Source organism: Silene latifolia, chromosome 10 (assembly GCF_048544455.1).
Source record: "Silene latifolia isolate original U9 population chromosome 10, ASM4854445v1, whole genome shotgun sequence".
NCBI classification, from domain to species: domain Eukaryota; kingdom Viridiplantae; phylum Streptophyta; class Magnoliopsida; order Caryophyllales; family Caryophyllaceae; genus Silene; species Silene latifolia.
This window is the reverse complement of record NC_133535.1, coordinates 145,878,116-146,161,405: the sequence shown is the minus strand read 5'-3', so window position 1 is coordinate 146,161,405 and position 283,290 is coordinate 145,878,116. Positions and strand designations below refer to the sequence as shown.

The 283,290-nt window shown below is 39.6% G+C and overlaps 26 protein-coding genes and 3 long non-coding RNA genes across 43 annotated transcripts; 5 read left to right on the top strand and 24 right to left on the bottom strand.

Annotated features, from left to right (window-relative positions):
* Positions 1-5,148: 5,148 nt before the first annotated feature.
* On the bottom strand, positions 5,149-13,686 carry LOC141609302 (FBD-associated F-box protein At4g13985-like). Its single transcript, XM_074428406.1, has 4 exons — positions 13,249-13,686; positions 6,233-7,544; positions 5,911-6,123; positions 5,149-5,553 (listed from the first exon to the last, which is right to left on the bottom strand). Exon 2 carries the CDS (start codon positions 7,472-7,474, stop codon positions 6,623-6,625), a length of 852 nt encoding a protein of 283 aa, XP_074284507.1. The 5' UTR covers positions 7,475-7,544; positions 13,249-13,686; the 3' UTR covers positions 5,149-5,553; positions 5,911-6,123; positions 6,233-6,622.
* Positions 13,687-15,135: 1,449 nt separating this feature from the next.
* Positions 15,136-20,422, bottom strand: LOC141606217 (FBD-associated F-box protein At5g44490-like). Of its 2 annotated transcripts, none has more exons than XM_074425267.1 (4): positions 18,773-20,422; positions 17,711-17,905; positions 15,651-15,864; positions 15,136-15,565 (listed from the first exon to the last, which is right to left on the bottom strand). In XM_074425267.1, exons 1-3 carry the CDS (start codon positions 19,988-19,990, stop codon positions 15,727-15,729), a joined length of 1,551 nt encoding a protein of 516 aa, XP_074281368.1. In that variant the 5' UTR covers positions 19,991-20,422; the 3' UTR covers positions 15,136-15,565; positions 15,651-15,726. The 2 variants fall into 2 exon arrangements, with proteins under 2 accessions (XP_074281368.1, XP_074281367.1); XM_074425266.1 differs by having other exon boundaries at positions 18,731-20,421.
* Positions 20,423-21,510: 1,088 nt separating this feature from the next.
* Positions 21,511-23,366, bottom strand: LOC141606222 (mitogen-activated protein kinase 4-like). The gene is made up of 2 exons (XM_074425274.1): positions 22,913-23,366; positions 21,511-22,324 (listed from the first exon to the last, which is right to left on the bottom strand). The coding sequence occupies exons 1-2, from the start codon at positions 23,357-23,359 to the stop codon at positions 21,638-21,640; spliced, it is 1,134 nt and encodes a 377-aa protein (XP_074281375.1). The 5' UTR covers positions 23,360-23,366; the 3' UTR covers positions 21,511-21,637.
* A 1,707-nt stretch (positions 23,367-25,073) lies between these two features.
* Positions 25,074-27,681, bottom strand: LOC141606218 (uncharacterized). Of its 2 annotated transcripts, XM_074425269.1 has the most exons (4): positions 26,062-27,681; positions 25,715-25,957; positions 25,386-25,455; positions 25,074-25,154 (listed from the first exon to the last, which is right to left on the bottom strand). In XM_074425269.1, the coding sequence occupies exons 1-4, from the start codon at positions 27,256-27,258 to the stop codon at positions 25,117-25,119; spliced, it is 1,548 nt and encodes a 515-aa protein (XP_074281370.1). In that variant the 5' UTR covers positions 27,259-27,681; the 3' UTR covers positions 25,074-25,116. The 2 variants fall into 2 exon arrangements, with proteins under 2 accessions (XP_074281370.1, XP_074281369.1); XM_074425268.1 differs by lacking the exon at positions 25,074-25,154 and having other exon boundaries at positions 25,227-25,455.
* Positions 26,808-32,724, bottom strand: LOC141606221 (F-box protein At5g03100-like). Of its 3 annotated transcripts, none has more exons than XM_074425273.1 (5): positions 30,967-32,724; positions 29,746-29,940; positions 28,842-28,966; positions 28,480-28,687; positions 26,808-26,897 (listed from the first exon to the last, which is right to left on the bottom strand). In XM_074425273.1, the coding sequence occupies exons 1-3, from the start codon at positions 32,212-32,214 to the stop codon at positions 28,877-28,879; spliced, it is 1,533 nt and encodes a 510-aa protein (XP_074281374.1). In that variant the 5' UTR covers positions 32,215-32,724; the 3' UTR covers positions 26,808-26,897; positions 28,480-28,687; positions 28,842-28,876. The 3 variants fall into 3 exon arrangements, with proteins under 3 accessions (XP_074281374.1, XP_074281372.1, XP_074281373.1); XM_074425271.1 differs by having other exon boundaries at positions 28,771-28,966; positions 30,967-32,723; XM_074425272.1 differs by lacking the exons at positions 26,808-26,897; positions 28,480-28,687 and adding an exon at positions 28,262-28,407 and having other exon boundaries at positions 28,740-28,966; positions 30,967-32,723.
* A 761-nt stretch (positions 32,725-33,485) lies between these two features.
* On the bottom strand, positions 33,486-36,313 carry LOC141606210 (putative F-box/LRR-repeat protein At4g15060). Its single transcript, XM_074425254.1, has 3 exons — positions 34,573-36,313; positions 34,238-34,483; positions 33,486-33,953 (listed from the first exon to the last, which is right to left on the bottom strand). Exons 1-3 carry the CDS (start codon positions 35,812-35,814, stop codon positions 33,813-33,815), a joined length of 1,629 nt encoding a protein of 542 aa, XP_074281355.1. The 5' UTR covers positions 35,815-36,313; the 3' UTR covers positions 33,486-33,812.
* A 1,957-nt stretch (positions 36,314-38,270) lies between these two features.
* Positions 38,271-41,044, bottom strand: LOC141608435 (uncharacterized). The gene is made up of 5 exons (XM_074427789.1): positions 40,907-41,044; positions 40,680-40,809; positions 40,425-40,585; positions 40,207-40,323; positions 38,271-38,279 (listed from the first exon to the last, which is right to left on the bottom strand). The coding sequence occupies exons 1-5, from the start codon at positions 41,042-41,044 to the stop codon at positions 38,271-38,273; spliced, it is 555 nt and encodes a 184-aa protein (XP_074283890.1).
* Positions 41,045-45,823: 4,779 nt separating this feature from the next.
* On the bottom strand, positions 45,824-46,870 carry LOC141609301 (uncharacterized). The gene is made up of 2 exons (XR_012527346.1): positions 46,775-46,870; positions 45,824-46,033 (listed from the first exon to the last, which is right to left on the bottom strand). It is a non-coding gene; the product is annotated as an uncharacterized LOC141609301 (long non-coding RNA).
* Positions 46,871-50,859: 3,989 nt separating this feature from the next.
* Positions 50,860-55,927, bottom strand: LOC141606209 (putative F-box/LRR-repeat protein At4g15060). Of its 2 annotated transcripts, none has more exons than XM_074425253.1 (5): positions 54,173-55,927; positions 52,970-53,164; positions 52,073-52,197; positions 51,847-51,918; positions 50,860-51,264 (listed from the first exon to the last, which is right to left on the bottom strand). In XM_074425253.1, exons 1-5 carry the CDS (start codon positions 55,439-55,441, stop codon positions 51,180-51,182), a joined length of 1,746 nt encoding a protein of 581 aa, XP_074281354.1. In that variant the 5' UTR covers positions 55,442-55,927; the 3' UTR covers positions 50,860-51,179. The 2 variants fall into 2 exon arrangements, 1 of the variants encoding a protein (XP_074281354.1); XR_012526606.1 differs by having other exon boundaries at positions 51,230-51,264; positions 52,002-52,197.
* A 21,050-nt stretch (positions 55,928-76,977) lies between these two features.
* LOC141609300 (uncharacterized) lies at positions 76,978-78,230 on the bottom strand. The gene is made up of 2 exons (XM_074428405.1): positions 77,358-78,230; positions 76,978-77,121 (listed from the first exon to the last, which is right to left on the bottom strand). Exons 1-2 carry the CDS (start codon positions 78,160-78,162, stop codon positions 77,087-77,089), a joined length of 840 nt encoding a protein of 279 aa, XP_074284506.1. The 5' UTR covers positions 78,163-78,230; the 3' UTR covers positions 76,978-77,086.
* A 6,333-nt stretch (positions 78,231-84,563) lies between these two features.
* Positions 84,564-87,165, bottom strand: LOC141609299 (uncharacterized). The gene is made up of 3 exons (XM_074428404.1): positions 85,619-87,165; positions 85,284-85,529; positions 84,564-84,999 (listed from the first exon to the last, which is right to left on the bottom strand). Exons 1-3 carry the CDS (start codon positions 86,846-86,848, stop codon positions 84,859-84,861), a joined length of 1,617 nt encoding a protein of 538 aa, XP_074284505.1. The 5' UTR covers positions 86,849-87,165; the 3' UTR covers positions 84,564-84,858.
* A 1,431-nt stretch (positions 87,166-88,596) lies between these two features.
* Positions 88,597-91,575, bottom strand: LOC141606208 (uncharacterized). Its single transcript, XM_074425252.1, has 3 exons — positions 89,924-91,575; positions 89,578-89,820; positions 88,597-89,078 (listed from the first exon to the last, which is right to left on the bottom strand). Exons 1-3 carry the CDS (start codon positions 91,184-91,186, stop codon positions 88,938-88,940), a joined length of 1,647 nt encoding a protein of 548 aa, XP_074281353.1. The 5' UTR covers positions 91,187-91,575; the 3' UTR covers positions 88,597-88,937.
* Positions 91,576-92,856: 1,281 nt separating this feature from the next.
* Positions 92,857-95,631, bottom strand: LOC141609298 (putative F-box/LRR-repeat protein At4g15060). Its single transcript, XM_074428403.1, has 3 exons — positions 94,054-95,631; positions 93,720-93,911; positions 92,857-93,145 (listed from the first exon to the last, which is right to left on the bottom strand). The coding sequence occupies exons 1-3, from the start codon at positions 95,230-95,232 to the stop codon at positions 93,005-93,007; spliced, it is 1,512 nt and encodes a 503-aa protein (XP_074284504.1). The 5' UTR covers positions 95,233-95,631; the 3' UTR covers positions 92,857-93,004.
* A 19,015-nt stretch (positions 95,632-114,646) lies between these two features.
* Positions 114,647-119,496, top strand: LOC141606207 (putative F-box/LRR-repeat protein At4g15060). 2 transcript variants are annotated; one of them, XM_074425250.1, is made up of 3 exons: positions 114,647-115,706; positions 115,817-116,046; positions 117,230-119,496. In XM_074425250.1, the coding sequence occupies exon 3, from the start codon at positions 118,192-118,194 to the stop codon at positions 119,386-119,388; it is 1,197 nt and encodes a 398-aa protein (XP_074281351.1). In that variant the 5' UTR covers positions 114,647-115,706; positions 115,817-116,046; positions 117,230-118,191; the 3' UTR covers positions 119,389-119,496. The 2 variants fall into 2 exon arrangements, with proteins under 2 accessions (XP_074281351.1, XP_074281352.1); XM_074425251.1 differs by lacking the exons at positions 114,647-115,706; positions 115,817-116,046 and adding an exon at positions 116,588-117,122.
* A 6,104-nt stretch (positions 119,497-125,600) lies between these two features.
* LOC141609297 (uncharacterized) lies at positions 125,601-126,468 on the top strand. The gene is made up of 2 exons (XR_012527345.1): positions 125,601-125,860; positions 126,070-126,468. It is a non-coding gene; the product is annotated as an uncharacterized LOC141609297 (long non-coding RNA).
* Positions 126,469-127,598: 1,130 nt separating this feature from the next.
* LOC141609296 (uncharacterized) lies at positions 127,599-130,410 on the top strand. Its single transcript, XR_012527344.1, has 3 exons — positions 127,599-128,237; positions 128,456-128,521; positions 128,611-130,410. It is a non-coding gene; the product is annotated as an uncharacterized LOC141609296 (long non-coding RNA).
* A 784-nt stretch (positions 130,411-131,194) lies between these two features.
* On the top strand, positions 131,195-132,489 carry LOC141609295 (uncharacterized). Its single transcript, XM_074428401.1, has 2 exons — positions 131,195-132,010; positions 132,108-132,489. Exons 1-2 carry the CDS (start codon positions 131,492-131,494, stop codon positions 132,228-132,230), a joined length of 642 nt encoding a protein of 213 aa, XP_074284502.1. The 5' UTR covers positions 131,195-131,491; the 3' UTR covers positions 132,231-132,489.
* Positions 132,490-135,075: 2,586 nt separating this feature from the next.
* On the top strand, positions 135,076-138,362 carry LOC141609294 (uncharacterized). Of its 2 annotated transcripts, none has more exons than XR_012527343.1 (3): positions 135,076-135,483; positions 137,319-137,537; positions 137,957-138,362. XR_012527343.1 is itself a non-coding variant. In XM_074428400.1 (3 exons), the coding sequence occupies exons 1-3, from the start codon at positions 136,059-136,061 to the stop codon at positions 138,077-138,079; spliced, it is 1,506 nt and encodes a 501-aa protein (XP_074284501.1). In that variant the 5' UTR covers positions 135,935-136,058; the 3' UTR covers positions 138,080-138,362. The 2 variants fall into 2 exon arrangements, 1 of the variants encoding a protein (XP_074284501.1); XM_074428400.1 differs by lacking the exon at positions 135,076-135,483 and adding an exon at positions 135,935-137,222.
* Positions 138,363-139,389: 1,027 nt separating this feature from the next.
* On the bottom strand, positions 139,390-142,327 carry LOC141606205 (uncharacterized). The gene is made up of 3 exons (XM_074425245.1): positions 141,092-142,327; positions 140,714-140,908; positions 139,390-139,909 (listed from the first exon to the last, which is right to left on the bottom strand). Exons 1-2 carry the CDS (start codon positions 142,229-142,231, stop codon positions 140,789-140,791), a joined length of 1,260 nt encoding a protein of 419 aa, XP_074281346.1. The 5' UTR covers positions 142,232-142,327; the 3' UTR covers positions 139,390-139,909; positions 140,714-140,788.
* Positions 139,590-184,369, bottom strand: LOC141606206 (uncharacterized). 4 transcript variants are annotated; one of them, XR_012526605.1, is made up of 5 exons: positions 182,651-184,350; positions 182,325-182,498; positions 181,412-181,598; positions 161,333-161,399; positions 160,580-160,790 (listed from the first exon to the last, which is right to left on the bottom strand). XR_012526605.1 is itself a non-coding variant. In XM_074425247.1 (4 exons), exons 1-3 carry the CDS (start codon positions 183,539-183,541, stop codon positions 181,461-181,463), a joined length of 1,203 nt encoding a protein of 400 aa, XP_074281348.1. In that variant the 5' UTR covers positions 183,542-184,369; the 3' UTR covers positions 139,590-139,646; positions 181,412-181,460. The 4 variants fall into 4 exon arrangements, 3 of the variants coding, with proteins under 3 accessions (XP_074281348.1, XP_074281350.1, XP_074281347.1); XM_074425247.1 differs by lacking the exons at positions 160,580-160,790; positions 161,333-161,399 and adding an exon at positions 139,590-139,646 and having other exon boundaries at positions 182,651-184,369; XM_074425246.1 differs by lacking the exon at positions 161,333-161,399 and having other exon boundaries at positions 160,688-160,790.
* On the bottom strand, positions 144,230-145,553 carry LOC141606202 (uncharacterized). Its single transcript, XM_074425242.1, has 3 exons — positions 145,434-145,553; positions 145,080-145,274; positions 144,230-144,621 (listed from the first exon to the last, which is right to left on the bottom strand). Exons 1-3 carry the CDS (start codon positions 145,485-145,487, stop codon positions 144,484-144,486), a joined length of 387 nt encoding a protein of 128 aa, XP_074281343.1. The 5' UTR covers positions 145,488-145,553; the 3' UTR covers positions 144,230-144,483.
* Positions 145,798-148,252, bottom strand: LOC141606201 (putative F-box/LRR-repeat protein At5g41840). Its single transcript, XM_074425241.1, has 3 exons — positions 146,839-148,252; positions 146,445-146,648; positions 145,798-146,223 (listed from the first exon to the last, which is right to left on the bottom strand). Exons 1-3 carry the CDS (start codon positions 148,060-148,062, stop codon positions 146,077-146,079), a joined length of 1,575 nt encoding a protein of 524 aa, XP_074281342.1. The 5' UTR covers positions 148,063-148,252; the 3' UTR covers positions 145,798-146,076.
* Positions 149,361-155,587, bottom strand: LOC141606200 (F-box/FBD/LRR-repeat protein At5g56420-like). 2 transcript variants are annotated; one of them, XM_074425239.1, is made up of 5 exons: positions 153,670-155,587; positions 153,298-153,492; positions 150,678-153,077; positions 150,366-150,563; positions 149,361-149,630 (listed from the first exon to the last, which is right to left on the bottom strand). In XM_074425239.1, the coding sequence occupies exons 3-5, from the start codon at positions 150,699-150,701 to the stop codon at positions 149,493-149,495; spliced, it is 360 nt and encodes a 119-aa protein (XP_074281340.1). In that variant the 5' UTR covers positions 150,702-153,077; positions 153,298-153,492; positions 153,670-155,587; the 3' UTR covers positions 149,361-149,492. The 2 variants fall into 2 exon arrangements, with proteins under 2 accessions (XP_074281340.1, XP_074281339.1); XM_074425238.1 differs by lacking the exons at positions 149,361-149,630; positions 150,366-150,563 and having other exon boundaries at positions 152,560-153,077; positions 153,670-155,344.
* On the bottom strand, positions 150,824-151,920 carry LOC141608433 (F-box/FBD/LRR-repeat protein At1g16930-like). The gene is made up of 2 exons (XM_074427788.1): positions 151,701-151,920; positions 150,824-151,659 (listed from the first exon to the last, which is right to left on the bottom strand). Exons 1-2 carry the CDS (start codon positions 151,918-151,920, stop codon positions 150,824-150,826), a joined length of 1,056 nt encoding a protein of 351 aa, XP_074283889.1.
* A 3,464-nt stretch (positions 184,370-187,833) lies between the features above and the next one.
* On the bottom strand, positions 187,834-193,337 carry LOC141606204 (transcription initiation factor TFIID subunit 10-like). The gene is made up of 7 exons (XM_074425244.1): positions 193,138-193,337; positions 191,897-192,085; positions 191,717-191,781; positions 190,846-190,908; positions 189,843-189,900; positions 189,118-189,168; positions 187,834-188,175 (listed from the first exon to the last, which is right to left on the bottom strand). Exons 2-7 carry the CDS (start codon positions 191,996-191,998, stop codon positions 188,095-188,097), a joined length of 420 nt encoding a protein of 139 aa, XP_074281345.1. The 5' UTR covers positions 191,999-192,085; positions 193,138-193,337; the 3' UTR covers positions 187,834-188,094.
* Positions 193,338-194,093: 756 nt separating this feature from the next.
* On the bottom strand, positions 194,094-197,185 carry LOC141606203 (putative FBD-associated F-box protein At1g05080). Its single transcript, XM_074425243.1, has 3 exons — positions 195,885-197,185; positions 195,537-195,731; positions 194,094-194,670 (listed from the first exon to the last, which is right to left on the bottom strand). The coding sequence occupies exons 1-3, from the start codon at positions 197,094-197,096 to the stop codon at positions 194,533-194,535; spliced, it is 1,545 nt and encodes a 514-aa protein (XP_074281344.1). The 5' UTR covers positions 197,097-197,185; the 3' UTR covers positions 194,094-194,532.
* A 7,180-nt stretch (positions 197,186-204,365) lies between these two features.
* Positions 204,366-207,671, bottom strand: LOC141606199 (uncharacterized). The gene is made up of 3 exons (XM_074425237.1): positions 206,093-207,671; positions 205,808-205,999; positions 204,366-204,933 (listed from the first exon to the last, which is right to left on the bottom strand). The coding sequence occupies exons 1-3, from the start codon at positions 207,287-207,289 to the stop codon at positions 204,796-204,798; spliced, it is 1,527 nt and encodes a 508-aa protein (XP_074281338.1). The 5' UTR covers positions 207,290-207,671; the 3' UTR covers positions 204,366-204,795.
* A 12,747-nt stretch (positions 207,672-220,418) lies between these two features.
* Positions 220,419-245,089, bottom strand: LOC141606198 (uncharacterized). 3 transcript variants are annotated; one of them, XR_012526603.1, is made up of 5 exons: positions 243,421-245,089; positions 243,111-243,305; positions 242,356-242,518; positions 241,863-242,126; positions 220,419-220,602 (listed from the first exon to the last, which is right to left on the bottom strand). XR_012526603.1 is itself a non-coding variant. In XM_074425236.1 (4 exons), the coding sequence occupies exons 1-3, from the start codon at positions 244,612-244,614 to the stop codon at positions 242,381-242,383; spliced, it is 1,527 nt and encodes a 508-aa protein (XP_074281337.1). In that variant the 5' UTR covers positions 244,615-245,089; the 3' UTR covers positions 240,827-241,157; positions 242,356-242,380. The 3 variants fall into 3 exon arrangements, 1 of the variants encoding a protein (XP_074281337.1); XR_012526604.1 differs by lacking the exons at positions 220,419-220,602; positions 241,863-242,126 and adding exons at positions 240,827-241,005; positions 241,091-241,157; XM_074425236.1 differs by lacking the exons at positions 220,419-220,602; positions 241,863-242,126 and adding an exon at positions 240,827-241,157.
* Positions 245,090-245,436: 347 nt separating this feature from the next.
* LOC141606197 (uncharacterized) lies at positions 245,437-249,591 on the bottom strand. 2 transcript variants are annotated; one of them, XR_012526602.1, is made up of 5 exons: positions 249,424-249,591; positions 247,253-248,502; positions 246,973-247,167; positions 245,602-245,981; positions 245,437-245,555 (listed from the first exon to the last, which is right to left on the bottom strand). XR_012526602.1 is itself a non-coding variant. In XM_074425235.1 (4 exons), the coding sequence occupies exons 2-4, from the start codon at positions 248,477-248,479 to the stop codon at positions 245,844-245,846; spliced, it is 1,560 nt and encodes a 519-aa protein (XP_074281336.1). In that variant the 5' UTR covers positions 248,480-248,502; positions 249,424-249,591; the 3' UTR covers positions 245,600-245,843. The 2 variants fall into 2 exon arrangements, 1 of the variants encoding a protein (XP_074281336.1); XM_074425235.1 differs by lacking the exon at positions 245,437-245,555 and having other exon boundaries at positions 245,600-245,981.
* Positions 249,592-283,290: the final 33,699 nt, after the last annotated feature.

The following is a 283,290-nucleotide window of genomic DNA, read 5'->3' as shown; positions in this document are numbered from 1 at the left end:
ACCTAAGCCCCATTCCCCTCGACGTATTAACGACTAATCTCTTAGTCAAACCCTTAGTAAAGGGATCAGCAAGATTACTTTAGGACTTCACATAGTCCACAATAATCACTCCATTCTCAAGGAGTTGTTTAACTGCAGCGTGCCTTATTCGCATGTGTCTCTTTTTCGAATTGTAGACACTATTCTTTGCAACGCCAATACCAGCTTTCGAGTCACACAACATGGAGACCGGTGTCAGCCGTCCTCCCCATACTGGTACATCAGCCAATAGGTTTTTCAGCCAATCAGCTTCTTGTCCTGCCAACTCAAGAGCTATGAACTCCGACTCCATGGTAGAGCGTGCAATACAAGTCTGTTTAGAAGACTTCCACGATATCGCACCTCCACCCATGGTGAAGACATAACCACTAGTAGAACAAATCTCATCGTTACCTGCAACCCAATTTGCATCACAATATCCTTCTAACACAGCAGGAAATTTACCATAATGCAAACACAGATCAACTGTTCCTCTTAGGTATTTTAGCAAGCGACGAAGAGCATTCCAATGTTCATTACCAGGGTTATGTGTATAACGACTCAGTCTACTAACCGCATATGCAATATCCGGTCGAGTACGAGTTCATAAGAAACATCACACTCCCTAGAATTTTAGCATACTCTTCCGGGAAACACTTTGTTACCCAAGTTTTTACTCAAATGTACACTAGAATCATAGGGTGTTCTAGCAGGCACAACATCAAAGCAGTTAAACTTTTTCAACACCTTTTCAACATAATGAGATTGACTCAAAGAAATTCCATTGGAGTTTCGGATAACCTTAACCCCTAGGATAACATCAGCTTCTCCTAAGTCCTTCATCTCAAAGTGTGATGACAGAAATTCTTTGGTTTTAATTATCACATCTAAATTATTACCAAAAATAAGCATGTCATCCACATATAGGCATATCATAACACAATCAGATTCTATCACTTTGGAATAAACACATGAATCAGAATTGTTAATCATAAAGCCATTACTCATCAAAGTAGTGTTGAATTTCTCATACCACTGTTTAGGTGCTTGTTTCAGACCATAAAGTGACTTGTTCAGTTTACACACTTTATTCTCTTGACCCTTAATCACAAACCCTTCAGGTTGCGACATATAGATCTCTTCCTTTAGCTCACCATTCAAAAAAGCTGTTTTAACATCCATCTGATGTATAATAAGGTTATGCATAGCAGCTAAAGCGACAAGAGTTCTTATAGTCGAAATTTTGGTCACAGGAGAATAGGTATCAAAGTAATCAATGCCCTTCTTTTGTGTAAAGCCTCTAACTACAAGTCTAGCTTTGAACCTTTCTATTGTACCGTCAGGTCTCATTTTCTTTTTAAAGATCCATTTACTCGTAATGGGTTTACTACCTTTAGGTAAATCAGTCAACTCCCAAGTCTGATTAGAAACAATAGAATCAAGTTCACTTTTAATAACATCTTTCCAAAAATTAGCATCAATGGATTTCATTGCCTCACTATAGGTTTTTGGGTCATCCTCTATTAAAAAAGCTGAAACAAACTCATCACTTGCACAAACAAAGAGTATCCATATTGGATAAATGTGTTGTAACATAATCACTATAATCCATTGGACATCTAGGTCTTTTACTCCTCCTAGGTTCAACAGCATGATCAATAGGAGTGCTACTACAACTAGCATGTGAAGACATATCAATAGATGCAATAGGTAATGAAGTAGATGAAACAACATTTTTCTGAAAAGGAAAAACATGCTCAAAAAATTCGGCATCTCTAGCCTCAGATATAGAACGGTCACTCAAAGACATAAATCTATAAGCAGAGCTATTTTGAGCATAACCTATAAAAACACAGTCATAGGTCTTAGGTCCAACGGTATGTCTCCTAAAGTCAGGTAAACCCACTTTAGCCAAACACCCCCACACTCTAAGATAACTCAGGTTAGGAGGATAGCCCTTCCAAATCTCGTAGGGTGTCTTGTCAATTTTCTTATGAGGTACACGGTTAAGAATGTGACAAGCAGAAAGTATTGCTTCCCTCCACATATCGTCAGACAGGCCAGAACTTAAAAGCATAGCATTCATCATCTCTTTTAAAGTTCTATTTTTACGTTCAGCTACACCATTGGATTGGGGTAAGTAAGGTGGACTGGTCTCATGTATTAAACCGTTTGCAGCACAAAAGTCCGCTAAATAACTGGATTTATACTCACCACCTCTATCAGACCTTACCCTTTTAATCTTCCTGTCGAGTTGATTTTCGACCTCATTTTTAAAGTTTATAAACGATTGTTCTGCTTCATCTTTAGTCTTAAGCAAATAAACTCGGGTGTACCTCGAACAGTCGTCTATAAAAGTCACATAATAATTCTTGCCACCTCTGCTTGTAACATTTTTGAAGTCAGCTAGGTCGGTGTGAATTAACTCAAGAAGACTCGTAGTCCTAGTTGTCACAGGTTTACTAGGTTTCTTTGTGAATTTAGCCTCAACACAGCTACCACATTTAGAAAATTCTTGACTCGACAAACTTGGAATTAAACTCATGGTTCTAAGTTTTTTAATGTAGTCGATATTCACATGACCTAATCTACCATGCCAAACATCAATAGACTCAGCGATATAAGCAGAAGTAGATGCAATATTATTAAAAACAGAATCAGTGTTCAGTACAAAAAGACCCCCAGACAGATAACCCTTGCCCACAAATTCCCCATTGCGCGACATTACAACCTTGTCAGCCTCAAAAACATGTTTCATGCCAGCTTTGTTTAACAAGGCACCAGACACGAGGTTTCGACGCAATGTAGGTACAAATAAAACATTATTAAGGGCAAGTGTTTTCCCCGAGGTGAGTTTGAGAAAGATCTTGCCTTTGCTCGTGATCTTTGCGGTGAAGAATTACCCATGTAGACGCATTCCCCATCGCCTATCTCCTCGAACTCAAGCAAATAACCCCTTATCAAGCACAGAGGTGTCCTGGAAGCGCCAAAGATATCAAGACCCATTCAAAAAGATTACCCACCAGATTAGCTTCAACAATCACAGCAGCAATGACATCATCAGTCACAGCGTTGGCTTCAGCTTCAACAGTCTTCTTATCAGTGCACTGGTAGGCTTTGTGACCCGGTTTCCCACAAACATAGCAAGCCAAAGGACCCTTGGGCTTCTGAATCTTTGCAACCGGCTTGGTGCACTTCCCTAGATCAGTCTTCTTTCCTTTACCCTTACCCTGACCAACCTTGGCCTTACCCTTACCCTTGAACTTTTCAGCAGCATTTGACGGACCACCAGACTCAATCAAATTAGCTTTGACAGCAGCAACAGATGCATTCACAGACTGGTAGACAGCAGGGTTGTCTTTGAGGCGATTTGCCTCTTCGGTCCTCATATGACTGATAAGTTCCATAAGGGACATGTCTTTCTTTTTGTGTTTTAGCTGATTTCTATACTCAGACCAGGAGGGAGGGAATTTTTCCAACAGCACATTAGCAACAAAAAGGTCGTCTAATTTCATGCCCTCACTAACAATATCAGCACACAAATTTTCATAGACATGAACCTGTTCCATAATAGACTTCCCATCCACTATCTTAAATTGCAGCCACTTACCCACAACATATTTCTTTTTTCCAGCGTCATCAGCCCCATATTTTTTCAGTAAGGACTCCCAAATGACTTTAGCCGATTTATTATCAGCAAATAAATCGAACAGCGGGTTAACCATGTTATTAAGTATGTGACACCTAGCAGTTTTGTTGTCCTTAACAAATTTAGCAATGTCATCTTCATTTGACTTAACTGCCTTAGCCGCAGGAGGGGTAGTCTCAGCATCAGACGGAACAACAGGTTTTGGCGGGTCATTAAATAAAACATAATCAATTTCCAACTGCTCAAAAAACATCAACAGTTTCTGGGACCAACGCTTATAATTCTGACCATCTAATTGCTCAATTTTCGAAATATCAGGTACAATTTTCGAAATCACAGACATGGCTACTGCACTTAATTATATAGTTCGTAAATTCTGAAGCAGAGAAGAATTACGAAAGGAACAAGAATGCAGTAACGAAATAAATGCTAGAGATCAGATATACCGACAGAAGAAAGGTAGTGACACGGTACGAAACCGCTGCCTTAAAAACTATTTCTCCGGTGCGACCGTGGTGGCGATCAGCGCTGACCGGTAGTCCCCAAGGTTTACACTACTGCCGCCTTACAAACTCGCCCACTCAAGAATGTAAGGCCTGGAACGATATCAATTAGCAATACCCAGAAATTTATGAGAGAGTAGAGAAGACGAGAGAAGAGAGTTTATGATTTTCTGTGTATTATGATAGAGAAGTCGGGCTCTTATTTATAGCCAAACCGAAGCAACAGAAGCAGCAAAACCGACTCCTAAGATGCTGCAGTCAAGGGCTACAAACGTGGAGCATGACCCTCATGTTGACAGTCAGTTGGACTGATTGATTCAACTCAACAACACAACCCAAAACAAAACTCAGATGCGGCCCAAAAAGATAGGCACAGCCCGCCGCAGGCGATTGCCAAATCCCAAATCCCAAATCCGGATCCGGGCCGGGCACGCGCGCGTGTGCGAGCTGAATTAAGCACCTCGCAAAGTCTCTACAAAAGACTCCCCATGACCACTAGTGATAAGGTAAGGGAAGGGGTGTTATATAAACCCATAAAACACCCACTTTCTCACCAATGTGGGACAAATGGAAACTAAGAAAAAGGCTCTCAAAGCCTCTATTTCCAACACGCTCCAAGATCGGACCGGACCAAATATTTCGGGTTTGGTCCGGTCGAAGACCGAAAATTTTAGGTCCGGTCATCACTCCACTAAATTTTTATATTCGGTCTTCGGTCCGATCCGGTTTGATCCGATTCGGTCCGGTCTTGGACCGATTCTCAGCCCTTATTTTTTCTTTACACTTTTTTTACCGTGTATAATTAAATTTGTTGGGATACCAAACATAAATCAAAGGCTAAAGAGAACTTTAAAGACACATGATCACACGATATCTGGCCGGTAGTCCGGTACATCACATGACCAATACTAATAATCGATGATTTTTCTCGAGTCAAATCTATATAATTGTACTAGACCAATACAACTGACATAAGTCACATAACTAATATTCCGATTAAAAAAAAGTCGGACACACAACACAATGAATCAAACATAATCCCTCCGATGATCACAAGTATCAACAATTCAATGCCATGGTAGAAAGACATAATTAAAGCAAACAATTAATAAGAAAAATATGCAAGATAAGTTGACAGAGTTCTCGACGCCTCAATAGAAGTCCGAACTGAAAAGAAGAAGGGACTCGGGACACATCAATGTCGTACTGGATACATATACTTGAGATTTCTATATGCTAAACTTCAAACCAAGACAGTCTAAACCTGATCTCAAATTCTGATGGTTCCGAGAGAAATCTAGTGGAATCGACACTTTCAACTTCGATGCTTCTTAGGGGATGCTTATAGCAGTGTACTTTGCGCTTCAGGATATTCAAGATTGACTGTAGAAAACAAACATAAAAGAGATTAGTTCTAAGGAGATATGTGTCGAAAAATCTCCTAGACAGGTTTGTTTTAGGGAGATGTATGGGGATAAAATGGAAACGTAAGACTTCAGAGCCATCAGTTCCGGAAAATGATGCATTATATGATGGAAATATTTGTCAGGTACTTGGATTTGGTTAATACTTTCAGGATTCGGGTTCGATGAATGAACCAGAAATTAAAATGCACCAAAGTGATCTTCTGGATTCTATTCCTCGAAAAATATGTACAGCAACAAGTGCACCAAGTTCAGCTTGAGTCACATTTTACCTAAAACTATAATCCATATAAACAAGAAGGCCAACATAGCATACCTTAGCAGTCAAATTATGTAAATTTGTTGTTATTGACAGCACATCAGGGTGGCAACACCGGAATAGTCCATCAAAGAAGGCTAGAAGCAAAGATTCCATAAATTCAAATGAAGATTCTATAGAGTACTGACTGACTTCACGCAGTTTTAACTCCCTGAGTTTGTATGATGGGCCAGTAACTAGATTTGTCAGTTGCTCCTCCTCTACGTCGATCTATACATGCCAAAATAATTAAGATGACACCCCTATGATTTGTCATTTCGACTCAAGACAATTAAACATAATAAATGATTCATCAAAATGGGTATGTATAAATTCATACCTCAAGAGAGCTAAAAAACTCAATAACTAGAGATTTGAAGAAGTTTGTTTCGAAAAGCTTCTTCTTCAGCTTAACAAGCCAATCAGTATTGATAGTATCATGACCATCTACCACGAATGGAACGAATTGAGCATTACAATGATCTAACGCTCTGGTCAACGAGAGAGCGGTCCTTACTTCACAGTTTTACCAAAACTTAAGCAAGTTAGGGGCATCAACTGTAACCTTCATCACGTCTAAACCCTCAATGATTTGAAGTTCTTTTAGCGAAATGCTTGAGACATCAATGCAATTCAGCAATGGGCAAGCGGATAATACTAAGCTTTCTAACGCGACAAGCTCATGAGCCAACTGAGAAAGAATATCATCTGTTATCATAGTACAAACAAACTACAACTTTCTCAAGTTCTTCAACGCAATCACATTCATGTTCCATGGCCACGGAATAGTTCCACTGAAACCATTATATGCAAGCTTTCTAAGCGGGGATGCTTTGAAGTTTGATCGCATTATTCCGTTACCAACATATTCTGCTGTCTCGTTCCCTTTTCTCGCCCAAGGAAGACAGAGTTTTTCGAGGTAACATTTTGTAATATCCAGTTCAACCAAGGGGCAGAAAGAGATAATTCTCTGTAACATATCCATATCAACATCCATATCAATAATTTTTAGGGTTAAAGTAAGATATTCGAGAGAGTTAAGTTCCATAATTTCATAATATGGCATCACAACATTCTCACAATTCAAAACTTTTAACGATTTTGCACGAAATAGAATCTCAGGCAATCTGTATTTCGCTGGACTTTCATAAAGAATCTTGAATTGCAACTCCTCGATATGACTTTGCACTGCAATTTCAAACCATTGATCAACCAAAAGTCCAATCTTTCCATCCACTATAGGAAACTCAAGGTTAAGCTTCATAATTCTAAACCTCGCAGTGAAATACCTTTGCATCGTCCTATCAACTAACCCGAGAAAACTTTGAATTGTATCAGGATCACAATAAACATTAAAATCATACTTCGAACTATCCCAATCTCCCTTAAAGTACTGAAACCGAAAATCCAAGACCGGAATAGACGACCAAACATCATACCACCTCTTAGACAACACACTAGCGCGACACGCCTCTTTAGTATCAAGCATTGAAAGAATAGTATGCAGGATAAATTCCGGAAGCTCCGAAATCCTATCAACTGTACCCTTTTTCACCTTTGCTACATTTTCCCCAAACATCATGATTTTCTCACAGGAATTTCATCAAACAGTTGGTATGCACTATCTAAATTCTTAATTTTTAGCTAATTGGCTAAAAATTAAGAAATCCGTCTTTGAACGAATAGGAGTGATCCATGTTGTCATCGAGGGCAACGAGAACGGTGGGTCCGCTCATGGGCACAAACGGCACCTGAACGAGCTGTATCAGGCCATCAACTTTATGCCCAAAACAGCGATCCCCGCTTCCAACATCCCCGATATGACCATTGGAAGGAGAGACTACGAGGGAATCATCGCCCCTCACAGCGACCCACTCGTAGTCCACTTGGACATATCCAACCATCTGGTCAAGAGGTGCCTGATTGACACAGGCGCCTACACGAACATCATGTTCAGGGAGTGCTTCCTCAACCTCGGTCTGAAAGTTGAAGACTTGAGCCCCTGCACCAATCCGTTGTACAGTTTTTCCGTGGCCGGCCTGGTACCCCTAGGGTCAATCAGGCTGCCAGTGATGTTCGGCGAGGGGAATGCGGCTAAAAACGTCCTGTCTGAGCTCGTGGTCATTGACGGCTCGTCCGCCTACAACGTTCTCATAGGCCGAGTCACTCTGAGCGAGGCCGATGCAGTGATGTCCATCCGGGCCCTGACACTGATGTATGTCTCGGACCGGGGGGAAGCGCATAAGCTCGTTTTCAAGGACGAGAAGGACGAGGTGGTCAACACCCAGATATCCGCCAGAGGGTGCAACATGCAATCCCTCAAAGTGGCAAAGAAGTCAGAGAAGGGAAAAAGCCCATCCTTACAACAGAAGGGCGACCTCATGGATGCAACTGACGGTTAACTGGGAAGGTCCCTACAAAGTGGTTGAAGAAATGAGGCTGGGTACACACCGGCTGACAGACATGGAGGGTGTGCCTTTAATGGGCCATTGGAATACTGACAATCTCAGGAAATACTTTGTATAACGGCGGAGGTGCCCAAGACAACTGTGGGCACCCCGACACATGTTTACATCTAATGAAGAATCATCCAAGTTTTCCATCAAAGTGTTTATCCCCTCCTTAGTAATATCGAGGTAGACGCTACGGCCCAAGCCGGGCAGTCACCCCAAGAAGTAGACGCTACGGCAGTCACTACCAGCACAGTTGGCAGATACGAACGCTGTCGCGCCGTAACCCCTAGTCGCCTCGGCCCACCGAAGGCCTGGCAGGGGACACAACGGTCGATACGCTAACGAACGTTGTCGCGCCGTAACCCCTAGTCGCCTCGGCCAACCGAAGGCCTGGCAGGGGACACAACGGTCGATACGCTAACATACGCTGTCGCGCCGTAACCCCTAGTCGCCTCGGTCAACCGAAGGCCTGGCAGGGGACACAACGGTCGATACGCTAACGTACGCTGTCGCGCCGTAACCTCTAGTCGCCTCGGCCAACCGAAGGCCTGGCAGGGGACACAACGGTCGATACGCTAACATACGCTGTCGCGCCGTAACCTCTAGTCGCCTCGGCCAACCGAAGGCCTGGCAGAGGACACAACGGTCGATACGTTAACATGTTCACAGCGGCGGTTGGGAAGCGCAACTCCGACGCCTCGGCTAGACCGAGAGTGAAAGAGGAAGCGACCAACATGCTAACATGTTCCAGGAAAAGATGTTAAATACAGTTGAGATACGCATTCTAACTGCCTCGGCCAGGCCGAAGGTAAAAACGAAAAGCGCTCAATTAAATAACGCAAGAAGACAAGTGAAGTATGGTGATCAAAAAGCCCCGGCCAAGCCGAGGGCCAATAAGACAAACTTTATTGAAAATGATTACAAGGAAAATACAGACGACGGCCGTCCCCATTGGGATAGCCTAAACACAACCTACCAAAGTTGTACAAAAAACAAGGAAAGGAAAAGCAAAAGGTTACAGACATGTCAATGAAGCGCCAAAAGATGGCAGGGAGGCAAGGCTTAATAGTTGGCCCCCGAACAGCTAAAGCTATCCGAGACGCCGGGTGAGTCTGGTGACGACCGCCCGTCTCCCTATGCTTGTTGCTGCCCTCCATCGGCAGCAGTAGCATCATCTTCGGTGGCCGGCCCAGGGGAAAGCTCGTCATTTTCACGTGCCTTTAGCCTCTCAGCCTCCTATGTGGCCTCCTTCACCTTTGCATCGTAGGCCGCCTTGGCTTCAGCTGTCTGAGCAGCCTTCGCTGCCTCCGCCTTCTCCGCAGCCGCTTTTTCCGCAGCATCGGCCATCTCATCCAGAAGCTGGTCAAATTGTTCCCACGGGAAGGAGCCTTCCGGAACGAGCTTCTTGATCGCCTCCCTGGTCGCTTCCTCGGCCTGGTCCCGGAATTGGGCGCACATGTTAGGGATGAGCTCAGTTTGAAGCATCTCAATATCCTTCTCCTTTTGGGCAAGGATCGCCCTTGTGCCCCTATGCGCCTCCGACTGGGCATGATACAGATCCTTCCATTCGTCCCTCTTGGCAACCACAGCGTTATAACTGCCCTTATACCTGTCCCGCTCCTCCAGAAACTTGGCAACGACGGCATCAGCAGCCTCAACTTTGGCCCTCTCGGCCGAGAGCAGCCTCTCAGCTTCCTCCTCACGCTTTCGGGCAGCAAGGAGGTCCAGCTTAGCGTTCCCGGCTTCCCCCTTCGCAGCGGTAAGATCAAGCTTAAGCCGTTCGATCAGTGGCCCAGCTTGGGCCATAGCCTTTTCTTGCTCCATAATGTGGGAGCCGGCTAGTTGAGTCCACTTCGCCTTGACCTCTTGTATATTCTCGTACCCTCGCCACAAGCTCGGCGGGGGAACCTTCGGAGTAAGGAGTCAACGGTGACATTTCTATCACCCGCATTCTCGTGTCGCTTCTCTAATTGCCGTTCGGTAAGAAGAACGACTACGCCGACGGCGGATCTACAAAAAATTCACACAGCGCATCCATGTCAACATTCATCGACACATCAGAGAGTCTGTCATCGGGAATGCATAATAAACCAGCTAAATCTGAACCACAGGTTAGATCCGTACCAGTCTGGACCTTCTTAAATGGAGGACCGGATGGATCATTCTTTTTCCCGGCAACGGTAGAAGACGGCAGTGGCTCTTTTCTCTTCTCTGGAGGAGGAGAGCCCTTCGCAACGGTCACCACCTCCTCGGTGATATCGACGACCTCCACATGCTCCTTCTGGACCGCTGGGGTTGAAGAGGGAGTTGGGACTGACGCCGTCGTCGAACGGGACGCCGCCTTCTTTTTTCTCTTCGGCACGCCACCGAGAACCCGTGCTTGAGCCGCCGCCGGATCCAGTGCCTTCAGTTGCTTGTCCATAAGTTCGTTGGGAGCCAGTCTACGATCACGCGCGTTAGCCTGAGGACGCTGCTGAACGACCTTCCCGTCCTTATCAAGCCCTAACCTCTTCAAGGTCCTCTCAGACAGATCCTGGCCAAATCGGTCTGCAAGAAACCAAACAAGAGTTACATGAAAGAAGTAATAAAACAAAGCTCTAAAAACAAGAGCATAACAGGAGCATAACAGGCAAAGACGGGCCTCACACCGACCCTACTCACCCTGGTTGAGGGCCGGTATGAGGCCGACGCGGCAAAGCAGCTCATCCTGAAGAATAATCTGAGTCGGGGGCACCCATCCCTTCTCAGCATCAAACAGCTGCATCGCCCGTTTCTCATCTGCATTGAGATAAACCTTGGCGGCATCCATTTTAAGGTGTTTCCGGGAGACCCATTTGTCATGCTCCGCCTTACTCTCGCACCGCAAATTAACTTGGTGCTGGAAGGACCGGGGCAGCGGATAGTCATCCGGCACCTTAACGTACACCCACCGCTCTTTCCAGTCCTGGCAGGAGGAAAGCTTATTAACGGAAACGTAGCCCGACTCCACCTGCACGCTGTACCACCCCACTTTACCGGGGGTCGATGGTCGAAGATGATGAAGCCGGCGGAATAAGTTAACCGTAGGGACCTCCCCCTTAAAGAGACAGAGCCATACGAAGCCAACTATCGTCCTAATGGCCAGCGGATGCAGTTGAGCCACAGCGACGTTCATAGCTTTGATGATGGCCATGACGTATTCGTTCAAAGGAAACCGGAGCCCATACTCCAGGTGCCTGATATATACGTCGATATGACCCGGGGGAGGGCAACAGACCGCCTGACCCTTCTCAGGGATAACAATTTTGTACCCATCTCCGAAGGAGAAATGACCCTCGAAAAGAGTTCCACCGGAACAACTGGCGAACTTATTGGTCCAGGCACGGTCAGGACCAGTCATGCAGGCCTCGCCGTGATCCAGGAGATGCGGCCTCTCATCACCAGTAGGAATCCTTTCCTCACCGTCATCATCAAAGTCTTCATCAGCTACATCCTCATCCTCCCATTCCTCCAAAACTTGTGGATCAACTTCGGGAGAAGGAGACCTAGGACCTCCAACGTTCAACGGAGTGACAACCAATACTTCCTCCTCATCAGGACGCGACGAGGAACCCCCCGGCGCAGGCTTACTAGTCCCGGCATCAGCAAAAGACATGGTAGCAACAATTACTTAACAAAGTAAAAGATTGAGAAGATTTGTTTGTTTACCTTGAAGAAAAGCACTAGCCGAAGCAACGACTCTGAAGATTAGAAGAGAAAGAAACCCTTGAAAGTTTAGAGAGAAGAAAATTTTAGAGAAAATGAAATTGGTGGCCAATTTCAGGGACTAACTGCCCTATTTATAGGGGAAAGCCCATGAAGAAGGACCAATCAGGGCACAGCCCATGAAACGTCAGTCAATCAGCGAACAATCACGTGTTAGACATGCAACCACAGAATGTCAATCGTTTCAACAGTTGAACGTCAATCAACGCAACAGTGACCAAGCGTCTTCAACACGCCACTTCATATCTCCTTGCCTATTCATCTTCTCCAACATATTCATAAGTAACTGTTGTCCGCCGGCCACATGATCAACCAAGCTAGACAGCACCGGCCGGGGGCAATCAGAAACCACCGGCACTCTCCACCCTGGTCTCAGCCGACGACATTTTCTTTTCCACATCGGATGTCCATTACACATCCATGTGGAGGGGGGATATGGTACGGCCTAAGCATGACCAAGCCGAGGTAGAAGAAGCCGGGGCAGAAAATTTTTTACTTGCGCAGAATATACGCTCAACACACATCGGAGCCCATACCACGGCATAAACTACGCTGGGGGCAAATTGATGGGGCATATTCTGCACCCGCTGACCGAGTCAACATATTGAGCAAGGTCAAAGATATCCACAAGCAAGTCAACGACTTAGACAGCCTAACCGACGCAGCCCCGTCTTACTGTCTCTTGGGTCTCACTGGGACGGACTAGTCACCGGGGCACATATCCGCGAACTCATATCCAAGACCCCTCGGCGGCGAGTCAACAGGGCCCGCCGGCCTGCCATGGGTCCCTCGGCCGAGGGTAGATCAGTCTTTCCACCTGCTAGCCACTTGGCCACTTGGCCACTACGTGACAAAAGGTGAAAGTCTATAAATACTCCTCAACCCTCATTGAGGAAATGATCCACAATTTAACCTAATAATCACTATTCATCTGGTAATATCTTCCTTATCTCTCTACAAAATATACTTCGCCAAGTAACAACAACTTATCTCTTTAAGTTTACTGACTTGAGCGTCGGAGTGAGTTCGCTCGGCCCAAAGCCGAGCCCTCAGTTTGTTCATCGTTTCAGGAGACCGAAAGGAGGATTCAACCAAAGACGTCATTCTACAAGCACGGGTGGTAACAAATAACTGCTCTGGAATTACACCCGGAACATACGAAAATACCCAAATCACATTTCTTGATCATATATCTACTAAAAATTAAAATACAGAAATACCCATCTTAAACAATTAATAGTAAAATACATTAATGCACAAGAGTATACCAGAAGAAGTTGAATCAATCAGACCCTCAATTCACTTGTACGAGTATACGATAATAAACATTTGGGTCGGAAGTCGGAACGGATGGAAACAATAAATGGGAGAGCATGTGAGAATGTGAAGAAGAGCCAAATCTGTTTATCTTCCATTCATATAGAGAAGCTTTCATTGTTTAGAAATTTGTTCAGAAATTAATTTTGGCGCCAAATCTGTTTATCTTCCATTCCACCAACCAACTACCCAAGGCCCCAAATAAGACTAGCTAAACGGGTTAATCGGGCGCCGGTTGGGCCGGGTCAAGTGTGGGTCATTTTGGGTTTGCAAGTTTTTTCGAGGTATGAATGTATGATTGGGTTAGTTTTTTATCTGACTTAGTATTGGGTACGTTATTATAAAGTTACCCGGCAGTGAGTAATTACCACTTTAATGGTTTATTTTCGGGGAAAGTAGCAAATTATCCCCAAATATTTAGAATTACTAGTTTTAGTCCGTGCAAAAAATGCACGGTTATACTATCAAAATTTTAGACAGACGATATAATTATAGAGAGTTGAATAGAGAGTCGTATTTTTAATGACTCGATAAATGAATTAATTTCTATGTTATTATGATAATCTAAACCCATGTAAATTTGCACAGTATGATGTTTAAAACATTAGCTGTAACTAAAAGTATACAAAAAATGAATACATTCTCTGCCAAGTCATATATAACATTTTAAATTTAGATATTAATTAAGATATTGTATATGCTGAACCCGTGACATTTCACATAACCTACATTTTAATATAATGAAGTGTAGATTAGCATTTCATTTTTTAAGCCTCTCTATGTACGTTTTTTAGTCTTTAAGCTTCTTTTACGTTTTATATTTTTCCTTAAAACATATTTTAATCTGTCAACAAAGAAAAAATTGTATTGAGAGAAAATTAAATAAATCCAATGCAACTTTGTGGTAGGGCCCACCTATAGAAAATGCAATTATTTACCCTGATTGTAAGGAACCAATGAGAAGGCTAGAAATAACCCGGCTTTTATATTAGGTAGATGTGCAATTTGCCCCTAAACGTTTTAAAATGTGCAATTTAGCCTCAAATTTATGAGACTATGTGCAAATCAACTCAATTTTAACATTCCAGCAATTTTATAGGTACTACCACCCAATTCCATCAATTTTACATCTACTCCCACCCACCCCACCACCATCAAACACAATCCTTCATTCCTTCCCATGTCCAATATCCTAACTCTCCTCTTCGAGTCTAACAACGACCATATCGTTCCCCTTTGTCACTAAAAAGGCTATCAAAGTCCAATGAGGTGGTTTTCTCCTCGGATAAATCCTAATTTAGACAAGTCAGGGACTGAAAAACGAGAGGATCCAATCCCAAACATAACATTTTCTGGTCGGATAAATCCTAATTTAGACAAGTCAGGGACTGAAAAACGAGAGGATCCAATCCCAAACATAACATTTTCTGGGTGCCATTTTATAAAGTGGAGGTTCTTTTTAAGTAGTTATCGAGCCTGCACATGTAATCAATGACATCCTAATAAACACATAATCTTAAATGTTATCGAGTTGCTAAATTGCACATTTGATAACATTTGGGGCCAAAATGCACATAACCCCAAACATTTGGGGGCAATTTGCTACTTTCTCCGTTTATTTTCGGCATTAAATTAGAAACTTGTAAGCATTATTATGAATAGATTACCGGGAAAGGTAGAATAAAAAATAAATTTGCTTCGTAATAATCCTTCCTCCAACAAAAAGGTGTAACTGTAAATGTACAACAAACTACTCCTTGCTCTTTTTTCTTTTTCCAATTTTTTTTGTTCGCAACAGCAAAAAGATGCGATTGTGTAAAAGTTGGGGCCTACTAAGCCCACAATACACTCGTAATTCAACATCACTACGAAACTAGTATCAAACACTAGCGAAAGACAATGTTGGATAGTACAATCAAGTTGGTGGAGTAGGAAATAGAGGACGCGATCATCCTTATCCACATCTTGCAGGCAGCGAGCAGGTAATAAAAAGTTGGATCATGAAATTTTTTTATCTTCCAACATGAATTTCCTCAAATGTGTAAACATTTTCATGAAGATAAACGAGTCCTACTCGGATTGCATCTCTGTTTTTGTGGGCTAGATTCCCAAAACATGCATTGTTGGACGAACAAGTGACTGTATTTGCAGAAGATATCCTGAAATTGGAACTCTTAAGCTCAATAAGTCAAAATATATAAAGATGTAAATACAAGGCGAGGGTTTTATCAAATACAAAGATACCTGTGCACAGGCTACAGATGCTCCCGGAGGTGCTGAGGTAGTTTTCAATACGGAGTATAAGAGTACTAGTTAGTCACTACCAAGACAACTTAAGCCTAATCTCGAGCTGAGGAGAATATGAAAATAATTTAGTGGATTCAATGCATTCAACTTCAATGCTTTTCAAGGGATCTTTCCAGCATTGCACTTTTTCCTTGAGGATGCTCAAGATCAACTGCCAAAGAAAAAGAAGCCATTGGCAAATTAAGCTTTTAAGGCACTTAAGTTTTCATATTTTCCGGATTCAAGTTTCACACGGTGACACAGTTGGCAGGCATAAGAGGGATTTATGCCAGGGAAAAGAAAGATCCAGTTCGGAAAACAATGCAGTATTTAGCGGGGAAGTGATTTGGCTAATACTTTCAGGATTCAGGTTTGAAGAATGGTAAAAAAAAATGCACGATAATATTCTCCTTGTTTTTACTACTCTGTAAAAAGGCAAGGTACGAAATATACCCATTTCCGTGGTCACCTACACATACATGTACATTCATACAGACCAAAAATATCAACAAAGAATTCTAGAAGTTCTGAACTTATGATATGGAGGAGGGATATTGAATAAAATTGGCGGATAATGGTTGAAGATATAGGAATTTATTTAATGGCTTTTATAATTTAGAGTAAATTATCAATTACACCCACGCTTAATTCACTTTTTAAAACTTACTCCTATGCCAATTTTTTTTTTAAATTACACCCAAATTAATAGATCAGGTTATAATTTTGCACCCAGCGCCAAGTGCCATTTTCAGAGGAAAAACTTTATGAAATGACGAAATTGCCCCCGGGTGTATAACTCTCTGTATTCATGACTCTTCATTTACATTCCCTTTTACCTCTCTTTTCACCTTATTTCTCCCACATACTTCCCCAAATATTTCCGCATAAAAATTCCCTAAAATTTCAGACATAACCCAAATTAAACCTTAACTATTGAGAGATTGTTCATCCATCACCATCTATCACTTGAGTAATTTATGTAAGGTGTCCTTAACAAACCAGATTGGGGAAGGGTGAGATGTAATTACAGAAGGGCTTCTGTTGCATGACGAAATTGCTCCACTTTCTTTATCATAAAGGGCTTCCAATGCATAAATGAACCCAACCCAATCATCATATGCATTATCTCTTGCCAATGCCGGCTTCACCCAATTAACAATTTCTTTAACAAACCCGATATCCGAGTACAAAATTTCAAAACAATGGGGAATGAGTTACCTTGAGGATGAGGAACACAATGAAGGAAATCAAATTGGGGAAGAGAGAATGATGAAAAAGGGAATGAATGAGGAGAAAAACATCTAACTTACATATATAAGCTTAATAAAGAAATGAAGAAGGGCAAAATCGTAATAAGATAAATGTTTTAACCCAAAAAATTTCAAATTTGACGGAAAAGTGGCATGAAACCGATTTTGGGTGCAAATTATAACCTGAGCTATTAATTTGGGTGTAATATAAAAAAAAAAAAGATTTGACGTGGGAGTAAGTTTAAAAAAAGTGGATTAAGCGTGGGTGTAATTGATAATTTACTCTATAATTTACTAACATAGCTATCAATCCATCTCATATAATTCAAGATTAGTGGATATAACTTGGAATGAGAATAATTGTTACTAGTAATAAAATTCCAAACAAACGAATTGTGAAGGTGGCGGTCGCGGAGTAGTTAAGGGAGTAGAAAATGAAAAATAGACCAAGAAAATAGGTAATTTGAGTCGGGTAAGGGTTGGGCCAATTTGAATCCTAGTAATTTTGTATATGTTCTCATTCAAGGTTGGGTCATTCAGATTCGAGTGTGTTATTCTTTCACTTAAAGGGTACAGATCAGTTCAATACAAGTAAAAATCAAGGCTAAATTGGGTCGGGTAGAGTGAGGGGACCTATTCGTGTTTGTCTAATTATGAATGGGTTGGGTCGGGTCAGGTCAGTTTTGACGAGGTTATAGAGTGGGGTAGGGGTAATAGTCAACACCACCCTAGTAAGTAGTAACATATCACCATGAAACAATAGCATACCTTAGAAGCCGAATTCTGTACATTTGTTCTTATTCTCAGCACATCAGGATGGCAACACCAAAACAGCGCATCCAGAAAGGCCACAAGTGAAGATTCTGTAAGAGTCCTATCACTTATTCCACAAAGCGTTAACAGTCTGAGTTTGCAAGGTAGCCCGGTACCAGCGTTCATCAGTTGGTCGTGTTCGACCTCAATCTATGTAAATGCAAACATAATTTCATTAATTTCATCCATCGTTATACAAGGTAAGAGTGTATACAAGGGGGTTTTGAGGGGTGCACTTCTGCATCCCTAATCCAGTTAAGAAATAAAATTGAAGTATAACTAATAAGCATTGAGAATCAATAGTATGAGAACTACTGATGGTGCAGCTGTAGGTCAGAGGCTCATCATCCAAGAGATTTGTGGTTCGAAACATAATCCAGTTAAGCTGAAGTTATCTAAACCTTCTAAAACAACACCAATTCTCATTGAAAACGGACACTTTTCGCCACTAGCTGAAGACGGACCAAATGTCGCCATGTGAACGACAAAATGTGACCATCTTAATGACAAACTGTTATAGCTTGGAAAATTAATCTGGTAACTTTTTATCTAAAAATGGTTACATATTCGTCATAAATGGGTCACATTTTACCCAACTTCAGCTTGTGACGAAATGTTGCCCCTCTTCAGCAAGACTTATTGCTAAAACAAATTGAATTAGTTGGCACAATAGTTAATAACGTGCGGTGAATTAAAATACAAGATGAAGACCGTAGAAAACACAACTGTTTATATGACACGATTTCACAAGTTTCATAGATAGATCAGTAGACCCACATACCCCTAAAAAAAAGTTTTATTCATGACAAAGAAATACACAACCGCAAATATAGGGTAGACCCACTTATTATACAATACCCACTCAAAAATACACAACCGCAATACAAAGGTATTCAAGTCTTTTGGAGTTTTGGACACAACACAATTACACATTAAACATAACAAATAAATCATGAAATAGGCATAAATTCATACCTCATGAGAGTTACACAAGTCTATCTTTAGAGATTTGAATACCTTTGTTTCCATGAGAAACATTTTTAGCTCAACAAACCACTCGGTGGTCAATGAATCCGTCACCATTGGATAGAATTTAGCATTACACTGATCTGCCACTCTGATCAGCGATAGAGAGGTCTCCAAGTTACAGTTGTATGAAAAGTTGACCAATTTAGGAGAGTCAACGGTGACGGTCATCAATTCTAGGCTATCAGAATCTGGAGATTCTACATTCAAGAAGTCCGGGTAATCTGAAATATGAAGTTCCTTCAACGAAATGCTTGAGATCTTAACGTATTTCAGCCTTGAGCATGAATGCAATGTTAAACTTTCTAATGCTATAAGCCCATATGTCATCTCAGAAACAGCATCATCTGTGATATTAGCACAACTAAACTCGAGTTTTCTCAAGTTTCTCAACGCAGCCACATTCATGTTCCATGGCCATGACAATTCCACACCAAGACTACTATAAACAAATTTTTGAAGTGGATGTGTTTGGAATTTGGATTGCACTATTCCACTACCACAACCTTCGACTCCTCCATCAACTTTTCTCGACCAAGGAAGTGAAACTTTACCAAGGTATTCGTCTGTAATATCCAATTCAACCAAAGGGCAACAAGAAATAATTCTTTCAAGCATATCCTCATTTACAGACACCTGCTCTAATGTTAAATGTGTGAGAGACACAAGCTCCATTATCTCATAATACGGTAGCACAATGTATCGACATTTCAAAACCTTCAGTGATTTTGCACAAAATAGTAACCCAGGCGGCACGTACTCAATTTCGCCATGAACCTCTATATCCAATTCCTCAATTTGGCTGAACACGGCAATTTTTATCCATCTGTCAACCAAATATTCGAGCTTTTCATCATCTACAGTAATCTCAAGTAACATTTTTCTTATTCTATAATCATGCAGTAAGTATCTTCGCAAGGTATTATTTATGAACTCCACATAACGTTCAAATGTATAACGTTCAAGTGTACCATCCTCACTCTCATCATTGTCATCAATACCTTCATCTACATTAAAGTAGTGAGAATGAAAAACCAAATCCGGAATGGAAGACCAAGCAACATACCACCTCTTAGACAAAACACTAGCACGACCCGCCTCTTTAGTATCAAGCATTAATAGAATAGTATGCAGAATGAAATCCGGGAGTTCCGAAATTCTATCAACCGTACCCCTTTTCACCTTCGTTACATTTTCCCCAAACATCATGATTTTCTCACAGGAATTTCGTCGAACACTTGGTATGCACTATCTAAATTCCTAATCTTTTGCAAATCTAACAAATCCCCAATTCATAGTTCTTCTTCATATCAGAAATACCCATTTCATACAACTACAATAATCAATGTTGTCGACAGTGGACACCCCGGTTTACACCCGAAAAAAACAACTAAAATATTATGCAACATACTCCATTAAAAAAAATGGAAGATAAGATAACATAAAGAGAATACCAGAAGAATTTGGGCAATCGGGCACATAGGAGATATTAAACTGAAAATACGCTCAATTCAACTGATTCTCTTCATAATTTCCGCGGCAAATTTCCACGAACAAATAATGCATTAGATGGGTTTTCTTTTTGCCCCATTTTATTTCTGGGTATACGGTAAAATACCATTTGGTTTAGTCCGAACCCGAACCGATAGTACCACTAGTCCACTAGGGCGGTAAGGTGACTAATAAGGTCAATCCATTACGTAGTTTCTCCTAGACCGGGTAAACTTGACCCGGCTCATATTTGACCTAACACCCGAATTTAAGCCGCAAGTTTGAATTGACCGGAACTAATATAATTCGACTCGAATTTTTATTATTGTTAGACACGGATTATAAATTATAAATAACTTGATAATTGTTGACCCGCAAAATAACCCAAACCCAAAATGATCCGTGTTGACCCGAATCTGAAAACCTAAATTGACATCCCTAGCAAATAACTGGCCAAACCTGAACTTTTTTAATTTGTAGCATAATTCGTTTCTTGTGCTGATGGTAGACCTGTCGAACGGGTCGGGTCAAGATATGGGTCATGTCAAATACGGGTCATGGGTCGGGTTAAGGTCAGAATACGGGTCAAGAAATAATTTTTAACGTCTTTTTTAAAAGATTTTTTTAATTTTTTTTTTTTTGAAAAGTAAAACATATTTAAAACTATTATTTTAATCATATTCAACATTTACATGAATTATATTGACATAATTATTAAAATAAAGTTTTTTTAATAATTATTTTATTATTAAATATTATAAAAGTTATATAAAATTGACTTTTTAGTTGAATTTGCAATTTAAGTAATAAAAAAAATAATTTTTTAACTATATTTTCAAATATAATATATATATAAATATTAATATTTTTAATAAAATTCATGATTTCCCTTTGACCCAACGGGTCAACCCGTTCGGATCAGGTCTCGACCCTAAAATAACGGTCATTTCAGGTTCGGGTCAAGCGGGTAGCGGGTCGAAAAAAACGGGTTTGTAACCCTAAGAAAAACGGATCGGGCAGGTCGGGTTTTGAGAGGTCTGGCTGATGGCCATGACTTCAGAAAGGCAATGCTAGAGTTAAAGCCTGCATTTAATTTGCAGGAGAGTTGAGATGGATATACATATACTCCTCTACACTTGGCATTTGCGATTGCGAATGGGCCAGTTGAAATAGTGAAACTGATTCTTTGAGTATGTCAAATTGTAGTAATAAAATGAATTGACTGAAGTCTCCAAATGATAATTCTCAAAAAAATTGAATAACCATTACATTAATAGAGTTTAACTGCCGATTGTACTGAAACCCAAACAGAATAATTACAATTACAGTTTACAGACAAATACTATCTTGTTTGGTTTTGATCAACTATCGAAAAGCAGCCTCAATATGGTATAATAACATCTCATCCCATATCATTTTCCTGATCTTATCGACTCCAACGTTGGCGTCCACGTCAACTGCACATGGATATGGAGTCGGTTGGCTTGTAAGGGAATAATAATACATACTTCGCATGTAAGGGTGCTTCAAAGCCTCTGCAGCCGTTATCCTTTTTCTTGGATCAAACTGCAACATTTTGTTTAGCAAGTCCAACCCCTCTCGATCAGCATACGGGAATAATGACTCGAAGGTGATCCCTGGTGTATAAGGCCATGATTTGAGTAGATTTAGTGCCTCCCAACTAGTTAAGAACCCCAGATTTGAGTTATTTTGTGTTCCCAATATACGGATGATTTTCATCAGCTGGTCCACTTGGTTTTTCCCCGGGAAGAGGAGATTTCCGCCAAGCAGTTCAGCGAATATGCAGCCTACGGACCAGACATCTATGGAGGGTCCATAGGTGTGACATTGGAGGAGGAGTTCTGGTGCCCTGTACCATCGTGTTACGACGTATTCCATTGCTGGCTGGGTTTGGGGTGAGCCTTTGGTGGTTGTTGCTAGTCCAAAATCACATATCTTCAGGTCATAATTAGCGTTCACTAGCAGATTTCCCGGCTTCAAATCCCGGTGAATGATGTTGGAAGAGTGTAGATAGTCTAGGCCATTAAGCAACTGCATGAATTTCATACAAGCTAAATTAGAAACTTGTGCAAAAACCCATAGGCACAATTGTACATACCCTAATTTGGAATGCTATTAAATTAGTTGCTATCAAAACTGCATGAATTTCATACAAGGTGAATTAGAAACCCCTTAAAAATGTTACATACCCTAATTTGGAAGGCTATTAACCCATTCTATATCTAAAAACTACGCATTGTTATTCAAGTTAATTTAGTACTAGTAGTTTTTTAGATATGAATATTAAAGAAAATAACAATTATACAACTGATATTTAACTCAATTTGAAAATTAATTTATTATTATAAATGTTTTGTATTAATCAGTGGAAAAGGTAAAGTTTAGTATAATCCAGCTCTAAAATTAATATAATGAAAGCGCAATTACAGATATAATAATAACTCAATTACAGATATAATATAATGAATCTCAATTATAACCAAATTCATTTAGGCGATAAAATTTGGAAGATCACTTATTCTTTTAGTATAAGGGGAATTAGTACTGTATGTATTACAGAATGTCAAAGAGTTACAAATTAAAGAACAGAACATGATGATAAAAGAAAGGTTGACGTACCTGAAACATCAAATACTTGATGATGTTATTTGGCAACGGTAGAGAAGGGCGAATACGGCTGCCAAGATCGGCATCCATAAGCTCAAAAACCAAGTAGACATCCTCGCATTTAGCTGAAGGAACCATAACATCTTTCAATGCAATAACGTTCTGATGACGAACATGACGCAAGATTCTCAGCTCCCTCAAGGCCTTCAAAGCTTCCTCGGAATTCTCAAGGATATTAATCTTCTTAATAGCAACTTCTTCCTTAGTGACGGTATTAATAGAAGAACATACGACACCATAGGCACCCCTGCCTATCGGGGCTTTAGGCTCGTACTTAGCTTCGACTTGAAACACGCTATCCCAAACTTTAAAAAATTTATGCCTCCCGTTGTTTGGGTGAGTGTTGCGAAAATTGTTGTTGATGACACCAACGTTATTACGGTGCATCATCATCATCATTGTTATCTTGAATTAATAAGGTAGGGTTATTGAATTTGTAGTAATGTTTTTAGAGAACAAATACTAATTATTTATGTTGTATTTATACAAGTCTAATACTCCGTACGTTTAAAGCTAATATTACTTGGTGGTCAAGTTCACAGTACAACTATAATCCTAATCCTAATCCTAATCCTAATCATAATCATAATAATCATAAATTCATAATAATAATAATAATAATAATTAATAATAATAATAATGTATTTTGCCATCTCTCCATGTCCAAAAAATTATACTCCCTCTATCCCGGTTATTTGTTGTCGTTTCCATTTTAGGGTGTCTCAGTTAATTGTTTGTTTGTGACGGTCTCTTCAAAGAGACCTCGTCCCTCCTCACGTGTCCCTTTGTTTCACATCTCTTTAATAGGCAAAATCTCGTTTGTGACGTCTCATAACCAGTTAATAACGTAAAAAAAATGACGGATGTGAAGAGCTCGTAAGAACCTTTCCATCACACGAGAAAATGTCAACTTTTATAATAAAAAGCGACTATTTAATGATAAAATATTACAACTAAAATTGTCACTTCTTAACAAAAAACAGGTGTAACATTTTATCAGGGAATGTGTACATTTTTATCGTAAAATGATCACATATTTATCCGTTTTATTTCAAACGGAAAATGTTCGTCTAAAACAAGAATTTGCCGGTTTCTTAAGCTTAATGTAGATGATACAAGTAGACCTTTTTTCATTGAATTGTTCATGGACTCACTTGACAAGGCAAAAAAAGACATCATTACAATAAGAGATGACAGATACCGGTTTCTAGTCTCTAGTCTCTACCACATATCAAGGCAAAACCTCGTTTATTCTCATAACCATTTAAAATAATGCACAAATTCTCATTTGTGACGGCACATATCCGTCACTCTTAAGTGACGGATACCATTTTACCTCACAAAGTACCCACTTTCTCTCTCTCTGCAACACTATTCATGTGGTCCCCTTTTTCCACTAACCCATTTTGTTACCATTTTAACTCACAAAATATCCGCCACAAATGGTGACCCGTCACAAGGGAGACCAATTGAAAATAATGTACAAAATAAAATATGGTTTCAAGTACCTTTTCGTGACAAGCAAGAATAGCCGACATATCAAAGGTTAAAGGAACATTAAGGACACATGATCAAGAAGGAGACTAAGACTGCCACCAAAGCCCTCCATAAGTCCATACCGTTATCTGACCGGTACATCAGACGACCAATACTAATAGTCGATTAAACAACAACAACAACAACATCAGAGCCTTAATCCCAAAATGATTTGGGGTCGGCTGGCATGAATCATCCTTTAGAACCGTCCATAGGTGAACGCATACCTCAAAAAGCGAATAGAAAAGGGAAAATGAAAAACAAAAGGGGGAGCGAAAATGTAATGTAAAGTCAAGGTAAACTTACAGGTTTTAAAATCGAATTTTAGATTTCTTTTATAAAAACTTAAAATTTAAATCGAGAGAAAAGATTAAAACGATTTTGAAAACCGAAATAGAATTAAGGATCCGGAATGCCTTAAAAGTAAACCAGTAAAATATATAAGAAAGTGGTCGGTAAAAAAAATATCAAAAAAAAATATCAAATACTAGAAATCAACATGTATCATTTCCCTCCATTGTGCCCTCTCCGTCACCATACTCTCCAGTCTCCTCAAGCCCCAGAAATCTAATAGTCGATTAAAAAAAAAAAAAAAAGGTCGGACAAACAAACATAATTGTTCATTCCACCCCCTCACAGTACGATATCAATGTTCTTCCTGCGATCACAACAAGTAAAACGGTTCACTGCCATGGTAGAAAGACATAATAAGTACAGAGTGCTCAACGCCTCAAAAAAATTCCGAACTAAACAGAAGAAGGGACACATGAATCTCGTATTGGCCGGACACATATATTTGAGATTTCTGTAAGCTAACCTTAAAACCAGGACAATCTAAATCTAATCTCAAATTCTGATGGTTCCGAGAGAAAGCTTGAGGAATTGATACCTTCAACTTCGATGCTTCTCAGGGGATGCTTATAGCAGTGCATTTTGCGCTTCAGGATATTCAAGATCGGCTATAGAAAACAGAAACATAAAAGAGATTAGTTCTAGGGAGATATGTGTCAAAAAATCACTTACAGGTTTGTTATAGGTAAAAAAAAATGGATCAGTTCCGGAAAATGAGAAATTATATGATGGAAGTATGTGTCAACTGTCAAGAGCTTGGATTTGGCTATTACTTTCAGGAATCGGGTTTTGATGAATGAACCGGAAAATAAAATGCACCAAAGCGATCTCGTGGATTCAATTACTCAATTAATATGTAGAGCATACCTTAGCAGTCAGATAATGTGAATTTGTTGTTATTGACAGTACATCAGGGTGGCAACACCAAAATAGTCCATCAAAAAACGCCGGAAGTGAAGATTCTATACAGTCCCAGTAACGCGTTTGTCGCAGAAAGGAAACATGTGGAGAATATGTAGCGTCCGGCCTTGCTTCACGCAGCTTTAACTCCCTCAGTTTGTATGATGGTCCAGTAACTAGATTCCTCAATTCCTCCTCCTCGACCTCAATCTATACATGCCAAAATAATTAAAACGACACCACTATGATTCGTCATTTTGACACAAGATGATTAAACATAATGAATGAAACATCAAATGGGGATAAATTCATACCTCGAGAGAGCTAGACAACTCGATAACTAGAGATTTGAAGAAGTTTGTTTCAAAAAGAATCTTCTTTAGCTTAACAAGCCAATCAGTGATGATAGTATCTTCACCATCTACCACGAATGGTACGAATTGAGCATTACAATGATCTAACACTCTGGTCAACGAGAGAGCGGTCTTTACTTCACAGTTGTACCAAAACTCAAGCAAGTTAGGGGCGTCAACTGTAACCTTCGTCATGTTTAAACCCTCAATGATTCGAAGTTCCTTTAGCGAAATGCTTGAGACTTCAATGCAATTCAGCATTGTGCAGGCAGATAATACTAAGCTTTCTAATGCAACGAGTTCACGAGCCAACTCGGAAACAATATCATCTGTTATCATAGCATAAACAATCTCCAACTTTCTCAAGTTTTTCAACGCAACCACATTCATGTTCCATGGCCACGGAATAACTTCAGAAAGACCATTATATGCAAGCTTTCTAAGCAGGGATGCTTTGAAGTTTGATTGCATTATTCTGCTGCCAACAAATTCAGTTGCCTCGTTCACTTTTCTCGCCCAAGGAAGATAAAGTTTTCCGAGGTAACTTTTTGTAATATCCAATTCAACCAAGGGGCAGAAAGAGATAATTCTCTGTAGCAAATCCATATCAACAATTTCCAGGGTTAACGTAAGATATTCGAGAGAGATAAGTTCCATAGCCTCATAATATGGCATCACAGCATTCTCACAATTCAAAACTTTCAACGATTTTGCACGAAATAGAATCTCAGGCAATCTGTATTTCGCTGGACCTTCATAAAGAATCTTGAATTCCAACTCCTCGATTTGGCTTTGCACTGCAATTTCAAACCAATAATCAACCAAAAGTTCGATCTTTTCATCCACCATAGGAAGCTCAAGTTTAAGCTTCATAATTCTATACCTCTTAGTGAAATACCTTTGCATCGTCTTATCTATGAACCCGAGAAAACTTTGAATTGTATCAGTATCATAGTAAACATTAAAATCATAAAGCCGAAAATCCAAAACCGGAATAGAAGACCAAACATCATACCACCTCTTAGACAACACACTAGCGCGACACGCCTCATTAGTATCAAGCATTGAGAGAATAGTATGCAGGATAAATTTCGGAAGCTCCGAAATTCTATCAACTGTACCCTTTTTCACCTTTGCTACATTTTCCCCAAAACCCATGATTTTCTAACAGGAATTTCGTCAAACAGTTGGTATGCACTATCTAAATTCCTAATCTTTAGCTAATCTAACAAATACCCAAATCACATTTCTTGATCATATCTTTACTATAAATTAAAATTCAGAAATACCCATCTTAAACAATTAATAAAATACATTAATGCACAAGAGTATACCACTATACCAGATTAAGTTGAATCAATCAGACCCTCAATTCACTTGTACAGTTGTACGAGAATACGATAATAAACATTTGGGTCGGAAAGGATGTAAACGATAAATGGGAGAGCATGCGAGAATGTGAAGAAGAGCCAAATCAGTCTATCTTCCATTCATACTTCATTGTTTTGAAAATTGTTCAGAAATTAATTTTGGCGCCAAATCCGTTTATCTTCCATGAATCCATTCCACCAACTACGCAAGGCCCCACCCAAATAAGACTAGATAAACGGGTTAATCGGGTGCGAGTTGGACCGGGTCGAGTGTGGGTCGAGTGTGATTGCAAGTTTTTTTTGAGGTATGATTGGGTTAGTTTTTTATCTCTTACTCATATTGGGTGCGTTATTATAAAGTTATCCGAAAATAATGATCTATCTATGAAATAAGAATTTGGGTTGGCCGGTCGGATTACTTTGCGGTGAGTAATTACCGTTTCCAACCCTAGTTCTTTCTGACTTAATTTCAGCTCGTTTTATTTGTGCTTGGCGCTATTCAATTCAGTTCAATTTCATTTCATTTAGTTTAATTAAACTAATCTCTTCACAAATTAACTCTTAATCTAACTCTATCCAATTTAGCTAAGTTCCATTCAATAAAGTTCACTTCAACTCAACTCCATTAAGTTCAATTCAACTTCTTTCAGCCGAAAAGAATATAGCTTAATGGTTTATTTTCGCCATTAAATTAGAAACTTGTAAGCATTATTATGATTAGATTAATGGGAAAGGTTGAACAAAAAATTGATTCGTATTAATCCTTTCTCCAACAAAAAGGTGAAAATGTACAACAAACTACTCATTGTTATTTTTTCTTTTTACAAATTTTTTTGTTTGTTGGCAACTGTAAAAAGATGCAATTGCTTAATGTTAGGGCATACTAAGCCCTTAATACACTCCCAATTCAAAATCACTACGGAACTAATATCAAACACTAGCGAAAGACAATGTCGGATAGTATAATCAAGTTGGTGGAGTACGAAATAGAGGCTGCGAGCATCCTTACCAACATCTTGCAGGCAGTGAGCAAGTAAAAAAAAGCTGGATCATGAAATTTTTATCTTCCAACATGATTTTCCTCAAATGTAGCTTCGGGATAAACATTTTCATGAAGATAAACAAGTCCTACTCGGATTGCATCTCTGGTTTTGTCGACTAGATTCCCAAAACATGCATTGTTGGACGAACAGGTGACTTTATTTGCAGAAGATATCCTGAAATTGTAACTCTTAAGCTCAATAAGTCAATATATAAAGATGTAAATACAAGGCGAGGGTTTTATCAAATACAAAGATACCAGCTATACGCTCCCGAGGTGCTGAGGTAGTTTTCAATATAAGAGTACTACTCAGTCACTACCAAGACAACCTGAGGCTAATCTCGAGGTGAGGAAAATCTGAAAATCATTTAGTGGATTCAATGCATTCAACTTCAATGCTTTTCAAGGGATCCTTCCAGCATTGCACTTTTTCCTTGAGGATGCTCAAGATCAACTGCCAAAGAAAAACAAACGATTGGCAAATTAAGCTTTTAAGGCACTTGAGTTTTCATATTTTCCGGATTCAAGTTTCATACAATTGGCAGGCATAAGAGGGATTAATGCCAGGGAAAAGATCCAGTCTGGAAAACAATGCAGTATTCAGCGGGGAACTGATTTGGCTAATACTTTCAGGATTCAGGTTTGAAGAATGGTAAAATAAAATAAAAATGCACGATAATATTCTCCTTGTTTTTACTACTCTGTAAAAAGGCAAGGTACGAAATATACCCATTTCCTTGGTCACATTTTACCTACACATACATGTATATTCATAAAAACCAAAATATCAACAAAGAATTCTAGAAGTTATGAACTTATGATATGGAGGAGGGTTATTGAATAAAATTACCGAATAATGGTTGAAGATATAGGAATTTATTTAATGGCTTTTATAATTTACTAACATAGCTATCAATCCATCCCATATAATTCAAGATACATGGATGTAACTTGGAATGAGAATAATTGTTACTAGCTAGGGTAATAAAAATCAAAACAATCGAATTGTGAAGGTGGCGGTCGCGGAGTAGTTACGGGAGTAGAAAACGAAAAATAGACCTAGGAACTAAGTACTTCGAGACGGGTAAGGGTTTAGCCAATTTGAATCCTAGTAATTTTGTATATGTTCTCATTCAAGGTTTGGTAATTCAGATTCGAGTGTGTTATTCTTTCACTTAAAGGGTATGGATCAGTTCAATACAAGTAACATATCACCATGCAATAATAGCATACCTTAGAAGCCGAATTCTGTACATTTGTTCTTATTCTCAGCACATCAGGATGGCAGCACCAAAACAGCGCATTCAGAAAGGCCACAAGTGAAGATTCTGTAAGAGTCCGATCACCTATTCCACAAAGCGTTAACAGTCTGAGTTTGCAAGGTGGCCCGGTACCAGCGTTCATCAGTTGGTCGTGTTCGACCTCAATCTATATAAATGCCAACATAATTTAATTAATTTCATCCATCGTTATACAAGGTAAGAGTGTATACAAGGGGGTTTTGAGGGGTGCACCTGCAACCCTAATCCAGTTAAGAAATAAAATTTAAGTATAACTAATAAGCACTGAGAATCAATAGTATGAGAACTACTGATGGTGCAGCGAATAGCCAGCGATGGTGCAGCTGTAGGTCAGAGGCTCATCCATCATCCAAGAGATTTGTGGTTCGATTCATTGCGTTACAATATTGCTCAAATTATTCATCTTTTCTCTTTCCATGCATCTAAACCTACTAATTTAGTAAATTTAAGTGTGAGAACAACTGCCTTGAAATTGTGCCTCCCTTTTCCAGAATCTTTTTCAAAAAAAGTTATCTAAACCTTCTAAAACAACACCAATTCTCATTGAAGACGGACACTTTTCGTCACTAGCTGAAGACGGACCAAATGTCGCCACGTGAACGACAAAATGTGACCATATTAATGACAAACTGTTATAGCTTAGAAAATTAATCTGGTAACTTTTTATCTAAAAATGGTTACATTTCCATCTTAAATGGGTCACATTTTACCCAACTGCAGCTCGTGACGAAATGTTGCCCCTCTTCAGCAAGACTTATTGCTAAAACAAATTGAATTAGTTGGCACAATAGTTAATAACGTGCGGTGAATTAAAACATAAGATGAAGACCGTAGAAAACACAAATGTTTATATAACACGATTTCACAAGTTTCATAGATAGATCAGTAGACCCACATACCTCTAAAAAAAGTTTTATTCATACTACTAGAATTATGTTTTAACATCAATATTTTGTAGCATAAATTCCATTGTCGTGATCTTAGTTCAGTAACTGTACCCATGTGAACAAATCCTAAAATCGCCACTTATTATATAATACCCACTCAAAAAAATACACAACCGCAATACAACTATGTTTTAAGTCATTTGGAGTTTTGGACACAACACAATTAAACATAACAAATAAATTATGAAATAGGCATAAATTCATACCTGATGAGAGTTACACAAGTCCATCTTTAGAGATTTGAATACCTTTGATTCCATGAGAAACATTTTTAGCTCAACAAACCACTCGGTGGTTAAAGATTCCGTCACCATTGGATAGAACTTAGCATTACACAGATCTGGCACTCTGATCAGCGATAGAGAGGTCTCCAACTTACAGTGGTATGAAAAACTGACCAAGTTAGGAGCGTCAATTGTAACGTTTATCAATTCTAGGCTATCAGAATCTAGAGATTCAACCTTCAAGAAGTCTGGGCAATCTGAAATTTGAAGTTCCTTCAATGAAATGCTGGAGATGTTAACGTACTTCAGCCTTAAGCATGAATCCAATTTTAAACTTTCTAACGCTATAAGCCCATTTGCCAGCTTAGAAACAGCATCATCGGTAATAGAAGCACAACTAAACTCAAGCTTTGTCAAGTTTTTCAACGCAGCCATATTCATGTTCCATGGCCATGGCAAATCCACACCAAGACTACTATAAACAAACTTTTGAAGTGGATGTGTTTGGAGGTTGGATTGCACTATTCCACTACCACAACCTTCGACTCCTCCATCAACATTTCTCGTCCAAGGAAATGAAACTTCATCAAGGTATTCGTGTGTAATATTCAATTCAACCAAAGGGCACGAAGAAATAATTCTTTCAAGCATATCCTCATCTACAGACCTCGGCTCTAAAGACAAATGTGTGAGAGAGACAAGCTCCATTATCTCATAATACGGTAGCACAATGTGTCGACATTTCAAAACCTTCAGTGACTTTGCACAAAACAGAAACTCAGGCGGCATGTAGTCAACTTCACCATGAACCTCAATTTCCAATTCCTCGATTTTGCTTAGCACGGCAACTTTTATCCATCTGTCAACCAAACTTTCTACCTTTGCATCATCTATAGTAATCTCAAGGTACATTTTTGTTATTCTATAATCATGCATTAAGTATCTTCGCATGGTATTATGTACGAACTCCACATAACGTTCAAGTGTACCATCCTCACTCCCATCATCATCATCACCAATACCCTCATCTACCTCAAAGTAACGAGAATGAAAAAACAAAACCGGAATGGAAGACCAAGCAACATACCACCTCTTAGACAATACACAAGCACGACCCCTCTCTTTAGTACCAAGCATTAATAGAATACTATGCAGAATGAAATCCGGGAGTTCCGAAATTCTATCAACTGTACCCTTTTTCACCTTTGCTACATTTTCCCCAAACATCATGATTTTCTCACAGGAATTTCGTCAAACAGTTGGCATGCAATATCTAAATTCCTAATCTTTTGCAAATCTAACAAATACCCAATTCATAATTCTTGTTCATATCTTTGCTACAATTAAAATTCTGAAATACCCATTCCAAACAGCTAAAATACACAATGTTGTCGACGGTAGACACCCAATTTACACCAAAAAAACAACAACTAAATACTGCAGTTATGTAACATACTCCATTAAAAAAAAAAAGGAAGATAAGATAAGATAAAGGGTATACCAGAAGGATTGAGCAATCGGGCATACGAGAGATATTAAACTGAAAATACAATCAATTCAATTGATTCTCTTCATAATTTCTGCGGAAATTTTCCAAGAACAAATAAAACGTATTGGATGGGTTTTTATTTTGCTCGAAAACCTTCCCCCGTTTTTGTATACCCGTTCGGTTTAATTTGAGTTTGACTCGGATAGGACCATTAGAGCGGTAAAGCCGACTATAAAGTGTGGATTTTATTTGTACCTCATAGAAGGTGTGGGTTCGATTTTTACACCCCTATTCGATAATATTTTTTAAAGTCGGCTTGAGATTAAAAACTTTTCTTTATGCTTTTTTCACATGTATAACTAAATTTGGCGGGTTTTATGAAATGTGCGGTGTCCTTTTATACTTTTTTTGAAGTTAAATGCGACTAAAGTCGCTAAACCATCAAATATCGATATTAATGGGTGATTTGGCATATGATTTGCTAAGGACACAGTTGATTACGATATTTTTTTTCTTTTTTCTTTTTTGACAGCAATACTAGCTTACAATAGAGCTTTCTGGGCAAGATTATGAGAACAACAGTGGAAACAAGACGTAGTAGACTTAAGATCCTGGATAATGCAACTAATAGACGCAATCGCCTTCTCCGCTTCGACAACCTGCATAACTAAAATAAACATATAATTATACAAATATCAACTAACTTAATCGATAAAGTCATGAGTGTTGATTCAGGACATATGTCTGAATTATGTTAGCATTATGTTTGTCGGGTACTTTGCAAGTTTGCATGATTATTTCTTGTCTAGTTAAACCGTTTTTCTCTTGGGACCGTAACTACATGAGGTGAACTTAACTTAGCTAAACATACAGAAATTACTTAGAGCTGGGAATTAAGTCCAAAAGAACGAACGATAATATGCTAAAGTTGAATCTATTACGGAGTATTACCTAAGAATTGGATCAAAATACACAAAAAATTGGACACCTGTCCAGGATGCTGGAAAAAAAATGGCTCATGCCTCCGCGACTGATTCTTTTTGATCAAATCGATATAATTATACTAGACCAATACAACTGAGATATTAACTAATATTCCGACTTTTAAAAAAAAAAAAAAAAGTAGGACAAAAAACACAACTGTTCATTCCAACCCTCACAGAACAATGTTGATGTCCCTCCTATGATCACAACAAGTACCAACAATTCAATGCCATGGTAGAAAGACATACTTAAACCAAACATTTAATCACAAAAGATGCAAGAGAACTTGTCTGAATGCTCGACGCCTCAACAGAATTCCGAACTAAACAGAAGAAGGGACACATGAATCTCGTACTTAAAACCAGGATAGTCTAAATCTGATCTCAAATTCTGATGGTTCCGAGAAAAAGCTTGAGGAATCGACACTTTCAACTTCGATGCTTCTTAGAGGATGCTTATAACAGTGCATTTTACGCTTCAGGATATTCAAGATCGGCTATAGAAAACAGAAACATAAAAAAGATTAGTTCTAGGGAGATCTGTATTGAAAAAACTCATAGAGAGGTTAGTTCTAGGGAGATGTGTGGGAAAAAAATGGTAACCTAAGAGCGATCAGTTCCGTAAAATGATGAATTATATGGTGAAAATATGTGGAAAATCCTTTGATTTGGCGAATACTTTTAGGATTCGGGTTTAATGAATGAACCGGGAAATAAAATGCACCAAAGCGGTCTCCTGGATTCTATTACTCTATAAATATGTACAGCAGCAATAGCATACCTTAGCAGTAAAATTATGTAAATTTGTTGTTATGGACAGTACATCAGGGTGACAGCACCAAAATAGTCCATCCAGAAATGCCGGAAGTGAAGACTCTCTCGCGTTCCAATATCTTGTTTCACGCAGAAGAGCCTCAAGTGGGAATACTATAGTAGAGTCCGGACTTGCTTCGCGCAGCTTTAACTCCTTGAGTTTGTATGATGGTCCAGTAACTAGATTCCTCAGTTCCTCCTCCTCGACCTCAATCTATACATGCCACACCACTATGATTTGTCATTTCGACAGGAGATAATTAAACATAATAAATGAATCGTCAAATGGATATAAATCCATACCTCAACAGAGCTAGACAACTCGATAAGTAGAGAATTGAAGACGTTTGTTTCGAAAAGCTTCTTCTTTAGCTTAACAAGCCAATCAGTGGTGACAGTATCTTGACCATCTAATACAAATGGAACGAATTGAGCATTACAATGATCTAACGCTCTGGTCAACGAGAGAGCGGTCCTTACTTCACAGTTGTACCAAAACTCAAGCAAGTTAGGGGCATCAACTGTAACCTTCATCACGTCTAAACCCTCAATGATTTGAAGTTCCTTTAGCGAAATGCTTGAGACATCAATGCAATTCAGCAATGGGCAGGCGGATAATACTAATCTTTCTAACGCGACAAGCTCATGAGCCAACTGAGAAACAACATCATCTGTTATCATAGCACAAACAAACTCCAACTTTCTCAAGTTCTTCAACGCAATCGCATTCATGTTCCATGGCCACCGAATAGTTCCCAACAGACCATTATATGCAAACTTTCTAAGCGAGGATGCTTTGAAGTTTGATTGCATTATTCCGTTACCAACAAATTCTGCTATCTCGTTCACTTTTCTCGCCCAAGGAAGACAAAGTTTTCCGAGGTAACGTTTTGTAATATCCAATTCAACCAAGGGGCAGAAAGAGATAATTCTCTGTAGCAAATCCATATCAACATACATATCAAAAATTTTGAGGGTTAAAGTAAGATATTCGAGAGAGATAAGTTCCATAATCTCATAATATGGCATCACAACATTCTCACAATTCAAAACTTTTAACGATTTTGCACGAAATAGAATCTCAGGCAATCTGTATTTCGCTGGACTTTCATAAAGAATCTTGAATTCCAACTCCTCGATATGACTTTGCACTGCAATTTCAAACCATTGATCAACCAAAAGTCGAATCTTTCCATCCACCATAGGAAACTCAAGGTTAAGCTTCATAATTCTATACCTCGCAGTGAAATACCTTTGCATTGTCCTATCAACTAACCCGAGAAAACTTTGAATTGTATCAGGATCACAATAAACATTAAAATCATACTTCGAACTATCCCAATTTCCCTTAAAGTACTGAAACCGAAAATCCAAGACCGGAATAGAAGACCAAACATCATACCACCTCTTAGACAACACACTAGCGCGACACGCCTCTTTAGTATCAAGCATTGAGAGAATAGTATGTAGGATAAATTCCGGAAGCTCCGAAATTCTATCAACTGTACCCTTTTTCATCTTTGCTACATTTTCCCCAAACCCCATGATTTTCTCACAGGAATTTCGTCAAACAGTTGGTATGCACTATCTAAATTTGCAATCTTTAGCTAATCTAACAAATACCCAATACACATTTCTTGATCATATCTTTACTATAAATTAAAATTCAGAAATACACATCTTAAACAATTAATAAAATACATTAATGCACAAGAGTATACCAGAAGAAGTTGAATCAATCAGACCCTCAATTCACTTGTACAAGTATACGATAATAAACATTTGAGTCGGAAAGGATGTAAACGATAAATGGGAGAGCATGCGAGAATGTGAAGAAGAGCCAAATCAGTTTATCTTCCATACATACTTCATTGTTTCGAAAATTGTTCAGAAATTAATTTTGGCGCCAAACCCGTTGATCTTCTTCCATGAATCCATTCCACCCACCAAGCAAGGCCCCAAATAAAACTAGGTAAACGGGTTAATCGGGTGCCAGTTAGGCCGGGTCGAGTGTGGGTCATTTCGTGTTTGCAACTTTATTGGGTGCGTTATTATAAAGTTATCCGGGAATAATGATCTATCTATGAAATAAGAATTTGGGTTGGTCGGTCCGATTACTCTGTGGTGAGTAATTACACTTTCCAACCCTAGTTCTTTCTGACTTAATTTCAGCCCGTTTTATTTGTGCTTAACGCTATTCAATCCAGTTCAATTTAATTTCATTTATGTTGTGAAATAACGAGAAGGGAGAATAGTAGAGAGAAGGTAGGGAGAAGAAAGTAGAGACATAACTGTATATTATTCCATTATGAGGGGGTATATATACACATACAATGAGGTAGAGTTTCCATAATATAATATACCCTAGAATATTCTAAGATATGGACATCCATATAATATTATAATGTAATATTTCATAACACTCCCCCTTGGATGTCCATCACTGAAGAAGATGCCTCGTTAAAAACCTTATTAGAAAAACCCTATGGGAAAAAACGCTAGAAAGGAAAAGAGTACAATAATCTTCAAACACGCATAATAATAACTGCCTCGTTAAAACCTTTCCATGGAAAACCCACTGGGACAAAACCATGGCTAAGGAAAAAGAGTACAGCGCGTGTTACTCCCCCTGATGATTACATAACTTGATAAATCTTGAAATGATCCATGCTTTGACATTACTTCCTGATGATCGTTGAAGTAGTACCCATTGGTTGATAAACTTGAATCTCTTGGTCAATAGAAATTCATGACAGTTTCGATATCATATTTCTTTAACAACTCACCGTCTGGATATAATTATTTCATAACTTTTGTTTCTTCACTTGAATTAATACCTCCATAATTTTGATAGAGTTTCCGTAATAGATGACATAGTTTCTCCTCAATAAACGACATAACATTATATGTCGAAAATAATTGTCATCTCAAAAATATTGATGATCATGACTATAGCGTAATAATGCGCTTATACTGCTACCTTGTTAAAAACCTTGTTAGGAAAAACCCGTTGGGACAAAAAACCTAGTCGAAGGGAAAAAGAGTGTAGCCATCATTCCTTAATTCCTTGTATTAAGGAAAATCAATCTGATAATTATTGAATAAATCATCAAATTCCTTTGAGCGGTTTTCTTTGCTAAACCACATATATGTATGTATTGACGTTCTCATTGTAGACTTTAAATACGTTATTTTTCCAATCGTTATGGTACTTCTGGACCATAAGCTAATTTCACATGGTTAGCAAGAAGCTCATTTAAATCTGAATTCTCATATGCTCAAACTTCAGGTTGAGACAATAACTTTTTAAATAAACTCTATAGGAGTTTTGATTTTCCATTTTGGAACTAATCACGATATCTTTCAATCGTATTGTAGAGGTTTATATATTTCATCAAGAGTTTTCAATAACTCAATTGATCAACCATTAACAATTGATGATCATTTATAAGAGGCTCCTACAGGGAGTTATCCTCAAAGGAGTAGAGATCATAATATATTTCTCCTTTCCAACATTATCCATTCAAAATTGTATTATGAAACATGTGCATGCATATGATATGAAACTAAGTTCTAAATAACAGATTCTAACAAATATGCAATAATAATAATAATGTATAAATTAAAACTAAGATGCAATGAAGAACTTATTCTCTATATGCACATGATGATGACTCAAAATGCAAACTGTACAGTTTTCTTTTCCAATATTCATAATTTGGATTGACTTCAAGTCAATAAGTGGACTTCTAGTCCATGAGCTCATTTATAATCATTGATTATATGTCGACAATCAAAATTGACTTAAATTTATGATCCCTATTTATAAAGTCCATAAAATATCGCGCGCAAATGTATGTAGGTTCCATAAATATATCGATATAATTTCATCATCTCTTGATGATATCAGTACTGTTTAATGATATCTGAATCTGAATATGTATGTGGTACCATTATATATTCATTTAAGCCATCTATTATCCTTCAGATATCGTGTCACTTCAGGGACACTACAAATATAGCAATTATATGTCATACCAACTGCTTGAACTTGCTATTTCACATTTATTCATTGGAACCGTCAATTCATCTTGACTTTTATTATAATACACTTCAAGTGTATATACTTGTATTAATCTGGTAAAACATATGGTTATATCAAATTCAAAAACCTCTACTCAATGAATTTAACATATAACTTTCTCTGAACTTTTAGTTCAGTATGGGATCAATTTTATTTTTACCAGCTTTTAACTCACATTTCTCCCCCTAAGGTGGTAAAAATTATAATCAATTTATAGTCCAAGAATTATCATAACCACCTTAGACATCAATTTCTCATATCATCGATGAAAATTTATATGGGCATCTTTGTACAATAACAAAATATTTATGGAAGAAATGTGTGATGCAGTTGTTTTTTTTTTTTTTTTTAATGTGCTGATTCACAATGCCCAGTTTAAGAGATCAACGATTTTATATAAAAATCTGAATGTGATTTTTAATCACGAGAACCACTCAGAAAAATCATTATTGTAGATATAGTGTCAATTCATACACGAACATTTAAGTTCTTTATTCAATATCGAGTAGTTTAGATCTCCAACATTATATATATACTCAATCGCAGTGTAGTGTCTTGCCTTTAATAAAATTTCTACACGAGAAAATTTCAGCACTTACCTTTTCTTGAAGATAAACTCAAGGTTTATCAAAACGGGTATAGTAAGAACCCGGATGGCTTTAATTTGTCACATCTGAAACATTTCATGCACTACAACAAATAAGGTAATTGGCGACCATATAAGGCGACTGAGAACAGTCGCCATTAAGAATAAAGCGACTAAGACCCGTCGCCCGCAATTCGTAGCTGGGTTTGGTCGCTTTTGGCGACAGGCGTTCGTCGCCAATTATGGCGACTGATTTTTTTTAAATCGGGCGACCAAAATTCGTCGCCAAATTGGCGACTGTCATGAGTCGCTAAAAAGGCGACTGCTATTAGTCGCTTTCCTAAAATCCACGTCATCTCCATATTTTTTAAAAAGGCGACGGATTTTGGTCGCCATTTTGGCGACAGATGTTGGTCGCCATTTTGGCGATGACTTTTGGTCGCCAAAACCACTTTGTTCCCGTCGCCAATGCCCATAAAATTAATTCATGATTAGAGACTTAGCGACGGTTTCCCGTCGCCAAATGCCCAGTATCCGTCGCCAAATTTACATGTTTTTTAGCGTAAAAATCGTTTTTGACCTAGCCAAATACGTAAAAACCTGCAAATAAACCAACATTTCCAGCAGAGAACACATGGGAAGCCAACACAACCAAACTTGATAAAGAAAATCATGTTCCATACACACAACTACGAGTTCTACGAGTTTTGGTCATCTAACATTATCCGGGAATAACATGTTTTCTAAAAAACTACTTAACAGGGAAACTTGCTCCCGCTCCACTACCACCTCCATGATTAGGATCTCTAGGATCCTTTGGTTGCGGGCGCCACCCAGTGTTGCAATTGGCGAAGAAGGAGTTCATCCGGTCCATTTCCTCCTTCATCCTCCGAATTTCAAAGATCTCTCTCGGCATCCCGCCTCTCCCTCTCGGCATCCCGCCTCTCCCGGCGGCTAATTGAGCTTGGAGCACACTCACGACACTTGGGGTATAAGGTTGTTGTTGGGAGGAAATTGACCCTCTTCTTCTTGTAGGAGGGTAGAAAATCTCCTTTGCCGACCCGGCTCCATACACATCTCCTCTTTGGAACCCCTCAACAAGATCAAACCATAGCTCATTGTCATCAATTTCCGGGTTGTTCTTCCTACGGACAAGGAATTGTTCCTAAAAAATTGATAAAACATTAATGGTTAGAGGTTACTTATCTAAAAATTGATAAAACATATACTTTAAAAAGCTAAGAAATTTTTATTTTTTGACACTTACATATAATTGTTGATCTTTTTCCTTCGCGAAGATCAACTTGCCCTTGCTTGTCTTCTTTGCGTGAGTGTCAACAAAGAGATCAACAATCGTGGGTACCTTACCCTTATTCTTCTTGGTCTTCCGGAAAAAAACAAGGAAATTGTTACTCAAACATGATAATTAATGAGACTAATTAAATTAGAAGACTATTAAATTAAAAGCTAAGACAAATAACTTACATCTAACACCACACGATCATGAAAAGATTGAGACCCTCCATAATGAGTAGGCTCAACTTCCGCATCCTTATCTCCTCCTTTCCTGTTGATCTTGTTCCGGGCCGATGCTTCCTTGAACTCAGGACTGTTCCGGTACTTGGTATATTCCTCATATGACGAACCTGTAATCAATAAAATAACAATTATTAATTAATATATTTTCAAAATATGTAATGAATTTTAACTAATTTACGGGTATTAAAAGAAACTAAATACCTTTCATGAAAGATGGCGCCTTCTTCCTCTTAGACACCTTATACATGTTGTCCCTTAGCCTCTTCTTGCCAATGTCATTATACCTTTGCCAAACTAGGCGCTCAAGGTTGGTTGGCCAATAGAACACACGCTACAAAAAGTAAACACATAGATGAGAAACAAATTAATAATAAGGTAAAAAGAATAAATAAATTATATTTAATAATATATATTTTATAAATAGATACCCGGAAGTTGTTGAACCACATCTCCTTATCTTCATCACTAGCGTTACTCCAACAAGTAACGCCGTGTGTCATGTTCTCTTGGGTGCTATTAGTCACACCACGAACAACTGTTTGACTTCTAAACTTGAAATCAAACATGTTAAAAACATAATTATATAGGAAAAAAATAATGTATAATTAACATATGTCTAAAAAAAGTCATTTATTACTAAATAAAAAAATTACAAAATAGAATGAATAAAAAATTACCAAAGACCATTCGGATCAAGGATCATCCTGTTGTCAGTATGTCGGGGTATAACAACCTCCTCCTCCTCCTCCTCACTCACCTCCGTAGTAGAACGGTCAACGTCCTCCTCCTGCTCTCGGGAGCTACTACCTCCCTCACTATAGCCTCCGCGCTGCCTACTTCCTCCAGGAGCCATGTGTACTACAATTGAATAAAAAGTGTTAGCAAATATTACAAGATAATTATTATAAGATACAAAAAAATAAAACCTAATAAACAAGTATAAAAGACAAAATAAAACGCTAATAATTGTTTCCAAATTTTGATATGTATACTTTTAATACCTTCTCTTACTCATCATCATCATCATCATCATCATCATCCTCATCTTCTTCTTCTTCTTCTTCTTCTTCTTCTTCTTCTTCTTCTTCTTCTTCTTCTTCCTCTTCCTCCTCCTCTTCTTCTTCTTCTTCCCCCTCTTCTATCCCATCCCTCTCCTTATCATTCTCTTCTTCTTCCTCTTCTAACTCCTCCTCCGCTTCTATCTCATTTGCATAAATAATTTCATCATGATCAACTGGGGACAAAACTGTTTCTGATACAACCTCTTCTTGGAAAAAAGATGTATCAACTTCTGATCGTGCCTTTGTTTTAAAAACGGCCCACCATTGCTTTTGTTGTCTATCATTGCTTGTGCTCGGAAGAGATGCAAAATAAACTTGATGAGCTTGTTGTGCAAGTATAAATGGGTCATATTGAGAGTAGGTTCGAGTATGATTCACTTCCACGAGTTTGTAACGATCATGGACTCGTTCCCTACGGAATTATCCCTCCATTGAATCTTGAATAAGACGGTTTTATAACTCCTATCCCGGCCATTGTAGCACAACTCAAAGATATCCTCTAATATGCCATAATAATCATTGCCATCAAGAGAAGAAATAGTAACGCCGTAGTTGCATTTAGCCTTACTTTTGCCATAGTCAAATGTTTGAAACTTAAACCCATTAATTGAATATCGATTCCACGTCACAACCTTTCGAGAAGGACCCAAAGTCAAGCTTCTTATCACATCATCTTGAATATTTAGCTTACATACATGCTTCCGAAACCAGGCTGGAAATTGATCCTCATGCTTATGCCAAACATCCTCTCTGTTCACATTAGGGTGATCTTTAATGAAATCTGTCACAAATTGAGCTTCATATGGCTCCAAAACCTCACAATTAGATAGCACATAAAGGTGGGCACGGTTATACTCCTTGTCATCCATAAATCTTGTTCCCCCAACCGATGAACACCCTATTTCATCCTCGCATTTGGAAACACTTGGGTATACTTGTGTCTAGTTCATCCGCTTCATCAATATTCAAGTATTTTGCTTTGGCCTCAATATGTTTTTCAAAATAAAGAGAGCAAAAATTGGCAATCTCTTCCGTTAGGTAGGCATTGCATATAGAACCTTCCACACGAGCTTTATTACCAATTTTTTTCTTCACATGATTAAGAAACCTTTCGAAAGGATACATCCACCTATATTGGACGGGTCCACCAACTTTAGCTTCATATGGCAAATGGATAGGTAGATGCTCCATCGAATTGAAAAAAGAAGGCGGAAATATCATCTCAAGTTTACACAAAATTTCTGGTATTTGGTCTTCTAAACGACTCATGTCCTCAACTGATATCGTGGAGGAACATAAATCTCTAAAAAATTGACTTATTTTCAGAATCGCATTCCAAATCGTAGTCGGGAGTAAATTTTTAAAAGCCACGGGTAATAAGCGTTCCATGAAAACATGACAATCATGACTTTTCAACCCTTTCAACTTCAGTTCCTTCAAATCAACACAACGGCTCAAATCGGATGCATATCCATCGGGAAACTTCAAGTTTCCTATCCAATCGCACAATACCTTTCTTTGAGCTTTGTCAAGAGTAAATATGGCTTTTGGTTTAGCCCCATCCTTACGAATATGAAGTTTAGGACGATCACAAAATTTCTTCAATTCTATTCTTGAATTAATATCATCACGTGTCTTTCCTTTTACATCCATAATCGTATGAATAAGTAACTCAAAGAAGTTCTTCTCTATGTGCATCACATCCAAATTGTGTCCGATCAACATTGTTTTCCAAAGAGGGAAGCTCCCAAAAAATACTTCTTTTAAACCAACCATTTTTTTCTTTTTCAACTCTTTAAACTCTTCTTCGGTCCCATCGACGAGTTGTTGGCAAATCACGTCATGACCTCCCATATCTCATCCCCTTGAGTCGAACCAGGAGCATTGTCACGCACCTCCTTACCTTTTAAGAAAGATTTCTTGTTCTCTCTATGAATATGTCCATCCGGTAAGAAACATCTATGACAATCAAACCAACTAATTTTTTGGAATTAGGAAGATAAAATGCTTTACTCCTATCCATGCAATAAGGACATGCCTTTCGCCCAGCGGTTGCCCATCCTGATAGCATACCATATGCGGGAAAATCATTTATAGTCCATAACAATGAAGCTCTTAGTTGGAAATTTTGCTTCTTCGACACATCAAATGTTTCTACACCAACTTCCCACAAATACTTCAGTTCCTCCACCAACGGTTGTAAATAAACATCCAAATGGTTTTTTGGGTTATCAGGACCGGGAATAAGTAAAGAGAGGAAAATAAATTGTCTTTTCAGACAAAGCCAAGGAGGTAAGTTGTACGGCGTGGTCATTACGGGCCAACACGAGTAGTTTCTACCAAACTGACCAAAAGGGTCAAACCCATCCGTACACAAGCCAAGTCTCACATTGCGAGGTTCCTCGGCAAAATCGGGATATAACCTATCAAAACGTTTCCACTCCTCCCCGTCACTCGGATGACACATCTTTCCTGGTGTACGAGGATTTTCTTTGTGCCATCTCATTTGGTTGGCAAGATTTTTCGTGGCATACATTCTTTGAAGTCTAGGAGCTAATGGAAAATAAATTAATGTGTTTTCTGATATTGGTTTCTTTCTCTTTCCACTCCTTTTATTACCCTTCTTCCCCTTCAAAACAATATTTCCTTCACTTGTCTCATATCTATCCCTTTGACATTTCTTACATTTGTCAAGCAAAGCATCATCTTTCCAAAAAAGCATACATCCTTTAGGACATGCATCAATCTTTTCATGTGGAAGTTGAAGACCTTTGACCACTTTCTTGGTATTATAGAAATTTCGGGTCATAACATTATTATCGGGTATAACATCCTCAACCAACGTAGCAATACTATCAACGGCTTTAAATGGCATATTATACTCACATTTTAAAGAAACTATCCTGGATGCAACTTGTAACAATGTCATTCTACTCCCCTCATATAAGGTTTTTTCGGAAGCACTTAGCATGTCAAAAAAAGCTTTTGCTCTTGGGTTTGGTTGTTCTTCATCAATCATTGGTACACGGTCGTCATTAATGAAATCATTAGACTGAAAGGCATCAAGTACCATTTCTCTATATGGGTTCTCATTTTGTTGGATTTGAGGCTCTTCGGGATAATATTTTTCTCCATGGGAGATCCAATTGTAGTAGTTTGGAAAAAAACCATTTGTAACAAGATGCTCTTCTACTTCAATGTCAAATAAATATTTTAAGTTTTTACATTTAGTACAAGGACACCTAAGTTTATGTTGTTCCAAATCATATGAATCTGACATCTAGCAAATTCAATAAATCCACGAACTCCCTTTACAAATCTAGCGATAGGACGTTTCTTCTTATCTACTCTTTCTTCGTACATCCAGCTACGTTCAGATCTCTTCATTTTAATCTATAAGCAATATATAGCAAACTAACCATTTTAAATAATAATATTTAATTTCAACAAAAAAAGCAATGGTTATCTCATCCTCCATTTTATGCTAATTTCAAGATTTCAATTGGGTCCTTATCACTCCAACCTAAACCCATCAATGTACGTTTCAAGTCACTAGCAAACACACATTTGTGAATTATTAATGAGAAAAAAATTCGGCAATTCCCCTTAGTTCTCCAAATACACAATGTGGAAAAGATACATATTCCACATATGTATTCAGAGAACATTGGAGAAATTTGCAACCAAATTCTTTTCTCATTAATAAAATCACAACTATGTGTTTACTACCTAAGTGACTTGAAACGCACAAAGACGATCCCAAAATGGGGACTATTCAAGAATTGCTCCTAATGAGTAATTCTTGAACGGTTACTAGGTCATTATATATTAAACAAGTTGTCAAAATTATAAGGCAAATTTATACAATCCCCTAATCAAATGACATTACTAATTTAACAAATTTATACATCATGCTCATTCCATTCAAGAAAAATGCTAATTAATTAACAAAAATGCTAATTAAATCATTCTAACTTAATTAATTTGGTCAATTATACAAGTTGTCAAAAATGCTAATTTCTAACCCTAACTCAAATTAATTAACAAAAATGCTAATTAAATCATTCTAACTTAATTTGGTTAATTATAAGGCAAATTTATACAATCCTAACATTATACTACCTTCATAAAACTATACTACCTTCAACAATACTACTTCAATATTACTAAAACTAAGCTACTACCTTCAATAATACTAATATTATCAAGATTACCTTCAATTACATCCCCTAATCAAATCACATTACTAATTTAACAAAATGTAACGCCCCCGGAAAGCAGACAGGCAGCTCAAAATAGCTCTTTTTATTAATAATAGACAGCAGCGGAATTACAAGGGCGTCACCGCCGTATTCTCCCTTCGGAGAATACAAGGCTATTACAAAAATAAAGATAAATACACTTGTTAAAGCTAAAAACTAATAACTCGATTACATATTCATACTATTAGGTCATCTGAAAATCCTCACACTTGACCTCCCCCCTTACTTGTACCTGAAAAAGAATGAAAGTAACGGAATCAGCCAACCACGGGCCGAGTATGACTCCAGTTCCCTCCACCGGCCTTATGTCATATTCTTTATTCAATAGAATTCTCCTTATTACCATATATTATCCAATAAAATAACTTACCAAAAATACGGCATTCCATGCCAGGAACCAACCCGGTATCCCAAAAACATTATATGACTACCATACCAACAGGATATATATTCATGTGACACTACTACCGGTATACCATTACTGAAGAGATATAGACATTACTTTTTTTCTCATGGGCCAACGCTCTGGAGCTAACGCTCCCTTTTTACTATGGGCCAACGCCCTGGAGCGAACGTCTATAGTACCAACGTTGCTCCCTTTTTACTATGGGCCAACGCCCTGGAGCGAACGTCTATAGTACCAACGTTGCTCCCTTTTTACTATGGGCCAACGCCCTGGAGCCAACGTCTACCAACGTTGCTCCCTTGTATGAAGCCAACGCTCCTACTGTGTACACAGTTTTTTATTCCCCTGTAATGTCATCTCAAACCAATAATCGTATCCCGAATGCTATAATTGGCCAATAGTACATTATAACAGAAGTATTAACAAGACAGTCATACGTTCAGACAAAGACGGTTAATATAGCATGTGAGCACTATAATGATAATATAACATGATACGGTCTATAACAGTATAGAATAATCATTATATTATTACTTATTTCTACGACGAAGGGTTCCGAAATCATACCTTATAGTTATTATATACGGAGTAAAAGATAGATGAAATAAGGGAAATATGGATTATTGTAACTTTTGGTCGTTCCTCTCATATTTTTATGCTTCTAAAAAAAATGGTGGATGGTTGGCTATTTATAGCCATCGTCATGAAGGCTTTTAGTGAACAAATGCTATACGGCTTCCTCTACCTTAATGAGCAAGAAACAAATTAAGCTTATCCTATTTACTACGTACAAGATAAACACATACATGTATATCCAAAGTCATAACTATCCATTCAAATATTATTACTTAACCACTAAGTAACATCATATATAGATAAACATGTATTGGTTACATTACACCTTTAAAGGGTGACTCAAACGAGATTGTTTTCAACTCGGGTTAAAAACTACATATCCGACTATACTGAAGATAACTCTAATTTAATCAAATACTAGTCTCTATACGGATAATAACAGTCTTATTTTTCTCGGGATATTACACAAAAACCCCAATTTCTAACCCTAACTCAAATTAATTAACAAAAATGCTAATTAAATTACAACTACATACAATAATAAGCATCACTAATGTATAAATTACAACTAGATACTAAATAAGCATCACAACTTAAACAAAATAAGAAGGATTGAAGTAATTAAATCGATTTGAGTCGAAAACAAACCTTTATTATAAACAAAGGGTCGGTAGGGATGTAGTGTGCGGATGGCGGAGAGTGGTGGCGTCCGGTGGTCGTTGTAGTTGGTGGTGGCGTCGGGTCGTCGGATTTCTGGGCGCTTTTTTTTTTTTTATGTTGATGATAGAGTGAATGAAGGAGACGGGGTGAAGAAATTGGCGAAAAAAAAAATAAACAGAGGGTTGGCGACCGTTTTTGGTCGCCAAATTGGCGACGGGTTTTGGTCGCCAAATTTGGCGACTGATTTCGGTCGCCAATTTGGATAATATTGCGTCGCCCGTGGATTTCATACGGATTTTTGGATAAAAAGGTATAGTCGCCAAATTGGCGACGGCTAGTGGTCGCCCGTTTTTTTTTTTCTGTCGCCAAATTGGCGACTGTAGCATGTCTGTCGCCTTTGTCGTGTTTTCTTGTAGTGATTTCAACTTTTTTTAGTTTGCCCACAATTTATGACAATATTTTATAAGCACTTGGCTGTGTATAGATAATTTAATTTATCACATGCCACTTTCTAGTTGACAATTCATCATGCTAAACTTATGGTTAGCAATGTCATATCACGTGCAAATTTGTAGTGGACTATAATAATAGTGCTAAACTTCCAGTTAGCAACATTTCATCATATGAACTCAAATTAATTCTTTTGCAGTCAGCCAGATAAACAATAGATGTGACATAAGACGCTGACTGGTGTCTCATTTATATTGGCAAGACTATCGCAATATTCCTTCAGAGATTATAATACATTGCTCTTTCTTGTAGTATGAACACAAATCATACATCAAAATTCCTTCGAGGAATACAAATAATCATAACTAAACTGATTATTTGAATAATCTCTGTTCAACCCAATTAATGATTCATCCGTCCCTTCAGGGGAGGTGGTGAATTTCATCGAATTCCAGTGATCATTCTCTTCATAGTATTAAATAATTTGATCACATATCACTTGGATTATTTTCATATTTATCATCGTATTAGCCACACCGCTAACCGTGGATATAAGAATCCTCAAAATATACACATTGATCTTGTCAATGTTTAAGTCCACGCACTTAATAACTTCAAGTGGTATAATATTCATCCAACTAAATGTAAGTATCATCGTATTCAATTCGGAGAATATTGACTATTTACCAATCAGATGGAATCCACATTTTTCAAATAACTCATTACTTTGTCAATCAACTGAGTGATTAATATCAATTTAAATAATTGTGAATTCCTTTATCACGCTATATTATCTACCTGACAATAATATTTGCGTTTAAGGGAGACCTTTTTCTTCCCTTGCATCTTTATGTGAGTTATAATTACCCACATAATTCATTTGTAAACACTATGGACTTCAAGCCATAGTGTGAATGTCAATATCTCCACCCGAGAATGTTTTTCCTTTCTCATATTGAACTCTTGCATATACGAGTCTTACGAGGATTTCTATGAGATATTCAGTTTCATGAGATATTTTCATTTCTTTCAATGAATGAATTTGGCTCAATAAGGCCACATCATTAAGCTCAATTAAGCCTCTTTTATTTGGCTCATTAAATGCCACATTATTAGGCTCAATTAATGCCGCGATATTAGGCTTATCATAACGCCATATTCTCGATCTCTGCTACAGACAGAGTCTTTATGAGATGTCACATTCAGAGGAATGGACCAAATTTCATATCTCATTATACTGTTCAACTTTAGGTGAACAAGAATCAATTAGCAAATAAATTTGCCTTTCATAAAGACCGCTTTAAACTCAACAGCGGTTCATATTCTCATAGACGTGGACTTCTGACCACTTACACTTATACAATATGAGTATATTGTACTGATGAGACGGTGTTAAACTATTACACACCTTTAAAACTTTGAACTTCAGGCCAAAATTATAATATGGACATATTTGCTCATCTTTATAATATAAAACCTTTTGAAATTTCAAGTCCAAAATTATATGATACGTCCTTTATTCAAAATTTGTTGAACATACGCATAAATGTTTTAATGTCAAAAATAAAATAAAATCGTAGCCCATCATCAGAATTTTACGGTCACGGTTCTGATTAAATTAGAGTTTGCAAATAATTAAGACTACATACAATGCTCACGCAAACAACTTAAAAACTTTGTCACAATATATAATTCACAAGCCAATAAATTATCATCACAAATTCACAATACCCTTAAAGTTTGTCATCCAGAAATTAAGTTCAATCATTGATACTACAGAACATGTTTATAGTCAAAGATTAAAGGCAACAAATATTTTATAACGATATTCAACCTTAGAAATTAAGAATTAACACATCAGTTATATTGGCTAATGACACATGCTACACAAATTCGAGTCTTTTGTGATTTTGGCTTTCTCGCATGTTTTTTTTTTTTTTTTTTTTTTTTTTTTTAAGGGAGATTCACAATAAGCTAATAAGGTCACACATAAAACAAACCCAACAAAGCAAACGCTATGGTTAACAAAGAGGGTATTCATTAGACCAATTACTCCGTAATAAACAATGGTTATAGCATTATCCTTATTATTAGCCGTAATAAATATAGATATAGATATTACTAACAAGTCAAGACTTTATCTCAATTTATAAAACACAACTCAATTGACTAGGACTCAGTAAATTCAATGCAAACGAAAGTGGCCGGACTACAAGTTACTTCATGAATATAATAAGTACGAGATAATTATTTCATAAAGAGATAGATTTCCTATACCAATCAAAAAGAGATAAGTCATACTCCATACGATCGTAAAGAAAAATAATGTTATTGCATGTTATTATTGACGTACCTTCTGTTTAGCTACACAAACAATTCAGTAGATAAATCACAGCAAGTCAAACGTAAATGATAAAGATGGATACGAGACTTACAAATTAATGCGGGGTAGAATTTATCAATTACGGAGTAAAGAAAATAAGTAAGACCCAATAATCCTTTTGCAATTAAATCCAAAGAGTTGCTCAGTCGGTTAAGGTTCGTGCTGATAACGTGTTGTGAAATAACGAGAAGGGAGAATAGTAGAGAGAAGGTAGGGAGAAGAAAGTAGAGACATAACTGTATATTATTCCATTATGAGGGGGTATATATACACATACAATGAGGTAGAGTTTCCATAATATAATATACCCTAGAATATTCTAAGATATGGACATCCATATAATATTATAATGTAATATTTCATAACAATTTAGTTTAATTAAACTAATCTCTTCACAAATTAACTCTTAATCTAACTCTATCCAATTTAGCTAAGTTCCCTTCAATAAAGTTCACTTCAGCTCAACTCCATTAAGTTCAATTCAACTTCTTTCAACCGAAAAGAATATAGCTTAATGGTTTATTTTCGGCATTAAATTAGAAACTTGTAAGCATTATTATGATTAGATTAATGGGAAAAGGTAGAATAAAAAATTGCTTCGTATTAATCCTTTCTCCAACGAAAAGGTGAAAGTAGAACAAACTACTCATTGTTCTTTTTTCTTTTTCCAAATTTTTTTGTTTGTTGGCAACTGTAAAAAGATGCAATTGCTTAATGTTAGGGCATACTAAGCCCTTAATACACTCCCAATTCAAAATCACTATGGAACTAATATCAAGCACTAGCGAAAGACAATGTCGGATAGTAGAATCAAGTTGGTGGAGCACGAAATAGAGGCCGCGAGCATCCTTACCAACATCTTGTAGGCAGCGACCAGGTAAAAAAAGTTGGATCATGAAATTTTTATCTTCCAACATGAATTTCCTCAAATGTAATTTCGGGATAAACATTTTCATGAAGATAAACAAGTCCTACTCGGATTGCATCTCTGGTTTGTAGGCGGTATGACTAGTACGAAAATAATGAATAGTAAATCTTACAGAATATAGGAGAGTGTCGTGGGGTGATGAGCATCACTGCCCTAAAGTTGAATTTGCCCCGCTCGATACACACGGCCTCTTGGCAACCAACCCCCAGGGTTACACGACGTCCGAGTCTAAGGTGTACGACAAAGACTCAGATTGAGAATTACTAACAGAACGTTGCCAAATCAGCTATGAATATCAGAAAATATTTAGAGAGAATATAAGATAGAATGGATATTGTTTTGTATAGAAAAAGGTATAAACATGGAGTATTTATAGGAATAGAAGGAAGGGTCTAGAGACGTAATAAATATCGTCTTGTAAATTGTATCTTGGAAGACCGCACAATTAGCATGGAGAAGGCAACACTCAGTTTAGAAGACTGAGTAATCCGTATGGAAAAACCGCAATAGTCAGCATAGAAGACTGAACTATCAAACTTGGAAATTGTGCAAAAACCACATAAAATTCCAACACTTCCAACAATCCCAACGATTATACTAATGTGGGATAATAAGAGCTTCTTTTGAAGCAATAATTCCAACATGGTTTTGTCGGCTAGATTCCCAAAACATGCATTGTTGGACGAACAGGTGACTGTATTTGCAGAAGATATCCTGAAATTGTAACTCTTAAGCTCAATAAGTCAATATATAAAGATGTAAATACAAGGCGAGGGTTTTATCAAATACAAAGATACCAGCTGTACGCTCCCGAGGTGCTGAGGTAGTTTTCAATATAAGAGTACTACTCAGTCACTACCAAGACAACCTGAGGCTAATCTCGAGCTGAGGAAAATATGAAAATAATTTAGTGGATTCAATGCATTCAAGTTCAATGCTTTTCAAGGGATCCTTCCAGCATTTCACTTTTTCCTTGAGGATGCTCAAGATCAACTGCCAAAGAAAAACAAACGATTGGTAAATTAAGCTTTTAAGGCACTAAAGTTTTCATATTTTCCGGATTCAAGTATCACACAACTGGCAGGCATAAGAGGGGATTAATGCCAGGGAAAAGATCCAGTCCGGAAAACAATGCAGTATTTAGCAGGGATGTAATTTGGCTAATACTTTCAGGATTGAGGTTTGAAGAATGGTAAAAAAAATGCAGGATAATATTCTCCTTGTTTTTACTACTCTGTAAAAAGGCAAGGTACGAAATATACCCATTTCCGTTTGGGCCACATTTTACCTACACATACATGTACATTCATATAAACCAAAATATCAACAAAGAATTCTAGGAGTTCTGAACTTATGATATGGAGGAGGGTTATTGAATAAAATTAGCGGATAATGGTCGAAGATACAGGAATTTATTTAATGGCTTTTATAATTTACTAACATAGAAATCAATCCATCCCATATAATTCCAGATAAATGGATATATTTTGGAATGAGAATAATTGTTACTAGGGTAATAAAATTCAAAACAAACGAATTGTGAAGGTGGCGGTCGCGGAGTAGTTAAGGGAGTAGAAAACGAAAAATAGACCTAGGAATTAGGTAGTTCGAGACGGGTAAGGGTTTAGCCAATTTGAATCCTAGTAATTTTGTATATGTTTTCATTCAAGGTTTGGTAATTCAGATTCGAGTGTGTTATTCTTTCACTTAAAGGGTACGGATCAGTTCAATACAAGTAACATATCACCATGCAATAATAGCATACCTTAGAAGCCGAATTCTGTACATTTGTTCTTATTCTTAGCACATCAGGATGGCAGCACCAAAAAAGCGCATTCAGAAAGGCCACAAGTGAAGATTCTGTAAGAGTCCGATCACCTATTCCACAAAGCGTTAACAGTCTGAGTGTGCAAGGTAGCCCGGTACCAGCGTTCATCAGTTGGTTGTGTTCGACCTCAATCTATATAAATGCCAACATAATTTAATTAATTTCATCCATCGTTATACAAGGTAAGAGTGTATACAAGGGGGTTTTGAGGGGTGCACCTGCAACCCTAATCCAGTTAAGAAATAAAATTTAAGTATAACTAATAAGCACTGAGAATCAATAGTATGAGAACTACTGATGGTGCAGCAAATAGCCAGCGATGGTGCAGCTGTAGGTCAGAGGCTCATCCATCATCCAAGAGATTTGTGGTTCGATTCATTGCGTTACAATTTTGCTCAAATTATTAATCTTTTTTCTTTCCATGCATCTAAACCTACTAATTTAGTAAATTTAAGTGTGAGAACAACTGCCTTGAAATTGTGCCTCCCTTTTCCAAAATCTTTTTCAAAAAAAGTTATCTAAACCTTCTAAAACAACATCAATTCTCATTGAAGACGGACACTTTTCGTCACTAGCTGAAGACGGACCAAATGTCGCCACGTGAACAACAAAATGTGACCATCTTAATGACAAACTGTTGTAGCTTAGAAAATTAATCTGGTAACTTTTTATCTAAAAATGGTTACATTTCCGTCTTAAATGGGTCACATTTTACCCAACTTCAGCTCGTGACCAAATGTTGCCCCTCTTCAGCAAGACTTGTTGCTAAAACAAATTGAATTAGTTGGCACAATAGTTAATAACGTGCAGTGAATTAAAACATAAGATGAAGACCGTAGAAAACACAAATGTTTATATAACACGATTTCACAAGTTTCATAGATAGATCAGTAGACCCACATACCCCTAAAAAAAAGTTTTATTCATACTACTAGAATTATGTTTTAACATCAATATTTTGTAGCGTAAACTCCATTGTCGTGATCTTAGTTCAGTAACTGTACCCATGTGAACAAATCCTAAAATCGCCACTTATTATATAATACCCACTCAAAAATACACAACCGCAATACAACTATGTTTTTAAGTCATTTGGAGTTTTGGACACAACACAATTTAGAGATAGGCATAAATTCATACCTGATGAGAGTTACACAAGTCCATCTTTAGAGATTTGAATACCTTTGTTTCCATGAGAAACATTTTTAGCTCAACGAACCACTCGGTGGTTAAAGATTCCGTCACCATTGGATAGAACTTAGCATTACACAGATTTGGCCCTCTGATCAGCGATAGAGAGGTCTCCAACTTACAGTGGTATGAAAAACTGACCAAGTTAGGAGCGTCAATTGTAACGTTTATTAATTCTAGGCTATCAGAATCTAGAGATTCAACCTTCAAGAAGTCTGGGCAATCTGAAATTTGAAGTTCCTTCAATGAAATGCTGGAGATGTTAACGTATTTCAGCCTTAAGCATGAATCCAATTTTAAACTTTCTAACGCTATAAGCCCATTTGCCAGCTTAGAAACAGCATTATCGGTAATAGAAGCACAATTAAACTCAAGCTTTGTCAAGTTTTTCAATGCCACCACATTGATGTTCCAAGGCCATGGCTCATCCTCACAAAGACTACAAAAAACAAACTTTTGAAGTGGATGTGTTTGGAGGTTGGATCCCACTATTCCACTACCATAACCTTCGACTCCTCCATCAACGTCTCTCGTCCAAGGAAGTGAAACTTCATCAAGGTATCCGTGTGTAATATTTAATTCAACCAAAGGGCAGGAAGAAATAATTCTTTCAAGCATATCCTCATTTACAGACACCTGCTCTAATGTTAAATGTGTGAGAGAGACAAGCTCCATTATCTCATAATACGGTAGCACAATATTTCGACATTTCAAAACCTTCAGTGACTTTGCACAAAACAGAAACTCAGGCGGCATGTAGTCAACTTCACCATGAACCTCAATTTCCAATTCCTCGATTTTGCTTAGCACGGCAACTTTTATCCATCTGTCAACCAAACTTTCTACCTTTTCATCATCTATAGTAATCTCAAGGTACATTTTTCTTATTCTATAATCATGCATTAAGTATCTTCGCATGGTATTATGTACGAACTCCACATAACGTTCAAGTGTACCATCCTCACTCTCATCATCATCATCATCATCATCATCATCATCACCACCAATACCCTCATCTACCTCAAAGTAACGAGAATGAAAAAACAAAACCGGAATGGAAGACCAAGCAACATACCACCTCTTAGACAATACACAAGCACGACCCCTCTCTTTAGTACCAAGCATTAATAGAATAGTATGTAGAATGAAATCCGGGAGTTCCGAAATTCTATCAACTGTACCCTTTTTCACCTTAGCTACATTTTCCCCAAACATCATGATTTTCTCACAGGAATTTCGTCAAACAGTTGGTATGCACTATCTAAATTCCTAATCTTTTGCACATCTAACAAATACCCAATTCATAATTCTTGTTCATATCTTTGCTACAATTAAAATTCTGAAATACCCATTTCAAACAACTAAAATAATCGCTATTGTCGACCATGAACACCCCGGTTTACAACAAAAAAAACAACTAAAATACTACAGTTATGCAACATATTCCATTAAAAACAGTGGAAGATGAGATAAGATCAAGAGTATACCAGAAGGATTGAGCAATCGGGCATATGAGAGATATTAAACTGAAAATACAATCAATTCAATTGATTCTCTTTCTAATTTCTGGGGAAAATTTCCAAGAACAAATATGAGTAATGTATTAGATGGGTTTTTTTTGCTCAAAAATGTTTACTTTCTCCCGGTTTTTTCAAAGTATTCGACAATATTTTTCAAAGTCGGCTCGAGATTAAAGACTTTTCTTTGTACTTTTTTTTTTTTTTTTTTTTTTTGTCAGAAAGAAAAAAAGATTCTTACTGCCTTATATAAATATATAAAGCGTAAAGAATCCGATTAAGGTTTCGTGGACAGTGACTAAGAGAAAAACAATGGCAGGTATAAGCCAATAAAGAAATAGAGCGTAGAATAGGTAACACGTCTTGAGTGGCAGCTCCATAGCCATTGAGTTGAAGAACCAAATTTAAACAGTCTGATGTAGCATCAAGATGTCGGAAACCCAGCGAAATAGCTTCTGAGCAAGCGAACTTCAAAGCCATTGCTTCAGCCTGAAGAGCGTTCTTAGCCCAAAAAGTCTTACATCCTGTGCGAAAGATTACTCCATGTTTGTCTTGGAATAACCACCCCGCAGTAGCCTTGAAATTTGTCTTCCATGAAGCATCACACTTTAATCGAACATGGTCAGAACAAATAGATGGACCAACCAAGGGGTGCGGAAAATGATGCCGTATGAGGAGAGCACCATCCATATCCTCCTGATGCAAAGTCGAAAACCCGTCCTTACCATTCCCTTTCTTACTCTCAACTTGCTCATTATTAGTAGCATCCACCATTATCACCTGAAAAAGCCCATGATAATCAATGGACTCATTTTGGAAGAGCACCCTATTCCGCAAACACCATATGTGCCATAAGGTACTAAGGAAAAGCGAAAGAGAAGACAGTGAATCGGTGGTTTTCAGCAGTAATTGAATCCAATTGATTATCCATTGCTGTATGGAGACGTTATTTCCCACATAACTGCGGATACCCAGAGGACAGCAAGCCCAGATTCGAGTAGCCAAAGAGCAATCACGGAGTAAATGGCTTAGAGTCTCTAAGATTGGTGTTTGCGCCTGACAAGAGAGACAACAATGATCCCCAGGAAAGTCCCGTCGTCTGAACTCCTCACCACATGGCAGGGTGTGCGAAAAAATCTTCCATAAAAAAACTTTCCACTTATTCTGAATAGGTAGATGCCAAAGTTTTTGACAAAACCTGACAGAAGAAGGTGCCATTCGTGTTTGATCCTTAATAGTGGCCTTCGAATTCCACAATTTATCAAAAGCTAGAGCATAGCCGCTTTTAATAGAGTACTCACCATTAGTTGTGAGAGTCCAAAATAAAGTATCAGATTCATCCATAGGAGGAATAGCAGTTGAAAGAACAAGAGGCAAAACATCAGGGCCACACAATTGAAGGACCATATCGTAATTCCACTCCCCCTCACCAGTTTGAAGTATGGAGACGTCCAAAGTCGGTTTCTGCAATAGTGCAGCAGCATCAAGGGAAGATAAAGTGCCCAAAGACGCTCCATGAATCCACTTATCCGTCCAAACATTAAGAGCAGAAGGAAATCCAACTTGCCATGAAAGATTGTCAGCTAATAAATTCAGACCCCATTTAATTCCACGACCACCCCACGACATAGAAGCAGTGGGCAGAGGACCTGGGGCCATAACATAAGTTGGCGTGATCTGATATTTAGTACCCAATACACGACTAATCAACGTTTCAGGTTTAGATAAAATTCGCCATCCAACCTTTGCAAGCAAACTCAAATTTAGACAACCCAGATTACGGATTCCAAGTCCCCCCATTGTCTTAACCGACTGAATGAATATCTTACTACTCCAATGGATCCCCTTGCCTGCCTTGCAACCACTCCACCAGAATTGTGAAATTAAAGAGTCAATCTTCGATGTCACACTTACCAGCATTTTAAATGCAGATAGAGAGTAAATGGAAAGTGAAGATAGCACAGAGCAAATAAGAGTTAATCTACCGGCAGCAGATAAGAAATTATTGTTCCAGCTCAAAATCCTTTTGCGGACTTTTTCAAAAACTAGAGCAAAAATCTCCTTCTTACTATTGCCAAAGTCAGTAGGCAATCCCAAATAGGAACCCATACGATTCCCCCCGGAGACCCGTAAGATTTTAAGACATTCCCGACTATTTCGCAAAGTGCAATTAGGACTAAACGTAATGGCCGACTTTGCCTCATTAATCCGTTGCCCAGAACACTTGCAATATAAGTCCAAAATACGTCGAAGTACGGAAGCATTCCCTGAGTTAGCTGTCGTAAAAAATATGGAATCATCAGCAAAAAGAAGATGAGAGACCGCCAGTGCGCTCCTACACACTCTTATCCCCTGCAGTTGATGTAAATCCTGAGCATGAAGAAGAAGCTGGGAGAGAACCTCCGTAGCCAACGCAAACAGATAAGGTGATAAAGGGTCTCCTTGACGAATACTAGTTTTTGGCCGAAAAGCACCCCCTGGTGTACCATTAATTATAACTTCATAGGATACCGTTTGTATAGTCTTCATAATTAGTGAGATAATATGACTTGGAAAGCCCATATGCAGAAGAGTAGCGTGAATAAAATTCCATCGTAACCTATCATAGGCTTTACTCATATCCACTTTCAGAGCCATAACACCATGCTTTCCCGTTTTCTTTGTGGAAATATAATGGAATAATTCATGGGAAATAAGGATGTTATCAGTAATGGATCGACCAGGTACAAAGCCATTCTGGTATTGACCCACAAGATCAGGCATGATACGCTTAAGTCGATTTGCGATACATTTAGAGACAATTCTCATAATCACATTGCAGAGACTGATTGGTCGAAATTGCTCTACTTTCTCCGGACAATTCGTCTTTGGAATCAGCGTAATAGATGTACGATTGAATTCTTTAAGAATATTTCCAGTATTCAACATTAAGAGAACTGCATTCGTAATTTCAGTTTTAATATGAAACCAATACCGTTGGAAAAACAAAGCTGGTATGCCATCTGGCCCAGGCGACTTGGTAGGTCCCATTTGAAAAACCGCAGTATGTACTTCCTTTCTAGTAAACGGTTTTGCCAAGTTATCATGTTGGTCACTAGCTAATTTGAAACAGAGCTTCTTAAAGACAGGTTCATACTGCTGGAGATAATCTTCAAAACAATCATGAGTGACCGAGGATTCATAAATATCTTCAAAATAATTTTGAAATAAAGAAGCAATGCCAGCTTGTGTAAAACACCAATCACCATTATCTTGTCGTAGTCCAAAGATGTAATTTCGTTTATATCTCTCACGCACAGAATTGAAGAAAAACTTAGTACATGCATCCCCTTCCTTAAGCCAATTTAGTTTTGCCCTTTGTTTCCAGAAAAGGGAAGCTGCTCTATTAAATTCCAAATACTGCATATGATACACCTCATAATCATGCTCACTTTTTCCTGCAAAAATTTCCTGGAGTTCTGCCCCTAATTTTTCATCAAAATCAGTCCATTTATGATTCCATTCCTTTCTTTTTTGAAAAGTCCATTGCTTGAAGACTCCTCGAACACGTTTCAGTTTGCGTAGTAGAGAATATGAAGCAGAACCCCTATCATATTTAAACCATTCTGTTTTTAGGAGCGTAAGACAATCGTCATAATCAAAGCACCAAGCTTCCATTTTAAAAGAACAGTGACGATGAGAAGATAATAATTCCGTATCCAATAAAATAGGCGCACGATCCGAGCATTGAATTGGAAAATGTAAAAGACCGGTATTCGGGAAAAAGGAATACCAAGTTGGTGAAATGAGGCCTTTATCAAGCCTCTCGTAAATCCGCGCACTCCCATGTCGATTGTTACACCACGTAAATTTTGGACCCTTGTAAGCAAGATCCGATAATAAATTACGTGTTTTCCATTCCGAAAAGAATTTGGCACCAAAAATGGTTCCCTTATCACCACCTAACTTGTCAGCGTGGTCCTCCACTTGATTAAAATCGCCCAGCAAAATGAAATGGGCATCAAACGTAGCAATCCACTTTTCCAGTTCCAGCCACACGTGTGCTCGTTTTTCCTTTTTGGGCTCACCATAAAGACAACAAAGATACCAAAAGCGTCCAGGGCATTCATTGATTCTAAGGATTACATAATTTTGACACTTGACAATACAGTCAATGTTCCAAAAAGACTTCCACCCAACCCATAATCCCCCCTGGGTACCCAAAGCATCAACCCCTACATACTTAGCAAAGCCATACCGCGAAAATAAAGACGATACATATTGTACAGGACACTTAGTTTCCGAAATAAAAAGCATATCATACATATTATGATTACTAATCATCGCTCTAAGTTTATTAATTACAGGGGCGAGCGGATCATTTAATCCCCTGCAATTCCAAGAGAGGCACTTCATTTGGGAGGAGAGGATTGAGATGGGTCAATCCCCGCAACACCAAATGATTCATCACCACTGTCATTTGCACTTGTACTGGTACTTGAAATGTAAACCTCATCATCCCCAATAGAGATATGAAAACCCCTAGAAACCCCAGCAGGAGGTAATGCTTGGAAACCCAACATGCCAGCATCCTTACTTCGTTTTGCAGTTGAAGAGACACTTGAAAATTCACTCCAATTATACAACTCCTGAAATGAATTAGTAGACACTACAAGAAACAGGCCATTTACCAACCGAATATTACCGACCAACTCCATAAACGGTCACTTACGTTAATTACCGACTGACTTCAGTCGGCAAAAATATAGCGGTTGGAAAATTACCGACCGAATTGCTTGCGGTAGGAAAAATAAACATAGCGGTCTCTATTGATATCATTACCGACTGATTTGTACTAAATTACCCACCGATATGTCAATCGGTTGGTAAATTCTTAGATCTAGAAAAAAAACCGACCAAGTCTTATTATTGTTAGACAAACAATACTCCACAACCATTATCTCTCATCACCCACAACAGTAAAACCCGACTCTCACCTACCCACCACACACTACACCACCGGTGCACCAGACACCACCATCGGACCACCTCACGACGCTGCTGCATCCCATGCTGCCACCGCCGCCGACTCCTTCCTCTTCTTTGTTTTTTTATTCGTAATTTCTTTTAGGTATGTGTTTTCCTTAATTTTTCTTGTTGTTAGTTGTTTTAATAATGTATATAATTGTTGTATACATATAATTTTGTATAAGAATTCGTTATTTGTGTTAGTTTGAATGTAATTTTAGAGTTAGTTAAGTTAGGGTTAGGGTTTGATGAAATTGGTGATTTTTTGTTTTGATTCAATTGTGGTGATGGATATTTGATGTTGGTAATGTTTATTAAAAGTGATAGAACTTTCTTATACCTATGGCTTGAAAATGAATACTAATGTTAATTTGTAGTATACCAATTGAATTAATATGTACAAATTGGTTAGTTAGTGTTGATGGAATTAGATGTTGGTGATGTATATGGTTATGTTGGTTAGTTGTTGGTGATTGAAAATGATTATGAAAATTAATTTTAATGTTAATTTGTTATTGCTAATGAGTTCATTCATGTCTTTGTTATTTCTAATGAGTTCATTCATGTCTTTTTCCTTACCCTTAGTTTAATTATTGATGTTTGTTTTGCTTAAATAAAGAATGTTTGTTCATTCATGTCGTTTTCCTTAGCCTTGGTACTTAGGAACCAACAAGAGGACGAGAACGAGGAGGAGAGATCTAGACATCTCCGTAATGGTCATGGATTAGAATCCAGATAATTTGAAGCCCACTGCATTTACGACATCAAAGTGTGATGTTATTGAAATAGAGCCGGGAAAGTTATGGTACAATTTGTTATCTATATTATATTTTTTCAAGTAAATGCAATTTAAACACGAGTTTAAACAATTTGCATTAATATTGATATAAGTTTGACGACACCCAGGTGACTCGGAGAGTTACCTGCTTATGGCATCATGTAGTATCTCATTCTATCTTGGACTCTGCTTGATTTGTACAATTCTTGTTAATTACAAGGATATTCTAAATATACAAATATTCTAAATATACAAATATTAACTGATTGGATTATGATTTGTACAATTCTTGTTGATATTTTCCTTTTGAAATTGCTTGTGCTTGATTTGAATAGGCGTGAGATATTTCAAAAGGCGAAGGATAAGGAAGAAAGATCCCTAATGCAGTGGAGCGTTTTCTTGATACTCATAAGAAGATGATCGATGGCAAAGAAGTATGGAGCCATGCGAAAGCCAAAAAGAAATATGTAAGCATCACTATTTTAAGATACTTGAATTTTATTCAAATATTAGCTATGTTATTATTTTAACTTGTTCTTTTTTTTGATAATGTAGGAAGATTATTTAATAAGGGTACGTGACCATGAAAGTAGAAGAGAACCGGTAGATCCTAATGCCATTTGGTTTGATTTGAATAAGGGATTTGTAAAGGGTGAAATTTTTGGTTTGGGAACGGCTGCCCCATTGTATTACACTCAAACCCCGTCAACTTCTAGAAGAGGTAAGTCTTCCGCCTCCCAAACCTATGTTCCCGGTATTCTAACTCAAGCAATGGAGGCACATGAAAGAGAGGCTGAGGAGTTTAGGAAGTTTAGGGAGGAAGCAATTCAAAGAGAAGAGCTAATCTTGAAAAATCAAGAAGAATTGAAGCAACACTTGAGAAGACTTGGAGGAGCCGGAATTGGAGGAGGCGGTGTAGGATTTCAAGTTAGTTAATAAGTCTAGACTTGTTTCATTTGAATGTGGTTTGTATAACTTGGTATGTATAAGACAATGTAGTGGTGTATAGAAGACTTGGTTTGAATTTGAGACAATTTGGCAATGAATGTTGTGTAGAAGACTTTGTTAATTTGAAGGGCATTTGTTTATTGGCAAAAAATGTGTGCTATGGGTTGTAGAAAATTGCAGAAACAAATCATGGCAAGAAGGGATGTGTAAATGAGCAAATATGTGTACAAATCTACTATAAATTACCGACCGAGTATATTAAATTACCGACCGACTAACAATTACCCACCGACTCAAAAAGATTTACCAACCGCAGATATTCTGCCCAAATCCACATATAATTAATTACCCACCGATTATATTAAACTACCAACCGATTTTCGGTGGGTAAACTAGTTATTTTCCAACCATTTTACATTTTACCGACCGATATTGAATTTACCGACCGATAATACCAATCTCATTGACTGGTCAACTGATTTATATTCCGACCGATATGCTTTTTACCTACCGCCTAATCGGTGGGTAATTATATTAATTTTGTAATACCCGCCCTTTTAGGGACCCTTTGACCATCGTTGACCGACCTTGGGAGCGGAAGTAGTCTTAGGAAAGTATACCAAAACTTGTTTGAGCTGCGTGTAAGAGTGGTACTCGATAGAGTAGAGGCTACTCGATCGAGTAGCTAGGGTACTCGATCGAGTAGGGGGTTACTCGATCGAGTATGTTGGGTACTCGATCGAGTGCCCAGTTTCCAGCGAGGGTTATATATCGCGTTTTGTTAAATCCGCAAATCACTTTCGCCACTCTCCTCCTATCCTTCAGCCGCCTCTTTCCCTTCCCTTCACCTCAAAACCTCCATGGATGCCTTTTGAAGATTCTTGAGCCTTAGGAGAGCGTCTCTTGAGTCGGGTAGCGGTCTCTTGCTGAGTTTCCCCTATTAGGTATGTCATATTCATCATCCGTGCCTTTGCTTCTATAGTTAGGGTTTTGCTTGTAGTAATAGATATTTGCATGATGGTATTAGGCTTTGCTTGGTTACTGGATGTGTTAATCGGTCGGCATGGATTGGTTGCGGTCGCTTAAAGGTAGGTTCGCCTGCTCAGTTTCTGTAGATGGTCTAGTGTGTCGGTCGTGATGTTAGTATTGTGATTGTTTGACATGGTAATTGATTGTGTTGTGTTGGTGGTCGTGATTACTGGTGATGGTTCTCGAGATGCGTTCTCGGCTGAGTGGGGTCGCTTGCGGGAGTGACTTCACGCCCTAGTTTCGCCCTCCGTGGAACCCGCCACGGGAGGGATGTGCACATTAATGGGACAGGGTTATCGCTCGGTATGATGAGCGGGGCTTAGGTGGGAACGATGCGGTCCCCAGCGCGGGACTGGTCGGTGGACGATCGTGTGAGGTTTGGTTGGATTGTTGTGATCGGAGTTGGGACTAGTGTCATTGTTTGTAGTGTTGTTTGTAGCTGTCTTGTCTTGTCTCGATCATCGACCTTGTGTGGTTGTTTGTTTGTTATGTGTGCCGTGATCCCTTATGGTGAGCAAATCGGTCTTAACGGTGTTGATGATGTTGATAGGCGATGTCCGGGCAGGGATGAGTCTTCACGAGTTATGATGGTTATAGCGAGTAGTCCTTGAGTTGTAACATTGTATTGTATTTTGGTTTAAATCACTTGTAACACAACTTAATAGTTCTTTTATTGACGTTTGATAATTACTTACCTCGGGCAACCGAGATGGTAACGCCCTTATATGCTAAGGTAGGCCTAGTTAAGGCTCCTCTGAATATCGGGGTGTTACAAAGTGGTATCAGAGCGACGATTTTGGAACCTGTAAACAAATGAACACAATGAATGTAGAGAGTCTACTAAAATGAACCTGGTGTATGTATAATGGGAGCCCCGGCTGATGCTAGATTTTGGGTGAGTAGGCGCCCTCATTTCAAAATCTTGGCCCCATGATACTTAAGCCAGTCACATGGGATGGGAATGTGGAGTCCGTGTGTCTATGCGTGCTATGTATGTTAATTGTACCGGAGCTACCTCCGGTTAAGTTTTGTTAGAGTTAATAGAGGTGTGATAGTAATGTTTGGGCCGAGTATGGTAATTATTGACGAGATTATTGAAGCTCGTTGGATGATTAGTGAGCTTATTGGATAGCTAGGAGTTATGTGACGAGATTATACGTCATGGAGATGCGTGAAAGAGTGAATTTGAATGTATATATGCTTTATTAGCTAGTTGAAATTTTCATTGCGAAATATTTGAATTATGCAAAATAGATTGCTTAGAATAACATATAAGATATAATTGATTAAGTGATTTGCAAAGTATATAATTGTGTGATAAGTAAATATGGGGAATTAATGTTAATTATACGTTTCAAATTGATGTAAACATGAGTTTAGTAATAGCATGTAAAGCAAGTAAATGTAATAAAATGGCACGGCTAGGTTTATACAAAACTCGGTGTGTAGACCGAGTTGAGTAATTTGTGTAACGTAACGTGATATGTCTCTTAGTTGTTGAAGAGTTGTATTTTGTGTGACAATGGTTATAAAACATGATTGAATGCGATAATTAGTGTCGAATTCCGAACTTAGTTGGACTCGATACGTGGTGTTGTTTTGCAGGTATTCTCGACTTACTTCGTACTTATGATCGAGCACTTAGCTATACTTGACCGAGTGCGAGTGCTTACTTGACCGAGTAGACCTCACTCAATCCATTAGGAAGCCATGATATCGGAATGTGGGAGAATTCCCGCAGTTACTCGATGATTCAGCGCTTACTCGATCGAGTAGGGTGGTACTCGATCGAGTACCCAAGGCACTCGATCGAGTATGTTACTGTGCAGTAAATCCTACGGGTTTTCTTAAAACCTTTCATCTTTCTAATTCTTCTTCTTATTCTTCTATATTTCGACACACCCATCCTAAATCACTCTCAATCTCCTTTTTCCTCTCAAATACTCTCTTTCACTTGGGTTAGTAGTGATTTTTAGGGTTGATTTTCCTTGTTTAATTCGTTTCTTTACTTTACTAATCAATCAAGGTATGTTATTCTTCTTAATTTATGTGCCTTATTACTTTGAATATGTTAAAATAGTGAAATAATCTGAAAATTTCGATCCACATGAGTAAGTTGTTGTTTTGATGGTTGAAACATGATTCACATGCCCCCTATTCATGCTTGTTGGTGACTAATTGCTGTAGAATAGATTAGAAACATACATAGTTGGAATCGAAATTTCTAGGGTTACCAAAATTGAAGTTGATTTGTGATTGTTTTGCAATGGTTAGATGGTAGAATTGAGCTTTAAGCATTGTTTATATTATGTTGGAGGATAGATTTTGATGATTTTACCCTTAAAAATTCGCCTTAAAACTCCGTCTTAAAAGTGCCCCAAATGGAAATTCGTGATTTATAATTGAAAATTTATGTTGCCATTCACATTATAAGTATAAGTTGAACCTCAGTATGATAGTAGGAACGATTGATGATGAAAATTATGCCAAAATTGTCTCAGCTGTAAAGACCGTCTGAAAAATTTATTTGGGTTATTAAACATGATATGGAAGTGATGATGATATGCTATGAAATTTCTTACTATTTCTCTTAATTTAGTAATATGTGATTGGAAATGTGTTTGGAATAACTTTAGAATCATGCTAGGATACTCAAATTTGTCGAACATACGTAACCGCCATGATAATTTCCTTCACCACCGTGACTTGTGAAGTAGTAGTAATTTGACCTGGTATGTTAAAATTTTAGAAACTGTTGATAAACATGAGTACTTACCTTAATATTCAAGGTTAATAGCATGAGTTATGTGCTTCACATGTCAAAATTTGTTGGAAAATTGTGTGCTTAGCTGGGTATGTGAATTTAAATTACATGAAACAAGTGCTTGAATGTTTATACAAGTTGTTTGAACATATGTCTAAAGCAGATGCCGAGACTAAACCTTGGAACCCGTCAGAGTAAACGGGGAAGGGTTGATCCACTTGAGAGGGGGGAGGCTAGTGGACCGGTAGTACCCGCAGATTTCGAGTACCCCTTCGTTGTTTTTGTCGACTTTAAGCAAAGGGAGCGTTTTGTAGCTTTACAAAAACGCAAGATGAGACCCACAAAGTGTATTGACATTTGTGTTAGAGGAGTTGGAAATAGAGACGGATGTCCGTCACATATTCGAGACCTTGGGGTTCACGGGTTTGTACCGGCTGAGGAAGCACACTTACCCCTTCCTTACCCTAGAATTCATGAGTTCCTTTAATTATGACCCAGCGGGTCAGACTGTTGAGTTCAGATTGATGAATACCAGTTTCTTGTTAACCATGGATTTGTTTGCCTCTCACCTTGGGTTGGCCAAGCCTCCCAAGGACTCCATCATCGACATTCCAGCTGAGTGCGGCGTTTGCCGCCTAATGCTGCGTGAATCGGGAAGCAAGCTCCCACCGCGAGTAATATGTCGATTAATGACGTTCAAAGACATCACCTTGAGAATCTTTCTCCGTTCTCTTTCAAACCTCCTCTATGACCGGAAAGATATCAGTAAGTTGAATAACCATGAGGTTTTACTTTTGATGTCGTACCTCAATCCGGAGCGGGCCAAGAAAGTGGTCTTCAATGCTCCTTCCATAGTTTGTGCTGCTCTCGCCTTGATGGCTTCTTCTAATTCTCGATACTTGAGCTGTGGTGCTATTGCCACTCGGTTAGCTGAAAAGCTAACCTCCTTTGAGGCTTCTTCAGCGTATGTGCCTCTAGTTACCCCTGTGCCTACCATGGATCGTGAGTACTATCTCGACCTGAAATGGTTGAGAACCTTGACAGATGGTAGCCTAGCATGGAGGGTGCATGGGATGAGTTGGATGAAGATCCCAGCTCCTGAGCACCTCCCACCCACGGAGCCCTTGGAGCCGATTGTAGTGACAGTGGACTCCGACGATGAGGAGGAGGAGGATGAGGACACACCCCGCCGCCCTCTGAGACCTATCTCATCGACGGCACCATCCTCACGGAAATGCCGGAGCCGACGAAGGGTGAGAACGCGGGAGTTCGGGTGGCGAGAGAGGCCTAGGGTGGTGAGGGGACCCCGACGAGTGAGGGAGAGGGCCACGGAGCCTAGACCACAGCCGGAGGCACAAAGAAGCCAGCAGCCCCTTCCCGTACTACCCCTATCTTGATACAGGAGACGCGGTCCAGCTACTTGTCGGAGAGAGTGTCATCTACTTTGACACTCCGGAACATGCATGAGATGGCGTACACTCAGGGGATAGGGACCGAGGGACCGCATCCAGTTTGGTGGAGTGGAGTAGGGAGCTACTCGGGGGTCTTCCATGCCTACGGGGTGGATCAGTCGACGTGGGGGGCACCCCAGTCCTTTCCCTATGGAGGCTTGACTCCATGGTACGTGGCCCCGGGAGCAGGAGCAGGAGGTGATGCGGGAGTAGGTTCATCTGGAGGTGGTGGTGGTGATGATGAGGTGATGTTTGAGCAAAGACGGCAGCAGGAGTGATCCTCCTTGTTTTCTTATCCTTGTTGATAGTAGTTGATGTTGGATGATGATATTGGTGTTAGACTTTAGTAGTTGTTTCCTTTTATTGTTGAGATTTAGTTGGATTTGTATGATTGGCCATAAGGCCGGAATCGCTACACTAACCTTCTGCAGGATTATTGAGAGTCGGGGCATCACCCCGACTCAATTTATGTGACAGTCTTGTGCTATATGTCGGTTTACGACGGTTATGAAAAGTACTTGACCTGCAGGTACTCGACAGAGTACCCCACACTCTATCGAGTAGCTACAGGAAGGGAAGTAAAGATACATTCTGATCTCGGGCTACTCGATCGAGTAGCCAAGACACTCGATCGAGTAGCATGGCACTCGATCGAGTACCGCTAGTTACTCGATCGAGTAGCACTGTTACAAAGGGTTTTTGGAAATTAAAAATGTTCAATTGTTTTATCTTTGCGAGTTTAATGTTTAAAGTAGTTGTGAGTGCGTAGTAACACCTTTGAACCGTTAATTTCATATGTTACAAGTCATGAGTGAAGTTTTATGAGCGTATTTGTCACAATTAGTAAGGCAGTAATAATTTCTTGTTGCTTTAATATGGCATACGCCTCATTATGATCTACTTAGCGGAGTTGTAACTCCGCCTATAATTGTGCATATCATTTTAACGTGTGTTGTCAACGGTAACTAGTTATCCCGGTGACTCGTGCATGATTTCTAACTTAACGAGTGTATAATTAGCGAGTAATGTCCACAACAAATAATATGGTTTCTTTAATGATTAAGACGTAAATAATAAATAATATGTGGTAATATTTGGGTGGTGAACTTCGGGGACGAAGTTCCTTTTAGAGGGGAAGAGTAACGTCGCGAAATAAAAAGGTTGTTTTGAATAATGCCTTGCTTGTTCATAATGTTGTTAGTAGTTGGTTGTAATGTTGTTGGTATCATGTATGAATAATGTTTTACTTGTTTATAACGTTGTTGGTAGTTGTTTAGAATGTTGTTGATGTTGTGATCTGCGTTAGTATAACGAATTACCTTAGTCCTTTAAAGTGTGTGTGGTTGTATGTTTCAAAAGATGGTTATGATGGAATCACGTTGCCAAATAACATGGTGGTAGTAGTCACACCACATGAAAGCTGATGGGAGACATGTTCTCGATTGACAGTTTGATAATTGTTAAGGTATGTTGGGAGATCGTGAGTGACGATTCGCATTGCGCGTCGGATGTTGTACGTATATATATATATAAAATAACGGTTAACTGTGATTAAGCTTGCACGATAGTAGTAAAAGTCGTTAGATATAAGTTTAGACGGTGATGATGATGACATGGGGGGATGGTGTTTTACAAGGTGTAGTGGTTTAGCCGGGAAGATTTGTGAGATTATGTTGGTTCCGAGTCGTGAGCGGGAAAGGTGAGTTGAACTTCGGGGACGAAGTTCTTTTTAAGGGGGGAAGACTGTAATACCCGCCCTTTTAGGGACCCTTTGACCATCGTTGACCGACCTTGGGAGCGGAAGTAGTCTTAGGAAAGTATACCAAAACCTGTTTGAGCTGCGTGTAAGAGTGGTACTCGATAGAGTAGAGGCTACTCGATCGAGTAGCTAGGGTACTCGATCGAGTAGGGGGTTACTCGATCGAGTATGTTGGGTACTCGATCGAGTGCCCAGTTTCCAGCGAGGGTTATATATCGCGTTTTGTTAAATCCGCAAATCACTTTCGCCACTCTCCTCCTATCCTTCAGCCGCCTCTTTCCCTTCCCTTCACCTCAAAACCTCCATGGATGCCTTTTGAAGATTCTTGAGCCTTAGGAGAGCGTCTCTTGAGTCGGGTAGCGGTCTCTTGCTGAGTTTCCCCTATTAGGTATGTCATATTCATCATCCGTGCCTTTGCTTCTATAGTTAGGGTTTTGCTTGTAGTAATAGATATTTGCATGATGGTATTAGGCTTTGCTTGGTTGCTGGATGTGTTAATCGGTCGGCATGGATTGGTTGCGGTCGCTTAAAGGTAGGTTCGCCTACTCAGTTTCTGTAGATGGTCTAGTGTGTCGGTCGTGATGTTAGTATTGTGATTGTTTGACATGGTAATTGATTGTGCTGTGTTGGTGGTCGTGATTACTGGTGATGGTTCTCGAGATGCGTTCTCGGCTGAGTGGGGTCGCTTGCGGGAGTGACTTCACGCCCTAGTTTCGCCCTCCGTGGAACCCGCCACGGGAGGGGATGTGCACATTAATGGACAGGGTTATCGCTCGTACGATGAGCGGGGCTTAGGTGGGAACGGCTGCGGTCCCCCACTGGCAGGACTGGTCCAGTGGACAGTCAGTGACAGGTTTGGTTGGATTGTTGTGATCGGAGTTGGGACTAGTGTCATTGTTTGTAGTGTTGTTTGTAGCTGTCTTGTCTTGTCTCAGTACTGACCTTGTGTGGTTGTTTGTTTGTTATGTGTCTGCCGTGATCCCTTATGGTGAGCAGTCGGTCTTAACAGGTGTTGATGATGTTGATAGCTGATGTCCGGGCAGGGATGAGTCTTCACGAGTTATGATGGTTATAGCGAGTAGTCCTTGAGTTGTAACATTGTATTGTATTTTGGTTTAAATCACTTGTAACACAACTTAATAGTTCTTTTATTGACGTTTGATAATTACTTACCTCGGGCAACCGAGATGGTAACGCCCTTATATGCTAAGGTAGGCCTAGTTAAGGCTCCTCTGAATATCGGGGTGTTACAAATTTACCGACCGATATGAGTCGGTCGGTAAATTACATTTACCGTCCATATTTACCGACCGATATTTGTCGGTCGTAAATATCATTAGGCGGTGGGTAATGCTATTTACCGACCGATTAAAAGCTTTTCCGACCGCTTGGAACAGACGGTAAAAGACCTGTTTCTTGTAGTGAGATACCCCTGGATCAGAAAAGGACTTCCTTTTGGGACTAATCCTATGCTTGGGCACCACATCCTGAAGACTTGCTGCTAAAACCGCCAGGTCTTTGCCTTTACCATGATGGGAGGAGGACGCCACACAGGTATCATTATGGAGCACATTTACTGGATTATTCGAAACCTGACCCAGAACATTGTTACTCACTCTTGGTGGATGATCCGGAATCTCAGTAGAACCATCCCTAGCAGAACCATGATCATCATTGATATTGATAAGAGCCTGAAGATCCTCCATTGCATCATGAAAAGAGTCTTCGTCAGAGGAGGAATCTGAAGAAAGAGCAGCCATAGAGCTGGAAGAAAAAGAAAATAAAGGCCATTCAGGAGTAGGAGCAGCAGGTATATTTGCATTGTCAACCCCAGTAGGTGGTTGAAAATCATCATGCACTCCAGCATTATGAGGGAAAACATTGGATCATGATACATAATAGGCATAAAATCAGGCACTTCAAAATATTGTTCATAACCCCTCGCATCATTTTCCTGGAAAGCAAGATGAGTCTGTCCCTGAACACGAATTCTGATAGAATTGAGAATGAAGGCAGCCTCATTAAAAGGATATTCAAACTCATTTTGACCATAGTAAGCAGCATATGGATCACCAGGATACACATTCCCATTAAGCAGCGGAATATAATTTCCATTAGAAGAACCACCAACATGAAAGAATGGATGTGTATTACCATTATGAGTTACATCTTGCTCATGAGGCGGATCCCCGAGAGGCACTTGATCAGGATTACCAGTGGGTAAATGAGTAACAGGTTGTTGAGGAGATGGTGGAAGAACATTATCCACCGGAGCAGGGACCATATTGCCATGAGCAGTAAAAGGAATAGCAGTTGAAACCGGAACATTGATCTGCATGGCACCATTTGTGTGCAAATATCCACCATGCAAGGTAAGATTATCATCCGGCATAGGACCTCCATTAGGAAAACCCAGATCATCATGAAGATCGCCCATTTGCTGGACATTTAAAGCTTGAACATTCGCTTCCAACCCCATATCAGCCAATCGAGGCTCAGGTTGATCAGTCTGGTTTACTGGTATAAAAGTAGTGACATCATTAATATGAACATCAACTAATGCATCCGGAAAATGACCATTCTCGTGAAAAAGAGGATGATCAGTTGGATGCAACGCACCATTAAGAGGGCCAATATGATCATTTTCAGCATGCATGTCCATATTACCATTTTGAGGAAAATGACCATTCCCTTGAAAGTGATGATTATCAGTGTGATTCGGAACTGTCGGAGGTGGGACCATATGACCATTTCTATCATGCATTTCCATATCACCATTTGGATGCATCTGACCATTATCATAAATCACATTTACACTAATATCAGTACCCCCATCAACATCCCCAGGCTCCCCAAAATGAGGAGCTACTGGTGTTGCATGACCATCCCCCACTCCATCCATCCCATGCATACCCTGCACAGGACCATTACCATTTTGCATGTTATTATGGAACACATGCATGTTCTCATAGATGACAGGACTCGCAAAAGGAAGTGCGGTTACAGCAAACTCCATCCCTGGATACATCCGGCCACCATCAATAAGCCCCAGATCAAAATCAATCACGTATTCTTCCATATAATCTGCAGGAACATACTCCCCCCTTCGACCCCCAGCCTAACTTTAGAAGTAATGTATTTTGATGTTGAGGGTAAAGCACACAAGTTCAAATTGAACATTGTATACTGGTATCGAGTTTGGAAAACTGCAAAGCCACGATCAATAGCTCGTTCCAAAGAAGTGTTCAAAGTAGAGACAATATCGGAAATGAGTTCCCCACAAATCCCCACCTTATGACCAATACGACCACACCTTGTACAATATTTGAATATTTCTTCGTACTTAAATTGCACCCAGAGAAGCTTGTTGTTATTGCATGCCAAGAAAAACCCTCGATTGAGAGGATCCCCCAATCGCACAGTCACGCGCATACGCAGATAATCATGATCGGGTATAACATGAAACTCCTCAATAGTAGTATCATCACCAAATAAATGAGCAACTATTCCAGCCATATTCATATTAAGATACTCAAATGGGAGACCACAAACACGAACCCACACTCTTGCTGTTGGAAAAGTAACACATCGTGGCACCATACCTGGTCTCCACTTCCGTAACACCATAAGAGCACCATCAATAACCAAAATACTCCGTTCCAACACATCATGCAAGTCCTGCATGTCCTCAAAATGAATCACATAGATATCTCCCATTCGCTTGACATGCAACGGGGCACGAGTAGCCCAGTTATCTTCCACTACCCTATTAACACTATAAGCTCGAAAAAGCCTATAGTCCACCAAAAAACCCAATAAACATTGACTCCAATATTCCACTGATTCATCAAGATTATCTGGGTGTGGAGAGACAACACCCCCACTACGTGGAAAGCGCCATTCATTCAAAAGACCCGGATTCTCAGAAACTTTGGTTCGAAAGTTAATATTATGAAAGACATTCTCTAAAGTAGGAATCTCATCCTCCACATAAAAGAAAGGATTATTCTCCATAATTAGGAAGTTATGAAACTGAATAATGTGTGTAGTACGAAAAAAATATGAAAAAAGGAACTTAAAAGCTAGTACAGAGAAGAACAGGAGTTTTTTAATTATAGAAAGCTGAGCAATAGAAAGAAAAGGTAGCAATGATTAGATTATGGAAGATTCGAAACGTTAAAGAAAGAATTGATAATTCCCAAAAGCGCATGCAAGGCATTAAAGAAGGGAATAATGATTGAAAAGGAAAGGAAACGTTTTGGTGTTTATGTTTTGTTTTTGTTTTTTAAAGTTATTATTGTGGTTTTGATTATGATTTTTGTGTTTTTGAACGGACTCTCAAAGAGAGAAAAGTCTCTCTCTAGAAGTAGAGAGAAAAGTGCAAACGACTTCTTTGTACTTTTGTTTATATGTATAACTAAATTTGTCGGGTTTTTTTTATAATACATGTTTTTTTTTTATGAAATGTGCGGTGTGCTTTTATACTCTTTTTTTAAAGTTAAACCGACTAAAGTCACTAAATCGTCAAATATCGATATTAATGGGTGATTTGGCATATGATTTGCTAAGGACGCGGTTGAATGTGAAAGATGTTATTATTATTGTGCTTGCCTTTGAACGTGAAGGCATTGGAATATATACAAACTAGGATACTGAACTTTCCTAATTACAAGGATGTGTATCTAAACATACCTAAACTAGTGACTATAAACAAGGAATGCAAATATACATTTTGATTAAATATTAACAATAATATTTACGTATTCTAACACTCCCCCTTAGTCTTAGCGGGACGAAGGCGGATACTAAGACTATTGCGAAAATCTTCAAACAATACCGAGGGCAGTCCTTTCGTGAAAATGTCAGCCATTTGTGACCTTGTAGGAACATGATGCACTCGGACGTCTCCTCGAGAGACTTTTTCCCGAACAAAATGGATATCAATTTCGATATGCTTAGTACGTTGATGTTGGACGGGATTGCTAGCAAGATAAATAGCACTCACATTGTCGCAATAAACAATAGTCGCCTTGCGTAGGGGATGATGAAGTTCAAGTAAAAATTTACGTAGCCAACACGATTCGGAGACCACATTAGCTACGCCGCGATATTCAGCTTCAGCACTAGAACGGGAAATTGTTGGTTGCCGTTTTGAAGCCCAAGATACCAAATTATCGCCTAAAAAGACACAGTACCCGCTTGTTGAGCGGCGAGTATCTGGACAGCCGGCCCAATCTGAGTCCGTGTAAGTAGTGAGAGTCGTAGGTTTAGACGGAGTTAACCATAAACCATGACTTAAAGTTCCTTGAACATATCGAATAATGCGCTTCAATGCATTCATGTGGACATCCATAGGATTATGCATAAATAAACATATTTGTTGAACCGCATAAGAGATATCGGGACGAGTGAAGGTGAGGTATTGTAACGCACCTGCCAAGCTCCTATAGAGGGTCGGATCACAAAATGGTGAGCTGGAAGTAGAACTAAGCTTCCCTTTCGTGTCAACTGGAGTAGGAGATGGTTTGCAATTTGTCATACCTGCACGTTCTACGATTTCAGCCGCATATTTATGTTGAGACAAATGAATCCCGTGATCATTCCGAGTGACTGCAACCCCTAGAAAATAACTCAAGGGACCAAGGTCTTTCATAGCAAATTCCTTACCAAGAAAGTCGATAATAGAAATGCGAAGTTGTTCGGATGAAGCTGTGAGAAGTATATCGTCAACATAAAGTAATATGTAGGCTAAACCACCTGCTTTGTCACGATAAATAAACAAGGAATGGTCGCACTTACTGTGCACAAAACCAATAGTGCGTACATAAGATGCAAAACGGGTGTACCAGACCCGTGGTGCCTGTTTGAGTCCGTAAAGAGATTTGCGTAGAAGACATACATGATCCGGAAATCGCTTGTCACGGTACCCAAAAGGTTGGTGCATATACACGGTTTCGTTGAGGTCACCGTGAAGGAATGCGTTTTTAACATCCAATTGACGGATAGGCCACCCATTCGATAAAGCAATAGAAATGACCGAACGGATAGTTGCCGGTTTGACAACCGGACTGAAAGTTTCACCGCAATCAATCCCCGCTTGTTGCGTCTTACCATCACCTACAAGACGAGCTTTGTGTCTCTCAAAAGAACCGTCAGATTTAACCTTATGCCGAAAAATCCACATAGAACGAATAATGTTCACATTAGACGGACGAGGAACAAGGTCTCAAGTCTTATTACTAATTAAAGCATTAAACTCGTCGTCCATGGCCAATTTCCAATTATGGTCTTGGAGGGCTGTTGTGGCATTGCGTGGTAAAGGAGATATGGCAACTGTTGTGTTTAAATCAAAAATGGTTTTGGGTTTAAAGATGCCATGGTCAGCACGAGTAACAGGCTTGGAGACCGCAGGAATAGAAGTAGTGGGTACGGGGTCACTGTGGGGAACAAGGGACACGGTTACACTACTTGGGGCAGGAGACTCGGGTTCGTTTGGTGTGGATGTAGGCGGTGTATGGGTGACATCAGGTGAAAGACGTGAAGGGGAGCAGACTGGAGTGGTTGGGGTCGGGTGTATTGGGGTAGAGACCTGACGAAAAATGGTATAAGGTGAGACATCATCATTTAAGAAGTCATATGTGGAAGAGGCAGGGACGTTTTTGTTGGCAAAAGGAAAACTCGTTTCGTCAAAACGAACAAGGCGACTCAATATGATCTTTTTGGTTTTGAGGTCTAGACACTTATAGCCACGGTGGTTGTCGGGATACCCAAGAAAAACACAAGGTAAGGAACGAGCTTGTAACTTGTGTATTATATTGTGGTGGATGGAATGAGGGGATAACAGAGACATCCAAAAACTCGAAGGTGTGAGTACGAGGGATGTCGCTGATATAGGTAGTATAATGGTGTCAAAAAATTGAGTTGTTTATTTGGTAATATATTGAGCAAATATGTAGACATAGACAAAGCATGATGCCAATAATTTTCGGGTAGTGAAGCATGGAGAAGCAAGGTACGAACAATGTTGTTAATAGAACGGATTTTACGTTCGGCTTTGCCATTTTGGGGAGAGGTATATGGACACGAAAATTGAAACTGAAAACCGTGTGAAGCACGTAACTCCATAAATGAGCCATTATCAAATTCCCGTCCATTATCACATTGTATGTTCTTAATGTTCCGTTCAAATTGGGTTTTAATGAATGTATGAAAATTAGAGATGATTTGATAAACTTGGGATTTCTTTGCCAGAGGAAAAGTCCACACAAAATTAGTAAAATCATCAAGAATGACTAAATAATAGCGATGACCCAATGAACTAGCTAGATACGGGAGAGGTCCATAAATCACAGTGAAGTAAATCAAAAGGCATAAGGGTGCTTGAAAACGATGTCATAAAAGGTTGCTTAATGCGTTTAGCAATAGAAAAAGAATGACAAATTGATTTTCTAGGAGAATTACAATTTATCAAATTTTGAGACCTAATAGAATTGAAAATAACATCACCCGGGTGTCCAAGACGGTCGTGCCACACCGTGGATTCGACAGCAGCTAAGGCTTGGGCTTGAACTTTATTTGTGGGTGTAATAGGATATAGGGCCCCGTGACTCTCACATCTCATTAGCGGTGTCCCCGTCTTGTAATCCTTCACACAAAAACCGAATGGGTCAAATTCGACGGTCACAGAGTTATCAGTAGTAAATTTTCTAACTGACACAAGGTTTTTGACAAGTTTGGGTGCATGAAGAACATTACGGAGGGAGAGGGGTGGATGTGGTTTTGGTAATATGGCAGTACCGGTTCCATTTATTGGTATAGATTGACCATTTCCGACAATAATAGAGTTTGAAATGCTCGAATTAGAATAAGTCGAGAGATTACCTGCACTCGATGTCATGTGGGAAGTAGCACCGGTGTCCATGTACCACGGATCAGGGGGTGTAAGACCAAGGGTGTACATAGCCTGTTCAATGTCAGTTTGAGACGGTGGTGACTCGGCTGTGTACGCTTGAGGTCTAGTACCAGAGGGACGAGGACCCCTCATCATAGGAGCACGTATCCACGGGTTTGTCGGGTATGGACAGGGAGGGCAGGCCCAAGCAGCAGGTCCCCACGGCCACGCACCATAACCACCTGCCTGCCACGGTTGAAAAGGAGCAGTAGCAGCAGGGGTGGAGTTTGGTGCAGCAGCGGCAGCAGGGACGGAATCAGAAGACCCTTGCTTGCCTTTTCCACCCTTATTTCCAGAACCTTTCTTCTTGTTTTTGGATTTTCCTTGCGATGGTGGACGACCCAGAATAGAAGACGAGTCCTTACCCTCGCCAGAATTGGCGTAATTGGCAGACTGGCCCATGGTGGCTGCTTGCTTGGCAAACCCCGCCTCCTCCAAGGTCAGCATAGACCGGGCTTGATGAAACGGAGGGAGAGGTTTGGCTTGCCGAATTATCGTTCCCACACCATGATAGGCCGTTGTTAGTCCCGATACCATTTGAAGCACGAGACGAGTATCGGAGACAGGTGAGCCAACGTTTTTGAGTTGATCAGCAAGACTCTTTAAACGCTGACAGTAGGCCGAGACAGACGCGAAGTCTTCCATCATAGTATGCGAAAATTCTTGCTCGAGAGTGATAGCCCTCGAATGCTGATTATCTTGAAAAATATCGCGGATGCGATTCCAACACTCCATAGCCGTGGAGTTTTCTTCAACCACCGTTTGCAACAAGTCGTCGGAGAGCGTTGCATAGATCCATTGGAGAACCGTTGCATCTATCGTTTCCCATAATTCCTTGTCTTCCTCAGACACCGGCTTCTTAGCCTTCCCTTTCGGGTCAACTATGTGGTCCAAAACCCGATTAGCTTTTGCATAATTGGTAAAGAGAGCCACCCAAAGACGGTATTTGTCATTATCGACATCAAGAATGACAGAGACATGGTTTTTGATATTGCTTACGGCAAAAACCGAGGGGGTAGGAGGAGAGTTGATTTTTGTGTTTTCTGCAATAGTCATGGTGAAGAGATGGATTCAAGATTAAGAAGAAGAGATGCGGAAGCAGTAGATCGGTTTAAAGACCTAGGCTAATGATACCATGAAAGATGTTATTATTATTGTGCTTGCCTTTGAACATGAAGGCATTGGAATATATACAAACTAGGATACTGAACTTTCCTAATTACAAGGATGTGTATCTAAACATACCTAAACTAGTGACTATAAACAAGGAATGCAAATATACACTTTGACTAAATATTACCAATAATATTTACGTATTCTAACAGAATGGTTGATTACGATAAGGGTTACGATAATTAAAACCCTTAATCCTTTCTTTCCCACAATTTAACTAACTTTCTTTTTCTCCGTTCCACTTCAAATCTCATAATGTTAAATTTGCAACTTTCTTTTTTACTTTCACTCTCAAGAAAGGAAAACATCTTCTCACAAACATATAATTATAAAAAGGATTATTTCATGGGAATAATCCCACCTATGACCCCCCTGCAAATAACACTCCAACCTATGAGTAATTCGAATTAAATCCATCCTATTCACTAGTCTTCCCATAACACACTAAGAAGACCGGAAACTTGAACAACCGGTAAGCCTTGTTAATTTTAGGTTAAAATAATAAGAAGTGTGTTCAACACACTTTAAACACACAAAACTGACTCTCTCTCCTACGTCTTCATCTCTTTGGTTGTTCATCTTCCAAAAACCCGCCATTCTTAATCTTCATCATCAACTTGTAATTTCTCCATTAATCTTCATCCATCTCATCAATTTACATCTGGGTGTTCGTCATCTTCATCCATCTCACCATTTGGATCTTTCAAATGCAATGGGAAAAGTAAGTATCTCGTTTACTTTAAAATTTCAATTTGATTTTAATTTTAACTGTTTAATCTTGTTATACTATGTTTATGTATGTGTTAGTGTAGTATAATTTCGCTTATATATTCTTTTATAATAAAAGATTGGTATTTTTCATCATTCAATTTCAAATGCAATTAATCTTCATAAATCCACATTGTTTATTTCTCCATTAGTAAAATCTGGTATTTCTTCAGTCCTTTGATTTTTATGTTTATATTGTTAATTTAGGCAAGTCCTTGGGACATTGTTACACTGAAACCGTGGCATGGAGGTTCCATGAGGAAAGGTCAATTACATTTGGTTTATGGCAGTAGGTGTTTTAGGACTGTGGGTGTGGACCCTGATGAGGTTTGTTGGTTTACATTACTTGAAGAGGCTGAAAAGTGTGACGGGTTTAGGAGAAATATAGATGGTATTTTCTATATGCACCCTGAGCTAGGCTTGCAGAAGGTTCAAGATGATAAAGATGTTGGGGTTATGACTACAGTTGGGAAAAGAGTTGTTGAGTGTTATCTTGTTTGTGAGAGGGATATTCCTGAGGTTATGGAGTTGATAAATGATGGGGAGTTCAAAACTATTATTCAATTACCCCTAAATTCACACCAAGGAGGAAAGAAGAATCTAAGGGCATAAGGGTAAATCTTTGTTGAAGAAAAGGGACCACAAATGAAAAGCCCTTCTTTTAAAGGAGGTGTAAATGCTCCTGAAACCCTAAAGTCATGTACCACATCTAAACAAAGTACCTCCTTTAAACAAGCAGCCATATCCAAACAAACTCCCTCATCCAAAGCATCAAAACAAAGCGCCCATCAAAACAAATGCTCCATCAAAACAAATAGTTCTGAAAAACCATTTGAAGCATCATCCACACTTCCTGAACCTTCTAAACAACCCTGTGAATCATTTTATGATTGCAATGACACAAGAATTGCAGATCTGTTTGACAACTATGAAGTTGAAGCTGACAATGCTGGGTTAAGTATATTTGATGAGGTTGAGTGGGATGATTTGAGTGAGAGTGAAGATCCGGGTATGATCGATGAGGATGATGTTAGTGATGGTGATGATAGTTCCAGTGAGGTCAACTTAACTGATGATGAGTTAATTGAAATTGATGTCTTAAATGAGGAGGTAGAGAATTTTATTGAGAAAGAAATAGAGTCAGATGGTGACTCTAATGAAGAGTTGCAGTTAGCAAGGGAGAAGGTTAAGTGTTGGAATGTTAATGCCTTGAAGATTGCAAGGCAACTACAGATAGAAGCTGCCTCTATATTGTTACCTGGACAAGAGAAAGAACTTGAAGGTGAGAAAAAAGTTGCTGGTGGACTAATTAAGGCTGATGAAGGTAGGGTAAGTGACTACGACAATAGTGGTGATGAGATTCACACCCCTGCTGAAAGTGATGAAGATCCCATACCTGGTAAAAGAAAGAAGAAAAGGATCCCAGAAGTTGATGAGAAGACTGATTTCAGCAAGCTAAGGTGGTTAGTAGGCATCAGATTTCTAAATAGGGAGTTTTTTAGAGATTGTGTGACAAGGTATGCTATAGCACAAGGTAGAAATCTTACTTTTGATAAGAGTGACAAAGCAAGAGGGCAAAGGCTTGGGGTGAGATGTGTTGCTGGTTGTCCCTTTAAGTTGTATGCAGTTGGGACAACACAAGTGCATGTATGTTGGTGAAATCTGTTGACCCAAATCATACCGCCACGAAACATGGAAAGAAATAGGCAGATGAAGTCAACTTGGTTAGCCAAACAATTCTTGGAGGTGTTCAAAGCAAGGCCTCATTGGCTGCTGCGATATTATGAGACGAGTAAGGAGGGCATACAAGGTCCCGATCAAGAAAAATTTTGCCTACGAGGGTGAAATATTTTGCTCATAGAATGCTTCATGGTTCTATGAAGGAGCACTATAGTAAGATTGGGAGTTACATCCAAGCTTTGACTGATGAAGAGCCAAACAGTGTATTCACCTTAACTACCATTCCTGGTAAAGTACCGTATTTCAAATTTGTTTGTTTGTTTTGATGCTCGAAAAAAGGGTGGGTTGAAGGATGTAGGAGAGTCTTATGTGTTGACTCATGTTTTTTCGAAAACATTTTTGGGAGGTCAACGATTCTGCGAATGGTAGAGATGCTAATGAGCAGATGTATCGGTAGCAGAGTACGGGTCTGTGGTGGAAGGGGAAAACAATGACAGCTATGAGTGGTTTTTTAAGGAACTTAAGAAGGTCTTAGCTGAAGAAGATGGTGATGGGTGGACTATCATATCAGATCAACATCAGGTATTAGCCATCCTGTTAGTTGTACATGTTTTTTAGTAGTTAATTAGTTTAATATCAGTTATAAAAACTTCTTTATTAACTTGTGTATGCAGAGTATCCTCACAATGGTTGCACAGGAACTCCCAAAGGCAGAGCATAGACATTGTGCCAGGCATATCTTTGCAAACTGGCACAAGTCTTATAAAGGTGATGAAATGAAGATGTTGTTCTGGAATTGTGCTAAATCATACAATCAAGCTGATTTTGATCAGGCTCTAAGTGACATGAGAGAAGTTGATCACAAGGCAGCTGAAGCCTTCTTAGCTTGTAATCCTTCAGTCTTCTGCAGAGCTTTTATCAATACCACCACCAAAACTGATGTAATTGTGAACAATATGGCAGAAACATTCAATGCGTATATCATAGATGCTAGAGCAAAGCATGTGATATACATGCTTGAAGACATCGAAACGACTATGATGCAAAGATTGGCTTTGAAAAAGGTGAAATGGAGAAGAAGGATTTGATTTGAGTGTGTCCTAGAGTTCAAGCCGATTAGAAATTGAGAAGGATAAAGTCGCCTATGACGTCTTCCCTTCATCCACCACAAGGTTTCAAGTGAAACAAGGCATAGATGAGGTATCAGTTGACTTGGTTATGAGGACATGTTCTTGCAGGAAATGGGACTTGGATCGGGATCCCATGCGATCACGCAGTGTCTGCTATCTTCAATGCTCATGGCCAACCTGAAGACTATGTGGATGACATGTACAAGAAAGATGCCTATCTTAGAGCATATGGTGGTTCAATTGCCCCATGCCCTGGCCAAAGGCATTGGCCAAAGGTTGCCCTTACTCTAAATCCACCACCAATAAAAGTTGGTCCTGGTAGGCCAAGGAAGAAGAGGAGAAGGGATCCACATGAGGATCCAAAAAGAAGTGAAAAACTGACTAAACATGGGTTACAAATGACTTGCTCAGTTTGCAAGTCAAAGACTCATAACAAAAGAACTAAAGACAAGGCTATTGAACCACCAAAGAAAAAGGGGTAGGGAAGGCCAAGGGTGAATAATGTTGTGGATGAAGGTGTTGCTTCAACATCTACCCCTCACCATACTGCTACTGCACATCCCACCAGAACTGGGAGAGGTGGAAAGACTGTAAGGACAGGGAGAGGTGGAGGAAGAGGAAGAGGGACAAGTAGAGGAAGAGGTGGCAGAGAAAGGGTAAGCATAACACATCTCTTTCGTTGTGATTTTTTAATCGTAGTGTTGCATACGATTTTATTTGAACTCATTCAATGTGATGGATAATGGTTTGGTTTTTATGTCATTGAAACAGGCACCACAAGGACTTGGAGTTTTATTTGATGACAATGGGAATGCATACACCAATGTACCAGGCAATACTAGAGGACCCGTGAGCATCAGTGGAGACCAAGGGCCAAGTACTCGGCCTACCCAAGCATCAATAAATCACCCATAAGAAGCAAGAAAGGCACACAAGCTGATTTGGTGCAGTTTATGTTAGTTTATGTTAGCTTGTCAGGATCAGTTTATGTTAGTTAATGTTAGCTTGTTATTTTGGACAAAGTGGTTGAACCACAACAAGCTCTAGTTGTTTATGTTTATTTTGGATTTCATTGCCTATTTAGGATGGTGTAATAAAAAACAAAAGCTGCTGCTTACATTTTGGAATCTGTATGAATGGAATGACTATTAATGGATGGATTAACAAACATTTCAACACTGTCATTCAGAACTTGTTTTACATTGCTCAACCTTCATTGTTTCATACATCAAATAACACTCTTAAACATACAACAAAATGCAACAATAACCCAGGAAACCAACAATGCATACAACATTAATTTTTCGCTTTTCCTACACTTCCTAATTTTAATTTAATTCTACCACAACCCCTTCAACTTTTTATTCTTCATCTTCAACTTCGTATTTTGTCAAGCAATATCTTCTTATCCGAGTCTTCGATTTCCGAGTTCACTTCCGCCAATTGAAATAAGTCACAGTGATTCCGCTACAATTCAATTTAACATACCAATTTCAATTAATTAAGATTTTCTAAAATTTAACCCATTAACATAAGAAATAATTAAGAAATCAGTTAACATACCGGCCAAAAAGGACATCCATAAAACCATTTACCAGCGTGTTCTCCCTTCTTCGCAAACCTCAACACTGCTCCAACATTGTGTTTGCATAAAACCGTGTTTTGGACGATGTTTGAACTCCATGAATTAGATGAGCTTGCATAAGAACTTTTCCCCATTAATTTGGAAAGAAAAAGGGAGTTGAGAAAAATAAAGCTGAAGAAGAATTAGGGAGAAGGAGAATCAAACAAGCAAAAAGAAGAAGAAAGAGGTTGAAGAAAGGAGGAGGAGATGTGCAAAAATGGAGGAAATCAGTCGAAAGATGTAATATAAGGAGGAGAGAGAAGATAACCTACTCCAACCGGTGATGATATTAAGTGAGTGTGTTATGGGAAGACTAGTGAATAGGATGGATTTAATTCGAATTACTCATAGGTTGGAGTGTTATTTGCAGGGGGGTCATAGGTGGGATTATTCCCATGAAATACTCCTTATAAAAATATCAACTAGCTTAATTGATAAAGTCGGTATTGACTGTTAATTCATGACATATATCTAAATTACGTTAGCATTATGTTTGTCGGGTACTTTGCATGATCATTTCTTGTCCAGTTAAACCCTTTTTCTTTTGGAATGTAACTACATGAGGTGAACTTAACTAAACATAAAAAAATTACTTAAATTGGAATGAAGTCCAAAAGAATGAACGGTAATATGCTAAAGTTAAATCTATTAGCATTACCTAAGAATTGGGTCAAAATACACCCACAAAAAAAATTTGTACACCTGTCCTGGATGCCGGTAAATGGCTTGTGCCTCCGGCACTGAATGCTAATAATCGATGATTTTTTTTAATCAAATCGATATAATTATACTAGACCAATACATCTGATATTAACTAATATTCCGATTTAAAAAAAAAAGTCGGACAAAAAACACAACTGTTCATTCCACCCCTCACAGAACAATGTTAATGTCCCTGCCATGATCACAACAAGTACCAACAATTCAATGCCATGGTAGAAAGACATACTAAAACCAAACTTTTAATCACAAAAGATGCAGGATAACTTTTCCGAGTGCTCGACGCCTCAACAGAATTCCGAACTAAACAGAAGAAGGGACACATGAATCTCGTACTTAAAACCAGGATAGTCTAAACCTGATCTCAAATTCTGATGGTTCCGAGAAAAAGCTTGAGGAATCGACACTTTCAACTTCGATGCTTCTTAGAGGATGCGTATAACAGTGCACTTTATGCTTCAGGATATCCAAGATCGGCTATAGAAAACAGAAACATAAAAAAGATTAGTTCTAGGACGACCTGCATTGAAAAACCTCATAGAGAGGTTAGTTCTAGGGAGATGTGTGGGAAAAAAACGGTAACCTAAGAGCGATCAGTTCCGTAAAATGATGAATTATATGGTGAAAATATGTGGAAAATCCTTTGATTTGGCGAATACTTTTAGGATTCGGGTTTAATGAATGAACCGGGAAATAAAATGCACCAAAGCGGTCTCCTGGATTCTATTACTCTATAAATATGTACAGCAGCAATAGCATACCTTAGCAGTAAAATTATGTAAATTTGTTGTTATGGACAGTACATCAGGGTGACAGCACCAAAATAGTCCATCCAGAAATGCCGGAAGTGAAGACTCTCTCGCGTTCCAATATCTTGTTTCACGCAGAAGAGCCTCAAGTGGGAATACTATAGTAGAGTCCGGACTTGCTTCGCGCAGCTTTAACTCCTTGAGTTTGTATGATGGTCCAGTAACTAGATTCCTCAGTTCCTCCTCCTCGACCTCAATCTATACATGCCACACCACTATGATTTGTCATTTCGACAGGAGATAATTAAACATAATAAATGAATCGTCAAATGGATATAAATCCATACCTCAACAGAGCTAGACAACTCGATAAGTAGAGAATTGAAGACGTTTGTTTCGAAAAGCTTCATCTTTAGCTTAACAAGCCAATCAGTGGTGACAGTATCTCGACCATCTAATACAAATGGAACGAATTGAGCATTACAATGATCTAACGCTCTGGTCAACGAGAGAGCGGTCCTTACTTCACAGTTGTACCAAAACTCAAGCAAGTTAGGGGCATCAACTGTAACCTTCATCACGTCTAAACCCTCAATGATTTGAAGTTCCTTTAGCGAAATGCTTGAGACATCAATACAATTCAGCATTGGGCAACCGGATAATACTAACCTTTCTAACGCGACAAGCTCACGAGCCAACTGAGAAACAACATCATCTGTTATCATAGCACAAACAAACTCCAACTTTCTCAAGTTCTTCAATGCAACAACATTCATGTTCCATGGCCACGGAATAGAACCACTCATACCATGATATGCAAGCTGTCTAAGCGGAGATTCTTTGAATTTAGATTGCATTATTCCGTTACCAACAAATTCACCAGCCTCGTTCACTTTTCTCGTCCAAGGAAGTGAAAGTTTTCCAAGGTAACTTATCGTAATATCTAATTCAACCAAGGGGCAGAAAGATATAATTCTCTGAAGCAAATCCAAATTAACAATTTCCAGGGTTAAAGTAAGATATTCGAGAGAGATAAGTTCCATGGTTTCATAATATGGCAGAACAACCTTCTCACAATTCAAAACTTTCAACGATTTTGCACGAAATAGAATCTCAGGCAACCTGTATGCCGGTGGACGTTCATAAAGAATCTTGAATTCCAACTCCTCAATTTGGCTTTGCACCGCAATTTCAAACCATTGATCAACCAAAGGTTCAATCTTTTCATCTACAATAGGAAGCTCAAGGTTAAGCTTCGTAATTCTATACCTCTCACTGAAATACCTTTGCATTGTCCTATCTATGAACCCGAGAAAATTCTGAACCGTATCAGTATCATAATAACCATCAAAACGATACTTCGACCATTCCCAATCCCGATCAAAATACTGAAATCGGAAATCCAAGATCGGAATGGAAGACCAAACATCATACCACCTCTTAGACAATACACTAGCGCGACAAATCTCTTTAGTATCAAGCATTGAGAGAATAGTATGCAGGATAAATTCCGGAAGCTCCGATATTCTATCAACTGTACCCCTTTGCTTCTTCACTACATTTTTCCCAAACCCCATGTTTTTTTCACAGGAATTTCGTCAAACAGTTGGTATGCACTATCTAAATTCTTAATCTTTAGCTAATCTAACAAATACCCAAATCACAATTCTTGATCATATCTTAACTACAAATTAAAATTCTGAAATACCCATCTCAAATAATTAATCAATAAAAAAAAAAGGAAGATAAGAGAACATAAGAGTATAGCAGAAGAATTTGAATCAATCGGACATATGGAAAATAGTAAACTGAAAGTACCCTGAAGTTTACTTGTACAAATATGCGATAATAAACATTTGGGTCGTGTCGGAAGTAAAAATAGTTCGGAGAGAATGGGAAAATGTGAAGAAGAGCAAGGGTTTTTAAAGGAATACATAGAATACAGAAGGGCTTCCATTGTTTAGGAAATTGTTCAGAAATTAATTTTGGCGCCAAATCTGTTTATCTTCCATTTTAGGAAATTGTTCACATTTCTACCAACTAAATAAGGCCCAAATAAGACCATGTAAACGGGTTAATTGGGTGGCTGTCGGGACGGGTCCAGTGTGAGTCATTTCGGGATTGCAACCGTTTTTAGGTACGATTGGGTTAGTTTTTTATCTGGCTTAGTATTGGATGTGTTGCTATAAAGTTATCTGGGGTCACTGGGGATAATGATTTGTCTATGAAATATGAATTTGAGTCGGATTGTATTGGGTCGGGTCATTTTGAGGTACGGGTCAGTTCAGGACCTTTGTTTGGGTGGAGATTGGGTATAGCCGTGTCGTTCGGGTTGGACAGTTCTTATCAAGTCTAGCTCTAATCCACACCTTTTCGACAGAAGGGTAATGTTGAAGTTAGTGCTCCAAAATTTGTGATATTAGTTTCTACCTAGGTAGCACGAACACACCTCCTAATTAGTCGTTCCGTGTCTGACATTGACTCTTCGAACACACGCGGACACGTCTAAATGTATCGGATACCTATAAATGAAGAATGAGATGTCAAACACGGAAAGATATTGACTAGAAGACAGGTTTAGTTAAAGTCAAATTTTACCTTTAATTTTCTAAATTTAATATCAAATATATTTATAAAAATAAAATGATACGTTCCTTTAACCATAAAACCAGATATGTTCTTTTTAAGCGATCCTTAATAAGTACTGAAAAATGTACTCTCAAAAGGTGTAGAATTTGTCGGTTTATTTATAATACACGACGTTTTTTTCTGAAATGCGCGGTGTGGTTTTTTTTTCTAAGTTATAAACATGATTAAAGTCGTTAAACCGTCAAATATCGATATTAACTAGCTTAACTGATGAAGTTATAAGTTTCAATTCATGACATGACTTCCAATTATAACGTACGGAGTATGTTGACCTATTTACTAGCTTAACTGATGAAGCTACAAGTGTTAATTCATGACATGAGTTCGAATTATGTTAGCATCATGTTTGTTGGGTAGTTTGCATGAATAATTTGTTTTCATTAGACTATTTTCTTTTGGACTATAATTACATGATCTAAACTTAACTAAACATTAAAAAAGCACCGAGAGTACAACTATATGATCTGAACGTAACTTAAAAAAGCATCATGTTTGCTGGGTAGCTTGCATGAATCATTGGTGATGAGATTAGCTGATGTCTTACAACCAGTTAAAATAACATAAAAAAAGAGAATATGATTGTGACTTGTGAGAGTCGAGAGGTCACAAGTACCTTTTCGTCCCATACAAGAAAAACCGTCGTATAAAAGATTCAACGGTTAAAAGAGAATGATAAGGACACATGATATCAAAATGCAGACCAGGACAGGCACCAAAGCCCTCCATAAGTCCATACACAATTATACTATACAATCAATACAAGTATACAACTGATATAGCTAATATTCCGATTAAAAAAAAGTCGGACAAACACCACAATTTTTCATTCCACCCCTCAAAGTACAATATCAATGTTCTTCTCAAGATCCCCACAAGTAAGAGGATTCAATGCCATGGTAGAAAGACGTAACAAGTACAGAGTACGCAACACCTCAACAGAATACCGAACTAAAAAAAAAGAAGGGACACATGAATCTCGTACTAAATACATATATTTGAGATTTCTGTTAGCTAAACTTAAAACCAGGACAGTCTAAACCTGATTTCAAATTCTGATGGTTCCGAGAGAAAGCTTGAGGAATCGACACCTTCAACTTTGATGCTTCTCAGGGGATGCTTATAGCAGTGCACTTTGCGCTTCAGGATATTCAAGATCGACTGTAGAAAACAGAAACATAAAAGAGATTAGTTCTAGGGAGATATCAGATATGTGATGAAAAATCTCGTAGACAGATTTGTTTTAGGGAGATGTATGGGGAAAAAAAATGGGAACATAAACAGGATCAGTTCCAGAAATTGATGCATTAAATGGTGGAATTACGGGTTAAGTGCTTGGATTTGGCTAATACTTTCAGGACTCGGTTTGATGAATGAATCAGAAAATAAAATGTGCCAAAGTGATCTCCTGGATTCTATTACTCGATAAATATGTACAGCAGCAAGTACACCCATATAAACAAGACCAACAAAGAATTCCACAAGTTCTGATACGGTGGATGGTCGTTGAATAAACGTAAGTTTATTTATGAGAAGCGAAACAGTCACTCAACACCTCCGTAGGGTGATTCATCATGCCAAAGGGTAAAGTTTTCCACCACCCAAACGGAACATACTAATACATGTCTACACGGTCCTACAACAATGTAACACAGCATACCTTAGCAGTCAAATTATATAAATTTGTTGTTATCGATAGCACATCAGGGTGGCAACACCAAAACAGTCCATCCAGAAAGGCCGGAAGTGAAGATTCTGTAGCTTTCCAATATCTTGTTTCACGCAGAAAGGCCTCAAGTGAAGAATCTGTAGGGTCCGGACTTGCTTCACGCAGCTTTAACTCCCTGAGTTTGTATGATGGACCAGTAGCTAGATTCCTCAGCACCTCCTCCTCTACGTCAATCTACAGATTCCAAAATAATTAAAACGACACCATGATGATTTGTCATTTCAGCACAAAACAATTAATCATATAAATGAATCATCAAATGAGTATAAATTCATACCTTGAGAGAGGTAGATAAATCGATAACTAAAGATTTGAAGATGTTTGTTTCGAAAAGAATCTTCTTTAGCTTAACAAGCCAATCAGTGGTGATAGTATCTTCACCATCTACCACCAATGGGGCGAATTGGGCATTACAATGATCTAACGCACTGGTCAATGAGAGAGTGGTCTTCACTTCACAGTTGTAACAAAAGTCAAGCAAGTTAGGGGTGTCCACTGTAACTTTCATCACGTCTAAACCCTCAATGATTTGAAGTATCTTTAGCGAAATGCTTGAGATGTCAATGCAATTCAGATCTGGGCATTCAGATAATACTAACCTTTCTAACACGACAAGCCCACGAGCCAACTGAGAAACAATATCATCTGTTATCATAGCACGAACAAATTCTAAATTTCTCAAGTTCTTCAACGCAAACACATTCATTTTCCATGGCCACGGAATAGATCCACCCATACCATTATATGCAAGCTTTCTAAGTGGGGATGCTTTGAAGTTTGATTGGACTATTCTGATACCAACAAACTCAGCTGTCTCGTTCACTTTTCTCGTCAGAGGAAGTGAAAGCCGTCCAAGGTAGGCTACTGTAATATCTAATTCAACCAAAGGGGAGAAAGAGATAATCCTCTGAAGCAAATCAATATCGACAACTTCTAGGTTTAACCTAAGATATTCAAGAGAGATAAGTTCCATAGTCTCGTAATATGGCAAAACAGCATTCTCACAGTTCAAAACTTTCAACGATTTTGCACGAAATAGAATCTCAGGCAGCCTATAGTGCGTACATTCATGAAGAATCGTGAATTCCAACTCCTCGATTTGGCTTTGCACCGCAATTTTAAACCATTGATCAACCAAAAGTTCAATCTTTTCATCTACCATAGGAAGCTCAAGGCTAAGCTTCATGATTCTGTACCTCTCAGTGAAATACCTTCGCATCGTCCTATCTATGAACCCAAGAAAACTTTGAACCGTATGAGTATCATAATAAACATTAAAATCATATTTCGACCTATCCCAATCTCCCTTAAAGTACTGAAACCGAAAATCCAAAACCGGAATAGACGACCAAACATCATACCATCTCTTAGATAATACACTAGCGCGACCCGCCTCTTTAGTATCAAGCATTGAGAGAATCAAATGCAGGATAAAATCCGGAAGTTCCGAAATTCTATCAACTGTGCCCTTTTCCATCTTTGCTACATTTTCCCCAAAACCCATGATTTTCTCACAGGAATTTCGTCGAACAGTTGGCATGCACTATCTAAATTCTTAATCTTTGGCTAATCTAACAAATACCCAATTCAAATTTCTTGATCATATCGTTACTAAAAAATTAAAATTCAGAAATACCCAACTCAAACAATTAATAAAATACAGTAATGCACAAGAATATACCAGAAGAAGTAGAATCAATCGGACACATTGAAGATATTAAGCTGAAACTGCCCTCTCAATTCAATAGTACAAATATACGATAATAAACATTTGGGTCGGAACGGACGGAAACAATAAATGGGAAAGCATGTAAGAATGTGAAGAAGAGCAAGAGTTTTTAAAGGAATTTTTAGAATACAGAGAGGCTTCCATTGTTTAGGAAATTGTTCAGAAATTAATTTTGGCGCCAAATCTGTTTATCTTCCATTCCACCAACTACCCAAGGGCCAAGGCCCCAATAAGACCGGTTAAGCGGGTTAATCGAGTGCCGGTTGGGCCGGGTCTGGGTAGACTTGGCAAATGGATCATCCGGGTCGGGTCATTTTCGGGCCAATTAATTGGGTCACTTTCGGAACAGGTTATTTTTGGGCCGAGTCACTTCGGATCGGGTCATTCTGTCGGGTCAATTTGGGTCGTTTGGGTCATTTCAGGCCATGATTTTGCCTTAATTAGGTCATTTTGGGTCAATCGGATCATTTTGGGTCACTTAAGTCGGGTCAGTTTCAGTTCGGGTTGGACAATTTTATAAGTCTAGCGCTAATTCACACTATTTTTTTTTGAAGGAAAAGATCAATTCATTAATAAAACGCCAAACGACACTTACAAAAAATAGGTATAATCGAAAACAATTCTAATAAAAACCAAAGGACAAATTTCTCCTGTAAAACTACGGATCTCAAAACATGATATGACAATTCGGCTCGTCCTTGTATCGCTTTCTTCGTGTAGCTTTTAAGGGGATCCTTCGTTTGATTCATTGATGGAGAAAATTTACCTGCTACTGGCACCACAGATCGCTGACGAATAACGCATATCCATTGTAGAGTCGTATGATGAATAATCAACAAACCGTTCTTATCTATAATTCCAATAATAATACTAAACCCTAGAAAAACAAGGACTGAAAAAACTCTGAAAATAGAGACGGAAAAACAGATCTCACCAAAATGGAGATTTTTATTGATTAATTTATAATATTTCATATTAGTAATTGATAAATGAAATTATTTAAGGGGCTTACCATCAATCAATGATCGATGGAAACCCCAGATTTGATTGATGGAGACTAGAGTTTTTTTAGAAAGGAGGAGGAGAGTTTTTTTGTAACTAGAAAGGAGGAGGAGAGTTTTTTTGTAACTCCTATGAGTCCTATCTAATTCACACCTTTGACAAAGGGGTATTGTTGGAATTAGTGCTTCAATTTGGAATAATGATGTAGTGGATTAATTTAGCATGTGTATATTAAGTTAAAAAAAGTACTTATAATTCTTATAACCATGATCTGCAATTCTGCAGACAAACTAAATGGCTAAACCTCATTTAAGTAATACTCTGTAGGAAACGAAAGTATACTCGAGAGTGACCTGGTCGAAGATAAAAGTTCGCGTAGGCTGAAGAATGAACCATACTATCGTGTTCGAGGTCCGGCGACCACAATTGTTCAGTCCATCCCATGATCACAACAAGTGCAACGATTCAATGCCATGGTCGAAAGACATAAACTAAACATTTAATAGAAAAAATGTTAAAGATAACTTGACAGTGTTCAATGCCTCAACAGAATTCCGAACCAAACAGAAGAAGGGATGTATTAAACTTGTACTAAATACATATATTTGAGATCTCTACAAGCTAAACTTAAAACCAGGACAGTCTAAACCTGAACTCAAGTTCTGATGGTTCCTCAAGAAAGTTTGAGGTATCAACACCTTCAATTTCGATGCTTCTCAGGGGATGCTTATAGCATTGCACTTTCTTCTTCAGGATATTAAAGATCGACTAAAAAATGGATAAATACAAGGAATTAGTTCCAGCGAGATGTTTGTGGTAAAAATTATCGCAACATAAAGAGGAATTATTACTTTCGGGAAATGATGCATTATGTGGTGGACATATATGTAAATTGTAAAGCAAGAAGACAGACAAAGAATTCCAGCTAGGGTCACATTTTTCCAAAAAATATGATCAATATAAAGAAGATCAACAAGAATCCACGAGTTATGATACCGGTGGGTCATGTCAAGTCAGTCTAGACGAGGTTATATGAGAAGCAGAACAGTCGCCCAACACCTCCGCAGGGTGATGCATTACATCAAGGGGTAAAGTTCCCTACCACTACCTTGCATCAAATCTAAGCGTCCCAATTCCGCCATTTTTGTAAGAGAGAGATTGAATTATAGCGCCCTCCACCACCTATATCCCATGTACACGATAACAAGACCCGCCAAGTTAATTTAATAAGACAGCAAACCATATAACAAACAGAACATACCATGCGTTAAGTCAAATTATGTAAACTTGTTATTATAGACATAATATCAGGGTGGCAGCACCTCAGCACTGAAAAGCATACCTTAGCAGTCAAATTATGCGAACTTGTTATTGACAGAATATCAGGGTGGCAACACCAAAACAGTCCATCCAGAAAGGCCGTTAGTGAAGATTCCGTAGAGTCCCACGCACTTGTTTCACGCAGCTTTAGCTCTCTGAGTTTGTATGACGGGCCAGTAACCACATTCTTTAGTTGCTCCTCCTCTATCTCAATCTATAGAAGTCAACATAATCTTAGGCAAGATAGTACGAGCCTTACTCATAAATACACCATCACGACACGACTCTGATTACTATGATGGGTGCAAGACAATTAAACATAATAAATAAGTCATCAAATGGGTAGAAAGTCATACCTGAAGAGAATTAGACAACTCAATCAATAAAGATTTGAAGGCGCTTGTTTCTACGAGAAACTTCTTTAGCTTAACAAGCCAAACCGTAGTGATAGAATCCAGCACGAACAACGGAAAGAATTGAGCATTACAATGATCTTGCACTCTGCTCAACGAGAGAGGGGTTTCTAATTCACAGTTGTACAAAAACTCGAGCAAGTTAGGGGCGTCAACAGTAACCTCTGTCAAGTCTTCACACTCAACGATTGCAAGGTCCTTTAGCGAAATGCTTGAGACTTCAATGCATTTCAGCCCTGTGCATGTAGCTAATACTAAGCGTTCTAAAGCTACAAGCCCGTGAACCAACTCAAAAACTATATCATCTGTTATAGTAGCACAAACAATCTCCAACTTTCTCAAGTTCTTCAACGCAACCACATTCATGTTGCAAGGCCACGTAATACATCTAAAGAGGCCATGATATGCAAACTTTCTAAGCGGGGAAGCTTTGAAGTTTGATTGCATTATTCCACTATCAACAAATTCGGTTCCCTCACTCATTTTTCTTGTCCAAGGAAGTGAAATTTTTCCAAGCTCTTCTATTGTAATATCTAATTCAACCAAGGGGCAAAAAGTGATAATCCTTTGGAACATATCCATATCTACATTTTTCACAATTAAATGAAGATATTCGAGAGAGATAAGTTCCATGGTCTCATAATATGGCATCACAACATTCCCACAAGTCAAAACTTTCAATGATTTTGCTCGAAATAGAATCTCAGGCAGCCTGTAAACCGGTGAATGCTGATCATGTACCTGGAATTCCAACTTCTCGACTTGGTTTTGCACCGCAATCTTCAACCATTTATCAACCAAAAGTTCAATCTTTTCATTCACCATACGAAGCTCAAGGTTAAGTTTCATTATTCTATACTTCTGAGTAAAATACCTTTGCATAGTCCTATCTATGAACCCCAGAAAACTCTGTTTCTTATCTGTATCAAAGTACTGAAAATGAAAATCCAAAACCGGAATAGAAGACCAAACATCATACCACCTCTTAGACAACACACTAGCACGACCCGCCTCTTTAGTATCAAGCATTGAGAGAATATTATGCAGGATAAATTCCGGAAGCTCCGAAATTCTATCAACTGTACCCCTTTTCACCTTTGCTACATTTTCCCCAAACCCCATGATTTTCTCACAGGAATTTCGTCAAACAGTTGGCATGCACTATCTAAATTCCTAGTCTTTAGCTAAACTAACAAATACCCAATTCATAATTCTTGATCATATCTTCACTACTAATTAAAATTCAAAAACACCCATCTCAAACAACTAAATACCACAGTAATGCAACATATTCAATCAAAATAAAATAAAATTGGAAGATGAAGAAAACACAAGAGTATATACCATTAGGGTTTGAATCAATCGAACACATGGGAAGGAAAATTAATCCGGAGATTGCGGGAAAATGTGAAGAAGAGCTAGGGTTTGAAGAATACAGAAAGAGCCAAAGAGGGTTTCAATTGTTCCAAGTATTATCACAGTAACTACGAGGAGTATTAAGTATCTTTTGGCGCCAAATATGTTTGATCTTTCTCCGTCGTAACTTATAGCGTCACAAGGAAACCAACTGCGCTTGCAAATGGGTCAATCAGGCGTGGTGTTATAGAGCTGGCAAAAGTTGACCCGACCCGCTCGAAATCCGACCCGACACAACTTGAAAATTGGGCGAACCGAAACCAAATTGACCCGACCCGATAACCGATAGCAACTTTATTTTTTCCAACCTGAACCCGAACTGAACCGACTCGACCCGTAACCCGATATTTTCTCAACCTGATAGATGAACTAGCTTAATAATGGAGTAAATGACGTCAAATTGACATTCTATCTTAATTATTTTTACTTAAAACTACAATTAATACACCTACCCATTATTTAAACATAAAATTACCATCTAAAACTAAATATATAAGATAAAATATATGCTGATAGCCTGACCCGACACTGACCCGCTAATGACCCGACCCGACTTGCCACCCATTAATGACCCGACCGAAGATGACCCGACATGACCCGACCCGAACAAGTCACTGACCCGACATAACCCAAACCCGGTATGACCCGACCCGCCTTAACCCGACCCGTAACGACCTGAGTGACCCGATTGCCACCTGGTGTGTGCGGTGTGGGTTGGGTTTTGGTTAGTTCGAGGGTGAATTAGTTTTGAGTACGTCGTAACTTGTAAATGTGTTGTCATTAAGTTATTTAGAGTTAATAGCGAGTATTTTGTCGAGGTTTTTAATTGGCTTATTGACCCAATTTCGGGGTCAATGGGGCTTATTGGAGAAAATAGAGGGAACAAACAGCAATAAACATTTGGTCATGTTAGATGATGTCTAATTAATTCAGGCCAAACTCAATTCGGACTGTGGATCAAAATTGCGTTCTTTGTCGAGTGCATATTAGGCGTGGAAGTCAATATAGGTCAAATTGTTCAGTTAACTCAGTTTTGTCAAATCTAGACTCGATCAATCCCCATTCATCATATTGTTCGACCAGCTCAGTTTTGTCAAATCGAAACTCAATCAATTACATTCATCATAGCAATATCACTTTGGTTTAAATTTGGCGCGAAAGTTTTGAAATTACTCGTGTTCGGTTTAAACTAGCAAGCTTTACAATGATTTCACTTTTTTAAAACTCGAGTGAGATCGACATAAGCTAGTTTCCAATTTCCATCTCTTGTGTGGAGATGATGAGAATCTTACCCAGGTTCAATATCTTGTTTTTAGATATATTATTACCAATTCAATTTCCTATTGTAATTTGTACACTTTCCTTTTTCTATAGTTCTTCTATGCTTAGGTTATTGAATTGGCTGAACTATATAACAAAATCGTATCGTATTTTTTCACTCAGCCCTAATTTTTATTCTACTATCCCAATTGTTGTTTGTCTGTAATACCTCGTATTTATCCTATTATAACTAGACCGAATAGAGAACCCACTCGGCCGAGTGCAACTCCACTCGGCCGAGTGGGAGGCCGAGTGAGCCAATACAGTAGGCTGGAAAGCCTGGAAAGTCGCTCACTCGACCGAGTGACCATCCACTCGACCGAGGGGAGCCTTCACTCGTTCGAGTGGGCTTCCACTCGACCGAGTGAGTTTTACTCGGGAAATGTTTGGTGAAGTGTCGCTTTCATAACCCTATCTTTTCAGATTTCCTACACCAAAACCCCTCTCATACACTATTCACCACTCTCTAAATTTCACCAATTTCCCTCTAAAACTCTCCACCTTCAAATCCTCTCAAAACCCTAAGTTTCCATAGAAGAGTTCTTGCCTCCTTAGCCTTTCTCCTTTATTGTAAGTGGATCTACACTTCTTCTTCTCTTCTTTCTTGTCTTAACAACTTTGTTTAGTTAGTAAGTTAATCTTTACTTAGTTATGTTGTAAGAATTCAAGGGGTTAAGTTAGTATGTTGCTATAATAGATTGTAGTGTTAATTATAATAAATAATATGTGTAGGAAACTTCATTGATGAGCATTTCTAGGGATTAACTTGTGGGATTGTGAAGATAAGCTCAAGGTAGGGTTTCCCTACTTAGTTATGATGTTATGAGTGTTTAATTGTGCATTTAATATCATTAATTACATTTATCTCATAGTAATTGCATTATAACATGTGTTGGATAATTCGGGTTTGGTACATATTGTGGTCTCATAATGATTTTGGGAAGAATGAGTATGCTAAATGACTCTAGCATTAATTATCTTGCACTATAACATGTTAAAGCAATTAAAAGAAGAGAATATGAATTGATAAAGTTTTGAGTATGAATTGATTGTTGTATAAATTTAATGGCATGCTTGTTTGGTTAATTGTTCTTGTTGTTGGTGAATTGTTGACATTGGATATTGTTGGAGGATGTTGGTGATGGTTTTGGAGACGGAAGGCGGTTGGAAAACCGTCTTCCGCTCAAGTCTCCCTTGGAGCTTCCCACTCCAAGGGAATGTGCACATTAGTACTTGGGTCATGGAGGGACTCATGCAATGAGGCATGTTGTCTGGCAGAGGACACGAGTCGCACTCGGGTCCGGTACCACAGACGTGTTCCGAGTACCTTAGTGGTTTTGGTGACGTCGTGGGCGTGTCCTGGTCACGGTTGGCGGAGATGAGTTTGGTGGATGTTTGTCATGTTACATACCTCATTAAATTAGTAAGTTTGTTGCATCTCTTGCCTATTATTGACATTCATATCATTGGTTAACACTTGGGTTTGAATGTCTGTGATGAACTATATGGTGATTTCAGCCCATATGAGGAGCAGTGTCGACAGGTGCATGTGTTGAGTAGCGGGCTTGGGAGCGGTCTACCTCGTTGTCGTCACTTGCTCTTATTTAGCTTTTGACATTTAGACTCCATTCGATTTGGTTGTATTAATGGGATGATTTTTATATCCCTTAACTTGTGATCACTTAACTCTACAACTTAACTAATTATGTTATCTAAATTACTTCTTTACTTGTTGTTCTCACTACACTCTTGGGAAACCAAGGCTTGTGATACCTCCATATCATGGGAATGGCCTAGAGGAAGGGTTCCGACCTATGAGGGTGTTAGATTGTCTTATTATGAAAGTGGAGACATTAAAAATAACAATTACAATTACAAATCGATTTTAAAAAAATAATGACTAGCGTAGCTTTTCATGAAAAAATTATTAATAATAATAATAGTAACAATAATAATAAAATAATAAAATGATAGATCTATTGTACCTTTATATGTAAAATTAATAATAATAATAATAATAATAATAATAATAATAACCATTATATTTTACAAAAAATGACAAATCTACTTTGTGGGAAGCTTAAATTTTTATTAAAAATTAAAAATCAATGATTGAGACAAATATCAAAATATTCATAAAAGACATAAATGATGTAAAACAATATTGGACTCACAATAATCAATATCATGTTGATCGAAAGACAAAATCAAAGAGGACATCATGCGTTATAATTATTGATGATATACGGACTACGGTGATAAGTGATATGATGAAGACGATTGATGAGGGTAGTGAGTTTTATCGGATAAAGGATGAGTTAGGGTGATAAGGTGAGTAAAGATCATGCAGATTTGAGAGAGGGAGATGAGTGAGGTTGATGAAGATTAATAGGGTATAATTTGGGGGTTTTTTTACAAAGGGGAAGAGTAAAAGTGAGAGATGACGAAAGTCATAAAAAAAAAACTAAAGAGTTAGGGTTGCTTTGGGTTGGCCGTGGGGTGAGTTTTATTTGGGTTGGGTGGGTGGGATAATATATTAGGGGATTTTGACAATATTTAATTGTTTGGGTTAGTCACATTTTATCTACTTTGGTCATAATATTAATTAAGTCGTAAATACGCAATACAGTACTTCGTAATTTTTACTTTATAGAACGTTTTAGATTAGTTATTCACACGGGCAATTTACAATACAGTTTTACTATAGTAGATGCGATGGGGGTGTTTGGTAAACAGTAGATTGGTGAATTTTCAGCATATTCAAGCCTTTTAGCATGTTTGACTCACAAATCTACTAATTTACGTATTTGGTAAATTGCATATTGAAACAGTAGATTGAAGCTCAATCTACTGTTTTCCAATATGCTGCTCCATCCAGCATATTCACATTAGTTGATTGGGAAAATTGAATCTGTCAACCATTTATATATAGATACTATTGTCAAACCTGTCAATCCAATTTGTCATTTATAATCTGCTTGACCAATCTGCTTCTGCCATTATTAATCTGCTGAGTAACAAACATGGCCGATAACTATTGACTAATAAGACTAAAAATGGAAAAGGATAATTATTGAAAAGGACCGAAAAAATATATTATATGTACATTGAATCTAAAATTCTAGACTATTTATATTGTCACGGTAAACAATTAATTACGTTGCTCTTATATATCCAATGATAGCGCCTTATAAATTCATTGCATTTAGTACATATCATGTTTATGTACCAGACCCGTGCATTATTTTGCACGGGTTTAAAACTAGTGTAGCCAGTAATTACCACTTTCTTAGTGGTTTTATTCAGCAGTTAAATTAGAGACTTATAAGCATTCTTATAATTAGATTAATAGGAAAGTATGTAAACCATGATCTGCAATTCTGCAGACAAACTAAACGGCTAAACCTCATTTAAGTAATACTCTGTAGGAAACGAAAGTAAACTCGAGAGTGACCTGGTCGAAGATAACATCACAATTACCAAGTTCGCGTAGGCTGAAGAATGAACCATACTATTGTGTTCGATTTGTGGTTCCACCAGTAGAGCTGATATAACTATGTTAGAACACACTTGGTTGATGATGCCAAGTTTCATTATGATTTAATTGTTTACCTCTTAGTAAATGTTTAGCAAATTGAAGCATCCCATGATTGTTCAAAGAAGTTCAAGATGATCAAGATGAAGGACAAGTCAAGCATGCCCATAGTCTAGAACAAATGTTGTAAACGAGGTAGTTCAACATATTTCTTTTACGCATTAGTTATGGCAAAACCGTGCAACAGTTCCTGAGACTGTTGCACCATGGTTTCTGGTACTAACGAATGGAGAATTTTCGGGAAAATTTACAAGTGTTTGAAATTCCTTAAAAATCTTTTATATGTTCAAGAGGAACATTATTTCAAAACTGAAGAACAAAAAGAACAAAAGAATATGCTTGCACAATAATTTAAAAGATGTCAATCCCATTTGTGCAAGTTGCCTTTCATGCTAAAAATGGGTCTTATGCTTTTTCCATTTGTGGCAAAATTGTGAGTTCCCATATTTTATGGGAAACACTCCTTCTCTTTGGAAAAACGCAGCCCCTTGAGCCTCTCAAACCTGATTGTTCTTTTATATTTTTTAAATGAAAATGCATGCTACTAACTTGTGGATATTAGATTAAAGTAGTGTTAAGAACCTTCTCTTACACACTACCTTTCTCTATAAATAGCCACTTCATTTTTCATTTATTGCAAGACTTTGAAAGAGCATTCATTGTAAACACTTTGCAAATCTTTTCAGCATTAAAAGCTTTGTTCTTCAATCATTTGCAAAACCGTTTTCTGTTTTTCAAAAGTCTTCAATTGTTTTTCAAAGCTGTAAAATCTCCAAGTATCAGTTCGCTTAACTGTTGCATAATCGAATATGTTCAATGATTCTCGTGTTTAGGTCTTAATTGTAATCTCCATGTTCTTAAGTGAACCACTGAGATTCTGACTCTGTAAACCGTTGAGATAGAACCTTAAGTCTTGAAGCGGAGTAGCTTTGAGCAAGAGAAAGTCTTGAAGCGGAGTAGCTTTAAGCATTGCAACCGGAGTAGGTTGGCGAGTTGTTTCATTGTAATGGTTTAGTTAAGTTTGAGTAAATTTCTAAACAAGCAATAAAATAACGGTTGGACGTAGGCTCCGGAGTAGGAGCTGAACCAATTTTTAAACATCGTCTTGTTTGTTTATTTACTTTCACGTTCTCTTATCATTCTTCTTTTACACGTTAATCTCGCTCTCAGTACTGTGCAACAGTCTCTCATACTGTTGCATAGACCTGCTGTACCTTTTGTGAACTTACAATCTATTAAGTTTCTCAAACTCGTATCAATAGATCTTACTTGTGTTAGTCATTAACCAAGTAAGAGAGAAAATTTTTAAAAGGTACACCTAATTCACCCCCTCCCCCTCTTAGGTGTTTATCGTTCTTAACTCTTCAATTGGTATCAGAGCCTCGTGCTCTTGATATTGGTTAAAACCAAGGAGTTGATCCCATAGTTATGGACGATTCAAAACACACTAAGTATCCCATCTTCAAGGGTGAAAACTATGCCTGGTGGAAACATCGCATGGAGCACTATGTTAAAAGTACGGACTATGAATGTTGGTTGATCATTCAAAATGGTCCTCTCAAGATTGAGGTGACTAATGCCGATGGCACTAAGTCTATCAAAAGTGAGGACAAGTATGTTGAGGCCGATTATAGAAAAGTCGAGAAAAACTCTAAAGCCATGTCCATCCTTCAATATGGCATCGGTGAACAAGAGATCAACCGGATATCCGGTTGTGACTCAAGCAAAGGAAATTTGGGACACCCTAAATCTTGCCTATGAGGGAACGTCACAAGTCAAAAAGTACCGTGTTGATCTTCTCATGCAACAATACGAGATGTTCAACATGGGAAAAGATGAGTCAATTAATAGTTTGTCTTCTCGTTTCTCTAGTATTGTTAATGACCTTAAGAGTCTAGGTAGAAACTTTGAATCCGAGGATGTAGTCCGTAAAATCCTTCGTAGCCTATCTGAAAAATGGCAACCGAAGGTTACGGCTATTGAGGAAGCTAAAGACCTTTCTTTGCTATCCCTTGATGAACTTATGGGCTCACTCATGGCTCATGAGTTAACTCTCATGAAGCGATCTGGTGAAAGCTCTAAAGGGAAAGGACTTGCTCTTTATGCTCTCTCAAATGATGAGGAGGATGAAGATGACGAGTTTGCAATGTTCACTAAAAACATTGTTGGCATGATAAATGGTCGAAACTCACAAAGGCCTAATAACTATACTAGCAAACGACGCTTTCCCAAGAGGAAGTCTACATCCATCCACCTGTTGGTGGTTGCTTCAAATGTGGTGACAAAGGTCACCAAATCAAAGAATGCCCAAAGTGGAATGACATTAAGTCTAAGGAGAAGCGTGAGTTTGCTAAAAGAGAATACAAAAGCAAAGTAAATTTGTCATTTGGGGAATGTCGATTCGACGAGGACGATGTCCTTGAGGAAGAATTGGACGCCAAACTTAGCATCTCTTCCCAGTCAAACAATGATGTTCCAAAGTCAACAAAGAAAGAAAATGTTAAATGTCTTATGGCTCACTCCGTGGACTCCGACTCAGATTCTGACATTGAGGTAAATAAGATCAAGAAAAAGGTTCGATCTTTCTCTAAAGACAAGATCTGTCATCTTCTAGACCAATTCATTGATAAGTGTCGTATTCAAAGCAATAAATTAGAGGCTATGCAAACTGAAATTGAGGACATAGCTGAAGAAAATGTTGGTTTAAAAGAATGTCTAAATGAGGTAGATCAACCTAGTTCATCATCGAGTCTTGAAAAGGAGATTAAAAAGCTCCGAAAACAGAATCTGTTTCTTGCCAAAAGAATTGATGAAATGCATGCAACAGATTAGTGCAATGTTGCATTTGTGTCCAACAATGGAGAAGAGTCCCCTGACAAAGTCGTGTCCTCACTAACCAAAGAACGTGACCAACTTTTGATTGATCTTGCAAAATGTCAAAATGAAAAAGAAGATCTTGTCAAAATTTCTGAAATGCTTAATGATGAGTCAAGTCATGCTAAAAGTGCTTTAGATCGAGTGCAAAATACAAATGATGATCTTCTTGTTCAAATTGAAACTCGAAAAAGGTGAACAAATCCATGCAAAGATGATGCAACTGTTGCATCTGAGTCTATAAAGGAAATTGAGACTCTCACAAAACATGTGTCTTCACTAACTAAAGAACGTGACTCTCTGTTAGCTGACCTCACCTTGTGCAAAAGAGATAACAAACAACTTGAGCAAATTGGCTTATTGCTTAGTGATGAAGTGAGACATGCTAAACATGCGTTCGACAAAGTAGGTCAACTAAATCTTAATCATCTTGCTAAAATTGACAAACTAACCAAAGAGCTAGATGAGGCTAAGATGTTCTATTTGAAATGGGAAGGAAGTCAGAATGTCTTGGAGTTTCTTTTAAAACAATCTCAAGAATATGAAAACCGTGCAAAAAATCTTTGGACTTGGTTTAAAATGCAACAGTTCTACGATCACTGTTGCACTCGAAACCAAGACCAAGCGAATCGATTTTCGAAGAAGAAAGTATCTTTGGCCTTCCCGAGTACATTATCTCGCAATTCGTGGTAAAACTGGTCATGAGTTTAATGGTTGTGAAAAGAGAGTCCTTGACCTAGAAAGAAGTACCAAAGTGGCTAAACATGATTGGATTAAGAAGAAAGAAGTCAAAAAGGTTGTTGTCAAGAAGGAGCCCAAACTTGTTTGGGTTCCTAAACTAAATGTTTGATTTCTTATAGGCATTAGCGAAAGGCAAAAGCAGCAAATTGGGTACTTAGACAAAGTGGATGCTCTCGTCACATGACGGGAGATGAAAACCAATTCCTTTCGCTAGAAGCCTGCGATGGTGGCATGGTGACTTTTGGTGACAACAAACGAGGTGAAATCGTTGGTATTGGAAAAGTTGGTAAGTCAAAGTCACTATGTGTCGACAAAGTGTTGCTTGTCAAAGGTTTGAAACACAATCTTCTAAGCATATCACAATTGTGTGATCGAGGTAACATCGTTGAATTTCTTGCTAGTGAATGTAGAATAATTGATGGAAAAACTAGAGAACTCATTCTTGAAGGTGAACGTGTCAAAGATGTCTACATGACTAACTTACACTCATTGTCTAGTCAAACACTATCATGCATGAGTGTCCAAAAGAATGACCCTTGGCTTTGGCATAAACGACTTGGTCATGTGAATGCTAAAACACTTAACACTCTTAAGAAGCTTGATCTAGTTGATGGCATTCCTAACATCAAATTTGAATTCAAATCACTTTGTGACGATTGTGTTAAAGGTAAACAAGTAAAATGCTCTTTTAAATCCAAAAAGATTGTTAGCACTTCCTTACCTCTTGAGCTAATTCACATTGACTTATGTGGACCTATGCGTATTGTCAGTAAAGGTGGAAGTCGTTATATATGTGTCATTGTTGATGATTATACAAGATTTGTTTGGCTTCTCTTCTTAAGTTCTAAAGACCAAACTTTTGATGAATTCTTAATTTGGGTTAAAAAGGTCCAAAACAAATTTGGTTATAAACTTGTCTCCTTGAGATCCGACCATGGAACCGAATTTGAGAATTTATCATTTGAGTCCTATTGCAATGAGTACGGTATTAGCCATAATTTTTCGGCCGCAAGAACCCCTCAACAAAATGGGGTTGTGGAACGAATGAACCGAACTCTGGAAAATATGGCTAGGACAATGCTCATTAGCTCTAAAGTGCGAAGAAACTTTTGGGCCGAGGCCGTTAACACATCTTGTTATATCTACAATCGAGTCATGATTAGAAAAATCATTAACAAAACTCCTTATGAAATACTACGAGGAAGAAAACCTAACATCTCCCATCTAAAGTGCTTTGGTTGTAAATGCTTTGTACATAATAATGGAAAAGACAACCTAGGCAAATTTGATGCTCGTAGTGATGAAGGTGTTTTTGTTGGTTATTCCGACCATAGTAAAGCCTACAAAGTTTATAACAAGAGAACCATGAAAATGGAAGAAAGTGTTCATGTAATATTTGACGAATCTAGTCTCTTTGTTTCAAACACTCAGGTTAATGATGAAGATGATGAGGATGACGATGATTTCGAAATTGGAATGATACGTCATGACATGGATCTAGTCGTGGAAGAGGCCGAGCAACGATTGGAGCCACTTTGTTGCTTGATGAGGTGGCCAAAATTCGGGGGGAACTAACCCTCCTCATCTCAAAATGGAGCTAGCTCATCCGGGGGGAATGAGGAGTGCAGTGAACCAACCACTAACCAAATTGAAACCAATCCACAAACACCCTCACACAATATTCCCCATGCAACAGTCATCAAATCAAATCGTTGCATCGTAACAAACCGAAACAAATGAGGCCTCTAACACCCTTGTTCCAAAGAAATGGAAGCATCAAGGTTCCCACCCTCTATCAAATTTAACCAGTGACCTTACCTCTGGAATGAAAACCAGATCTTCTCTCCAAAATCTTTGTGCTTTGAAGCATTCATATCACAAATTGAACCTACAAATATCACAATGGCCTTATCCGATGAATATTGGGTCACGGCTATGCAAGAAGAATTGGAGCAATTTGAGAGAAACAAGGTATGGCATCTGGTCCCTAGACCATCTCAACGTACTGTAATTGGTACGAGATGGGTCTATCGCAATAAGCTTGATGATGTTGGAGAAATCGTAAGGAATAAAGCTAGACTAGTGGTACAAGGGTTTAATCAACAAGAGGGGATTGATTACGATGAAACCTTTGCACCGGTAGCTAGGCTTGAGGCCATACGAATGCTATTAGCTTTTGCATCTCATGTTGGCATAAAACTTTTTCAAATGGATGTTAAAACCGCTTTCTTAAATGGCTATCTTGAAGAAGAAGTTTTTGTCGAACAACCCCCAGGCTTTTTAAACAATGAGTTCCCTAATCACGTATTTAAACTTGACAAAGCACTTTATGGGTTAAAACAGGCTCCCCGAGCCTGGTATGATAGGCTTTCAAAATTCCTATTAGAAAATGGTTTTATACGTGGTTCGGTTGATAAGACATTGTTTATTAAGTCAGAGTCAGAGGAACTGTTGCTTGTACAAGTGTATGTTGATGACATTATTTTCGGTGCAACTAACAACATTCTTTATAAGTATTTTTCGGATCTTATGACTTCTGAATTTGAAATGAGCATGATGGGAGAACTTGGATTCTTCCTTGGTCTTCAAATTAAGCAATATGAAAAAGGCACCATGATCCACCAACAAAAGTACTTAAAGGAAATGATAAGTAAGTTTGGGTTAACTAGCTCGAATCTTATGCCTACACCTATGATTGCCAAGCTTAATCTTGACAATGACGAAAATGGTAAGAGTGTTAGTGAAAGGGTATATCGAGGTATGATCGGTTCATTGCTTTATTTAACCGCTAGTCGACCCGACATACAATTTAGCGTGTGTGTATGTGCTCGTTTCCAATCAAATCCTAAAGAATCACACTTCAAAGCCGTCAAACGGATTTTTAGGTATTTGATTGGAACGCAAGGTTTATACCTTTGGTATCCAACTCATTATGACATTGATCTTGTAGGATTTTCGGATGCGGATTATGCCGGGAGTTCGTTGGATAGAAAAAGCACCTCGGGTATTGCCACCTTCTTAGGACCGTGCCTTATCTCATGGGCATCCAAGAAGCAAAATACCGTTGCTCTATCCACGACCGAAAGTGAGTATGTAAGTGCCGCTCTTTGTTGTGCTCAAATTCTTTGGGTACGACAACAATTGCGTGATTACGGTCTTATTTTCGAAACTACTCCCATATTTTGTGATAATACAAGTGTCATTAACATCTCGAAAAATCCAATACAACATTCTAGGACAAAGCACATTGACATAAGGCATCACTTTCTACGTGATCAAGTTGAAAAAGGGAATATATGTCTAACTTTTTGTAGAACGGAAAATCAAATTGCGGACATTTTTACAAAACCGTTAGAAAGGGAACAATTCGTAAAACTTCGGTTGGAAATTGGTTTGTTAGGCGACATGTGACATAAATTAAAATTATCTTTCCCATATGATTGACTAGAGATGAAATGATGCATATATGTTCTCAAGTTTAAAAATGTCTAAATTGCCATATAACAAGTGTACCGAAAAAGTTGCATTGGAACTCCACATTTTGCATTTGAATTATTTTGCATTGAGCTTTGCACTACTTTATGTCCCATCTAGCTAATCCTACACCAAGCCGCCCCCTATGTCATCATTACCCTCATTTAACACTCCACCTCAACCTTTAACCACTCCCTCCTTAATACTCCAACCGTCCATCAAACAAAACCCCCATGTAATAACCCCACTTTCCCATTTACCCACAACTCACTTCAAAATTCAAAATTATCTCAACCTCTTTCATCTTCCAAAACCGTCAAACCCATCACCCACAAAATGGCTCCCAAAAAATCAACTAGAAGAGAACTTCAAAACCTTAGAAATACATTCAACCCCAAATATATTGCCCAACAAAAAATGGCTTCACAATCCGCTGCAAGTATTGAAAAATCTGACAAACCCACCCCGTCTCCTTCCAAGCCGCCAACAGTCAAACCAAATGTTGCACGAAAGAAATCCATGGCTGTCAAAGGCAGAGGCCGTGGTAGAGGAGGCCGTGGTGGATTGAAACGAAGCCCACCAATCTCTTTGATGTTGGACTCAAATGTCGATATTGATTCTGAGGAAGACGAGCCCACGCTCAAACAAATAGCAAGCAACATCCAAAAAGACAAAGAAATTGATGATGATGTGTTTGTTGCTTCTATTGTTGAAGAAGAAAAGGATAACGAGGTTGTTGGTGATGTTGTTGTGGAAGAAAAAGAAAAAGAATCAGAAAAAGTGAATGAGAAAGATGTTGAAAAGAAAAATGAAATTGAAAAGAATGATGATAAGGAAGAAAAAATGAGTGAAAAAGATGAGGAAAAAGAGAAAGAGAGTGAACTCGAAAAGGAAAAGGGAATTGTGAGTGAGAAAGATGCTGAAAAAATTGATTCCCCAAATCAAAATTCAGAAAAAAAAATCCTTCATGAGGAAGAGGTCATTCCAAACATTGAAATCACCAATGAACCCACCAATGAAGACAATGTTGCTGATGAAATTGAACCTCTTTTTCCCGAACAACCCAAAACAAAATCCCAAATCAAAATCACCGAACTGTTTGGTGATGATGATGATATTGTCATCGAAACTCCCACCGAATCAAAGGGAAAATCTAAGGCCGGTCTCAAAAGGAAGAAGGAATCAAAGCCAAAACCGGCTAAAAAGCCAAGGTACTCACGGAAGAGGGAGGTGGTCCTTCCAAAGGATGATGATGATGTTATTGAGGATAAAATTCCTCTCAATTCATGCACAGCGTTGATGGTCACCACTCATGATGAGGCATTCAAGAACGAGGTTCTTGCTCATCTCAACTCTCTTGATCTTCCGGATGACACCCTCAAGCTCTGTCACGGCATACTTGCATGTTGCTTCCACAGTGGGAGACGTTATAAGAAAACATGGTATGATTCTTCTCCGGCTTTTGCATTCTTCAAAGCTGCTATTTATGGTCGGGGTTGGGTTAATCTCCTCGACAAATACTCCCCTGTTTACATGTCGGAGTTGATTGATTCTATGCAACGAGTCAAGGTTGATGTTGCATCAGGAACCCTCTCGGCCTTTATAAATCAAAAACCCTTTGTCTTGACCATTGACCAACTTGCCTCTTACCTTGAGGTTGAAGCCGTGGGTCTTACCACCTTTCCTAAATCCACTTGGGGTGATATTGATAAAGCTATGGCTAGTGAGGTTATGAGAACCTTTCGACCCGACAATGAAAGTGGCACCACCAACATATATGCTCATGAACTTCAAGCCCCCCACCGTTTTACCTTTAACCTTGTTCACCGAGCCATCTTACCAAGCAATAACAGTAGGGGACGATGTTCCCTCCTTGAGATGCTCCTCATTCACCACATTCACAAACGCCGTCCCATCAACCTTCCCCAACTCATCTTTCACCGTATCAATGAGATTGCCCCCGACCTCCAAAAAGGGAAATTTGACAAGAAAACTGTGATCCCATATGGTATGTGGTTGTCCATTGTCTTCATGAAACGAAAGATTGTCATGAAAGGTAGCCCCGGTATTGAAAAACTCAGTGATGACATGACCATGGGCTTGCTTTCTCAAATGACATTGGCTATCAACAATGGGAAGTTGACCCGTAAGTTCTCGGGTAGGGGTAAAACTGGCGCAACAGTTGGTTCAACTGTTGAAATGGGTGTTGTTCTTGGTAAGTTAGACAAGCTTATGAACATGGTGTCCAAATTGGTTGTGGACAATGAGACTCTTAAGGAAGATGTTGCTGAGCTCAAAACCTTGAATGAAGATCTTATTGAGCGTGTGCAAGCTCTTGGTGGTCATGTGTCCGATGATGAATGAGGCATCCGTACCTACCCTTGCCCTCCTATCCTTTTGGCTCTTTGTTTTTAATTCTTATGCAAGCAATGGGCTGTTTCTTTTCTCTTATTTTGAACATTTGTCTTTGGTTTAATTATGTACTACTTGAACATGTTTATGTCCTTCTCTTGATGATGTCAAGAGGGGGAAGTAGTTAAATTATGTGTTTATGTGTTAACTAACAACTCTTCGGCTAACGTTCACCGTGAATTTGTCTTAGCTATGATGATTAGATGTTCTACTTAGGCCAAGCATGTTGACCCCCATTCACCTTGATCATGTTTAATTGATTTTCTTATCATTTGGTTCAAAGACCGACTCACCATGGGCTTAGGGGGAACTTCACACATATTTAAAACTTGCCATCATCAAAGGGGGAATTTGTTAGAACACACTTGGTTGATGATGCCAAGTTTCATTATGATTTAATTGTTTACCTCTTAGTAAATGTTTAGCAAATTGAAGCATCCCATGATTGTTCAAAGAAGTTCAAGATGATCAAGATGAAGGACAAGTCAAGCATGCCCATAGTCTAGAACAAATGTTGTAAACGAGGTAGTTCAACATATTTCTTTTACGCATTAGTTATGGCAAAACCGTGCAACAGTTCCTGAGACTGTTGCACCATGGTTTCTGGTACTAACGAATGGAGAATTTTCGGGAAAATTTACAAGTGTTTGAAATTCCTTAAAAATCTTTTATATGTTCAAGAGGAACATTATTTCAAAACTGAAGAACAAAAAGAACAAAAGAATATGCTTGCACAATAATTTAAAAGATGTCAATCCCATTTGTGCAAGTTGCCTTTCATGCTAAAAATGGGTCTTATGCTTTTTCCATTTGTGGCAAAATTGTGAGTTCCCATATTTTATGGGAAACACTCCTTCTCTTTGGAAAAACGCAGCCCCTTGAGCCTCTCAAACCTGATTGTTCTTTTATATTTTTTAAATGAAAATGCATGCTACTAACTTGTGGATATTAGATTAAAGTAGTGTTAAGAACCTTCTCTTACACACTACCTTTCTCTATAAATAGCCACTTCATTTTTCATTTATTGCAAGACTTTGAAAGAGCATTCATTGTAAACACTTTGCAAATCTTTTCAGCATTAAAAGCTTTGTTCTTCAATCATTTGCAAAACCGTTTTTCTGTTTTTCAAAAGTCTTCAATTGTTTTTCAAAGTCAGTAAAATCTCCAAGTATCGTTCGTTAATCTTTTGTTGCATAATCGAATATGTTCAATGATTCTCGTGTTTAGGTCTTAATTGTAATCTCCATGTTCTTAAGTGAACCACCGAGATTCGACTCAGTAACCGTTGAGATAGAACCTTAAGTCTTGAAGCGGAGTAGCTTTGAGCAAGAGAAAGTCTTGAAGCGGAGTAGCTTTAAGCATTGCAACCGGAGTAGGTTGGCGAGTTGTTTCATTGTAATGGTTTAGTTAAGTTTGAGTAAATTTCTAAACAAGCAATAAAATAACGGTTGGACGTAGGCTCCGGAGTAGGAGCTGAACCAATTTTTAAACATCGTCTTGTTTGTTTATTTACTTTCACGTTCTCTTATCATTCTTCTTTTACACGTTAATCTCGCTCTCAGTACTGTGCAACAGTCTCTCATACTGTTGCATAGACCTGCTGTACCTTTTGTGAACTTACAATCTATTAAGTTTCTCAAACTCGTATCAATAGATCTTACTTGTGTTAGTCATTAACCAAGTAAGAGAGAAAATTTTTAAAAGGTACACCTAATTCACCCCCTCCCCCTCTTAGGTGTTTATCGTTCTTAACTCTTCAAACTAATATTCCGATTTTCCAAAAAAAAAAAAAAGGTGGTCAGGCGACCACAATTGTTCAGTCCATCCCATGATCACAAGAAGTGCAACAATTCAATGCCATGGTAGAAAGACATAAACTAAACATTTGCTCTTGAGGAGGCTTGAACCTGGGTCTCCTGAGAATTTCACCCAAGTTTTAACCACTAGACTCCACCCTTGCGGGCGATATTCAACATTTACATTTAATTATATTGACATAATTACTAAAATAAAGTTTTTTAATAATTATTTTATTATTAAATATTATAAAAGTTATACTGTATAAAATTGACTTTTTAGTTGAATTTGCAATTTTAAGTAATAAAAAAAATTTAACTATATTTTCAAATATAATATATAAATATTAATATTTTTAATAAAACTCATGATTTTCTCTTGACCCAACGGGTCGACCCGTTCGGGTTGGGTATCGACCCTAATATAACGGGTCATTTCGGGTTCGGGTCAAACAGGTCGCGGGCGAAAAACCCGGGTTTGTAAACCTAAGAAAAACGGGTCGGGCGGGTCAGGTTTTCGGGTCAGGTCGAGTTTTGACAGGTCTAACGAGGAGTATTAAGTATCTATTGGCGCTTTGTCTTTCTCCGTCGTAACTTAAGATCGTCACAAGGGAAAGCAACCGCGCTTGCAAATAGGTCAATCAGGCTTGGTATGGTGTGGTGTGGATTAATTTTGGGTTCGTTGTAACTTGTAAATATGTTGTCATTAAGTTATTTAGAGCTAATGACGAATATTCTGTCGAGGTTTTTCAATTGGCTCATTGACCCAATTTCAGGGTCAATGGGGCTTATTGGAGAAAACCTCTTTATACTAAAAATTAACCCATCTTCAAATTTTCGCCTCTAGACAATATTTGTTTCCTAATTAATTACGGTTGACTATCTATATTTATTTACTACTGTTAAATAATATTTATAATCTGATAAGTTAATATGTTTATATAATGACTAGTTTTAAACCCGTGAAATTCACGGTTTGTTTTAAAATTTGTTGATATTTACACCATTTTTTATCTTCTCATTTGCTTTTGAAGGCTAAAGTTTTTGAACTTTAATCGTAAATATGTTGAAAATAAAATATTTACTTATTATCAATATATCTTTTACTAAATATTTTTTCGACAAAAAAAAAACAAAAGAAATCGGAAAATATGTTCAAAGTTATGTATTTGATACCATAATAAAACAAAAGAAGATAAAAAATGGAGGAAATATTAAATAAAACGAAGAATAGTTTTGCAATTAAAGTTGTACTTTGTATAATAATTAAAAAATAGAATTAAAGTTTGATTTTCCCCATTAACAAATTAAACGTTATTGGTCTACATAGCATTATGTAGATATGTCAAATTAACCATAATTACAAATATGTCTTAAACTAAACCGTTTTTTCACGGTCATAAACCCTCAAATCTTGACCCATTACCCAAGACTAAGTTACAACAAAACAACTTACTAATTTAGGACCAACACCTAGAGGTGTTGAATATTGACCGGACCTAAAAACCTGACCCGTTTGATCTACTTTTTCCAAGGTCAAGACACATAAAATCTCAACCCGAGACCCGTTTAACCCAAACTTGAAATGACCCGTTAATTTAGGGTCGAAACCTCACCCAAAATGACTCGTTTAATGCAAACCCGAAACGACCCGTTAATTTAGGGTTGAAACCCAATCTGAACAGGTAGTCCTGTTAGATTAAAGATGATGCAAGAATTTTATTAAAATATTAATATTTATATATTATATTTGAAATAATAATAATAAAACATTAATTTTTGTATTTTTCTCAACCTGGGAGTCCGGGACCCGTTCAACCCAAATCTGAAATGACCCGTTAATTTGGGGTCGAAACCCACCATGAACGAATCGACCTGTTTGATTAAAGATGAATCAAGATTTTTATTATAAAAAAAATATTTATATATTATGTTTGAAATAACAGTAATAAAACATTAGTTTTTGTACTTTTAATTACATAAATAATTAAAAAATTAATATTATAAATTGTTGTAACCTTTAATAATAAAATAATGTTTAAAATAACTTAGTTTGTATAGTTGTCAATATAATTAATATTTTTATAACTATTAATAAGATTAAGATATTAATATTAAATATTTTTTTTAATTTTTGTTTTTAAAATATTTTATCGATTTAAAAATAGTGTACTAAAGCGTTGGCCACTATTTTTTCCCGTATTTTGACCACAATTCGACCCGTAACCGTAACCCACATAACCCGACCTTTATTTTGACCCGTCCAGTATGACCTGGCTTACGGCTCCACTCCTCCGACTGGTTTGACAGGTCTACCAACATCCGTACGACATGCGAGCTCAACCTAATATAAAAAGATTAGTGAAAAGTATTTATTTTACGCACGTAAAATTAATTTAAAGTGATCATAATACCCGTGATTTGTCTGATAAATCATAATTTCAATAAAATAAAAGGCATTTCTTCGACAATATTAATTAGGGTTGGTCTTCCCCAAATAACAAAAGTTACTTTGAAAAAAAAATTATTACATGTATTTATTTCCAGAAAAAAAAAGTTATTTTTTTTTACATCGGCTTTCTTGTATACTGATTTCAAAGAGATCTCAGTTATAAATAGAATGATTTTTGTTTTTTTTTTGTTAGAATAACGTTTTTTCCTTAAATAAAATCTAAATTTATAAAAATTTGATATCATACAACATAATTATTATACAAAATCAACATAATTATATATATATATATATATATATAGACAGATAGATAGATTACTATTTCTTCAATTTTACAATTTATAATTTTAAGAATATTTTTTTTTGAGAGAAATAATTTTAAGAATATTAAGTAAATAATATAATTTCCAATAATTTTAAGAATATCAATAAAATGTTCCCAAAAATCGTGTAAGCAAGACTAACTGTGCCATATCTTGGTTTTAGATATTATATCCAATTCAATTTCCTATTGTAATTTATACACTTTCCTTGTTCTAGAATTCTGGTATCCTTAGGTTATTGTATTGGCTCTACTATATAACAAAACCGTATCGTATATTATTGCTGTTAGTCTCGAGTTTTAGTTCGAAGTTTTGCACTCTACCTGTTCGACGAAACTCCTCAGAGAAAATGATGACCGATTCCAATAACCCAAAACATGGGCAGTTTAATCCTATGGATAGGCTCTCAGATTTACCGGAACTAGCGTCTTGTCGAAAAGGTGGAATCAAATCTTCGCTACGAACCCAATTCTGGATTTTTATCATTATATGTTTACAATGGAATATATAGATACTAGAATGCAAAGATTTTCAAAAGAAAACCTGCGTATAACGACGTTCAAACTTGCACTTCTGGCCGTTCTGGGTACTGATTTACTGTTTGGTTGCAAAGCGGACGAGTGGCTTGAGATAGCTGTGCGTAACCAAGTTTCGAAAATTGATTTTGGAGGTCTTGCTAAGTACAAATTACCTCGTGTTCTGTTTCGTGCCAAGTCGTTAAGACACCTTCATTGTGTTGATGCTGAGGTACCCTTGGCCGATTATCTCAAATCGTGGTTTATTGAGAAATTTGAGGTTTCTAAGTGTAACTGATCTTTCTATTACAGATAAGGCTCTTGCTGAACTACTACCTGAACTCGCCTCGCTAGAGAAATTGGCGTTTTTGGGGTGTCACATGATGACGAGTATCAAAATATCGAATACCCAACTCAAACAAATTTGCTTATATGAATGCGACGATTTGTTAAATGTTGTGATTGATGCTCCAAATTTGAAGAAATTCAAATTTGATGGCGAAATAGACCCGTCCTTATCTAATATCTATCACCATTACTAGTCAAGCCAATTGTAGCATCCATATCTCCACAATGCCTATTTATTTTAATACTGACGGATTTTTCATATTGAAGAAGCTCTTGAAAGGACTAAACAGCTGCAATGTTTTGAAAATCATGTTGCCCGACAAATATGAGGTATCGCAAATGAGCTGCATATATATATATATATATATATATAATTGTTGAGACCGAGTTAATGTTTTCTTTAGTTTTGCTAACAAACTCTTATGAATGTCTTCTTGAAGTCTGTGGTGATGATGATAATGATGATGATATCGAATTTGATGATGAAAAAAGCGAAAATGCTGAACTTGGACCTCCTTGTGATATCGGAGAGTTGAAGTTAAACCTGTACACATATCAGGAACTATCAATCTCCTCGCTTTCAGCGTTTTTAAATGGTTTATTCTGGACTTGCCACCCTCCTATAATTTCTTTGCGAGTTAATTCTGGATATTTTAAATTGGCAGTTGAGGTATGGTCTTGTTTTTTGCTTTGTGTTATTTTCAGTCGAATTAACTTATAACTTGAGTTTATTAAAAATCGATCAGCAAAGGAAATTTGGGCTTAATTTGAACTCACAGTCGTCGTTTTGCAGCCTTTGCTGAATAAAATGGTGGATATGGTCAAATGTTTGAGACATCCTATTAAAACCCAATCTGTATAAGATGAAGATGAATGAATGTATAGCGGAAGCGAACAAAAGTATACCTCTATCCTTGAAGAACTCAGACAAGGAAGAGATCAAAAAACCAGAACGTAGTATCTGACGACTGATACCATATTAAAACCCAATCTTCTTGATTAATGATGATTATAATTGATAAACTAAAGTAATGAGAATGATGGAGAGATTATGGAAGGAAGAAGAATGAATTAGAAGAGAAAATCTTATTATTCAGAAGTAAGAAACAGAATACATGATCTCTTGTATTTATACAAGAGTTTAACCGACTTTCCTCTAACTAACTAACAACTAACTATGATTAGTCTTAACTGAATTAGTTAGGTAGAGGTTAGTTACAATCTGTTAGTTAGACTAACTAACTAACCTATATCTCAATACATCCTTTGAAACGGATTGAAGTTGGAGAGACTACTAGTGGCTTTGATGTTCTCGAGGTACAGATGAGACTGTGTTGGTGAAGAAATGCAGTCCCTCCGTCTGTAGTTGATGGCGTTGCAAGTGTGATGGACATAGCAGTACGACAGAACGTTGATTTCATGCAGTACGACATTGACACTCATTTGACAGGCCGAATTTAGAACATACCAGGCAGTCTTTGTAATTGTTTCTATATGGACTATATAGTTCGGTTTTTTCTTGATTTCTTCTGATACCGGAAATTTTCTTGTTATAGCCAAATTCAATCTGGTAAACGCCCAAATTAAGTCGTGTGTGGTTTTTTAGGTGCAATTGCTTATATATTTACTCTAATTGTTTTCATTGGTTTGTTGTTTGTATTAGACCCCAAATGCGACAATAAAATAATACACGAGCTTGGGTTAGCCTAAAGGCTTAGAAAGTGATAACCTGATAATAAGTCAAAGGTTCAAATCCACCTTTACATTTATATAAATTTTTACCTTTTCTTTTTTCTAATATCTTCCTTGCAAAATTTGGCATCTTTGCTAATTGGTTTTCTTATTTTAATCAGACAGGAATTGCAACTGTTAATTTCAGAGTTAGGGTTTGCACACCATCTGTTCGACGAAATTCCTGACTGAAAATGTTACCTGATTCCAAGAAATCAAAGACTGGGCAGTTAAGTTCTAAGGATAGGTTATCGAATTTACCGGATTTTATCATATATCATATCATTTCTTATCTGGGTACCAAAGAGCCGTATAGAACTAGCGTCTTGTCGAAAAGATGGAAGTCAGAAATTCCTGACTGAAAATGTTACCTGAGTTCATTTATGATCTTATAGCTTTACAATCGAGGTATGGCCATGTTTTCGATTTCTCTCATTTTCACTCGAACAAAGTTATTCGTTCTATTATTTGCGCCTCTTATGTTATGAATTACCAGTCGGTTCAGTACTGATAATTTCCGTCATATGTCAGCCGAACGCACATCTTATGTTATGAATTACCAGTCAGTTCAGTACTAATCGTCTAATCGTACATTCAGCTGCCTGACTCTGCATTCAAATTTATTATGAGTTTACTTTTTGTTAGGTTAGTAAGCTTATTATGAGTAACAGGAAATTGAGTAGCGGTCATGTTTTCATTTTGTTAGGTTAGCAAGCTTTATTATGAGTTTACTTTTTTTTTTTTCAAGCTCGGGTGAGATCGAAATTAGCTAGTTTCCATATCTGATGCGGAGATGATGAGAATCCTACCTTGCTTCCATAATATCTTGGTTTTAGATATTATTATTACCAATTCAATTTCCTATTGTAATTTGTACACTTTTCTTTTTCTAGAGTTTTTCTGTCCTTAGGTTATTATATTGGCTCTATTATATAACAAAATCGTATCGTATTTTTTTACTCAGCCCTAATTTATTCTACTATATATATATTTACCTCTTTATTATTCATTAGTGAAAATACACACATTCAATCAACTTTAGATAGAAATTTTAAAACCTGTTTCACGGAATTCCTCGGAAAAAATGACGCCCGATTGCAATAACCCAAAACATGGGGAGTTTAATTCTACGGATAGGCTCTCAGATTTACCGGATTTTATCATACATCAAATAATTTCTTATTTGCGTAAGGAAGAGGCGTTTAGAACTAGCATCTTGTCGAAAAGATGGAATCAAATCTTCGCTACAAACTCAATTCTCGATTTTTATCATTATTATAACAACAAGTTTACTACGGAAATGATTCCAAGAGTTTTGGAATATATAGATACTAGAATGCAAAAATTTTCAAAAGAAAACCTGCGTATGACGAAGTTCAAACTAGCACTTCCGGCTAATGATTTACTGTTGGCTTGCAAGGTTGATGAGTGGCTTGAGATAGCCTTGCGTAACCAAGTTGCGGAAATTACACTTGGAGGTCCTACTAACTACAAATTACCCCATATTCTGTTTCGTGCCAAGTTGTTAAAACATCTTGATTGTGATAATGTCGAGATACCATACTATGAAGCTGTGGATCTTGTGTCTCTCGAGTATTTGAATTTACGTGATGTCGTTTTAGAAGAGCGTATGCTATTTCATATTATTAGTTCATGTCCGAACCTGAAAGAATTGGTTCTCAAATTTTGCCCTGGCTTCAAAAATTTGGTCATTCCACGTCATAGTAAACTGGAGGATCTCTATATTGAGGGACATGTACCTGAAGACGGCGGGAAAGTCATTCTCGAGACTTCTAGTCTTAGGTCTTTTCAGTACAATACCCAAGGCGTGAACCCTTGGCCGATTATCTCAAATCGTGGTTTATTGAGAAATTTGAGGCATCTAAGCGTTTTTGGTCTTTCTATTACAGGTGAGGATCTTGCTAAACTAGTACCGGAACTCACCTCGCTAGAGAAATTGAAGTTTATTGGCTGTGATATGCTGTCGAGTATCAAAATATCGCATACCCAACTAAAACATATATGCTTAGATCATTGCGACAATTTGTTAAATATTGTGATTGATGCTCCAAATTTGAACAAGTTCAAATTTGATGGCGACACAGAACCGTCGTTATCTATCACCATTCGTAGTCAAGCCAATTGTAACATCCATATTCATACGTACGCTTGGTATTTTGATACTGACGGATTTATCAAATTGAAGAAGCTCTTGAAAGGACTAAACTGTTGCGATGTTTTGAAAATCTTGTTTCTCCGCGGATCATCTAAGGTATCGTAAATGAGTTCCATATAGTTGTTTAGTCTATGAGTTTATGTTTTCTTTAGCTTTGCTAACAATTCTTATGGTTGTGTTCTTGAAGTATGATTATAATTATGATTATGATGATGATGCTCATGATGATGGTGGTGGTGGTGGTGGTGGTGGTGGTGGTGGTGGTGGTGGTGGTGATGGTGATGGTGATGGTGATGGTGATGGTGATGGTGATGGTGATGGTGATGGTGATGGTGATGGTGATGGTGAAGATGAAGATGAAGATGAAGAAGATATCAAATTTGATGAAGAAGAAAGCGGAAATGTTGAACTTGGATCCCCTTGTGATATCGGAGAGCTGAAGATAAACATGTACTCATATTGGAAACTCTCAAGCTCCTCGCTTTCAGCTTTTTTAAATGGTTTATTCTAGACTTGCCACCCTCCTATAATTTCTTTGCGAGTTGAGTCTGGCTATCGTAAATTGGCAGTTGAGGTATGGTCATGTTTCTGTTTTGTATTATTTTCTTTGCGAGTTGAGTCTGGCTATCGTAAATTGGCACTTGAGGTATGGTCATATTTCTTCTTTATGTTACTTTCAGTCGAATTTGGGGCTGAAATGGAGTCACAAACTAACTTAATTATAACTTGAGTTTATTAAAGATGGATTAACTTGGTAGTGGGTTTTATGATGAGTAGTGTTTTCCGATCTATCTCTTTTATTGAACTCATTGTTGTTGTTTTGCAGCCTTTGCTTAATAAGCTGGCAGATATGGTCAAATGTTTGAAACATCCTTTAAAACAGATTGAAGTTGAAGAGACTAATAATGACTCTCAGTACCTCGACGTACAATTGAGACTGTGTTGGTGAAGAATTATAGTTTCCAGTTGATGGCGCTGCAAGTTTCATGTAGCACGACGTTGACATGCAGGTTGTTTCGTACCAGGATATTGCTATTCAAGACACAGTTTGGAAGACTTTTTGGGCATAGCACTACAGCAGGCTGTTTGATTTGTTAATTTTGTTTCTAAGGTTATTTGTCAAATTATTTATCGTTTTGTCACTCGTCTGAAACTAATTGACGTCAATGGGTCTATGTTAGTTTGATAAACTTCCACTCGGATACGTTCACTTATGATTGCCGCGGTTGTTGGTTGGTGAATGTGTTGTCCTCTTTCTGCCTATTTGTACCCTTTTTGGTGGAATATATATGTCTAGTTTAACTTCCAGAAATTGGTACCTCCATTATTGTATATTTCAATGCGACATATTCAGTCGGATTGTTAGATTGACTGAATCATGACGAAAGACTTCATCTTTCTTTCAACTAGATTTGTTACGAACCGGCTTTAGTTGGTGCATGTCGTCCTGCAAACCAGAGTTTTTACCCTAGTAATAAGCGGGCTGGATAGACAGGCCTAATGAACGGGATGACTCATAAAGAGCTATATACTATTTCCCATACATCATCAAAATGCAGTCACGTTTATCTTTGAAACCTTCACAAATTGGTCATCCACTTCCCTCTTTCACATTCACCAATTAATTTTATGAAACGTCTGTGGTGTCCATTCTAATTGATATTGGTGTCCATTATAATTTTTATGGGTCTCTCGTGTACTTCTTAACTTTTTCATTTCTAAGATATACCCCTTTTTTGTTCCAAAAAAAATTTGACCGTCAATAATTCTTGGCTATAAGTTCAGAATCTGATAAAAACATTTTTTTTCAAATTGATCATCTTTAAGAGGTTTTCAGTTTGAAAAAGAATTCACTGATGTCTTAAGTCGTAGTCAGGAATTATGGTAAGTCAAAGTTTATTCGTTACAAAAGTTCGACCAACCATAACTATCGGCGAAGAGTTCAAAAGTGGTGATTTTTTTTCTTCAAATTCAAGGCCTTGACGAGATAATTGTTGAAAAAAAAATTACCGTTTTAAAGAAATTAATTAATTTATTTTTCTCTCCTTTATTACATTTTTTTACCTGGTTCATTCCGGATCCTTAACTCTATTTCGGTTTTTAAAAATCGTTTTAATCTTTTCTCTCGATTTAAATTTTAAGTTTTAATAAAAGAAAGACGAAATTCGATTTTAAAACCCCTAAGTTCACCTTGACTTTCCATTACATTTTCGTTCTTCCTTTTTGTTTTTCATCTTCCCTTTTTTATTCGCATTTTGAGGCGTGCGTTCACCCATGGACGGTTCGAAAAGATGATTCATGTCAGCCGACCCCAAATCATTTTGGGATTAAGGCTCTGATGTTGTTGTTGTTGTTGTCTGAACTCGTAACATAGATTTATTGTCGGACAAAGTATTTTTGTGAAAAACAATGGATTTGTGATACCATAGAAAACGAAAAAGTTTGGGTTATACGAGAGAATATCCCAAATTTTTATTAAGCTAGCAGTTTGAAACCTTCATTGTTGATTAGTAATACACAGAGCTCGGTATTTCTTAAGAAAACCTTCATTATTTATGTCCATTCTACTCTCACGTTTCATTACCTCTGATCTTTACTTCTGGACAGAAGGTTTATTCAGGTAAGCTTCAATTACCTTTAATTTGTTTCTGCCTTTTTCTTTCTAAAGTTAGGGTGTGCACACCATCTGTTCGACCTAATTCCTCACTGAAAATGTTGCCTGATTCCAACAAATTAAAGACTGGGCAGTTCAATTCTAAGGATAGGTTATCGAATTTACCGGATTTTATCATACATCATATCATTTCTTATCTGGGTACCAAAGAGGCGTATAGAACTAGCGTCTTGTCGAAAAGATAGACTCAAATCTCAGCTACTAACCCAGTTCTTGAGTTTAATCATTATGGTTTTTCTTACGGAACTACTGAAGCATTACTGGAATATATCGATATCAGAATGCAAAAATATTCTGAAGAAAACCTGCGTATAAAGACGATCACACTTGTATTTCCGAGAAGTTGCATAGAATTGGCTTTCAAGTTTCAAAGTCGATGAATGGCTTGGAATAGCAGCACGAAACCAAGTTGAGAAATTTGTTCTGACTAGTGTTGCTGATTACAAATTACCCCAAATTTTGTGTTCTGCTAGCCGCTAGGTCGTTAAGGATTCTAGAATGTACAAAGGTCGAGATACCTTACTATGAATCCATTGATCTTGCGTCTCTCGAGTCTTTGAAATTATGTGATGTCGTTATCGAGAGCGTATGTTGTGTCACATTGTTAAGATTTGCGGCTGTCAGATTGCTCTGGCTTCAAAAGTATCGTGATTCCTCATTGTAGTAACTACTAGTAAGCTGGAGTTGCGCGACATATCTGAAACTTTACCTACAGATGGGAGAGTCATTCTCGAAACTTCTAGTCTTAACGTGTTTTGTTACATACCCAAGCATTCTAATCGTGCTAGCCCTTGGCCGATTACATCAAAGGGTAGTTCGTTGAGAAATTTGAGGTTTATAAACATCGCTACTGTTGATATCACATACAAGGCTTTTGCTGAACTACGACCTGAACTCACCTCGCTAGAGAATTTGGTGTTTTGGGGCTGTCACAAGCTGACGAGTATCATACTATCAAGTACTCAGAAAAAGCATATTCGCTTGAATGATTGCTGCAGTTTGTGCGATGTTTTGATTGATGCTCCAAGTTTGAGAAAGTTCAAATTGAATGGCGAACTAGACTCGTCCTTATCTATCACCATTCATAGTGAAGCCAGATGTAATGTCTCTTTCCACACGCTACCTGTTTATCTTGATACTGACGGGTTTTTCAAACTGAAGAAGGTTTTGACAGGAATAAACGACTGCAATGTTTTGAAACTTGTACTGCTCAAAGAGACAATTAATTAAGGTATTGCATTCTGCAAATGTACTCCTTATGATTGTTTAGACTAGAACTCTAGAAGTATATTTTTATTTGTTCTAATAAAATTTTATGGCTATTTACTATGAAGATCGATTGTGATGACGTCGAATTTGATGATGAAGAAGAAGTCAGAAATGCTGATCTTGGACCTCCCGCCTCCATGTGTTATCAGAAAGTTGAAGCTAACTCTCTCATCTTATATACTCTCGGAATCCTCTCTTTCAGCTTTTCTAGATGGTTTATTCTGGACCTCCATCCCGAAATAATCTCTTTACGAGTTCATCATTTAAGATCTTATAGCTTGACAATCGAGGTATGGCCATGTTTTTGATTTTTCTCATTTTCAGTAGAATTGGGAGTAAATCGTTATTCATTCTATTATCTGCGCTTCTTATGTTATGAATTACCAGTCGGTTCAGTACTGATAATTTCCGTCATGTGTCAGCCGAACACACATCGTTGTGCTTTTAAAAGGGTAGGACTGCGTATTATCCTTACTCCTCTATTGCATTAATCGTCTAATCGTACATTCAGCTGCCTGTCTCTGCATTCAAATTTATACAACAGGTCATGTTTTCGTTTTGTTAGGTTAGCAAGCTTTATAATGAGTTTACTTTTTTTTTTCAAGCTCGGCTGAGATCGAAATTAGCTAGTTTATTCCATATCTGATGTGGAGATGATGAGAATCCTACCTAGCTTCCATATCTTGGTTTTAGATATTTTTATTACCAATTCACTTTCCTATTGTAATTTCTACACTTTCCTTTTTCTAGAGTTCTTCTATCCTTAAGTTATTATATTGGCTCTACATACTATATAACAAAATAGTATGTATTTTTTTTACTCAGCCCTAATTTATTCTACTATATACATTTACCTCTTTATTATTCATGAGTGAAATACACACACATTCAATCAACTTTAGATAGAAGTTTTACAACCTGTTTCACGGAATTCCTCGGAGAAAATGATGAGCGATTGCAATAACCCAAAACATGGGGAGTTTAATTCTACGGATAGGCTCTCAGATTTACCGGATTTTATCATACATCATATAATTTCTTATTTGTATACGAAAGAGGCTTATATAACTAGCGTCTTGTCGAAAAGATGGAATCAAGTCTTCGCTACGAATCCAATTCTCGATTTTGATCATTATTATAGCAGTAAGTTTCCTATGGAAACGCTTCCAAGACTTTTGGAATATATAGATACTAGAATGCAAAAATTTTCAAAAGAAAACCTCCGTATAACGAAGTTCATACTTGCACTTCCGCCTAATGATTTACTGTTGGCTTCCAAAGTTGATGAGTGGCTTGAGATAGCCGTGCGTAACCAAGTTACGGAAATTTTCCTTAGAGGTCCGGCTAACTACAAATTACCCAGTTTTCTGTTTTGTGCTAAGTCGTTAAGAGATCTTGATTGTGATAATGTCGAAATACCCTACTATGAAGCTTTGGAACTTGTGTCTCTCGAGATTTTGCTCTTATTTTCTGATGTCGTTTTAGAGGAGCGTATGCTGTTTCATATTGTTAGTTCCTGTCCGAACCTAAAAAAATTGGTTCTCTCATTTTACCCTGGCTTCAAAAATTTGGTGATTCCACGTCATAGTAAACTGGAGGATCTCTATATTGAGGGACATGTACCTGAAGACGGCGGGAAAGTCATTCTCGAGACTTCTAGTCTTAGGTCTTTTCAGTACAATACCCAAGGCGTGAACCCTTGGCCGATTATCTCAAATCGTGGTTTATTGAGAAATTTGAGGCATCTAAGCGTTTTTGGTCTTTCTATTACAGGTGAGGATCTTGCTAAACTAGTACCGGAACTCACCTCGCTAGAGAAACTAAAGTTTATTGGCTGTCACATGCTGACGAATATAGAAATATCGCATACCCAACTAAAACAAATTTTCTTTCTTGAATGCCACTATTTGTTAAATGTTGTGATTGATGCTCCAAATTTGAACAAGTTTAAATTTTATGCCTACATAGACCCGTCCGCATCTATCACCATTCGTAGTCAAGCCAATTGTAACATCCATATCTACACATACGCTTGGTATTTTGACAGTGACGGATTTATCAAATTGAAGAAGCTCTTGAAAGGACTAAATAGTTGCAATGTTTTGAAAATCTTGTTCCTCGGCGGATCATCTCAGGTATCGTAAATGAGTTCCATATAGTTGTTTAGACTATGAGTTTATGTTTTCTTTAGCTTTGCTAACCACTCTTATGGTTGTGTTCTTGAAGTATGATGATGATGATGATGATGATGATGATGATGATGATGGTGATGGTGATGGTGATGGTGATGGTGGTGGTGGTGGTGGTGGTGGTGGTGGTGGTGGTGATGGGAGTGGGGATGGGGATGGGGATGGGGATGGGGATGGGGATGGGGATGGTGATGGTGATGGTGATGGTGATGGTGATGATGGTGATGATGAAGATGAAGAAGATATCAAATTTGACGAAGAAAAAAGCGGAAATGCAGAACTTGGACCCCCTTGTGATATCGGAGAGCTGAAGATAAACATGTACTCATATTGGAAACTATCAAGTTCATCGCTTTCAGCCTTTTTAAACGGTTTATTCTGGACTTGCCACCCTCCTATAATTTCTTTACGAGTTGAGTCTGGCTATCGTAAAGTGGCAGTTGAGGTATGGTCATGTTTCTGCTTTGTGTTACTTTCAGTCGAATTTGGGGCTGAAATGGGGTTACAAATTAACTTAATTATAACTTGAGTTGATTAAAGATCGATGGATCAGCAAAGGAAATTTGGGCTTATTATGCTTGGTAACGGGTTTTTATGATGATTAGTGTTTTCAGATCTCTCTCTCTTATTAAAGTCATTGTTGTTGTTTTGCAGCCTTTGCTGAATAACCTGGTGGATATGGTCAATTGTTTGAGACATCCTTTGAAACGGATTGAAGTTGAAGAGACTACTAGTGGCTTTGATTCCCTTTACGTACAGATGAAACTGTATTGGTGAAGAACATTATTGATTTCATGCAGTACGACATTGACAATCATTTGACAGGCCGACAGAACGTTGATTTCATAGCTTATTGGTGCCTTAGGATATACCAGGCAGTTTTTCTAACTATATCTGTATGCACAGTTCGGTTTTTCTTGATTTCTTTTGATACCGGAAATATTCTTAAACTGGTAAACGCCCAAATTAACGTCGTGTGTTTATTAAGGGCAATTGCTTATATATTTCCTCTAATTGTTTTCATTGGTTTGTTTAAACCAAATTAACGTCGTATGAACCAATGTTGAAAATCGTGTTACTCGATCAGTCTAATCAGGTACCGTGTATGGGGTACTGGTTTCGACATTGAGTGTGAATCTGTGATGCAGCCTGTTATTTACCTCCATTACTGTATTTCAATGTGACATCATTCAGTCGGATTGTTAGATAGACTGAATCACAATGAAATACTTCATCTTTCTTTCAACTAGATTGTAGACTGTAGTATCTATTTTGCATTATCGCGCTCTCATACAAAGTTTGCTACGGACTACTTTTGTTGATGCTTTAAGGACCCATGCCGTCCTGCAAACCGGAGTTTCTTACCTAGTTTTGCCCAAAATGCAGTGACGTTTATCTTTGAAACCTTCACAAATCGGTCTTAATTTTCTTGATTTCTTGTGATACCATATAACATATACTTCGTATAAAATATCCAAATTCTAAATCAGTTACAAATTCAGGCATAAAAAGTTAAAATACATAATTATAAACATCAAACAGCTTTGATGCCCCGGAAAATTAAAAAAGAAAAAAAAAACACTAGCTTAGTTTTTTTTTTTTTTTTTTTTTTTTGGTCAGAATGAAAAAAGATTGCTTAGCTTAATATGATAATACACTAGCTTAGTTGAGATAATACACGAGCTGACAAAAACTGAACTCGTGTTAGCCTAGATGCTTAGAAAGTGATAACCTGATAAAGTTCGAATTCAACCTAAAATAAAACTACCGTATATAAATACCAAAAATTATGGTTAAAGTACCGCATTGAAAACTGGAGAAAATAAATGTGGGAGATCATTGCGAAGAAGCCGGAGTACTATCTAGTATCTACGATAAACCATCTTAACCAAAACCTTAAAGTGATGGTTGAAATCTAACTATTATAATTATTCATATTACACTCTCTCACTCAAATGCCCATTGTGCTTGAAGAGTGGTTATAGCTTAAGATTTTGGTTGAGATGGTTCATCTATTCGATACCGAGATCACAAATTATCTGTTTTAACCTTTTAGGACAGATCAAATAAGAGTTAGTTTTTTTTTTTTTTTTCGAAAACCAAATTTATTATGTTTGTTGAAATTCAGTTAAATACAAGTTGAGCATTTCCCAGTTCTCAAACTCAATTCCTTTCTTTCGAAATGAAAATTTAATTTAAAATTTCCAGTACTTCGTTCAAAAACTTAATCCCCTTTACCTCCCCCACAAAACTCGTGTAAAACGGTTTTATAAAAGAATTGTTGTTTAGTTAGAAGTCATACATTTACAGAGTGCAGTCTACCTGTTCGACGAAATTCCTCACAGAAAATGATACCCGATTCCAAGAAATCAAAACCTGGACAGTTGAATTCAATGGATAGGCTCTCAGATTTGCCGGATTTTATGATACATCACATCATTTCTCATCTGGGTACGAAAGAGGCGTATAGAACTAGCGTCTTGTTGAAAAGATGGACTCAAATTTCGGCTACTAGCCCAGTTCTAGAATTTCATCATGATAATTTTTCTAATGGCGATACTGCGAAACTTTTGGAATATATAGATGCTAGAATGCAAATGTATATTGACGCTCGAACTTAAATTCCCAACTACAAATTCTTATGATTGTGTTCTTGAAGTCCATAGGTGATGATATCGAATTTGATGAAGAAGAAAGCGGAAATGCTGAACTTGGAGTTGGACCCCCTTTTTATATCAGAGAGCTGAAGTTTATTCTCGACTTGCCACCCTCATATAATTTCTTTGCGAGTTGATTTTGGCGGCCATAATTTGACAGTTGAGGTATGCTCATCTTTTTGATTTGTGTGTTACTTTCAGTCTTTATGATAGGAAATTTTCGAGTTCTATTTACATGAACAGGTTCTCTAGTTGTTAAAACTTTATTGAATGGCGAACTAGACTCGTCCTTATCTATCACCATTCATAGTGAAGCCAGTTGTAACGTCTCTTTCCACACGCTACCTGTTTATCTTGATACTGACGGGTTTTTCAAACTGAAGAAGGTTTTGACAGGAATAAACGACTGCAATGTTTTGAAACTCGTACTGCTCAAAGAAACAATCAAGGTATTGCATTCTGCAAATGTACTGCTTATAATTGTTTAGACTAGAAGTATATTTTTATTTGTTCTAATAAATTTTTATTTACTATGAAGAACGATTGTGATGACGTCGAATTTGATGATGAAGAAGAAGTCAGAAATGCTGATCTTGGACCTCCATGTGTTATCAGAAAGTTGAAGCTAACTCTCTCATCTTATATACTCTCGGAATCCTCTCTTTCAGCTTTACTAGATGGTTTATTCTGCACCTGCCATCCCGATATAATTTCTTTACGAGTTCATTTAAGATCTTATAGCTTGACAATCGAGGTATGGCCATGTTTTTTTATTTCTAGTAGTACCTAAACTCATTTTCTTTGGCTTTGAGGTATTAATAGAGTAAAGCAAAGTTATTCGTTCTATTATTTGCGCCTCTTATGTTATGAATTACCAGTCGGTTCAGTACTGATAATTTCCGTCATGTGTCAACCGAACACACATCTTTGTGCTTAAAAAAGGGTAGGACTGCGTATTATCCTTACTCCTACCTCGCCTTGGATGGGATCCTTTATTGCATTAATCGTCTAATCGTACATTCAGCTGCCTGACTCTGCATTCAAATTTATACAACAGGTCATGTTTTCGTTTTGTTAGGTTTTTTTTTTTTTTCGTATATGCTAAATCCCGCACACCTGTTTGCTAAATCCTACACATTTTACCCTAATTTTCCATATTTGCCCTTTAAAAAAAAATGAATAACAAAGACTACTAAAGAATAAAAAAGACTCCTCTCTCTTAACCTAATCAATCCCTTCATCGTTCGACTTCTATGGATCGTAATTCGCACATATCAAATGTAATTTCGTCGTTTTATCAATAATTATTAAGACCCCGTCTTTTAATCGATTTACATGATGTTTTCGTTATTAAAAAATAGGGTTTTTCTAGCAATTAGATATCTAGCTTAGCAAAAATCGATAAAAATTCAGAGAATCGGATTAACAAACCATAAAAATTCAGAGAATCGGATTAAATCGGATTAAATGGACTAAAAATTCAAAAATCGATAAAAATTCAGAGAATCTCATCATCTTCAGTGCTGTGTTTGTTCGATAATCTCATCATCTTCTTTGATTTCTTACTGTTTCCCATTTTACACAATGGGATTTTTAACAAACCATAAAAATTCAGAGAATCAGATTAAATGGTTATTTTTGCTGGTATCGTCTGATGACAAATGTGCATTGAACATCGCCACATCTAACCTTGTTATACATTCTTCCATCACCTAAGCATCAACCCACAATTCATATCCACATTCTTCCATCACCTAAGTATCCCCTTCCACTACGAGATTCTGCAGAACAGATTCCAACAGATCCAGTCTCGGAGGGGTGGTCGGCTGCGGGGAGGGGACTGGCGACTCCGGAATGGTCGACTGCGGGGAGGGGAATGGCGACTCCGGGATGGTCGACTGCGGGGATGGGACTGTCGACTGCGGGGAAGGGACTGTCAGCGCGGGGACAAGGGTGTGATGTGATGGTCGTCGCGTGGATGAGAGTGTGGTGTGGTGGTCGGCGGCGCAGGGACGGCCGGTGTGGGAGGAGGGTGGCAATGAAAATTTGGGGTTTTTTTACTTCTCTTGTTTCTCGTTTGATGAGGGGAAGAAATGAGAGGGGTAGTTTTGGAATAAGGTGGAATTAAGTGCGGGATTGAGTAAAATGATGTGCGGGATTTAGCACGTCCCTTTTTTTTTCAAGCTCGGGTGAGATCGAAATTAGCTAGTTTCCATATTTGTGTGGAGATGATGAGAATCCTACCTTGCTTCCATATCTTGGTTTTAGATATTATTATTACCAATTCAATTTTCTATTTTAATTTGTACACTTTCCTTTTTCTATAGTTCTTCTATCCTTAGGTTATTGTATTGGCTCTACTATATAAAAAAATTGTATCGTATTTTTTTACTCAGCCCTAATTTTTATTCTACTATATATCTCTTTATTATTATTATTCATTAATGAAAAATACACACATTCATTCAACTTTATAAGTTTTACAACCTGTTTCAACGGAATTCCCTCGGAGAAAATGATGAGCGATTGCAATAACCCAAAACATGGGGAGTTTAATTCTACGGATAGGCTCTCAGATTTGCCGGATTTTATCATACATCATATAATTTCTTATTTGGATACGGAACAGGCGTATAGAACTAGCGTCTTGTCTAAAAGATGGAATCAAGTCTTCGCTACGAATCCAATTCTCGATTTTGATCATTATTATAACTATAAGTTTCCTATGGAAACGCTTCCAAGACTTTTGGAATATATAGATACTCGAATGCAAAAAATTTCAAAAGAAAACCTCCGTATAACGAAGTTGATACTTGCACTTCCGCCTAATGATTTACTGTTGCCTTCCAAAGTTGATGAGTGGCTTGAGATAGCCGTGCGTAACCAAGTTACGGAAATTTTCCTTAGAGGTCCGGCTAACTACAAATTACCCAGTTTTCTGTTTTGTGCTAAGTCGTTAAGAGATCTTGATTGTGATAATGTCGAAATACCCTACTATGAAGCTTTGGAACTTGTGTCTCTCGAGATTTTGCTCTTATTTCCTGATGTCGTTTTAGAGGAGCGTATGCTGTTTCATATTGTTAGTTCATGTCCGAACCTAAAAAAAATTGGTTCTATCATTTTGGCCTGGCTTCAAAAATTTGGTGATTCCACGTCATAGCAAACTGGAGGATCTGTATATTGATGGAGATGTACATGTAGACGGCGGGAAAGTCATTCTCGAGACTTCTAGTCTTACGACTTTCGAGTACAATTCCGATGGCGTGAACGACGACCCTTGGCCGATTATTGCAAATCGGGGTTTATTGAGAAATTTGAGGCATGTGCTTGTAAGTGGTCTTTCTATTACAGGTGAGGATCTTGCTAAACTACTACCGGAACTAACCTCGCTAGAGAAATTGAAGTTTAGTGGCTGTCAGATGCCGACGAATACCAAACTATCGAATACCCAACTAAAAATAATTTGTTTTTCTAAATGCGACAATAATTTGTTAAATGTTGTGATTGATGCTCCAAATTTGAAGAAATTCAAATTTCGTGGCGACACAAACCCGTCCTTATCTATCACCATTCGTAGTCAAGCGAATTGTAACATCCATATCCACACGTACGCTTTGTATTTTGACACGTACGGATTTTTCAAATTGAAGAAGCTCTTGAAAGGACTAAATAGTTGCAATATTTTGAAAATATTTTTGCGCCTTGAATCATCTAAGGTACCCGCCACTGATGGTGATGGCGATGAAGATGGTGAAAAAAGCGGAAATGCTGGACTTGGACCCCCTTGTGATATCGGAGAGCTGAAGATTAACATGTACTCATATTGGGAACTATCAAGCTCGCCGCTTTCAGCCTTTTTAAATGGTTTATTCTGGACTTGCCACCCTCGTATAATTTCATTACGAGTTGAGTCTCGCTATCGTAAATTGGCAGTTGAGGTATGGTCTTGTTTTTGCTTTGTGTTACTTTCTGTCGAATTTGGGGCTGAAATGGCGTCACAAATTAACTTATTGAACTAATGTTGTTGTTTTGCAGCCTTTGCTGAATAAATTGGTGGATATGGACAAATATTTGAGACATCCTTTGAAACGGATTGAAGTTGAAGAGACTACTAGTGGCTTTGATTTCCTCGACGTACAGATGAGACTCTGTTGGTGAATAAATTCAGCCTCTCCATCTGTAGTTGATGGCGCTGCAAGTGTGATGGACATAGCAGTAGGACAGAACATTATTGATTTCATGCAGTACGACAGAACGTTGATTTCAAGCACCCTATTTTTAGGACATACCAGGCAGTCTTTCTAACTGTATCTATACGCACTATATCAGTTCGGTTTTTCTTGATTTCTTTTGATACCGGAAATATTCCTAATCTGGTAAACGCCCAAATTAATGCCGTGTGTGTTTATTAAGGGCAATTGCTTATATATTTGTTCAAACAAAAAAAAAAAACTGTTATTGTTTTTTTCTGTTGGTCCGCAGTATGAACCAATGTTGAAAATCGTGTTACTCGATCAGTCTAATCAGGTACCGTGTATGGGGTACTGGTTTCGACATTGAGAGTGAATCTGTGATGCAGCCTGTTATTTACCTCCATTACTGTATTTCAATGCGACATCATTCAGTCGGATTGTTAGATTGACTGAATCACAATGAAATACTTCATCTTTGTTTCAGCTTTAGTTTATGCTTTAAGGACCCATGTCGTCCTGCAAACCGGAGTTTCTACCGTAGTTTTGCCCAAACGGCATCAAAATGCAGTGACGTTTATCTTTGAAACCCTCACAAATCGGTCTTAATTTTCTTGATTTCTTGTGATACCATATGACATATACTTTGAATAAAATATCCAAATTCTAAATCGGTTATAAAAAAAGTCAAGCATTTCTCTAAGGAGAGAAAGCCGAAACGTAAACCATAGTCCATACCTCGATTTGTATTTTTCCGCCCTTAAAAAATTAAAATACGTATTTCTAAATGTCGACCAGCTTAGTTGATACCCCAAAAAAAAAAAAAAAAAAAAAAAAAAAAAAAACTAGCTTAGTTGAGACAATACACGAGCTCACAAAAACTGAACTCGTGTTAGCCTAGAGGCTTAGAAAGTGATAACCTGATAAATAGGTCACATGTTCGAATTCAACCGAACATAAAAATACAGTATATAAATACTAAAAGTTATGGTTAAAGTACCGCATTGAAAATTGCAGAAAACAAATGTAGAAGATCATTGCGAAGAAGCCGGAGTACTAAAATATCATTTTATAGTCACGGATTCATTATAAATGACCAATAACTCCAGAGAGACGGTCTCTCATTATTGAGAGACGTCTCACATGATGGTGCGAGGAACCACTGAATTTCTTTTTTCCCTATTATGTCTCCCACTAAATTAGTAGGAAATTGTCTCTCATGAGACCTACTGGAAAATTAATAAATCGGTGGTGAAATGTTTTGTGGCTAGATTTTCGCAGTACGCATTTTACTCAACACAGTACACTTTTTCCCAAATTACCCCTCATTTTTTTCTCACCTAATTCATGTCCCGTTTTGTACTACATTGAAAATAAATTTTAAAAAAAAAAGTTAAACAGTACATCAATGTCAGCCATTGATTCAAGACGAACAACAATCACAAGTTTGATCATCGTTGTGGGCTTCCGACGGTGAGCAAAGTGGAAGACTGCGACAACTTGACTCCGTATTGTGGAGATGGCTAATCTACCGTCGCCAGCATGTATCTTCTTTCTTAAGAACAACAAAAACACGATTTCTAATATGAAAGGAGGTAACTTGGAGCTTCGCCTGGCACGAGGAGAATCAAGCAAAAGGCGAGGGGGAAGATGCGATGCAAAATCACAATCCAGAAGCTTGATTTAGGTGGTAATATCCATGATGCCACCAAACATTATCGTCCAAATATCAAACCCTAATTAAAAAAAAAAAAAAAAATACTAAAGAACATAAAAACAAATATTAGTTTGAACAATTAATTGTAATTTAGAAGTTAAGTACATGTAATTTAATCAAATTATGATTCATAATTGAGATTTTTTGTTGTAATTTGATCGATTCGCAAGGTTCTAATTTTGGGATATGAGAGAATTAGATTTGTGTTTGTTAGTAACATAAGGGTAGGTAAATGGAAAATATTGCGCAAAAAGTACTGTAATGAGTAAAAAAAAAACGTATTGCGAAAATAAATTACGAATGTTTTTTATGTTATGTTTGTTTTTTGTGGTGTTGATCAGGACTATCTCCTACCGACAATTGTGGTAATCTGACCACTTGGTTAAGTGATAAGAGCCCTTACCACTCACACCAGCCAACTTTGGTGGTGGTGAAATGTTGTTGTGAGCTAAGTTTTTACTATCTATGGCCAATTTTAGAGCGACATCAAGTGATACCGAGTTTACAAATTATCATTTCAGATTAGTATATCCGTTTTAAACTTTAAGACATGTCAAATAACATACCACTTGTCTTATCTATGTAGGTGGTAATGTTAGTATATAGATTATACATTAGAGGTAGTACATCCGATTTTGTACTTTCAGAGTTTTATGATAAATTTTTTTAGTTTTATTTAAAAAAATATAAATTTTTAGTATAAAGCTTTTGAGCTCGTCCATTAAAACATCAAGCGAAAAAAATACAACATTGCTCAAAAACTATACTTATAAATTTAATTAATTTTGAGATTTGCCATCAAAAAATTATTATAGAACTTATAAATTTTTTAAATGCTCAAAAAAATACATATAAACTCAAAAAATTGGAAGGATATGAGATAATACATCCGATACGTATTCCTTTTTCTCCTGGTAATGTGGTATACTATAAAGCCCGTTTTAATCTTAAGACGAGATTTATTGGACCGAAATTGGAGCCACCATTTGGCGACACTCGACAGTTAGTTTTATTTATTTATTTATTTTCCGAAAATCCAAATTTATTATGTTGGTTGAAATTGAGTTAAATACAAGTTGAGCATTTCCCAGTTCTCAAACTCAATTCTTTTCTTTCGAAATGAAAATTTAATTTAAAATTTCCACAACTTCATTCAAAAACTTTCCCCTCTACCTCCCCACAAAACTCGAGCAAAACGGTTTTATACAAGAATTGTTGTGTACTTAGAAGTTTTACATTTACAGGGTGCAGTCTACCTGTTCGACGAAATTCCGCACAGAAAATGATACCCGATTGAAAGAAATCAAAACCTGGGCAGTTCAATTCTAGGGATAGGCTCTCATATTTGCCGGATTTAATTATACATCATATCATTTCTCATCTGGGTACAAAAGAGGCGTATAGAACTAGCGTCTTGTTGAAAAGATGGACTCAAATTTCGGCTTGCCACTCTCATATAATTTCTTTGCGAGTTGATTTTTGCCGCCATAATTTGACAGTTGAGGTATGTTCATGTTTTTGTTTTTCTGTGTTACTTTCAGTCTTTGTTTCCAAGGCATAATTATATTCGTGGTTCAATTTATAAATTTCTACGTCTCAAATAATATTTAAATTTATTTATAAATTTTTATCATATCATCTTCGTGGTAAATTGTTGTCCTCCAAGATCAATTGAAAGGTAAGTTAAATGAAACAGCGGAAGTAAATTTCAACCGCAACAGCGAAAGTAATTTATGAAATGGACTCGGTTTGGTTTAAACTCGCAAGCTTTATAACGAATTTACCTTTTTCGGTCTCGGTTGAGATCGAAATGAGCTAGTTTCCATATCTTGTTTGTAGATATTATATTATTGGGTTTTTCCAATTCACTTTCCTATTTAATTGTAATTTGTACACTTTCCTTTTTCTAGACATCTTGTATCTTTAGGTTATTGTATTGGTTTTACTATATAACAAAACCGTATCGTATATTTTTGTTCAACCCTAATTGACTCCACTATATATATCTACCTCTTTTTTTATCGAATACACACATTCAATCAACTTCTTCAACCTGTTCAACGAAATTCCTTGGAGAATATGATGAAGGATTGCAATAACCCGAAAGACGGGCAGTTTAATTCTAAGGATAGGCTCTCAGATTTACCGGATTCTATTAGACGTCGTATTGTTTCTTATCTGGATACGAAAGAGGCATATAGAACTAGCGTCTTGTCGAAAAGATGGAATCAAGTCTGCGTTACGAACCCAAATCTGGATTTTTATCGTCAAAAATTTACAGTGGAATATATAGATACTAGAATGCAAAGATATTCGAAAGAAAACCTGCCTATTACGACGTTCACACTTGATCATCCAGCTGCTGATTTACCGTTGGGTTGCAAAGTTGATGAGTGGCTTGAGATAGCTGTGCGTAACCAAGTTGCGGAAATTAATCTTGGAGGTCTCGCTGATTACAAATTACCCCGTTTTCTGTTTTGTGCTAACTCGTTAAGACACCTTCATTTTTCTAATGTCGAGATACCCTACTATGAAGCTCTGGATCTCGTGTCTCTCGAGTCTTTGGTTTTAGGTCAAGTCGTTGTAGAGGAGCGTATGCTATTTCATATTGTTAGTTCATGTCTGTTACTGAAAAAATTGGTTCTCTCGTTTTGCGATAGCATAAAAAATTTAGTGATTCCTCGTCATAGTAAACTGGAGTATCTCTATATTGATGGAAATGTACCTGAAGACGGGAGAGTCATTCTCGAGACTTCTAGTCTTAAGTCTTTTATGTACAATACCAACGGCGTGAACCCTTGGCCGATTATCTCAAATCGTGGTTTATTGAGAAATTTGAGGCATCTGCTGGTAACTAGTCTTTCTACTACGGCCAAGGCTCTTGCTGAAATACTACTTGAACTCACCTCGCTAGAGAAATTGGTTTTTATTTGCTGTGATATGCTGTCGAATATCAAAATATCGCATACCCAACTAAAACATATTGGCTTTTATGATTGCGACAATTTGTTAAATGTTGTGATTGATGCTCCAAATTTGAACAAGTTCAAATTTGATGGCGAAATAGAACCGCCCTTATCTATCACCATTCATAGTCAAGCCAGTTGTACCATCCATGTCCGTACAAAGGCTCGCTATCTTGATACTGACGGATTTTTCATATTGAAGAAGCTCTTGAAAGGACTAAACAGCTGCAATGTTTTGAAATTTATGCTCTTTGACGGACGCAAAAAATCGTCTGAGGTATCACAAATGAACTGCATATAATTGTTTAGATTAGACTCGAGTTTATGTTTTCATTAACTTTGCTAACAAACTCTTATGATTGTGTTCTTCAAGTCTGATGATGATGATGATGATGATAATGATAATGAAGAAGAAAGCGGAAATGCTGAACTTGAACCCCCTTGTGATATCGGAGAGCTGAACTTAAACATGTCATATTGCGAATTCTCAAGCTCCTTGCTTTCAGCTTTTTTAAATGGTTTATTCTGGACTTGCCGCCCTACTATAATTTCTTTGCGAGTTAAGTCTGGCCATCATAAATTGAAAGTTGAGGTATGTTGATGTTTTTGCTTTGGGTTACTTCAGTCTAATTAGGGGCTGATTTTCCTTTATGCAAATTGTTTTGGCACTAGTCATGGTAACGAGTGAGTCTCGAGGACTCGCCAAACACAGATTCTTTGTTTTGATGAAGAGATTCGGTAGAGAAGGGATGGTCATGGGAGTAACTGTTCTGTTAGTCTCGCACCTTCTTAATGTGTATCCTTTGCTTTCGTTACAAGGTTAATAAACGAATGTAGATCCAACCTTGAGAATCGTCACAAACTAACTTCTAATTTAAGTTTGTTAGACATTGATCAGCAAAGGAAATTTTGGTCAATATATATGCTTGGTAACGGGTTTTAATTTTTCAATGAGGCGTGTATTCGACTCTATCTCTGTTATTGAACTCACATACGATTGTTGTTTTGCAGCCTTTGCTGAATAAGCTGACGGATATGGTCAAATGTTTGGAACATCCTTTGAAACAGATTGAAGTTGAAGAGACTAATAATGACTCTCAGTACCTCGACGTACAATTGAGTCTGCGTTGGTGAAGAATTACAGTCTCGAGTTGATGGCGCTGCAAGTTTCATGTAGTACGACATTGACATGTTGACGAAACGTTGTTTCGACCCGGATATTCCCATTCAAGACACAGTTTGGAAGGCTATTTGATTTGTTAATTTTTTTTTTTAAGGTTATTTGTATTTATGGTTTTGTCACTCGTCTGAAACTAATTGTCGTCAATGGGTCTATGTTAGTTTGATATTTATCATTTAGTTTGATAAACTTTAACTCGGATAAGTTCACTTATGATTGCCGCGGTTGTTGGTTGGTGAATGTGTTATATCCTCTCTTGCCTATGTATGCTCCTCGTATATCAAATGCCTGCCAGGCAGCCATTATTCACTAGTGCGACCCGCCTCTTTGGTATCGAGGATTAAGAGAATGTCATGCAGGATAAAATCCGGAAGGTTCGAAATTCTATCAACATTACCCCTTTGCTTCTCTGCTATAGGCGAGTACGTAGATCAATAACATACAGAGGAAATCAATGACAATGAGTAGAACTGCTCAACGGTGAGGGCTAGCTTGGCCCAACCCGCACTAGTGGGCTGGTTTTTTCTAGCCAGCCCTCTCTCTATCCGGGTAGGGCCCTAGATTTTCAGCCTAGCCCGACTTGACCCACAAAAAACGCTAAAAACCCACTATATGGGCCGGACAAGGGCCAAAATTATGGAGTACAGCCCAGCCCAATCCTTTTTTTAGTGTTGCATCTGGGCCACAAAGTGACAGCCCAGCCCAGTGTACACCTCTAGAACGAAGAAATTGTGTTAAATGATTGGTTTAAGTATACTCAGTAAAATTTGAAAAATTAACCATTAATAGTTATTGTCCCGCGCTCTACAGGTAAACAGTGGTTTTGTAAGTAAATCATTCTTCAAGTAGATGTTTCATAGGTTTTAATAGTGTGATTAACTAGATCATTTATTTGCAATTCAAAATAACCGATCCTATTTAATATTTAACAACATTATCTCAGAGCCTCAATATCTCCAGCGATCTGTGAGGTAAGGTAGTTCTGGCAAACAGATCGGATCGTGTCGGGTTCGTGTCAGTGTCATTAAGCCTCAACCCAAACCCAACCCTATTAAATATCGTGTTGTGTTCGTGTCGACCCATTTATATAAATGGGTCATTAAGCCTCAACCCAAACCCATTAGTTTCATGTCGGGTTCGTGTCGTGTTTTCGTTTCGTGTCATTGTTTGCCAGCTCTAAGGTAAGGGTCAATGACAATTAGACGTACGTGGCGTAACCCTTGTTTTAGCAACACAATGAAGCACAAAAGTTCAAACTAGAACATTGAATATACAACACGTACAATGGACTAACCGCGATACAACTATGTTTAGTTATATTATCAACCATTATACAACCAACTACCCCTGAAATTGTTAGATATCATGGGTCACAGCCTCACAGGCATTGAAACAAAAGGTTAACCATGAATTTTTTTATGCTCCACAAAAACTTGCTTAAAAGAAGCCTCGGAACGAACATGTGATGAAGATAAACGAGTCCTCTTCAAATTGCATCTCGCTGTTGTTATCACTGGATTCCTAAAAAAACATCATTGTTGGACTTTTATTAGTTACAACGATACCTCATACCTGTGTATGGCTGAAAATGCTACCGAGGTGCTAAGGTAGTCTTTAATATAAGTTGTACTCGTACTAGTTAGTCACTGCCAAGACAACCTGAGCTTGATCTCAAGCTCGTGTGGATATGAAAGTAATTGAGAGGGTTCCAAGCCTTCAAATTCAATGCTTTTCAAGGGATCCTTCCAGCAATTCACTTTTTCCCTGAGGATGCTCAAGATCAACTGCCAAAATAAAACGATTGCCAAATTAAAATGTTAGGGCACTTCAGGTTTCATACTAGAGAAGAAACCGTCAACCCTGCCTGTAAATAGGCTGTAATGACTAAAGAGTATAGAACCCCATATGGGAAGTCACTAGTCCCGTCCCTCCACTGCTCATGAGTCAAGACGATAGCAAAGCCTACATAACATAATCGGCTTCAAGATATGTATACTAGTTTAGCACATCTAGATCATCGGCAGGAATTGTGATCACAAGAATTACTCCTACTTGAAAAAAAAAAATGGCCAAATAAAACTGAGATCTCTTGGTTTTTACTACATTGTAAATAGGCGAGGCAAGGATACACTGATTCCCGCTCGGGTCACGTATATCACCTATACTGGCGATATATACGATCCAGAAAATTGTTTCAGATTTGAGTAAGAGTAATGGTAAGTTTAGGAAAAGCAAAATCAAGATCGAGTAGGGTTGGCTAAGGTGAGGGGACGTATTCATGTTTGTATGTTAGTACATGAGTTGAGTCAATTTAGATCCCACCACCCTCTTCTCCTCCCTAGGGTAATGCATTATCCAAAGGAGCAAAGCTCCCACCACCCTCTTCTCCTAAATCCCTCCTATTCTCCATCGAATCCAAGGGTCCCACCCCACTTCTTTGTGAGAGGAATTTTAAACTATTGCCTGCTCCACCAACTATACCGTCCATACACATGATAACAAAAGTTTTCATTTAAATTTAATAGGCCATCAAAGCATATAACAAACAAAACAGACTTGTTATTGAAAGCACATGCAACATAGCATACCTTAGCTGCCGAATCTTGTAAATTGGTCGTCATTGACAGCACATCAGGGTGGCAACACCATAACAGTCCATCCAGTTAGGCCACAAGTGAAGATTTTGTAGAATCCCAAGGGCGTGTTTCAAGCAGCTTTAACTCTCTGAGTTGGTACGGTGGGCCAGTAACAACATTGTTCAGTTGGTCCTCTTCTATCACAGTCTATAAAGATGCAAACATAATCTTCATTATTTTCATCCATGGTTACACTACTAGGTAAGCGTGTATAGCCCCCACTAGAAAATACACAACCGTAATACAACTATGTTTAGTCATTTGGACACAAGACAATTAAACATAATAAATAAATCATGAAGTGAGCATAAATTTGTAGTTATTTTATACCTGATCAGAAAAACACAAGTCCATCGCTAGAGATTTGAAGAGGTTTGTTTCAGTGAGAAACTTCTTTAGTTTAACAAACCAAACGGTGTTTATAGCATCCTCCACCAATGGAAAGAAATGAGCATTACAATGATCTGGCATTCGTATCAGCGACAGAGAAGTCTCCACTTTACAGTTGTACGAAAAATCGAGTAAGTTAGGGGTGTCAATTGTAATCTTCATCAAGTCTAGGCCATCTTCATTAGGAAATTCGTTATTCTTCACGTTTAGGTCATCTCCAATTCGAAATTCTTTCAGCGAAATGCTTGAGATCTTAATGCATTTCAGCCTTAAGCACGACTCCAATACTAAACTTTCTAATGCTATAAGCCCAGATGCCAGCTCAGAAACAACATCATCTGAAATAGAAGCCCAACAAATCTCCAGCTTTCTCAAGTTTTTCAATGCAACCACATTCATGTTCCATGGCCAAGAGTCTTCCAAACCAAGACCAGTATAGACAAATTTTTGAAGCGGACATGCTATGTAGGATTGCATTGTTCCACTATTACAGCCTTCAATTCCATCAACTTTTCTCATCCACGGAAGTAAAATGTTATCCAAGAAATTACATGTAATATCTAATTCAACCAAGGGGCAGGATGAGATAATTCTTTGAAGCATGTTGTCATCTACATCTGACGGCTCCAAACTCAAATACTCGAGAGAGATGAGCTCCATCGTCTCATAATATGGCAGACCAATCCTCAAACATTTCAAATATTTCAGCGATTTTGCAGAAAATAGAATCTCAGGCAGCCAGTATTTAATTTCACCTCGAACCCAGATTTCCAATTTCTGAATTTGGTTTTGCACTGCGATCATTATCCACTTATCAACCAAAGTTGCTACCTTTTCATCAACCTTAGGTACCATAAGATACATCTTTCTTATTCTATACTTCTGCACAAGGTATCTTTGCATGGTCTTGTCTATGATCCCCACAAAGCGCTGAACTGAATCATCATCATAGTTGTAAATAATATCCCAAAATTCCGTAAAGTATTGAGGCCGAAAATCCAAAACCGAAATGGAAGACCAAACAACATACCACCGCTTAGACAATACGCTGGCACGACCAGCCTCTTTGGTATCAAGCATTGAAAGAATATCATGCAGAATACCACCTTCTCATTTGCATCTCTGGTACATTCTCCCCAAACTCCATGATTTTCTAACAGGAATTTCGTCGAACAGTTGGCGTGCACTATCTAAATTCTTAATCTTTAACTAAACTAACAAATACCCAATTCACAGTTTATGTTCATATCTTTACTACTAATTAAAATTCTGAAAAACCCAACTCAAATTACTAGATACCAACTACCATAGTTATGCAACATGCTAATTAAATAAATAGAAGAAAAGAAAACATATACCCGGTAAATTCAGTTGGATCCCTTCATGATTTCTGGGTCAATTTTGCAGAAAATAGTTACTTATTTGCTTGAACAGTGGGTAGACCTAATAAATTGGGGATAAATTGTGGAGTACAGTAGTTTTTTTTTGGCGCCAAAAATTGAGTAGACAGGTGAATAAGACATGTCACGTGTGTAGACGTGCAGTGGATATACTTTGAGTTAAGTTATAGACTTGACAAACGGATCAATTGGATTGATTCAGTTTGAGTCTGGTCAGTTTAAATATCATATTATCAGGATGGGTTGTTTTCGGTTTTGGGTGTTTTTCAGGTATGTTGGTCGGTTCATTTTTGAGTCAAACTGGTCAGGAATTACATGTAATATATAATTCAACCCCATTTTTGGATCAATGATTAAGAAGGAAAAAAAAAGTACGTTCAATGGGTGGGTTGATTAGTTCGGGTGTGGATCCGTTTAGGGTTTGCTAGGTACTAGATTGACATATGGGGCATTTGGGTTGGGTTCGGGTTTTGTCACTTCAGGTCAAATAATTATCGAATCGAGTCACTTCAGGTTAAATAATCATTGGGCTCATTTTCGGAACGGTCATTAAGATTAGGATCGGGTCATTTTAAGTCGTTTAGATAGTTTTGGGTCAGGATTTTACCTTAAAACTTAAGGGGACCCGTAAATTGTACTTCGGTTTTTAAAATCGTTTTAATCTTTATTCTCGATTTAAATTCTATGTTTTTATAAAAGAATTATGGACTTCGATTTTAAAACCTATAAGTTTATCTTTGTCTTTTGTATTATGTTTCACCCCCTTTTGTTTTTCAATTTTCCTTTTCTATCATTTCGCATTTTGAGGTGTGCGTTCACACATGGACGGTTCTAAAAGATGATTCATGTCAGCCGACCCCAAATCATTTTGAGATTAAGGCTCTGTTGTTGTTGTTATTCATTTTGGTCATTTCGGGATTGAGTCGGGTTGAGTCTATCAGATCACAATTTTTGAATCATTATTAGGTCACTTTGTGAGGTTTAGTTAGAGCTAATGTGCTCTGTCAATCTGTCATTAAATTACATAGAGTTAATAACGAGTATTCCTTGAGGTTTGTCAATTGTGGCTTATATTGGCTCAATTTCGAGATCAATGGGCTTGACGGAGGAAATAGAGGGAACAATATAATAAACATTTTGGTCATATACTCATATTAGATGGTATAATCAATTTGGATCCGAGTCAAATCGGATTGTGGGGGCAAAAATGCAAAATTGCTTTCTTTGTCAATTGACTCGTTTTTGTTCTTTTTTTCCTCTTTTATAAAAGGATTTCCTCTATATAAGCGCGAGAAATAATGAACTCGAAAGAAGAAAAATGATCTAAAAATGGGTGATTAAATAAAAGAAAATTATCAAGGAGTGGAAGATGATATTGTATTCTTCTTAAATGATGGTTTTAGACTTTAATAGTTTTTCTAGTAAAAAAATTCTAATAGGGTACACTCATAAAAGAGGTGGAACAGTTGGAAACCGCCTACCGTATAGGAAAAAAAGATTTATTTGTTGATACGAAGTAAAAAACTGATTAAAGTAGACAAATTCTTTTGCAATGAAGTCCTATACACGAAATTTGCTAATCTATTTATTTAGTACTCCGTAACTAACTTTTCGCTCAAATGGATCATGATATCCTGTATATGTAAATGTTAATCACTTACATTTTCGAGATCAAGTCTTACACCGAGATTTAATACCATTGTTTTTTTTTTTTTTTGTGTGTGTGTGTGGCGCGGGGGGGGGGGGGGTGTAAGGTCTAGTATGTCAAGATGAAGAACAAAAGAGGAAGTGAGAATACATTGATCAACTTGTAACTGCCCGGGGAGGTGTACATGTATTGCTAGGACCGTTCACTCCACCGGATGAACCATATAGCCAATAGAAAAGCAAAAACACATATAAAACTATATTTCTTGCAACATACCTTAGTGACTACCAAGACAACATGAGCCTAATCTCGAGCTTAGATGAATATGAAAGTAATTGAGGGGATTCAATGCCTTCAACTTCAATTCTGTTTAAAGGATCCTTCCAACAATCAACTTTTTTCCCGAGGATGCTCATGATCAACTGCCAAACAAAATGGCAAATTACGGTTTCAAGGAGCTGAAGATTTCGTACTAGAGATGAATAACTCAAGACTGCCTTCAATGAGTATAAACCCCCAGATGGGAAGTCTGTATTCCCATTCCTCAATCCGCAAGGCAAGAAGTACATTCATTCCAGCTAGGGTCACATATATCACCTATGTGGCTATATATACAATCCATATAAACAAGAAGACCAACAAGTTTTGAGACACATACAAGTGTACTCGGATCCAAAAAAGAGGAATTGTGGAGATAATGGTCGTAGAGGACACAGAAGAGTCCACCTAGAAACCGGGTCAGTATGAGTTGGGCCAATTCTGAACCAGGTCATTCAGGGTATGTTTGAATTTTGTTTGGTCATTCAGATTCGAGTAAGTTACGAGTGATTTTGGTCATACAAGTAATACCACAGCCATAAAACCATGCAATATAGCATACCTTAGTAGCCGAATTCTGTAAATTAGTTGTAATTGACAGCACATCAGGGTGGCAACACCAAAACAGTCCATCCAGAAAGGTCCTGAGTGAAGATTCCGTAGAGTCCCAAGCTCGTGTTTCAAGCAGCTTTAATTCACGGAGTTTGAATGGTGGGCCAGTATTAACACTGTTCAGTTGGTCCTCTTCTACCTCAATCTACATGGAGTCATGGATACAAACATAATCTTCATTATTTTCTTCCATAGTTGCATTACTAGGTAAGAGCGCATAACCCTGATCGAAAACACACAACACAACCACGAAAAAATTACGTAAACAAAATAACTAAATAATGAAACGGGCATACATTCATACCTGATCAGCATGACACAAGTCCATCTCTAGAGATTTGAATAACTTTGTATCCATCAGAAACTGTTTTAGTTCAATGATCCAATCAGTGGTTAAAATAGTTTATACCATATTCTAACTCTAATCAGAACCATGAACCGTATAGAACAACCCAAGGCTCGACCTATGATCCATTTGACAAGTCTATCCGTAGATGTGTAAGAATTCTAAGGTCATTGTACATTGTAGATGCCTTTTTAATGACGGTTTTAATTTTGTAAGGTCATTGTATAAAATTAAAATGCGTATCAATCCCCATAAGTTGTGATTATGTCGATGCGTAAACAAGGAATAGGATTCAAGTTATTGATTTTGAAAAACACCATTCTGAAAGAACTTCCCAGACTCGGATAATAAATAAACTCAAGCCGATTAAATCCTCCAATGATCAATATAGGCGAGTACGTAGATCAATATAATACAGAAATACAGAGTAATTTCATAGTCGGGGTACAAACAACAATTTTATACTGGAGCTAATACGATGCCAGTTTTATAGGAAATGCTTGGACATCGTCATTCCATCGCAAAAGAAGCCCACCACTTAGATCAACAGCATCAAAACCACAAAAAAGGAGCTAATACGATGCCAGTTTTCTCCTGTAAGCTAAACTTGGGACCAGGATAGTCTAAACCTGGTCTCAATTTTTGATGGTTCTGAGAGTAAGCTTGAGCAATCCGCACTGTCAAGTTCGATGCTTCTCAGGGGATGCTTATAGCAATGCACTTTGCGCTTCAAATCATTCAAAATCAACTGTAAAAACAAAGTAGGGAAACACAAGAGGGTCTGAATGATACGATCCAGTCCAGAAAAAGATGCATTATATGGTGGAAAATGGAAATTATGTGTCAGGTACTTGAATTTGGCTAATACTTTCACGATTCAAGCTTGCTGAACGACCCAGAATATTATAAATGCACTAGGGCGAAATTCCTGGTTTTTACTACTCGATAGATATGTAAAGCAAAAAGTACCTCAGAAGCCGAATTCTGTAAACTTGTCGTTAGTGACAGTACATCAGGGTGGCAACACCAAAACAATGCATCCAGAAAGGCCGCAACTGAAAATTCTGTAAGGTTCCGAGCACTTTTCCCACACAGGCGACACAGCTTTAACTCACTGAGTTTGTATGGTAGGCCAGTACCAGTATTCCTCAGTACGTCCTCATCGACCAGAATCTGTATAGATGCCAACATAGTCGCCATTACTATCATCAGACAATTCAGTACACTAGGTAATAAATCTAATAATGTATGACCCCGTACTCAAAAAGTACAGAATCGCGATACAACTGTACATGGTCATTAGTGGATAAGAAAATTACACCTAATAAAGAAATCATGAAATGTACTGTATATAAATTCATACCTTACGAGGGTCAGGCAACTGAATAACTAGAGACTTGAAGAAGTTTGTCTCTTCAAGAAACTTCTTCAGCTCAACAAGCCGAACGGTGGTGAGAAGATCCGGGTCCAACGGAAGGAATTGAGCATTACAGTGATCTGGAACCCTAACTAACGACAGAGAGGTCTCTATGTCAGTGTTGTATGAAAACTCGAGCAATTTAGGAGCATCAATCGTTACCTTAATGAAGAATAATGCATTGGCAATTCGAAATTGCTTGAGTGAATTGCTTGAGATCTTAATGCATTTCAGATTATAGCAATTCGATAGTACTAAACTTTCTAAAGCTACAAGCCCACTTGCCAGCTCAGAAACGATATTATCTGTAATAGAAGCATACTCAATCTCCAGGTTTCTCAGATTTTTCAATGCAACTACATTTATATTCCATGGCCACAGTGTATGGTGACCAAGACCACTGTAAAAAAACTTTTGAAGCGGAGATTCTTGAAGGTTGGATTGCATTGTTCCACTTGTAGTACTTTTTTCCATCCAAGGCAGTGAAATATTTACAAGGCAGTAGTCACTTGGCCCACGTTTAATACCTAACTCAACCAAGGGGCAGGAAGAGATAATTCTTTGGAGCATATCCTCATCAAAAGTGTCCAAGTAAAAGTTTAAGTATTCGAGAGAGACGAGCTCCATAGTCTCATAATATGGCAATTTGACGCACTCACATTTCAAAACTTTAAGCGATTTTGCACAAAATAAAATCTCGGGCAGGCTGTAGTTACCTCTACAAACAATTTCAAAATTTTGGATTTGGTTTTGCACAGCGATCATTATCCATTTGTCGATCAAAGACACTAGCTTTTCATCAATCTTATGAAGCATAAGGTGCATTTTTGTTATTCTATACTTCTGCATAGAGTATCTTTGCATCGTCTTATCTATGAATCCAAAATACCGTTCCAGTGTATTGTCACCACAGTTACAGAGAGAATTCCCATATTTCTGGAAGTACCGAAGCTGAAAGTCCAAAACCGGAACAGAAGACCAAGCTCCATACCACTTCTTAGACAATACACTAGCGCGACACACCTCTTTAGTATCGAGCATTGAGAGAATACTATGCAGGATGAAATCCGGAAGCTCTGAAATTCTATCAACTGTACCCGTTTGCATCTTTGCTACATTTTCCTCAGACCCCATGATTTTCTCACAGGAATTTCGTCGAACAGTTGGCATGCACTATCTAACAAATACCCAATTCAGAATTCTTGCTCATATATACTACCACAAATTAAAAAAATTAAGAAACATATCTCAAATCACTTGTACAAGTAATGAGTATACGACAATAAACATTTGAGTCGGATCGGATGAAAACATAATTCAGAGAGCACGGAAGAAGTGAAGAAGAAAAAGGGTTTATGGTGGGGCTTCCATTGTTTATAAAATTATGAATTTATACGATTATCAATTGATGCCAAATAAGCCCTAAAACACCCATAAAAGACAAAACCGTGCAATCGGATCAATCGGGTCGAGTGTAGACCTGGCAAAACGGGTCAACGGATCGGGTTCGGATCGGATTAATTCGTATCGAGTCAGTATGGTCTCTCATTGATTTCGGGTTGCGGGTTTGTTGTTGGGTCATTTTCGGGTCAAGCGGGTCAGATTGTTTCAGGTCGGATCATTTTCGGGTCAATGAATAACAGAGAAATAGTCATTTCTAGTTTTTTCGGTTCAATAAGAGTGATATAGATCGGGTCACTTCGGGTCTTAGGTCAGTCTTTCGGGTCGGGTCAATCGGGTCAGGTTGATTTTGCCAGGTCTAGTCGAGTGTAACTTTGTAGATTGGGTTAGTTTTCAGTTGAATTGAGTCAGTTTAAGGTCAACTGCATGTTATCAAGTTATTTAGGGACCCGTGACTATGAAAATAAACATTTAAGTCAGATTAAAGAGGGATCATTTTAATTGGATTTGGATCCTCTCCATTTTCTTTATCTCTATTTCCTCTCACAATCTATTTTAATAATAACCCCTTTCACTCCCATTTTTCCTTTACTTTTATGCGTAAATTGAGAACCGTTAGTCTGCGTTAGATATTGCCAAGATGCGATCCAGACCATTAATAGGAACTTGCCTCTCCATTTCTTTTTAGGAAATGGAGAGAAATTGGGCTCATTTTAATTAGGGTATGCAAGTAAAATTCAGGTTCTATATTTGCAAATAAGTTAGTACATTTCAGATAATTTCGTACTGGTTAGGTTACTTTTGTAGGTCTAAAGTCTAAACTCAATCGATACATTTGTCAAAGGGGTATAAATGTGTTACCGGGCTTTTTTTTTTTTTTTTTTTTTTCGAAATGGTTCAGCTTCATGTAAAAAGATTAAATTTGTGTAAAATCGTCTTATACGAGTATTTACGATAAGGGTAAAATTATGTGTGCTATATGTCAATATGCAATGAAGAGAAGTGAAAGGTAAAAAGAAATAGCAGAAAAAAGTGAAAGTAAATCAAGAGATTGAGGTATTAAATGATGGTTTACTATACATACAAAAATACACAGCCAGAGCTTTTATTAATTACAAAGATACCTCTGTATGGCTGAAAACGCCAACGAGGTGCTAAGGTAGTCTTTAATATAAGTTGTACTCTGCATTAGTTAGTAACTACCAGGACAGCCTGAGTTTGATCTCAAGCTCATATGGAGGTGAAAGTAATCGAGGGGATTCGAAGCCTTCAACTTCAATGCTTTTCAAGGGATCCTTCCAGCAATGCACTTTTTTCCTGAGGATGCTCAAGATCAACTGCCAAAATAAAACGATTCACAAATTAAGATGTCAAGGCACTTGGGTTTCATACTAGAAAAAAAAAACCTCAACTCGGCTGTAATGAGTATAGAACCCCAGATGGGAAGTCCTAGTCCCGTCCCTCAACTGCTCAGAATTCAAGACGATAGTAAAACCTACATAACATAATCGGCTTCAAGATAATGATCGTAGAGGAGGAAGGGGAGTTGACCTAGAAAATGGATCGGTATGAGTTGGGCCAATTCCAATATAGGTCATTAAGGGCAAGTTTGAATTCTGGTTGGTCATTCAGATTCAAGTAACTTGGGAGACTATTATTTCTTCCTTGTAAAGGTAATGGTAAATTTAGGATAAGCAAAATCAAGATCGATTTGGGTCGGCTAGAGTGAGGAGAAATATTTGTGTTTGTAAAGGTAATGGTAAATTGGGTCCACTTTCGACCAGTTTTGACGAGGCAAGAGGAGAGGGGTAATAGTCACCCAGCTGCCCCCTAAGGTAATGCCTTATCTAAAGGGGTAAAGTTGATACTTCTTTCCTTCAAATCCAAGTGCCAGATCCCGTTTCTTCGTGAGAGGAATTTAAACTAAGGCCGCTCCACCACTATAGGGCTATACCCATCCATACACAAGATAACAAAAGTTGTCAATTGAATTTAATAGGCTATCAAACTATCAAAGCATATATAACAGACAGAACATACTTGTTATTGAAAGCACATGCAACATAGCATACCTGGATGACTGAATTCTGGAAAATTGTTGTTATTGACAGCACATCAGGGTGGCAACACCAAAACAGTCCATCCAGAAACGCCTTAAGTGAAGATTCTGTAGAATTCCATGCACGTGTTTCACGCAGCTTTAACTCTCTGAGTTTGTATGGTGAGCAAGTAACAACATTGTTCAGTTGGTCCTCCTCTTCTACCATAGTCTATAAAGATGAAAACATAATCTTCGTTAATTTCATCCATAGTTACACTGCTACGTAAGACTGTAAGACAATTAAACATAATAAATAAATCATAAAGTGGGCATAAATTCGGACCTGATTACAGTGAGACACGTCCATCACTAGAGATTTGAAGAAGTTTGTTTCAGTGAGAAACTTCTTCAGCTTAACAAACCAAACAATGGTTAAAGCATCTTCCACCAATGGATAGAAGTGAGCATTACAATGATCTAGCACTCGGATCAACGACAGAGAAGTCTCCAATTTACAGTTGTATGAAAAATCGAGTAAGTTAGGGGCGTCAATTGTAAGTTTGTAACCTTCATCAAGTCTAGGCCATCTTCAAATGGAATTTCGTTATTCTTCATGTCTAGGTCATCTCCGATTCGAAATTCCTTCAACGAAGCGCTTGAGATGTTAATGCATTTCAGCATTATACATGACTCCAATACTAAACATTCTAATGCTATAAGCCCAGATACCAGCTCGGAAACAATATCATCTGTTATGGAAACACAACAAATCTCCAGCTTTCTCAAGTTTTTCAATGCAACCACATTCATCTTCCACGGCCACGAGAAATCAAAACTACTACCAGTAAAAACAAATTCTTGAAGCGGAGATGCTAGGTAGGATTCCGTTGTTCCACTACCACAGCCTTCGATTCCATCAACTTTTCTCATCCAAGGAAGTGAAATGCTATCAAGGTGTTTACTACATGTAATATCTAATTCAACCAAGGGGCAGGATGAGATAATTCTTTGGAGCATATTGTCATCTAGAGCTGCCGGCTCTAAAGTCAAATATTCGAGAGAGACGAGCTCCATAGTCTCATAATATGGCAGCTCAATCTGCACACATTCCAAATATTTCAGCGATTTAGAACAAAATAGAATCTCAGGCAGCCGGTATATAATTTCACTATCAACCTCGATTTCCAATTTCTGGATTTGGTTTTGCACAGCGATCATTATCCATTTGTCAATAAAGGACTCTAGCTTTTTATCATTCATACTAACCATAAGATACATCTCTCTTATTCTATACTTCTGCGAAAAGTATCTTTGCATGGTCTTGTCTACAAACCGAACAAAACGTTGAACTGAATCATCATCGTACACGGAAGTAGAATACTGAAATTCCTAAAGAACTGAGGCCGAAAATCCAAAACCGGAATGGACGACCAAGCTCCATACCACCTCTTAGACAATACGCTAGCACGACCAGCCTCTTTGGTATCGAGCATTGAGAGAATAGTATGCACGATAAAATCGGGAAGCTCCGAAATTCTATCAACAGTATCCCTCTTCACCTTTGCAGCATTTTCCCCAAACCCCATGATTTTCTCACAGGAATTTCGTCAAACAGTTGGCGTGCACTATCTAAATTCCTAATCTTTTGCAAATCTAACAGATACCCAATTCACAGTTCTTGATCATATCCTTATAACAAATTAAAATTCAGAAATACCCAACTCAAATTACTAGATACCATAGTTATGCAACATATTAATTAAAAGAAAAAGGAAAAAAAGAATGGAAGATTAGATAACATATACCAGAGTATACCCCGGCAAATTCAATTGATTCTCTTCATGATTTCTGGGTTAATTTGCACAAAATGATTAGACCTAATAAACTGGGAATAAATTGCGGAGACTGGAGTGCATCGGTATATTTCTTGGCGCCAAAAACTGAGTAGACCTAATAAATTTCTAGTCAACATTTCTCCTGAAAAGGATATAAATCGTTTTAGGTTTTTTACATGATCATTTTTAAATGGGTAAGTCGGTAAGTCTCTATTAAAATGGTATTATCGGTTTTAAAATAAAAATGTTCGAAAAAGTATCTATTTTATCTTTTTAAGTATAGTTTTAAGTAGATTTGTCAAACGGGTAATTGGGTTGGATTCAGGTCGAGTCAATCAAATCGAAAAATAAATACACTCGAGTTGGTCCAAAAATAAATATAGGCGACGGAGAAATGTACTCGTACAATATACGGAGTAATTCAGTCGGGTACAAACTACAATTTTAAACTAAGCTAATACAATGCCAGTTTTATAGGAAACATCATTCCATCGCAAAAGAAGCCCACCACTTAGATCAACAGCATCAAAACCACAAAAAAGGCAAACAGGCGATTTAGTTAGTCTTAAACAAAATAGAGACGCTGTAGTTGCGGACAACATTTCAGATATGGAACAACAGGGGTGTCCGCGTCACCAAAGTCCCTACTATTCCAACACATAGTCTTGATTTTCCACCCAGTGGCGAGTTCACAACAGGAACACGCATGAATCCAGGACTAGATGCGCGTATTTAAGATTTTCTTCTGTAAGCTAAACTTGGCACCAGGACAGTCTAAACCTCATCTCAATTTCTGATGTTTTCGAGAGTAAGCTTGAGCAATCCGCACCTTCAACTTCGATGCTTCTCAGGGGATGTGTATAGCAATGCACTTTACGCTTCAGAATATTCAAAATATTCAAAATAAACTGTAAAAACAAAGTTTGGGAAACATACGAGGGTTTAGTCGTAAGGAGACGATCCAGCCCAGATATAGATTGCATTAAATGGTTGAAATTATGTGTCGGGTACTTTGGATTTGGCTAATACTTTCACGCTTCAAGCATGATGAATGACCCAGAAAACAAAAAATGCACCAAGGCAATCTCCTGATTTTACTACTAGAAACATAGGTAAAACAAAAGGTACCTCGGAAGCCGAATTCTCTAAACTTGTCGTTAGTGACAGTACATCAGGGTGGCAACACAAAAACAATGCATCCAGAAAGGCCACAACTGAAAATTCTGTACGATTCCAATCATTTATCCCACACAGCTTTAACTCACTGAGTTTGTATGGTAGGCCAGTAACAGTATTCCTCAGTTCGTCCTCATCGATCACAATCTGTATAGATGCCAACATAATCGCCATTACTATCATCAGGGAATTCAGTACACTAGGTAAAAATGTATGGTCCCGTACTAAAAAAAATACAGAATCGTGATACAACTGTACATGGTCATTAGTGGATAAGAAAACTACACATAACAAATAGATCATGAAATATATATAAATTCATACCTCAAGAGGGTAAGACGTGTCAGACAACTCAATAACTAGAGACTTGAAGAAGTTCGTTTCTACAAGAAACTTCTTCAGCTTAACAAGCCAAACGGTGGTGAAAGGATCCGGACACAATGGAAGAAATTGAGCATTACAATGATCTGGAACCCTAACTAACGACAGAGAGGTCCCTACTTCAGTGTTGAATGAAAACTCGAGCAATTTTGGAGCATCAATCGTTACCTTAATGAAGTCTAATGCATGGGCAATTCGAAATTGCTTGAGATCTTAATGCAATTCAGATTAAAGCAATCCGATAGTACTAAACTTTCTAAAGCTACAAGCCCACATGCCAACTCATAAACAATATCATCTGTTATAGGAACACAAGTAAACTCCAGTTTTCTCAAATTTTTCAATGCAACCACATTTATATTCCATGGCCACAGCATATCGACGCCGTCAAAACTACCATAAACAAACTTTTGTAGCGGACATTCTTGGAGGTTGGATTGCATTGTTCCATTACTACGACATCTGTCTCCTCCATTACCCTTTTTCATCCAAGGGAGTGAAATATTTACAAGGCACTTTTTAGCTGTAACATCTAATTCAACCAAGGGGGACGAAGAGATAATTCTTTGGAGCATATCCCCATCAACAGTGTCCAAGTAAATAGTTAAGTATTCGAGAGAGACGAGCTCCATAGTCTCATAATATGGCAATTTGACGCAATCACATTTCAAAACTTTAAGCGATTTTGCACAAAATAAAATCTCGGGCAGCCTGTAGTAATATCCACCAACAACAACACTGATACCGAAATCCTGAATTTGGTTTTGCACCGCAATCATTATCCATTTGTCAATCAAAGACTCTAGCTTTTCATCAATCTTAAGAAGCATAAGGTGCATTTTGGTTATTCTATACTTCTGCATAGAGTATCTCTGCAAACCCACAAACCGTTCCAGTGTATTGTCATCACAGTTATAGAGATCATCCCCATATTTCTGAAAGTACCGAAGCTGAAAGTCCAAAACCGGAACAGAAGACGAAGCTCCATACCACTTCTTAGACAATACACTAGCGCGACACACCTCTTTAGTATCGAGCATTGAGAGAATACTATGCAGGATAAAGTCTGGAAGCTCCGAAATTCTATCAATAGTACCCCTTTGCATCTTTGCTACATTTTCCCTAAACCCCATGATTTTCTCACAGGAATTTCGTCGAACAGTTGGCATGCACTATCTAAATTCCTAATCTAACAAATACCCAATACACAATTCATGCTGATAAATACTACCACAAATTAAAATTCAGAAACATACCTCAAATCACTTGTACAGGTAATGTGTATACAACAATAAACATTTGGGTCGGATCGGATGAGAACATAATTCAGAGAGCACGGAAGAATGTGAAGGAGAAAAAGGGTTTATAGTGGGGCTTCTATTGTTGAGAAAATAATTATCAATTGGCGCCAAATATGTTTATCTATTGGCGCCAAATAAGCCCTAAAACACCTATAAAAGACAAAACTGTGCAATTGGGTCAATCGGTTGAGTGTAACTTTGTAGATTAGGTTAGTTTTCGATTGAATTGAGTCAGCTTGGGTCGAGTGCATGACATCAAGTTATTTAGAAATAACTGTGGCTTTGTGATAACAAACATTTATGAGAAAAGAAAGATAAGTGAATATTGAATGAATTGATATTTTACTGATGAAAGAATTACACATATATATAGGATTTACAATGCTAAGGACAACAAGAATGATCACTATAATTAAAAAGATACAATAATATAAACTTCCTATATGTGCAATATGAACATGATTAAGTTCCCTTAATTGTAGGAGGTGATTGAGAGGATGATTGTTGATTTGATATGCTGACAATATTGGTGGAAATATTCTGATTTACAATATGGTTAATAACATTTTGGTTAGATCAAAGAGGGGTTATTTCAATTAGGGTTTACAAGTTAATACATTTCAGATCATTTCATTCGGGTTTGGGTTAGTTTGGTAGGTCTAACTCAATCCATTCATTTGTCAAAGGAGGTATAAAACAATAATGTGCTACCGAGCCTTTATTTTTTTCTTCAGATTTTCGAAATAGGACGGTGTCTCATGTCAGACAAAGTGCCCTCACATTTTGAAGAGAAATGGATGACATTTGAGGCTGTTGGTGTGCGATAAATCAGTCTCGCGGGAAAATCGGGTACTCGTTGAAGTTGGTTTAATACTTATTATTTGGGGCTGAAATCAAATAGGGTAACTCCAGAAGCGAACCTGAACAAATGGTAGAAAAGCCGGGAGAAAAATAAATACAAGCCGATACGGCTTCCCGAACGGTTCAAAATGGAGTATAAATACACCGTTTTCGGGATTAGAGAATCTCGGAAAAAAAATATCTGTAAATTACACAGACGGTTTATCGGGTTGGACAAAAATGCTCAGAATATTTAAGAAGCAACAGAGAACATTTGAGGCCGGTAGTGTGCGATAAACCAGTTTAAGACAAAAATCAGATCCTCGATAAAAAATGGTTTAGTACTTGTTATTTGGGGCAGGATTTGAATAGGTTAACTTCTGAAGCGACCTTGGACACATGGTTGAAAAACCGGGAGAAAATGAAACACGACTCGATACGGCCTCCCGAACAGCTATAAATGTAGTGAATAATACACGGTTTTCGTGATTTCAGGGTTTCGGAACAAAAATGTTCGTAAATTACAAGGACGGTTTCTCATGTCAGACAAAGCGCCGTCACAAATTTTTAGGAGCAACAGATGACATTTGAGGTTGTCGGTGTGCGATAAACCAGTCTCAGAGGAAGAATCGGATACTCGTTGAAATTGGTTTAATACTTATTATTTGGGTTGAACCGTTGAAATCAAATAACGTAACTCCTGAAGCGAACCTGGATAACTGGTAGAAAAACTGGGAGCAAAAGAAACATGACGCGATACAGCCTCCTGAACGACTCAAAATGGAGTGTATAAATATGTCGTTTTCGGGATTTCAGGGTCTCGGAAAAAAGTATCCGTAAATTACACGAACGGTTTATCGGGTCGGACAAAAAGGCTCAGAATCTTTAAGAAACAACAGAGAACATTTGAGTCTGTCGGTGTGCGATAAACCAGTTTAAGACAAATCTCAGATACTCGTTAAAAAATAATTTAATACTTATTATTTGGGGCACGATTTGAATAGGTTAACTTCTTAAGCGACCTCAAACACGTAGTTGAAAAACCGGGAGAAAAGTTAACCCGACCGGATACGGCCTCCCGAACGGCTGAAAATGCAGTGTATAATACACTGTTTTCGTGATTTAAGGGTTCCGGAACAAAAATGTCTGTAAATTACAAGGACAGTTTCTCATGTCAGACAAAGCGCCGTCACAAATTTTTAGGGGCAACAGATGATATTTGAGGCTGTCGGTGTGCGATAAACCAGTCTCGGGGGAATAATCGAATACTCGTTGAAATTGGTTTGATACTTATTATTTGGGACTGAAATCGAATAATGCAACTCCTGAAGAGAACCTGGACAAATGGTAGGAATACCGGGAGAAAAAGAAACATGACCCGATACGGCCTCCCGAACGGCTCAAAATGGACTGTATAAATATACCGTTTTCGGGATTTCTGGGTCTCGGAAAAAATATCCGTAAATTACATGACTGTTTATTGGGTCGGACAAAAAGGCTCAGAAACTTTAAGAAGCAACAGAGAACATTTGAGGCTGCCGGTGTGCGATAAGCGAGTTTAAGAAAGAAATATGATACTCGTTAAAAATGGTTTAAGACCTGACATTTGGGTAAATTAGGTCAGGTGAATAGGGTTAACTTCAAAAGCGACCCTGGACACATGGTTGAAAAATCGAGAAAAAAAGAAACAAGACTCGATATGGCTTCCGGAACGGCTGAAAATGTAGTATATAATACAAGGTTTTCTTGATTTCAGGGTTCCGGAACAAAAATGTCCGTAAATTAAAAGGACGGTTTCTTCTGTGAGACAAAGTGCCGTCACAAATTTTTAGGAGCAACGGATGACATTTGAGGTTGTCGGTATGCAATAAACCAGTCTAGGGGGAATAATTGGATACTCGTTGAAATTGGTTTAATATTTATTATTTGGAGCTGAAATCGAATAACGTAACTCTTGAAGCAAACCTGGACAAATGGTAGAAAAACCGGGAGAAAAAGAAACATGACTGATACGGCCTCCTGAACGGATCAAAATGGAGTGTATAAATACACCGTTTTCGGGATTAGAGGGTCTCGGTAAAAATATCCGTAAATTACACATACAGTTTATCGGGTCGGACAAAAAGGCTTAGAAATTTTAAAAAGAAACAGAGAACATTTGAGCCTGCCGGTGTGAGATAAATCTGTTTAAGAAAAAAATCGGATCCTCGTTAAAAAATGATTTAATACTTGTTACTTAGGGGAGGATTTGAATAGGTTAACCTCTGAAACGACCTAGACACATGGTTGAAAAACCGGGATAAAAATAAACACGACCGGTCACGGCCTCCCGAATGGCAAAAATGTAGTGTATAATAACACACGGTTTTCGGGATTTCAGGCTTTCGGGAACAAAAACGTTCGTAAATTACAAGGACGGTTTCTCATGTCAGACAAAGCACCGTTACAAATTTTTAGGAGCAACGGATGACATTTGAGGTTGTCGGTGTGCGATAAATCAGTCTCGGGGAAAAATCGGATATTCGTTGAAATTGGTTTAATACTTATTATTTGGGGCTGAAATCGAATAGAGTAACTCCTGAAGCGAACCTGAACAAATGGTAAAAAAACCGGGAGAAAAAGAAACACGACCTGATACGGCCTCCCGAACGGCTCAAAATGGAGTGTATACTTACACCGTTTTCGGGATTAGAGGGTCGGAAAAAAAATCCGTAAATTACACGGACAATTTATCAGGTCGGACAAAAAGGATTATAAATTTTCGGGGAGGAAAAAGAACATTTGTCACTGACGGTGTGCGATAAGCCAGTTTATGACATAAATCGGATTGTCGTTAAGATGGTTTAATACATGTTATATGGGGCAGGATTTGATAAGGTTAACTTTTGAAGTGACCCAGATACGTGTTAGAAAACCGGGATAAAAAGAAACACGATCCGATACGGCTTCCCGAACGGCTCAAAATGTTGTGTATTATACACTTCAATTTGAGCCGTTCGGAAGGTCGTACTGGACCCAGTTTCTTTTTCTCCCGGTTTTTCGATCACGCGTCCGAGGTCATTTCAAGAGTTAAGCTATTCGATTCAGCTTCTAATAACGAGCATTAATCCATTTTTCACGATAATGCGAGGTTCGACGAATGCTGGTTTATGGCATACCGGCACCCCCAAATGTCTTCCGTTGCTACTTAAATTTTACGTGGCCGCTTTATCTAACCCGAGGAACTTTCTATGTGATTTCCAGAGAATTTTGTTCGGGACCCTGGAATCCCGAAAAACCGTCTATTATACACTTCAATTTGAGCCGTTCGGGAGGTCGTACCGGACCCAGTTTCTTTTTCTTTCGGTTTTTCTATCACGTGTTCGAGGTCATTTCAGGAGTTAACTTATTCGATTCAGCCTCTAATAACGAGCATAAAACGAGCATTAATCCATTTTTTTACGATTATCCGAGGTTCGACGAATGTTGGTTTATGGCATACCGGCACCCCCAAATGTCTTCCGTTGCTACTCAAATTTTGCGTGGCCGCTTTAACTGACCCGAGAAACTTTCTATGTGATTTCCGGAGAATTTTGTTCCGGGACCCTGGAATCCCGAAAAACCGTGTATTGTACACTTCAATTTGAGCCGTTTAGGAGGTCGTACCGGACCTAGTTTATTTTTCTCCCGGTTTTTCTATCACGCGTCCGAGGTCATTTCAGGAGTTAACCTATTCGATTCAGCCTCTAATAACGAGCATTAAACGAGAATAAATCCATTTTTCATGATTATCCGAGGTTCGACGAATGCTGGTTTATGGAATACCGGCACCCCCAAATGTCTAACGTTGCTAGTCAAATTTTGCGTGGCCGCTTTATATGACCCGGGGAACTTTCTATGTGATTTCCGGAGAATTTTGTTCCGGGACTCTGGAATCCCGAAAAACCGTGTATTATACACTTCAATTTGAGCCGTTCGGGAGGTCGTACAGGACCCAGTTTCTTTTCTCCCAGTTTTTCGATCACACGTCCGAGGTCATTTCAGGAGTTAAGCTATTCGATTCAGTCTCTAATAACGAGCATTAAACGAGAATTAATAATCCATTTTTCACGATAATCCGAGGTTCGACGAATGCTGTTTTATGGCATACCAGCACCCCCAAATGTCTTCCGTTGCTACTCAAATTTTACGTGACCGCTTTATCTGACCCGAGGAACTTTCTATGTGATTTCTGGAGAATTTTGTTCCGGGACCCCGAAATCCCGAAAAACCGTGTATTCTACACTTCAATTTGAGCCGTTCGGAAGGTCGTACTGGACACAGATTCTTTTTCTCCCGATTTTTCTATCACGTGTCCGAGGTTATTTCAGGAGTTAACCTATTCGATTCAGCCTCTAATAACGAGCTTTAAACGAGCATTATCCATTTTCACGATTATCCGAGGTTCGACGAATGCTGGTTTATGGCATAATGACACCCCCAAATGTCTTCCGTTGCTACTCAAATTTTGCGTGGTCGCTTTATCTGACCCGAGGAACTTTCTATGTGATTTCCGGAAAATTTTGTTCCGGGACCCTGGAATCCCGAAAAACCGTGTATTATACACTTTAATTTGAGTCGTTCGGGAGGTCGTACCGGATGTAACACCCCCATACTCCAAGTGCCTTACTAGGACCTCTTAAGGCATGGAAGTGCTACCATCTCGGTTTTCCGAGGCAATGATAATCATAAGACAATAACAAAACATACTTAAAAGTAAATATAGTTTAAGCGATTACATGTCTCAAACCAAAACTGTTAAATGAAATACAATCAAACCAAAATTGTCTGCTAATAAAACTGAACAACTAAAGGACATCGTCTGACACAGCGGAAGACTCTTCTAACTGCAAGTGATGACTCATCCCAGCTAGCCAAATGCATCGTATCAAACCTGCTCAACAACTGCTCACCATCCCCGAAGGGATCACCACAGTTTTTAAAACAATTAAACGGGGTCAATACTAATTACACGATACAAACCAACATGAAGCAAATACCAAACAGCTCAATCAACACATCAAACCCCAGTCTCCATCATCAATCTCCACACAATTGACTACACACTAAAGTGTGTAGCCCTGCCAGAGTACCCATCGCAACAAGTACTCCACACCGCCAGTGGGGGACCGCAGCCGTTCCCACCTAAGCCCCGCTCATCTCATCGAGCGATAAACCCATGTTCCTTAATGTGCACATCCCTTCTGTGGCGGGTTCCACAGAAGGCGAATCAAGGGCGTGAAGCCACTCCCGCAAGTGACTCCACTCAGCCAGGGACGCACCCCGAAGAACACAGACAACCAAACAGTAACCACAGTACAAAATCAACAACCGTCTGAATCAATCAACAATATGAAATCACAACCGTATGAATCAATCAACAATCACTAACTACAACACAATCACCACACACATCATGTAACTAATACTGAGTAGGGAAACCCTACCTGAAAGCAACACGAAATCAGACGATCACACAGCTGACTCAGAATCTCTCCTCAACAAAGCCTTCTCCTAAACATACACACATATTATCACTAATCGTAACTATATAATCATAACCAATCCATGCCGACAGATAACATGTCCAGCGACCAAGCAACGCCTATAACCAGAATACAATTCTATATTACCAACAAGCAAACCCTAACTATGAAGAACAAGGACACGGATGATGATTATGACATACCTATTAGGGAGAAACTCGGCAAGAGACCGCTACCCGACACAAGTGATGCCCTCCTAAGGTTCAAGGATCTTCAAGAAGGCTTCCATAGAGGTTTTGAGGTGAAGGGAAGGGAAAGAGGCGACTGAAGGAAAGGAGGAAAGTGGCGGAAGTGATTTGCGGATTTAACAAAACGCGATATAAAACCCTCGCTGAAAACTCGGTACTCGATCGAGTACCCAACATACTCGATCGAGTAGCCCCCTACTCGATCGAGTAACCTAGCTACTCGATCGAGTAGCCTCTACTCTATCGAGTAGCCTCTACTCTATCGAGTACCACTCTTAACACGCACCCCAAGATGGTTTTGACATACTTTCCTAAGACTACTCCCGCTCCCAAGGTCAGTCAACGATGGTAAAAGGCTCCCTAAAAGGGCGGGTATTACATTTACTCACACTCATAACATCATCATCCAACTGTCGACACTATTGAAATATTCTCCCATTCCTAAACATCGAACTACTACAAGCACGGTCATGACCTTTAACAAAATCAACCACAACACAAATCAATCTTTTATTCTACATCAAGACTTATACTTCCAAATCTACTACAGCATGTACAACCATTAAACTCTCTTTGCCGCATCTTGCTGCTCTTAAGATAAATGTTACGTCCTCATAACTTACTAATACTAAATCCTTAGCTATATCTTCTCATTATCCTCATCACCACCACATGTCAAAGACAACCACCTATAATCTAAACACTCGCCATGCATATATCTAAGGCTCTCTTACTTAAACAATCCTCATACTTCAATTCACTCGTCACACCACCTAACCTACACCTCAAAATCTTTAGCTTGACCAAAACTTCAATTGTTCCTTATTACTGCCAAAACGACATAATCCTCTCTGTTAGGCCCAGATTAGCCTGGTCTGACTCTAACCTGGCCTGACCTTACTAGGCTGATTAAGGGAACGAGAGACCGGACAAGTCTAACCATAATTTGGCAGATAAAGAATATTACAGGATGAGTAGGCTACTAATTCCCAGAAGAAAAGCCTGATGGTAAGCATGGAATGACCTGGCAGCACACCTAAACAGGCTGGATTATGCTGAAGAGCAGCCAAACGGTTATATAAAGATAAATGTTCATGTCCTATTCTCAAGGAAGACCAAGTCTAATCATAAGACTATGTCACCCATGAACCTAGACGTACAAGAGGAGAAAAAGCTAAAGATCAATGAAAGGAGAACGAGTCAACCGAATTAATAGGGGATGTGTCCTATTAATCCGGTAACTACCCCGACAATAGTGAGAGACGTTGAGATCAATACAACGTTAGTATTTTGAGAACTATAAATACTGTAATTTGCCATTTGTAAAGGCACTCAATTATTCATCAATTATTATTCAGCTATTTTACAATTTATCTTTCATTCTCGTGTATTAAATCACTTAATCAAATTTGTATTCAGCTTATTAAAATAATACAAGTGATATTCCTTACACTTCGTCTTCCGTTGTTATTCATTCACAATACACAAAACTTAATTTGCGGTGCGAGAGTAAGGCGGAGCATGACAAATGGGTCTCCCGGAAACACCTTAAAATGGATGCCGCCAAGGTTTATCTCAATGCAGATGAGAAACGGGCGATGCAGCTGTTTGATGCTGAGAAGGGATGGGTGCCCCCGACTTAGATTATTCTTGGGATGAGCGCTTTTGCGCGTCGGCCTCATACCGCCCTCGGCCCGGGGTGAGTAGGGTCGGTGTGAGGCCCATCTTTGCCTGTTATGCTCCTGTTTTTAGAGCTTTGTTTGATTACTTCTTTCATGTAACTCTTGTTTGGTTTCTTGCAGACCGGTTTGGCCAGGATCTGTCTGAGAGGACCTTGAAGAGGTTAGGGCTTGATAAGGACGGGAAGGTCGTTCAGCGGCATCCTCAGGCTGACGCGCGTGATCGTAGACTGGCTCCCAAAGAACTCATGGACAAGCAACTGAAGGCACTGGATCCGGTGGCGGCTCAAGCACGGGTTCTCGGAGGCGTGCCGAAGAGAAAAAAGAAGGCGGCGTCCAGTTCGGCGACGGCGTCAGTCCCAACTCCCTCTTCAACCCCAGCGGTCCAGAAGGAGCATGTGGAGGTCGTCGATATCACCGAAGAGGTGGTGACCGTTGCGAAGGGCCCTCCTCCTCCAAAGAAGAGAAAAGAGCCACCTGCGGCTTCTACCGTTGTTGGGAAAAGAATGATCCATCAGGTCCTCCATTTAAGAAGGTCCAGACCGGTACGGATCTAACCCGTGGTTCGACTTAGTGGTTCATTATGCATTCCGATGACGAGACTCTACGATGTGTCGATGAATGTTGACATGGATGCGCTATGTGAATTTTTAGTAGATCCGCTGTCGGCACTAGTCGTTCTTCGAACGGCAATTAGAGAAGCAGCCTGAGAAGGCGGGTGATAGAAATGTCACCGTTGACTCCTTACTCCAGAAGGTTCCCCCCGCCGAGCTTGTGGCAGAGGGTACGAGAATATACAAGAGGCTGGCGAAGTGGAATCAACTAGCCGGCTCCCACATTATGGAGCAAGAAAAGGCTATGGCCCAAGCTGGGCCACTGATTGAACGGCTTAAGCTTGATCTTTCCGCTGCGAAGGGAGAAGCCGGGAAGGCTAAGCTAGACCTCCTTGCTGCCCGAAGGCGTGAGGAGGAAGCTGAGAGGCTGCTCTTGGCCGAAAGGGCCAAGGTTGAGTCTGTTGATGCTGCCGTTGCCAAGCTTCTGGAGGAGCGGGACAGGTATAAGGGCGGTTATGACGCCGTGGTTGCCAAGAGGGACGAATGGAAGGATCTGTACCATGCCCAGTCGGAGGCACATAGGGGCACAAGGGCTATCCTTGCACAAAAGGAGAAAGATATTGAGATGCTTCAAACTGAGCTCATCCCTAACATGTGCGCCCAATTAGGGACCAGCCGAGGAAGCGACAGGAGGCGATCAAGAAGCTCGTTCTGAAGGCTCCTTCCCGTGGGAACAATTTGACCGCCTTACGGATGAGATGGCCGATCTTTCTTGAAAAAGCGGCCGCGGAGAAGGCGGAGGCGGCGAAGGTCGCTCGGATAGCCGAGGCCAAGGCGCCTACGATGCAAAGGTAAAGGAGGCCAAAGAGGAGGCTGAGAGGCTAAAGGCACGTGAAAATGACGAGCTTTCCCCTGGGCCGGCCACCGAAGATGATGCTACTGCTGCCGATGGAGGGCAGCAACAGGCATAGGGAGACGGGCGGTCGTCACCAGACTCACCCGGCATCTCGGATAGCTTTAGCTGTTCGGGGGCCAACTATTGAGCGTTTCCTCCCTTCCATCTTTTGGCGCTTCAAATGACATGTCTGTAACCTTTTGCTTTTCCTTTCCTTGTTTTTTGTAAAACTTTGGTAGGTTGTGTTTAGGCTATCCCAATGGGGACGGTCGTCGTCTGTATTCTCCTTGTAATCATTTTCAATAAAGTTTGTCTTATTGGCCCTCGGCTTGGCCGGGGCTTTTTGATCACCATACTTAACTTGTCTTCTTGCGTTATTTAATTGAGCGCTTTTTCGTTTTTACCTTCGGCCTGGCCGAGGCAGTTAGAATGCGTATCTCAACTGTGTTTAACGTCTTTTTCTTGAACATGTTAGCATGTTGGTCGCTTCCTCTTTCACTCTCGGTCTAGCCGAGGCGTCGGAGTTGCGCTTCCCATCCGCCGCTGTGAACATGTTAGCGTATCAACCGTTGTGTCCTCTGCCAGGCCTTCGGTTGGCCGATGCGACTAGAGGTTACGACGCGACAGCGTATGTTAGCGTATCGACCGTTGTGTCCCCTGCCAGGCCTTCGGAGGGCCGAGGCGACTAGGGGTTACGGCGCGACAGCGTTTGTTAGCGTATTGACCGTTGTGTCCCCTGCCAGGCCTTCGGTGGGCCGAGGCGACTAGGGGTTACGGCGCGACAGCGTTTGTTAGCGTATCGACCGTTGTGTCCCCTGCCAGGCCTTCGGTGGGCCGAGGCGACTAGGGGTTCTGGCGCGACGAGCGTTCAGTATCCGCTAACGGCGGTAGTGCTCGCCGTGGCGTCTACTTCTGGTAGTGACTATGGGGGGGGGGGGGGGGAATGAACACTTTGATGGAAAACTTGGACGATTCTTCATTAGATATAAACATGCGTCGGGGTGCCAACAATTGTTTTGGACACCTCCGCCGCTATACAAAGTATTTCCTGAGATTGTCGGTGTTCCAATGGCTCATCAAAGGCACACCCTCCATGTCGGTCGGCCAGGTATGTACCCGGCCTCATCTCTTCAACCACTTTGTAGGGACCCTCCCAATTGGCCGTCAATTTACCATGAATGTTTCCTTTGTTGGTGGCGACCGACTTTCTTAGGACTAGATCCCCTACTTTTAAGTCCCTTTTGTGGACTCTTCGGTAGTAGGCTCTTCTCATTCGGTTTTGGTATCTTTGCCGAGGCGTGTCGTATCTCGGCTTTCTTCGACCAGGTCAGGGAGGTTCTCGGACCTTCCTCATTTTCAACCGGGTCAAAGGTGGTCGTTCGAATGTGGGCACCGTTGCTTCAATTCGCGTGTCCGCCGGATTCGTAGACTAAGTGGAATGGATGCACCCGTTGCTTCTTTCTCCGTGGTTCGAAGGGACCACAGACGCCGGTAGTTCATCGGCCCACCTTCCCTTTAGGTCTTCGACTGTCTTTTTCAAACCGTTGAGGATTGTTTTATTGGCTGCCTCCGGTAATTCATTTGTCAATTTGTCAATTTGTACTTCATTATCGGAGTCATCCACGTCGTCTCGGCCTCTATGTCGCCCACCATGCCGACGGTCTCAGTGATGCTTTTGGCATTCCTGATGTCTACCAGCACGGTTCGACTGACATTATTGATGGTTGAACTGGCAAGCTTTGAGAGACCGTCGGCTCGGTTGTTCTCCGACCTGGGAATGCATTGTATCTGAAAAGATTTCAATTTTGAAGTGTCGGCTTTTACCCTTTCCAGGTATCTTACCATCCCGTCGTCTCGAGTCTCGTACTCTCCTCTAATTTGATTAGCCACTAAAAGTGAATTTGTTTTCAGAATGATGTGCTCCGCCCCTGACCCTAGCTAGCTCGACTCGGTTATCACCGCCTCGTATTCGGATTCGTTGTTTGAGGCCGGGAAGGTAAACTTCAAGGCATACTCGAACTCGTCCCCGTTTGGGCTGATGATAAGGATGCCGGCTCCTGAGCTGTTCGCCGTGGAGGACCCGTCGGTGTATACTTCTCATACCTCGGGGTGTGATTCTTCTTGGTAAGTGCACTCGGCAAAGAAGTCTGCAAGTGCCTGCCCCTTTATCGAGGGCCTCGGCTTGTATTGAATGCCGAAGCCGGATAGCTCTACCGCCCATTTGATGAGCCTGCCGGATTGCTCAAATTTTTCCAATGCTTTCTCCAATGGTTGGTCTGTTAAGACCGTCACGGGATGTGCATCGAAGTAGGGTTTCAATTTCCTTGCGGCGACGACGACGGCAAAGGCTGCTTTTTCAATCAGCGGGTAATTTCTCTCGGCGGGCAACAACGTATGGCTGACAAAGTAGATTGGGTGTTGCTGTTTGTTTTCTTCCCTGACGATCACGGCACTGACCGTGGCCGAGGTAACTGCTATGTACGGATATAGCGTCTCCCCCAAAGATCGGCACGGACGGGGGTTGGGAGAGTCCGAAGATGAGCTTTCGATTGTTGAAAGCCGTGCTCGTCACTCCCCCGCCTAAAGTCCTTATTCCCCTTCAACACTTTGAAGAATGGGGTGCTCTTGTCGGTGGCCGACCGGGAGATGAAACGGGCTAGAGCCGCCATCTTCCGGTCAAGCATCATAATCTCTTTTCGATTTTTCGGCTCCGCAGTCCGGGATTGCTTGGACTTTGTCCGGGTTGGCATCAATTCCCCGGCGCCGACAAGTACGCCGAGGAACTTACCCGCCGGACACCGAAGTTGCATTTAATTGGGTTGAGCTTCATCTTGTATTTCCTTAGTGAACAAAATGTCTCGTGTAAATCGGCAAAGTGCTCGCCGTCAGACTTGCTTTTTACAATAGCATCGTCGACGTAAGCCTCAATGTTTCGCCCTTTTTGATTTTGGAACACTTTGTCCACCAGTCTTGTGTAAGTTGCGCCGACGTTCTTCAAACCAAACGGCATCATTTTATACATGTATGTGCCGTTAGCAGTGATGAATGCGCATTTAGGCATGTCTTCCTCGGCCATGAATACTTGATGGTACCCTGAGAAGGCGTCCAGCAGGCTCAACATAGTGTAGCCTGCCGTGGCGTCAATTAAACTATCTATCCGAGGCAAAGGATAACAATCTTTGGGGCATGCTTTATTAAGGTTGGTAAAATCCACACACATTCTCCATGCCCCTGATGATTTCTTCACCATTACAACATTAGCTAACCACTCAGGGTAAGTACAAGGCATGATAAAGCCCGCCGCTAGTAATTTGTCTACTTCGGCCTTGATGGCTTCATCCTTCTCGGCCGAGGAGTTCCTCATCCTTTGCTTGACAGGGCGAGCGGTGGAGAGCACGTTCAGCTTGTGAACAATTACCTCCCGGCTCACGCCTGGCATCTCGGCCGCTGAGTTGGCGAAGACGTCTTTGTTTTTCGTCAAAAGGTCTAGGAGAGCGGTCCTGAATTTCGGATCCAGGTTAACACCGATAGTTACGGTGCGCCCTGGGTCAATTTCCACCTCTTCAGTCTAGGCCCCCTCGACCATGCCGACAGTTGCATCCATGTGGTCGCCCTCCTGTTGTAAGGATGGGCTCTTCCCCTTCTCTGATTTCTTCGCCACTTTGAAGGATTGCATGTTGCACCCCCGCGAGATACTTGGACATTGACTACCTCGTCCTTCTCGTTCTTTGAGACGAGCTTATGCGCTTCCCCCCGGTCCGAGACATACATCAATGTCAGGGCCCGGATGGACATCACAGCGTCGGCCTCACTCAAAGTGACTCGGCCTAGGAGGACGTTGTAAGCGGACGAGCCGTCAATGACCACGAACTCAGACATAACATTCTTGGCCGCACTCCCCTCGTCGAACCTCACCGGCAGCCTGATTGACCCTGGGGTACAGCCCCGAAAAAAAGTCGTACAACGGGTTGGTGCGGGGGCTCAAGTCTTCAACCTTCAGACCGAGGTTGAGAAAGCATTCTCTGTACATAATGTTTGTGTAGGCGCCTGTGTCAATCAGGCATCTCTTCACCAGGTGGTTGGCTATGTCCAAGTGGACTACAAGCGGGTCGCTGTGAGGGGCGATGACTCCCTCGTAGTCCTTCTTCCCAATAGTTATATCGGGGATGTTGGAAGCGGGGGTTGCTGTGTTGGGCACAAAGTTGATGGCCTGATATATTTCATTCAGGTGCCGTTTGTGCCCATGAGCGGACCCACCGTTCTCGTTGCCCCCGATGACAACATGGATTACTCCTATCCGTTCAAAGACGGATTTCTTATTTGACCCGTCGGCCTCTGTTTTTTGGCCTCCGGCAACATATTTGCCGAGGCTCCCCTTCCGGATCGGCTCTTCAATGGCATTTTTCGAGATGCCGCGATCGTTAGTTAAGTGGCGGTGTGGCGTGGTACTCACAAAGATCTTGGCTCGTGTCACCGTCACTCCTCGGCCTGGGGAGCCTTTCCCACTTCTGACCCTCGTTTTTGCTCAGGGCGAAGACCTCGGCGGCAGATACGACCAGGGGGGTGTGGCCATTGAACCGTTTCTGGTAATATGGTCCTGAACTCCCCTCGGCGCCCGCCGAGTTCTGCTTTCTGGCAGATCTGTCAGACCGTGACCTATTATTGTCACGGCGTCCTTCGTCCGGGTTGTCCTCCCGGTGGCTCTTCTTCTCTGAGTGCCCAGCCTCGCTGTGGCCTACCCAGGTCTTGTGATAGTCCTCTACCTTGATGGCTTGGTCGGCCATCTTCCTGGCGGCGTCTAAGCCCAGGCCTCTGTACTTGATGAGCTCGTTTTTTAAGTCTCCCCTTGGGAGGCCTTTCATCAGCGCGAAGGCCCCCAGCTCGGGATTCAGCTCTCGAATCTGCTGAACCTTGGCGTCGAACCTCTTCACATAGCTTCGTAGAGACTCGCCCCCCTCCTGTCTGATAGTCAGGAGATTCGATGTCTCCACGGCCCTCCTATTATTGCAAGAGTACTGGGCTAAAAAGGCGTCCCTTAGGTCGGCGTATCAGTATACCGAGCCGTCGGGCAGCCCCTTGTACCAACTTTGAGCAATCCCACGATGGTGACCTGGTCGGCGGGCAGCGGCGTATCTGGTAATATTGGCATCCCATACTCCGGTTGGATTACTCGGTAGGTGGGGTGCGTGACTCAGTGTGGACGGTATCATCTTGGCAGAATTCGGTTTCGTCAGTCACGAATACCTCTTTTTTTTTTGACATCTTCTTAGCTTTTTGGGTGGGTTTTTGCTTGGAGTTTTTTTTTTTTTTTTGGGAATGACTAGCTTCTAGTATCACTTCCCACAGACGGCGCCAATTGTTCCGGGTGTAATTCCAGAGCAGTTCTTTGTTACCACCTATGCTTGTAGAATGATGTCTTTACCTGAATCCTCCTTTGGCCTCTCCTGAAACGATGAACAAACTGAGGGCTCGGCTTTGGCCGAGCGTACTCACTCCGACGCTCAAGTCAGTAAACTTAAAAGGAGAGGCCAAAGGAGGATTCAGGCCAAAGTCGAGCCCTCAGTTTGTTAATCGTTTCAGGAGAGGCCAAAGGAGGATTCAGGCAAAGACATCATTCTACAAGCATAGGTGGTAACAAATAACTGCTCTGGAATTACACCCGGAACAATTGGCGCCGTCTGTGGGAAGTGATACTAGAAGCTAGTCATTCCCAAACAAAAAAAAACTCAAAGCAAAAACCCACCCAAAAAGCTAAGAAGATGTCAAAACAACAAGAGGTATTCGTGATCGATTTAAAACGACTCGCCAAGATGATACCGTCCACAATTCTCGGAGTCGCGACCCTCCACCGCCGAGTAATCCAACCGAGTATGGGATGCCAATATTACAGATACGCACGCCGCCCGCCGACCAGGTCACCATCGTGGGACATGTGGTTGATGCGGCTAAGCCGAAGCTACTCCCGGACCTAATTGGTAGCACGCCGCCACACCGTCACACCGACAAGAGCGGCGACACCCGTCCGGAGACGGGGCCTGAATGTGACTCCAAGAGACTTGAACGAGCACCGGAAGAGGCCGGCCTGTCAAGACGCCGGAGGAGCCCGAGTGCTAGTGGTAGACCTAAGTCCTTCCCGCACCCGCGGAGGGAGGTCGTCGCCGCGGAAGACCGACGAGGCCCGCCTCGGAGGAGTGAAGAAGTCCGGCTCGTCGAGTCGGAGAAGAAGCCCGACTCACCGAGTCGGAGGAGAAGCCCTTCTCGCTACGAGGAGAGGAGCCGGACTAGGAATGCGAGGAGCCGATCGCCGCGTGTCGTTCGACACGTGGTCAGACAGCCCCTCAGTGCCTACGTCCTTGAAACCACCGTGCCAACCAAGCTAAAGTTGCCGGCGCTCACATACAAAGGGGATAGTGACCCCACCGACCATGCCGAGGCCTTTGAGTCGTACATGTCGGTGTGGGAACAACCCGATGAGGTCTGGTGCCGAGTCTTCCCAACGACCTTGCATGGGATGGCTCAAAGTTGGTACAAGGGGCTGCCCGACGGCTCGATATCTTTACGCCGACCTAAGGGACGCCTTTTTAGCCCAAAGATCTTGCAATAAGAGGAGGGCCGTGGAGACATCGGATCTCCCGACTATCGACGGGAGGGGGCGAGTCTCTACGAAGCTATGTGAAGAGGTTCGACGCCAAGGTTCAACAGATTCGAGAGCCGAATCCCGAGTGGCGGCCTTGCGCGGCGATGAAAGGCCTCCCAAGGGGAGACTTAAAAACGAGCTCATCAAGTCCGGAGGCCTGGGCTTAGACGCCGCCAGGAAGATGGCCGACCAAGCCATCAAGGTAGAGGACTATCACAAGACTGGGTAGGCCACGCCGAGGCCGGGCACTCGAGAAGAAGAGCCACCGGGAGGACAACCCGGACGAAGGACGCCGTGACAATAATAGGTCACGGTCGACAGATCCGCTGAAAGCGAGAACTCGGCGGGCGCCGAGGGGAGTTCGGACCATATTACGTAAACGGTTCAATGGCCACACCCCCGGGTCGTATCCGCCGCCGAGGTCTTCGCCCGAGCAAAACGAGGGTCGAAGTGGGAAAGGCTCCCGTGGCGGGGGAGTGACGGTGACACGAGCCAAGATCGTAAGTACCACGGCCACACGGCCACTTAACTAACGATCTAGGCATCCGAAAAATGCCATTGAAGAGCTGATCCGGAAGGGGAGCCTCGGCAAATACGTTGCTGGAGGCCAAAAAACAGAGGCCGGCGGGTCAAATAAGAAATCCGTCTTTGAACGGATAGGAGTAATCCATGTTGTCATCGGGGGCAATGAGAACGGTGGGTCCGCTCATGGGCACAAACGGCACCTGAATGAACTATATCAGGCCATCAGATAGCTCTCATCTTTGAGCTCATTCCTTTCATTGAGAGTTTGATCATTCTCCACCTCATCTTCAAATTCAATGGTGTAAAACATGTCCTCCCTTGTGGGAGGAGGATGATCAAACTCCAAACTACTTGGACAATCAACAATATTGGACACTTCACTAGTCTCCTTACCTTTCACTTCATCTTTCTCCCCTTCCATTTCAAACACGAATTTCTCAAAAACGGAAGGGAAGACATCACAATTATCCAATTTAAAAGGGAGGGGGATGTCAAGCAAGTCACCCATGCAAGCATTATCAAGTAAATGATCATCATACTCTTCATCAACATACATGACCTCCAACAAAGGGTCAAGAGAAATGAGGTCAATGGAATCTATAGGTTTAAGGTATTCATCAATAACAAGAACGGGAGCATCAAATCTCTCAAAAATGGGCTCCTCAATCAAATCAACCTCAAAATCCCACTCTTCCAACAAGACTTCCTCACAAAGAGACTCATCATCCCATTTGACCTCCAAGTCTTCAATCGTGATGCCCTCTTCATCACTCTTACTCTTATAATCCTCAAAGAGAGCATCCTCCTCGTCGGTGGGTGAGGCTAAGGGAATGGTGGAGGTAGTATGTATATCCTCAAAAGAGGTATAAGGCTCATCCTCAAAAAAGGGGGTGTCAACCTCAACTTGCTCTAAAGGTCTCTTCACCTCAATCTCAAGCCTCTCCTCCAAGATATCCCAACATTCCTCAATCTCTACAACACCCTCACCAACACCCAAAAGCTCCTCACCAACACCCTCAACACTCTCACCAACATCCAAGAGAAGCAAATGATTAGCCTCATGACATCCAAGGGGAAACAACTCAAATAGGTCGAACATCTCATCAACCGACTTGGAGGCAAGGTTACCTTCACAAAGTAGGTCAAACAAAGTCCTAGTATAGTCATTCATGCCCTTGGTAATGGTCAAGCATAATGCCTCTCCACTAAAGTAATTGCGATTCAAAGTGGCGAGGTATTGTTTAAACCTAGTCATGTAAGCTTCAAAGTGTTCATTCTCTCCTTGAGGGAAAGCAAGACAAATAGGAATTCTACCAACATAACACCTCAAACTTTTAGTGGTATTAGAAAGTTCATGATAAGTGGAGTCTTGTTGTTGGGGGTAGTCAAGAGAGTCGGGCAAACAAGAGTCAAAGGGTTGCACAACATTCACATCATCATACAAACACCCATTTAAAGGAAGATTTTCATGATAAGATGACTCTTGTTGTTGGGGGTAGGGCGAGCAAGAATTGAATGGTTGCATGTTATTATTCTCCTTACACATGTAAGAATTCATAGGGGTTTGAGGGAAATAAGAGGGACACATATCAAATGAATGACCAAAGAAACCACATGACCCACATTGAACATTATGCATATTCATTTGGGGTGAGGGGCACATATCACAAGTATGTCCAAAATTTCCACATGATTCACATTGCACATCACACATATTATATTGAGGAGGGGGTGCATATGAAGGGCAACAAGTGAAATCATGTCCATAACCACCACAAGATTCACAACAAGGAGAATAAGCATACATACCATATGAATTGTCCATTTTTTTTTTCTTGTACTTTCAAAAGCAATAAAAGAGACTAATCCTAAAACTCAACTAAGACTTATATCTAACAAAGCATCATCCCCGGCAACGGCGCCATTTTGATAACCGGTTTTTGCCGTCACTTCCGGTACCAAAAACTATTTGTAAAGTAACCCAATTTAAGTAGTATAAATCGGGGTCGAACCACAAGGATGGTGGGGTTAGGCTACAAGTCTCTATTGTTTAGTTTTAGTTTAGGCGGATGCAAAACAAGTGAATGATTAATACGCTAACAAACTAGGCTAAAACAATAGGTAAACACACACACAAAGACGGAAACAAGAGAGAAAAAAAAGCTAGGGTCTTCGGGTTTGTCTAGGTAGGGAGAGGGAGATGCAAAAGTCTACGAGAATTGGGTCACGGTTTCGGTCAAGGAGTCGAAGCTAGTTTCCTAGTCACCTTAAGCTTACCATAAAACTTTCGTATTATGTCAAACTCATCACATACATGCTATCAAACATTCTTATTCACTCTCATGTAAAGAAATGTTAAGTAAAATTCAAAGAAAGGCAAGAACTTTCATTCACCCATTTCATCGAACACCTTCAATGCAAGTATGTAAAGACTCGATTTTTAACCCATATTCAAATGTAAACAACTCATTATCATCCCTCATGTTTACCCAAACTCCCCCTTTAACCCTAGACTAATTCTACTCAAACATAGTTAACACAAGTAATACACATACACCAATACTAACCATGCCAAACATGGTTAGCAACAAGATTAAACAAACAATATAAGATGAAATGAAATACATGTAAACAATTGAAATAGAGTGAAATTAAGATAAGAAATATACCAACTTAAATTAAAGGGGCAAACTTGGATTGAAAAATGGAGGATGAATGTCTTCTTGTCTTCCAAAATTACAACCCAAAATTAATTGTAAACTAATGAAAGGAGAGAAAATTTGAAAACTAAGAACAAAGAAAGATTACAAATTTAATTAGGGAGAAATTGAGAGGAAAAATAAGAGAGTTTTTATAGATCTAAAACTACTCCTACTGTTTTCTATTTGGTGCGGCTGCTTGCTGCGTCTCAAGTATCAGCTCCCCTCCCTTATTCTCATACATGGTTTAAATAGTAGACAAAAAAGAGCAATGAAAAGACTAAAATGCCCTCAACTTAAAATGACAAAGGGATAAAAATGAAGGGCAAGGCCGTCATTTAGCTGCTTCTTTTCTTTTCTTCAAATCTTCAACCTTGTTTCTTCTGTTCTTCTCCTCTTCGATTAATTCATTTGGAAAACCCAATTAACACTCACTAAAATACAACCTCAAGCAACCCGTTATGATTGATGGTGATGAACGGAGCACAAGAGAAATGGAGGTCGTACGGAGTAACCACGGTGGTTGACATGGAGGTCTGAACTCGGTCGAAGGTGTGCAAACCGGTGGTCAAGTGCGCAGGGGGTCGGTGCTTGATCCGAACTCGATTCGGCGGAGCCGATGCACGGAATTGAGACTTAACGACGGTGTGTCGTGGTGGTCGCTATTGTTGATGACGATGGTGCGTGACGGGCTCGATTGTGGTGATGTCGAGGTGAAGCAGATGTGGCGCGGTGGTGCATGGTGGTTGTCGAGGCTGCAAGCACGAGCTGGTAATGCGTGAATGGAGCAGGGATGAGCACGGGTTCATGGTTGCCGAACCGGGTTTCGATTCCAGGTACATGATTTAAGATGGGGATGGCCGCTGCCATGGTGATGTGAGTGAATGAAGGGGATGATGATTGAAGCTTTGATAAATGATGGCGATGATAAATATGGATGGTAATGATAAATGGATGGTGATGATGATGATATTATTTAGTGAATGAATGAAGGAAATCAGGGATAGATGGCATTCATGGCAATCCAAGAAAGCAGGGAAACGATTTTGGTAAATTTGATTTTTATGGCCTGGGGTTGACTTTTGACTTTGCTTCATTATTTGATTCACTACTACAAATTTAAGCAACTACAACGCCCCTTTAACAACGATTATTCACGAAAATCACAATAGACGTTGCAGAATGTATGGCGCGAATTTTACTAAAATCAATTACAACGGGTATGGTTATAAAAACCGTTGTTATTATTTTTAACAACGGGTCACACATGCGGAACCGTTGTTAATAATTTGGCGCAAAATTGGCGCAAAGTTAGTGAAAAGTAATCACAACGGTTACTTTTGAAACCCGTTGTTAAAACATATTTGACAACGGGTGTTTTTTACAACCGTTGTTAAAACATATTTCACAACGGTTGTTGTTTAATAACCGTTGTCAATACTTTCCATACTATAAACCACACAAACAAGTCATGCTGCTGACCCACAAAACACAACCCTTAATACACAAACACAAACACAGCAGACAAACAAACACAAAACACATACACACTCTCTTTCTCTCTTTCTCTATTTCTCTCTTTCTCATCGTCGCTTTATCTTCTCGCCGTCCTTGTGATTTCATCGTCTTACGTTCGTATTTATCGGGTAAATCTCGCCGTCATCCTTTGTTTGTTTCATCGTCATTATTTTTTTTTTCTATTTATTTCTTTTGCATGTATGTGTTTTTATCGACCATTATGTTATTTGTTTAAGTATTGTTCGCATAATTAGTTACTAAAACAATGAAGAAGCAAGATGAAGAAGTAAGATAAACATAATTAATATATATATATATATATATATATTTATAAATACATAAATTAAAAAAAAAAATTACATATGTAAAAATGCAATTCTTATATTTTCATGGAGGATCTTATTGTGCTCTATCGTATCCATCCTCTCCTCCTTGGCTATTTGGAGGTTCCGTTCGGCGATTGCTATATCGTCATATAGCCGCAAATCGCCGCTGCTCCGTCAAGCCATCTTCTTTGGCGTGCTTCGGTGATGGATCGAGCTTCCGCAAGGTAGCTCTGAAACTTTCCTCAATATGGAGGAACCGGCGGATGAAGTTGTTGTTGTTCTCGATCATGGTAAGAGTCTTTAGGATGAAATCAGTCATTTTGTTAGAGTTTTTTGAGTTTGATTTGAAAGATTTAGTAGAGTTTGTTTTAACAGTTAGAGTTTGGAGATGAATATATGAGATAATGGAAATGTTAGTTGAGATATGCAATGTATTTATACTAAGCAATGTGTGGGTTGAGTTAATTGCTTTTTAATTAATAAATATGTTAGGAAGTTGTGCCATAATCATCATCATATCTCTCAATAATGCTGCTTCAAATCCTATTACTAACCCTTCTCATTCCATATTATCCGTTCATATGTACAGTGATGTCAGTAATAATGCATGCATTGGAATTCTAACAGGCCGTAATTATGCATGCATCTAGTAATATTTAATTTAATTTTTTTTTATTTTTTAAGAACAAACAACAACGGTTATTTTATAACAACCCGTTGTCTTTAGTTATAACAACGGTTTTGTATATTAAAACCCGTTGTTATAACTTTCCCCCCAAAATTGTGTCACACTTTCCACAACGGGTTTTAATACATAAAACCGTGGTTAATAGTTTTAACAACGGTTTCCTTAAGTAAGCCAACCGTTGTTAAAACCTTCTACAACGGACGCTTTAACAACGTCCGCTTTTTTATATAACAACGGTTTTTGACCGTTGTTATAGCCTGTATCTGTAGTAGTGATTATTATAATCCCATCTCGATCCATTTTGTTACACGATCTTTCTCTTATTCACGAGCTCGTATCTACAAAACCAACATAACAACCACAATAACTAATTCTACAACAACATCAATTATTTGTAATAAATATAATAAAATTAACAACTTCTAATTAATTAATAAAATGAGCTATTTAATCATTTAAGCACGCAAAATCGAGTTGGAATAAAGAATAAATGCGGGGTAAAAAGCGACCAAAATATTACTCATCAGCATCGTAGGCCGCCTTGGGCTCAGCTATATGAGCAGCCTTCGCCGCCTCCGCCTTCTCTCATGATCGCGCTTTTTTCCGCAAAGATCGGCCATCTCATCCAGCCGGGTCAAATTGTTCCCACGGGAAGGAGCCTTCAGAACGAGCTTCTTGGTCGCTTCCTCGGCTGGTCCGGGAATTGGGCGCACATGTTAGGGATGAGCTCGGTTTGAAGCATCTCAATATCCTTCTCCTTTTGGGCAAGGATAGCCCTTGTGCCCCTATGTGCCTCCGATCGGGCATGGTGGCAGATCCTTCCATTCGTCCTCTTGGCAACCACGGCGTCATAACCGCCCTTATACCGTCCCGCTCCTCCGTAAACTTGGCAACGGCGGCATCGCGGCCTCAACTTTGGCCCTCTCGGCCGAGAGCGCCCTCTCGGCCTTCCTCCTCACGCTTTCGGGCGAAGGAGGTCCGACTTAGCCTTCCGGCTTCCCCCTTCGCGGTAAGATCAAGCTTAAGCGGTTCGATCGGTGGCCCACTTGGGCCATAGCCTTTTCTTGCTCCATAATGTGGGAGCCGGCTAGTTGAGTCCACTTCGCCAACCTCTTGTATATTCTCGTACCCTCTGCCACAAGCTCGGTGGGGGAACCTTCGGAGTAAGGAGTCAACGGTGACATTTCTATCACCCGCCTTCTCAGTCTGCTTCTCTAATTGCCGTTCGAAGAACGACGGCCGCCGACGCGCGGATCTACAAAAATTCACACAGCGCATCCATGTCAACATTCATCGACACATCGAGAGTCGTCATCGGGAATGCATAATGAATCGCCTAAGTCGAACCACGGAGTTAGATCCGTACCAGTCTGGACCTTCTTAAATGGAGGACCGGATGGATCATTCTTTTCCCTAAGAACGTAGGTAGAAAGCGCGGTGGCTCTTTTCTCTTCTTTGGAGGAGGAGGGGCCTTCGCAACGGTCACCACCTCCTCGGTGATATCGACGACCTCCACATGCTCCTTCGGACCGCCGGGGTTCAAGAGGAGTTGGGACCGACGCCGTCGCCGAACCGGACGCCGCTTCTTTTTTTTTCTCTTGCACGCCTCCGAGAACCCGTGCTTGAGCCGCCGCCGGATCCGGTGCCTTCGATTGCTTGTCCATGAGTTCGTTGGGAGCCGATCTACGATCACGCGCGTCACCGAGGATGCCGCCGAACGACCTTCCCGTCCTTATCAAGCCCTAACCTCTTCAAGGTCCTCTCGGACAGATCCTGGCCAAACCGGTCATAAGAAACCAAACAAGAGTTACATGAAAGAAGTAATCAAACAAAGCTCTAAAAACAGGAGCATAACAGGCAAAGATGGGCCTCACACCGACCCTACTCACCCGGGCCGAGGGCCAGGTATGAAGCCGACGCGGCAAAGCGGCTCATCCGAAGAATAATCCGAGTCGGGGCACCCATCCCTTCTCAAAGATCAAACAATTGACATCTCGCGTTTCTCATCCGCATTGAGATAAACCTTGGCGGCATCCATTTTAAGGTGTTTCCGGGAGACCCATTTGTCATGCTCCGCCTTACTCTCGCACCGCAAATTAACTTGGTCTTTGGAAGGACGGGGTAGCGGATAGTCATCCAAGCACCTTAACGTACACCCACCGCTCTTTCCGGTCCTTGCGGGAGGAAAGCTTATCAACGGAAACGTAGCCCGACTCCATCCGCACATTTGTACCACCCCACTTTACCGGGGTCGATGGTCGAAGATGATGAAGCCGGCGGAATAAGTTAAGCGTAGGGAGCTCCCCTTAAAGAGACAGAGCCATACGAAGCCAACTATCGTCCTAATGGCGGCGGATGCGGTTGAGCCACGGCGACGTTCATAGCTTTGATGATGGTCATGACGTATTCGTTCAAAGGAAACCGGAGCCCATACTCCGGTGCGATATATACGCCGATATGACCGGGGGAGGGCAACACCGACCCGACCCTCCTCGGGGATAACAATTTTGTACCCATCACCGAAGGAGAAATGACCCTCGAAAAGAGTTCCACCGAACAATCGGCGAACTTATTGGTCCAGGCACGGTCGGGACCGATCATGCAGCCTCGCCGTGATCCGGAGATGCGACCTCTCATCACCGGTAGGAATCCTTTCTCACCGTCGTCATCAAAGTCTTCATCGCCTACATCCTCATCCTCCCATTCCTCCAAAACTTGTGGATCAACTTCGGGAGAAGGAGACCTAGGACCCCGGACTTTAGAGGGATGGCGGCTAGTACCTCCTCTTCATCAAGACGCGACGGGAACCCCGCGCGCCTGCACTAGGTCCCAGATCGTGAGAAGACATGGTAGCAACAATTACTTAACAAAATAAGAGATTGAGAAAAATCTGTTTGTTTACCTTGAAGAAAAGCACTAGCCGAAGTAACGACTCTGAAGATTAGAAGAGAAAGAAGCCCTTGAAAATTTAGAGAGAAGAAAATTTTAGAGAAAATGAAATTGGTGGCCAAATTCGGGGACTAATCGCCTTATTTATAGGGGAAAGCCCATGAAGAAGGACCAATCGGACACTGACCCATGAAACGTCACCAATCGAACAGAGACACGTGTCGGACATGCAACCACGGAATGTCAATCGTTGCAACAGTTGAACGTCAATCAATGCAACAGTGACCAAGCGTCTTCAACACGCCCCTTCATATCTCTTTGCCTATTCATCTTCCTCAACAAATTCCTAAGTATATGTTCTACGCCGGCCACATGATCAACCAAGCTAGGTAGCACGTACGGGGCAATCAAAAACAACCCAAGCACTCTCAACCCCTGGTCTCGGCCAACGTCACTCTCTTTTCCACATCGGATGCCCTTTACACATCCATGTGGAGGGGGGATATGGTACGGCCTAAGCAGATCCAAGCCGAGGTAGAAGAAGCCGGGGCAGAAAAGTATGTCTTACGCAGAATATACGCTCAACACACATCGGAGCCCATACCACGGCATAGACTACGCTGGGGGCAAATTGATGGGGCATATTCTGCACCCGCTGACCGAGTCAACATATTGAGCAAGGTCAAAGATATCCACACCAAGTCAACGACTTAGACAGCCTAACCGACGCGACCCGTCATTTGTCACTGGGTCTCGGCTAGGCAACTAGCCAGCCGGGGCACATATCCGCGTACTCATATCCAAGACCCCTCGGCCGGCCTGCCATGGGTCCATCGGCCGAGGGTAGAACGGTCTTTTCACCTGCTAGCCACTTGGCCAATTGGCCACTACGTGACAAAAGGTGAAAGTCTATAAATACTCCTCAACCCTCATTGAGGAAAGGATCCGAAAAATAACCTAAACACCTCATAATCTGGTAATATCTTCCTTATCTCTCTACAATACATATTTAGCCAAGTAACAAATAACTTAATCCTTTTAAGTTTACTGACTTGAGCGTCGGAGTGAGTATGAGATAGTCACAAAAAATTTAGAAAATGGTCGAGTGAGGGGAAGTAGCCAAGGCTGATGCTTTCCAACAAGTAAATAAGAAATATCAACATTAAAATAAATAAAAATTTAAGTTTTTTTTCTAAGTTATTCTTCCTTCCGAAAGTTTCAAATTTATATTTTATTTTCATAACCGTGAATCCAAAGTCCCCACTAAATATAAAATTATAAATAATTTTGTAGTATAAAGCCCGAGCAAAGCTAGACCGTATAACTAGTAAAAATAATGATGTAAAATACAGTGATGATTTTTGTATAAAATATTACGATACCTGTGTACAATTGTGAGATCCCGAGGTACTGTGGAAGTTCTTAATATGACTACCAAGACAACCTGAGCCTGGTTTCAACCACAGATGAATGTGAAAGTAACCGAGGGCATTCCATGCTTTCAACTTCAACGCTTTTCAAGGGATCCTCACAACACTCCGCTTTTTCCTGGAGGATGCTCAAGATTAACTGCAAAAAAAAATATGATTGGCAAATTAAGGTTTTAAGGAGCTTAATGATTCATAATTTCAGGGTTCAAGTTTCATACAATCGTCAAACATAAGGTGGGTAGTAAGTTTAGGGAGATGATGATTCAGAGAGCAAAATAATGCACTATTTAGTGGAATGGTTTTGGCTAATACTTTCAAGAATCAATTTTACGGACGACCAAGAAAATTAAAATGCACCCAAACAATCTCCTGGATTTTACTACTCGGAAAATAAGCAAGCCAAGAAGTACAACCATTTCAGCCCGGGTCACATTTTACCTATTTATACAATCCATAAAACCAAGAAACCAACAAAGAACACCACAAGTTTTAATATGGTGGAGGCCTGGAGGGTCACTGAATAAATGTAAGTGCATAATGGGGTTTGCCGGTAATGGTAATGCTTGGAAGTTGGAAGAGTTAGGGGTGAGGAAACTGGTAGTTTGGGCCAGTTATAAATTGGACAAATTTGGATACGCAACATTGTGCATAAGTTGGGGCAATCAGGTCAGCTTGGAAGAGGTTACGGACAATAGTCAGAAACACCTCCAAAGGGTGACGCATTGGTGCGTTGAAATTACGGACAATAGTCACAAACCCCTTTTCCTCCCTCCACCGTCACTCCCTGTCAATTTTCCTTTAGTTTTGCCTTCATACCCTAGCACCATACCATCAGGCAATGAGGCAAATATGCAACATAGCATACCTTAGCCGCCTGTAAATCGGTTGACATTGACAGCACATCAGGGTGGCAACACCAAAACAGTCCGTTGAGAAAGGCCACAAGTGAATATTTGGCAGGATTCGGCAGCTTTAACTCCCTGAGTTTGTACGGTGCGCCAGTACCAACATTATTCAGTTGGTCGTCTACGATCACAATCTATATAGATGTCATTGTCAACATAATCTTTGTTATTTTCATCCATAATATCCCGTACTCAAAAATACATAACCGAAATACAACTATGTTTAGTCAATTGGGGACAAGAATAATAAACATTAAACACATATAAATAAATCAGAAATTCATACCCCTGGAAAAGTCAACCGCTTAATCACTAAAGATTTGATGTTTGCTTGTGTGAGAAACTTCTTTAAATGAATAAACCAAACAGCACGGACCAAGCCTGGACACAATGGATAGAATTGAGCATCACAATGATCCAGCGCTTGAATCAACGACAGGGAGGTATCCACTTCACAGCTGCACAAAAACTCCAGCAACTTAGGGGCGTCAATCGTTGCCTTTTCTAACCCCGAGTTATCTGTAATTCGAAGTTGCTTAAGTGAATTGCTTGAGATGTTAATGCATTTTAGCATAAAGCACTTCCAGATTACTAAACTTTCTAACCCCGAGTTATCTGTAATTCGAAGTTGCTTAAGTGAATTGCTTGAGATGTTAATGCATTTTAGCATAAAGCACTTCCAGATTACTAAACTTTCTAACACCACAAGCCCATGTGACAGCTCTGAAATAACATCATCTGTAATAGGAACAAAACGCAACTCCAGCTTTCTCAAGTTTTTCAATGCAACCACGTTCATGTTGCATGGCCACGGTAATTCCTTACTAAGATCTCCTCTACAAACAAACTTTAACTTTTGAAGCTGAGATGCTTTGAGGCTCGATTGCATCATTCCGCTACCACAGCTTTCGGTTCCTCCATTAACTTCTTTCATCCAAGGAAGTGAAATTTTATTTAAGCAGTTTTTATATGTAATATCTAATTCAACCAAGGGGCAGGAAGAGACAATTCTTTGAAGCATATTGTCATCTACAGTTTCCATGGACAAAATCAGATATTCGAGAGAGAAGAGTCCCATAGTCTCATAAAATGGCAGCATGATGCCGATACCTGCCAAAACTTTCAGCGATTTTGCAGAACATAGAATCTCAGGCAGCCTGTATTTGGTTTTAGGCATTATATAGATTTCCAATTTCTGGATTTGGTTTTGCACCGCGAACGTTATTCATTTGTCAACCAAAGATTCTATCTTTCCATCCACCTTAGGAAGCATAAGGTACAATTCTGTTATTCTATACTTCCGCGTAATGTATCTTTCCATGATCATATCAATGAACCCTACAAAACGTTTAACCATATCATCATCATAGCGGCGCGGCTCAAATTCCTTAATGTATTGAGGCCGAAAATCCAAAACCGGAATGGAAGACCAAGCAGCAAACCACCTCTTAGACAATACACTAGCGCGACACGCCTCTTTAGTACCAAGCATTGACAGAATAGTATGCAGGATAAATTCCGGTAACTCCGAAATTCTATCAACTATACCCCTTTGCATCTTTGCTACATTTTCCCCAGACATTATGATTTTTCTCACAGGAATTTCCTCAAACAGTTGATATGCACTATCTAAAACCCTAATTTTCACAAATCTAGTATATTTATTTACTAGAAATTAAAATTAAGAACTACCCATCTCAAACAACAGTACACTACGGCTATTCAACATAATTAATTAGAAATTAAGGAAGATAAGATAACAAAAGAGTTTACCAAAAGGGATGTATGTATACTTGAGATATTACACTGAAATTACCTACATTTCAGCTGATTCCCTTGATAAATTCTGGGTAAATCTTCCTCAAATTAGTAATTTAATTGGGTACAAAATGTGAGGAGAAAAAGAAAATGTGGTGAAGAAATTATAGTTAGGAGAGTAAAGGGTTTAATGGAGTTCCCAGAAATTGAATAGGGTTTTATTGCAGTGACAGTAAAAGTAGATACTGAGTAATAAATGGAACTCACTCAGTATTTTTGAAATTTGCCAAAGTGACCAACCCGAATTCCAATCTGATAACCCGAGCTTGACCCATAACATGAATTCATCTAACACAGTATGAACCCGAGTGAAAAATTTCAATCCGAATTTGGTCTAAAATTTAAATTAAAAAGTCTGAATATTGAATATCAATTAAACTGGATATCCAATCCGGTTTTTTACGGTTAAGCTGAATCGGATGTGCATTAAGAAATTTTAAAATCGGACGTCCGAGTATTTCGAGAACGGTTTAAAATCGGATATTTGAATATCTCGTAAAGACAATGAATTTGAAAAAAAAAAAAAAAAAAATCATTTTCGAAGCTGGTACGTGTACACGTGAACTCTAGTTAGTTAAAGTTTATTCTGTCAAAAGACTTTTACTGATCATAATTCCCGTCTACGATTCAAAAACAATAATTTATTTTTCAAACAAAAAATCTCGTAAAGAATAAAGACGTACAATTTGGAAAAAAAAAATTACCGTTTTCTAAAGTCGTAAGTAAGAATTAATATGTCTAAATTTAAGAGTTGAATCATAAAAAATGTCACAAAGTATGGCGCCCCACATATAAAATTGTCTATTTGTTTTATGAAAAAGAATGAACATTTGATGTAAGGCAAAGGCGACCCCGTAAAGAGCCCTGTTAGTCTGTCACACCATATGATATGGTTACAACTCACAAACAATAACTATAACTAATCAATCCTCTTAAAAAAACAGCTAGTCTTCCTTAAGACGCTCCGTCTTAGTAATCCAACAAACTATCATTGTGTTGACTTAATGTTCATTAACCAATCATGAACTTATGAGATATCATATCATGGGTCAAAACACAAAATTCATGGTTACAACTACTTACAAGTTTTCATATGGCGGAGGTCTGGAGGTTCAATGTATACATAGTTGGTTAACAAATTAAGGTGTACTATGTAGTGACTACCAAGACAGCCTGAATCTAATCTCGAGCTCGTACAAATATGAAAGTAAATGAGGGGATTCAATGCATTCAACTTCAAGTGTTTTATTCTTTCATTTAAGGGGAAAGGGTCAGTTTAAGACGAGCAAAATCAATGTGGAATTGGGTCAGGCAGACTGAGCGAACAGATTGCCGATGTAGCATACCTGCGCAGCCGAATTCTCTAATTTTGTTGTTATTGACAGCACATCAGGGTGGCAACACCAAAACAGACCATCCAGAAAGGTCATAAGCGAAGATTTTGAAGAATCCCAAGGTCTTGTTTCACACAGCTTTAACTCTCTGAGTTTGTATGGTTGGCCAATAACCACATTCCTGAGTTGCTCCTCCTCTGCCACAACCTGTAGATGCCAACATAATGGAAAGACGATCAAACTATGTTTTGTCATTTGGACATCAGACAATCAAACATGGTAAGTACATCATTAATCGGGGATATACATCATACTGCATTTAGTACAATCCAAGTTCAGCACTAGAGATTTGAAAATGTTTGTTTCTGTGAGAAACTTCTTTAGCTTAACAAACCAAGCATTGGTGATCGAAGATGTCGCCAATGGCAAGAATTGAGCATTACAGTGATCAAGCGCTCTGATCAATGACAGAGAAGTCTTCACTTTACACTTGTACGAAAACTCGCGCAAGTTAGGGGCATCAACTGTAACATTCTTCAACTCATTAAAGTCTAGGTTATTTAAAATTTGAAGTTCCTTTAACGAAATACTTGAGATCTTAATGCATTTCAGCATGGAGCATGTATTCAATACTAAACTTTCTAATGCTATAAGCCCAGATGCCAGCTCAGAAACAATATCATCTGAAATAGAAGCCCAACAAATCTCCAGCTTTCTCAAGTTTTTCAATGCAACCACATTCAAGTTCCATGGCCACGGGGAATCTGGACAACAACTACGATCAACAAACTTTTGAAGCTGAGATGCTTGGAGGTTGGATTGCATCGTTCCACTACCCCGGCCTTCAACTTCCCTATTAACTTTTCTTATCAAAGGAAGTGAAATTTCGTTAAGGTGGTTATCGTATGTAATATCTAATTCAACCAAGGGGCAGAAAGAGATCATTTCTTGAAGCATGTCCTCATCAACAGTTTCCAGGATCAAAATCAAATATTCGAGCGAGATGAGCTCCATAGACGCATAATATGGCAACCCAGCTTTACAACATTTCAAATATTTCAGTGATTTTGAACAAAATAGAATCTCAGGCAACCTATACTCATTTCCACCATCAAAATTCTGGATTTCCAATCTCTCGATTTGGCTTTCCACCGCGATCATTATCCATTTGTCAGCCAAAGATTCTACCTTTTCATCAACCTCAAGAAGCAGAAGCTACATATTTGTTATTCTATACTTTTGCGTAAAGTATCTTTGCATCGTCTTATCTATGAACTCCACAAAACGTTCAAGTGCACGTGTATCGTCCTCAAACTCATACTTAAAGTACCAAGGCTGAAAATTCAAAACCGGAATGGACGATCAAGCACCATACCACTTCTTAGACAATACGCTAGCGCGACCCGCCTCTTTAGTATCAAGCATTGAGAGAATAGTATGCAGTATAAAATCCGGAAGCTCTGAAATTCTATCAACTATACCCCTTTGCTTCTTTGCTACATTTTCCCCAACCTCCATGATTTTCTCACAGGAATTTCGTCAAACAGTTGGTACGCACTATTTCAAATTTGCAAATTCCTAATAATTGAATAATCTAACAAATACCCAATTCAGAATTCTTGATCGAATCTTTATTACAAATTAAAATTCCAGAAAAACCCATCTCAAACAACAATGTACTAAAGTTATGCAGCATAATCCATAAAAAAAGTGGCAGATTAGGTCACATAAAAGAGTATACCATACCAGATGGGCTTGAATCAATTGAACACATGGGAAACTCAGCAAAAATCAGTATACTTCAGGTTAATCAGATGACATAAGAGCATGCACATTGAGGAGGTCATCTTCCTCTCTTCAATTTTTTCTAATTTTTTCATTGGTCATACTACTTTCTCTTTTCACTACCCAATTTCCCACTTTTTTCATCCTCTTCCTCTCTTCTTCTCCACATCAAAGAAGATCTTATTTCCTCTCTTTTAAGTAGTCTCCACCACCCATTTTCTCTCTTATTTGGCACAAGGGCCAAGACAAGAACATCCTCCATTTATAGAGGATGTCTTCCTCTTCCTCTTTAAAGAGGATGCGAAGAGGATGTTGCCACATTGAAGAGGACATCCTCTTAACATTCTCTTTCATCTAAGAGGATGGACAATCCTCTTCAATGTGGATGCTCTAAAGGATAGAAGAATAAACCGATTAAAATTTTATAAATTTTATAAATAAAATAGAAAATATGATTTGGGCCTTATAAGTTGAAAGTTTGGACTGGTCTTATGTCATAAGACTGTCCTTTCTAACAATTTGTGTAACCATATTATCAAAATGTATGCATATATTCTCATGCATACCGTTATTATATAGGATCACAACTATAAGCTCGGTTCAGTTCAGCAAAATTAAGGTCAGAAACAGGGCTTTGGATTATATTATTACATCATAATCATAGGATATTAAAAATTGGCCCGGGCATCGACATAGCATTACAAATAGGCCCGTGCATCGCACGGGCATTAAATTGTAGAACAGGCTAGAAATGTATACAATAGTCGAGCGCATCTGCCTACCAACTACAAAGTCATTCATCTCTTGAAGCTGGATCCATCCCTGCTGAAGGGCTGTCAGCAAAGTACTCTTGATGCTTCAAGTTGACCCCATACTGAAATGAATAACATTGTAGTTAGTACCAGCAACAGATTGATAACCAGATCACATAGCTCTCAATAACAAATGAGCAAACATCGTCTTTGCAACTAAAAAGCACTTCAGTCCATATCACAAGCAGGATCAAACAGAGCCCCAGTATTTCGTGTAGCCCAAATGAAAGGGTTGGTGGCAGCAGGGAGTGGTCTCATACAAACAACAAAGGATAGATATGAGAAAGGGGTCATGGGTTCCAGACTTCCAGGTAGATAAAAGCAGCACCCTCATGGTTAAAAAAAAAAAAACATAAATCAGCGTTTCAGAACCCCTAAGCCTTAAAGTAAAACAACCTATGGTGGCAGAGTGATACCGTGTATAAGTTAGTGTTAAGAGGGCTTTAGACAAGGCTGAAAATGCAGAATGCAGAACGAATAGAAAGGAAGAAAAACCTCAATGGTATTCTTTCAGTGCACACAAGCTGTAGCAGATTCACCATCATATTCCATTCAAAGGAAAGGTAAAATATTGAAATAAATTTATAGACCAAGGGTGCAACACCAAAACGCAGCAATTTTGTAAAGGTTTTTATTGCCACAAGCACTAATCTACCATAGTCTTGACAAAGTCTTAAGTTGAGTCTGGAAATCCAAGACTCAACTTAAGACTTTGGGTGAGTCTTGACCCCACCTTAAAAAGAAATTAACCAATGAGTGAATCCCATGTGTCATTTCTTTTTTGTGAAAAAAAGGAGTAAAGTGGAAAAGTAGAGTCTGAGGTGAGTCTGAACAATAAAGTAATAATAAAAGTTAGTGGAAAGCTGATGTGGCAGAGTCTTAAGACTTGGGAGAGTCTTACTGATAATCTCACCCTTAGAGTAATAAAGGAAACTTGGAAGCTTTCAACGAATTAGAGAGAGTATGAATCTATGATAACAGCAATAACATCATAACTCTTGTACCTCGCGGAGGGCTCTTGATAAGTCATCCATTGTCAAAATGAGACGCTTGTCCTGCAAAAAAAAAAAAGCATAGACTTGCTATTAAAAAATACAAGGAAAAAAAAAACTTGAAATCAAAAGGTGAAAGCAATAAATTGTTAATCCCTCTGCTCCACATTATAATATACATTTTGATTATCGGGCTATTTCACTCATTTCCACATTTCTTTATGTGTTACGTTTTAAGTTAGAAACTTAACCATCTCCAACCAGAAAGTTAATTGGGTCAACAACATATTAACTCTTAATATCGTTTCACTTTCCCAATCATTTTCCACTTTGCCAAATCGTTTCTCACTTTCTCTAACTCACTAATCTCTCTATCTCTCTCTCGTTAAAGTACAAAGGTCATCACATGACACCCTCTTTTGCATTGGGTCATCTTAATGGAATGCTTAATCTTTATTTAACTTGACCCAACCCCTCCATGACCTACCTCATGACCTTGAATGGGGGTGGTATTTTACCCTTTGTGGGAGAAGGAAGGTGAATAAATTGAGGGGTAATAAAGTAAAAATTACAAGAAAGCCCACTTTTTCTACTACTCGTACTAATTTTTTTTGTGCCAAAGACAAATGTATGACGCTAAGTGGAACATAAAGAGTAAAAAACTTACTATACGCTTCCTAATCCACTGAGGGTAGAAGTTGGAGAGAAATACAACTAATCATTACTCATTAGCATACCTTTTGCTGCTTATCTCTCTTATCTTTTACTATAGAAGATTGCCTAGCTTTGCAGTGCCTACATACAAGTACGAAAGTGAACATGCATCATCCTGTTAAAAAATGGAAAAAATGGAACTGCCAATACAAAACCTTTCATTAATTAAAAATATAACTATAAGCTATGCTTTGTTAGTTTAATTGAAATAATGTAGTGCTTAGACTAAAAAGGTATGAGGGGCGCCAATTTGACAAGAGGCCAAGGTGCGACGAAAATGAGACCGCCGCATGTGCATGAGGCGCACTGTTTTCCGCAAACATTGTTATTTCAAAATAATATTTGTGCAACAATACCTTTCTATACCTTTCTATTTTAATATTATAGAGGGCTAACATTTGAGATAACGATAATGGGGCAGGATTGAAGGTTAAAATAAACAATTAGAAGAAATTTTGTGCGCCAATACCTTTTTATTTTGCACGAGTCGCAAATTGCTTATTCCGCTTTTTGCTTAAGACGAACCTAAGGTGGCCTAGATAAGGTTAGGTTTTAAGCACACTTGAGGTGTACTTTGTTAACCTAAAATGTAATGAGGCCCATTTACTACACTTGTTGGTGAAGGAAAAGAGAGGGGTGCCATAGAATAAATCATTTCGTTAAATAACAATTGCCCAAGTTCAATTAAGCAATCACTTATTCACCATTACACTTCTATGCACATGAATTTTCTTTGATCCCACATTGTTCTTCAATTTGCTATCCATTACACTGAAATGGTGATTACTTTCAATTAAATATAACCATAGAATCAGAGAATTTTCTAATCACTGTGTGAATGGACAACTGAGTCACTGTTAGGTTCCAGCCACAACAAGTAGTTCAAATAAGCACTTGCATTAGTTACTTAACATTGAGAAGTACACGAACTCTTTAGATATCGCAGTAAAACACACTTGTGGAATGCATTTTGAAGTCTGAGTGACTGAGTCACGTACAAAAAAGGAGTAGCGACAAGAAACTTACTGAAGAGCATCGGTAGCAACCTCAGAAATGAACTTTTGAGTTGCAACGGACACGAGTCTAATCCTGTAAATTGAAAACAAAACACAACCCACTAAGTGACTATGTACTAACATATTGATAACCATTAAGGTCACACAAACAGAAGTAAACACCTCTTGCAGCAAGTACGAGTACAATTGTGACCCATAATCAAATGTGCAATACAAGGAATCTTAAGTGGGGAGTCTAAAGGGAGAGATAAAAGTGGTATTTAGGGAGTGTGATTGATGACCTCTAGTTATGGAATGATGAACACACAAGTCAACTTGAATAACTATGCTGCGGTCTCATTTGTGTCGCACCTTTTCACCATGGTCTCTTGTATTACATAAACAAAGATAACCAACCAGTTTGCGTATATAGCATTTTTGTAACAAAGCTAATATTTTTATTATAAAGTAGGAAACAAATTAATTTCCGTGTACTCTGGGAAAGCAACTGAGGTTTTCCAAACATTTATGCAAAGTGGACACTAAAATTGACTAATTCATCCTTTTCCTTTTTTTTTCCTGAAAGATGCATCAATTAAATAGGAGGGACAGAGGGGAAAGGGCAAATTGGAAAGGGTGTTTGTATTCAAAATCTGTACTAGTGAATACGGCGGCCTAAGTAGTGGCGCACGGCGGTGGTGTTAATTGGGGAATTGAAATTGCATCTATCAAAGTAGACAAAAAAAAAGGTTGTCCTTTCTAGCACTTTTAGCGGTGGATTTTTGGTGCTTATAGCCTATTACAGCGAAAGAAAGAAGATAATAAGGAAAGGAAAGCAATTAGGGGGAAGAAGATGAATAATAATGGTAATAGAAAACAGAAAAGGTAAAAAAGAAACATACAAGCGAAGATCGGGAGAATGAAAACCGCTTTTAGCGAGGTAATGTTCCGCCAATTCGTCGGGAATCTAAGCATATGATATCAAATCAACAAACAAAACAATTATTAATTAATTAGGTTAATAATAATAATTAAAATTAAAAAAAAAGAATAGAAGAAAGGAGAAAGAAGGAAGGGGATACAGTGGGAGAGTAATCCATTAAAGAAGAGAGAAAGTGAGAGAGTTGTGTATCTTCCTCCTGTTTAACTTCACTGCTCTGCCCCATCATCTGTCCCGTGTTCATCTTCTTCTTCCCCCGCTTTTCCCACAACTCTACTTTCTGATGCTCAATCCCCCCGGTTTTCTTTTATATACAAACAATCGCACGGGCCTGTTGGTAGAGTTTTATATAATAGTTAAAGATAAATAAAGGTAAACAAATGAACCGGACGGAGAAGTGGTATTATAATGTGCAGTTTCAACTAAATCATGCTACTATTCTTTTTCTTCTTAAATAACTTTCATTTATCAACAGTTTAATGAGTTATTTACATCATAATCCCTATGACTCTTGGCTAGATAAATCATGCCACTCTTGCGAATAAAAGGTGTTTCAAGTCATCATATAGCCCTAACAGGGGCGGATCCAGGATTTGAGTAAAGGGGGGCACATTAAGAAAAAAAATTTGCGGACAACATTTATAGATTAAATTCAAATATCGTCAATACATAGTAAATTCTAAGCTACACTAACACTTATACATTAAATTGCGGACAACATTTATACATTAAATTCAAAAAAATTTTGAGGTTCTAATAACAATGGAGAAGAGGTCGATGTGGTTTTTTGTGACTTCCGACTCCACAAGTATTGTAAGCTATTCATTTTCATCATCTACAAACAAACAACAAATTCTAAGCTACACTAACACAAGCCAATATAATAATTACACAAATAGATAAATAAATTTACAAACTAATAAGAACAAATTTGTGATCTAGGTTTTGGGGAACAAATTAATCAAACTAATAAGAACAAATTAATTGAATTTGGGGAACAAATTAATCGAATTAATCAAAACTAATAACTAATAAGAACAAATTTGGGATTTAGGGTTGAATAAGAACAAATTTGGGATTTAGGGTTTGGGGAACAAATTAATCAAACTAATAAGAACAAATTAATTGAATTTGGGGAACAAATTAATCGAATTAATCAAAACTAATAAATAATAAGAACAAATTTGAAATTTAGGGTTTGGGGAACAAATTAATCAAACTATTAAGAACAAATTAATTGAATTTGGGGAACAAATTAATCAAAACTAATAAGTAATAAGAACAAATTAATGGAATTAATCAACAATCAACAACAAATGAACCGAATTAATAAGATTACAAGAAATTAAGAGAAGTAAGAACAGAGATACTGAGAACACATACCGAGTAGCAAGCGAGTAGTACCGCGAGTGGTGGAGTGTCAGACACTCAGACGCCAGGCAGACGGTGGCGGACGGCGGCGGACGGCAGGTGGTGGTTGTCTTTATCGTTCTATTGTGTTTGTGTTTTCTTTATCAGTTTATGTTTATACTGTTTCTGTTGTGGTCTCGTTTGTGTTTACCCACGAATAACATTATACCTCCAGTGGTACAATAGCATCATACAATCAAGTTATATCTTATCGAGCTTATGTGTAATTTTTTTGAGTTCTCTTAAAGTTTTTTTTTTTTTTTTATGTTTAAGTGAGTGAGTTCAGAAATTTTATAATATAACTCGACTTCTTTAAAACAAAACTCGAAAACTTTATAATATAGCTCGGGTTTTAGAGCATACAACTGGGTACAACTGGTTGTAGGATCTATTATACCGTTTTTTTTTTTTTTTTTTTTTTTCTCTCGCACGTGAGGGCACGTGCCCTCACTTTCACGTGCCCTCACTTTCTTTATGAGTTTATGTTTAAACGAGTTATGTGGAGCTCGAGAAGTAGAATCTCGGAAACATGCAGCTACTGCTCAATAATTCTGGCCAATTTATGATTGATTATGCCATGTAATAGCAGGGTTGTTTTAATGCTCAATAAATATTCCAGTCGTAAGTGAACAAATATTGTTTATAAACTTCATGATTTGATAAAATAATACCACCATCGATAGACACTAATCCTCTTGAAAAACAACTAGTCTTCCTTAAGACACTCCGTCTTATGTATACTCTCACAGAGTATACAATCATCCATGTAACCATGAACTTAGAGAGATATGTGTCAAAACACAAAATTCACAGCTTATTTCAATATTGAAGAATCTAGGACTTTTTAAGCGTACAAATTTATTATTCATTTGCTAGAGGCATTAGAACATTTTAGTTTCAAATTTGAAATAACTGTGTTTTCGAGATTACTACGAATGTTGAGATTTGAAATGCATATATGGTTGGTAACTTGACATTGTCTAGGAAAATTCAGCCAATGTGTAAATTTGACATGCACAAGTTCAAACTCAATTGCCAAAATAGGGATGAAACGAATCAGCCGGATCAAGGATAACATCACATAGGCTGAATCGAGTAACCATGAACTAATGAGAGATCATGGTTCACAGTCAGACTAAAATAGAGAATAGTCATGATTTTTTTAATGTTCTACCTGAATTTCCTAAAAGGAAGCTTCTGAACAGACATCGGACAAAGATAAACAAGCCTCTTCCGATTGATCTCTTTGTTTCCATTTGGCTGGATTCCTAAAATAAGCATTGTTGGCGGAACAAGACTGATCACGGGAAGACATCTTGAAATTTTAACTAAAGCTTTTTATATAGCACTGTGGAAAATTTAATATGACTACCAAGACAACCTGATCCTGATCTCAAGCTCAGGTGAATGTGAAAATACTCGAGGATATTCAATGCCGTCAATTTCAATGCTTTTCAAGGGATCCTTCCAGTCCTGCACTTTCTCTGTAAGGATGCTCAAGATCAACTGCCAGAAAAGAAAAAAAAAAAAAAAAAACTAATTGGTTAGTTAAAGTTTTAAGGAAACTCAAGGGAGATGATTCAGTCAGGAAAATAATGGACGATATACTGGAATGGTTTGGCTATTACTTTCAGGATTCACCTTTTATGGATGAACAAGAAGTACACCGATTTTGGATTGTTGAAGATATTGGATCTTATTTTATCGCATTCAGGCTAATACTTTCAGGAATCAAATTTTACGGACAACCAAGAAAATGAAAATGCACCCAAACAATCTCCTGATGTTTACAACTCGGAAAATAGGCAAGGCATGAATTAAAATCATTTCAGCTCGGGTCACATTTTACGTATATATAATTATATACAATCCATATAGCTATGAAACCAACACAGAATACCAAAAGTTTTCATATGGCAGAGGTCTGGAGGTTGACGATATGGGATTTCATTTGATGGTATTCATAATAGATTAGTGCAGCCATCTTCCCACACCAAGCAATTCACCATAAATGGGGTTTGCTTGGAATGCGGGTAATGGTTACAAGGGTAATAGAAAATCAAATTTAAGTAATTGTGGAAGTAATGGTTGTAGAAGAGTTAGGGCCTTAGGGGAGAGGACACTGGTAGTTCGGGCCAGTTATAGGCCAGACGATTTTGAATCCGCAGGAGTGTGCATGAGTTGGGTCGATTAGATCAGTTTCGACAAAGTTGTGGACAAAAGTCACAAATACCTCCCAAGGGGAACGCACTAATGCATTAGGGTAACGTCCCCCCACAAACCCCTTTTCCTCCCTCCACTGTTAATATTAGTTTGGCCTCCGTATCCTAGTAGTCTAGTACCATACCACCCTGCAACACAACACAGCATACCTTAGCTGTCGAATCCTGTAAATCGGTTGTCAATGACAGCACATCAGGGTGGCAACACCAAAACAGTCCGTTCAGAAAGGCCACAAGTGAAGATTTTGTAGGAGTCCAAGAACTTGTTCCACACAGCTTTAACTCCCCGAGTTTGTACGGTACGGCAGTACCGGCATTCATCAGTTGGTCGTGTTCGAACTCAATCTATATAAATGCCAACAAAATCTTCATTATTTTCATCCATAGTACCCCATATTCGCATATACACATCCATAGTACCGAAATACAACTACGTTTAGTCATTTGGGGACAAGAATATTAAACTTTAAACATAAATAAATGGGCAAGAATTCATACCTCAGTAGCGCTACACAACTCAATCGCCAAAGATTTGAAGAAGTTTGCTTCTACAAAAAAATTCTTTAGCTTAACAAGCCAACCAGTGGTCACGGAATACAGATTCAATGTACAGAATTGAGCATTACAGTGATCTAGCGCTTGAACCAACGACAGGGAGGTCACTACTTCACAGCAGCAAAAAAACTCTAGCAATTTAGGGGAGTCAATTATAGCCTTCTCTAACCCCCCGCTAACTGAAATTCGAAGTTGCTTAAGTGAACTGCTTGAGATGTTAATGCATTTTAGCATAAAGCAGTCCGTAATTATTAAACTTTCTAACACCACAAGCCCATATGACAGCTCTGAAACAATATCATCTGTAATAGGAACACAATCAAACTCTAGCTTTCTCAAGTTTTTCAATGCAGCCACATTTATGTTCCATGGACACAAAATTTCGTCACTCGGAGACAGACCATTATAAACAAACTTTTGAAGCGGAGATTCTTGGAGGTTGGATTGCATTGTTCCACTACCACGACTTTCAACTTCTACATTAACCTTTTTCATCCAGGGAATTGAAATTTTTTTAAGGTAGTTGTCATATGTAATATCTAATACAACCAAGGGGCAAGAAGAAATAATTCTTTGAAGCATATCCTCATCAAGAGTCGTTTCCGACATTAAATTCAGATATTCGAGTGAGATGAGGTCCATAGTTGCATAAAATGGCAGTCCAACGCTTGAACAATTCAAATATTTCAACGATTTTGCACGAAATAGAATTTCAGGCAACGTATAATCAAAGATACCAAGGTCATGGATTTCCAATATCTGGATTTGGTTTTGGACCGCAATCATTATCCATTTGTCAACCAAAGTTTCTATCTTTCCATGAACCTTAGGAATCTCAAGGTACATCTTTGTTATTCTATACTTCCGTTTAAAATATCTTTCCATGGTCTTATTGATGAACTCCACAAAACGTTCCCCTGTATCACTGTCATACGCGTAAGGATACTCCCCATATTTCTGAAAATACGGAGAACGAAAATCCAAAACCGGAATGGAAGACCAAGCATCAAACCACCTCTTAGACAATACGCTAGCGCGACACGCCTCTTTAGTATCAAGATTTGAGAGAATAGTATGCAGGATAAACTCCGGAAGCTCCGAAATTCTATCCACTGTACCCTTTTGCATCTTTGCTACATTTTCCCCAAATCCCATGTTATTTTCACAGGAATTTCGTCAAACAGTTGGCATGCACTATCTTAAACCCTAATTTCCACAATTCTTGTTCATATGTTACTAGAAATTAAAATTATGAACTACCCATCTCAAACAACAGTATACAGCAGCTATGCAACATACTTAATTTTTTAAAAAAAAAAAAAAAAAAAAAAAAAAAAAAGATAAATAATAAAGATAACAAAAGAGTATACCAGAAGGATGAAATTCCAGAATACTTAAAGATATAATACTGAAATTACCCACAATTCATGTGATTTCCTTCATAAATTCTGGGTTAATCTTCCTCAAGTTACTAATTTATTTGAGTGAAAATGTGAGATGATAAAAAGCAATTAAATTTTTAATGGAGTTCCTGGAAAGTAAAGAGGGATTCTTTAGGAGTGACAGTAAAAGTTGATACTCAAATATTAAAGAATGACCGCGGGAGCTCTCAATACTGTACAACGATGTTCTGTTCTACATTGTGGGCTATTTGGTTAGCCAGGAATGATATGGAGTTCCGGAAGAAGCATGTTACTCCACACCAAATTCTTAATCGAAGTAAGGAGCTTACACATGAACAACTGCGTTTATTCAGCAACGAGAAGACACAGAAGCAAATATCAGATAATGGACTCAGAGGTAAATTCACAGATTATGAAGGCCATCGTATACAAGTTGCGGCAATGCAAGGAAAGCATTATGGAATTACAGGAATAGCTTGGTTTTCTGAAAATACTACGGAAATTCAAGGCAAAACAATAAAGTCGTCTTCCCCCATTCATGCACTATCAATGTCACTTCTCATGGCAATGCAATGGGCACTACAACACAACTATTTGGAAGCTAGCTTTCTTATACCGTCTCAACAACTAATTGAAGCTCTCAACCATTACAACAATATTCCGGTGCATATTTGTAATACAATAGACAAGATTAGGGAGTCTAGCTACAGGTTTCATAAGTGTTGTTTTCACCTTTGTAGTAGCTTAGACGTCAGAATTGCTCACAAATTAGCAAATACGTGCTCAAAATGTAATCTTCATGACTAGGTACGGATGTAAATCACATATATATAAATCGATTTATTGTTGTCAAAAAAAAAAAAAAAAAAAAAAAATTGAATTTTTGGCAAATGACAAAACTGACCGACAGAATGACCCGACCCAATATCCAATTGAGAATCCGATTTTGACTCATAACACGAATTAACTTCACTCAATATACTTCCTCCCTTCAACTCCACAAATAGAATTATATACATCTAGTTATACCATAAGTATGGTACAACTAATGTATAATACAAGTTTATATGTATTCTTTCTGAGCTAATTTAAAGAGTTTATGTTTTTAATGCGTAAATGGACGAGTTCAATACTTTCTAATAAAGCTTGTATTCTTTAACATAAAGCTCAGATACTTTATCACAAAGCTCAGATTATACACCGTACAACATATAAAACTGGTTGTATAGTCCATGAATTGCTTCAACTTCAGTACTCCACCCTACCAATTTCATTTTTGTACCCTATTTACGAGTGAATATTTTAATTTTCTTTCGATCCGTAAGTGAAATTTTATTTTTGTACACTATTCACGAGTGAATATTTTAAGTTTCTCTCAATCCGTAAGTGAAAATATATATTCATGTGTGATCTTGTTTGATTCGTTTTTACAAGTACATTAAAAATATCTACGGTAATTTTTATAATTTTTGCAAATACGTAGCTAACGATATTTAGCGCTTAAAACACGCGTTGATAAACGTAAAAAGGGAAAGTTGTAGAGTAGAGTTGAATGGAGGAAGTGTAACTTATAACAGAGCCGAAAATAACCCGAAATGACTCAAGTTTGGTCCCATTTTTTGCGAGTAGTTCGATTTTAAACCTTGAACATTTTATTAATAGAGTATTAGACAAGATAATAAGCATCATAACAAATTATGGACTGAGATCGTTACAATATAAAATAGTGTTTTTATTGGTTACACACCCATTAAGATTGTTTCGCACAAGTAATACGGTCTTACTCAATCATTATTGATAACAAGGTTATTTTACGTCGTACAAGAGAACTCGGTACACCGTAAGTCATAAACTCGATTCTCAATACAATTCGAACTCATTGTCAGAATATGGAGGAAATGAAGGTAAATATCAAATCGTCTTATAAAAAATCATATAAAGCTGAATCAAGTAATCCACACTTTCATGCTCGCTTAATATTTATGACCTTATCAAAAATCATATAAACTCATAATAGACTACTAGGTAGCAAACATCTCGCAAGTAAAACTATCTTGAGTATCACGCGTAAAGCGCGATACAACAACTAGTATATAAAAACAATGCCCAAATAAATGAACCTTTCAATGTGCCATGCCATCTTCAGTGTCCTTTAAAAGTTAAGGAGATTAGGAGAGCAAATTATTTATTCTATTTCTGATTTCATGTTTCATTACTACTGACGAGTGACGACTAACGACTCGGTATTAAAGGGATACAAAGGATGGAGACCACGGTGCAACATAAAATCCCTTGGGTCGAGTACTATCAAACAAATTAACTCCATCAAAGATACTACTAACTTGTACCTTCTCAATCTTTCTGGTTATTAAGTTACAACTGAACAAGTCCTTAGGATACGGCCCGAGTTTTATAAGGATCTCCTGATCGTCCTTCGAATAAATGTAAACATTTGGTTGTGACCAAGCGCACTTTGTCCCACAAGAAAATATATGATCAACACTTGAGTAGCTGATCAATTTAGTCCATGAATTACTAACACCGTACTCTTTCATAACCCATATTACCAAACTCGACGGACTTGACCGATTCGGAATCGGACAACAATGTGTTACAAAGTGCAAATAACCCTTTAAATCGGCAATATTCCAAGACATATGAGTAGTAATCACAAAATGAGGCATCCCTAACTCATAAAACTGTTCGGATCCAATATCGAAACATGATATGATTTTATGACCTGGTGTCTCCCAATGTAGCGCGTTGTTAGAGTAAACCATAGACAGATACGTCTGCCGATAGCTGCCGAAATGCAATAAAGGTGTAGTCGGAGTAAATTTGATTTCTTCACATGTATTGCTTTTCAGCCGGAAAATATAAGCTGGCTTTTCCCAGGATACCCATAAAATCTTGTAATCGTTGGTCTTATGATCGTAACCAAATCCCGTCACATATTCCGTGTAGGCGTCCGGAAAGGCCGGAAGTCGTATAACCCGATTTGCTCTTGTTATCGGGTTATACACCGAAATCTTCCTAGAGCGTAAATTTACGAAGCAGAGCAGCCCGTTACATGAACCAACAATCTTGGAGTTTAATTTCTTGTGAAATTCAAGGGGCAATGCAAAATTACTAACAATGCCGCATCCACTACTAGAATAATCAAAACTCGAGATTGAACCCGGACCAACGAGAATTAAGTATTGATGATTAGAGTCGTGATTTTGAGGATAGTTCTCACGGTTGTAGAGATCGATAAAACTTTGGCTTGTGATTTCGGCAAGCCAATTCTTGGATACGCACTTGAATCGAACAAGAGATTTTACGGGTAGCCTTAATAGGATCATAACTTGTATTTCTATGGGAAGACGTTTGTTAGGAGTGTCCTCCATCTTTTGCACTTTAAAAATCATATTATAAAATCTAATAATTGAAAACCTAATCTTCTCCACAGAATCCATAAAACCGTCTATATTATTATCAATGATTATTATTATTAATGATTAATGATGTTGTGATCCATTGATTACATGAACCCTCTTTATATACAGGTCTATCTCTACCTAAACTGAGAAGCATAATCTATCTATATCTATATATATATATATAAAAGAGAGTTTTTTCGAGCGATTCTAGAGCGTCCACATCATCAAAAATTAATTTAGGAAAGTTTCATAAATATATTTTCCACATAAAAAATAAAGTGGAGAATCTTTTAATTATTATTATATCTATATTTCCTATTTTATATTCATGAAGATCTTTTAATTATTATAATATCTATATTTCCTATTTTATATTAATGAGAAGTTTCTAATTTTTATATAAAAACTTTGACATTTTATCTGGAAAAAAAATGTTGTTATAAAAATTATGAAAATAATATAATTAGATTCGTGGTAAAAAATACTTTCATTAGAGTATATATTTCATATGATTTGCACATACGAGTATTAAAGATGGTGTACTTCTTTTAATATGTTATATGTCCACATTGAAAAACAATGTTAGTGTGGTGATTATAATACGTATAAATTATATAATTGTCCCACATCGAAAGATTAACATAAGTTGAGTGATCCTATGATTATAAATAGGAGTCATCATTGGAACCTATATACCAACCAAAAACCTTTTGAGTCTATTAAGTATTGTTTTGGAAATCTCTTAAGAGTTTATATCATTATCTTCACAGTATGATATATACATATTTTTTCTATATTATGTATTATATTCAAGTGATGTTTATAATCTTTATATAAAAACTTATACATCTCATTTGCCAAAAAAATATTATAAAAAAAACGTGCGAATATTAATAAATAGTACTCCCTCCATTCAAGACCAAATACAACATTTTCATTTACACACTTGCCAAGACACAAATTACAACGTAAATATCTTTAAGTTTACATTATAAAAAATTTAAAGTTTGATATTCTCATTGTAATTTATAGGTGAATCAAATAAGATCCCACATGACCATATTTTGTCTTACATATTGCAAGGAATCGTAAAGATTCTATTTGTTCATGAATAGTGTAAAAAAAAGAATGTTGTATTTGGTCTTGAATCGAGGGAGTATAGTATTTGCTCATTATTATTAACCTAGGTTAGATGTCGAATTATGTGCGAAAAAGATGGAGTATTTCTAAGTATGTTATTTGTCCCACATTGAAAAATATGTTGGTGTGGTGAATATATTACGTATAAATAATAGAATTGTCCCACATCGAAAGTTTAGCATAAGGTGGGTGATCATATGATTATAAATAGAAGGCATCCTTAGAACCTAAATACCAACCCAAAACCTTCCGAGTCTCTTAAGCATTGTCTTGGAGAGCTCTTAAGAGTTTATATAATTAACACCACGATATGATATACGAAGTATATATTTTTTATATTATGTCCAAGTGGTGTTTATAATTTTTATATAAAAACTTATACATCTCATTTAGCAAAAAAGTAACATAATTTTTTTTTTGAAAAATTATATAATTAGATTCGTGGTAAATAAATGCTAGCATTAGAATATAGTATCATATTATTTGCACATATTTTAATTACGATAAGAAGTTAAAAAAATGTACTATACGAATATTAATAAATAGTACTCCTATAGTATTTGCTTATTATTATTAAACTGGGTTAGATGTCGAATCAGGTGTGAAAAAGATGGTGTATTTCTAAGTATATTGTTTGTCCCACATTGAAAAATAATGTAGGTGTGGTAAATATACTACATATAAATAGTTGAATTGTCCCACATTAGAAGATTATCATGAGGTGAGGTATCACATGATTATAAATATGAGTCATAACTTAGGGGGTATCAACCCAAAATCTTTTGAATCGCTTACAAATTATCTTAGAAAGTTCTTATAAGAGTTTGTATTAACGGCAAACCTTAGTTACAACAATACCATACAAATATTAATCACGTAGATATTTATAAAAGCGATTATACAAAGTCATAATTAAAAAATAAAATGGGTCCTAAATATACATAAATTTGTTTGTGTCATATAATGATAATCTCTGCACTAAAATAGAAAATTTATGAATTATAATACAATCAAGTGTTGCATAAAAAGATCTTAAATCCACAAACAAATCAATAATGAGCTTTTTTACTTTGATAAATTGTAGAATTAAATCTTTTTAACTTTCAAATATAGGTAATTATCATGCCTCATTACATTTGAGTAACTAAAATACATCATAATTTTTAACCATTAATCAAAATCGCACCAGAAAAAAGGAAATATTTTGCATTTGTTTATACATTTTATTGCTCCCTCAATTACATCTTAAAAGTCGTATTAGGAAAAAAATGTAATTTAAATTATATCATTTGTACATATTTTAATTATGATAAAAAAATGGAAAAAAACGTACGAATATAAATAGATAGTATAATATTTTCTCATTATTAAATAGAGTTGGATATCGAAATAGGTGCAAAAAAGATGGTGTACTTTTTCGTGTGTTATTTGTCCCACATTGAAAAATAATGTAGGTGTGGTAAATATACTACATATAAATAGTTGAATTATCCCACATCAGAAAATTATCATACGGTGGGGTGATCTTAAAAATTAATTCAGGAAAGTATTATAAATAATATTTTTTTATGTAAAAAATAAAGTGGAAAATCTTTTAATTATTATAAAATTTATTTTCTATATTATATTCAAGTGATGTTTCTATTTTTTATATAAAAAATTTTACATTTCATTTGGCAAAAAAACAGCATTAAGAAAATTATGAAAATAACATAATTTGATTCGTGGTAAAAATGATATCATTAGCGTATAAATTTCATACAATTTGTACATATATAAAATTGTGTATTTCTTAGTATGTTATATGTCTCACATTGAAAAATAATGTAGGATTATATAAAAATAATAGAATTGTCCCACATCGAAAGATTAATATAAGATGTAGTGGTCTTATGATTATAAATATGAGGCATCCTTGGAACTTAGTTATCAACCTAACATCTTTTGCGTCTCTTAAATAAGATGTATTGACTTTTGATCATATCTAAATAAATGATTAGACATAAGATGTAAATATTAAGACCTATAACCAATTTTTTTTAACTAAGTTAATTACCCCGTTGCAACGCACGGGCATCCAAACTAGTAATAAGGAGTAATATTTACGGCTTTTCTAAATAAAAAATTAAAAATAAATGTATTTTCTTGTAAATAAAAAGGGTTTTTCTATCCTATGCCCACTAGGCATAGGATAAGAAACCCAAAAGGGAAAGAATTAATGATATTTTTATGGAAAACTGCAATATCCTATCACTTTATAAGAAGGGTTTTTCTAACGTGTACCCAACCTAAATATGGTAAGATTTGCAAGAGATTTAATCTCTTGCAAATCTTACCATATTTAGATTATTAATGTGTGCCCTAATAAATCAAATAAGGAAAGATTTACAACATATTCTCATGATAAATGCAATTATAAACTTAGTTTTACCATAATTAGTGAGAATATTCTATGAATCTTTCCTTAAAAAGAAAATATTTAAATTAGGATTAAAAAGAAATTTTATTAAAGAATTCACATTTAGCCAACCATGTAATTATGAGATATCATGGGTTACAGACCTACAGTCCTCGCAGACAGACATTAAACTGTTTTATGTTCGACCTAACTTCCTAAAATGAAGTTTCTTAACAAACATCGGACTTAGATAAAGAAATCCTCTACGGATTGAATCTCTTTGTTTGTATTTTATTGGCTGGATTCCTAAAACAAGCATTGTTGGCGGAACAAAGTGACTGGTCAGCGGACGACATCTTGAAATTGTTAATTCCTAAGCTCAATACATGGAGAGGGCTTTTATCAAGTAAAGAGTTACCTGTGTAAGGGCTACGGCTGTAAGCTCTCAAACCGCACTGGTAGTCTTTACTATAAGGTGTACTATATAGTGACTACCAAGACAGCCTGAGTCTAATCTCGAGCTCATATGGATATGAAAGTAAATGAGGGGATCCAATGCATTCAACTTCAACGCTTTTCAAGGGATCCTTCCAGCATCCCGCTTTTTCCTTGAGGATACTCACTATCAACTGCCAAAACAAAGTTGATTAGCAAATTAAGGATTTAAGGGAACGAAGTTTTCATACTTTTGGAATAAAAAATTCACCCAATTGGCAATCATACGAGGGATTAGTTCGAGGGAGATGATCCAGTCCGGAGAATGATGTACTATATGGTCAAACGGATTTAGCTAATACTTTCAGGATTCATGTTTTAGGGATAACCAAGAGAATAAAAATGCAGCAAAACAGTCTCTTTCTTTTTCGACTCGGTAAATAGGAAAGGCAAGAAGCACACCCATTTCAGCATTTAATCTATATATACAATCCATATAAACAAAAATACCGACAAAGCATTCCAAGAGTTCTAATATGCTGGAGGGTCATTACATAAAATTAAGAGCCTATAATTGTTAAAGAGACGGAATTTTATTTTATGGCATTCATAATATCCAGGCAGGCACAACCATCTTCCACCGCAAATAATTCACCAAAAATGTGGCTTCCTCGGAATGAAGGTAATTGATATTGGGTAAAAAGAAATAAAAAAATAAAGGAATTGTGGAGGTACATGTGGTAGAGGAGTAGGGGAGTAAACCTAGATCATAAGTTGTTCAAGACGGGTAAGGGTTGAGCCAATTTGAATCAGGTCGTGCTGAATATGTGGATTCATTGATTCAAGGTCGGGTCATTCAGCGTTGAGTATATTTGGAATTTTGGAGTATTTTATTCTTTCATTTAAGGGGGAAGGGTCAGTCAAGACGAGCAAAACCAAGGTCGAATTGGGTCGGATGACAGCAATACCTCCATATAGGGAAACCGTTAAATCCATTATCCCAAGGGGTTACTTTTCCCACCAAACCCTTTTCCTCCCTTCACCATACCACCATGCAATATAGCATACCTGCACAGCTGAATTCTCTAGACTTGTTCTTATTGACAGCACGCCAGGGTGGCAACACCAAAACAGACCATCCAGAAAAGCGACAAGTGATGATTTTGTAGAATCCCAAGCGCTTGTTTCACGCAGCTTTAACTCTCTGAGTTTGAAGGGTGGGCCAATAACCACATCCCTCAGTTGCTCCTCTGCCTTAACCTGTAGATGACAGTAGAAAACTATGTTTAGTCATTTCGACACCAGATAATCAAACATAGTAAAAATTTCATGAATTGGAGATATACATCATACCAGATGAATACAAGCCAAGTTCAGCAATAGAGATTTGAAAAGTTTCGTTTCTGTGAGAAACTTTTTCAGGTTAACAAACCAAACATTGGTGCTGGATGCTGTCACCACTGGAAAGAATTCAGCATTACAGTGATCAAGCACTCTGATCAACGACAGAGGAGTCTCCACTCTACAGTTGTATGAAAACTTCCACAAGTTAGGGGCATCAACGGTAGCATTCTTGTGATTAAAGATTAGGCCATTTGTAATTTCAAGTTCCTTTAACGAACTACTTGAGATCTTAATGCATGTCAACATTGAGCATGTATCCAAAACTAAACTTTCTAAGGCGACAAGCCTGTATGCCAGCTCAGAAACAATATCGTCTGTAACAGGAGCACAAAAAATAACCAGCTTTCTCAAGTTTTTCAATGCAACCACATTCATGTTCCATGGCCACGAAGATTCCAAACTCTGACCATTATAAACAAACTTTTGAAGCGGAGATTCTTGGAGGTTGGATTGCATCGTTCTACTACCTCGGCCTTCAACTCCCTCATTAACTTTTCTTACCCAAGGAAGTGAAATATTTTTAAGGTGGGTATCGCATGTAATATCCAATTCAACCAAGGGGCAGAAAGAGATCATTTCTTGAAGCATATCCTCATCCACAGTTTCCGGGACCAAAGTCAAATACTCGAGTGAGATGAGCTTCATAGTCGCATAATATGGCAGCCCAACTTTCGAACATTTCAAGTATTTCAATGATTTTGCACAAAATAGAATCTCAGGCAACCTATACTCATTTCCACCAGTAATCTGGATTTCCAATCTCTCGATTTGATTTTGCACTGCGATCATTATCCATTTGTCAACCAAAGATTCTAGCTTTTCATCAACCTTAGGAAGCGTAAGGTACATTTTTGTTATTCTAGACTTCTGCGTAATGTATCTTTGCATCGTCTTATCTATGAACTCCACAAAACGTTCAAGTGTACGTGTATCGTCCTCAATCTCAGACTTAAAGTATCCAGGCTTAAAATTCAAAACCGGAATGGTCGACCAAGCTCCATACCACTTCTTAGACAATACACTAGCACGACCCGCCTCTTTAGTATCAAGCCTTGAGAGAATAGTATGCAGGATAAAAACCGGAAGTTCCGAAATCCTATCAACATTACCCCTTTGTTTCTTTGCTACATTTTCCCCAACCTCCATTATTTTCTCACAGGAATTTCGTCAAACAGTTGGTATGCACTAATCTAAATTCCTAATCTTTGCCTTTTTCACTATTCTAACAAATACCCAATTCAGAATTCATGATCATATATTCATATCTTCACTACAAATTAAAATTCCAGAAAACCCCATCTCAAACAACAATCAACAACAGTTATGCAGCATAATCGATCAAAAAAAATGGAAGATTACCAGATGGATTTGAATCAATTGAACGCATGGGAATTTTCAGCAAAAATCAGTATACTTCAGAATTCAGATTAATCAGATGACGCACAGAATCGAAGAAAAGCTAGGGTTGAAGACTTGAAGGAGATGTATTAATTATTCAGGCGAGACCGTTTTATGTAAATATTAATATAAAATCACATTATTTTACCCAAATAACCTTATAATCACAAGGTTTTTTAAGTAATTACAGTAACAAATAATTTTATACTATTTCTCAAAAAAAAAAAAAAAATAATTTTATAATCCCTCCTATTCGCTAACATCTTTCACATTTCCTAAATTGAAAAATTCGTAAAAATCTCTCACTTTTCTTATTTGTCCATTATTTGTGGTTAATATAACATCTAACTCAACATTCTCTCTCATACTTTTATTTTTCTCTACTAAATATTGGGTACAACTGATTGTAGGATCTAATAACTGCATATAGAATAAGAGGGAGTAATAACTTTAAAGTAAACCCGTCCTATAAGCACCAAAAAAAAGTAAAACCGTCTAATAAGAGTTCTGTTTTACTAATCAAAGGATATTTTTTTCTTTTAATATCATTTCACTTTGTTCGAATTCGAGCTGAAAAAGAGTGTCTTGTGTGCAAATGGAGAAAAAGGAACATACATCGGATGTATTACCTCAGATTTTACTTGTTTTTGAGCATTTTTCTATTTTTTTTTGAGCTTATTACCTCAAATCTATTTGTTTTTTAGCATAGGTGTATATTTTTTGAGCTTAATAAAGTTTATTTTATTTAGATTTTAATTTTTTTTCCATCAAAAATAAAATTTATGTAACTTTTATATGTAATGTTTTTGAGTTTTATTGTAATTTTTTTGAGCTTAATGTTTTAGTAAATGAACTCAGAAACTTTAAAGTAAAACTCATAATTTTTAAAACAAAGCTCAAAAACTTTATTATAATGCTCAGAAAATATAAACAGGTACTACATCGGATGTATAATCCACTTACTGGTGCAAATGTTCGTCCATAAACATAGTAAAATATATCTCATGACTTGTGAGTTGTGACTTGTAAATCTAACCCTATAAGCCGGTCATAATTCGATCCCAAAAAATCAAATTAAGTTAAATATAATCTCTTATCAATCGATGAATGTGCTCATGAGTCTAACTAAAAGTTATCAATGGGCCCGTTATTAAGTATAGAATCACGATTTTAAACTAGGTCGACATTTTATGAAGTGATAGTATTATCGTACAAGATATTAAAGTACGAGTATTACAAATTATGGACTCAGATCGTTTATATAATACGTGTATAAAATTGTGCTTTTATTGGTTAAACATATTAGGATTTTCGACACTAAGTAATACATACGATCTTAATCATTATTGTTAACAAGGTTATAATATTACGTTGTACAAAAGCACTAAATAGTCAAATACAATTCAAAATCATTGTCAGATAGCGATAATATAAGGACAAGCCGAATTGTCAGATGCTGTTTTGGGATCCTAGTTTATAAAAAAATTGTTTTTCTTTGATTTTCATTAGATTTGTTTTCGATTATACCTATCACTTATAAGTGTCATATAACGTTCTATTAATGAATTGTTCTTTCTTTCAAAAAAAAAAATTGATGGAGCATATTCTGCACCCGCTGACCAAGTCAACTTATTGAGCAAGGTCAAAGATATCCACAAGCAAGTCAACGACTTAGGCAGCCTCACCGACGCAGCCTGTCGGCCTGTCTCTTGTGCCTCGGCTAGGACAACTAGCCAGCCGGGGCACATATCCGCGAACTCATATCCAAGACCCCTCGGCGGCGAGTCAACAGGGCCCGCCGGCCTGCCATGGGTCCCTCGGCCGAGGGTAGATCAATCTTTCCACCTGCTAGCCACTTGGCCACTTGGCCACTACGTGACAAAAGGTGAAAGTCTATAAATACTCCTCAACCCTCATTGAGGAAAGGATCCACAATTTAACCTAAGAATCACTATTCATCTGGTAATATCTTCCTTATCTCTCTACAATACGTACTTAGCCAAGTAACAACAACTTCTCTCTCTAAGTTTACTGACTTGAGCGTCGGAGTGAGTTCGCTCGGCCCAAAGCCGAGCCCTCAGTTTGTTCATCGTTTCAGGAGTCCGAAAGGAGGATTCAACCAAAGACGTCATTCTACAAGCACGGGTGGTAACAAATAACTGCTCTGGATTTACACCCGGAACAATTGGCGCCGTCTGTGGGGAATAGATACTATAAGCTAGTCACATTCATTCCCAAAAAAAAAAAAAAATAGAAAAACTCAACAAAAACCCACCCAAAAAGCTAAGAAGATGTCGAAACAACAAGAGGTATTCGTGACTGACGAAACCGAATTCTGCCAAGATGATACCGTCCACAATTCTAGAGTTGCGCAACCCTCCACCGGCCGAGCAATCCAACCGGAGTATGGGATGCCAATAATACCAGATACGCCGCTGCCCGCCGACCAGGTCACCATCATGGGGCATGTGGTTGATGCAGCTAAGCTGAAGCTACTCCTGGACCTAATTGGTAGTACGCCGGCTCACACTGTCACACCGACAAGAGCGGCGACACCCGTCCAGGAGACCAGGGCCCTGAACGTGACTCCAAGAAACTTGAATGGAGCACTGGAAGAGGCTGGCTTTGTGAAGACGCCGGAGGAGCCCAGAGTGCTAGTGGTAGACCTAAGTCCTTCTCGCACCCGCGGAAGGACAGCGTCACCGCAGCACCGACGAGGCCTGCCTCACAGGAGTGAAAGAAGTCCGACCCGTCAGTGTCGGAGAAGAAGCCCGACTCACCAGAGTCGGAGGAGAAGCCCTTCCCGCTACGAGGAGAGGAGCCGGACTAGGAATGCGAGGAGCCGATCGCCGCGTGTCGTACGACACGTGGTCAGACAGCCCCTCAGTGCCTACGTCCTTGAAACCACCGTGTCAACCAAGCTAAAGTTGCCGGCGTTCACATACAAAGGGGATAGTGACCCAACCGACCATGCCGAGGCCTTTGAGTCGTACATGTCGGTGTGGGAAAAACCCGATGAGGTCTGGTGCCGAGTCTTCCCAACGACCTTGCATGGGATGGCTCAAAGTTGGTACAAGGGGCTGCCCGACGGCTCGGTATACTGTTACGCCGACCTAAGGAACGCCTTTTTAGCCCAGTACTCTTGCAACAAGAGGAGGGCCGTGGAGACATCGGATCTCCTGACTATCAGGCAGGAGGGGGGCGAGTCTCTACGAAGCTATGTGAAGAGGTTCGACGCCAAGGTTCAGCAGATTCGAGAGATCAATCCCGAGCTGGCGGCCTTCGCGCTGATGAAAGGCCTCCCAAGGGGAGACTTAAAAAACGAGCTCATCAAGTACGGAGGCCTGGGCTTGGACGCCGCCAGGAAGATGGCCGACCAAGCCATCAAGGTAGAGGACTATCACAAGACCTGGGTAGGCCACAGCGAGGCTGAGCACTCAGAGAAGAAGAGCCACCGGGAGGACAACCCGGATGAAAGACGCCGTGACAATAATAGGTCACGGTCTGACAGATCTGCCAGGAAGCAGAACTCTGCGGGCGCCGGGGGGAGTTCAGGGCCACATTACCAGAAACGGTTCAACGGCCACACCCCCCTCGTCGTATCTGCCGCCGAGGTCTTCGCCCTGAGCAAGAACGAGGGCCAGAAGTGGGAAAGGCCCCCCAGGCCGAGGAGTGACGGTGACACGAGCAAGTACTGCGAGTATCATGGCCACACTGGTCACCTAACTAACGACTGCCGGCATCTGAAGAATGTCATCGAAGAGCTGGTCCGAAAGGGGAGCCTTGGCAAATACGTTGCCAAAGGCCAAAAGACTGACGCCGGCGGCTCAGATAAGAAATCCGTCTTCGAACGGATAGGGGTGATCCATGTTGTCATCGGGGGCAACGAGAACGGTGGGTCCACTCATGGGCACAAACGGCACCTGAATGAACTATATCAGGCCATCAACTTTGTGCCCAACACAGCAACCCCCGCTTCCAACATCCCCGATATGACTATTGGGAAGAAGGATTACGAGGGAGTGATCGCCCCTCACAGCGACCCACTTGTAGTCCACTTGGACATAGCCAACCACCTGGTGAAGAGGTGCCTGATTGACACAGGCGCCTACACAAACATCATGTTCAGGGAGTGTTTTCTCAACCTCGGCCTGAAAGTCGAGGACTTGAGCCCCTGCACCAACCCACTGTACAGCTTTTCCGGGGCCGGCCTGATACCCCTGGGGTCAATCAAACTGCCAGTGATGTTCGGTGAGGGGAATGCGGCTAAGAATGTCCTAGCTGAGTTCGTGGTCATTGACGGCTCGTCCGCCTACAACGTCCTCATAGGCCGAGTCACTCTGAGCGAGGCCGACGCAGTAATGTCCATCCGGGCCCTGACACTGATGTATGTCTCAGACCGGGGGGAAGCGCATAAGCTCGTCTCAAAGGACGAAAAGGACGAGGTGGTCAACGTCCAGATATCTGCCAGAGGGTGCAACATGCAATCTCTCAAAGTGGCAAAGAAGTCCGAGAAGGGGAAGAGCCCATCCTTACAACAGGAGGGCGACCACATGGATGCAACTGTCGGCATGGTCGAGGGGACCGAGACTGAAGAGGTGGAAATTGACCCAGGGCGCACCGTAACTATCGGTGTCAACCTGGATCCGAAATTCAGGGCCGCTCTCCTAGACCTGCTGACGAAAAACAAAGACGTCTTTGCCTACTCAGCGGCCGAGATGTCAGGCGTGAGCCGGGAGGTAATTGTTCACAAGCTGAACGTGCTCTCCACCGCTCGCCCTGTCAAGCAAAGGATGAGGAACTCCTCGGCTGAGAAGGATGAAGCCATCAAAGCCGAAGTAGACAAATTACTAGCGGCGGGCTTTATCATACCTTGTACTTACCCTGAGTGGTTAGCCAATGTTGTAATGGTGAAGAAATCATCAGGGGCATGGAGAATGTGTGTGGATTTTACCAACCTTAATAAAGCATGCCCCAAAGATTGTTATCCTTTGCCTCGGATAGATAGTTTAATTGACGCCACGGCAGGCTACACTATGCTGAGCCTGCTGGACGCCTTCTCAGGGTACCATCAAGTATTCATGGCCGAAGAAGACATGCCTAAATGCGCATTCATCACTGCTAACGGCACATACATGTATAAAATGATGCCGTTTGGTTTGAAGAACGCCAGCGCAACTTACACAAGACTGGTGGACAAGGTGTTCCAAAATCAAAAAGGGCGAAACATTGAGGCTTACGTCGATGATGCTATTGTAAAGAGCAAGTCTGACGGCGAGCACTTAGCCGATTTACACGAGACATTTTGTTCACTAAGGAAATACAAGATGAAGCTCAACCCAATGAAATGCAACTTCGGTGTCCGGGCAGATAAGTTCCTCGGCGTACTTGTCAGCGCCAGGGGAATTGATGCCAACCCAGACAAAGTCCAAGCAATCCTGGACCTGCCGGAGCCGAAAAATCGCAAAGAGGTTATGATGCTGACCGGGAGGATGGCGGCTCTAGCCCGTTTCATCTCCCGGTCAGCCGACAAGAGCACCCCGTTCTTCAAAGTGTTGAAGGGGAACAAGGACTTCAGCTGGGGGGAGAAACAGAGCACAACTTTCAAGCAACTGAAAGCTCATCTTCAGACTCTCCCAACCCTGTCCAGGCCGATGCTGGGGGAGACGCTATACCTGTACATAGCAGTTACCTCGGCCACGGTCAGTGCCGTGATCGTCAGGGAAGAAGACAAGCAGCAGCACCCAGTCTACTTCGTCAGCCATACATTGTTGCCCGCCGAGAGAAATTACCCGCTGATTGAAAAATCAGCCTTTGCTGTCGTCGTCGCCGCAAGGAAGCTGAAACCCTACTTCGACGCACATCCCGTGACGGTCTTAACCGACCAACCATTGGAGAAAGCATTGGAAAAATTTGAACAATCCGGCAGGCTTATCAAATGGGCAGTAGAGCTATCCGGCTTCGGCATTCAATACAAGCCGAGGCCATCGATAAAGGGACAAGCACTCGCAGACTTCCTTGCCGAGTGCACTTACCAAGAAGAGTCACACCCCGGGGTATGGGAAGTATACACCGACGGGTCCTCCACGACGAACAGTTCAGGAGCCGGCATCCTTATCATCAGCCCAAACGGGGACGAATTTGAGTATGCCTTGAAGTTCACCTTCTCGGCCTCCAACAACGAATCCGAGTACGAGGCGGTGATAACCGGAGTCGAGCTAGCTAAAGCTGCCGGGGCGGAGCACATCATTTTGAAAACAGATTCACTTTTAGTGGCTAATCAAATCAGAGGAGAGTTCGAGACGACGAAATGGTAAGATACCTGGAAAGGGTAAAAGCTGACACTTCTAAGTTGAAATCTTTTCAGATACAATGCATTCCCAGGTCTGAGAACAACCGAGCCGACGCTCTCTCAAAGCTTGCCAGCTCGACCATCAAAAATGTCAGCCGAACCGTGCTGGTGGAGATCAGGAATGCCAAGAGCATCACATAGGCCGTCAGCATGGTGGGCAACATAGAAACCGAGACGACGTGGATGACTCCGATAATGAAATACAAACTGATGAATGAATTACCGGAGGACCGCAGTCTCTCACAAAAGATAAAGAGGATCGCAGCAAGGTACTTGGTATTTGAAGGGGAATTGTACAGGAGGTCCGTGATAAGGCCACTCCTGAAATGTGTCGGCCCAGCCGACGCGGAGCTAATTCTGACAGAGATTCACGAAGGCATCTGCGACCATCACATGGGGGCAAGAACACTAGCCCACAAAACTCTCTGAGCCGGCTACTTCTGGCCCACCATGCTTGAAGATTCCAGAACAAAGACCAAGAAGTGCACAAACTGTCAAATGCATGCCCCGGTGATACATGCCCCTTCCCGAGACCTGCAGCCGGTACTGAGTCCCCTTCCTTTTGCACAGTGGGGGATGGATCTGCTAGGGCCATTTCCAACGGCCTCCGGAGGAAGAAAGTTCCTGATCGTCGCCGTTGATTAATTCACCAAATGGGTTGAAGCTGTAGCAGTACCTGCGAAGACCACGGCGGCCGTCAGAAAGGTAATCTGGGAGAATGTTATAACTCGTTTCGGACTACCCCAAGTCATGGTGTTTGACCACGGCCGAGAATTTTGGAGTGACCTGATAATGAACTGGTTAGAAGAGCTGGGCATCAAGTTTGCATACTCCTCCGTCTGCCACCCTCAGAGCAACGGACAGGCGGAGGCAGCCAATAAAACAATCCTCAACGGTTTGAAAAAGACAGTCGAAGACCTAAAGGGAAGGTGGGCCGATGAACTACTCGGCGTCCTGTGGTCCCTTCGAACCACGGAGAAAGAAGCAACGGGGTACAGTCCATTCCATTTAGTCTACGGGTCCGAAGCAGTCCTGCCAATTGAAGCAACGATGCCAACATTCAGAACGGCTACCTTTAACCCAGTTGAAAATGAGGAAGGCCTGAAAGCCTCCCTAGACCTGGTCGAGGAAAGCCGAGATACAGCACGCCTCAACTTGGCAGTATACCAAAACCGAATGAGAAGAGCCTACAACCGAAGAGTCCACAAAAGAGACTTAAAAGTAGGAGATCTAGTTCTAAGAAAGTCGGCCGCCACCAACAAAGGAAACATTCATGGTAAACTGACGGCCAACTGGGAGGGTGCCTACAAAGTGGTTGAAAAGATGAGACCGGGTACATACCGGCTGACTGACATGGAGGGTGTGCCTTTGATGAGCCATTGGAACACTGACAATCTCAGGAAGTACTTTGTATAGCGGCGGAGGTGTCCAAACCCATTGTGGGCACCCCAACGCATGATCATATCAAATGAAGAATCACCCGAGTTTTTTTCATCAAAGTGCTTGTCCCCTCCATAGTTGTTTCGAGGTAGACGCCGACGGTTGCCACCAGGCAGTCACCCCAAGAAAAAGAAACGTATACTCAGTACAGTTGAGACGCAAATCTAGCCGCCTCGGCCAACCAAAGGCCCGGCAGAGGAAGCGATCAATATGTCTACAGATACGAACGTTGTCGACCCGTAACCCCGATTGCCCCGGCCAAAACCGGGAGTGACGGGGACACAACGACCGATACGCTAGAAGAAACGTATACTCAGTACAGTTGAGACGCAAATCTAGCCGCCTCGGCCAACCAAAGGCCCGGCAGAGGAAGCGATCAATATGTCTACAGATACGAACATTCGTCGAGCCAGTAACCCCGATTGCCCGCCAAAGCCGGAGTGACGGGACACAACGACCGATACGCTAGAAGAAACGTATACTCAGTACAGTTGAGACGCAAATCTAGCCGCCTCGGCCAACCAAAGGCCCGGCAGAGGAAGCGATCAATATGTCTACAGATACGAACGCTGTCGAGCCGTAACCCCGATTGCCCCGGCCAAAGCCGGGAGTGACGGGGACACAACGACCGATACGCTAGAAGAAACGTATACTCAGTACAGTTGAGACGCAAATCTAGCCGCCTCGGCCAACAAAAGGCCCGGCAGAGGAAGCGATCAATATGTCTACAGATACGAACGCTGTCGAGCCGTAACCACGATTACCTCGGCCAAAGCCGGGAGTGACAGGGACACAACGACCGATACGCTAACATGTTCACAACAGCAGTTGGGAATCGCAAATCCGACGCCTCGGCCAAGACCAAGAGTGAAAGAGGAAGCGACCAACATGCCAACATGTTTAAAAAGACGCTAAAAACAGTTGAGATACGCATTCTAACTGCCTCGGCCAGGCCGAAGGTAAAAACGAAAAAGCGCTCAATTAAATAACGCAAGAAGACAAGCAAAGAACTGTGATCAAAACCTCGGCCGAGCCGAGGACAAATAAGACAAACTTTACTGAAAATGATTACAAGGAGAATACAGACGACGGCCGTCCCCATAGGGATAAGCCGAACACAACCTACCAAAGTTTTTACAAAAACACAAGGAAAGGAAAAGCAAAAGGTTACAGACATGTCAATGAAGCGCCAAAAGATGGTAGGGAGGCAAGGCTTAATAATTGGCCCCCGAACAGCTAAAGCTATCCGAGACGCCGGGGGAACCTGGTGACGACCGCCCGTCTCCCTATGCCCGTTGCTGCTCGCCAGCGGCAACATCAGCAGCATCATTTTTGGTGGGTGACCCAGAAGGTGACTTGGCAGCTTCGGTTTGAGCTGCCTTTAGCCTCTCAGCCTCCTCTTTGGCCTCCTTCACCTTTGCATCATAAGCCGCCTTGGCCTCAGCTATCTGAGCCGCCTTCGCCGCCTCCGCCTTCTCCGAAGCCGATGTTTCCGCAACATCGGCCATCTCATCCAGAAGCTGGTCAAATTTGTCCCACGGGAAGGAGCCTTCAGGAACGAGCTTCTTGATTGCCTCCCTGGTCGCTTCCTCGGCCTGGTCGCGGAATTGGGCGCACATGCTTGGGATAAGCTCAGTTTGAAGCATCTCAATATCCTTCTCCTTTTGAGCAAGGATAGCCCTTGTGTCCCTGTGCGCCTCCGACTGGTTATGGTACAGATCCTTCCATTCTTCCCTCTTGGCAACAACGGCGTCGTAAGCGCCCTTATACCTGTCCCGCTCCTCCAGAAGCTTGGCAACGGCGGCATCAGCAGACTCAACTTTGGCCCTCTCGGCCGAGAGCAGCCTCTCAGCTTCCTCCTCACGCTTTCGGGCAGCAAGGAGGTCCAGCTTAGCCTTCCCGGCCTCCCCCTTTGCAGCGGTAAGATCAAGATTAAGCCGCTCGATCAGTGGCCCAGCTTGGGCCATAACTTTTTCTTGCTCCATAATGTGGGAGCCGGCTAGTTGAGTCCACTTCGCCAGCCTCTTGCATATTCTCGTACCCTCTGCCAAAAGCTCGGCGGGGGGAATCTTCTGAGGCAAGGAGTCAGCGGTGGCACTTCTATCACCCGCCTTCTCAGGCTGCTTCTCTAATGGCCCCTCAGTGAGGACGGCGACTGCCGACGGCGGATCTACAAAAAATTTACACAGAGCATCCATGTCAACATGCATTGACACGTCAGAGAGTCTGTCATCGGGAATGTTCAACGAACCAGCTAAGTCTGAACCACAGGTTAGATCCGTACCAGTCTGGACCTTCTTAAGTGGAGGACCGGATGGATCATTCTTTTCCCCGGCAACGGTAGGAGCCGGCAGCGGCTCTTTTCTCTTCTTTGGAGGAGGAGGGCCCTTCGCAACGGTCACCGCCTCCTCGGTGATATCGACGACCTCCACATGCTCCTTCTGCACCGCTGGGGTTGAAGAGGGAGTTGGGACTGACGCCGTCGTCGACCTGGACGCCGCCTTCTTTTTTCTCTTCGGCACGCCTCCGAGAACCCGTGCTTGAGCCGCCGACAGATCCAGTGCCTTCAGTTGCTTGTCCATGAGTTCGTTGGGAGCCAGTCTACGATCACGCGCGTCGGCCAGAGGACGCTGCTGAATGACCTTCCCGTCCTTATCAAGCCCTAACCTCTTCAAGGTCCTCTCAGACAGATTCTGGCCAAACCGGTCTGCAAGAAACCAAACAAGAGTTACATGAAGTAATAAAACAAAGCTCTGAAAACAGGAGCATAACAGGCAAAGACGGGCCTCACACCGACCCTACTCACCCTGGCTGAGGGCCGGTATGAGGCCGACACGGCAAAGCAGCTCATCCTGAAGAATAATCTGAGTCGGGGGCACCCATCCCTTCTCAGCATCAAACAGCTGCATCGCCCGTTTCTCATCTGCATTGAGATAAACCTTGGAGGCATCCATTTTCGGATGTTTTTGGGAGACCCATTTGTCATGCTCCGCCTTACTCTCGCACCGCAAATTAACTTGGTGCTGGAAGGACCGGGGCAGCGGATAGTCATCCGGCACCTTAACGTACACCCACCGCTCTTTCCAGTCCTTGCAGGAGGAAAGCTTATCAACGGAAACGTAGCCCGACTCCACCTGCACGCTGTACCACCCCACCTTACCGGGGGTCGATGGCCGAAGATGATGAAGCCGGCGGAATAAGTTAACCGTGGGGACCTCCCCCTTAAAGAGACAGAGCCATACGAAGCCAACTATCGTCCTAATGGCCAGCGGATGCAGTTGAGCCACAGCGACGTTCATAGCTTTGATGATGGCCATGACGTATTCGTTCAAAGGAAACCGAAGCCCATACTCCAGGTGCCTGATATATACGCCGATATGACCCCGGGGAGGGCAACAGACCGCCTGACCCCTCTCAGGGATAACAATTTTGTACCCATCACCGAAGGAGAAATGACCCTCGAAAAGAGTCCCACCGGAACAACTGCCGAACTTATTGGTCCAGGCACGGTCAGGACCAGTCATGCAGGCCTCGCCGTGACCCAGGAGATGCGGCCTCTCATCACCAGTAGGAATCCTTCCCTCACCGTCATCATCAAAGTCTTCATCGGCTACATCATCATCCTCCCATTCCTCCAAATATTTTGGATCGACTTCGGGAGAAGGAGACCTAGGGCCCCCAGACCTTATCGGGATGGCGTCTAGTACCTCCTCCTCATCAGGACGCGACGAGGAACTCCTCGGCGCAGGCTTACTAGTCCCGGCATCAGCAGAAGACATGTTTACAACAAAACTTACAAGTTAAAAAGTTGAGAAATTTGTTTGTTTACCTTGAAGAAAAGTACTAGCCGAGGTAACAACTCTGAAGATTTGAAGAGAAAGAAGCCCTTGAAAGTTTAGAGAGAAGAAAATTTTAGAGGAAATGAAATTGGTGGCCAATTTCAGGGATTAACTGCCCTATTTATAGGGGAAAGCCCATGAAGAAGGACCAATCAGGGCACAGCCCATGAAACGTCAGCCAATCAGCGAACAGACACGTGTCGGACATGCAACCATGGAATGTCAATCGTTGCAACAGTTGAACGTCAATCAATGCAACAGTGACCAAGCGTCTTCAACACGCCCCTTCATATCTCTTTGCCTATTCATCTTCCTCAACAAATTCCTAAGTATCCGTTCTCCGCCGGCCACATGATCGACCAAGCTAGGTAGCACCGGCCGGGGACAATCAAAAACAACCGGCACTCTCAACCCAGGTCTTGGCCAGCGTCACTTTCTTTTCCACATCGGATGTCCATTACACCTCCATGTGGAGGGGGGATATGATACGGCCTAAGCATGACCAAGCCGAGGTAGAAGAAGCCGGGGCATAAAAATTTTACTTACGCAGAATATACGCTCAACATACATCGAAGCCCATACCACGGCATAGACTACGCTGGGGGCAAATTGATAGGGCATATTCTGCACCCGCTGACCAAGTCAACTTATTGAGCAAGGTCAAATATATCCACAAGCAAGTCAACGACTTAGGCAGCCTCACCGACGCAGCCTGTCGGCCTGTCTCTTGTGCCTCGGCTAGGACAACTAGCCAGCCGGGGCACATATCCGCGAACTCATATCCAAAACCCCTCGGCGGCGAGTCAACAGGGCCCGCCGGCCTGCCATGGGTCCCTCGGCCGAGGATAGATCAGTCTTTCCACCTGCTAGCCACTTGGTCACTACGTGACAAAAGGTGAAAGTCTATAAATACTCCTCAACCCTCATTGAGGAAAGGATCCACAATTTAACCTAAGAATCACTATTCATCTGGTAATATCTTCCTTATCTCTCTACAATACGTACTTAGCCAAGTAACAACAACTTCTCTCTCTAAGTTTACTTACTTGAGCGTCGGAGTGAGTTCGCTCGGCCCAAAGCCGAGCCCTCAGTTTGTTCATCGTTTCAGGAACCCGAAAGGAGGATTCAACCAAAGACGTCATTCTAAAAGCACGGGTGGTAACAAATAACTGCTCTGGATTTACACCCGGAACAAAAATCATTGTCAAAATATAGAGGAAATGAAGGTAAACTTCAAATCGGCTTATCGAAAATAACATCACATTAGCTGAATCGAGTATTTCACACTTTTATGTTCGCTTAATCTTTAGCAACTGTTTATCTTCCGCTAAATCAAAATATGGAGGAAATGAAGATGAACTCCAAATTGGCTAAATGGAAAATATCAGAGTAAACAACCAATTGCCCAACTTATGAGATACCATAGGTACCTGTCAAAACTCGACCCAACCCGAAAACCCGACCCGTTTTTAGGGTTACAGATCTGTTTTTTTCGACCCGCAACTCGTTTGACCCAAACTTGAAATGACCCATTATTTTAGGGGGTTAGACCCGACCCGAACAGGTCGACCCGTTGGATCAAAGGTAAATCAAGAATTTTATTAAAATATTAATATTTATATATTATATTTAAAAATATAGTTAATTTTTTTTTTATTACTTAAAATTACAAAAAGAACTAAAAAGTTAATTTTATATCATTACTAGTTTGAATGCCCGTGCGTTGCAACGGGGTAATTAACTTATTTATAATGCAAAAAAAAAAAACATAAGGGTTTAATGTTTACATTCTATGTCTAATGATTTGTTTACATTATTAAAATATATCTTTCAAAAAAAATAAAAGATTAATATATACGTGGGTTAACTCTTATTTATAATTATATAATCACCCCACCTTATACTAATCTTTCGATGTGGGACAATTCTACTATTTATAAGTAATATATTCACCAAACCTGGATTATTTTTCTGATGTGGGACAATTCTACTATTTATACGTAGTATATCATCAAACCTGCATTGTTTTTCAATGTGGGACAAATAACATACTCAGAATTACACCATCTTTTTTGCACTTAGTTCGACATTCAACCAGATCCCGAATACCGAATACGGTTAATTGTTACTCATTATATCTAATAGTTATATTTAAATTTAATAATATGATCAAGTACTCTCCATTAATATTTTTCGTTGTTTTTCTTCATTTTTTTTATCATAATTGAGATACGGAAATTTCCCGTGATATCCCTTAATTTTGTCAGATTTTCCATGTTACCCCTACTTTTAAGAATCTGCCTATGGTATCCTTAAAGTTCCATTTTTTTGCCCATGGTACCCCCTAATATAAAGGCTGTTAAATAGACGTTAAGTTTGATGGCGTGACAATAAAATAACAATTAAAAAATAATACCTCTTTTATTGTTTTATTGGTACAGATATCTCTCTCTTTTAAATGAAAATTTAATTAACTATATCATTATAATATTGGAAATTTCTCATGGTAATCTTGAACTTTGATAGATTACACATAATACCCTAATTTTAAGTTTCTACAAATGGTACCCCTGTGTTCACCTTTTTCTTTCCCAAAATACCATTTGACAACTTCCGTCATAACGTCATTGCTCCTATGACTTTTGACGCCTTTTTCTTTTGTTGTCTATTACACAAACACTTTATCATCTAATTCTTAAATCCATATTTTATTTAATAAACTAACATTTAATACCTAAATAACAAAACACAAATAGCATGGCATGCTCAATTGCTCATCTAGTTACTCATAGGAGTAACGGCGTTATGAAAAAAGTAAACACAAGGGTATTATATGTACAAACTTAAAATTAGGGGTATTATTTGTAATCTAACAAAGTTCGAGGGTATACATGAAAAATTTCCGTTATAATATTGACCATTTTATCGATCTTTCTCCCACCTAAAAAAATGTTACAATTTAAAAAATTTAACATGTAATTCAAGATTATGTTTAAAGTCTCTTATATAATAAGTATACTTTGAGAGATTCAATATATTTGGGGTGATACCTAAGTTCCAAGGATAAATCTTATTTATAATCATGGGATCACCCCACCTTATGATAATCTTATGATGTGGGACAATTCAACTATTTATACGTAGTATATATTTATCACACCTACATTATTTTTCAATGTGAGACGAATAACATATTTAAAAGTACACCATATTTTTTGAACCTAATTCGACATCCAACCCGATTTAATAATAAGCAAATACTATATTATCTATTAATATTCATATGTTTGTTTTTTATTTATTTTTTATCATAATTAAAATATGTGCAAATGATATGAACCTATACTCTAATGATAGAATTTTTTTTAACACAATTCTAATTATATTATTTAAACGTAGTATATTTACCACACCTACATTATTTTTCAATGTGGGACATATAAAATCTATAGGTATAAAATATAATGATATAAACTTTTAAGATCTCTCCAAGACAATACTTAAGAGACTCAAAAGATTTTTGGTTGATGCCTAAGTTCCAAGTATGCCTCCTATTTATATTTATAGAATCACCCACCTTATACCAATATTTCGATGCGGGACAATTCTACTATTTATATGTAGTATGTTCACCACACCTACTTATTTTTTAATGTGGGACAAAACATACTAAAAAGTACACAATTTTTCATATTAAGAAGTACACCCTCTTTAATATGTGCAAATAATATGAAATTTATACTCTAATGATAGCATTTTTTACCACAAAGCTAATTATATTATTTTCATAATTTTTAAACGATTTTTTTTTTGACAAATGAAATGTAAAAGTTTGATATAAAAATTGGAAATATCACTTTAATATTGATGGGGCATATTCTGCACCGCTGACCAAGTCAACACTTTGAGCAAGGTCAAGGATATCCACAGCAAAGTCAACGACTTAGACAGCCTAGCCGATGAAGCATATCGGCCTGTCACCTCGGTCTCGGCGTGGCAACCGGCCAGCCGGGACACATATCCGCGTACTCATATCCAAGACCCTCGGCCGGCCTGCCATGGGTCCAGCGGCCGAGGGTAGTACGGTCTTTCCACCTGCTAGCCACTTGGCCACTTGGCCACTACGTGACAAAAGGTGAAAGTTTATAAATACTCCTCAACCTTCATTGAGGAAATGATCCATAAATTAACCTAAGAATCACTATTCATCTGGTAATATCTTCCTTATCTCTCTATAATACATCCTTAGCCAAGTAACAACAACTTACCCCTCTAAGTTTACTGACTTGAGCGTCGGAGTGAGTACGCTTGGCACAAAGCCAAGCCCTCAGTTCGTTCATTGTTGCAGGAGAGGCCGAGAGGAACGACATAAACGAAGGATCCAACTCAAGACATCATTCTACAAGCCACGGGTGGTAACAATACTTGCTCTGGAATTACACCCGGAACAATTGGCGCCGTCTGTGGGGAAGACACTAGAAGCTAGTCACATTCATTCCCAAACAAAAAAAACAAACAAAAAAAAAAAAAACCCACCCCAAAAGCTAAGAAGATGTCGAAACAACAAGAGGCATTCGTGACTGACGAAACCGAATCCTACCAAGATGATGCCATCCACAATTCCGGAGTTGTGCAACCCTCCACCGGCGGAGAAATCCAACCGGAATTCGGGATGCCGATAATAACAGACACGCCGCTGCCTGCCAACCAGGTCACCATCATGGGACATGTGGTTGACGTAGCAAATCTGAAGATGCTCCTGGACCTAATTGGTAGTACGCCTGCTCACACTGTCACGCCGACAAGAGCGGCGGAAACCGTCCAGGAGACCAGAGCCCAAAATGTGACCCCAAGAAACTTGGACGGAGCATTAGGAGAAGCTGACCCTGTCAAGACACCGGAGAAGCCCAAAGTGGTCGTGGTAGACCTAAGTCCTTCTCGCACTCGTGAGAAGGCGGCGTCACCGCGGCACGAACGAGGCACACCCCGGAGGAGCGAAAGAAGCCCAACCCGTCAGAGTTGGAGAAGAAGCCCGACTCACCAGAGTCGGAGGAGAAGTCCTTCTCGCTACGAGGAGAGAAGCCGGACTAGGAATGCGAGGAGCCGATCGCCGCGTGTCGCTCGACATGTGGTCAGACAGCCCCTCAGCGCCTACGTCCTAGATACCCCGGTGCCGACTAAGCTGAAGTTACCACCTATAGCATACAAAGGAGAAGGTGACCCAACCGACAACGTCGAGGCTTACGAGTCTCACATGTCAGTATGGGAGCAACCCGATGAGGTTTGGTGTCGAATCTTCCCAACGAAACTGCACGGGATGGCACAGAGTTGGTACAAGGGGCTACCCGACGGGTCGGTATACTGTTACTCCGATCTGAAGGACACGTTCCTAGCCCAGTATTCCTGCAACAGGAGGAGGGCCGTGGAGACATCAGACCTCCTGACTATCAGACAGGAGGGAGGCGAGTCCCTCCGAAGTTATGTAAAGAGGTTCGACGCCAAGGTTCAGCAAATTCGTGAGCTGAACAATGAACGGCACCTTCGCGGCGATGAAAGGCCTCCCAAGGGGAGACCTAAAAAACGAGCTCATCAAAAGCGGCGGCCTGACCTTGGACACCGCCAGGAAATTGGCTGATCAAGCCATTAAAGTGGAGGACTATCACAAAACCTGGGTAGGCCCTAGCGAGGCCGAACCCTCAGAAAAGCAGAGCCGCCGGGAGGACAACCCGGATGAAGGACGCCGTGACAACATTCGGTCACGGTCTGGTGAAAGACGCCGTGACAATAATCGGTCACGGTCTGGGGAAAGACGCCGTGACAATAATAGGTCACGGTCTGATAAACCTGCCAGGAAACAAGACTCGACGGGCGCCGGGTGGAGTTCGGGAACGTACCGCCAGAGGCGGTATAATGATAAAACCCCCCTCGTCGTATCGGCCGCCGAGGTCTTCGCCCGAGCAAAACGAGGGCCGAAGTGGGAAAGGCCCCCAAGCCGAAGGGAGACGGTGACGCGAGCCAAGATCGTGAGTACCACGGCCACACCGGTCACCTTATCGACAACCGCCGCAGCATCCGAAGAATGCCATTGAAGAACTGATCCGGAAGGGAAGCCTCGGCAAGTACGTTGCCAAAGGCCAAAAGACTGACGCCGGCAGTTCAGATAAGAAATCCGTCTTCGAACGGATATGAGTGATCCATGTCGTCATCGGGGGCAACGAGAACGGAGGGTCCGCTCATGGGCACAAACGGCACCTGAACGAGCTATATCAGGCCATCAACTTTGTGCCCAACACAGCGACCCCCGCTTCCAACATCCCCGATATGACTATTGGAAGGAAGGACTACGAAGGAGTCATCGCTCCTCACAAATGACCCACTTGTAGTCAATTTGGACATATCCAACCACTGGTCAAGAGGTGCCCGATTGACACAGCGCCTACACGAACATCATGTTCAGGGAGTGCTTCCTCAGCCTCGGTCTGAAAGTCAAGGACTTAAGCCCCTGCACCAACCCATTATACAGCTTCTCTGGGGCCGACCTGGTACCACTGGGGTCAGTCAGACTGCCGGTGACGTTCGGCGAAGGGAATGCGGCTAAGAATGTCCTAGCTGAGTTCGTGGTCATTGACGGCTCGTCCGCCTACAACGTTCTCATAGGCCGAGTCACTCTGAGCGAGGCCGACGCAGTGATGTCCATCCGGGCCCTAACACCGATGTATGTCTCGGACCGGGGAAGCGCATAAGCTCGTCTCCAAGGACGAGAAGGACGAGGTGGTCAACGTCCAGATAGCTGCCAGAGGATGCAACATGCAATCCCTCAAAGTGGCAAAGAAGTCGGAGAAAGGGAAGAGTCCATCCTTACAACAGGAGGGCGACCTCATGGATGCAACTAGCGGCTGACTGGGAAGGTGTGCCTTAGATGAGCCATTAGAACGCTGGTAATCTCGGGAAAACTTTGTATAGCGGCGGAGGTGTCCAAAATAGCTGTGGGCACCCCAACGCATATTTATACCTAATGAAAAATCGTCCAAATCTTCCATCAAAATGTCCATTTTCCCCATAAGTCGCCGGCAATAAGCAGACGCCAGCTCACACTGTCACATCGACAAGAGCGGCAATACACATCTATCAAGAAAAAGCGCCGTCGCAGTCACCCCAAGTAGTAGACGCCACGGCAGTCACCCCAAGAGGTGGACGCCGTCGCAGTCACTCCAAGTGGTAGACGTCACGGCAGTCATTATCAAGAAATAGACGCCAGCTCACACAGTCACATCGACAAGAGCGACAGTCATTATCAAGAAGCAGGCGCCGTCGCAGTCACCCCAAGTAGTAGACGCCACGGCAGTCACCCCAAGAGGTGGACGCCGTCGCAGTCTACCCAAGTGGTAGACGCCACGGCAGTCATCATCAAGAAATAGACGCCAGCTCACACTGTCACATCGACAAGAGCGGCAGTCATTATCAAGAAGCAGGCGCCGTCGCAGTCACCCCAAGTAGTAGACGCCACGGCAGTCACCCCAAGAGGTGGACGCCGTCGCAGTCACTCCAAGTGGTAGACGCCACGGCAGTCATCATCAAGAAATAGACGCCAGCTCACACTGTCACATCGACAAGAGCGGCAGTCATTATCAAGAAGCAGGCGCCGTCGCAGTCACCCCAAGTAGTAGACGCCACGGCAGTCACCCCAAGAGGTTTGACGCCGTCGCAGTCACTCCAAGTGGTAGACGCCACGGCAGTCATTAACAGGAAGCAAACGCCGGCTCACACTGTCACACCGACAAGAGCGGCAGTCTCCATAAAGAAGCAAACACCGCGACGGTCACGACCAGCGCAGTCGATACTCGCTAAAGCGATCGAAATGCCTTGGAAGCGGTAAACGCAATTGAGATACACACTCTAAACTGCCTCGGCCAAGCCGAGGCGGAAACAAAAGAGACGCTCTATCAATAACGTAAGAAGACAACTCGGACGAAGACGAGAAAAGACCTCGGCCAAGCCAGAGGCAAAGTAAAAACGCTAAGAACAGTTGAGACCCTCGACTATTAGCACAAGGAAAAGAAATGAGGTAAAGACCTCGGCCAAGCCGGAGGCAGAAGAAACGAACTCTTATTAAAAATGATAACATTTTACAAGCGAGGAGAATACGGACGACGACCGTCCCCATAGGGATGAGCCAAAACACAACCTACCGAGGTTGTACAAAATACAGAGAAGTTACAAATATGTCATTTGGAGCGCCAAAAGATAGCAGGGAGGAAGCTATCTGAAACGCCGGGTGAGCCTGGTGACAACCGCCCGCCTCCCTATGCCTATTGCTGCTTGCCATCAGCAGCAGTTGCAGCATCCTCTTCAATGGGCAACCCGGCAGTTTTCCTAGCAGCCTCAGCTTCAGCAGCCTCAGCTTTAGCCTCAGCAGCATCAGCTGCCCTCATTCTCTCGGCTTCCTCCTTGGCCGCCTTAGCCTTCTCAGCAAGGGCTGCCTTCTCCGCGGCCACCTCTTCCTCCTGCTTCACCCTCACTGCCTCCTTGGCCTTCTCCGCCACGGCCTTCTCCTTAGCTTCGAGCTTGTCGTCAAACAGCTCGTCAAATTTGTCCCACGGAAAGGAACCTAAGCAAGAGGGAAGAGCTCCTCAATCACTTCCCGGCGGCTTCTTCGGCCGGATCCCGGAATTCGGTGCACATGTTGGGGAGCATGACGGTTTGGAGAATCTCAATGTCCTCCTCCTTTTGTCTAATAATGGCCTCCTTGCTCCGAATCACCTTCCCCTGGATCTGATGCATGCCCCTGAATTCATTCCTCTCGCTGAAAATAAAGGTCGGCGTGCCTCGAACCAGTCACACTTTTCCAAAGCGACTTTACAACTTCGGCCGCAGCAGCCTCGGCCTTGGCTCTCTCAACAAGGACCTCCTTTTCGGCGTCCCTCCCCGAGTTTTCTCTCGCCCAAGAGCGCTTTCTCAAAGCATCTCCCCTAAGCCTCTCGCTCATTAAGGAGATCCAGCTTCGCCTTCACGGCCACCTTCTTAGTGGCATCAAGCTCAAGAGCGGATTGAGCCACGGCCTTCTCCTGCTCTATAATACGAGCACCGGTCAGCTCGTTCCACCTCGCCAGCTTCTCGATCAACCTCGCGCTTTCCGCTACAAGCTGGGAGGGGGAAACCTTCTGGGATGAAGAATTAGTGGTGACGTCTCGATCACCGGCCTGCAGTCGGGAGGGGGAAGCCTTCTGGGATGAAGAGTCAATGGTGGCGTTATGATCACCAGCCTGCGCGGGGTTCTCCTCCGCTTGCTGCTCAATAAAAGCGACGGCCGACAGCGGCTGATCTGCAAAATTTAACGAAAGCATCGTATCAACATGCATAGACATGCCAGGGAGCTCGTCATCGCAGCGCTGATGAACCGGCCAAACCTGAGCCGCAGGATAGATCAGTACCATGCTTGGCCTTCTTCGCCGGAGGACGCATTTCCTCGCCAGCAGCAGAAGCAACGGCAGCGGTAGAGGCTGTCTCTTTTTGATAAGTGCATATTTTATACATTTTAACCCCTTATATTAGTTTGATTTTACATATCATTTAGCACTTATCAAAGTGTTTTTAAGCTAATATTATGTTTCTAGTGCAATTGTGTGTTCAAGTGTGTTTTGTAGGAAAATGAGCTAAACTACTACAAAATGGGTTAACACTAGAAGCAAGGCTAAGTATGGGAGCAAGATTGGACTAAGTGTTGGAAGTGCATGGATTTTGCATGAAGAAAGTGTTGGATCAAAATGAAAATACAAGCAAAGTCAATATGAAAGTCAAAGCCCAAGAATTCAAGTCCAAAATGTGGTGGAAAATTTGGATGCTAAAGAAGAGCTTAGGATGCCAAAATGCTTAAGATGCCCTCCTTAATGCTCTTAATCACACTCATAAACAAGGCATTAAGCACCAACTTTGGATTCCTTGAGCATTAAACCAAGAATTGAAGGGAAAATTAAGAGTGTGCTTAGGATGCCATTTTGGATTCCTCTACAAAGTTTACTCCCTCATTTCCTATATAAAGGATGTAGACTTCACCTTTTTACACCATTTTCACATACACAATTTCTCATAATTCTCTCTAAGTTTAGTAGTTAGATTAGTTTAGTTATTAGCTTAGTTTAGTTTAGATTTACTTTATGTTATAAACATTTCAATACAATTTCCATTCAAGTTATATTCCAATTTACATTTACAAGTTATTTATATTACAAGTATTGTTCTTCTAGTTCCATTTCCATTTCCATTTCAAGGTAATTCTTTTCCTATTTTCATCATGTTTATCATTTCAATTATCATTAGTGTAGTTTACATTTTCATCATGTTTGAGTAGTTACATTTGTCTAGGGAATAAAGGAAGCCATGCACGATTAAGTAATATGTAAATGTCAAAATAAGGATAAGATAATATTGTATACTTGTTTCTATCACATGTTTGCACCATAACGTTTAATCTATGTTTAAAGGCCTTATTCATTGATTAAGTTTGTTCATTCATTCTAAAAGTCGAGAGGCACGGAATTGAATTAGACTAAGCATGTGTAGTAGGACGACCTAGTCATGGACGAGAGTTTCTCTAGGACCCGGTCTATGGTTGACACTAATATCGTAAGGTGGGTGTCTTTAAGCCTAAACATTTATCATAAAATCAACTTCCTAACTTGACATGAGCATTTACATAATTAGCATGTGTGACCCGACCTCCCTAGACATTTTCTTTATTAGTGTTTTATCATTACATCACTTCAACCCAATCAATCAATTGATAATCTACCAAGGTAAAATTCAATCCATAACAACTAAATTATAAACTCCCGTCTCCTTTGGGTTCGACCCCTACGTACTACATTCATTTGTTTTGCTAGGGTATAAATATTATTTTTGCATAGGTGTGCGACAACCTATCAAAATTTGATAGGTTGTCGCACACCTATGCAAAAATAATATTTATACCCTAGCAAAACAAATGAATGTAGTACGTAGGGGTCGAACCCAAAGGAGACGGGAGTTTATAATTTAGTTGTTATGGATTGAATTTTACCTTGGTAGATTATCAATTGATTGATTGGGTTGAAGTGATGTAATGATAAAACACTAATAAAGAAAATGTCTAGGGAGGTCGGGTCACACATGCTAATTATGTAAATGCTCATGTCAAGTTAGGAAGTTGATTTTATGATAAATGTTTAGGCTTAAAGACACCCACCTTACGATATTAGTGTCAACCATAGACCGGGTCCTAGAGAAACTCTCGTCCATGACTAGGTCGTCCTACTACACATGCTTAGTCTAATTCAATTCCGTGCCTCTCGACTTTTAGAATGAATGAACAAACTTAATCAATGAATAAGGCCTTTAAACATAGATTAAACGTTATGGTGCAAACATGTGATAGAAACAAGTATACAATATTATCTTATCCTTATTTTGACATTTACATATTACTTAATCGTGCATGGCTTCCTTTATTCCCTAGACAAATGTAACTACTCAAACATGATGAAAATGTAAACTACACTAATGATAATTGAAATGATAAACATGATGAAAATAGGAAAAGAATTACCTTGAAATGGAAATGGAAATGGAACTAGAAGAACAATACTTGTAATATAAATAACTTGTAAATGTAAATTGGAATATAACTTGAATGGAAATTGTATTGAAATGTTTATAACATAAAGTAAATCTAAACTAAACTAAGCTAATAACTAAACTAATCTAACTACTAAACTTAGAGAGAATTATGAGAAATTGTGTATGTGAAAATGGTGTAAAAAGGTGAAGTCTACATCCTTTATATAGGAAATGAGGGAGTAAACTTTGTAGAGGAATCCAAAATGGCATCCTAAGCACACTCTTAATTTTCCCTTCAATTCTTGGTTTAATGCTCAAGGAATCCAAAGTTGGTGCTTAATGCCTTGTTTATGAGTGTGATTAAGAGCATTAAGGAGGGCATCTTAAGCATTTTGGCATCCTAAGCTCTTCTTTAGCATCCAAATTTTCCACCACATTTTGGACTTGAATTCTTGGGCTTTGACTTTCATATTGACTTTGCTTGTATTTTCATTTTGATCCAACACTTTCTTCATGCAAAATCCATGCACTTCCAACACTTAGTCCAATCTTGCTCCCATACTTAGCCTTGCTTCTAGTGTTAACCCATTTTGTAGTAGTTTAGCTCATTTTCCTACAAAACACACTTGAACACACAATTGCACTAGAAACATAATATTAGCTTAAAAACACTTTGATAAGTGCTAAATGATATGTAAAATCAAACTAATATAAGGGGTTAAAATGTATAAAATATGCACTTATCAAACTCCCCCAAGCTAAGCCCTTGCTTGTCCGCAAGCAAGAAATCACCCCAACATTGCAAATCCCAAAATAGCTAACAAGCAGTTGATTCAAATCCCGAAACAACATGGGCATAAGGACAAGCAAAATCATGGATGAGATTTACATGGCGGCGTAGCGTAGAATATTTCAAGTAAACTTTTCGGCACTTGCATGATCTTTTGACTTTCGGACTCTCACGATCCACTCATAACTCAATTTTGTGTAAAGGATATTTTTGTGAATAATCACTCAAGCTATCCTCGACTCATGAGAATGTGCCCGCAATCTAATATGGTAAACAATCAAATCATAAACCAAAACAATCAAATGCAAGCAAATAATGAAGCCAAAGGGTTAGAAGAAGGCTTTATTTTGATATGGGACATAAGGGGGACAAGTGATTATGGATATGTGGAGTTAATGTTAAGCTAGCAACAAACCATGTGAAAATGCTCATTCCAACCCAAAATAGCCCAATTAGAAGACAAATGACTTCTTACATTACAAACCTTAAGAATTTCTCCAAAATATATAATTAACCATATGAGAAATCTTATCTTCTTCTTCCTCTACCACCTATTATTAACATCAACTTCATCAAACAAATCTTTTCTTTTCTTTTTTTTTTCTTTTCATTTTTTTTCTCGTCCCTTTTTTTTTCATTTTTTCATTTTTTTTTTCTTTTTCTTTTTCTTCAACTCTAATTCTTCCTTTCATAGCACAACCGGAAAACAATATCCGGCAAACAAATTCACAATGACATAAATTTTAAAAAACATCCCAATTTTGAGCATCCCATCACCAAAAGACATAGCTACTAGCTTTAACAAGGGTAGGCTATTTTTAATGTAGCTAGGGAATAAGAACATGTGAAAGGGGCTAGAAAATGGGCAAATTTATCAATGTGAATTTGGCTTCAAAAATGCATAGCAAAATGAAAGTAATGCTTAAAAGAGATGAAAAGAAGACCATATTTGTGCGTTTTGATGTAACACACATCATAAGGAGACCTACCTCTCACCTAAGTGAGACCAAATAAAGATGAAATGGCCTTTAAGGAGGTTCTACCTTACCAATTTTGTAGCTTGCCAAAAGTCAAGATCAAGCCTACTTGGTTTAATTTCCATCTTCCACCTACTATGTCAAGACATCCCCATGCATGCTATATCCCGTCAAAAGTAGCGAATCAAGAGCTATCAAGCCAAAAATGAGACAAACAAGAGGGTATAAGTAGGACAAGCAAAGAATTAGAAGCAAAAATTCACACAAATTTTTCAAAAATTCTCACTAAATCTATACTAACTAAATGCAAACTAACTAATATGCGAATGCAATCTCCCCCCAAGCTAAACTTAACATTGTCCTCAATGTGCCAACAATCAAATTACCCAACGAAACCATAAAAATGGCGCAAAGCACATAAATAAGAAGGATTAGAGGTCATGTCTAATGGGTTGCGAGAAATTAAACTAAAATGCAAAACAAAGAAAACTTACTAGACTAACGAGCCTCCCCCAAGCTAGCATAAACATTGGGGGATTCCTCCACTTAGCAACGCATCGAAAAATGGGTCAAAATTCCGGTGGGTACTTTGTCCGTGATGCTAATAGAGGTTTTCGGAGGTGATTTGATTGAGAAATGAAGAAAAATAGAGAGAAGGTGTACCGACCTTTGCTTTTGAAGCGTATGGAAAAGATTAGCATATCCCGTATTTTATTAAAAAGCGCAATAAGGAAGAAAGTCACGACCCCGATCGGGGTGGTCAACCCCGATCGGGGTTGACCGTTGACTTTTTTTTTTTTTTTTTTTTAAAAAAAAAAATATTTTTTTTTAATTTTTTTTTTTTTTTTTTAATTTTTTTTGAAAAAAACGTAATGTTACGACCCGAACGGGTTTACAACATGGGGTAGTATGCTACCCTTCAAAACGCCTCTTCTCCTCTTCCAACACCTACAAATCACAACTCAAAATAGCTAATTAGTCTAATATTTATTCCTAATTCTAATAAAACATGAAATTGCGTAAAAATTGAAATAAAACAAAAACAAACTAGTTATTTTCTAATGAATCTTCCATCATCCTCCAAAAAGCACGTCAATGCCCTTAGAAGTCTATCATATATCTGCGCATGAGCAACATGAAAACATATGTACGCAATTGATAAGATTAAAACATGAAAGAGCAAGGGTAGAAATTTATAAATCTTATCGATGGGCGCAAGAGAGACTTCAAATATTACCACCGTATCACTCCACTCGTCAGCAAGAGATGGAGTATCATGCTTAAGACCATAAAATAAATCGTTAGAACACAAATTATAATCATATATGGTCTCAAATGGGTGGCATAAAGAATAAAAGAGGAGAGGGTCATCAAAAATAGGGGGTTCATCCCACTTAATTTCCATGTCAAAATTGCTTAGCCCTCTAACTTTCTCGAATGGATCAACAACATCCTCTACAAATGGATTGTCAAGCGGGTCAAAAGACTCGGGAAAAAACTCATTAGAATCACAAGGAATCTCGACAAATTCATTTGTAGAAGGTGACTCATCTACTATGGGGTTAATGTCATCAACATGAGTCTCTACATTTTCTATTTGAATGACACTAGGGGGGATTTTAAAAGATAAAATCGGACCATCATCATCATCATCCAATAAATCAAAATCGTTAGATTGAAAAGACTCACATTGGGGAGGTGAAAAAGCAAAATGAGAGAAGATAGGCTCACGTCGTCTCGGTTTCTCTTGAGAATTTTTTCCCAAACGAGCATGTAAAACTTTAAGCTCCTCTTCGATGCACCAATAATAGAATTGGCGTGCTAATTCCCGACATTCGCAAGCCATGAAATTTAAGAAATTCCAAAGTTCCGGCCCAATCATATTGTAGAGATTACCATTACTCAATTTTAGAGCCAATCCACGGGTCTCGGAATCCATGCCACCAAGCACAAAATGACCCAAGTAATCCCCATCAAGGACATGTCCAAAGGAGATGAGACTATCGCAAAAGTAGTAGAATCGGTCAAGATAGTCAGGAAAAGGCTCATCTTGGAGTTGTGGGATGAATTCGTAACTCATTATGTAAAGCCAAGTTTTATTACCTACAAAATAGGCACTAAAACTACAAGAAAATAGTGAGATGAATCTCAAGGAACAAGTGTTCCTCGAGACAAAAAATAAAAAGATAAAATTCAACAACTAATAACAAACAAAACCGTCTCCCCGGCAACGGCGCCAAAATTTGATAGGTTGTCGCACACCTATGCAAAAATAATATTTATACCCTAGCAAAACAAATGAATGTAGTACGTAGGGGTCGAACCCAAAGGAGACGGGAGTTTATAATTTAGTTGTTATGGATTGAATTTTACCTTGGTAGATTATCAATTGATTGATTGGGTTGAAGTGATGTAATGATAAAACACTAATAAAGAAAATGTCTAGGGAGGTCGGGTCACACATGCTAATTATGTAAATGCTCATGTCAAGTTAGGAAGTTGATTTTATGATAAATGTTTAGGCTTAAAGACACCCACCTTACGATATTAGTGTCAACCATAGACCGGGTCCTAGAGAAACTCTCGTCCATGACTAGGTCGTCCTACTACACATGCTTAGTCTAATTCAATTCCGTGCCTCTCGACTTTTAGAATGAATGAACAAACTTAATCAATGAATAAGGCCTTTAAACATAGATTAAACGTTATGGTGCAAACATGTGATAGAAACAAGTATACAATATTATCTTATCCTTATTTTGACATTTACATATTACTTAATCGTGCATGGCTTCCTTTATTCCCTAGACAAATGTAACTACTCAAACATGATGAAAATGTAAACTACACTAATGATAATTGAAATGATAAACATGATGAAAATAGGAAAAGAATTACCTTGAAATGGAAATGGAAATGGAACTAGAAGAACAATACTTGTAATATAAATAACTTGTAAATGTAAATTGGAATATAACTTGAATGGAAATTGTATTGAAATGTTTATAACATAAAGTAAATCTAAACTAAACTAAGCTAATAACTAAACTAATCTAACTACTAAACTTAGAGAGAATTATGAGAAATTGTGTATGTGAAAATGGTGTAAAAAGGTGAAGTCTACATCCTTTATATAGGAAATGAGGGAGTAAACTTTGTAGAGGAATCCAAAATGGCATCCTAAGCACACTCTTAATTTTCCCTTCAATTCTTGGTTTAATGCTCAAGGAATCCAAAGTTGGTGCTTAATGCCTTGTTTATGAGTGTGATTAAGAGCATTAAGGAGGGCATCTTAAGCATTTTGGCATCCTAAGCTCTTCTTTAGCATCCAAATTTTCCACCACATTTTGGACTTGAATTCTTGGGCTTTGACTTTCATATTGACTTTGCTTGTATTTTCATTTTGATCCAACACTTTCTTCATGCAAAATCCATGCACTTCCAACACTTAGTCCAATCTTGCTCCCATACTTAGCCTTGCTTCTAGTGTTAACCCATTTTGTAGTAGTTTAGCTCATTTTCCTACAAAACACACTTGAACACACAATTGCACTAGAAACATAATATTAGCTTAAAAACACTTTGATAAGTGCTAAATGATATGTAAAATCAAACTAATATAAGGGGTTAAAATGTATAAAATATGCACTTATCACTTTTCTCTTACGGACAAGGGGAGACCCCTCCTCATCGGAGTCCTCCCCATTGGTGATATCAACAATCTCCACCGTCTCCTTCCGAGCAGGAGCAATGGGAGGTGGAACTGATGTCGACACCCTCGCCGCCGAAGACTTTGTTTTTCGCGTATGACGCGGCATGCTACTAACAACCTTCGCCTGAGCCTCCACCACATTCAAGCTTTTCAGCTGCTGATCCATGAGATCATTCGGCGACGTCCTGCGGTCATGGGTTAGAGCCTTGGGATGCAAGTTAGCAACGGTTTTATCTTTGTGCAGCCCCATTCTCCGGAGGATATCCTCAGACAGGTCTGGTCCAAAGTGGTCTGCGAAAGAAACAAAGCAAGAGTTAAGTAGAAGAAATGAATCGAATTTCGAGAAACAGGAACATTGAGAGCGGTGATGGGCCTCACACCGACCCCACTCACCCTGTGCTAGGGCCGGTATGAGGCCGACATGGCAGAGCGGCTCATCCTGAAGGATAATCTGCGTTGGGGGAATCCATCTTTTCGGCACCCCACTCTTGTCCGCCTCAAAGAGCCTCATCGCGCCTTCTCATCCTCCTTAAGAGGCACCTTGCCGGCATCCATCTTGAGCTTTTTCCGGTGACCCATCCGTCGTGCTCCGCCTTAGTCTCACACCGCAAATTAACTTGGTGCTGAAAGGAGCGGGGCAGCGGATAGTCATCCAAGCACCTTAACGTACACCCACCTATCTTTCCGGTCCTTGCAAGAAGTAAGTTTGTCAACAGAGACATAACCCGCTCCGTTTTGCACATCGTACCATCCGACGCGGCCAGAGATTGATGGCCGGAGATGATGAAGCCGGCGGAATAAATTCACCGTTGGGGCCTCTCCCTTGAAGAGACAAAGCCAGACAAAGCCGACTATGGTCCTCATAGCCAACGGGTGCAGTTGGGCAACAACAACGTTCATGGCCCTAATGATGGCCATAACGTACTCATTCAGCGGAAACCGGAGCCCATACTCCAAGTGCCGCACGTATACGCCGGTGTAGCCCGGTGGAGGGCAACAGACGGCCTGACCCTCCTCAGGGATAACAATTTTGTATCCCCTGCCAAAGAAAAAATGGCCCTCGAAAAATTTCTCGCCGGAACAACTGGCGAACTTATGGGTCCAAGCACGGTCAAGGCGGACCTTACAGGCGTCGCCGTGATCCATAACGTACCGCCTCCCCTCATTAGGACGAGCCCTTTCAGCATCATCACCAAAATCGTCTGCGTCATCATCAACATCATCGTCATCCTCCCATTCCTCCAAAGTCTGAGGATCAACTTCGGGAGAAGGGGACCTAGGACCCCCAAACCTTATCGGGATGGCATCTAGTATCCCCTCCCCATCAAGACGCGACGGGGAACCCCCCGGCGCAGAAGTGCTAGTCCCAGCGTCAGCAGAAGACATGATAGCAATGATTATTTAACAAAATAAGAAGTGAGGAAATGTGTGTGTTTACCTTGAAGAAAAACACTCACGGAGTAACAACTCGAAAATTAGAAGACAAAGAAGCCCTTGAAAGTTTAGAGAGAAGAAAATTTTGGAGAGAATGAAATTGGTGGCCAATTTCACGGAATAATCGCCCTATTTATGGGAAAAGCCCATGAAGAAGGACCAATCGAGAAGAAATGACCCATGAAGCGCCAGCCAATCAGTAAAAAGACGCGTGTCAGACATGCAGCCATGGAATGTCAATCGTTGCAACAGTTGAACGTCAATCAATGCAACAGTGACCAAGCGTCTTCAACACGCCCATTCACATCTCTTCGCCTATTCATCTTCCTCAACAAATTCCTAGGTATATGCTCTCCGCCGGCCACATGATCAACCAAGCTACATAGCACCGGCCGGGGACAATCAAAAACAACCGGCACTCTCAACCCTGGTTTCGGCCAGCGTCACTTTCTCTTCCACATCGGATGTCCCTTAAACACCCATGCGGAGGGGGGATATATATGGTACGGCCTAAAAAGAACCAGGCCGAGGTAGAAGAAGCGGATGCGGAACATTTTTCACAAAGTTACTTGCGCAGAATATACGCTCAACATACATCGAAGCCCATACCACGGCATAGACTACGCTGGGGGCAAATTGATGGGGCATATTCTGCACCGCTGACCAAGTCAACACTTTGAGCAAGGTCAAGGATATCCACAGCAAAGTCAACGACTTAGACAGCCTAGCCGATGAAGCCTATCGGCCTGTCACCTCGGTCTCGGCGTGGCAACCGGCCAGCCGGGACACATATCCGCGTACTCATATCCAAGACCCTCGGCCGGCCTGCCATGGGTCCAGCGGCCGAGGGTAGTACGGTCTTTCCACCTGCTAGCCACTTGGCCACTACGTGACAAAAGGTGAAAGTCTATAAATACTCCTCAACCTTCATTGAGGAAAGGATCCATAAATTAACCTAAGAATCACTATTCATCTGGTAATATCTTCCTTATCTCTCTATAATACATCCTTAGCCAAGTAACAACAACTTACCCCTCTAAGTTTACTGACTTGAGCGTCGGAGTGAGTACGCTTGGCACAAAGCCAAGCCCTCAGTTCGTTCATTGTTGCAGGAGAGGCCGAGAGGAACGACAGAGACGAAGGATCCAACTCAAGACATCATTCTACAAGCCACGGGTGGTAACAATACTTGCTCTGGAATTACACCCGGAACAAATATAATTTAGGAAATATACATATTATAATAATTAAAAGATTCTCCACTTTATTTTTTACATCAAAAATTATACTTTCCTAAATTTATTTTTGATGATGTGGACGCTCTCAGATCGCTCGAAAAAACTCTCTTTTATATATATACTAGATTTAATGCCCGTGCGATGCACGGGCCTAATCGTAGTGCTCTTATTGTATGATGTAGTAACTAAAACATGTTTTGAAGGATTTATTTATATATATGTTACTTCTGATAAACTAACTGCAAACCTATCCTATAATTTATTATGCTCTAGCTTTATCTTCAGAATTTTAGTAAGATCAATTAGAAGAATACAAATTATTGTATAACCGAAATTTAGAAAAGAGTTATTTTTATAACTTACATTTTAATTTAAATGGTTTATAATAATTGTGTTAATAAATCCATTCTATGCAACTTCTATGATAGACTACCTTACAAAAGAATAAATATTTTTTATCCTCAATTTTATTATAGTTATACATTATTTTATTTTGTGAATTTGACTTAAATGCCAAATCTCGTTAGTACTTCACTTAACTCCATCAATTCGATTTTACTATAGTTATACATTATTTTATTTTGTGAATTTGACTTAAATGCCAAATCTCTTTAGTACTTCACTCAACTCCATCAATTTGCACCTATGTACGTTCATCTTCTCGCCTCTCCTCCTTGAATTCCCTGTTGTCTTCCCCATATCCGCTTCCTTCTACTTATCCCTAACGGAACCGCCCTTCCCTATTTGTTTTTTATAGTGGATAATGTAGTCATTATCATTATAAAATCGTGAAGTTTTTAATCTGAAATTCTACTCCCTTTGCTGAGATAGATCGAGGGAGTAGTAAAAACCTAATTTTTTTCAAGCGCTTTCTTTGAAATTAATTTATCGTATCCCCTATTTATTGCTACATTTTTCATATTATTGTTCTTACATATTCAAACAAATCGAACAATTTTACCAAATAGCACTGAATCAATTAAAATACAAAAAATCAAACACTATCTCCGATATTTGACAAATTGGCCGAGCGTGTGCATGTAATAGTCTTAAATTTTGATTCTTCGGCAACCAAATTTTAGCGTTATTGATTTGAACTTAAGTGAAACGAACTTGTTAAACCTTACTTAACGGAGTTAAGTGAACTTAAAAGCGAGTTAAACTGAAATTTAATCGACTTGAATTGAACTTAATACCGCATAATTGAATTTAACTTAACTTAATATGTTTAAGAGACCTGCCTAACCGAAGTGAATAGAACTATCTAAAATTGAACTGAATTCATTGAGTGAATAGCACTATCTGAAATTGAACTGAATTAATTGACAACTATAACTATTGTAATAATAACCTACTTTAAAATTTTTTGAGAAGAATTCTCTATTTTTGATCCCTCCTTAATTAGAAAACTAACTGGCCCCTATTCATCATCGAATCCCCATCTTGAAATCTTGAAATCTCAATAAACCCCACTCATTGAACTAATATTAGTTCAATATTATTAGTTCAATATTAGTCTAACTTATTTTCTATGTTTGTCATGTTTCGTCTATAAAAGATTATATGTCACCTATATTTGGCTCAAATTCAAAATTACTTGTCTCACCACTCGTTTGATTCTATCGTCTAGATTGAATTATTCTGGGAGTGACTTTTTATCTCATAATTTTTGGAAATGCATATTGGTGATCGAGTACGTACGACGGTTACTGTGATTAAAACATATATCGTTCATCATACAAATTAATGTTCATTACAAATTGAAAGAATTATTTTTTCCCAGTGATGATGAATTGTACAATAATCTTGAATGAACCATAAGTCCATAATACCTTTTAACGTACTTTTTCCAATCTCGTTTTCAATATAGGTCACGACAGCACGAGTTTTCATTGTAAGACAACATTATCATACTATAGTAGATACTTATTAAAAGAATATGTTTTACAATAAATTTTGTGTAAGGTCTTGTTACACAATTGTTTTTAATATAAGAACACAATAAACCTAAAGAGAGTTCATACAAATTCCCATCCCAAAATCAAACTATATGTCTCTTGTATGACACTGTGTTAATTCTGAGTCAAAAGCTACATGCATATAAAAAACACGATTTAAACAGATTGTTTGCCACTATGATAATCAAACAACAAAATTAACATCGAGTAGATATACCTTCATTATCAACTTCATAAATATAATACATCTTTTATCATATCACCCACGACTATATCAATAATACCTGCATGGATAAGGAAAAAAGTGTATTAGAGAAACTTATTAGTCAACCACCAGAAAAATTAGTGGAGAATGGGAGAGGGGATGGGGCAGAACGACATAGGTTTTTACAATAAGAAAATTTAAAGGAATCGATTATATAAAGATTAGCTATATAATTTCTAATATTTATAGTGGAATTCGGTACAATTAAATTACTTATACAGAGGTAGTAGTGTCCTGGTGAAATAGGTCTTGTATAAGCGGTTGTGCATATAATATTCTAAATAAAACTACTTCAATATCAATTTTTTCCTTCAATCTCTTATCCTCTTTATTTTTAAATATTATTATAAGTTAGATTTATTCTTATCTTCTTTATTTTTAAATAATTTAGGTAGTTTGCAAAACGTGGAGACTCTAAAATTGTTCGAAAAAAGCTTCCTTTATTAATATAGATAGAATAGATATAGATTATAATATTTAATAATAAAATAATTATTAAAAAAAGTGTATTTTAATAATTATGTCAATATAATTAATGTAAACGTTGAATATGATTAAAATATTAATTTTAAATATGATTTACATTTTTAAAAAATATTTTTTTAATTAAAAAAATCGTTAAAAAAAGACGTTAGAAATTTTTTCTTGACCCATATTCTGACCCTAACCCGTATAACCCAATCCGACCCATACGACCCGTTTGACAGGTCTATTCATAGGCCACAAACATGTAAAATACAGGTTTTGTCGTAAACTTTTCAATGCTCCACGTGAACTTCCTAAAATTAGCTTCAAAATGAACATTATGAACGAGTCCTCTTCGAAACAAATCTCTCGGTTTTTATCAGCTGGATTCCTAAAAAGGGAAAAAAGCATTGTTGACAAGTGATTGATCAGCAGAAAACATCCTGAAATGTAACTGCGTATGACAATTTTCTGAAGTAGTCAGGCCGGTGCCTATTTTCCTCCATTCACAGTCACTTCCATCCTGTTGTAATTAATACGACTAATTAATATGCAGTTTTGTTAGAGAATACACATTCAGCCAACCATGAACCTTTTATGTTCTAGCTGAATTTCCCAAAATGACGCTTCTGAACAAACATCGGACAAAGATAAACGAGTCCTCTTTCAGATTGAAACTCTTTGTTTTTATCAGCGGAAGACATCATATAAGCTCAATACATGGAGAGAGCTTTTATCAAGTACAAAGTTACCTGTGTAGGAGCTCTCAAACCGTGACTACCAAGACAGCCTGAGTCTAATCTCGATCTCATATAAATATGAAAGTAAATGAGGGGATTCAATGCATTCAACTTCAATGCTTTTCAAGGGATCCTTCCAGCATTGCGCTTTTTCCCTGAGGATGCTCACGATCAACTGCCAAAAAAAAAAAAGTTTATTAGCAAATTACGGATTGAAGGCACTTAAGTTTTCATACTTTCAGTATTCAAATCTCACGCAATTGGTAAACATAAGAGAGATTAGTTCCAGGAGATGATCCACTTCGGAATATGATGTACTATTTGGTGGAACGGATTCAGGCATTTAGCTAATACTTTCAGGATTCATGTTTGATGGATAACCAAGAGAATAAAAATGCATCAAAACAATCTCCTTCTTTTACGACTCGGTAAATAGGAACAAAGCATTCCAAGAATTCTAATATGCTAGAGGGTCATTGCATAAAATTAAGAGCATTATGGTTAAAGATATGGCATTCGTAATATACAGGCACAACGATCTTCCACCACAAATATTTCACCATAAACGCGGAATAGTGGAGATAGATGTGGTGAAGGAGCGGGGGAGAAAACCTAGAACATAAGTTTTTCAAGACGGGTAAGGATTGAGCCACGGGGTTACGTTTCCCCACCAACCCCTTTTCCTCCCTTCACCATCAGCCCCCTCCAATTTTCCTTGATTTTGGTCGCCATAACCTAGTACCATACCACCATGTAACATAGAATACCTGCGCAGCCGACTTCTCTAACTTTGTTGTTATTGACAGCACATCAGGGTGGTAACACCAAAACAAACCATCCAGAAAGGTCATAAGCGAAGATTTTGTAGAATCCCAAGCTGTTGATTCACGCAGTTTTAACTCTCTGAGTTTGTATGGTTGACCAATAACCAGATTCCTCAGTAGCTCCACCTCTGCTACAATCTGTAGATGCCAACATAATGGAAAGATGATCAAACTATGTCTCATGAGTTCGTCATCTGGACACGAGACAATCAAACAGGGTACATATACTATGAATTGGAGATATACATCATACCAGACGAGTGCAAGCCAAGTTCAGCTCTAGAGATTTGAAAAGGTTTGTTTCTGTGAGAAACTTCTTCAGCTTAACAAACCAAAAATTGGTGATTGAAGCTGTCACCAATGGAAAGAATTGAGCATTACACTGATCAAGCACTTTAATCAATGACAGAGAAGTCTCCACTTTACATTTGAACAAAAACTCGCGCAAGTTAGGGGCATCAATTGTAACATTCCTCAAATCATCTAGGTAATTTATAATTTGAAGTTCCTTCAACGAATTACTTGAGATGTTAATGAATTCCAGCATTGAGCATGAATCCAATACTAAACTTTCTAATGCTATAAGCCCAGATCGTAGCACAGAAACAATATCATCACTTATGGAAGCCCAACAAATCTCCATCTTTCTCAAGTTTTTCAAAGCAACCACATTCATGTTCCATGGCCATGGAGAATCTCGACAACAACTACAATAAACAAACTTTTGAAGCTGAGATGCTTGGAGGTTGGATTGCATCGTTCCACTACCCCGGACTTCAACTTCCTTATTAACTTTTCTTATCAAAGGAAGTGAAATTTTGTTAAGGTGGTTATCGTATGTAATATCTAATTCAACCAAGGGGCAGAAGGAGATAATTTCTTGAAGCATGTCCTCATCAACAGTTTGCAGGACCAAAATCAAATATTCGAGTGAGATCAGCTCTATAGTCGCATAATATGGCAGCCCAACGTTACCACATTTCAAATATTTGAGCGATTTTGCACAAAATAGAACCTCAGGAAACCTATACTCATTTCCACCAGTAATCTGGATTTCCAATCTCTCGACTTGGTTTTGCACCGCGATCATTATCCATTTGTCAACTAAAGATCCTAGCTTTTCATCAACCTTAGGAAGCGTAAGGTACATTATTGTTATCCTATACTTTTGGGTAATGTACCTTTGCATCGTCTTATCTACGAACTCCACAAAACGTTCAAGTGTACGTGTATCGTCCTCAAAGTCATACTTAAAGTACCCAGGCTGAAAATTCAAAACCGGAATGGACGACCAAGCACCATACCATTTCTTAGACAATACACTAGCACGACCCGCCTCTTTAGTATCAAGCCTTGAGAGAATAGTATGCAGGATAAAATCCGGAAGTTCCGAAATCCTATCAACATTACCCCTTTGTTTCTTTGCTACATTTTCCCCAATCTCCATTATTTTCTCACAGGAATTTCGTCAAACAGTTGGTATGCACTATCTAAAACCCTAATTCTTCGCTTTTTCACTAATCTAACAAATACCCAATTCAAAATTCATGATCATATCTTCACTACAAATTAAAATTCCAGAAAAACCCATCTCAAACAACAATTAACAACAATTATGCATCATAATCGATCAAAAAAATGGAAGATTAGATAACAAAAAGAGTATACCAGATGGGTTTGAATCAATTGAACACATGAGAATTCTCAGCAAAAATCAGTATACTTCAGATTAATCAGATGACGCAAAGAATCGAAGAAAAGCTAGGGTTGAAGTAAACATCTATACGGTTTTACGCAAATATCTTCCAATATAAAATCGCCTAATATTTACCCAAATAACCTTATAATAACTGCCTCTCACAAGGTTACTTAGGTAATTTAATGTAAAATCGTCCGAGTTTGTGTTTCTAAATTCTAATTAAGGGTATTTTTTTTCCTTTTTAATAGTCCTAATTCGAGCCATATATGAGGGCACGATCATAAGCATAGTAAAACTGTATCATGATTCGAATATGAGACATCAAATTAAGTTCGTAAAACGTTGTATCAATTGATCTAAGTGCTAGCTCAACTTGTGAGTCAAGGTATAATTTGTAAACGGGATAAGTTGCTAAATGACACTTAGGATTCCTAGCAAATTTTGGAAATTGTACTTTCACAAATGTAGGTAAAATTCCTTCTATTTTTCTTTTAGTCTCAATGAACTAAACTGAATGGAGCTAGAGCTGAAGTTAATTTTTAAAGAGTAAATTGAATTGAATATACTGAATTGAAATAAGCTGAGATTAATTAAACTAGAAAGAACATGGCGTAAATTTAGGATCCTTACAATTTGGTTTATGGTCTAAGCAATTTGAAGGGTAGGGGGTTCGGGTGTACATAGTCTTACTCGTGGTAGCAAAATAGCAACACAAAGAGTCCGTCTCCAAATTACCCAAAATGAAAATTGCGTTGAGGAATGTATCAAATGATTGTTATAATTCACAATAGAAAGAACTAAGAAGACAATCACATTAGTGAACCGTTTTGTTTTATTTCATCAAATTCCAAAAAATGGCTCCATTGGGAATGGAAATGCAAGCGCAACAACTTCTAAAAGACATCCTGAATTGTAATTCCGAACCTCAGTGTATAACTAAGCAGTAAAGACGTTTACGGCTCTACGCTCCTGAGGCGCTACCAAGACAACTTAAGCTTGATCTCGAGCTCATATGGATATGAAAGTAAGTTAGGGGATTCGAAGCCTTCAACTTCAACACTTTTCAAGGGATCCTTCCAGCACTTCTCTTTTTCCTTGAGGATGATCAAGATCATCTGCCAAAGAGAGAAACAAATTGGAATACTAAGGTTTTAAGGGACTTGACTTAACATTCATATTATGGACGGAACCTTCACTATGCCTGCAGGCTGCAATGAGTACCAAACCTCAGATGGAAAGGCGCTAGTCCATAACATTAACATATGTATAATCAGGCCGAGACCATTAGCATGGAAGTGGCATCACTTGTCAAACGAATTTAAGTGAAAATTAATGTAACACAAAGATTTTAATACTCCCACCAATTCTCTATATTCTTCCCTATTTCCTAAAACGGATTATTCAGGTTTTCTTCCCCTTTCTATTTTTGGTAACTTTATTAATATAATACTCCCACCCTTAATCCTTGTGCCCACATCAAAGGGGAAGAAAATAGCGGATTGGAGGGAGTATTAATAACACTCGTAATATACTCGGTCATCCATAACAAATATGAAGTTGAATTTCTTGAATAAAACAACAATAATACTGAAGCGCCTCAACGCATCCCACAAGTAGCAGGGTAAATGGGGTCAAATACTCGAATATATTCAGCTTTATCCCTTTGTTGATTGTGTAACAAACTAACAACACAAAGGTTTTTTCAATTGACCCGAAATGAAATGTCCTAAAATTATAAATATCAGCTCAGTGCCTTAGAGACTCCCGCAAATTAAAGGACATATACAACCATGACAACGGTGTGTATCCCTATTCCCTAGGTAAGTGAGTGCAGTTAGGACTCGATTCTCTGGTTGATGACTTGGTGCTAATAGATGAATCAGGGTGAGTCAAATTTAGCTTAAATTTCCACATTCGAGACAATATAAACACAATAGAATTTTACGACATAGGTTTACACCAAACCACCCCTAAATTGTTATCTTGCAGCTTCCGTATGTGCGAGCACTAGTTCCCTAACAAATACTTTTGTTTATCCGAAAGCTTATCAAGGCGAAACATTCAAACCAAACAAAATAAACCATGTTACAGAGTAACAAAGTGTACCTCGACAATATTGTTGTGGAAACCCGTTGGTATCACCAGTACATCAGGACGGCAACTCAAAAATAAACCATCCAGAAATGCTGAAATTGAAGTTTCATCAAGCTCCCAATTACATGTATCATACAGCTTGATCTCTCGGACCTTATATAGTGCTCCAATATTAATCCTACGCAGACGGTCCTCGTCTACCTCAATCTACATATCAAGTTATCAACACAATCATGTTATTACGAAGTATAATCATGTAATTCAATAACGTACAGATAATTAGAGATCACACCTGATAACCAGATTCAAGACCGGACAACGTCATCTCTATGACCTTGAATATTTTTGTTCCAACAAGAAACTCCTGTAACTTAACGAACCACTCGGTGCAGGGAGATTCGACCCATACAAATAAGTCACCATCACAACTGTCTTGTACATTGACAATTGACAGAGCTGGCATCAACTCACTGCTAGTAATTGAAGGAGCAAAATTCAACTCGGAATAGAGTTGAAACATAGTCAAGTTCGGGGCATCAATTGTAAGCTTCTCTAACATGGGACACCCTACTACTGTAAAATTTCTAAGTGAAATGCTAGAGATTTTTACGCATTTCAGCAAAGCGCATTTATTAAGAACTAGCGTTTCTAGCACAGTAAGTCCAGAAGCCAACTCAAAAACAGCGTCATCTGTAATATCTGCGGATGTAATTTCCACCGTTTTCAAGTTCCTCAATGCAGCTATATTCATATGCCATGGCCACGGACACTGAAAATAATTAAGATAGAAAAACTTCTCAAGAGTGGATGTTCGGTTGTTTGATTGTGGTGTTCCACTACCAAAATCTTCGACCACATCATCCTTATGAGACTTTTTAGTATACGGAACAGAAATACTTTGGAGGGCCGCACATCCCCTAAATTCTAAGGCAATCAAGGGGCAATTACTGATGATCCGCTGAAGCATATCATCATCTATAGTTGCTCGGGTCAAGATCAACTTTTCAAGGCAGAAAAGCTTCATGGTTGGGTAATTCGGTAGAACCACCTTGTCACCGTCCAAGACTTTGAGTGACCTTGCATTAAAAAGAAACTCGGGCAATATATAATCCAACGATGACTCCTCGACAACAATCGTAATATCCAACTCCTCTACTTTGTTTTGCACAGCAATTCCTATCCATGTATCAATTAAAGGCATAAAGGCTGCATTAAACAAGGGAATTTCTAAGCAAAATTTCCTTATACCATGCTTCTGGCAGGAATATCGTTGCATTGTATTAGTTATGAACCCCATATAACTTATAAGTGTATTTTGATCATAAAAGTCTGCTTCATATTTAGATCCTGACTTCTTAAAGAACTGCGGCTGAAAATCCAAAACCGGGATTGAAGACCAAGCTGCATGCCATTTCTTAGACAGTACGCCAGCACGACAAGACTCTTTCATATCAAGGAACGAAAGAATATTATGAAGGATAAACTCTGGGAGTTCCGAAATTCGATCAACTGATTCCATTTTATCCACTGATAGTTTGTCTCCTGTCATCCAAATTTTCTCAGAGGAGTTTCATCAAGCACGTGAAATGCACTATCAAAATTCATGATCATCGATAACTTTAACACAATTTCACATTCAATAATTCTACCCGATTGCATTATCTGAATCCTTGATCATCAGCTACTTTACCCCAATTTCACAATCGATAATTCTACCTGGTTGCATTATCTGAATTCTTAATCTTCAACTAACTCAACCCAATTTTACAATCAATAACTCTACATGATCGCATCATCTATATTATTGATCATGAACCAATTTAACCCAATTTCACAATCATAAATTCTACGTAACTGCGTTACCTAAATTCTTAATCAACAACAAATTAACCCAATTTCACAAATCACAATCAATAAGTCTACATAACTGCATTTATTTAAGTTCTTGATCATCAACCAATTTAACCCAATTTCACAATCATAACTTCTACATAACTGCATTAATTCATCACCTAATTTAACCTAATTTCACAATCAACAATTCTACATAATTGCATTATCTAAATTCTTGATCATCAACTAATTTAACCCAATTTCCCAATCAATAATTCTACATGATTGCATTATCTAAATTCTTGATCATAAACATTAAACCGAATTCAAATAGAAACAACAAACCCTAATGATGCAATTGCAACATACCAAATACTAATCAAATGAAGAAAAAACAAATTTTAATCCAGAAATAAGGTAAACCCATATAATCAATAGTAAATTCATGTACAATTATGAACTATAATTATAAAATCAACAAGAAAAAGCATGAATCATCCAAATTCCTGATTCCAGATTTTAAGTTTGCCTAAGACAAAATTAAAAATGTTGAATACCCAATTCAAGTAATAACACAGAATACCAAATCATAACACATAGAATACAAAAGAATTAGAGATTAAATTATACCAGTTTGAGATTTTGGATCAATCAATTAGGGTAACATTTGGGTATAAAATGTTGAGTGTGTTCGTGTTTTGATCAAATTGATTAATTTTAAAATTGGGATTAGGGTTTTGGGAGTAAAGACAAATTACTCCCAACAAATTTCAACTGATTCGGTGTGGCTAAGGCCTTTCTATTGACTTAATTCGGCTTATTTTACTTCGGTCCAGCTTTACTCAGTTTAGTTCAATTTTTATCTCGGTTTTGTTTTGTGCAATTTTTTCAAATCGAAAAGAATAGGGTCTATTAAGTCACTTTGACTCTGTTTCAAGTGTCGGACACGACATAATTTAAAAAGTGTTTTTATTATGATTTCACATGAATATTTATATAAAATGAATTGTCAAACATATATTTCATGTTGGTGTATTAAGACTTAAGAGGATCCAACATATGTTATTCAATCAAGTAAAGTGTCGGAGCGATATAGATTAGGAAAACTTAGGAAGATTAGTCCCGTATATGGACTTGTTTGTACTTATTTGTTTTTCAATTAGACATTTACTTTACATAAGAGTTATGATCCATGACATCCATCTCCCATTTAAATCAAATTTCCATTTTCCTTTATGGAATTTTGTACGAAAAAGGTAATCTGGATACAACTCAAATCAAATTTACGTAAAATTTCTAAATAAATACCGAGTATTAGATAAAAATTAATTGACCCAATATTTTTTTTTTTTTTTTTTGACAGAAGGTGAATAACTTGACCCAATATAATACACACTTTAGTGACTAACCCACTATATCATGTTTCAAATTTACTTAATTCTTTAAAACTCGCAATTCATTTATTGTCCATAATTAAACGTCAACTTAATACAAGTATCAAACGGTCATAGACCCATATGATTAGGGATGAAGTTAAGTAGAGAGCTATGGTACGGGCTAGTGTTTTTGAGAAAAAAAAAATACAGAGTATACTCAATAAATTTCTTTCCAATAAAATATAAATATGATCAAAAACATATGTTAGATTAATGTTTTGACTCGTGGTAAAATTTGTACCCAGCTTCGCCACTCATCGAATATTTGGTCTGAATTCACGTAAGTATTTTTCTTCACATTTTTTTTGAAGTGGCGTACAATAAACTAAGGATGAAAAACTGAAAGTAGTACGAAACAAACACAGCTAACACGTAAAAATTAGCGAACATTTAAAATTCAGGACACGAATTTGCTCCAAAAATTAAACCCTAGCATCGCAGCATCAATTTGATGATTTGATCTTATTTGATTTCCATAAAATATAATCCTGTGTTTGTTCAATCTTCTACCTTTTGTAAGTTGTAACCGTATGGCGTATGCCAAATAAAATGTACTGCGAAAAGAAAATGACTACCAACACAACCTCAGCCTGATCTCGACATGATATGCAAACGAGAGTAGTCAACGACTTGAACCTCAATGCCTTTCAACGGATCATTCGGGCACCGTACTTTTATCTTTAAGGATGCCCAAGATCAACTGGTAAAAAAACAAAAAAAAATTGCAAATTAGTTTTTTCAGGAGGGGATAATTGCTGTAAGATTTCATTTCAAAACCATAAGCATTTCTTTACAATACCGGCAGGCACAGTTTGCCTGGCGGTCCTTTGGCAAGCGAGGATTTTAAGCACTAATGGTTTAATTAATATCAGAAAAAGTGTATACATACTCCGCACACCATACATGATACATATATGCATAACGACGGTCTAAAGGAAGTACTTGTTGTTATCGTCAGAACTCAGAACATAAAATAGACCATCCAGAAAAGCCGCAAGTGAAGATTTTTCAAGTCCCCAATCCCATGTGCGGAACAGCTTGAGCTCTTTGAGCTTATACGGTGTTCCAGTATTAATTCTACGCAAATGGTCCTCGTCTACTGTAATCTTCAGATCCAACATAATCATGTTATTAACCACATGTGTTGCAACTACATACATTAACACCGTGTGGAAAGTATAATCATGTAATTAAATTACGTATAGATAATTAAACAAACATACACGGAGTAACTTAAATTTCAGAATATCACACTTCACACCTGATAAACAGATTAATTCAGGACTAAACGTCATCTCTATGACCTTGAATATCTTTGCTCCTAAAAGAAACTCCCGTAGCTTAACGAACCACTGAGTCCTCGATAATAACCATAATATCCAACTCCTCTACCTTGTTTTGCACCGCAACTTCTATCCATTTATCAATCAAAGGCTTCAAGGTTCCTTCAAACAAAGGGATTTCGAGGCAAAATTTCCTTATCCCATGCTTCTCGCTACAATATCTTGCCATCGTTTTATTTATGAACCCCAAATAACTTAAAAGTGTATTTCGATCATTAAAGTCTCTTTCAAGTTTCTCTGAATGAGGCGAACCTCTGCTTTTTTAAAGTACTGTGGCTGAAAATCCAAAACTGGGACCGAGGACCAAGCTGCATGCCATTTTTTAGATAGAACACTAGTTTGACAAGCCTCCTTCGTATCAAGGAACGAAAGAATAGTATGAAGGATAAACTCTGGGAGGTCCGAAATTCGGTCAACTGATTCCATTTTATACCTTGATAGTTTGTCTCCTGTCATCAAAATTTTCTTAGAGGAATTTCATCAAACAGGTGACATGCACCATTAAAATTCATGATCATAACTACTTTAACCCGATTTCACAATCAACAATTCTACATGATCGCATCGTCTAATTTCTTGATCATCAACCAATTTAACATATTCCAGAATCAACAATTCTACATGATTGTATCATCAAAATTCTTGATCATAAGTTAATTTAACCCAATTTGACAATCAATCAATAGTTCTAACTAATTTCATCATTATTAGGATAAGATATTATTATTATTCTCATATAATTTGCATATCCTAAGTTGTAACTAATAGCTTTATTCTTGCCTATTCACAAGGATAACGTTGATCTCATTGTGGGTATATATTGCTATCTTTTCATGAATAAAGGACACACAATTCCAATCTCTACTCCTCTGTTCTCTCTTTCACGCTTCCTATCATGGTATCGAGCCTAGTTCATCTTCAAATCTAATATTTTTTTTCTCTATCCTGGTCCATCATGACTAATGCTGATGGCCAACCCAAAACTAATCCCCCACAAAACGAATCCCCTAAAATCGATTCACTTTCTCCATACTACCTCGGGAACCAAGATGGTCCCGGTGCTAACCTTATTCATATCAAATTGCGTAATGATAACTACGAAGAATGGAGTCGATCCATGAAACGTTCGCTCAAATCCAGACGAAAATTTGGTTTTTGCGATGGCACTTTGAAGAAACCGACTGATGCGTTTTTCCTTGAACAATGGGAAGTCGTAAATTGCACCGTTGTTCAATGGATAATGCATTCCATTGATATTTCAGTCAAGGACAGTATTTCCTATTATGAAGAGGCTGCCCCCCTATGGACGGAACTGCACGATCGCTTTGCTGTGGTTGATGGTACGGTTATTCATTCCATTAAAACTCAGATTTCAGAATGCAAACAAACCAAAGGTATGTCTGTAACCACCTACTATGGCAAATTAAAGGTTTTATGGGATGCATTGGCCGCACATGAACCACCATTCGCGTGTAAATGCGGTCGATGTACCTGTAACATCGCTCCCGAAGCTATTAAGCGTCAAGACTCTGAACGATTACATCAATTTTTTATGGGGTTAGATGCCACCAAATATGGGGTCATTCGGTCCCAACAGTTTCAGTCAGACCCTTTACCATCTCTTAGCCGCGCCTATCATGTCGTCCTTCAAGAGGAACGACTTCGCGGCTATACCACTGTCTATGATGAAACTCCTCCTGCCCCTGATATTATGGCCTATGCCGTCCAATCTGGCCCTCGTCTTTCTACCCAAGAATGGCGTCTTGCTCGTGAACGCGAAAAACAGGAGAAGCGAAAGCTTCTTTGTTCCCACTGTACCTGTCGTGGACATGAAATAAATGGCTGCTTCTTTAAGACGGGTGTGTTCCCGGAATGGTGGGGTGATCGACCCCGCATCCTCTCTGAATACCTGAAAACTCGGTCTGGTGGTCAGTCTACTGCATCCGGTGCTGCCTCCACGGTCCGCACAAATTTAGTGACCTCGGGTTCCTCTCCTCAAGATAATATTGCCTCCACTGATCGTCTAAGTGGTATGTTTCGTGAATGGATTATTGATACAGGTGCTTCGAATCATGTGACCGGAGACCTATCTTGCTTACAGGAACATTGTTCCATAACAGGCCGTCCAGTTTGTCTTCCTGATGGACAAATGGTCATGGCAAATATTGAAGGGACTATCCGTCTCAATAATCATCTGCTTCTTACGCATGTTCTATATGTGCCTTGCCTAAATTGCAATTTAATATCTGTATCTCAGCTAATAATTGATACCGGCTGTACTCTTAATTTTGACGATCGTGTTTGTCGCATACAGGCCCCCACTTCGAGGACGATGATTGGGTCCGGTGAGCTACGAGATGGACTATACTTTTTCCGCCAGGAGCTCGGAAGGACGTCAGCTGTACACAAAGTTAATGGACCAGTGACATTCGACTTATGGCATTGTCGACTCGGGCATCCCGCTGATAAGGTGGTTAAATATATTCCTCTAGCCAATAAACTTGTTCCAAATAAAAACCATGCGTGTGACGTTTGTCACTTTGCAAAACAACATAGACAAAGTTTTGATTTGAATAATAGCATTGCCACTGATATTTTTGAACACATTCACTGTGATTTATGGGGACCATATCGTATTCCGTCATCTTGTGGTGCTACGTATTTTTTAACTATTATTGATGACCGGTCACGCTCTGTTTGGGTTTACTTGCTCCGTGATAAAACCGAAGTCACTAAAATGTTCATGAGTTTCTTAGCTATGGTTGAGACTCAATTCTCAAAAAAGGTGAAAATTGTTCAAACCGATAATGGTACGGAATTCAATCTTATGGCTGCCTATTTTTTCAAAAATGGTATTCATTTTCAAACATCTTGTGTTGGTACACCCCAACAAAACGGGCGGGTAGAGCGTAAACATCGTCACATTTTAAATGTGGCACGAGCCCTTTTATTTCAAGGTAACTTACCAATTAAATTCTGGGGTGAATGCATCTTATCCGCAACTTATTTGATGAATCGTACACCATCGGCTCTCCTCGAAAATAAATCCCCATATGAAATATTATTTGGCACTCCACCGATTTATACTCATTTACGGGTCTTTAGGTGCCTCTGTTTTGCACATAATCAATATACTCGTGGCGACAAATTTGCTAAACGTGGTCGTAAATGCATTTTTGTTGGGTACCCACATGCTCAAAAGGGTTGGAAAGTCTATGATATTTCTACAGGTGAATTCTTTGTGTCTCGAGACGTATGTTTTTACGAGCATATTTTTCCGTATACCACTAACGGAATTGATTCACCATCTTTTGAAACTGATGATAATACTCTTGAAACCCACTTAGTTAATGACTTGGTCAATAAATCTAACGAACAACCCCATGTCTCGAGACCCGAGCACAATGCTACGGGTACTGATCAGTCAACAAGCGACACCATCATACCCAACTCTGCTGCTATTTCTGACACTAACAGTGCTGAAACTTCTGCCCCTACTGATGACACTAATATGGGTCGGGGAAAGCGTAAAAAATTCCTTTCCTCTCGTCTTCGCGGGTATGTGCTACAAACAACAGGTAGTCCATCTCCTCCAGATAGCTCACCTGACCAACCGTCATCGCCCTCAGGTACACCTCATGCCTTGCTAAATTTTGTTAATTGTAATAATTTTTCTAGACGCCATCGTATTTTTCTGGCTGCTATAACTACAGGCATTGAGCCTCCTACCTTTAAAGATGCCATTCAAGATGCGGGTTGGTGTCAAGCTATGCAAGATGAAATAGATGCTCTTGAGCGAAATCATACTTGGGACTTAGTGGATCTCCCGGCTAACAAAAAGGCTCTTGGGTGTCGATGGGTGTACAAAATCAAATACAACTCAGACGGGAGCCTTGAACGGCTTAAAGCTCGGCTGGTTGTTTTTGGCAATCATCAAGTAGAAGGCTTGGATTACCATGAAACCTTTGCTCCAGTTGTCAAAATGGTTACAGTTCGCACCTTATTAGCCGTAGCAGCTATCAAAAATTGGGAATTACATCAAATGGATGTACATAACGCCTTTCTTCATGGTGATTTGCTTGAAGAAGTTTATATGAAGCTTCCTCCTGGTTTCGGGAAAGGGAAAGAAGGGAAAGTTTGTCGCCTTAGAAAATCGTTGTACGGTCTCCGTCAAGCTCCACGATGTTGGTTCGCAAAACTTGCAACTGCCTTGAAAGAATACGGTTTCCAACAGTCATATTCCGATTACTCTCTCTTCACCTATACCCGTGACGAGGTGTGCTTACATGTCTTGATCTATGTTGATGATCTTGTTATAGCCGGTAATGACTCATCTACTATTGCCTCCTTTAAAGCCTATCTTAGTCAATGTTTTCATATGAAAGACCTTGGTAAATTAAAATACTTCTTGGGTATTGAGGTTGCTCGGAGTAAGGAGGGTATTTTTCTCAATCAACGAAAATACACACTAGATATAATTTCTGAAACCGGTATTCTAGGTGCTAAACCGGCAACTACTCCCCTTGAACAAAATCACCAACTCGGGTTGCCCGAAGGCTCTTTCTTTGAAAATGCTGAACGGTATCGTCGTCTCGTTGGTCGACTAGTCTATTTGGCTGTTACTAGGCCAGATATATCTTATGCGGTACATATCTTGTCCCAATTCTTAGTGAAGCCTCGTACAAAACATATGGAAGCTGCACTTAGGGTTGTTCGATATTTAAAAGGAGCCCCAGGTCAAGGATTATTGTTGCGCGCTGATAGTGAACTTAACATATTCGGATGGTGCGACTCCGATTATGCTGGCTGCCCTATGACCAGACGGTCTACCACAGGCTGGTTTGTCTCCTTGGGCCAATCTCCTATTTCATGGAAGACCAAAAAGCAACACACGGTGTCTCTCTCTTCCACTGAAGCCGAATACCGCTCTATGGCTGCTCTCGTCTGTGAATTAAAATGGCTCAAAGGCCTCCTTCTAAGCTTAGGCGTGGACTATTCTCGTCCCATGCAACTTTACTGTGACAACCAATCCGCTTTACATATCGCTTCGAATCCCGTCTTTCATGAACGAACGAAGCATATTGAAGTAGACTGTCATTTTACTCATGATGCCATTACCAGTGCATTGGTCACGACCGCTCACGTCCCTACTGAAGAACAACTTGCTGATATTTTTACTAAGGCTTTGGGTCTAACTCAATTTTCTTACTTACTCCGCAAGCTTGGCGTTCTCGATCTACACGCTCCAGCTTGAGGGGGGGTATTAGGATAAGATATTATTATTATTCTCATATAATTTGCATATCCTAAGTTGTAACTAATAGCTTTATTCTTGCCTATTCACAAGGATCACGTTGATCTCATTGTGGGTATATATTGCTATCTTTTCATGAATAAAGGACACACAATTCCAATCTCTACTCCTCTGTTCTCTCTTTCACGCTTCCTATCAATCATCAAAACTCTAGATCATCATCAAATTTAACCAATTTAACAATATATCTAAACACTTGATCATCATCATCATCATCAAATTTAACCCAATTTCATAATCAATAATTCTACATGATTATCTACCGAGATTGATCACGACGGACGTTATCACTTAGTCAGGAGTCTTATTTGGATAAGGTTCTTGAGAGGTTCAGCATGACCAACTCCAAGAAGGGGAACCTTCCTATGACGACTGGGATGCAGTTGAGCAAGTCTCAGTCACCCACGACGCCTGAAGGTATTGAGCGCATGAGTCGTGTTCCTTATGCATCTGCAATAGGATCGATCATGTATGCCATGATATGCACACGTTCAGACGTGACATATGCATTGAGTATGACGAGTCGGTACCAAAAGACTCCAGGTGAAACACACTGGATAGCAGTCAAAAATATCCTCAAGTACCTACGGAGGACTAAGGATTGGGTATTGACTTATGGAGGCGATACTAAGCTATGCGCAACCGGTTACGCAGATGTTAGCTTCCAAACGGATCGAGATGATTCAAAATCTCAGTCCGGGTTCGTCTTCACTCTTAATGGTTTGCGGTCGGTGGAAGAGTTCCAAACAGAGTGTTGTAGCATATTCTACTACTGAATCCGAGTACTATGCCGCTTCGGAGGCAGCAAAGGAAGCGATATGGATGCGTCAATTCTTACAAGGGCTTTCGGTAGTTCCTAGTTCGAATGACCCGATCACCATCTATTGTGACAATAGAGGTGCCATCTTCCAGGCTAAGGAGCCAAAGTCTAGCAACAAATCTAGACATGTACTTCGGAAAGCTCACCTAATCCGTGATTACGTGGAGCAAGAAGAGATAGTGATTGACAAGATTGCGACGGATGATAACATCGCAGATCCTCTCACCAAACCGTTGAATTATGATAAGCATGTAGGGCATGTTAATTCCATGGGAATTAAACATGTTCCTAAGTTGTAGTACTTGATTATGGATTTGATACATTATCTTTTTCATATACTATTTGTAACTTCATCGTTTTATATATAATATTTTGTTTTTCATGTGGATTGTACTGACAACTTTGAACGCCACAAAGTGAATTGAATTACATTATATTTTGTTTTGGTCCGTAATCGCCAATGTGAGCTGATAACTCCGGCTATTATATTGTGCAGTCGATTGATGGTGGGTTCAACGAGCCATAAGTCAAACGGTTGACTGATCGATCACAGATACCTCGTAGGACAACTTTTTGTGACAACGTAATGGAGTCCTAAATGTTTCATAACATTCGGTGCCAGGTCGTGGATAGGACGTCCATTGTGTTCCTAGAGTCGATTCTTTTGACTATCGACTGTCTCTTGAGATTAAGGCAGTTTTTGGGTGACTTTGGTTTCTTTCTCATGGTCTACCGTGAATCGGGGCTAAGTAGATTTTTTTCGGGTCATTTCATACGTGCTTACATCTGCAGGATTCGAGTTGAGGAAAATATCCAACCCTTATCAGGTATAGTTATTTCTCAGGGCCACTCGAGGAGTTGTAACTGAAATGCATGGCCATGCTCGAATGTTGATTCGTTTATCAGTTAAGTTACTCTCTAGTCGGGGAAATCGCTCTGGATATTGATCGCTTGTAAAATACGACCTTTGTGAATTCGGATTTGCAAATTGTTTTACATTGAGTGGGAGAAATTTTAGGATATGAGAATCGGTTATCGCACATACACTTGTGAGGACAAGTGGGAGTTTGTTGGGGCTTGTGTCCTCCACAAATTAGTGTGAAAACATTTGTAAATCTCTTACAGGTTCACAAGGGTATACTTCGTATATTTAATCAGTTGATTAACGTTTACCTAATAACGGTTGGCTTGCTAGAAAGTTTGACGTTATTATCATACAGATGGCGGTGATCAACTGGTCCCTAAAGGTCACACCTATAGGATGTGTTTGAGAAATGTGGTTATAGAAATATAATCACATTGATGCCCAAATATGACTAAAAAGTTAGTCAATGTGTTGTTGAGATAATTATTTAATGAAAATTAAATAATATTAGTTGAGACGAATTAACTGTCAATTCGTAAATTAAATATAATAAGTTATATTTAATTAAATGTATATAATGTTAGCTTGAACGAATTAATCTGTTAATTCGTAATTAAATATAATCAGTTGTATTTAATATCAACAAGATGAATGTGTTATAGTGGTAATAGTGAGGGTACACATACCAAGAGGTCATGGGTTCGATCCTCACTAGATGACAATTCAACACATATTATATATTTTTGGAAAGACGAAAATAAGGAAAATACACTCCTTATTTTCGGCCAGTTTGGCCGAAAATTAGGATGGTTTTTTCTTTCCTAATTGACTCCAAATTTCGGTCTGTATAAAAAGAAAGGGAGAGAATTATTTCTGCTCTAATTCTTTTTCTTGACCTAGCATCTCTCTCTCATCTGAAAAACACAAAAACAACTAAATTTTACAGAAAATTTTAGATCGATTTCTAGCATAATCAAAGGGCATATCTCATATCGTCTTGGGTGCAACTAATAGGCGAATATCAATTTTGATATTGTTCTTAGGCCAATTTTGCTAGGACCGAAGGTTAATTCTAAATCCTTATACTTTGTTTATGTATTTTGTTTATGACCATTGATCATCATTGTTAAACTCGTTATAATCCTTCTAGTTTAAGGGAAGTATACAGATTTTTTCCCACAGCTGCCACTATCCACACCCTTACCTTCAATCTTTTTATTCTCACGTTCCTTAGACTCACATCATCCCTTGCCCATATTCACTTGCTTTTACGTTACTCAAGACACAATCATATCACTCTTCTCATCTCAGAAAACGTGCTCTATGTCTCAATTAGGCCATAACAATCTTTCTTTTCTTTTTCCACTATCTATCACAACCACATACAGCTCATCTCCTCCCACCAAACTCATACTCACCAAAAGGTGCCACTCACCACCCTATAAGATTGGGTAACTTACGTATCAAGATCAACATACATGTAAAACAATGCATAAAGAAGCAAAATAAGTAAATAACAACTTTGAATTAAACATAATATGCAACGAATTCAAAAGATAAGCATATGACCCGAATCATGGGTCACTAGATCGAGTACTGGCCACTCGATCGAGTAAGGGACTTACTCGATCGAGTAGGTGAAGGTCAGAAGCACGTAAAACAAATATCCAGGGCTACTCGATCGAGTAACGAACGTACTCGATCGAGTGCCGCCTACTCGATCGAGTACCAAGGCTACTCGATCGAGTACCTTACGCAATTCTCATCATTGTCCAGTTTTCGTAAAACAGTCATAACTCACTCATTTCTTGGTCGTTTTGGACGTGTGACCTATCGTTAGAATCGTAAAAGAACAAGCTATCACCTCCAATTGGAATCACATTAAAATCGTTTATGCATTTTTAGTTATAACAGTTTAAAGACAACTTTGCTTTAATTAGACGACATAATTATCTGATTTTCTCTTTCAAACAACTTAAACATCAACAAAGCGAATAAAAGCGACTCAATACTTGTAAAACCACTATCCCTAACCACATGTTACGACCTACCAAAAGCCAAACAATAACATTTATCATGTTCATATAACCTTCAACTTATCAATCATGTACTACCACATACTTTAACTTTATAACTTTTCGTAAAACAAAACATATTCATACAATTACAAATTCTATTTCCATGTTACTAACACAACAATATTACAACTCCACTTCGTCATATAAACATCTTCATATTCACAAAATTCATTGTTCCGGGTGTGATTCCAGAGCAGATATTTGTTACCACTCGTGGCTTGTCGAATGATGTCTTTGCTTGACTTCCCTTCGGCCTCTCCTGAAACAATGAACAAACTGAGGGCTCGGCTTGGTACCGAGTGAACTCACTCCGACGCTCAAGTCAGTAAACTTAAAGAGATTAAGTCGTGTGTTACTTGGCGAAATATATTGTAGAGAGATAAGGGAGATAATACCAGTTTAGGTGTGATATTTGGATGAATTATGGATCCTTTCCTCAATGAGGGTTGAGGAGTATTTATAGACTTTCACCTTTTGTCACGTAGTGGCCAAGTGGCCAAGTGGCTAGCAGGTGGAAATACTGTCTTGCCCTCGGCCAAGGGACCGTGGCGGCGCGAGCTGGTTGGCTCCATCCGAGGGGGCGGATATGAGTATCTTTGATATGCCTCTCGGCCGGCTAGTTGCCGAGACCGAGGAGTGAGTCACAGGCCGGCAGGCTTCTGTCGGCTAGGCTGTCCTTCTGTTTGACTTGTTGTCTTTTGGCTTTGACCTTGGTCAAGATGTTGACTCGGTCAGCGGGTGCAGAATATGCCCCATCAATTTGCCCCCAGCGTAGTCTATGCCGTGGTATGGACCTTCGATGAGTGTTGAGCGTATTCTGCGTAAGTAAAAATTTTTCTGCCCCGGCTTCTTCTACCTCGGCTTGGTCATGTTATGGCCGTACCATATCCCCCCTCCACATGGTTGTGTAATGGACATCCGATGTGGAAAAGAAAATGACGCTGGCCGAGACCAGGGTTGAGAGTGCCGGTTGTTTTTGATTGCCCCCGGCCGGTGCTACCTGGCTTGGTTGATCATGTGGCCGGCGGAGAACGGATACTTAGGAGTTTGTTGAGGAAGATGGATAGGCAAAGAGATATGAAGGGGCGTGTTGAAGACGTTTGGTCACTGTTGCTTTGATTGACATTTAACTGTTGTGTCGATTGACCTTCCGTGGCTGCATGCTTGACATGTGTCTCGTTGCTGATTGGTTGACGCTTCATGGGCTTTGCCCTGATTGGTCCGTCTTCGTGGGCTTTGCTATATAAATAGAGCAGTTAGCCTGGGATTTTGGCCACCAAAATCTTACTCTAAAAAAATTTCTTCTTTCTAGCCCTTTTTGACGAAGTTTCTCTCTAGTTTTCAGAATCGTTACTTCGGCGTAGCACTTTTTCTTCAAGGTAAACAAACAAATTTTCCAACTTTTAACTGTTAAGTTTTTGTTGTGAACATGTCTTCTCGCGATCTAGGACCGGACTAGTTACACTGCGCCGGGAGGTTCCCCGTCGCGTTTTGACGAAGAGGAGGCACTAGCCGCCGTCCCGCTAAGGTCTGGGGGCCCTAGGTCTCCTTCTTCCGAAGTCGATCCAAGAGCTCTGGAGGATTGGGAGGATGATGATGATGTTGATGATGACGGGGATGATGACGAGAGACCGTTCGTCATGGATCACGGCGAGGCCTGTAAGATCGGCCCTGACCGTGTTTGGACCCACAAGTTTGCCAGTTGTTCTGGCCCTAATTTCTTCGAACATCATTTCTCCTTTGGAAGGGAGTATAGGATTGTTATTCCTAAAGCTGGTCAGGCTGTCTGTTGCCCTCCTCCGGGCTGTATCGGCGTGTACATGAGACACCTGGAGTATGGGCTCCGGTTTCCTCTCAATGTATACGTTGCTAACATTATAAAAGCCATGAACGTCGCTGTGGCACAGCTGCACCCATTGGCCGTTAGGACGATCATCGGTTTTGTGTGGCTATGCCTGTTCAAGGGGGAGATTCCGACGGTGAACCTATTACGTCGGCTTCATCACCTTCGACTGAACGTCGCCGGTGGCAGGGGATGGTATAGCGTGCATGTAATACTCCGTATTTATAAGTCTTGGGGTACTCTATCGAGTAGCCCTTACTCTGTCGAGTAAGGGCAAGTTGCGAAATAAAATAGTTTCTGACCTGTTGGGTACTCGATCGAGTAGCTGGGGTACTCGATCGAGTAGGGGGGTACTCGATCGAGTACCTTGGGTACTCGATCGAGTGTCCGGTTTATCGGGGGAGTTTTCTCGGGTTTTGTTAATTACGCGATTAAGGTATATAAACATATCCGTCATTGTTCTAAATCACTTTTTACAAAACCTAAAACCTGTTTAAGAGAGAAAGCAACTTGTCTTCTTCCTAATCGCGTTCTTGACAATTCCCGGAGTTCAGACGGTCGGTTTGCATCGTAGTTTGTGTCGTTGGATTCCTTGCGTCGAGGGTAAGCTTTTAATGTAATTTATGTAATGTTTTGTTAAGATTAGTGAAACCCTAATTTAGGAATTGGGGGTTTTTATGAATAGTAATTGAATAGTAGTATCTATGTGTTGTATGGTAGGAGGAGAGTTCATAGAAGAGGCGTTTTGAGACAGCTGTAGATACCGTCTGCGTGTTGTGCTATCCAGGTAGGATTTCCTACTCAGTATTAGTCCCATAATGGGATATTGGTGATGTGCTGTAGTTAGTTGATTGATATGATGATTGTAATTGTAATTGTGATTGTGATTATGGTTGTGTTTGTGATGGTTCTCGAGATGCGTTCTCGGCTGAGTGGGGTCACTTGCGGGAGTGATCTCACGCCCTAGTTTCGCCCTTAGTGGAACCCGCCACGGAAGGGGATGTGCACATTAATGGACGGGGTTATCGCTCATACGATGAGCGGGGCTTAGGTGGGAACGGCTGCGGTCCCCATCGGGTGGGCGGGTCCAAAGTGGACGGTCGTGAGTGAGACGATGGGAGTTGGTGGTGTGTGTGTGTGTGTGTGTGTGTGTGTGTGATTCGGTTTGTCTGTTTATCTTATTGTTGATATATGTATTGAATTGTGTGATTAGTATTGACCCCGTTTAAATGTTTTAAAAGCGTGGTGATCCATTTGGGGGTGGTGAGCGATTATTGAGCGGGTGTGATATGACGCGTATGGGATAGCCGGGATGAGTCATCACGTGGCAGTTAGAAGTCTTCCATTTGTGTCGACGAAGTCTAGTAGCTTTGATAGTTTTAGTCAGTAGACCGTATGAGAACCTTGTAATTCCTTTTGTTAGTTTTGGTTTTATAATGTAATCACTTAAACTTATTTAATAAAGTATGTTTCTTCATTGTCTTATGATTATCATGCCTCGGGTAACCGAGATGGTGGCATCCTTATACCTGAGTGGTCCTGGTAAGGCACTTGGAGTATGGGGGTGTTACAAATGGTATCAGAGCGACGATTTTGGAACTGTAACAAATGAACATAATGAACATAGGGAGTCTAATAAAATGAACCTGGTGTATGTGTAATGGGAGCCCTACCGATGCTAGGTTTTGGGTGAGTAGGCGCCCTCACTTCAAAATCTTGGCCCCATGATACTTAAGCCAATCACATGGTATGGGAACGTGGAGTCCGTGTGTATATGTGCGACGTGTATGTTAATTGTGCTGTATATGGTTTGTTGAAAGCATGTTGCATGATAGTTGGTTGACATGATGGTTGGAATCGTTGGAAAAGTATATGAGAATGATGAATGATATGGTAGAAAAAGAAAGTAGTTCGTATATGATGATGTGTGATGAAGTGGATTTGTAATGTTGTTGTATTAGCAACATGGAATTAGGATTTGTAGTGTATGGGTGTGGTTTGTGTTATGAAAAGTTATGAAAATTTAAAACATGCGAGTAATACATAATTGAAAGTTGAATGTTATATGAGCATGATAGATGGTAATGTTTGACTTTTGGTAAGTAGTAACATGAAGAGGTTCAATGATATGTGTTTTATATAACGAATTGGATGAAAAGCATGATGGTTGTTTATAACGTGGCACTTAATAACACGAAGTAGATTATTTTGTTGATTGTATGAGGAGTCGCGCAGATTTGAATGCGTAGTTGTAATCATAATGTTGAAATAATAATGAATGCATAGTACGTTAGGGTATGTGAGATAACATGCGGGTAGTATTCACGAGTCTGCATGACTCGATCGAGTGGGTTTGATTCGATCGAGTGGGTACTTGTCGTTATTTTGACCAGAATCGTGTTTCTGGGCACTCGATCGAGTACCTCGGGCACTCGATCGAGTATGGGGTCACTCGATCGAGTAGCCGGGCTACTCGGTCGAGTAAGTCAGAGATCAGAAGGTCTATTTGGGTTCTGGAGTCGGGGCACTCGATCGAGCATGTTGGGCACTCGATCGAGTAGCCTCAACTCGATCGAGTAGGTTCTGGTACTCGATCGAGTGGGGTCTGTACAGGTCATATGCGTATTTCGGGTCGTATGTTTGTCTTTTGACATTCGTTGCATATTACGTTTAATTCAAAGGTGTTTTATTACTTCTTTATGCATTGTTTTACGTATGTGTTGGTCCTGAAGCGTAAGTTACCCAATCTTATGTTGTAAAGAGTGGCACTATGATGAGTATGAGTTCGGTGGGGAGGACATGAATTATGAGTGATTATGATAGATGGTGGAAAAAGAAAAGGAAGATTGGTATAGTTTATTGAGGCAAGGCGCACGTTTTGCGGGACGGGATGAGTGATATGATTGTATGTTGAGTAATGTAAAAATAAGTGAATATAGACAAGGGATGATGTGAGTATAATGAACGTGAGAATGAAAAGATTGAAAGTAAGAATGTGGATGGTGGCAGCTTGAGATGTGTAAAGAGTTAAGGAGGGAAATGGTTAGGAGTCGTGTGGGTTATGGATTTATGTAGTGAAAGTTCGTTTAAAGGGGGGTTGAGAAGAGTAATATATAGTGAACTTTGTGGGGACATGTCGCGAGGTGTATTTATAGACAGTGAGTGAGTTTAGGAGGTTTATTAAAAGATGAAACTACTGTGTGAGTTCCTTGGGTAATTGGCGGTATGAAAGGAATTTTGATTTCTAGAGATGTAAGAAGGGAGATGCAATTGTTGAACAGTAAATGTTGATTCTATGGATGTATTAGTGGCAAGGGTGATGGATGACATAATAAGAGAATATTTGTGGTAAGAAAGAGGGAGATGATATCGATATAAAATAATGGGATTTGAGTTTTGGAGCGATGAGAAGGTAATTGGTGCACAAAAGGGTTAGATAGAAGTAATAAGGAGTTGAGCTATTAAATTGGTATTATTGAGTGTAAAGAGAAAAGAAGGATAAAAGTAAGCTGAGGAAAATGTTCACCGGAGTTATGTGATGTAAAGGTAAGGAATCATCGAAATGTGTGATAGTATCACGAAGATGTTAGCTGAAGGTTATATAGGAGTTTCAGGACAACATGATTGATAATGAGTTTCGAGGAATTAAGGAAAGTAAGAAGTTAGAAGAATATCTGCATAATATGAGATTTTGGTGGAGAAATGGATGATGATTCAATTAAGGAAAATATTGGGAAGAATGTTGAGATAATTTTGTTCAGGGATTCGATGTTCGTTGTTTGGGATGTTAACCAAAGATAGAAAAGAAATCATGATATTTAGAGATGAGTGAAGAGGTTTGATGTCCGGACAGTGGTAGTGTTATGGTCTTTGACTAGTGGTTAAGGAAAAGTGTATATTAGAAAAGTGGCAATTCTAAAGAGGCTGATTTTGTAAAGACTGAATTGATAAAAGTATGGTTGTCAGGAAGTATAAGACATAGTCTTAGGAGGTGGTTTCTCATAATGAGTGTTAGCTGTATGGTTATGTATGGCAGAAGGTGCTGGTGATGCGAAGGGAAGAATGTTAGAAGGGGCATATGAGTTAAACTCGGGCAGCAGGTAACCTTTGTTGAGTGGTAACTTACGTGGTCAGGATTGACTAGTTGGTTGTGATTACGGGTCTATGATATGTGTAAATGTTTGTGTGAGGTTCTGACCTCACAAGAAGTGGTACGGTGTGATAATTATAAAGCTATTTTATGAATGTTCTGTAATATATATATGTTGGACACGGTAGTTTAATTGAATGATATCCAAAAAGGTAATAATTTGATTAATTTGACATGGCTAGTTATAATTTTATGTGTATTAATAACACACGTGTATTCCGTGAAATGGTAGAGATGATGTTCATGAGATGCTTATCTGTTATTTCATATAATATGTTGCGTTGTGATAGAGTAAAGTGGATTGGAGTAAGTTTCCTTGTCCGAAAGGTTATTTCCGAGGCAGTATTTATGGAATCGTATGTAGTTGTGATGGCTATCGATGTGGTGGTGGTGCCTCGGGTGGTGATCCGGGCACGATATTTAGTGTTGGGATGCGGGTATTTTCGCACTACGGTGTGGCTGTTGGTGGCGGTGTTGTGATGCCGTCACCGGTTGTGGTGGAGTAGGCGGGATGTTTATGATTCGAGTTTTCGAAAGTGCATACCAGTTATACATAGATTGTTGTTTTGTTTGCTGTTGTTCTCTGTGAGTTTTGGTTGAACATGTAGACAGTTGTCTTGCTTATTGATGTTTTCTTTACCGGGTTAAGTTATGAATGAGGTAGAGTATGATGTGAAATAGAGTTGTATATGTTTCGTTGTGGTCATGGGAAAGTGATAATCTGTTGATGGGACACGGTTGTGAGAGGTTGTTATAGTAACTTTGATCTTGTTTTCAGATGAGACATCGGTAGACATGGTAATGGGAAATGATTCGTGGATCATGTGTTGTAATGAGCTGAAAGCGGCAGGTAGTTCATAATCTTTTGTTGAGACAGTGAGTGTGGGGTGTTGGGGAAATTAGTGTCATGTTAAGTTGTGTATGAATTTTGCGGTAATGAAAAAAAGAACTTGAGGATCTAGTGTGCGTGTACGTAACGAGTGCGGATCGTGAGTTATGCTTCTGGAAGATAAGTGCTTTACATAGCGAGGTATCTTTGGTTTGCGGTGATAATGGAGAGTTAGTATGGTGATTTTGCTACGAGCCTTATGGTATAGGTTAGGGGGTGTGCAGATTGATTTGAAGTATGAGAACTGTTGAAGTAAGAGAGCCTTGAGAAATAGGAGTGATTATGGAAATGAGGTTATAGGCAGTTATCTTTGACATAGGGTGGTGATGAGGATAATGAGATAATATAGCTAAGGGTTTAGTATTAGCGAGTTACGAGGACGTAACATTTGTCTTAAGAGGAGTAGGATGCAATAAAAGAGAGTTTCATGGTGGTGCATGCGGTAATATAATTGGAAGTAGAGTGTTAGCGTAGCGTAAAGGAGGGATTTGTTTTGTGGACAATACTTATAAAAGGGCCATGGCCGTGCTCGTAGTAGTGTGATGCTTCAGAGTGGGGGAATATTTTATATAATGTTAACAGTTGGAGGATGATGTTATGAGTGTGAGTAAACTTCGAGGACGAAGTTCCTTTTAAGGGTGGTGGAATGTAACATTCCGTTTGATGTCTATGAGTGTCTTGGTATTGGATTTGATAGTTGATGATATTATGGAGCTAGCGGCATTAGAGGATGGTAGTTGGTTATGTGTGGAGTTGGTGTCGTGAGAGATATATATGTGGTAGATACGATATAGTGAGTCATGTTGTGGAAGTAAACATAGTTGGTAGAATGGGGGTTAAGAGTTCACGTTCTATGTTCGGTCGAGTTCTCGAGTCCTTAGCTAAGTTGTTGTGTCTTGGTCGAGTCGGTATGGTTGTTTTTATGTATGGGTTGAACTTCGGGGACGAAGTTCCTTTTAAGGAGGGAAGACCGTAATACTCCGTATTTATAAGTCTTGGGGTACTCTATCGAGTAGCCCTTACTCTGTCGAGTAAGGGCAAGTTGCGAAATAAAATAGTTTCGACTGTTGGGTACTCGATCGAGTAGTGGGGTACTCGATCGAGTAGGGGGGTACTCGATCGAGTACCTTAGGTACTCGATCGAGTGTCCGGTTTTACGGGGGAGTTTTCTCGGGTTTTGTTAATTACGCGATTAAGGTATTTAAACCAATTCGTCTTTGTTCTAAATCACTTTTTACAAAACCTAAAACCTGTTTAAGAGAGAAAGCAACTTGTCTTCTTCCTAATCGCGTTCTTGACAATTCCGGAGTTCGAGACGGTCGGTTTGCATCGTAGTTTGTGTCGTTGGATTCCTTGCGTCGAGGGTAAGCTTTTAATGTAATTTATGTAATGTTTTGTTAAGATTAGTGAAACCCTAATTTAGGAATTGGGGGTTTTTATGAATAGTAATTGAATAGTAGTATCTATGTGTTGTATGGTAGGAGGAGAGTTCATAGAAGAGGCGTTTTGAGACAGCTGTAGATACCGTCTGCGTGTTGTGCTATCCGGTAGGATTTCCTACTCGTATTAGTCCCATAATGGGATATTGGTGATGTCTTTGTAGTTAGTTGATTGATATGATGATTGTAATTGTAATTGTGATTGTGATTATGGTTGTGTTTGTGATGGTTCTCGAGATGCGTTCTCGGCTGAGTGGGGTCACTTGCGGGAGTGATCTCACGCCCTAGTTTCGCCCTTAGTGGAACCCGCCACGGAAGGGGATGTGCACATTAATGGACAGGGTTATCGCTCGTACGATGAGCGGGGCTTAGGTGGGAACGGCTGCGGTCCCCATGGCGTGGCTGGTCCGGTGGACGATCGAGTGAGACGATGGGAGTTGGTGGTGTGTGTGTGTGTGTGTGTGTGACGGTTCACTATTGTCTGTTTATCTTATTGTTGATATATGTATTGAATTGTGTGATTAGTACTGACCCGTTTAAATGTTTTAAAAACTGTGGTGATCCATTCGGGGGGTGGTGAGCGATTATTGAGCGAGTGTGATATGACGCGTATGGGATAGCCGGGATGAGTCATCACGTGGCTGTTAGAAGTCTTCCATTTGTGTCGACGAAGTCTAGTAGCTTTGATAGTTTTTAGTCGTAGACCGTATGAGAACCTTGTAATTCCTTTTGTTAGTTTTGGTTTTATAATGTAATCACTTAAACTTATTTAATAAAGTATGTTTCTTCATTGTCTTATGATTATCATGCCTCGGGTAACCGAGATGGTGGCATCCTTATACCTGAGTGGTCCTGGTAAGGCACTTGGAGTATGGGGGTGTTACAGTGCAGACGGAGCCGGGTTACGTCTCCGTTGATAAGCTTTCCTCCTGCAAGGACTGGAAGGCGCGGTGGGTATACGTCGAGGTGCTTGGGATGATTATCCATCGCCCGGTCCTCCCAAAGACCAAGTCAATTTGCGGTGCGAGAGTAAGGGGGAGCATGATAAATGGGTCTCCCGGAATAAGCGTAAGATGGACGCCATCATGGTTCCTCTTAATGCGGATGAGAAGCGGGCGATGGGGCTGTTTGAGGCTGAGAAGGATGGGTCGCCGAAGGGATGGATGCCCCCGACTCAGATAATTCTTCAAGACGAGCCGCTCTGCCACGTCGGCCTCATACCGGCCCTAGCACAGGGTGAGTGGGGTCGGTGTGAGGCCCATCTCTGCTTTCAATGTTTCTGTTTCTTGAACTTTGATTTATTTCTTTCACTTAACTCTTGCTTTGTTTCCTTTGCAGACCGCTTTGGCCCTGATTTGTCCGAGGAATTCCTCTTGAAGATGGGGCTTGACAAAGACAAGAACGTTCTTCAGAAGCATCCGAAGGCCGATAAAGGTGATCGCAGACCGGCGCCAACCGACCTTATGGACCAGGAGTTGAAGGGCCTGGATACGACGGCGGCCCAGGCGAAGGTTGCTGGTAACATACCGCGCCGAACGCGGAAAACAAAGTCTTCGAAGGCGACGGCGTCAACCTCAATTCAGCCTCTGATCCCCGCAGTCCAAAAGGAGACTGTGGAGGTCGTCGATATCACCGCCGAGGATGAGGTCACCATAGCAGAGGAATCTCCTCTCATCCGTAAGAGGAAAGAGACTGCTGCTGCCGCTGCTGCTGCTGCCGAGGCCGGCAAAGAAAAGGATCCTCCGGCCAAGAAGGCCAAGACTGGTACGGATCTAACATGTGGCTCAGATTTGGCTGGTTCATTAGGCGTTCCTGATGATAGTCTCTCTGGCATGTCCACATATGTTGACACAGATGCCATGATTGGATTTTTTGTAGATCCACCGCCGCCGTCTACCGGTCGCACTGTTGAACGGCGTGCTGAGAAGCGAACTGCGCAGGCTGGTGGTAGGGATGCCTCCATCGTCTCCTTCTTCCCGAAGCCTACCCCTGCCCAGATTAGGTCGGAGGGCCTGAGTTTGTCCTTTGTCAAAGTGGGTGAGGTGGCGGTGCTCATATTATGGAGCGGGAAAAGGTCATGGTGAAGTTGCCCCACGGCTTGAGCGGCTCAGCTTGAGGTCGCTGGCTGCGAAGAAGGAAGCCGAGGGAGCCAAGGCCGAGGTGAAAAGGCGGTCCTTGCGAGCGAAAACTCGGGAGGAGGATCTTTGAAAAGGCGATCCTTCTTTGAGAAAGCCAAAGGCTGGGGCTTCGGCGGCTGAAGCCGCTAAACTGCTGGAGGAGCGTGACCACCTTAGAAAAGTCGCTGACTTTAATGCTCAGAAGAGGGACGAATGGAAGTCCGTGTCCCAGGCTCAGGGGAAGGTGGTTCGGAATAAGGATGCTATCATCGCCCAGAGGGAGGAGGACATTGAGACGCTCCAAACCGTTATCCTTCCTAAAATGTGCGCCCATTACCGGGACCTGGCCGAAGAGGCCGCCAGGGAAGTGATAGGGGAGCTCTTTCTTGATGGCTCCTTCCCGTGGCAAAGATTTGACGAGCTGTTGGATGATAAGCTCGAAGCTAAGAAGAAGGCCGCGGAGGCGAAGGCCGCTGAGGAGGCGAAGGTGAAGAAGGAGGAGGAGGAGGCTGCGGAGAAGGCGGCCCGTGCTGAAATTGTGAAGGCGGCCCATGAAGAGGCTGACAGAATGAAGGCAGCTGAGGCTGCTGAGGCTGAAGCTTCCAAGACGGCTTCTGGGTCGCCTATCAAAGATGATGTTGCTGACGTCGCTGATGGCGAGCAGCAGCAACAACAGGCATAGGGAGACGGGCGGTTGTCACGGGTTCCCGGCATCTCGGATAGCCCGGTGTTCGGGGCCAATTATTAAGCCTTTCCTCCCTGCCATCTTTTGGCGCTTAAATGATATGTCTGTAACCTTTTGCTCTTCTTTTCCTTGTTTTTTTGTAAAACTTTGGTAGGTTGTGTTTTGGCTTATCCCTATGGGGACGGCCGTCGTCTATATTCTCTTTACTTGTAAACATTTTAATAAAGCTTGTTTATTGGCCCTCGGCTTGGCCGGGGCTTTGATTGCAATCCTTCACTTGTCTTTTTGCGTTATTAATTGAGCGCTTTTTCGTTTTTACCTTCGGCCTGGCGAGCGTTAGAATGCGTATCTGTTGTGTTTAACGTCTTTTTAACATGTTGGCATGTTGGTCGCTTCCTCTTTCACTCTCGGTCTGGCCGAGGCGTCCGATTTGCGTTTCCCAACCGCCGCTGTGAACATGTTAGCGTATCGACCGTTGTGTCCCCTGCCAGGCCTTCGGTTGGCCGAGGCGGCTAGAGGTTACGGCGCGACAGCGTTCGTATCTGTAGACATATTGATCGCTTCCTCTGCCAGGCCTTCGGTTGGCCGAGGCGACTAGATTTGCGTCTCAACTGTACTTATACGTTCCTAAGGCATGTTGGTCGCTTTTGCGAGTATCAATTGCACTGGTAGTGACTGCCGTGGCGTCTACTTCTTGGGGTGACTGCCCGGCTTGGACCGTGGCGTCTACCTCGATATGATTATGGAGGGGGTAAACACTTTGATGGAAAACTTGGGTGATTCTTCATTAGATATAAACACGCATTGGGGTGCCAACAATAGTTTTGGACACCTCCGCCGCTATACAGAGTATTTCCTGAGGTTGTCAGTGTTCCAATGGCTTATCAAAGGCACACCCTTCATGTCAGTCAGCCGGTATGTACCCGGCCTCATCTCTTCAACCACTTTGTAGGGACCCTCCCAGTTGGCCGTTAATTTACCATGGATGTTTCCTTTGTTGGTGGCGGCCGACTTTCTTAGGACTAGATCCCCTACTTTTAAGTCCCTTTTGTGGACTCTTCGGTTGTAGGCTCTTCTCATTCGGTTATGGTATACTGCCAGGTTGAGGCGTGCCGTGTCTCGGCTTTCTTCGACCAGGTCTAGGGAGGTTCTCAGACCTTCCTCATTTTCAACCGGGTTAAAGGTGGCCGTTCTGAATGTTGGCACCGATGCTTCAATTGGTAGGACTGCTTCGGACCCGTAGACTAAGTGGAATGGACTGTACCCCGTTGCCTCTTTCTCCGTGGTTCGAAGGGACCACAGGACGCCGGGTAGCTCATCGGCCCATCTTCCCTTTAGGTCTTCAACTTTCTTCTTCAAGCCGTTGAGTATGGTTTTATTGGTTGCCTCCGCCTGTCCGTTGCTCTGAGGGTGGCAGACGGAGGAGTACGCAAACTTGATACCAAGTTCTTCTAACCAGCTCATAATTGTGTCACTCCAAAACTCCCGGCCGTGGTCAAATACCATGACTTGGGGTAGCCCAAAACGAGTTATGACATTTTCCCAGATTACCTTTCTTACGGCCGCCGTGGTCTTCGCAGGTACTGCTACAGCTTCAACCCATTTGGTGAAGTAATCAACGGCGACGATCAAGAATTTTCTTCCTCCGGAGGCCGTTGGAAATGGCCCTAGCAGATCCATCCCCCACTGTGCAAAAGGAAGGGGACTAAGTACCGGTTGCAGATCCCGGGAAGGAGCATGTATCACCGGAGCATGCATCTGACAGTTGTTGCACTTCTTGGTTTTGGCTCTGGAATCCTCAAGCATGGTGGGCCAGAAGTAGCCGGCTCGGAGAGCTTTGTGGGCTAGTGTTCTTGCCCCCATGTGGTGTCCACAGATGCCTTCGTGAATTTCTGTCAGTATTAGCTCCGCGTCGGCTGGACCGACACATTTCAAGAGTGGCCTTATCACGGACCTCCTGTATAATTCTCCTTCAAACACCAAGTACCTTGCTGCGATCCTCTTTGTCTTCTGCGAGAGACTGCGGTCCTCCGGCAACTCATTTGTCAATTTGTACTTCATTATCGGAGTCATCCACGTCGTCTCGGCCTCTATGTCGCCCACCATGCCGACGGTTTCGGTAATGCTTTTGGCGTTCCTGATGTCCACCAGCACGGTTCGACTGACATTCTTGATGGTTGAACTGGCAAGCTTTGAGAGAGCGTCGGCTCGGTTATTCTCAGACCTGGGAATGCATTGTATCCGAAAAGATTTCAATTTGGAAGTGTCGCTTTTACCCTTTCCGGGTATCTTACCATCCCGTCGTCTCGAGTCTCGTACTCTCTCTCGATTTGATTAGCCACTAAAAGTGAATCTGTTTTCAAAATGATGTGCTCCGCCCCGGCAGCTCTAGCTAGCTTGACTCCAGTTATCACCGCCTCGTATTCGGATTCGTTGTTTGAGGCCGAGAAGGTAAATTTCAAGGCGTATTCAAACTCGTCCCCGTTTGGGCTGATTATAAGGATGCCGGTTCCTGAACTGTTTGTCGTGGAGGACCCGTCGGTGTATACTTCCCATACTCCGGGGTTTTGCTATTCTTGGTATGTGCACTCGGCCAGGAAGTCTGCAAGTGCCTGTCCCTTTATCGAGGGCCTCGGCTTGTATTGAATGCCGAAGCCAGATAGCTCTACTGCCCATTTGATGAGCCTGCCGGATTGCTCAAATTTTTCCAATACTTTCTCCAATGGTTGGTCGGTTAAGACCGTCACGGGATGTGCGTCGAAGTAGGGTTTCAGTTTCCTTGCGGCAACGAAGACAGCAAAGGCTGCTTTTTCAATCAGCGGGTAATTTCTTTCGGCGGGCAACAATGTATGGTGACAAAGTAGATTGAGTCTTCGCTGCTTGTTCTCTCTCGACGATCACGGACCGACCGTGGCCGAGGTAATCGCTAGATATAGATATAACGTCTCCCCAAAGATCGGATCGACGGGGTCGGCGAGTGTCGAAGGTGAGCTTTCGATTGCACTGAAAGTCGTGCTCTCTTACTCCCCAGTTGAAGTCTTTATTTCCTTTTAGCACTGTAAAGAATGGAGTGCTTTTGTCGGTCGACCGAGAGATGAAGCGGGCAAGGGCTGCCATCCTCCCGGTCAGCGTCATTACCTCTTTTCTGTTCCCCGGCTCCGGCAGGTCCAGTATTGCTTGGACTTTCTCTGAATTGGCATCAATGCCCTTGGCACTGGCGAGTACGCCGAGGAACTTGCCGGCCCGGACACCGAAGTTGCATTTCTTTGGGTTCAGCTTCATCTTGTATTTCCTTAGTGAACAAAATGTCTCGTGTAAATCGGCTAAGTGCTCGCTGTCAGACTTGCTTTTTACAATAGCATCGTCGACGTAAGCCTCAACATTTCGCCCTTTTTGATTTTGGAACACTTTGTCCACCAGCCTTGTGTAAGTTGCGCCGACGTTCTTCAAACCGAACGACATCATTTTATACATGAATGTGCCGTCTCTGGTGATGAATGCGCATTTAGGCATGTCTTCTTCGGCCATGAATACCTGATGGTACCCTGAGAAGGCGTCCAGCAGGCTCAGCATAGTGTAGCCTGCCGTGGCGTCAATTAAACTATCTATTCGAGGCAAAGGATAACAATCTTTGGGGCATGCTTTATTAAGGTTGGTAAAATCTACACACATTCTCCATGCCTATGATGATTTCCTCACCATTACAACATTAGCTAGCCACTCTGGGTAAATACAAGGCATGATAAAGCCTGCCGCTAGTAATTTGTCTACTTCGGCTTTGATGGCTTCGTCTTTCTCGGCTGACGAGTTCCTCATCTTCTGCTTGACAGGGCGAGCGGTGGGGAGGACGTTTAGCTTGTGAACAATCACCTCCTGGCTCACCCCTGACATCTCGGCCGCTGAGTAGGCGAAGACATCTTTGTTCTTCCTCAGCAGGTCGAGGAGGTCGGCTCTGAATTTTGGCTCCAGGTTGACACCGATGGTTACGGTGCGGCCTGGGTCAATCTCTACTTCTTCGGTCTCGGCTCCCTCGACCATGCCGACGGTGCTATCCATGAGGTCGCCCTCCTGCTGTAAGGATGGGCTCTTGCCCTTCTCGGACTTCTTCGCCACCTTGAAGGATTGCATGTTGCACCCTCTGGCAGATATCTGGACATTGACTACTTCGTCCTTTTCGTCCTTTGAGACGAGCTTATGCGCTTCCCCCCGGTCCGAGACATACATCAGTGTCAGTGCTCGGATGGACATTACTGCGTCGGCCTCGCTAAGAGTAACTCGGCCTATAAGAACGTTGTAGGCAGACGAGCCGTCAATGACCACGAACTCAGACAGAACATTCTTAGCCGCATTTCCCTCGTCAAACATCACCGGCAGCTTGATTGACCCCAGGGGTACCAAGCCGGCCCCGAGAAAAATCAGTAGGGTTGGTTGGTACGGGGCTTAAGTCTTCAATCTTCAGGCCGAGATTGAGAAAGCATTCCCTGTACATGATGTTCGTATAGGCACCTGTATCAATCAGGCACCTTTTGACGAGGTGGTTGGCTATGTCCAAGTGGACTACAAGTGGGTCACTGTGTGGGGCGATGACTCCCTCGTAGTCCTTCTTCCCAATAGTTATATCGGAGATGCTGGAAGCGGGGGTTGCTGTTTTGGGCACAAAGTTGATGGCCTGATATAGTTCATTCAGGTGCCGTTTGTGCCCATGAGCGGACCCACCGTTCTCGTTGCCCCCGATGACAACATGGATTACTCCAATCCGTTCAAAGACGGATTTCTTATTCGACCCGCCGGTATCAGCTTTTTGGCCTCCGGCAACATATTTGCCGAGGCTTCCCTTCCGGATCAGCTCTTCAATGGCATTCTTCAGATGCCGGCAGTCGTTGGTTAAGTGACCGGTGTGGCCGTGGAACTCACAGTATTGGCTCGTGTCACCGTCCCCTCTCGGCTTGGGGGGCCTTTCCCACTTCTGACCCTCGTGCTTGCTCAGGGCGAAAACCTCGGCAGCAGATACGACCAGGGGGTGTGATCACTGTACCGCTTTTGGTAGTACGGTCCCGAACTCCCCCCGGCGCCCGTTGAGTTCTGTTTCCTGGCGGACCTGTCAGACCGTGACCTATTACTGTCACGGCGTCCTTCATCCGGGTTGTCCTCCCGGTGGCTCTTCTTCTCTGAGTGCCCAGCTTCGCTGTGGCTTACCCAGGTCTTGTGATAGTCCTCCACCTTTATGGCTTGGTCGGCCATCTTCCTGGCGGAGTCTAGGTTCTGGCCTCCGCACTTGATGAGCTCGTTCTTCAAGTCCCCTCTTGGGAGGCCTTTTTCATCGGTCGAAGGCCGCCGATTCATTGTTCAGTCACGGATCTGCTGAACCTTGGCGTCGAACCTCTTCACATAACTTCGGAGAGACTCGCCTCCCTCCTGTTTGATAGTTAGGAGATCCGATGTCTCGACGGCCCTTCTTCTATTGCAAGAATATTGGGCCAAGAATATATCCCTTAGGTCACCATAACAGTATATCGACCCGTCGGGCAGCCCCTTGTACCAACTTTGTGCCATCCCATGCAGGGTCGTTGGGAAGACTCGGCACCAAACCTCATCAGGTTGTTCCCATACCGACATGTAAGACTCGAAAGCCTCGGCGTGGTCGGTTGGGTCGCTTTCTCCTTTGTATGATAAGGGTGGCAACTTCAGCTTCGTTGGCACGGCGACTTCAAGGACATAGGCACTGAGGGGCTGTCTGACCACGTGTCGAATGACACGCGGCGATCGGCTCCTCGCATCCTTAGTCCGGCTACTCTCCCCATGGCGGGAAGGGCTTCTTCTCCGACTCTGGTGAGTCGGGCTTCTTCTCCGACTCTGGCGAGTCGGACTTCTTTCACTCCTTTGGGACAGGCCTCGTCGGTGCCGCGGCGACACTGTCCTTCCGCGAGTGCGGGAAGGTCTCAGGTCTGCCACTGGCACTCTGGCTCCCCCAGCGTCTTGACAGGGTCAGCTTCCTCCAGTTCTCCGTTCAAGTTTCTCGGAGTCACATTTTGGGCCCTGGTCTCCTGTATGGGTGCCGCCGCTCTTGTCGGTGTGACAGTGTGAGTCAGCGTGCTACCAATTAGGTCCAAGAGTAGCTTCAATTTAGCTGCGTCAACCACATGTCCCATGATGGTGACTTGGTCGGCGGGCAGCGGCGTATCTGGTATTATTGGCATCCCGTACTCCGGTTGAGTTACTCGGCCGGTGGGGGGGTTGCACAACCCCAGAATTGTGGACGGTATCATCTTGGCAGAATTCGGTTTCGTCAGTCACAAATACTTCTTGTTGTTTCGACATCTTCTTAGCTTTTTGGGTGGGTTTTTGTGTGTTTTTTTTTTTTTTTTTTTTTTTGTTTGGGAATGAATGTGACTAGCTTCTAGTATCTATCCCCACAGACGGCGCCAATTGTTCTGGGTGTGATTCCAGAGCAGATATTTGTTACCACTCGTGGCTTGTCGAATGATGTCTTTGCTTGACTTCCCTTCGGCCTCTCCTGAAACAATGAACAAACTGAGGGCTCGGCTTGGTACCGAGCGAACTCACTCTGACGCTCAAGTCAGTAAACTTAAATAGATTAAGTCGTGTGTTACTTGGCGAAATATATTGTAGAGAGATAAGGGAGATAATACCAGTTTAGGTGTGATATTTGGATGAATTATGGATCCTTTTCTCAATGAGGGTTGAGGAGTATTTATAGACTTTCACCTTTTGTCACGTAGTGGCCAAGTGGCTAGCAGGTGGAAAGACTGTCTTGCCCTCGGCCGAGGGACCCGTGGCAGGCCGGCAAGCCTGGTTGGCTCCATGCCGAGGGGGCCGGATATGAGTATGCTGATATGCCTCTCGGCCGGCTAGTCGCCGAGACCGAGGAGTGAGTGACAGGCCGGCAGGCTTCTGTCGGCTAGGCTGTCCTTCTGTTTGACTTGTTGTCTTTTGGCTTTGACCTTGGTCAAGATGTTGACTCGGTCAGCGGGTGCAGAATATGCCCCATGATTCATATTTTCATGCAATTGACACTCCATCTTTTCCAATCAATTCATCTATTGCAACCACATTCTTCATCTAACAAGTGCATATGATATAACAGTAGGCATATATATGAAATTAATATATATAACTTTACGCAAACAAAACTATGTATAATCTTATCACACCTCCTAATAGCATGTTACTAGTATAGACACATTATAAACCATTCATCCTGCAACATCATTACCCATCACATATTATCATATTATCTACTTCCCTTTTTCCAGCACATCATTTATTTTCTCATGTACTTTTCCAACAATTCCAAACATCACTGTAAACCAAATATCATGCAACATGCCTATTCACAACACTTTATCATTTACCACATTCCTCATTCCACCACAAACATACATCCACTGATTCATGCCACACATCACCATATAGGTACACAATTCACAAGATAAACACATAGCGATCCCGACTCATATCCCATGGTGACCAGTTCAAAATTATAGGGCGAGTTCGCGACTTTAGGACGTCTCCCAAGTCTTTGCATTAGCTCCTACAACTTCTACCCCGGGTTCATTTTATTTGACTCCCTATATTCATTGGATTCATTGGTTACAGGTTTCGGGATCGTCTCTCTAATACCATTTTGTAACACCCCCATACTCCAAGTGCCTTACCAGGACCACTCAGGTATAAGGATGCTACCAACTCGGTTACCCGAGGCAATGATAATCAGATAAACAATAACGAAACAACATTTAAATAGAAATACTTTAGCGAAAGGTTACAATCTCAAAACCAAATCCAAAGTGCGAATACATGTTCTCAAACCAACTGTCTAAACAGCTAACTGAAATGTTTATTAAACTACTAGCTACAGCGGAAGACTTCTATCATCAGACCGTGGCACATCCCAGCCTATCCCAAAGAACTCGACTCATACCCTGCTCAATAATCGCTCACCATCCCCGAATGGATCACCACGATTTTAAAACATTAAACGGGTCAAGTACTAATCACACAATTTATATAACCAACAAGACAAAACAACACAAACTCAAACAAGTCATACACAATCACCCACTCCAATCAATCTCCCTCACCGACTGTCCACTGAACCAGCCCTGCCAGTGGGGGACCGCAGCCGTACCCACCAAATCCCCGCTCATCATACCGAGCGATAACCCTGTCCCATTAATGTGCACATCCCCTTCCGTGGCGGGTTCCACGAAGGGCGAAACTAGGGCGTGAAGGCACTCCCGCAAGTGACTCCACTCAGCCGAGAACGCATCTCGAGAACCAGAGATAAGCAATCACAACACAACATCAACAACCGTCTGAACCAATCAACAATCACTAATTACAGCACAATCACCACACATTATGTAACTAATACTGAGTAGGGAAACCCTACCTGGAAAGCACAACAATCAGACGATCTCACAGCTGATATCAAAAAGCTTCCTCTACGAATCCTTCTCCTAACATACAAACATATAATCACTACCAATCATACAAACAACAAAACCCCCAAATCCCCAAATTAGGGTTTAACCAACTTTAAAGATACATTATAAAAACGGTATATAGGTCTTACCCTCGACGCAAGGATCACAACGGTATAGAGAAAGTTGAAATCCAACCTTCCAAGCTCCGGGATTTGCTAATAATGCGGCGAGAATGATTCAACGTAACTTCCAATCTTCTCTTGAAGGTTTTTAGATTGTAAACGTGTTTTGAGAAAAAAGTGACGAAAGCCTTATATATCATTCCCGCATTATTAATAAAACACGTCAAAACATTACCCGTAAACCGGGCTACTCGATCGAGTAGCTGAGGTACTCGATCGAGTTCCCCCTTACTCGATCGAGTATCAAGGTTACTCGATCGAGTACCCAACAGGTCAGAAACTATTTTTAAAACGCAACACACCCTTACTCGACAGAGTAAGGCCCACTCGATAGAGTACCCAGAGACTCATAAAACCGTAGTATTACAGTTTTCCCTCCTTAAAAAGAACTTCGTCCCCGAAGTTCAACCCATACATAAAAACAAACATACTAACTCGACCAAGACACAACAACATAGCTAAGAACTCAAACGAAAACCCAACCTATAAAACATGAACTCTTAACACCCACTCCACCAACTATGTTTACTTCCACAACATGACTCACGATATCGTATCTACCACATATATATCTCTCACGACACCAACTCCATACATAACCAACTACCGTCCACTAACGCTGCTAGCTCCATAATATATCATCCACTGCCAAATCCAACATCAAGATACACATAGACATCAAACGGAATGTTACACTTTAAGTTTGAGTGCAACCGGAGTAGGTTGGCGAGTTATTTTCATTGTAAGGAGTTTAGTAAGTTTGAGTAAATTTCTAAACAAATAATAAAATAACGGTTGGACGTAGGCCTCGGAGTAGAGGCTGAACCAATTTTTAAAATGTCGTTTGTTTGTTCATTTACTTTTACGTTCTTTCACTTTGCTATTTCTCGCTTATACCTAGTCAAGTTCTGTGTCACAGCCACCTATATTGTGGCATAAAACTGTTGTACCGTCTTGTGAACTTACATTCAATTAAGTTTCTCAAGTCTTGTACTTCAATATTCTTTACTTAAGTTAAACAATTAACTAAGTTAAGAATAAAATTTTTAAAAGGTACACCTAATTCACCCTCTCCCCCTCTTAGGTGTTTATTGTTCTTAACTCTTCAAGTGTGAAAAAGGAAAGAGGGAAGATAATCAAACTAGTATGAAAAAAGGAAAGAGGGAAGATAATAAAAAATTGGAGGGAGTATTTTGTATCATAAAACAGTTTTACACAAAATCGACTTTGAGAATTAGTGTTACAGTATGATTATTATATTCAATATTAGAAAAGACTTGGTCAAGTAAGAATACTCGACAACACTTGATGCATTTCCAATTTCCATATGTGAAATGAGGTAGGACTTAGGAGGCTTCTACTCGGCTATTATTCCTAATAATATAAGAGTGGTATTTAAATTTAGTGTAAACAAAACAATAAAAATGTGGTGGAAATCAAATAAATGTATTTATATGCGAGAATGCAAGGTGTGGACTGTGGAGTCACTTCAGTTGTGAACAGTATGTTTGTTAGTTAAGGAAATGACATCGATTTGTGTAAGACCATCTCCAACAATGATCACTTCTCTTCCTCATCTCACTCTCTCTTACCACTTCTTACTCATCCACCTCATTATTCCTCAACTTTTCAATTTTACTCCTCCAACAATAATTTACACTTATTCCTCATCACTCTCTTCCATCTTTTATCTCTCTTACTTTAACATACCCCACACATTTTTTACATTAAAATCTATTTTCGTAATTTGTTCGGGTTTTCAACTCGATAATTAATCGACTTCAGTTTTATTATAGAAAAAAAGGTTAAAGCGTTTTTTTCTCTTAAAAAAAAATATTTTCTAAGACAATTTCTAAAACATAAAAATTTAAAATTTAAAACATTATTTTACAACGATATCTAATAGAGTAAAGTAAATCATAGAAAGAAGAAAAAAAAATGTGTGGATATATGTCAATATTAATACCTATGTGTAGAGAGAAAAAAAATATAAATTATGATGTAATTATTTTTTTCAAAAAATATAATAACATAATAATTATTGGCAAAAAAAGAATTGGTGAGAAAATATAATGTAATGTGTACGTATTATAAATACTCCAAGTAAGTTTTGTGCCAAAATGCTACCCAAATACTTTGGGTGTCACGCCAAAATGCAATAAAAAAACATATTTTTTGGAGTACAACTTGCTTTTGGGTCCACCACTTCTCCGCGTCTTCATCCGCTATTTGTAGCTGCGTGCTTGCTTCCTTGTTTTGTCGCTGTATTAAAATCATTGTTGGAGAATAGATTTTGCTCTTCCTCATAAATTCGCGCAGTCCATTCCGCATGGTTGGACATGCTCTAAGTGTGTAACAAAAACAAGGGCTTATTCAATAGACTAATCCCCATTTATTTATCAATTTATGCTACTCATTTTGATTAATAAATGACATATTCTGATTGCATATTGATCATGTTTTACTATTTTTGAATATGTGTCATGATACATACAAGTGATACAACATTATATTCAAGTTATACATGAAAATTATATAAATAGTCATCTAATCAAACATTTTGTTTAAAATTCTGCTAAATTAATTTAATAATTAGATCTGTTACTAAAATGTAATCATATTCTTGTAATTTTTATCTATTATCGTAAAATCGCTTCTGCCGTTTTGTTAAACATCGTCTACAAAGTAATTAATGTATATTTGCGCACGCACATAAAAAAGCAAAGAAGGCGAGATGTTTTTATTGGGGAGAATCTCTCACCCTATTTTTACATGGAATTGTAGTGGGTCGATCATTTACTATATAGTGGTGAAAATAATTTTAATGAGACGAGACAACTTGCGAGTAACTCGAGCTCGGTTCGGTCAAAGCTCGGCCAAAACTCAGCT

What these genes read in the sequence shown, in the direction of transcription:
- LOC141608433 (XM_074427788.1), bottom strand. Translation starts at nt 151,920, where the DNA reads ATGGGGTTTGGGGAAAATGCTGCAAAGGTGAAGAGGGATACTGTTGAT. An exon ending in TTTCAGTATTCTACTTCCGT is followed by an intron (nt 151,660 to 151,700) that starts GTACGATGATGA and finishes TTCGGTTTGTAG; the next exon opens with ACAAGACCATGCAAAGATAC.
- LOC141608435 (XM_074427789.1), bottom strand. Translation starts at nt 41,044, where the DNA reads ATGTTTGATTTCAAGTTTAGAAGTCAAACAGTTGTTCGTGGTGTGACT. An exon ending in TGTGGTTCAACAACTTCCGG is followed by an intron (nt 40,810 to 40,906) that starts GTATCTATTTAT and finishes TACTTTTTGTAG; the next exon opens with CGTGTGTTCTATTGGCCAAC. An exon ending in ATGATCGTGTGGTGTTAGAT is followed by an intron (nt 40,324 to 40,424) that starts GTAAGTTATTTG and finishes TTTTTCCGGAAG; the next exon opens with ACCAAGAAGAATAAGGGTAA.
- LOC141606206 (XM_074425247.1), bottom strand. Translation starts at nt 183,541, where the DNA reads ATGCCTAAAACCAAATACAGGCTGCCTGAGATTCTATGTTCTGCAAAA. An exon ending in AGCGGTTGACTTTTCCAGGG is followed by an intron (nt 182,499 to 182,650) that starts GTATGAATTTCT and finishes ACATCTATATAG; the next exon opens with ATTGTGATCGTAGACGACCA. An exon ending in CCGATTTACAGGCGGCTAAG is followed by an intron (nt 181,599 to 182,324) that starts GTATGCTATGTT and finishes TTTTTTTTGCAG; the next exon opens with TTAATCTTGAGCATCCTCCA.
- LOC141606210 (XM_074425254.1), bottom strand. Translation starts at nt 35,814, where the DNA reads ATGGGGTTTGGGGAAAATGTAGCAAAGATGAAAAAGGGTACAGTTGAT. An exon ending in AGTTGTCTAGCTCTGTTGAG is followed by an intron (nt 34,484 to 34,572) that starts GTATGGATTTAT and finishes TGGCATGTATAG; the next exon opens with ATTGAGGTCGAGGAGGAGGA. An exon ending in TACATAATTTTACTGCTAAG is followed by an intron (nt 33,954 to 34,237) that starts GTATGCTATTGC and finishes TGTTTTCTATAG; the next exon opens with CCGATCTTGAATATCCTGAA.
- LOC141606197 (XM_074425235.1), bottom strand. Translation starts at nt 248,479, where the DNA reads ATGGAATCAGTTGATCGAATTTCGGAACTCCCAGAGTTTATCCTTCAT. An exon ending in GTCTTGAATCTGGTTATCAG is followed by an intron (nt 247,168 to 247,252) that starts GTGTGATCTCTA and finishes CTTGATATGTAG; the next exon opens with ATTGAGGTAGACGAGGACCG. An exon ending in TCCACAACAATATTGTCGAG is followed by an intron (nt 245,982 to 246,972) that starts GTACACTTTGTT and finishes TCTCTTTGGCAG; the next exon opens with ATGATCTTGATCATCCTCAA.
- LOC141606207 (XM_074425250.1), top strand. Translation starts at nt 118,192, where the DNA reads ATGACGCCCGATTGCAATAACCCAAAACATGGGGAGTTTAATTCTACG.
- LOC141609298 (XM_074428403.1), bottom strand. Translation starts at nt 95,232, where the DNA reads ATGGGGTTTGGGGAAAATGTAGCAAAGGTGAAAAGGGGTACAGTTGAT. An exon ending in AGTTGTCTAATTCTCTTCAG is followed by an intron (nt 93,912 to 94,053) that starts GTATGACTTTCT and finishes TGACTTCTATAG; the next exon opens with ATTGAGATAGAGGAGGAGCA. An exon ending in CGCATAATTTGACTGCTAAG is followed by an intron (nt 93,146 to 93,719) that starts GTATGCTTTTCA and finishes TCCATTTTTTAG; the next exon opens with TCGATCTTTAATATCCTGAA.
- LOC141606199 (XM_074425237.1), bottom strand. Translation starts at nt 207,289, where the DNA reads ATGGAGGTTGGGGAAAATGTAGCAAAGAAACAAAGGGGTAATGTTGAT. An exon ending in ACTTGGCTTGTATTCATCTG is followed by an intron (nt 206,000 to 206,092) that starts GTATGATGTATA and finishes TGTCATCTACAG; the next exon opens with GTTAAGGCAGAGGAGCAACT. An exon ending in TAGAGAATTCAGCTGTGCAG is followed by an intron (nt 204,934 to 205,807) that starts GTATGCTATATT and finishes TTGTTTTGGCAG; the next exon opens with TTGATAGTGAGTATCCTCAA.
- LOC141609299 (XM_074428404.1), bottom strand. Translation starts at nt 86,848, where the DNA reads ATGGGGTTTGGGAAAAATGTAGTGAAGAAGCAAAGGGGTACAGTTGAT. An exon ending in AGTTGTCTAGCTCTGTTGAG is followed by an intron (nt 85,530 to 85,618) that starts GTATGGATTTAT and finishes TGGCATGTATAG; the next exon opens with ATTGAGGTCGAGGAGGAGGA. An exon ending in TACATAATTTTACTGCTAAG is followed by an intron (nt 85,000 to 85,283) that starts GTATGCTATTGC and finishes TGTTTTCTATAG; the next exon opens with CCGATCTTGGATATCCTGAA.
- LOC141609294 (XM_074428400.1), top strand. Translation starts at nt 136,059, where the DNA reads ATGATGAAGGATTGCAATAACCCGAAAGACGGGCAGTTTAATTCTAAG. An exon ending in GACGCAAAAAATCGTCTGAG is followed by an intron (nt 137,223 to 137,318) that starts GTATCACAAATG and finishes GTGTTCTTCAAG; the next exon opens with TCTGATGATGATGATGATGA. An exon ending in ATCATAAATTGAAAGTTGAG is followed by an intron (nt 137,538 to 137,956) that starts GTATGTTGATGT and finishes GTTGTTTTGCAG; the next exon opens with CCTTTGCTGAATAAGCTGAC.
- LOC141606209 (XM_074425253.1), bottom strand. Translation starts at nt 55,441, where the DNA reads ATGATGTTTGGGGAAAATGTAGCTAAGGTGAAAAAGGGTACAGTTGAT. An exon ending in ACTTGTGTAACTCTCATCAG is followed by an intron (nt 53,165 to 54,172) that starts GTATGAATTTAT and finishes GCATTTATATAG; the next exon opens with ATTGAGGTCGAACACAACCA. An exon ending in TACAGAATTCGGCTTCTAAG is followed by an intron (nt 52,198 to 52,969) that starts GTATGCTATTAT and finishes TTTCTTTGGCAG; the next exon opens with TTGATCTTGAGCATCCTCAA.
- LOC141606202 (XM_074425242.1), bottom strand. Translation starts at nt 145,487, where the DNA reads ATGGATACAAAGTTATTCAAATCTCTAGAGATGGACTTGTGTCATGCT. An exon ending in ACTTGTGTCATGCTGATCAG is followed by an intron (nt 145,275 to 145,433) that starts GTATGAATGTAT and finishes GACTCCATGTAG; the next exon opens with ATTGAGGTAGAAGAGGACCA. An exon ending in TACAGAATTCGGCTACTAAG is followed by an intron (nt 144,622 to 145,079) that starts GTATGCTATATT and finishes TTTGTTTGGCAG; the next exon opens with TTGATCATGAGCATCCTCGG.
- LOC141606204 (XM_074425244.1), bottom strand. Translation starts at nt 191,998, where the DNA reads ATGAACACGGGACAGATGATGGGGCAGAGCAGTGAAGTTAAACAGGAG. An exon ending in CATTCTCCCGATCTTCGCTT is followed by an intron (nt 190,909 to 191,716) that starts GTATGTTTCTTT and finishes TTCAATTTACAG; the next exon opens with GATTAGACTCGTGTCCGTTG. An exon ending in AGAGAGATAAGCAGCAAAAG is followed by an intron (nt 189,169 to 189,842) that starts GTATGCTAATGA and finishes TTTTTTTTGCAG; the next exon opens with GACAAGCGTCTCATTTTGAC.
- LOC141606221 (XM_074425273.1), bottom strand. Translation starts at nt 32,214, where the DNA reads ATGATGTTTGGGGAAAATGTAGCAAAGGTGAAAAAGGGTACAGTTGAT. An exon ending in ACTTGTGTAACTCTCATCAG is followed by an intron (nt 29,941 to 30,966) that starts GTATGAATTTAT and finishes GCATTTATATAG; the next exon opens with ATTGAGGTCGAACACGACCA. An exon ending in TACAGAATTCGGCTTCTAAG is followed by an intron (nt 28,967 to 29,745) that starts GTATGCTATTAT and finishes TTTCTTTGGCAG; the next exon opens with TTGATCTTGAGCATCCTCAA.
- LOC141606201 (XM_074425241.1), bottom strand. Translation starts at nt 148,062, where the DNA reads ATGCCAACTGTTCGACGAAATTCCTGTGAGAAAATCATGGGGTCTGAG. An exon ending in AGTTGCCTGACCCTCGTAAG is followed by an intron (nt 146,649 to 146,838) that starts GTATGAATTTAT and finishes GCATCTATACAG; the next exon opens with ATTCTGGTCGATGAGGACGT. An exon ending in TACAGAATTCGGCTTCTGAG is followed by an intron (nt 146,224 to 146,444) that starts GTACTTTTTGCT and finishes TTGTTTTTACAG; the next exon opens with TTGATTTTGAATGATTTGAA.
- LOC141606208 (XM_074425252.1), bottom strand. Translation starts at nt 91,186, where the DNA reads ATGCCAACTGTTCGACGAAATTCCTGTGAGAAAATCATGGGTTTTGGG. An exon ending in ATTTATCTACCTCTCTCAAG is followed by an intron (nt 89,821 to 89,923) that starts GTATGAATTTAT and finishes TGGAATCTGTAG; the next exon opens with ATTGACGTAGAGGAGGAGGT. An exon ending in TATATAATTTGACTGCTAAG is followed by an intron (nt 89,079 to 89,577) that starts GTATGCTGTGTT and finishes TGTTTTCTACAG; the next exon opens with TCGATCTTGAATATCCTGAA.
- LOC141609300 (XM_074428405.1), bottom strand. Translation starts at nt 78,162, where the DNA reads ATGGAGTGTTGGAATCGCATCCGCGATATTTTTCAAGATAATCAGCAT. An exon ending in CCACATGACATCGAGTGCAG is followed by an intron (nt 77,122 to 77,357) that starts GTAATCTCTCGA and finishes TTTTGTGTGAAG; the next exon opens with GATTACAAGACGGGGACACC.
- LOC141606222 (XM_074425274.1), bottom strand. Translation starts at nt 23,359, where the DNA reads ATGATGATGATGATGCACCGTAATAACGTTGGTGTCATCAACAACAAT. An exon ending in TCAAGTATTTGATGTTTCAG is followed by an intron (nt 22,325 to 22,912) that starts GTACGTCAACCT and finishes AAATTCATGCAG; the next exon opens with TTGCTTAATGGCCTAGACTA.
- LOC141606217 (XM_074425266.1), bottom strand. Translation starts at nt 19,990, where the DNA reads ATGATGTTTGGGGAAAATGTAACGAAGGTGAAAAGGGGTACGGTTGAT. An exon ending in ACTTGTGTAACTCTCATGAG is followed by an intron (nt 17,906 to 18,730) that starts GTATGAATTTAT and finishes GCATTTACATAG; the next exon opens with ATTGAGGTCGAACACGACCA. An exon ending in TACAGAATTCGGCTTCTAAG is followed by an intron (nt 15,865 to 17,710) that starts GTATGCTATTGT and finishes TTTCTTTGGCAG; the next exon opens with TTGATCTTGAGCATCCTCAA.
- LOC141606205 (XM_074425245.1), bottom strand. Translation starts at nt 142,231, where the DNA reads ATGCTTGATACCAAAGAGGCTGGTCGTGCCAGCGTATTGTCTAAGCGG. An exon ending in ACTTGTGTTTTTCTGATCAG is followed by an intron (nt 140,909 to 141,091) that starts GTATAAAATAAC and finishes GCATCTTTATAG; the next exon opens with ACTGTGATAGAAGAGGACCA.
- LOC141606218 (XM_074425268.1), bottom strand. Translation starts at nt 27,258, where the DNA reads ATGGGTTTTGGGGAAAATGTAGCAAAGGTGAAAAAGGGTACAGTTGAT. An exon ending in AGTTGTCTAGCTCTCTCGAG is followed by an intron (nt 25,958 to 26,061) that starts GTATGAATTTAT and finishes TGGCATGTATAG; the next exon opens with ATTGAGGTCGAGGAGGAGGA. An exon ending in CACATTATCTGACTGCTAAG is followed by an intron (nt 25,456 to 25,714) that starts GTATGCTCTACA and finishes TGTTTTCTATAG; the next exon opens with CCGATCTTGAATATCCTGAA.
- LOC141609302 (XM_074428406.1), bottom strand. Translation starts at nt 7,474, where the DNA reads ATGATGTTTGGGGAAAATGTAGCAAAGGTGAAAAAGGGTACAGTTGAT.
- LOC141606203 (XM_074425243.1), bottom strand. Translation starts at nt 197,096, where the DNA reads ATGGGATTTGGGGAAAATGTAGCAAAGATGCAAAAGGGTACAGTGGAT. An exon ending in AGTTGTGTAGCGCTACTGAG is followed by an intron (nt 195,732 to 195,884) that starts GTATGAATTCTT and finishes GCATTTATATAG; the next exon opens with ATTGAGTTCGAACACGACCA. An exon ending in TACAGGATTCGACAGCTAAG is followed by an intron (nt 194,671 to 195,536) that starts GTATGCTGTGTT and finishes CTTTTCTGGCAG; the next exon opens with TTGATCTTGAGCATCCTTAC.
- LOC141606198 (XM_074425236.1), bottom strand. Translation starts at nt 244,614, where the DNA reads ATGGAGATTGGGGAAAATGTAGCAAAGAAACAAAGGGGTAATGTTGAT. An exon ending in ACTTGGCTTGCACTCGTCTG is followed by an intron (nt 243,306 to 243,420) that starts GTATGATGTATA and finishes TGGCATCTACAG; the next exon opens with ATTGTAGCAGAGGTGGAGCT. An exon ending in TAGAGAAGTCGGCTGCGCAG is followed by an intron (nt 242,519 to 243,110) that starts GTATTCTATGTT and finishes TTTTTTTGGCAG; the next exon opens with TTGATCGTGAGCATCCTCAG.
- LOC141609295 (XM_074428401.1), top strand. Translation starts at nt 131,492, where the DNA reads ATGCCGACGAATACCAAACTATCGAATACCCAACTAAAAATAATTTGT. An exon ending in ATCGTAAATTGGCAGTTGAG is followed by an intron (nt 132,011 to 132,107) that starts GTATGGTCTTGT and finishes GTTGTTTTGCAG; the next exon opens with CCTTTGCTGAATAAATTGGT.
- LOC141606200 (XM_074425238.1), bottom strand. Translation starts at nt 154,895, where the DNA reads ATGCCAACTGTTCGACGAAATTCCTGTGAGAAAATCATGGGGTTTAGG.